General features: G+C 44.3%; 3 protein-coding genes across 13 annotated transcripts; 2 read left to right on the plus strand and 1 right to left on the minus strand.

Moving 5' to 3' along the window:
- Positions 1 to 1,208: 1,208 nt before the first annotated feature.
- Positions 1,209 to 65,901, plus strand: LOC148524074 (sterol 26-hydroxylase, mitochondrial-like). Its single transcript, XM_088472359.1, has 9 exons — positions 1,209 to 1,537; positions 13,992 to 14,182; positions 19,689 to 19,888; positions 24,623 to 24,820; positions 25,178 to 25,341; positions 26,023 to 26,189; positions 36,563 to 36,644; positions 36,827 to 37,027; positions 64,955 to 65,901. Exons 1-9 carry the CDS (start codon positions 1,328 to 1,330, stop codon positions 65,069 to 65,071), a joined length of 1,530 nt encoding a protein of 509 aa, XP_088328485.1. The 5' UTR covers positions 1,209 to 1,327; the 3' UTR covers positions 65,072 to 65,901.
- On the minus strand, positions 27,824 to 99,956 carry BCS1L (BCS1 ubiquinol-cytochrome c reductase complex chaperone). Of its 10 annotated transcripts, none has more exons than XM_088472369.1 (9): positions 99,150 to 99,272; positions 97,931 to 98,297; positions 86,137 to 86,276; positions 85,164 to 85,358; positions 80,048 to 80,111; positions 74,164 to 74,333; positions 73,351 to 73,468; positions 72,315 to 72,573; positions 27,824 to 27,862 (listed from the first exon to the last, which is right to left on the minus strand). In XM_088472369.1, the coding sequence occupies exons 2-8, from the start codon at positions 98,248 to 98,250 to the stop codon at positions 72,321 to 72,323; spliced, it is 1,260 nt and encodes a 419-aa protein (XP_088328495.1). In that variant the 5' UTR covers positions 98,251 to 98,297; positions 99,150 to 99,272; the 3' UTR covers positions 27,824 to 27,862; positions 72,315 to 72,320. The 10 variants fall into 10 exon arrangements, with proteins under 10 accessions (XP_088328495.1, XP_088328494.1, XP_088328493.1 ...); XM_088472368.1 differs by lacking the exon at positions 27,824 to 27,862 and adding an exon at positions 31,835 to 32,673; XM_088472367.1 differs by lacking the exon at positions 27,824 to 27,862 and adding an exon at positions 31,835 to 32,692.
- On the plus strand, positions 99,035 to 127,605 carry ZNF142 (zinc finger protein 142). 2 transcript variants are annotated; one of them, XM_088472356.1, is made up of 9 exons: positions 99,035 to 99,094; positions 110,389 to 110,677; positions 110,764 to 111,396; positions 111,569 to 111,754; positions 113,417 to 114,235; positions 117,154 to 117,331; positions 119,724 to 122,889; positions 125,981 to 126,086; positions 126,607 to 127,605. In XM_088472356.1, the coding sequence occupies exons 1-9, from the start codon at positions 99,086 to 99,088 to the stop codon at positions 127,077 to 127,079; spliced, it is 5,859 nt and encodes a 1,952-aa protein (XP_088328482.1). In that variant the 5' UTR covers positions 99,035 to 99,085; the 3' UTR covers positions 127,080 to 127,605. The 2 variants fall into 2 exon arrangements, with proteins under 2 accessions (XP_088328482.1, XP_088328484.1); XM_088472358.1 differs by lacking the exon at positions 99,035 to 99,094 and adding an exon at positions 99,363 to 99,564.
- Positions 127,606 to 288,358: the final 160,753 nt, after the last annotated feature.

Below are 288,358 nucleotides of genomic sequence, written 5' to 3' on the forward strand. Positions count from 1 at the left end.
CTTGCCTAGCCTCCAGTAATGGCCGGGTGGCTCATGAAAATAGGGTGGCGCTCCCGACCACCTAGAAAGGTGGACATGTCTCCTGGGTGCTGGGGCCACCCGGCCGCCTACTGCCTCAGTGAAGTGAGCAGCACAGGCAGCCAACAACACAATTCTCCACAATCTCAGCATTGCATACTGGGGGGCGGGTCTACAAAGACTCAGTCGCATCATCATGCTCCCAGACCCACCCTCCTCAGTTGAGCCCCACCTCCCTCCACCCCAGATCTGCCCACCCCTGCCCCAGCAGTGCCGACCTGGTTGCCTCTGAACACATTGCAGGGACAGGCTCCTTTCGAAGTCCTTCTCCATACCTGCATGTGCTATTTAATATATTCGGGCGGTATTATCACATACTGCAATACAATTTTAGGCGATAATATCGCACCCAGATCACATTGAGTATGTAATGAAAATATGGGCTCCTGAACATGTTACCAGGTCACTTTTTTGCTCTTCTTTGTGCTATACCTTCCTCCTGTAAGACTTAGGGCCTGATTCAGTACGGATCACAACTGCGAATGCAAAAGCGATTACGCATGCAGTCTCACTGCAAATATATGCTAATCCTCTGCGATCGCTGTGCCATCGCAGCACAACATAAGGACGCCCACCTTACCTTATCCACATCCGTAATATTTAGCGAAACTGCTAAACCATCGGTAACATCGAATACCATTGCAGCCTCACGCACACTTGCACAAGCTCTGACCTTACTTAGGGATTGCTAACCTTGTTGTTTGCAGTAAGTACACAGGCTGCGTATGGCATAGTAGTGGATAATTTATGCACGCCCCTGCAACAGCGTTCAAACGCCCTGGCACGCCTGTGTTTCGCCAACCACCCCCAAACGGTACTTCCTGTCAATCAGTTTGTGATGGGTCTGCATAGTGACTGCTATCGCAGTGTGCTGTCGCAATGTAGTGTTTGCGCAGGCGCACTGCATACGCAGAATGCAGCTAACGCCGATTGCATACGTAATCACAGTTGTGAATGGGACCCTTGCTGAATCAGGCCCTTATATAATTGCTTACTACATTGTGAAGTCCATTGATATACAGAAAGGAGGTGCTAGGACCCAGCTGCTCCTGACATGCACGCTGTAAAGTTTCTCCCTCCGGGAACCTCCCTTCTCCCTATCATAGAAATCACTCATTATGAACAATATGTTCCAGCCGAGACCCTGAGGTCTGTGCTGGCACAAAGTTACCCTCTAATGCACATACACCAGTATCCTCAGTGAGAGGGTTATCTGCTGACTGCTGGTGCTCAGTGACAGGTCTGCAGGATGATGCTGGCAAAGGTAACCCGCTCCTTGGTGCAGTCAGTAGGCAGGCTGGGTGCAGTGAGGTATAAGGCTTCTATGGGGATTGCCAGAGAAGATGTCGGTCATGAGAGCAGATTGAAGAACATTGATGACTTACCTGGTCCTAGCCCGCTGGAGTCTGTGTACTGGGTCTTCCTGAGAGGATACTTGTTTCACATAGAGCAGCTGCAGGTGAGCGTGCAATAAAGTGATTGTACATCTGTATTACTAACCAAACCTTCTACAGTGATTCTTCTGAAACCAAATTACATAAAGTAATTTGCAGTCATATAGTCAGCATCTGAGCCACCTTAGTAGTGCCAAGAACTTGCCTGGACTGTCTACTCTATTCGATTAAAGGCGCTCCATACATCAGAGATTGTTTGCAGCAATCGTGCAATTTATAATCGATTGTGTATAAAAATCTTTCCCTTTTTCAATTGATTGTGGCAATTCTGCAATTGATTGAAAAAGGGAAAGATTTTTATACACCATCGATTGCAAATTGCGCGATTGCTGCAATCAATCTCTGATGTATGGGGGCCTTCATTCAATTAGCTTCAAGTGGCAGGTAAACGTCATTCCTAATGACGGGAATGCGTTACACACTGCTATATATAGCAAATATAAAATACATATTAAATATCCTGAAAGTGGCAATTGTATTTGCAGTTTTATACAGATTTTAATATATATTATATATATATATATATATTGAACATGAAATCATGGCACTCAGGGTACTTGAAAAAGGCAAATTTAATTTGCATTAAATTTGCCTTTTTCAAGTACCCTGAGTGCCGCGATTTCATGTTCAATACCTACCTCCTCTTCGCGGGCACCGGGCCAAGTTACCTGATACCAGGGAGAGCCGGACTTATGGTGTTTATATATATATATATATATATATATATATATGTCCTCTTAGAAGCATTTACACTTTCTAAAATGTAATTTCACATTCAGAAGAATAATAACTGTTTTATATCTAAATTCCGGGTCTGACCCGGAGGTTGGAACAGGGTTCCAAACCGGATCAGACCCGGAATTTAGCCGACGCCGACCCAGGATATTCCTGAGTCTGCGCCATTCACATCACGCCGGGTCTGCAGTGATCCGGCTCTTCCGGCGTGGAAGTGGACGCTTGGGGGTGACATCATCTCCAAACGCCACTGAAGCCGGCAGGCATGCGGCGCACTCCAGGTCATCGTGACTCAGATCGCGCCGTTTACACTGCAGGGTTTCACAGGTCATTCCCGTGTTAAACCCTGCAAGTTACCTGGGTTGGATTGCCAGGTCACTCGACCGGGGCATCCAACCCTGTCCCCTTTTACACCAAGAAGCTACCTGGGTTTTAACTCTGGTGTAAAAGGGGTAAACACTGTATCCTCTATGGTTGTTGACTTGTCACACCTGTAAGCAGACATTCATCAGTGGCTTACAATGTTTATTATAGTTCGGATAGAGTGGTCTATGAATCAATCAGTGAAAAGCGTAGTGAAGTTTCCCGTAGCAACCAATCAGCTCCTATCTATTGTTTTATAACACAGGTTCAAAAAACTCGCTCCGCAGGACCCCAAACAGTGCATGTTTTCCAGGTCTCCTCACAGAAACACAAGTGAAATAATTGGCTCCACTTGTGAGTCTTTTAAAATATCAGTGAGTAAAGGCCCCCATACATCAGCAATCTAAAAACCACAATTGAACAAATTGAAGATTTGTTGCCCGATTTTAGGATTTCTCAATCTAGCAATCTGCGCCCATACATTACAGATCTTTTTCAGTGATTTGCAGATTGATTGCAGCAAACACAGGGCCTGATTAAGACCCGGTCACAAGCGCTGAGCGCTCGCAACCGGGTCAATGTTTGCCCATTGGGCATGCGCATGACGGAGCCGGCTCTGTCATGCGCATGCGCGAGACCCGGCTAGCGACGGGTGCTCCGTCGCTCCGGGTCTCGCACCAAAGGGGGCGAGCTGTCGATGGTGATTGACAGCTCGCCCCGTTTGGTAGGCGGGCCGGGGGGGGTGGCTGGCCAAACGGAGGCGTTCCCGAAGGAACGCCTGCCGTTTGGGGGCGGCCCCACTGACATCACCAGTGATGTCAGTGGGAGAACTTCCGGCTCTATTAGAGCCAGAAGCTCTCTGGGGCTTGTGGCCACGATACCCTACCACAAGGGTCTCGTCGCAAGCCCGATGGTCGCGATGGTCTTGACCATCGCGACCATCAACCTGGCCGCTCGCAATTGCTGTGGGTGGTCACCCACAGCTATGCGAGCGGCCAGGAGGCCGGACAAAAAAAAAACCGCTCTGATTCAGAGCGAGCGCTCGTTCAGAGCGTCCGTCTCTGAATCAGGCCCACAGATCTGCCAATCTTGAAAGGCCCATCATTTTACTGGTAACGGTCTGCAAATCTGCTGATCATGTCCATACACCAGCAACCTACAGCCCCAATCGATCTGTGAAATCCAACATTTTGGACAATCTGATTTAACAATTCCAATCAGTTTTTGGTTGCAATTTGCGATCTGTGAAGCCCATACATTGCAGATTATTTTATACAATCATCTTCAAATTGCAGAATTGCCACAATCGATTGCTGATGTATGGGGGCCTTCATAAGTACACCTGTGCACCTGCTGGGTAATGTGGAAAATGTGAACTGTTTGGGGTCCTGAGGACTGAGGCCCTGATTCAGAGCCGGACGCTCTGACAGAGCGCTCGCTCTGAATCAGGGCCGTCCTTCTTAATTTTTAGAGCGGCCTCCTGGCCGCTCGTATAGCTGTGGGTGACTACCCACAGCTATAGCGAGCGGCCAGGAAGATGGTCGCGATGGTCAAGACCATCGTGACCATTGGGCTTGCGATGAGACTCTTGTGGTAGGGTCTCGTTGCCGCAAGCCCTGGAGTGCTTTCGGCTCTATCAGAGCCGGAAGCACTCCCACTGACATCACTTGTGATGTCAGTGGGGCCGGCCCCAGATGGTAGGCGTTCCCATGGGAATGCCTCCGTCTGGACAGCCACGCCCCCGGCACGCCCACCAAAGGGGGCATGCTGTCACTCACCATCGACAGCACGCCCCCTTTGGTGCGAGACCCGGAGCGACGGCTTGACCATCGCTATCCGGGTCTCGCGCATGTGCACAACGGAGCCGGCTCCATCATGCGCACTGGGCCAACATCGACCCGCTTGCGAACGGGTCTGAATCAGGCCCTGAGTTTGAGAACCACTGTTTTATAGGAGATGTAGTCGGCATCACGGCGTGGTCGGGATCAGTATCCCAACCGTCGGCATCCCGAAGTTAAGTATCGGGGTGTTAGGGGGAGGTTAGCGTTGGGTAGTGGGGTTAGGGCTAGGCATTAGGGGGAGGTTTAGGGTGTGGGGAGGGTTAGGGTGGGGTAGGGAAAATACTTACCAGCCGATCTTATGGGTGTCGGGATTCTGGCTGTCGGGATGCAGCTGTTGGTATTCTGAACAGCGACATCCCGACAGCAGGGATTTCATACCCAACCCGTTTTTTAGACTGTACTTGATAAATGCTTCTTCAAAACAGATTGGTTGTTATGGGCAAATTCTCTGGTCCACTTCTCCATGCTTTTCACTACTTGATAAATAAACCTTAGAGGGTTCCTTATTGCGGTCCTCAAGGCACTCCTTCAGTCCCGGTTTTACAGATATCCATGCTTGACCACAAGGGAATTCATTTGTACATCTGTTAATTTCATTTAACCACCTGTGCTCAAACATCGCTAAAACTAAAACCTGAACTGTTGGGGTGCCATGAGGACCGCATTTGGGAACCTCTGTTATAATTAATAAGGCAACTTGGAAGCAAAGGAAAATAACTGGTCAGAGAGACAGTATCCCAGGATTGTATCCTATTATCAGCCCCTGCCACACCTAGCTGAGCCACGTTTCTACCAAGTCTACCGCAAAATTGGAGGTTTACATCCCTCTTAAAACAGAAGCTACAATATAGAGCAGAGGTTCCCAAACGTGGTCTTCACGGCACTCCAACAGTTCAGGTTTTAGAGATATCCATGGTTGAGCACAGGTGGTTAAATCAAATTGACTGAGGGCCTGATTCAGACCCGGTCGCAATAGCTGAGCGCTCGCAACTGGGTCGATGGTGGCCCAGAGATCATGCGCACGATGGAGCCAGCTCCGTCGTGCGCATGTGCGAGACCCGGATAGCGACGGGCAATCCGTCGCTCTGGGTCTAGCACCAAAGGGGGCATGCTGTTGATGTTGAGTGACAGCACGCCCCCTTTGGTGGGCGGGCCGGGGGGTGGCTGCCCAGACGGAGGCGTTCCCATGAGAACGCCTACCGTCTGGGGGCGGTCCCACTGACATCACAAGTGATGTCAGTGGGAGAGCTTCGGCTCTGTTTGAGCCGAAAGCTCTCTGGGGCTTGCGGCCACGAGACCTTACCACAAGGGTCTCGTCGCAAGCCTGATGGTCGCGATGGTCTTGACCATCGCGACCATCATTCTGGCCGCTTGCATTAGCTGTGAGTGGCAACCCACAGCAATGCGAGTGGCCAGGAGGCCGCTACAAAAAAAAAAAGAAAAGATGCCCTGATTCAGAGCGAGCGCTCTGTCACAGCGTCCGGCTCTTAATCAGGGCCTGAGACACAAATTAAGGCCCTCATTCAGAGCCACTCGCTAGCGGCAGTACGCTCGTTCCGAGCGATGTTCGCACATCTGCATGCGTACGGTTTTCAGTACGCATGCGCGAACCAGTCAGTGCGGTCGAAAAACATTTGTACGCAATATAGCGAGTGCCTGCTATTTTGAGTGACAGAATGAGGCGTATGTGGGTGGTAACAGGGGAAGGTGCTTGAAAACGGGGAGTGGAGATCCGTTCGCAGGTGTGCTTAAAGGTCAAAACGGGCGTTTTATGGGTGTGCATAATTAATATAGCAGCGTCAATGACCACGTCACTTGGTTTTTTTTAACTCAGAACTGCTCGCAAAATAGCGGTTGAAAAAACCAACCACAAGAATAGCGAGCAGTTCATATCCTGTTCGATGTACTCGATTAATCTAATAAATAGCGGACATGACGTATGGTGCGAGCGGCCAGGGGGCGTTTTTAAGAAATAAAAGAGCGTATGTTTTGCTCGCTCGTTCAGACTTAGAGGTGTGAACAGACTGCAATGTGCGAACGGATCATTTGCATAGCCACCCCTTGTTTTTGAACGAACGAACGCAAATAGCGAACGGCTCTGAATGAGGGCCTGTGGTAGAGCATGGATATCTCTAAAACCTGAACTGTTAAGGTGCGTACATACTGGGCGATTAAAATGAGCGATGGAACGATTACGACAATCGTTCATTCGCTCATTAATCGTTCAGCAATTCGCTCAGTATAATGTCGAAAATGACCAGCGATGCGCGCTCCCGCTGGTCGTTTTCAACAACAATCGTCGCCTGAACATGCAGTCCAACCTGCTGATAACGACAGATTGCCCATGTTTGGGGATGAGGGAGTGTGCCTGAACTGAACGACATATCGTTCAGTGTAGGCACCTTGGCCCTCATTCAGAGCCGCTCGTCCTGAAAATAGTGGTGGCTATTCAAATGAACCGTTCGCTGTTTGCGGTCTGTTCACGCCTCTAGGTCTGAACGAGCGAACAAAACTTGCGGTCGTTTTTTGGGAAACTACGCCCCCTGGCCGCTCGCATCCTACGTCATGTCCGCTATTTATTAGATTAATCGAGTACATCGAACAGGGTATGAACTGCTCGCTATTCTTGTGGTCGGTTTTTGCTACCACAATTTTGCGAGCAGTTCTGGCTATAAAATAACCCAGTGACGTGGTCAATGACGCTGCTGTTTTAATTATGCACACCCATAAAACGCCCGATTTGACCATTAAGCACGCCTGCGTTCTGATTTCCACTCCCCGTTTTCAAGCACCTTCCCCTGTTACCACCCACATACGCCTCATTCTGTCACTCAAATTAGCAGGCATTCGCTATTTTGCGAGCACAAGAATTTCGACCGCACTGACTGGTTCGCGCATGCGTATAACGATCCGTACGCATGCGCAGTTGGCCAAACATCGCTCGGAGCGAACGAGCTGCCGCTTACGAGTGGCTCTGAATCAGGCCCCTTATCCCACTGGACAGGAAGATGAACGATTGTACGATTGCAATGCCGTAATCGTACAGTCGTTCCTCTATCGCAGTGGTCAGGGAACAGGGGTAAATTACCCCACATGGGGTAAAAATGAAATTTCTGGGGGTAATGGACGGACAGCTGAGCATGCATATGAATCATTCTATAATATAGAATGATTCATATGCATGCCTATCTGTGCCGCAGGGAGGCTGTAAGCCGGACGCCCGCTGAGATGTTATTACCAGTGGGCACCCGGCTCCTTCCCTGCACCGCCGCGTTAGCCGGAGGCTGGAGTTCTCTTCTGAACTCCAGCTTCCGCCTCTCTCCATGTGCACTATGACGTCTCTCCCTTAGTTCCGAGGAGCAGCCGGGCGGACAGGACGGCGGCTCATGCAGGAGCGGGGATTAAGGTAAGTGGTTTTTTTTGTACTAGCGGCACTACAGGGGCCATATATGGGGGCACTACTACAGGGGCACTATATGGGGGCACTACTACAGGGGCATTATATGGGGGCACTACTACAGGGGCATAACTATGGGTGCACTACTACAGGGGCATTATATGGGGGCATTATATGGGGGCACTACTACAGGGGCATTATATGGGGGCACTACTAAAGGAGCATAACTATGGGGGCACTACTACAGAAGCATTATATGGGGCACTACTATAAGATTTCCTTCCTTTCAAATCAAGGGGGTAACGTCAGCGTATCTAAATATATTTTGGGGTAAAAGGTAAAAAAGTTCACTGATCCCTGCTCTATCGTCTAGTGTGTATGCACCTTTAGGGTGCCATGAGAACCGCGTTTGGGAACCTCTGATTTAGAGGATAATTAATTCATGCTGCTTTCCTGACATGCTGTCCAATTAAAAAGCTTGATACCGCTGGTGCCACTGCCTGTAAAAGGTGTGGTGCCAGCAATGGTCTGTACCGTGCATATTACAGCTGTGATTTCTACAGCTGGGGAAATGGGACTTTCCTCTGTATAAAGAAATAACTTTGTGGGCATCCAAGATTTGCTTGAAGCATTCGTATCAAAGTCTTGGCATGTTGTAACTGCACTTCTGTTCTAGTGCTCTCCATCAAGGAGAAAATTATAGTGATATGAAATTATTACATTTTCCTGCATTGTAACATTAAATAGTTAATATTTCTCTGCCCTACCAAAGCAATTGACTTGGCAAAGAGCCGCTTGCAACACTTGGCACGGATGTTATAATTTCGCCATGTATTGCAACATATTGTGGGAATTTACCAAAAGTCACATGCAAGAGCCTGAATAGGTTGCTAATGCGATCACTTTACTTCCTGGTTCGCACGGTGCATAGGCTACAATGGCTAAAAAACACTATGCAGATGTTTTGGGAGGGAAGGGGGGGGGTACAATTCTGTCCGGAGTCATACGGTATATGCTTTCGATGTGCATGTGTGGCTATAGACACAGTTGGTAGAATTATTCTATAGATGCTTTATTGTTTGTATGAATACTGCTGTGCACATGCTAGGGATGGCCTTTGGCCAGTGATAGTTAGGAACCATCGATGATTAACTACCGATGCCTGATGGTTTCACCCTCAGTGGCAGAGATCCAATGGTTCTCCGCCATTGATGGCAGACTGGGTACCGATGGTTTTTTTCTTTCTCTTTCCTGTTCCTGTCTGGACCACACTTAGCCCCGCTCCCTGGTGGGCCGCTAAGCTCCACCTCCGATACTGATTTGTCCGCAGTGCCCCCGAGCAGCGTTGGCCACTGAGGGGTGCAAACCATCGATGGATCACCATATATGGTTTTGTGCCATTGACGGTAACCATCGATGAACAGCCAACCTTTGTTCATCCCTAGCACATGCTAGTTCTCTGGAAGCCTACATTCTGGCCTTAAGACAGAGGTTCCCAAACATTGCCATTACAGTCCAGGTTTTAATGATATCCATGCTTGAGTCCAGATGGCTACATCAAATTGACTGAGGTACTAATTAAGTCACCTGTGCTCAAGCATGCATAGCCTTTAAAAGGTGGACTGTAATGGTGGCTTTTGGCAACCTCTGCCTTAAGGTGTAAATGTATCAAACCTTTGAGATAGGTAAAATGTAGAAGGTGCCCATAGCAACCATTCAGCTTCCATTATTTTATGTACTATACTAGGTAAATGATAGATAAAAGCTGGTTGGTATGGGCAACTCCTCCACTTTATCTCTCTCAAAAGTTTGATACCTCTTCCCTTAAATGAGAAACTGGCAATCCTGAGATTTACTGACAAAATTAAGTTTGCTGTGCAGAAAGAGGTAAAGACCTGGGAAACTAGCGTACACTTCCAGATACCACACACTACCCTAGTAAAGTGGGTGGGGGCTTGATGACGCAATTCACTGCAAAGCTGATCATCAGGAGCTAGAGATACAGGTTGAGTCTCCCATATCCAAAATGCTTTGGGCCAAGGGTATTTTGGATATCGGAATATTCCGTATTTTGGAATATTTGCATACCATATTGAAATGTCTTTGGAATAGGGTCCAAATCTAAACACAAGATGCATTGATGTATTATATACACCTTTATACACACAGCCTGAAGGTAATTTTATACAATATTTTCAATAATTTTGTGGCTCAAACAATGTTTGTGTACATACATGAAATTAATTTATGTTTCATATACACCTTATACACAGAGCCTATAGGTAATTTTATACTTTTTAATAATTTTGTGCCATAAACAATGTTTGTGTACATTCAACCATCAGAAAGTAAAGGTTTCGCTATCTCAGTCATGCTAAAAATATTCTGTATTTCGGAATATTTTGATATGTGCCAGATTACAGTCCACATGGGCCTGAAGCTGAAATTTAAGGAGGCCTATTGTGTCGTTGCAGGAGGGTGACCATAGTTGTGGGGGTGTGGCATGTACTGTGGGATGTGACTAGCACCTACCCTCAAATACATCAATCCCCACCCCCGTCTTCACTTGTATCAATTTCAACGTTTCGGTTTATGCAACTTTTGTCAGGAATCCTTACTGGTTAAATGGTAATATGATTACATACATAAACTATTGCCCGGCACTCCATACACAAAAAAATGGTGTCCCCCGCTGTCTGGAAAGTTCCATGCAATATAGTATAAGAAGGGGACAATTCTCTGGGACTTTAAGAATTAAATATATATAATTTTTTTAGAAGTTTAAATTTGGTGTACTAATACACCATCACCAGGATTTGATGAACACGGTTTCAGTTATCCATTCTTGATGATGGTGTTTCAGTACACCAAAACGTAGTGATTTTTTTTTTATATAGTGTAATTAAAAAAGAAATTGATAGATACAGTATATCTATCTATCTATCTATCTATCTATCTATCTATCTATCTATCTATCTATCACACACTATATGCAGTCTGCAGTGTAGTGTGTGTAAACTATGATACTAATACAGAACATTAATGAAAAATCTCTAAGTGGCACTCACAGTTGGAGCTGGAGCACACCTTTTCCAGAGCCACTGAGGCACAGGTTACAGGACATCGCATCCCCGCTGATCAGCTGCAGCAGCCGCCAGCAGGACACTTTATATCACCTGGCCGGGGTGCATTCACGGAGAGCAGATCCCAGTATGTTAGGTTCGGTAGTGGTTGAGGATGGCCGTGGCCGGCAGCACCTATGTGACATCACATGGTATGACTTGGACGAGGCCCCAGACACTGCGCTGTGGCTGCACAGTACACCGGGAGAACTAGTAACCCGCCATGTAGTTGAATCATGCGTGGGTAGGAAATGCAAAAAGGTGGAGGTCGGACGGGGTTTGAGTTGTCGGGGCCTTGGACAGCGCTGGCAGGCTGTGCCACTGTAATGGGAAATAAAAAATGTCCTGTCTACAGCAACACAGCGGATCCAGTGGGCCTATTTTGATGGGAAGGCCTGGAGCAGTAGCTCCACCCGCCCCATTGTTAATCTGGCCCTGATGGGAGACTTAACCTGTATATCTATATATAGATAATCTCTATCATGGGTTTTTACGAGGTGCAGGTGGGAGACATTCTTCAAAAGAAGAGAAGTACTAAAACACAAGGACATGCACTGAAACTTGAGAGAGGTAGATTCAAAGGAAATTTGAGGAAAAATTACTTCAAAGAAAGGGTAGTGGATAAGTGGAATAGCCTACCATCAGAGGGGGTAGAGGCTAAGACAGTAGAACAATTTAAACACGCTTGAGATAGGCATAAGAATATCCTTACAAAGAACTGAGGATCACATACGGTTGAGGTTACCAAAAGGTAAAAAAGGGCAAACTAGACGGGACAATTGGTTCTTATCTGCCGTCAAATTCTATATTTCTATGACCCTGCCGCATTCATGGCATTGTGCAGTATGGTCGGGGCAATGATGATACGACTCACATCACCACACACCTGGCACTTGCTTCTTGGAACTCGCCCTCATTAAGTATGGGCCTGGCGCTTCTAAGTCTCCATACATTCCATGACCCCATTGGTAAAGTGCATATGCTCCATGGCAGCACGGACAATTTCATACCCAAAAGATGAATCCTGAGAAGATGCTGTTTCCAGGCTCCATGGCCACTTGCTAGCACTATTGGTCAGACTTACTTAAAATCTAAAGGTGGGTACACACTATAGCGATATATCTGCAGATATGTCTGCAGATAATGGTTGTTCATACCTACTGTTATATCCTGATTAAACATTGGTACAATCCTGCCTATACCTTCTAAAATCCTGCCTATACCTTCTAAATCCTGCCTATACCTTCTAGAATTGTCGCAATTTAGCGTAATGAGTCACACAGTAAATAAATGCCTTCAGACTTTGAATGTGTTTCCAAAGCACAAAAAGTTATTATTCAACATAAAAACAGATGGTTACACGCTGTGATCTAAAGACAATTAGTGCAAATAAATCATACAGACCCAAGGTACAGTTGTTATACACGCACATGTGACAGGACTACTTGCAGAAAGCCACCTGAAGGATATGAGAGGAGGTGATCCGGATACTACCATTGATACTACTACAGGCCTATATATTACGGATTTCTGGTAATTCTCCATTATCTTACACTGGAAAGGAAGGGGCAACAGCCCATGTTTTTGTATTTACATCTTGTGATTGTATTCGTTTTGGGTCTCACATATGGCCTAGGATATATCTTTTGGACACACACGTTTAGTGCGTTGTGAAGAATACACCAGTTTAATTTTTTAATTTTTTAAGCATTGATGTTCAATAAATATGTTTTTACTATATCACACTATGTTTGATATTTTTATATCTTTCATGTATATGTGAATACTATCAACTGCAGATCATCGTTTACTGGATCTACATATGCAGAATTGGGAAGTATTGTAATAATTTCTATATATCCACCCACAGCACCATGCGCACTTGTGTCATCATAAATCACCAATATATATATGAAAGATCACTGACCTTTGCCATCTTCATACACAGTTGATGAGGATATAGCTTATCTATAAGTTTGTGTTCTAACTTTGACAGCTGTTTATTTTCCTTTTATTTACTGCAAGCAGTGAAAAAAGATTTTCAATACAACAATAAAAATGAATCAAGACAAGACGATTAGTAAACTGACCCCTGGAATTTGTGAAAGTTTTCCATCCCTTTTGATAGCTGAAACCAGTCAGTGAAGTGTTACATTCCAGCAGTGGTACTTGTACAATCATTTTCTTCAGTTTGCAAATTAGTCACTGCTGTTCAATGTACTATTCCTGTTTATCTGATCTAAGCTGGACCATTTGGGTTTTTATTTCTCAATTGTTATTGGCTGCAAAGCATCATTACTATATGCACGGCCCTGACTAATTTGTTCTTGGCATTTCTTTTATATCTGTAAAACATTTGTTATTACACTGCTAAGTGAGTTTGCCATTGTGAAATAATGATCTCATGCCATTTTCTTTTTTTTTTTTTTTTTTTAATAAAGGTAACCACTAAGAGGAATTGGGAAAGAAATGTAGTGCAACACTGAGCTATATGTAGACTAGATTGTGGTAATAGCAAGTTGTACATTTAATGGTATACTGACTGGGAAAACAGCTGGAGAAGGACCTACTAGTTGACAGAAAGCAGTTTTGCAGCATCCAATGTCATGTTTATGTACTATTGTACATACATGAATGTAAATATGTAATCTATTATCTTTCATCCCTGTGCCGGCTAGGTTACAGTTGCCATAGTAACGTCACCAATGGCAATTGTTTCATGTGTAAGGAAATTGGTAAATCAAGGCTCCTTTGGGACTGGCTGCACCTATTGCACTCTTTACACAGTTGAAATGGAATGATAATTGCAGCCAGTCCCTTGTGGGGATGGTGGTTACAACACAGTCACGGTGCCTAGCTGAAGTGCTCTGTGGTCTCATGTGATTAATGGAATACCTCTACCATCTGTGTGCTCTAGCTATTGTATGCCATCTGTAGGCTTGCTTTCTGCAGGTGAATGGTATAGTGCCCAGACCTGATATAAATTCCACTCCTCTTTTAGGCAAGGCAAAAAAAGAAGTATGGACCTATGTGGAAAACTACTCTTGGGCATTATCAGATGGTTAATATAACCTGCCCTGAGATCCTAGAGGCTCTACTAAAACAAGAAGGGAAATACCCAACGAGGGCTGACATGTTTCTGTGGAAGGAACACCGGCATCTCAGGGGACATTCTTATGGACTGTTGACTGAGTGAGTATCCATTCCAGAGACCGGCTGAGGGACCATCAGTGCATCATAAGAGATGCCAAATTCTTGCAATGAGTAAATAAAAATATTTATTTACTGGATCATATTATAGCACACACAACTTATTAGTTAAATTGTGGCTACTTTGGGAGTATATATGAACTAGGTTAATTTGTGAACATGATAATAATGGGCCTAATATTATTATTGTGTAACCCTGGATAGGGTTACGGAGATATATTACATATAAATATAATTCATATATACAATTGAAACAGGTATATATTTTCATTCATCTATTTACAGCAAAATGCCATTTATGAGGTAAATGTTAAATATACTGTAGGGATATATGTGATGTGATGTAAATAAGTGGAAATGTATGTACCCTGTGCATGTTAGATATCTATGATGCCAGTGGACTTTAGTGCTTCATGCTGCAAATATACATTTCACAGACATTGGTGATAGTTGCAGAAGGGGGCGGAGTAATATAGATGGGAGTGAATTGGTTCCTGTCAGGAAAAGAGGATCCGGTGAGGGGGGAGGATGTATAACAGCTGTTAGCAGCAGCTGAGAGGCAGTCTGCAGGTCCCTCCCTCCAGTGCCTGCCCTCCTGTGACCCGGGCAGCCAGTGAGCAGCGATATGCTGCCGGGCGCAGGGGGGCAGAGCCAGAGAGGGAGCCCAGCCGGAGCTGGGGAAGAAGGTGAGACAGGGGTACTCACCCTGTCTTGCAGGAGAGGCGGCATCGCGGGAGGTGGTCTCGGCGGTGGAGAGGAGCGGAGGGACCCGCGCTGATCGGAGAGTGGCCAGTGTGGGTGAGAGTGCCTGGTGAGTCCCCGCTATGCTGGGCAGCACCTCCATAGTTACAGGGAGGCTGTCGGCTACAAGCCTCCTCCTTTGGCTCATGGGAGCTCGGCCGGCAGCCAGTGGGAGAGAGAGAGACAGGAGGCGGGGCCGTGTCAGTGTAAAGGACGGCAGCAGCAGCACTGACAGGGGGATCAGTGCTGAGGTAGCAGTGGTGACAAGGAGAAAGCAGGAGCAGCGCTTATACAAGCAGCAATGTTGAGGGGACTGAGTAAATAGTACTTGGCACCTACACAGCTAATATAGCCCATATATAGAGACCACTGTTGAGGACAGAAGAGCAGTAATATCCCATATACTCTGTCCACAAGGAGTACATACTTGGTTGTGGTACTGACACTTATATGGAGAGAGAGTTTCAGCGCATGTCAGCTGTGTGGATGATGCTCCAAATAGTGGCAGTGGTAATAAGAAGTATATGCCATTCAAGGAACATTACAGTAATCTTTAGATTACATTCGGGGAAGAACAGAAAAGGAAAAAGAGAAGAATTCATAGTGTCTATATGAGACATTTCATTATATCCAAAAGAGATAGCTTTCAGTATAAGGGAAAGAAGAGAGGGAAGGATACAATTAAATACATAATACTGCAATTTAACTTATACCTGAGGATTACAGTATAGGATATAGATATTGTATATATATTCTTACTACAACTATCTGAAAACAGCATATTCTAGCTGTAAGGATGAGGCACTGGTTCCATTTTTTAAGACTCACATGTAAGTTGTTATAATACTTGTCAGTGTCAATATACAGTACTTATTCATCCCAGCATTTAGAGAATACAGCCTTGAACTGGAATAAATATATGAACTTCCTTTTACTTTGTTAAGTACAACAGTACTTATGCTCTAAGGTTCTGGACCTTTAAGCACTCAATATTCTCTACGCTAACAGACTCGTAGGCAAAGGCTAAGTGTTGGGCATATTATTCAGAGTTAAGTGATTATATTGTAATTGAATATTCCATTTGCATATGGAAACAAAGTATATTGTGTTTGTTATGCAACATGTCATGATATGAGTTATTTTGCTTCATGAATTACATAATACAAAGTGTTAACCTATTCAAGAGTGGTGCATAGTACTTACCTTTTAGGAACTGAAACAGCGTCACCAGTGGAGAATTGAGAGACCTGAAAAAAAAGAAATAACAGGTGGTCGAATATTTGTATGTACATATATATATACACACGCAGTATACATGGTAGTCAAAGAAAACTTATACTGACACTATATATTCTATCACTGGGTTTTCCCAGGTAAGCCATTTTGACATTTAAAATAATTAACCTTGGTGGAGGCACTGACAATGGGGATGTACACCGCTAGAGGAATGCTAAGGGTGGGTACATTAGGAGTAACAAAGGTGGTAGAAACCTGGTGACCCTTTAGTGATAAAAGGGGGGTTACAATTAAACTATATTTATGGGGCACCACACAAGGGCTGCAACGTCGTACAGAGGGGATACAAAAATCCATTCATACAATAAGACAGTACATGGTGAAACAATATAGTATACTACAATAAAATAAAGAACAATACAACTCTTAGCACAGAGGCAGGGGGAGTAAGGGAAATTTTGAGCACACGTTGAAACATACCCATTAGCAGCAGATAGTGGGGTGAAAACGGCAAAGGAGTGGAGTACAAGTGTATAGGAAAAGTAGTGTGCAAGAGAAGTAGGTATTGGAAACACGAGGGAGGAGGCTCCTGCTCAAAGGAGTTTACAGTCTAAAACAGGGGTGGGGGACCTTTTTTCTGCTGAGAGCCATTTTGATATATACAGCATTATTCGCGGGCTGGGAGCAGGCCACGTCCTCTCCATGTGACATCATACAGGGGTAGGGTCACAATTGCCGGTGATTACAGCAATGCCCAGAGCATCCTGAGGAGGCTCCGGGAGCTGTACGGGCAGTAGTGTGACCGTCTGAAGCGTCCCAAGGATGCTCCAGATGGCACCGCTGCATAGATTATGGCTGCAGGGTGCCATTCTAGGCATCCTGCTAGCCAGATAAGGCTAGCAGAAAAAAGCTCCAAGGGTCAGACCAAATGATTCTGCAGGTCTTATATGGCCCTCGGGCCCTCGGTTCCCCATCCCTGGTGTAAAAGGAAGGGGACACAGATGGATGACACAAGGAGTGAGTCATTGAGAGAGGATCTAAGGGCAGGAAGCTAGAGAAGTAGAGCTGGTGGAAGCACAGGACTGAGATGGGGTATGAGGTGACAAAGTTAAATGGCGGAAGGATAATTTTTCCTGAACAGGTGTGTTTTTGGTGCCCATTTGAAGCTATGCAGGCAGGGGGATAGTCTGGGAAGATGGAAATCATTACAGTGGTGATGGGCAGCACAGGAAAAATCTTGGATACGTCAGTGAGATGTGGTAACCAGCTTGGAGGAAAGATGATGGGCTTTGACTGACTGGAGAAGGTGGGAGGGAGTATGTAAGGAATGAGGTTTGTGATGTGGGGAGCAGTTGAGTTGGAGAGGGGTTTGTGGGTGAGGAGTTTGAATAGGATTCTGTAACGGAAGGGGAGCTAGTGCAAGGCTTGGCAGAGAGGGGAGGCAGATGTGGATCAGCGCGTGTAGAAGATTAGTCTAGTTGCAGCATTGAGTACAGACTGGAGAAGAGTGAGATGGGAGTGAGGGAGGCCAGTGAGGAGGTTGCAGTAATCGAGACGAGACCTTATCAGAGAGTGGATAATAGCTTTACTGGCTCCAAGAGACAGGAAGGGACTGATGCAAGTGATGTTACAGAGCTGGAAGCAACAGGATTGGGTAAGGGATTGATGTGGGGGGAGAGGGAGGAATCAAGAATGACACCCAGGCAGCGGAGTTGGGTAACAGAACAGATAGTAGTGTTGTCGACAGTAATAGAGAAGGGAGGAGACTCTAGATGGAGAAAAGACAAAATGCCTGGACATCCAGAAGGCGACGGTGGAGAGACAACTAGACACCTAAGAGAAGAGGTTGGGGGATTTCAGGAGAGGAGAGGTAGAGTTGAGTGTTGTCGACAGAACCCTGTGGGATGCTTGTTGGAAGAATGGATGTAGGGGAGGTGTTACAACTAAAGCCAGCCTTAGCTCAATGTACCGTGGTGTGATCATTTGCACCAGAGAAGGATCGCGATTTGATTTACTCCCACAAATATTGCCCAATTAGAGCTATAAGCATTACTTTGATGGAGTTTTTAATCCGTTTTGATTTTACTTGTCTCTCTTAAATGTTATGCTTGCATCTTATTTTTAGCTAGCACTCAGTTATTTGTTTTTCATACAGAAACAGAGAAGGAACGGTTGGGCATGTAGGAAGAGAACCAACAGTGGACAGTGTCAGAGACCCATGGTCTGAAGGGTGCTGAGTGGGAGATGGATATCCATGGGGTCACAAGCAACAGAGCGGTCCAACAGGATAAGCAGGGAGAAGAAGCCCCTGGATTTGGCCGAGAGAAGATCATTGGTGTCTTTGGCCAGGGCAGTTTCAGTGGAGTGGAGGGAGCAGAAGCCAGATTGTAGGGGATCAAAGATAGAGTTGTCAGAGAGATAACAGACCAGCTGCTAGTGTATTTTGGAGGCAATTGGAGCAGGCAGTGGTGGAGAGGGAACAAAGGAGGAGAGGTGGGATGGGATTGATGGGGCAGATAGGGGTTGAGGATGCAGCTTTGCAATTGCGATCCTTGATGAATCAGGCCCACAGACTGTAGTGCTGCAAGCAAATTAGACATACAGTACTTTGCTCAAAAGAAATGTGCACAAAAAAGTCTATATTTTCCCATATGCAGAGTTGTACACATTTCGAGATGCTAACAACTCTGTGGGTGTGTATAGCATATGTGCCTGCGTTACTAATACTTGTTGTTATCATTATTCACACGTGCTTACACATACTAGGTGCACAAGATAAGCTTCCATATTAGCTTGTGTCCAGGTCTGCGTAGCCCGTATGTACAGTATGTGAGCATGCCCTTACTGACCTTTGCTTAGGTGACGACACCCCGTTACACCCCAGTTCCGCTTGGCTATAAATGTTTATGCAATCTAAATGAGTAGAACTCTCTGCATAACCTACACTTGTGTGTTGTCATTTTGTGGCCACGGATAGAGCAAATTATCATGATACGCTTCATGATGGGGAGTACGTTCATCTCTTTGCATCCCCTGAGAGTGTGAGTGCAGCCTGTTTGGCAGAGTAGTGACCGTTCAGGGGTGCAATACTACTATTTAGCATATTAATGATGATGGCATGGAAGAAAGTAATATATAGAGTGCCTATATGGAGTGACCTGTATTACAAAGTCACTGTATATAGCGCCTATATGGCTGTGGTATATATAACAGCCCATATCAATAGACCTCTAGCAGATTTCTGTGCTACAAGGTAAGAATAAGTTCTAACATTGATCACCCTGCACCTATAATTCTCACAACAATTCAGAGTGTAAAACTGGGACAAATTAGGCCTTTCATCAGTCTGTACAACATGCCTATATTCCTGCCCATAATCATCTGATGTAAATCTATAGACAGGGTTGTATCATAGAGAGCTACAAGTATGTAAATGTACTCTGTCAGTTGTTCAAAACTATGTACTGTATATTTATATGAATGCTGCACCTGATGTCATTATCACTTATAGAGAGGGTGATCGTTGGCAAAAGCTGCGCTCGTTATACAACCAGAAGATGCTGAAACCCACAGATGCAGTGTGCTATACAGATTCTCTAAACGGGGTCATCCCTGATCTACTGAACAGAATCAAAGAGATGAGAGCAGAGAGTCCATCGGGTCTTGTGGTTCAAAATGTTGGCAGCATGATGCAAAAATTTGCTTTTGAAAGTAAGTTACGAGCCTTTTTATTCATACAGAGACGTTTTAGAAAACGACATTATCGGTTGTATAGGTAATTTTTGTCGGGAAAATAATATCATTGAAGATTATTACTGTCATTACATGAAATATGGTGGATGATGCGCATTCGGTATGAAAGCCCGGCTGCCGAATGGCCGGCAGTTTGATTCCCGGCAGCGTCAGCCCGACAGATGAAGAGATCCCGGCAGCGGCAGCCCGACAGCGCTGGAAATCCCGATCGTCCCTAGATAAGTACAAACTAACCTAACCCAAACCCCCTAACCCTCCTTAGGGGTGCCTAAACCTAGCCCCCCCCTTCCCCGCCGCCTAAACCTAAGTGCCCCAGGGGGTGCCTAACCCTGTCCCCCCCGGGGGTGCCTACCCTAACCCTCCCGGGGGGTTCCTAACCCTAAGTCCCCCCGGGTGCCCTAAACCTAACCCTCCCGATTGAATCCTGGATGATGCTTGTGGCTGGCATCCCCTATTCATCACGTATTTTAGGAAAGTCTACTCAGGAGAATGCAGCCTATCATTTCACTACTGGGATCACTTACATTCCTTTCAGACATAGGGGGGTAATTCAATTAGGCAGCGAAAAGTCGGTATCGGCGATAATTTATCCCCGTATTCAAAAAACGGGGGTAAAAACGGGGATAACTTTTCACCATGTTTAACATGGCGAAAAAAAGTGCAGAATTGGGGTTTAGGGGTGCAGGCTTTAAAAAAATAGCCTGCACCCTTGGGAATGACATTTAAAAATAAACTGTCAAAAAAAGTAAAAAAAAAAAAATAGGGACACCCCAAAAAAATGAATAAAAAATTTGGGATTAAGAAAAAAAAAAGGGAAAACAGTGTTTAAAAATAGCGCAATAGGTTCAGGGGTGTTCTGCAAGTATGGGGCAGGTGTTTTCTAGAATAGGCTATTAGCGGCAGGTGCATTTTTGCTGAATTTTTAAAAAATTACTTGGGACTTAAAAATATGCTAGTACCCATTTTTATGTACCCCAAATTTGATGGGACCACTTAAAAAAACGAAAAAAAAAAACTTAAGTGCTCTTCTGCATCACTTCTTCAGTGTCGGGAAAAAAACACCTGTCGCGGCTATTTAAAAATCCGACTTTCTTCAGGCAAAAACGGGGTATCCATAGTGATCCCCATGTCTGGACATCTTTAGGGGGGTCCTACAATTATTTCCTGAAAATTCCCATTTATTTTCATAGACCCCAATTCGCCAGGTCCCGTTTTCGCTCATTTTAAATTGAATACGGGGATAAAGCGGGCACGCAACCGATAGTTTATCACCAGAAAAGCTCCGATGTGGAGCGAAAAGTCCAGCATGGACTTTTCGCTCCCTAATTGAATACGGGCCATAGCCAAAAACCCGGGAATTTGCCGGAGCACGCAGTGACAACCCGTGTCCTGCTTATGTCTTAAAGCAGGGGTGGGCAATAAGCGGCACTCCAGCTGTTGAACTACAAATTCCATCATGCCTTGCAACCGTTTTAGCATGGCAAAATAGCAGGGAATGCTGGGATGTGTAGTTCTACAACGGTTGGGGAACTGCTTATTGCTCACCCCTATCTTAAAGGATCAGACTTGGGCTGACAGTTCCGGGTCTGCGACCCTGCAATTAATCACTTATGTCTGAATGGTGTGACCCAGGTTTTTAGACCCGGGTTGCGCCAAGAAGGAGCTGATTGGCTGTTCAGGGCTGCCTGGGGCTGTTACAGATGACTTGATCAGTGGCAGAGGATGTCCCGGTTAAATTACTTCACACTACATGCCAGAGCAGACACGGCTTACAGTCAGGTGCATAAATATTGGGACATTGACAGAATTTTCATATTTTGGCCTCTATTCACCACCACAATGGCATTGAAATGAAACAAACAATATGAGCTTTAACTGCAGACTTTCAGATTTAATTTGAGGGTAATTACATCCAAATCAGGTGAACGGTGTAGGAATTACAACGGTTTCTATATGTGCCTCCCACTTTTTAAGGGGCCAAAAGTAATGGGACAAACTAAACAATCCTAAATCTAAACTTTCACTTTTTAATACTTTGTTGCAAATCCTTTGCAGGCAATTACAGCCTGAAGTCTGGAATGCATAGACATCACCAGACGCTGGATTTCATCCCTGGTGATGCTCTGCCAGGCTTCTACTGCAAATGTCTTCAGTTCCTGCTTGTTCGAGCGGGTCTGAATCAGGCCCACAGTTCTTCCGATCAGAGCTCTCTGCCTGAGGAACTGATGCACATGTGCGGCAGCTTCAATCACAGCCGCGGGTGGCCCGCTAACACTGCAGAGACGGAGATCAGGTTGTCTCCGTCTTTGAAAAAAAAATTGGTTTATTTGGGAAGGGGGGGTTTCTGTGTGCTCAAAAACACCCCATTTGTGCGCTACAGGTAAGATATATAGCAAGTAACGGTGCATCTTGGTAATATCATGCTGCACTGCAGGTGGGACAGATATAAAACGTCCAAACTGAAATCTAAATTTCAGTTTAACAATAAAGCTGCCTAGCATTTGTGGGCTACCTGCAAAAAAAAGTATGTGTTTGTACCCCTTGAATTGCAATGTGGTTTGTCCAGGTATACAGAGTTACCTGCTATTTCTTAAGGTGCATACACATGGTCAGATTTAGCAGGACGATATAAACGATAACGATATCGTTTACATATTCGTCCATTTTTTTTTACCCCTTCCAACCCCCAAACGACGGACGATGCGTGGGCACGAATGATCATTAACTATAACGACCATCGCTTGTGCATGCAGTCCAACCTGGTCGATATCGACATGGTTACTATAGGGACCCGCGATTGTTGATCATGGGTCGTTTAGTCGTTTGGGGGTTGGTGCTGTGCTGGATGATCAATATCGATCATACAGGACGATCAGACAGCGATATCGTTATAGTTGTCTGATCTGATCGTGTGTATGCACCATAACTCTATTCCCAACTCTGAATCATGCCCAGAGTCTTCCATTTCAGATGTCCCCTATGTGTTTCATCTAGCATAAAAGTAGACTTCTACAGCAGATAGACCTAACCAGATTCTAAACCTTTTTTACATGGTCTGAATGTATGTGTATTTGTATATTTTGTATTAAATATTGAGATTGTGCAGTGCCCCTTTAAAGATATAGACTTAGGGCCTGATTCAGCAAGGATCGCCATTGCAAAGCTGCACACAGGCAGTTTTGCAAAGGTCGATCCTTGCAATAATGCAAATGCAGCAGGAGGTGTATGACACCCCCTACTGCATTTGCGATTCCAGCACTGCGATGGAGGTCACAGGTTGGGATCACCGTCGCGACCATCAGTGGTTGATGGTGCATGGCGCCGGTGGACAGCATACTCAGGCTGGCCGGCTTGCGAGCCCAGCTGACTGCACACGTCCACGCAGTCCCTAGGCTGGCCACTCCTGGAAAACAAGGCACCCGTCGGCCGACCCCGTCCCTGCACTGCCCCTTGAATGCCTCTGCCTGTTAATCAGGTAGAGGCATTCAAGGACTTGTGTGTGTCTTAGCAGGACCCATTCTTCACACTCGCAGAATGGGTCCTGCGCACGCTGAATCAGGCACTCAGATAAGCATACTGTATGTTTGCTGTATTTGGCCACTTGTTTGCTGTATGTGCATTATCAGAGGCTTTTGTTTTATATTACTTCATTTAGGCAAGAAACAGACTATTTTGTGAATACCATTTTAGATAGGATTATTCAATATATTTATTTATGGTGTACAGACATACTGCATACTTATTACTATGCAAGTGCACTGAATTATTTCATATACTACTTTTATTTCTTATAAATATAAAAATATACATAGAATTATTGTGATTTTAACTAGACCATTATTCCTTATTTTATAATAAGATTATTTGTTTATAAATATATTGTTAATGCTGTAGTGCTTGTATATTTCACTGCTATGCAACAGACATTCTCCATTCAGTCGTTTTGTTACTATCTAAACTTCTAAGTGATGGCCCCACACATTTACCAATGGATCGCGGGACCGGAATGCTGATCCGTGGTCAGAAATGCCGACTGGCGGCCATCGATGTTCCACCTATCCATCGGCGGATCAGTGAAATTCTCCATGTTAAATTTTACAGATGTGCCAATCACGATCATATTTTAATCGTGATCGGCAATTCAGTGAAATTCAACGTGTTGGATTTCACTGATCCTGGAATGCCAGGTTGCAGGGTGGCAACATCGCAGCGATCCATCGGTAGTGTGTGTGCAATTAATAGATTTAGTATGCTGTCCTCTTTCTCCTGATTAGCTTGCCCCAATTTACCTGACCTGTACTAAGCTAATTTCTGCTCCCTTCTTCTCTTTTCCATAAAAAAAATATAATACACACCCATCAGTAATATTCCTTCTGCAGGTTTTGCAAAACTTTTTGAAAATATTAAAATCTATATTGTCCACCTATAATATATGTGTGTCTACTTACACACATGTACATACCTGGATGAACCCACGCAAGCACTGGGAGAACATATAAATTCCATACAGTTAGGACCTTGGTGAGAATCGCACCTAAGATCTGAGTGCTTTGAGGCAGCAATGCTAACCATTACACCAACCAAGATGTCCAAAACGGGAAGCCACAGCAACCTTTAAATAGTACTAGATAAACCCCTTCCATGTCAGTCATTTCTAAATTAATATTGAATGTGGTTTATACCTGTGTTTAGGCATCGGCACTATCCTGTTTGAAACTCGACTGGGATGTCTGGACCCTCAGATTCCAGAGGACACACAGAAATTCATCAAAGCCCTCATCGTAATGATGGAGGCTGAGATTGTGATTGAAAAGCTTCCTAAGTGGTGTACCACTTGGCTGCCCTTCTGGGGACAGTTTGTAAAATCCTGGGATACAATGTTTATCTATGGTGAGTGACACCCAGACTTGTCATCATTTGGCCCCTACGGAACATCCAGACTCTATGATCGTTCTGCAAGTAATTAGAACAGATGTTTATAGGGTTATTCACCAAAGATCTCAGAAGCATTATTCTTATACAGAAGTCATTGCAAAATTATTAAGCACCGAAAATAGTCTTCTTGAAGAAATGTAGACCGCAGCAAAAATTAAATTGTCAAAGCTATATTAAAGCCATTTTAAATGTCTACTAGATAAAACTAAGGTTTATTCTGTCAGTGGTACCTTCGTACCACTAAAATGTAATTACCTTTTTAATATATAATTTCTACATTTGTGGAATAACCACAGTTTCTTGGATTTGTAGGGAAAAAGTTAATTGATCTGAAACTGGAGGACATTGAAGGACGTTTGCAGAGAGGAGATGATCAAGGTGGTGCCTATCTCACACACCTGCTCACCAGTGGGAAGCTGGACTTGAAGGATGTGTATGGGGTCATGCCGGAGCTCCTCCAAGCAGGGGTGGACACGGTATATGTTTTGCATTAATTTGTGTTCTTTACCCAGACCCTATTTAAAGGAAAACTCCACTCCTGTATCTTTTAAGGCCCCAGGTGTGCATATGGCTCCATTTGTCCCAAGCCTAAGATCACAGTTTCTATGACTCCAGATAGCACAGTAGGAGCAGTTATTTGTGACACATCCTAATCTTGATGTCTGCATAAAGTGTTTGGCTCAGAAATCAAAATCCATGCACTGAAGCAAGGCATTATGGGACAGGTAGTTTATTCATATGAATACAAAATAAAAACATCCCGAAATGATGGTAGCAAAATATTTTTATTAGGTTGTCACTCAGCTGTAACTTTCTGATGTTGACATCTTCTGTACTCGTGAAATATGACAAAAATGTCTATCTAATACATCAATTGGAAGTTTTTATGTAACATTTTTGTTAGTAATTGTTTATCAGTTTTTGGATTGTTTTATTGTTTTTGCTATTTTTAAAAAAATCTATTTAGATTTATTATTTTAAAATATAAGCGTGTCCTAGCTACATCCTAGTAAGGACATATAAAATCCAGGTAAAACACTCAGATGAATCTAGATGGACTGAGTGGGGTGAGCAGACAAACATGGTGGGTTATCTTAAATTAGAAACTATGGATCTGGGCATAATGATGGAAATGGTTTTCTTTTCATCCTTACTAGACATCGACTACATTAACATGGGCTCTATACCTGCTGGCGAAACACCCTGAGATTCAGCTCTCCCTGTACGAAGAGGTGGTGACAGTTATTCCTGGCAATAAAGTACCCACTGCTGAGGATATTTCTAAGATGCCGCTGCTTAAGGCAGTGATAAAGGAAACCATGCGGTAAACGAGTGCTTTGAACTAAAACTTATTTCACATGATGAAAATGTAGTAAAAAAAAAAAATGAAGTGATATAAACACACAGAGCTACTAGAAAGATTTGTTATGCAAATAGACTTACAATATCCGATCCAAAAAGGGTAGAAATAATATTTTAAATTACTAGTTTTGCCTTTCACATTTATTTATTTTTATTTTGAAGCAGTGGAAGATGGCTTAATAGATGTCTGTATGTAGTCTTTGGCCCAACAGACAAATAATAAAGCATAATGGGAGAGACAGTTTTTTAAGTGATTATAGCAGAGGTTCCCAAACAAGGTCCTCAAGGCACCCTAACAGTCCAGGTTTTAAGGATCTCCATGCTTGACCACAGGTGACGTAAATAGTACCTCAGTCAATTTGATTTAACCACCTGTGCTCAACCATGAATATCTCTAAAACCTGAACTGTTTGGGAATCTCTGGATTATAGTGATGAAACATGAATTTGCTTTAACTTAACTGTTTAAGAAACCATTAAATATTTTAGATGTATACATAAAACAGAATTCGCGTAAGTATACTGTTGTATAGAAAAGAGGATTTTCTTTTTACTTTCCATTAAATCAATTTCTTAGAATCAATCTGGAGGGTGCAGAAGTAAAATGTTAAACTTTTTCCTAAAGCGCTGATACTTGTCCCCTCGCCAATATCTCTTCAGATTCTAAAGCTGGGTACACACTAGGACGACTGCTGGGCCGTCCAGCCAATCTGCCGTCCTATCTGACGATCTGTAAGTGCATACATGTGCCTTCCCAGTTGTGATGTCAGCCACCTGCGGCCTCTGCAGCAATTGTATGGACGGTCGGTGACCGCCCATACACACAGCACAATAAGCCGATATATCTGCAGATATATATAAATGATATCTGCAGATATACGAGGTATGTCTATAAAATAATGAGACTGTGATTCCACCTAGTAAACAAAGTAGTCAGAACCGGTTCTAACTGCAGACGTAGTAACCTTGAACTTGTCTGAACCTGCATGACAAGCAGCAACACTCTGACGTTCAGTTGATTGTGAGCTGCCATATAATTTGGTTGTGTTTTCTGTAGAGTGCCAAAAAAATGCTACGTTTAAAAGTTGAACAACGTTTTAATTTGACATTTTTTGTAAAATTGCTCAAAACACCAACAGAATGTTTTCAAATACTTACTACGGCCTATGGGAATGACTGCCTGTCTCGTGCACGTGTTTGTGTGGCACAAAAGATTCAGCGAGGGACGTGAGAATGTCAAAGATGATGAACGCCCTGGACGACCTTGCACTTCAAAAACCGAAAAAAATGTAGAAAAAAAAAATCAGTCAGATTGTTCGAAAAGACCGTCAACTCAGTATTCGAATGATAGCTGAATCTGTGAACATTGACAGGGGCACCGCATGGAAAATTTTGCGTGAGGATCTTAACATGACGAAAGTTTGTGCAAAGATGGTCCCAAGGGTTCGCACACCAGAGCAAAAAGAACGTTGCAAGGAATTGTGTGTTGACATTCTGCAATGAAACAGTTTTTGACCGACAACACATTACTACACTTGTACATCCTCCATATTCGCCCGATTTAGCACCTTGCGACTTTTATCTTTTCCCAAAAGTTAAATCCGTGCTTAAGGGCCACATTTTGAATCCGTTGATGCTGTAAAGAAGAAAACAGCAGATATGTTGAAACAACTAACAGAAATTGATTTGCTCCATGCCTTCCACCAGTGGAAAACAAGAGTACAGCGAAGTATTAGTGCAAATGGGGAGTATATTGAAGGGGACAAACATTAAATTTGTAATACCAATAAATAAAGATGAGTTAATTAATCAGTCTCGTTATTTAATAGACATACCTCGTATATTAGCCATCGGTTGTGCTGCACAACCGACACGATATGTCTGTGAACAACGTTGTTCAGATATATCATCTGTACACACTGGCCGATGCACACATGATATATTAGCCGTTCAATTGAATGACCAATCTATCATGTGGGCATCGGCCAGATATATCTACCAGTGTTTACCCAGCATAACGGGAGATTTGTTAAAGCTTGGAGAGATGTAAAGTACTAACCAATCAGCTGCTAACTGTCATGTTACAGGCTGTGTTTGAAAAATGACAGTAGCTGTTTGGTTGGTAGTTTATCTATCTCCAAGCTTTGACAAATCTCCCCCTTAGTTGCAAATGACACCAAAGGGTAAGGGTAAGTAGAGAAAAGTATAAGTCTTATCCAAAGACAACAACTTCGACCTACTGGCATGCTTAGCATGTCAGAGTACCATGAGTATCATGTGAGGGAATATTGGAAGCTGGGTAAAGAGAGAGGCCTATCATGAATCCCATGGAACTGCCATCCCATTGACAAGGGATGCCAGTGTAGAGAAGAATTTAGACACCTTGCTGTTGTGAGAGGAGGTCATCAGATACATCTCCCGTCTGACCCCCAACATTATACGAGCAGGCTAATTTGGACGAAAAACGTCACAATGTGGTAACATTGGATCACCAGAAGACATACTAGGTGGTTGAGGTCCCAGTCTGACCTCCTGTTGCTGTACACTGGACAGTATTTGACTTGGGGAGCCTGTTCTGGGCCTACCGCTGGATGGATTTGGATAAAAACTTCAAGGGGTGGCAATTGGTCTGGGATGCCTAATAGAATGGTTTGGGACCTGGATTATCCTCACGGTGAAGTGTGCCAGGCAGAACTTTGACCCAGGGAGCCTGTTCTGTGCCTTTTACTGATTGGATTTGGATGACCTCTCATAATAAAATGTAATAACTTGAGTGTTTAGAATGACCCTGAGTTCCAGCACCTGAATGGGGAGCTATGCCTCTTCCCTGGACCAAAGGCTTTGAAGGGTCATGAACCCCTTCGCTAACTACTTGTTTATTGATTCTAAGGAGAAAACAGTGTTCCCCATTAGCCTCATGCAGAGAAGAATAGTGGAGACCCAGTACTCTGTTTTGCAACCTCTGTAGGGTTTAGTTCTTGCAGCTAGGTGTGGAAGATTAAACCCAGGAACAGCATCTGCCAACTGGAACCAGCTTAAAATTGTGACTATTAAAGCTGGGTACACACTGGAGGATATATTGTTTGTTCTATCAAACGGATGATATACCATTTGTGGATTGGCGAGTGTGTACAGACTATATGTCTGAACGACGTTGTTCAGACATATCGCATCGGCCCTGCAGCACAGCTGATGCCCAATATATCTGCAGATATATCTGTGCATCTTTCTGTGTGTATGTCAGGTTAGCCAACTATCGTACTCCCTGTCATGCTCCAGAGTTTTGATATAAAAACAGTTTTTATACATGTGTGCCTCTCCAGCCATTGACCGCCACAGCTTGTCACTGTGACCCATGAACTGCCCGTACACTTGCTGCAGAGATTGCCAGCGACTGAAATCTCAACTGGATGGACATTCAAATGCCTGCCAACTTGTGATGTCAGAGCAGACACATCGATCAGTGATAAGTGTGTATAGCTTACCTAATCGGCTGCTCTGTCGACACAACGATGGGTCGGCAGATAATCTGCCACATGTGTACTCCACATTAGTGTCCAACCTTCAAGAACCCTTGCAGTCCAGAGAAGATTCAATTGCAATATATTGCAGAACTTTTTGAGAAGACGTTTGTATAGATCAGACGTAAAGGTGATTATCCTGTGATGTGAGCTAGCCCCAAACTGTAAATCCAGGACTGCGAACCTGAGTAAGCAATGGTACCATTTCCAGATTAGAATACAGTATGTATATAAACCTGGAAATCTTTGGAAGCTAAGGGGTGTATTTACTAAAGTGCGGGTTTTTGGAAGTGGAGATGTTGGCCATAGATACCAATCACATTCTGCTTAACATTTATCTAGAATCTGATTGGTTGCTGGGCAATATCTCCACTTTTAAAAACCCACACACTACTAAATATACCCTTGTTTTTGTTTGACTCGATGCCACTGATCACCAATAACAAAGACTCCATTTTGAACCTGGCCAGAACATGGTTTTTGTTAAATGGATTCAGGTTCAAGATGAGCTGAAACATCTTGGCTGGCTTCTGGAGTAGAAACCCTAAGATATGGCAGGCCTAAATATTTTCTGTCCAACCATGTAACTAGTTGATTGGTTGGAATGAAAATCTGGTAAGGTATGAAAAGCAAATGACAATCAGCAATTTGCTCCCAAATGCCAGAAAATGGCCAAAAACTGTTGTTTGAACAAATTGTTTAGAACAAACATTTAACAAACTTGTCTGATGACCATTTTCATCTGTTTTCTGGCATTGAGGAGCAAATTGCTGATCATCAGTTACTCCCATACCTTACCAGATTTTCATTCCAATCAACTAGTTGGATAGAAAATCTTTACGTGTGTACCCAGCTTTAGAGCCAGTCACTTATCATTCCTTCCAAGGCCTTAAATCTTTTGGGTGGAGGCCCTAGGAGATTGAGATTAACCTCTTCATGACTCCTGATGATCACCGGTCTGAAGAGGAGGCTCTCTGTCTGTCCTGGAATAACAAGAGGTGGTCTCCCACCACAGTCGGGGCTGGGTCAGTGAAAAACTCTGTAAGGCACTTTGCTGTAGGTTTAGGTATCCAGGCTGGTCTGCTGCTACTTAATTCATAATGGATAGAATATAGCTAGTTGCTTGGACTCCTGTTACCCTTTCAACAAGCTCTGCTAACAAAGGAAGTGCAAAAATAATGGAACCTCGGACCTTTTAGGCAGGGTACACACCTGAACGACTTGTAATCGTACCAATTTCATATCCAATTTCCCTTGAAGGCAGAACTTCCTAAATTGAGCGTACACATTGTCCAATTTTGCATAAGAGATCTGACGATTTGTTGAATCGTCAAATCGAGTGTGATTTATCGTTCCTACCATACACACTAGAACAACCGTCCATAGGATCCCCTGGAAATTAGACTAATGGGCTGTACAGTGTACAGTGGGCTGTGCTGTAAAAAAGGAAATAGGAAAAACACCATTTTAGCTGTGCAGCATTGCTCTGTATTTCCTGAGGTTAGTTTATCCTGCTGAAAGCTCTTCATAGCTTACTGCTCTAATTTGTTCTACAAAGTGGTTATTTGGTTCAGAAAGTATGGATAGTTATCGCTATCAAGCTGTGGCTGCCTATGCTGTTATTGTGGCATCACTCCCTGATATCCAGAAGGCTCGCAAGGAGAGTGGAGATGGCCTGCTGGACCAAAGAGTGGCTGCTGCAGAGAGACTCCATGTCTCATATGCCTTTGCTCTCTGAGATTCGGGAGAACAATCCCGATGACTTCAGGAATTTTATGAGGATGGATAATGACACCTTTGACGAGCTGCTTGCTATGGTGACTCCATATATTGAGAAGCAAGACACCAAGTTCTGCAAGGAAGGCCATCACTGCTGAGGAGAGACTGGTGGTAACCCTACATTTCCTGGCTACAGGCAGGTCCCTGGCGGATCTAAAGTTTGGATCTCTAATATCTCCGCAAGCTTTAGGGATTATCATCCCAGAGACGTGTAAAGCCATCATATATGTGTTGAAACAGCAATACCTCAAGGTAAGTAAAAATAAGAACCATTTTATTTTGTTTTTCATACATTTCAAACTATGCAATCAGTGTAACAATGCAGCATATATTAACTTTTGATTTCCAGTGCTCCACATTTTGTTTTTTCGTCAAATTCAAATAAAGGACATTATGTCCCACATAGTATAAACATACATATATTTCCAAATACATGCGTTAACAATACGCAAAGTCCTTACAAATTAAAGCAATATAAATAACTTGACTGCCTCAGCACAACAATTGGGAAGGCAAAAATTAACTGAACCAGCATTTGCCCCTACATTGTATAAACAGAACAGTTTATCTGGGAAAAACAGCACGGGGCTATAAAGATGAAAAAAAATCACATATGCTGCAAATTGGACTGACCATGATTGTCATACTGTGACCCATATAGCATACCACTATAAACAGCGGAATGTAATGGAGTAGAGGCCCTATGTGTATTGCTGCTCTCTCCACCATAATTGTGGTATGGCTGGAAGATGTGTTTGGGGGGATGTGATTGTGGCTGAGGCAACAGTGGCATAAATGTATGCTCAGGCCTTGCTTGTAGGTTTGAATTTTACATTAATTGACCGGCTAACCCGATCCTAAAAACATCAAAAATAATGCGCACTGCGTGGGAACGCTGATCATCTGTCATGCGACGTATTTTAAAGGCCATTGATGTTTCAAAAGCATCCCACTCATCAGGAGGCTTTTGAAGAACATTTTGTGCTGCTGTCAGCACTTCACGTGTTAGCTGCACGTTGTCGTTTTGCTGTGAATATTCAGCCTGAGCAACCTTCTTTCGTCGCCGTGGTGGTATAGGCTGTGTCACTTTCTACTTTGACGCTTGATACCCCACTTTCTTGTGACAACTCCAAGGCATCCTCAGGTGCTGTCGACAAAGCAGATGGCTGGAAAGGTAAATAAAATAATCCATGATTATTTGTTTACATATATATGGCATGAAATTGACTTGTAATTAATAAAAAAACATTATCTATATTTTTCAATTACAGTTACCCACAACTATGGAGGAGTGGAAAGCTATTGGGGAAGAATTTGATGCACGCTGGATTTTCCCCAATTGTGGAGGAGCCATTGATGGCAAGCACATCAGAATAATACCACCTCCCAACAGCGGTTCTTAATTTTAGAACTATAAAGGCTTCTTAAGCATTGTACTGATGGCTGTTGTCAATGCTAATTATCAGTTTATTTATGTCGACATTGGATGGCCGATGTTCTGACGGTGGCTCCTTTCAGCAGACATCATTTTATGAAAAACTGATGTCAAACACTTTAAACATACCCTCGTGTGAACAAAATAAGCATGGATTACCATTTGTGTTTGTGGCTGATGAGGCATTCAGTCTTCACGAGAATGTTATGAAACCATACCCCCAAAGGACACTTTCCAGAGAGAGGCAAATTTATAATTATAGACTATCAAGAGCTCGCCGCATTGTTGAGAGTGCATTTGGAATTCTAAGCAATAAATTCCGCATTTTCCATGTCCAATTCATTTGAGGGTCAACAAGATCGACTGGGTTGTCATGGCATGCTGTGTGTTGCATAACCTACTATGCGCTAAAAGCCAACAGGAAAGGCCCAATAGAACATTTACGCCTGATCAAATGGATCAACCAGAAGTGGAGGACAGGTGGACTGGGTCTTTCAAGTCTGCAAACACTCAGTGTTCGTGCAAAGCAGACACGGGAGGACTACATGACATACTTCAATGGTGTGGGGGCTGTGCCCTGGCAAGAGGAGTTTATTAATGAAATATAAATGTACAACTTTTTTTAGCAAATAAAATTGTTATTTTCCCGTTGCACAGTTTTTTTTTTACTTACCATCTCCATGCCGCTATTTTCTAAATCCTCTTCCTCGTCCCTTTCTATCAGGTCAATTGAGTTGAGTGATGTTCTTTGTTCCCCTTGATCCAGGGTAAATTTAATCAAATTAAAGTACCATAATGTAGGTATATAGATGTCATCAGTGCCAGCCCCAGATCTTTTTGAAGATAAACTTTTGTGTTCTTTTAAGAAAACGGTTTTAAAATTTAGAATTTTCTGTTTAACCCATTTGGGATCTGCTTCACTATGGTATGGCTGAGAAATGGATATCAATCTCTGAATAGCACTGGCTCGCTTCTCTTTATTACAGTAATCTTTGGACCGTATTTTCCAAAGGCATTCATTGTCACTATACCCTTGTATAAATTCTTTAACAAAATAAGTATCTTTCTCCAAAAGGTATTTGGACCTTGAAAAAAGGGGGGGAAAAAAAAGAAAAACTACACACACCCAGGCACACACACATGCATGTATCACTCACACACACACACACACACACACACACATATGCAGGCACACACACAAGCAGGCAGATGCATGTATCACTCACACACACACACTCATGCAGACAACCACAAACATACATGCACACATACAGACCCACGCATGCACACACATACATGCATCAATCACACACACCAGTTGTATAAGCAAGAGCTGCAGCGGCTGCACAATAACTGAAATCGCGTCTTCAGGCCTCCAGGGAGCGGACACCATGCTGGGGAGGCAGAGAATTGTGGGAGGAAATGGGAGTGGCTATATGAAGACGTCAAGATTGGCCAAATTGGAAAACAAATCATATGGTCGTCCGGTTGCCCGTACACACTGTGCGATTGGCACCTTATCATATGCGTTATCTTATGATTGTCTGTGCAGCACAGACAGTCATAAGACGGACGACGCATACAACCAGCGGGACCGCGCAATTGTGCGTGCACACCATGCGATTTACATGATTCATCGTTCCAATAAGCTAAATTGTGCCAATACTTTCCTGGTGTGTATGCACCCTTAGATTTAAAACCATTACTCGGAACAAATGGACTCTCTCTGCCAATGTCTTAAGAAAATATTCAGTTATGGTTAGTCCCAAATTAGACTGTTTTGCATCAAGAAGGCAGTGTCTCAAAAAAAAACTGTCTCCACAGCAGCTGTTCCAGCTCTTCGACTGATCTTGGATTTAATTAATCCTGCATCTCCAAGGTAATTTGACCAGTTTCGCCAAGGTCAAAAGCTCAGATTCAGGGTAGTTTGATCAGAACTACTTCTGCAAGAATTATTCTCTTTTCTCATGTTTTTCAGAACCATGCTGATGCTAGGTTAGGCCTAAATGATGCCCCTACAGCTGCATTATTGGACTACAAAATGTTTTCAGTAGCTCCTAGCAAGGAAGAGTGGTAGACTGAAGCTGGCCATACACCAGACCAACTTTTCTCCAACCGTCCAACTAGTTGGTTTGTTGGAATGAAAATCTGGTAATATCTGGGAGCAAATAACAATCAGCAATTTGCTCCCAAACAGCAGAAAACACAAAAAAGGTAGGTCAGGTTGGTTAAATCTGTTTGATTTAAAAAAAACTTGTCTGAACACCAGCTTTCGTCCGTTTTTTTTGGAAGCAAATGGCTGATTGTCATTTGCTCCCATGCATTACTGGATTTTCATTCCAACCAATCAACTAGTTGGATGGTTGGAGGAAAGTTGGTCTGGTGTATGACCAGCTTTAGCGTCTCACCACTGGGATATCAACTTTTGGCAGATATTCTCCACTATCGGTAAAGGATAAACCTCAAGAAACTGACTCAGTAATACAACTTCTTATACGTTCTTGACCATTGCTCCCTATGGTTATAATAGGGCTGAGGAATGTGAGTAATCTTTCTCTATATCAAGATATTCTCAGTTGAAGTAGGAGGTTCCTCTCCTTAACCATGTTCTAAGCCGAATGAACTGTGATCACCAGCCCATCTATGCCCTGACCTCCAAAGGCTTCCCTTTCTTGAAAGAAGGTTGCATATCTCCGTCTGAGTTACCCTTAATGTTTTCCTCTTCTGTGAAGAAAACTTAGAATCCTAATTTTCCGTAAAGTTGACCTGAGCCACCTGCTGTCGCATCTGAAAATTTGAGACACCTGGCATATCAGTCTTTCCAAATGTACATCTTTCCAGTGCTTTTGGAAAGGGGTCCCATGCATTGTAGTCCCTTCTTCAGAAATTACTAATGTCACAGGAGAAAGCCGCCACAATGACCCTTCTCCCATCTACTGCAGGGGAGTCTGACAGAAGCCCAATTATGCAGGGGCAATGTTTGGCTAAATCCTAAATTAATAATATAAATAAAGGCACTAACAGAGCAGCTGAAGGTGAAGCCTCGAAGATGAAGTTTAACATTTTAAGTGCCCAGCTCTTGTACCTTCAGCTCATCCCCCTGGTAGCAGTATCCCGCCAGAAAGGATGATGGAGGAAAAATTTTTTATTAACCATTTTATAAACTGGTCCAGATCATCTGAATTTGTACTGACTCTTTATGTATGATAAAAATACAAAATAAAATGAAGCATCATAAGACTGAGGTTCTCAAGATGCCCTATTTAGACCATAATTAAGGTGCGATGCAGGTATTGGCTAGTAGTGTATAGGAAAGTGGTGGCTGCCATTTTGTGGGCTAAACCACTATGGATCTAATCAATTTGTAAGGAAACCATGATATCACTGTAGTAATGCTTGACTAATAATTGAGGTTTGTCTTATAAACATGAGGTACTGGTTCAGAGTGAATTGATAGGCTACATTCTAATGAATAGCCTCCAAAATGGGTGTGTAGATGACAAGTTCACTTCAATGCAGAACATAAAATGTAAGTATTGATTAATAGTATTCGGGCATCTGACCTAACATCACTCTATTCCTACATTTTGTTTTAATCCAGTTTGTACCCAGTGGTTCCAATAAATGGCAGAACAGTAGCGGACAGGGAAGTGGTTCTGAGGGACTATACTTTCCCCAAAAATGTAAGTCTTTATGTTTACTCTGCACACAATGTTGGGTGTGGGAAAGATGACAGTAATGTTGACCTTTTCAGAGAAATGTATGTTAGCTGGTGAGTAAATGCCCTTCATAGCTGACAAGAGGTATTGTACCATCCTTTAAAAACAAAACTAAGGCTGTTTCTAAATCTACATCTTCATTTTAGACACTATTCGTCTTATGTCACTATGTGATCTGCCGAGATGAGGCTAACTTCCCTGAGCCGGACAGGTTTATTCCCCAGAGGTGGCTACGGAGTTTGAGGATAAAACATCACCCCTTCAGCTTTATACCCTTTGGGTTTGGGGTCAGGGGATGTTTGGGGCGTCGGGTGGCTGAGCTGGAGATGCATTTATCGCTGTCACAGGTGAATTTATATTATATAATATATATTGGTAATATGCACTGCAATGTCAGAATGCAGTAAATATTGTCTTTATTTAGCAAACTGCATGGAGATATATACCCCGCCTCTAGCCATAGGACTTCAGTTTAGTTAGCAAGCCTAAATGCAGGAGTAGGAAAGAGAAGGAAGAACACTCTTACAAAAGATGAGGGAATCTGTGACCGAAAGAAAAACACCCAATGAAGCCAGGTGCGTCAGGGTGGGTGCCCTGTGGACCTCGAAGAAAAGGAGTTATCTAGGCAAGTCTATAATAACTCTACATCTCTTCTTTGCGGTCCATAGGGATCCACAGGGATACCATGTGGACGTCCTAAAGCAGTTCCCCTAGGGTGGGGGACGCTCCTGACAGAAAAGAGAACTCGTTGCCCAAAGGAAGCATCCTGAGATGCAAAAGTATCAAAGGCATAGAACCTAACAAAAGTGTAGACAATAGACCACATGGCAGCCTTGTATAGTTGTTCAGCAGAGGTACCACGACTGCATGCCCATGATGGCCCTACAGACCGAGTAAAATGCGCTGTCACCGTACTTGGGACAGGAAGATCAGCCTGTGTATACACCTGGGAGATAGTCATGCATAGCCATCTCGCTAGCTGGCCATCTTAGTTTGTGAAAACCATATGATACAAAAAGATTATCTGATATTCTAACAGAATTTGTACACTCCACATAAATATTGAGAGCGTGAACTACATACAGTGAGGGTTCACCTACAAAAAGGCCTGGAGCCTGAAAAGCTGGAACAACAATTTATTCATTCACATGAAAATGGGACACTACCTTAGGAAAGTAACCCTTCCTTGTACCAAGAACAGCTTCATCCTGGTGAAAAATCAAAAATGGGGAGTGACAAGAGAGTGCTGCCAAATCAGAGACTCTGCAAGCAAATGAGCTACAAAGAAGAAAAATTGTCTTTGCTGTCAATCACTTCAAATCTACAGAGTTGAGAAGTTCAAATGGGGGAGCTTGTAACCCTTTAAGAACCAAAGACAAATCCCATGGTGCTACCGGTGGAACAAAAGGAGGCTGAACCTACAGAACTCCTTGGAAAATTTTTTTACATCTGGTAATGAAGCAGCCTTCTTCTGGAACCAGACTGATAGTGCACTCTTAAAGTAGCCAGGCAGAGACCAATGTCTAATCATGCCTGCAGAAAAGCCAGAATCCTGGAAACTCTGAATAGCTTAGGATCATATTCCTTATGGAAACACCATGACCAACGGAATGCCAAACTCTGTAATAGATGCGGGCAGAAGCAGGCTTCCTTACCCTAAGCATTGTCTGAATAACCGTACTGGAAAATCCCTTTGTTTTTAGGATGGAAGTGTCAAGAGCCATGCCATTAAAGCTAGATGGGGCAAGTCCGGATGTCTGCAGGGACCCTGCATTAGCAGATCCTGTGACAGAGTAAGAGGATATGGACTGTCTACTGACCGATTCTGTAGTCGGTCAACGTCTGGGCCATGCTGGAGCCACCAGTATTACTGTTCCACCTTCCTGCTTGAATTCCTGAGAACTCTTGGAAGCAGGGAAATAGGAGAAAAGAGATATGCCAACCTGGCCATCTTACTGCCAGTGCATCCACGAAGGCTGCTGATGGGTTTCTGGCACAAAAACAGACAAATCTCAGGTGCACAACTCCAAATTATTAATAATATATAAATGCAATAAAATTTTGCAACCAATAGAGGTTTTTAGCATAATCTTGGCCAAGGTTATGGGCCTACCCACCATATCCAGGTAACCTCTGTAGGGTAGGTTCCTAACATACTATGATTGAAATCCAGAGAGCAGGACACCCCCAAACTAGCCCAGCTAAGCCTCCCCAGGGCAGGAAAAGTGCAGTGTGAAAGAGATAGTTAGGAGCAGCTACTGCTGCATATAAAGAATGAAAATAAAAAGTGGGTTTCTGGACCAGGACCCATACCTGGGGACTTTTTATGGTTGTGGCATGATGCCATGAGATCTCTCTCTGGTAGACCCCATTTGTATACCAGGAGCTGAAACACTCCCGGATGGAGAGACCACTCTCCGGCGTGTATGTTCTTGTTGACTTATGAAGTCTGTTTCCCAATTGAGTAATCTCGGAATTAATATTGCAGAGATGGCTGGAAGATGATGTTCTGCCCAAATTAGAACCTTTGTCACTTCTTTCATGGTCGCATGACTTCTTGTGCCTCCTTGATGATTGAGGTAACTGTTGTCGGACTGGATCTGGACATTCCTGCCCTGAAGCAGGTCCTGTGACCTGACAAGTGCTCTGTATACTGCTCACAGTTCCAGAATGTTTATTGGCAGACGACTTTCTTGATCTGTCCATCTCCCGTGAAAGGTGTGACAACCTGTCACTGCCCCCCATCCACGAAGACTGATATCCGTATTGAGGAGCACCCAATTTATAATTCAGAATGGGCGCCCTTTGTTTAGATGCTCCTTTTTTAGCCACCACAAGAGGGAGTGATGAACCTTTGAGGTGAGAAAGATCATCTGGGGCCGTATTGAATGATACTGTCCGTTCCACCTGGAGAGAATCAACCTTTGCAGAGGCCTGGAATGGAACTGAGCATAGCTTACCATGTCTTAGGTCGATACCATTGATTCCAGCATCTGCATTGCTGATGGAATAGATACTCTTTGCCTGCGTATCAGCTTTTGTATCTGCATTGATAATGCCACAATCTTGTCCTCTGGCAGAAACACCCTTTGTGCCTGAGAATTTAGCAATGCTCCCAGATGAATCATCTGTGTTGGAAAGTGATGATTTCTTCCAATTGATGATCCAGCCGTGCCTTTGTAGTCAGGCTATGGTAGGCTGAAGATGTTGTTGCAACACCCCCGGAGTCTGTGCCAATATCAGAAGGTCATCCAGATATGGCAGTATTCACACTCCTTGACACTTGAGAGAGGCCATCATGACCGCCATTATTTTGGTAAATACCCGGGAGCCGTAGAAAGGCCAAAGGGTAGAGCCTGAAATTGGAATGTTGTTGAAGGACAGCATACCTTTAAAAATTGCTGGTGGGATGGGATAATTGGAACATGCAGATATGCATCCTGAATATCCAGGGAAACCTTGTAATCTCCCGGATCCATAGCCAAAATAATTGACCAGAGAGTTTCCATGCGGAATTTGGCAACATGAATAAACCTGTTGAGGGTTTTTAGATTCAATATAGGGCGATATGCCCCATTTGGTTTCTGGACCATAAATAGATTTGAATAATAACCCCTTCCCTTTTGAGAAATAGGGACTGGCATTATCACCCCTGCCTGCAGCAGGGAGTGAATTGCTTCCTGAAAAGCCAAGGCCCTGCTCACATCTGATGGAGGCTTTGTGGCAAAAAAACATCTGGAGTGGGTGTCTCCTAAAAGTGAGGGCATACTCCTGAAAGACCACTTCTCGGACCCAGGCATTTGTAGTTGTTTGATGCCAACAATCCGCAAACTGAAGAAGTCTGACCACCACCCAGGCATTCCCCCAGAAGGAGGCCCGCTCCATCAGGCCGAGGGCTTATTGTCTGGCTAGAAGCTGAACATCTTATCTGGCCAGACCCCTTAGTTTGTCGTTTTGACTTGCAAAAACTATTAGGCTTGGAAGAAGTCTGTCTTTTGGCTTTCCACTAAGGACGAAAAGACTGAAAAGAGACTTGCTTAGTTCTACTATATGACGTAGATGGCAGACCTGCTGACTTTGACGCCGCCAGAGTAGAGATTATGCTATCCAGCTCTGCTTCAAAGAGTACCTTTCCATGAAAAGGTGAGAATTCCAGCGCCCTCTTTGATGCTGTATCAACTTTCCAAGACCTTAACCAAAGGGCTCTACGTGCCACTATGGATGCTGCTGATGCCGTAGAAGCCAAGATTCCAGCATCCACTGCAGCTCCTCCCAGATAGGAAGCTGCTTCCTGTATATGTGAGATATTCATCATCTGTTCTCTGTCTGGTAGCATTTGTAGTGAATTTTCCAATGCCCCAATCCATCCTTGAACTGCTTTAGCTACCCAGGCTCCAGTCGGACGGGTAACCGTTCCACATGAGGAAAAAAAATCGCTTTAAGACCAGATTCAATCTTTTTATCTGCAGAATCCTTCAGAAAATAAGCTGATGGAATAGGCAATGTAGCTTTTTTGATTAGATGCATTACATGAGCATCCACAGTAGAAGGTATCTCCCACTTAGTGCATACCGAAGGTGGGAAGGGGTACAAAGATTTTATTCTCTTATCAACATAAAATCGCTTATCAGGGTTTTCCTATGCCTCCTCAATAAGCTCAGTGAGCTGTTCAGACTCAGGAAATACCGTTTTGACCACTTTTCATGGTGATTAAACATAAGAGACTTCTTACTATGAGTGGGTTCATCATCCTGAATATCTAGGACTGATCTAACCGCCCTCACCAAAGAAATAACATCCACAGTAGATGGATTATCCTCTTTTCCAGAAGTAGATCCTGGAGAGGAATCCTGTGCATCATCAGACTCCTCCTCTGATGATGCATCTGAATCCATATGTTGAACAGACTGAGATAAAGACAACTTACATTTAGGTGCTTTAGTCACTACCGGTCTGTTATCAACATTAGCTGGTGCCATACTCTGACTAAAATGGCTATGAACATTCTTAATAGAGGAATGCCTATGAGGTGAAAACATATGTGGACACCCCATCGTGGAGTAGCCAAACGATCTACCACCTGCATCATAGCCTGGGACAAAGAAGAAACCCAAGATGGCTCTTGTCCAACAACAGGTAAACAGGACTGGTGAGTTGGCTCTTTTAAAACAGACGGCACACAAACCCTCCTTATGTCCTGTGCCGCACATGATTACATAAAACCAACACAGGTGGCTACCCCTCCTGCTTCCCCTTTACCTTTAGACATGTTTAAAGTAAAGGCACCAATCGCAAAGTAATGTAACAGCCTTTACAAATTCTAAATGAATGTGAATCACTCAGAAAGAAGTAATAGTGACAGTTCTAATTGTAATTGACAGAAATCATAGTCAGGCAGCAGCTAGCAAACAGTCAAATACAATGCATATGTAATATAATTACAATGGGCTCAAAATAAACTACAGCAATGGAAAGTAATAGTAGGATATAGAGCACCGTATACCTTAACCAAAGAAGAGGTATACAGGGAGACGGACCCAGACCCTCCTGAGACCAACAGCTACCAGGTGCACTCCGTGGACCGTGAACGTCTCATACACATGGAGGGTAGGCGGAGCAACCCAGACGCGCAAAACCTATTTATCAGGACTGCGTCTGGGTCGGAGCTGCCGGGAGAGCGCCTACCTCCCCTACGCTGCATTTACCAACTGGGTATGCTGGCCTCGTGGTAGTCTGCTGCGTATCCCCGGCGTCAGACGATAAGGCCCCGGCTGGTGTAGTAAGGATGCGGACAATCCCTTGTACTTACAGCAGTGGCTTCTGGTGCGTCTCTACACCAGAAGCAAGGACTGCCACGCGTGATTCCCTGCAAGTGAGGAATCTCCTTGAAATCTCTGAGCATCCGGTGCAGTCCAGATCGCAGCATTGCTGCTAGCTAAGCTCAGCCACAACCCGGCAAAATCACCAGCACAATTACCGGTGTTGCGGCCCGGCGGAGGTAGATGGAGTCGCAGACCGTGGGTCTTAAAACAAAGTAAAATAAATAGTAAAATGAAAGCTTAGGACAGCCTAAACAGTCCCCTGTACAAAAGGTGCGTCTGAATCCTGCAACACCAAACGAAGAAACTGAAGTCCTATGGCTAGGGCATATTTGGAGGAGGACCTGGGGCATTCTGGGAGACAAAGCTTTAACTGTTTGGTGCCTGGTCTTCCAGCCATAATATCCCCCATGGTATCCCTGTGGATTCCTATGGACCCCTAAGTGGAAATGTAGGAGTATATGCACCAATGACCCCAACAGCACCCAAAACTTATAGAACAAATCAATTTTGGTTGGAAATAACCAGCATAAATTAGTAGGCTCATCATACATTCCTACAAAAAAATGTTTTCAATCTTCTTTGGGTGACATTACTAACTACTAGAGCAGTGATTTTCAACCTTGTTCAACTCGCGGCACACCAAAAGAGATTTTAAAATTGCTAGGGCACACTGGAAAAAAAAACCACACACATTGGCCCCCATGTGAAAAAATACTCACAAATTATCCACGCACATTAGAAAAAACAGACATTGCCCCTCCCACAGAAAAAAATAAAGTACATTGGCCCACACAGTACAAAAACAAACACATTAGGCCCCACAGAAAGAAAACAAACACATTAGGCCCCACAGAAAGAAAACAAACACATTAGGCCCCACAGAAAGAAAACACACACATTGGCCCCCAACCACAAGAAAAAAAAATACATTGGCCCCCCACAGAAAAGAAAATATAACCAGCTGAGAAGGCTCACTGTCGTCCCTGTCCTGTCCCTCATCAGCTGGGGTTGCTCAGTCACACTCAGTGACTGAGCACACAGTGCAGAGCTGGGAGCAGTGTGCGGGCAGGCGTGCAACACGGCATGCGTGACCTATGTCACGCCGCGTCTCCATAGGTCACGGCCAGGCGCGCCTGAGCCTCCCAGAAGAGCCCAACACTGCCCGGGCCAGCAGTACAAGTAAAGTCAACTCTGACTTTGCTGACCGCGCGGCACATTTGACAGCCGCTCGCGGCACACTAGTTGAAAAACGCTGTACTAGAGGGTGCTGATGTAGGAGTATGCACTACTAAAACGTGTTTGCATCCTGTAAACTCTTCACCAATCAGTGTACAGTTTTCTAATTTGGATCCAGTCTTTAAAGTTGCTGACCACAGCAAGTACATTTTTTTTTATTTTTTTCTCCAATTTTATTTATTTGTTGCAGATTTTTATGAGAGCACCGCTGGAGGGGTGTTTGCATAAAAATGCTTATTTGCTTCTGTATGCTCCTGCCGTCAATGCTTTCAACAGAAGTCTTTGCACAGGCTATTGAAGGATATATAAAAATAGATAGAGAATATATATTAATATAATATATATTGTAGGTTCCTGTCATATGTGTTCTGAAACTCCCAGAAGTCTGTTTGGGAAAAACAGTCTAGAAATGTCGGCTTTAGAGAAAAGCCAGTTTGGGTCTTGGGGGTGTGGCAGTGAGGAGAGGGAGGGCTCCATCCACAGGCCACTCCAGGTTTTGGGCCTTTTGGCCTGGGAACAGGCCAATTAATGGTTTCACCTGGAAATGGCTCATAAGAGCTGTGTATTCTCTTGGTGCAGTGTCTCACACTTGGTAGAGCAGGCAGACTAGCCTGTTCAGAGACACTTGGTGATAATCCTTGTAAAGTACTGTGCACATGTTTTGTTGATGGTGAGGGCAATAGGCCCTACCATTATTATAGAGAGGGAATCTGCTGTGTAGCTTTTGCCCAGCCGGGCTAGGACTTATGTTTATATTTTGTTTATGTTTATATTCATTTGGCACAATAAAGACTGGCGCCGACCAGTTTGTATGAGAACCCCTGACATGTATCCTGTTTCTACGGCTGCTGTGTGTGTAAAGAGGGAGTCCATCTACCTCAGGAGAGGGACCCCTATCCCGACTGTGTCATAAATAAATATATATATATATATATATATATAACCTCTATCTCAGATATATATATATATATATATATACATACACACACACACAGTCAGGTGCATAAATATTGGGACATTGACAGAAGTTTCATATTTTGGCCTCTATTCACCACCACAATGGCTTTGAAATGAAACAAACAAGATGTGCTTTAACTGCAGACTTTCAGAATTAATTTGAGGGTAATTACATCCAAATCAGGTGAACGGTGTAGGAATTACAATGGTTTCTATATGTGCCTCACACTTTTTAAGGGGCCAAAAGTAATGGGACTATCAACTCAAAAGCTATTTAATGAACGGACGTGGGCTATTCCCTCGTTATTTCATTATCAATTAAGCAGTTAAAAGGTCTCGAGTTGATTCTAGGTGTGACATTTGCATTTGGAATCAGTTGCTGTCGACTCTCAATATGAGATCCAAAGAGCTGTCACTATCAGTGAAGCAAGCCATCATTAGGCTGAAAAATCAAAACAAACCCATCAGAGAGATAGCAAAACCATTAGGTGTGGCCAAATCAACTGTTTGGAACATTTAAAAAAAAAAAAAAAAAAAAAAGAAGAACGCTCCGGAGAGCTCAGCAACACCAAAAGACCCGGAAGTCCACAGAAAACAACTGTGGTGGATGATAGAAGAATTATTTCCCTGTTGAAGAAAAACCCCTTCACAACAGTTGGCCAAATCAAGAACACCCTCCAGGAGGTAAGTGTATATGTGTCAAAGTCAACAATCAAGAGAAGACTTCACAAGAGTGAATATAGAGGGTTCACCTCAAGATGTAAACCATTGGTGAGCCTCAAAAACAGGAAGACCAGATTAGAGTTTGCCAAACAACATCTAAAAAAGCCATTACAGTTCTGGAACAACATCCTATGGACAGATGAGACAAAGATCAACTTGTACCAGAGTGATGGGAAGAGAAGAGTATGGAGAAGGAAACGAACTGCTCATGATCCAAAACATACCATCTCATCAGTGAAGCATGGTGGTGGTAGTGTCATGGCGTGGGCATGTATGGCTGCCAATGGAACTGGTTCCCTTGTATTTATTGATGATGTGACTGCTGACAAAAGCAGCAGAATGAATTCTGAAGTGTTTCGGGCAATATTATATGCTCATAGTCAGTCAAATGCTTCAGAACTCATTGGACGGCGCTTCACAGTGCAGATGGACAATGACCCGAAGCATACTGCAAAAGCAACCAAAGAGTTTTTTAAGGCTAAAAAGTGGAATGTTAAGCAATGGCCAAGTCAATCCTCTGACCTGAATCCGATTGAGCATGCATTTCACTTGATGAAGACAAAACTGAAGGGAAAATGCCCCAAGAACAAGCAGGAACTGAAGACATTTGCAGTAGAGGCCTGGCAGAGAATCACCAGGGATGAAACCCAGTGTCTGGTGATGTCTATGCATTCCAGACTTCAGGCTGTAATTGCCTGCAAAGGATTTGCAACAAAGTATTAAAAAGTGAAAATTAGATTTACGATTGTTTAGTTTGTCCCAATACTTTTGGCCCCTTAAGTAGGAGTCACATATAGAAACCATTGTAATTCCTACACCGTTCACCTGATTTGGATGTAATTAGCCTCAAATTAAATCTGAAAGTCTGCAGTTAAAGCACATCGTGTTTGTTTCATTTCAAAGCCATTGTGGTGGTGAATAGAGGCCAAAATATGAAAATTCTGTCAATGTCCCAATATTTATGCACCTGACTGTGTATATGTATGTATGTATATATATATATATATATATATATATATATATACATATATATATATACACACACACACACATATATATACTTAATCTCTAAATATATATATATATATATATATATATCTCACACAAGTGTGTGTGTGTATATATATATATATACACACACACGCACATCTATCTCTCTCTAAGTGTGTGTATATATATATATTTATCACTAAGTGTGTGTGTATGTATGTATATATATATATATATATATATATATATATATATATAAGTAAATCTGCCCCCTTTCTTATGCAGATGTGCAAATAATTTAAGCTTCCACATACACTTCAGCTCTATTTACATTCAATTAAATTCATGCCTGGGTACAATTCTCCAAGTTCATGTTTAATTTTTCCAGATTGTACTCAAGAGTTTATTTGTATTTATTTATATGGCGCCATAAGTGTTCCTCAGTGCCTTACAAAGTACGTAAACAAATAAGTGACCAGTGACTTGCAGTACAATACAATGCAGGACAAGGACATGGCTAATATACAATGCTACATTAGCGACCATAACACCCTAATAAGCAACAGAGCACAAGCAACCAAGTGTTAGGTGCCCTAGTGGGGAGTAAGAAGTAGATGAAAGTAAAGAGAAGCAAGAGGGCCCTGCTCATAAAAGCTTATATTCTAAAGGGGAGGGGCAGACAAACAGGCATGACACAGATTAGGTAGATAGGAGCATGTAGCAGCAGGATAGGATAAGAGCTGGCAGGCTTTGATGAAGTAGTGGGTCTTGAGGGGTTGAGTATGGGATCCCAGCGGTCGGGATGCTGCTGGTCAGAACACAGACAGCAACATCTTGACAGTCAAAATCCCGACACCCTTAGGTAAGTAAAGTAACACTAACCCTCCCCGATGCCTAACCCTAACCTTCCCCTGCCCGGTGCATAAACCTAACCCTCCCCCTAACGCCCCCTATACTTGCCTTCGGGATGAGAACGATGCTGACTACACCCCGGTCTTGAGAGCCCGTTTGAAGGATTGTAGAGAGGTGGAGAGTCTGATGGGGAGAAGGAAGAGAGTTCCAAAGGTGGGGAGTAGCCCGGGCAAAATCTTGGAGATGGGAGAAAGTAATCAGTTGGCATGAGAGGCATGTTGAACCTAGAGGATGGGGATGAAGCCGGTGCTATCCCCGGCACCCCTAGGCTGTGGGTGCAGAGTTGATTATGTAAAAAATAGTTTAAATTATATTGTCTTTTACAGGAGAACTAGAAGTCCCAGCAAGCCTCCCCAGCATGCTGGTAGTTGTAGAACCACAAGTACCAGCATGCAGGGCATTAAGGGTCCGCTGGTACTTCCTAATTCACCTGCAAAAGAAATATTTTAAAAATACAACTCTCATACCGTGTTGTATATTTTTATTACAGTACCTGTAAAAAAAAATAAAAATAAAATAAAAACATACTACCCGTTGGTTCCATTCCCTGTAGGCATCCACTGTCTTAAAATAGAAAAATCGAGAAGCGCAGTCCAAACCGGACAGAGGGCCAGATTCAGCAGTGTACACAATTGCAACTACGTACGCAGATCAGCCGATTGTTCAGCACTGCAATCGCACTGCAGTTATGCACGCAGATAGGAATCCATCACAGAGTGAGTGATAGGCAGTGAGCATTTGGGGTAGTGATGTGGGAGTGGTTTGCAGAAATGCAGGCATGTCTGTCCGTTTGAATGCCGTTGTATGGACGTACATAAATTAGCCACTGCGATTGCATTACGCAGCTTGAATACTCACTGTGTACAACGAAACTTGCAATTTCTGAGACTGAAAACCACAGGAGAGAAGATAAAGAAAGGACTCTATGTGGGGGCACACAATAGGTATGGAGATATGGCTGATATTAGCAATTAAAAATTAACCATAATTCAACATAATATTAAAAAGATGAGCAACTAGGACAATTCAACAAACAACAAAACAGACAATACGTATATGAATAAATCAAGGGAGATACATTCTCCACTGAAAAAGCCAGGCAAGATAATACTGTGATGATATAAATACTAATATGTGCCTATGGCCACAATACAATATTTCACATCAGTTGATTCACAGTTAAGGCATACTTGCCTATAAAACAGATAATGCATGTATACATAAATCAAGGGAGATGCATTCTCCACAAAGAGATCACCTCTGATATTAGTATGTCTCTGTATGATATTAGAAAAAATAGACAATACATATAAAATAAATCAAGGGAGATGCATTCTGCACTAGGAGAGCCAAGCAAGATAATATTGTGATGGTATAAACATTAATATGTGCCTTTGGCCACAATACAATATTTCTTACCTATAAATTCACAGTTGAAACGTGCTTGCATATACAACAAATAATATATGTATACATAAATTAAGGGAGATATATTCTCCACAGGTGAAATCACCTATGATATCAGTGTCTCTCTTCTGGTATTTTAAGAGAGATAGGCACACAAAAAAAATTTATACAGACAGGACAACAAATGATACGTGTATACATAGATCAAGGGAGATATATTCTCCACTGTGGATTGAAAAAAAGCCGGGCGAGATAATGTTAAAATAACATAAATATTAATAAGTGCCTTTGGCCTCAATATGATATTGTTTACACAGTATGGGCATACTATATCAGGAAAAGATCCCCTAAGTATTGGTGTCTATCTCCTGATGGGATGAGTTTCCATTAATTATCATACATGCATTTGTATGTATGCCCACATGCACTGGAAATTTATGAAAAGAACATTTATTGAATAAATCTCACATAGAGAAACTGCACAGAGTGTAACAACAACACTGAGACTATCAGGATGGACCTCATTAATGTGAATTACTGGATTGATGACAGAAATTAAATGCACAGCATGAGGGTATATAGTTGATAAATAAAGTCAGAGCAGTCAATCGCTTATCCCTCTAGTTAATTAACTGTTATGCTGCAAAGAAAGAGACAGGGGTCCAGTAATGTATGTGTGATATTGAGGTAAGATAGGCTGTCAGGTTAGGTGGCCGTCTGCCCTGATGCGCTAGGCAGTGCAGGGGGTATGCGCCACTTACCTGATCAGCGTACAGTCCTCGTTTGTAGTCTATTGTGTTGTCAGCAGTGCCAGCGCATGCCGCTGTGTGTAGTTGGAAACCGGAGTCACGTGTGCGCATCACGTGACCCGGAAGTGTAGGTCTGACGCGCGCTTCGCCGCTGAGAGGCTTGCTCACAAATCCAACCCTATAGCCATCAGCAATGGGTCAGTCTTCTTGTACCCACTGCTGACCAATCACATCACCTCTATTATGAGCCATAAATCAATCGGCCTATCAGTATAGTGAATCCTATTGTCTATTGCCATTGGATCAATCATATAATAGACAGATATACTGACCAATCAAAACGCTGAAAAAACGGCAGTGTAAGATGCATGATAGACAAGTGTACTAGCCAATCAAAAGGCTAGAAAAATGGCAATATATAGTTAAGAATCGTTTGTATTATTAGCAGATTGCTATATATTCAAGATATTCATGAGAATAATAAATGGTGCCACTAACAAGGCAGGTTAATATTCATATAAATGTGTATATACATAAATATATATAAAAAGAAGCGAACTACATTAGTCTTACACAGTAATTGCCTGATATAATAAAGAGTTGTTCTAAATATATAGCAATCTGCTGATGATACAGATTATTCAGGAGGATGATGGTTGGTGCCACTAACAGGGCAGGTTAACATGCATATATATGTGCAAAAATACATATATAAAGAAGCGAGCTACGTTAGTATTACACAGTAATTGCCTGATATGACTGGTTAGAATGAGATCTATATCCAAGAAGATATGTATCATAAAGAGGGATAATTATGTAGGATACCCCGTGAATATAAACAAAGATTGTAAACAAAGAAAATAGTCTATTCCCTAGTTGGTATGCTGAGAGAGCAGCTACTGCATGTCATTATACCTCAGTAGTGAAAGACATGTGAGCGTACCCAGAAAGCACATAGGGATGAGAATGAGTAAGTAAAGCATCTACTGTCACATTGTATCAGCTGATCTCCTTTATGGTATATTATTATTAATGGGGATTGATGTCAATTTTTTCCTTCTGTTTTTTCTCTGAACTGTAGCATCAATGACCATTACTTATGAACTGCATATTTATCACTCTGCAATGCCCTATGGTAACAAAGTGGTGCGTTCGGTATAGCCAATATGTTTGCAGTACTCTTCTAATCAATACACAGGTTCTTCATTGCCTACTAATCATCAATTCCATTGGTATATGGTTATTCTAAGCATGAGTTCCTGATCACGTACTGATGCAATACTTTTCCCTTTTTCTCTTGTCTTTTTTCTCTCATTATACTACATTTCCACTTATTTTAAGGGCACTCTCATCACAGATTTTCAGGAAAGATGCCTGCAATGATTATCAGGCACCTCTCAGCTGATACAATGTGACAGTAGATGCTTTACTTACTCATTATCATCCCTATGTGCTTTCTGGGTACGCTCACATGTCTTTCACTACTGAGGTATAATGACATGCAGTAGCTGCTCTCTCAGCATACCAACTAGGGAATAGACTATTTTCTTTGTTTACAATCTCAGCCATTATGTTATATTCACGGGGTATCCTACATAATTATCCCTCTTTATGATACATATCTTCTTGGATATAGATCTCATTCTAACCAGTCATATCAGGCAATTACTGTGTAAGACTAACGTAGCTCGCTTCTTTATATATGTATTTTTGCACATATATATGCATGTTAACCTGCCCTGTTAGTGGCACCAACCATCATCCTCCAGAATAATCTGTATCATCAGCAGATTGCTATATATTTAGAACAACTCTTTATTATATCAGGCAATTACTGTGTAAGACTAATGTAGTTCGCTTCTTTTTATATATATTTTTGTATATACACATTTATATGAATATTAACCTGCCTTGTTAGTGGCACCATTTATTATTCTCATGAATATCTGTATTATTAGCAGATTGCTATATATTCAAAACGATTCTTAACTATATATTGCCATTTTTCTAGCCTTTTGATTGGCTAGTACACTTGTCTATCATGCATCTTACACTGCCGTTTTTTCAGCGTTTTGATTGGTCAGTATATCTGTCTACTATATGATTGATCCAATGGCAATAGACAATAGGATTCACTATACTGATAGGCCGATTGATTTATGGCTCATAATAGAGGTGATGTGATTGGTCAGCAGTGGGTACAAGAAGACTGACCCATTGCTGATGGCTATAGGGTTGGATTTGTGAACAAGCCTCTCAGCGGCGAAACGCACGTCAGACCTACACTTCCGGGTCACGTGATGCGCACACGTGACTCCGGTTTCCAACTACACACAGCGGCATGCGCTGGCACTGCTGACAACACAATAGACTACAAACGAGGACTGTACGCTGATCAGGTAAGCGGCGCATACCCCCTGCACCGCCTAGCGCATCAGGGCAGACGGCCACCTAACCTGACAGCCTATCTTATCTCAATTTCACACATACATTACTGGACCCCTGTCTCTTTCTTTGCAGCATAACAGTTAATTAACTAGAGGGATAAGCGATTGACTGCTCTGACTTTATTTATCAACTATATACCCTCATGCTGTGCATTTAATTTCTGTCATCAATCCAGTAATTGACATTAATGAGGTCCATCCTGATAGTCTCAGTGTTGTTGTTACACTCTGTGCAGTTTCTCTATGTGAGATTTATTCAATAAATGTTCTTTTCATAAATTTCCAGTGCATGTGGGCATACATACAAATGCATGCATGATAATTAATGGGAACTCATCCCATCAGGAGATAGACACCAATACTTAAGGGGATCTTTTCCTGATATAGTATGCCCATACTGTGTAAACAATATCATATTGAGGCCAAAGGCACTTATTAATATTTATGTTATTTTAACATTATCTCGCCCGGCTTTTTTTCAATCCACAGTGGAGAATATATCTCCCTTGATCTAGGTCTACACATATCATTTGTTATCCTGTCTGTATAAAAATTTTTTGTGTGCCTATCTCTCTTAAAATACCAGAAGAGAGACACTGAGATCATAGGTGATTTCACCTGTGGAGAATATATCTCCCTTAATTTATGTACGCATATATTATTTGTTGCATATGCAAGCACGTTTCAACTGTGAATTTATAGGTATGAAATACTGTATTGTGGCCAAAGGCACATATTAATGTTTATACCATCACAATATTATCTTGCTTGGCTCTCCTAGTGCAGAATGCATCTCCCTTGATTTATTTTATATGTATTGTCTATTTTTTCTAATATCATAAAGAGACATACTAATATCAGAGGTGATCTCTTTGTGGAGAATGCATCTCCCTTGATTTATGTATACATGCATTATCTGTTTTATAGGCAAGTATGCCTTAACTGTGAATCAACTGATGTGAAATATTGTATTGTGGCCATAGGCACATATTAGTATTTATATCATCACAGTATTATCTTGCCTGGCTTTTTCAGTGGAGAATGTATCTCCCTTGATTTATTCATATACGTGTTGTCTGTTTTGTTGTTTGTTGAATTGTCCTAGTTGCTCATCTTTTTAATATTATGTTGAATAAAGGTTCATTTTTAATTGCTGATATCAGCCATATCTCCATACCAATTGTGTGCCCCCACATAGAGTCCTTTCTTTCTCTTCTCTCCTGTGGTTTTCATGCTAACAATTGACTCTGGGGAGCACCATAGACTATCCTATAGATGGCCTATTAGACTGTGGTTTCATGATCCATGATAGGAATATCATAACACGTATATGTGTGTATATATATTAAGTCTGTTTTCGGTATATACATGAGATATATCATTCATTACACTTCAGCAGAATTTTCTCAGTGCGGTTCCAGTATACATTTTTTTGTAATTTCTGAGACTGGTCAGACCTGCTATAATTCTGTGTGACGGGCCGATGTGCTTCAATGGTACCGATGTATGCGTAGGACTGTGAGGTATTATGGATGTGAGAGAGCAGCAGTAGGCATCTCTGTGCTTGCTGAGCTGTGGCAGGCATTAGCATACTTTTGCAGCTTCATTACGTGTGATTACGCAGCTGCGATCACAATTGCGATCCATTCTGAATCAGGCCCAGAGTACCATAGAAATGCATTGGCTGAACTTTCATTGGCTGAGAGAGGCGAGCCTCTGTCTCCCAGCCAATGAGCAGTTCCTTCCATTGACTTCAATGGTAGGATGCACTTTAGTATCCTTGTTATTCCCACCATTGAAGTAAATGGGGGGTAGCGCTCACTAGGTGAAAGGCAGAGGCTTGTCTGTTTCAGCCAATGAACGTTCAGCCAATGCATTTCTATGTGAAATGCAGCGGCTGGAGCTGCATTTGGGAAGTACCGTCCTTACTGTCCTCTGGGTCCACGTTTCTCGTTATTTTTATTTTAAGAAGACTCTGCATGCCTACAGGGAATGAAGAGGACTCTTAAATTCCCTGCATGCTGGTACTTGTGCTTCTCCAAGTACCAGCACGTGGGGAGGCTTGCTGGGACCTCTAGTTCTCCTGAAAAGGACAATGTTAATACAACTATTTTTTTACACAATCAACTCTGCACCCACTACCCAGGGTGCCGGGATAGCCCCGGTCTTCAGCCCGAGACCTTGGGTGCCCTGGAGGTGGGGGAGGGGGGGGCAGTCTCTTTTATTGGGGGGGGTCCCCCACCTCCCCAGGGGTCCCCGACCTGTGTTGACCAGCATGGGGTGCTGAATGCTTTGGCCAGGGGACCCCCATGAAGCGGGTCCCATGGCTGTGGCATTACACCCCCACTAGTTAGAGCCGTTGCAGTTTGTAGATAATACAGGGGACCCCTATTCCTTTTTTCCCCCGAAATTCCACAACCAGGACCGGCTTACAGAGCTGGGTGCTTATTGTGCTTCTGGGGGGAAGCATTCACGGATCTGACTGATCTGCTCAGGCTAAACTCGCTAGCTTGAAGCAGGTCTATTATTTTTCAAGTTTTACTGTATTTAAGTAATTTTGTGCAAGCTAAACTCACACTCTATAACCGGGGTGGCCAACCCACAGCTCTCAAGCCGCATGTGGCTCTTTTGTGCTTCCTTTGTGCGCCTGATGGATCCAGTTAGATCCAGCAGGCAGCAGAAGCGGCAGCAGCAATGGCGTGGAGCGGTGCCAGCATGAAGACAGGTAAGTTTCTTCATAGGGGTGTGGGTGGGGAGGGAGAGCTAGTAATGGGGCATGACTACAGGGAGCATTTCAGAAGGGGCACAACTACTGGGGGAAAGAAAGTATAACAGCGCTACAATCTAAGCAGATAATAATAAAAGTTACAAGCAAGTAGAACAGCGGCACTGCCACAAGAGCTCTATTCAGCATCGAACCAGCCACACGGACTTTCACTTGCCGACATCCCCTCACAGTGCCAGCTCCACTTGGAGCTACTTTACCTCCTGCCTGCCTCTTACAACTGGCCCTGACTGCCAACAGCAGCTCTCATCATCACCGGACTTGGACGGGTGACAGTGCTTTTCATCTTACAGGCCACTTTCACATCATTTATTAACCAGCTCAATGGCTTAGCACCATCTATAGCCGCTGACCATTGGGACACTGCATGTGACTTTTTTATTTTTTTTTCAATACATTTTTATTGAGACAATATGTATTACAACATCCAACATAAAATCACATTGATCATTTTTTGAAGTACAACTTTCAAATTTATAAACAAGTCTTCAAGTTTATCCTTTACATTTATATTTCTATTTTGATAAACCATTACAAAATTATTGAGCCGGAGAGAGAGCAAACCAAATCTTTCTAAATTATATTAATAGGAGGATCACCTACCGCCAGTCTTGTGAGATACCATGTGGTAATCCTCAAACTGTGGTGCATTTGTTTCCTTATAGTAACTGGGAGTGTGTCTATGTATATTTCCCACAGTGAAAAGAAACGTACCACCTTTTTTTCTTTTTGTGTCAAAGTCTCTACCCAATCCATTTTAAAAATAAAATAAAATTTTGTCATGAATAGGGACCATTGGAGGGGTGAGCTATCCAACCAACCCTGTAGTATGGTTTTCCTACCTGCCGCGCTCATAATCAACAGTAATTTCTTACTATCTAAGGTCATACGCTGGTCTGGATCGAAAACCCCTAATATCGCCCACTCAGGAGTAAATGGAACATAGTTTATAAAAAAAATTTCTGTATATCTTATCTGATGCCAAAAATTTTTAACTATTGGGCACGCCCATAGACAATGAAAATTGTCCGCTTCCTCCTGTTGGCATCGTGGACATAAATGATTATTAGATGAACCCATTTTGAACCGTCTAATGGGGGAAAGATAGACATTATGATAAACATTTATAAAGAGTTCAGTATACATACTGGCTGGCAAAGTTCTTCTAGAGAACTCAAATGCCTTTTCTAGCCTTGGAATCATCAAATTTGGGAAATAAGTTAGCCATACCTCCGGAAATTGTAGCATGATCAATTATATCTCTTAAAAAATTATAATGGATTGAGATAGCTCTATGGTGTGGTAAGTGATAAGATAGAAATGTGTCCAACGTATTGTCCCAATCCTTATTGGAAAAATATTGTAGAACGTGTGTAAGATAGGAACGCACTTGCAAAAATGCCAATGGATAAGGGTTTATCATTGGGAAAATATTTGAGACTTCCGTGTACGTGAGCATGCGTTTTCCTTCAACTGAAACCAGCGATTTCAAATTGATTATACCCGCCAGACGCCATAGTGTGAAAGGGTGAGCAGCCATGCCGTCAAGGAAACTAGGATTACGAATTAGTGGAGGGTGAAGAGTGTAGTAAGCATTTAATCCAGCCTTATGTCATAAAATGTGCCACATCTTTCGAGTTGTCCATAGTAACCAATTTGATTTATATATTTCAGATATCTCTTGTTCATGTTGATGAAGAAAACTTATTAGATCACTTTCTAATAGGAAGCTTTGTTCCACTTGTACATTTGTATATATGGAGGACTGATGCAACCAATCACGTAAATGTCGCAAAAGTGCCGCCTGACTATATACAGTTATATCTGGAAAATGTATTCCCCCGTTACTTCTAGGTTGGCATAGTTTCCGTAAGGCTATTCTAGCTCTGCCACCCTTCCAAATAAATTGATGTATCAGCCTATTAATTTTAAGTGTGTCAGCTTTTGTTAAGAGAACAGGAGAGACTGCAAAGGATACATTAAAACGGGGCATAGCCACCATCTTTAATAAAGTATCTCGTCCCAAAAATTATAAAGGAAGACGTTCCCAACCCCCTAATATCCGCACTCAATCTATTTATCACTCTTGTGATATTGAGTCTATAGAGATCATAGATATTGTGTGGTAATAATATTCCTAGATATGGTATGTATTGTTTAGACCATTGTAGGGGATATTGAGAAGCCCACCTAGGAGGTCTAGCAGAATTTTTAAAAGACATAGCTATTGACTTAGTCATATTTATGTATAGACCAGATATTTGACCAAAATGTTCTAATTTATGTAATAGAAGGGGCAAAGATTGTTCAGGATTACCTATATAAAGAATATCATCCGCGAACACAGAGATTTTCAATTCTTGTCTGCCCACAGAGATAACCTTTAGTTCTCACCAAGTCTGAAGAGTTCTAAGAAGAGGATCTAATGCCAAATTAAATAACAACAGTGAAAGAGGACAACCCTGACGGGTGCCCCTTTCCAGATAAAAACGGGGACCTACTATGCCATTGACTAACAATGATGTTGACGGATTAAAATAAAAATACCGTATCAGCTTAACAAAATTTGTTCCAAAGGCTCTTCTCTCCAGCACCTCAAACAAGTATGGCCACAAGACCATATGAAAAGCTCTCTGAATACCCAAACTTAATAACATATTCTCAACTCCCGACGTTCCCCCCGACGCCACTACTGCTGCAATTGCCGTCCTTATAGCCTTTACTGCATGTCGCCCGTGCACAAACCCTGTTTGATGTTCTGTCACTATGTGAGGTAAGATTGTTTGGTGTCTTAACGCCATGATCTTAGCCAAAAGCTTAAAATCCACATTCAGGAGACTAATAGTCCTATAAGATGACATCAAATTTGGGTCTTTGTCCGGCTTTGGCAGCAGAATTGTATGCGCCTCATTAAAGGTATCATATGGTGTGTTATTATCATGTATTGTTTTGTATAATTCTAACAATGTTGGGGATATGTGTGTTTGTAATATTCGATAGTATTCGTCAGAAAAGCCATCCGGCCCAGGGGATTTGCCAGCAGGGAGCAACGTTATGGCTTTATTAATTTTTTCCATAGTTATGCTACCCGCTAACGCCTCCCTCTGCTCCACTGTTAACTTTGGTAAAACGTCATCAGTAAGCAGGGTGGACTGAAGTGCCCCATCAATAGATGCGGAACGAAACATCTCTTCAAAATAAGATTGAAATTGATTAACAATTTATTTGGAATCAGTAATTATGTCTCCTGTAGTAGGATGTGTCAGTGTAGTAATTGTATGGCGTTGTCTGTAGGGTTTAGATAAATTTGCTAACAGTTTGCCTGCCTTGTTCCCCCAACGGTAATATTTGTTTTTAGTGTATTCTATTGAATGTTTTGCCTGTGTTAGCAGATAGGTTTCTAATATCTGCCTAGCTTGTTTGTACCGATTCATTTTTTCAGGTGAAGGATCATTAGTATATTGTTGAAAGGTGTCCTTTACCACATCCCTCAAGGCCCTGTATTCCACCCTAGCCTCTCGACGCTTGCGTGCCACATAGCTTATAATATGACCCCTCATTACAGCCTTTGAGGCCCGCCAAAAAAGAATAGGGTCGTCCCAAGAGGACAAATTATCATCCACGTAGTTTGTCCAGTGGTGAATAAGGAATGTTTTAAACTCATCAGATTGAGCCAGATAATGTGGAAATCGCCAAACATAATCCACCCGTTTCATGTGCGAATGAGAAAGAGCCAGTGTAACAGGGGCATGATCTGAAACAAGTATATCATGTATATCCACTCCCTGTATCTCAGACATCAAACCATCAGAGATCAATATTTTAATCAATTCTTGACAATGATCCATGAACCATGGATAGATAAGTATGTGTTTTATCAGTGGGGTTTAATAGTCGCCACGGGTCGGACATATTAAGATTATGTCTCAACTCCTAATCTATGGGCTCTTTCAATATACGGAACGTCTATATCAGTCTAATTGCAGAGCGTTTGGGAGATCAGTTGTTAGAAAAGACATTAAATCTGCTCCAGATACTGACTCTGGGATACCTATAAAACGCAGGTTGTTGCGTCTGGAGCGGTTCTCAAGGTCATCAATTTTATCTTGCATTTGTTTAATTAATCTATCATGAGAATCTACTCCAGACTGACAGACATGCATATGGTCCTCTGCATCACTCACTCTCGTCTCCAATGCGCGATGCATGAGAGTCAATCCTAGCTAAACCAGATTCTAAGCCCTTTTGAAGATCCTCAAACCGCTTGTCCATAAGAGGCATCATAAAATCTGATATTTCCCGTGCCGTCAAAGGGGTGGTCTTATCAGGCGGGATTTCTGAGGACCCAGATTCAGAGAGAGATGGCGCCCTGATTTCTGGGAAGAGCCTTTTGCCTTACCTATCTTATTTGGTGCGTTAGGTTGTTTGGGAGGCATGATTTTATCAACAAATCTGTCCATACCCTTCAGGCTGCAAAAAATTTAACAACTGATATTGGTCCCCTAAGCGAAATAATGGTAAATGGTTACCTGGAAAGGGTTTGCATTATCATTGATTAATGTAAAATTTCAATAGCTCCGAAGAGTAGCACCCCACAATTAATACTGAAGTCTACATTTGAACAGCCAAGAAGTATCCAAATATTCTGTTATGAAATAATATAATAAATTTACAGTGATTACTACCAATATGACCACCGATCGAAAACGACCAGTAGGTGGCGAACTCAGTGGCGTGAATATATCGTGATTCAGTTATTACACGATCCTGAACAACTAATTTTCTGTATATCTACAAATGCAACAATTATAGAGAATAACCAGTAGGTGGCAATCTCAATGTGGTAGATCTGCTGTGGTTCAGTCTCCATGTGATCCCGAACAACAAATTACTGTCTGTACATTCACAAATACAACAAGCTTAGGAAGTGGCCAGTAAATGGTAATCTCAATGCAATAGAAATGCTGTGGTTCAGTCACTACGTGATCCTGAACATCAGATTGCTTACTGTATATTCACCGATATCACAAATACAGAAAATGACCAGTAAATGGCAGTCACAGTACAATAGGTATACTGCGGTTCAGTTACTACGTGATTCTGAACAACAAATTACTTTCTATACATTTGCAAATACAATAATTAAAGAAAACGGAGAGCAGGTGGAAATTTTGACATTACTAAAACATTTTGATATAATCGTGGTAAGGAGCAAAATGCACCAAAATCCAATGCATCATAAACATCCAGAAATATAACACCTGCAAAGATCACCATATCAAATTTCACAGTAATATTAGCTTGTATATGGATTGGTTAGTAAAACAGCAAGAGGGGGAAGGGGATATAGTAGATTAGGCAGGGTGGGACAAAGATTGGGGGGATCGGAAAGAACACAAGGTGTAGGCCAGGAAAATAGAAAAGTTAAACATACAGGGAGTCATTTAGCAGCAGGGAGAGATAAACCTCTCAGTCCCCCACACTTTAGCCTCAATAACTCTGTGACTGATTCTTCAGTGTGTCAGCCAGTATACAGGAGACTGTCAGATGTGAAGCAGAGCCAGACAACACCAGGGAGTTATCAGCAGCTACCACCAATTTTTGGTATAGCCGGAGCAAGCGCTCTGAAATATATGGACTTAAAGATCTCCCCACATGGACCTGTGGGACTGGAAATGCAGGCAGAAACGCTCCACAAGGGAAAACACTCCAGGCACCTCCACAGCACAGTCAGGCCCGCAGATCTCAGCGCAGAGTGCGGTGTATAGCCGTCCGGAGAAAAGGGTGACTGGATACAAGTGCGTCACGGGCACAGACGCAGAGGACCTCCACACCGCAATCAGGGATACGAAGACGTGACACCGGCCACTGAGCAGGGCAAGCTGAGAGAGGAGAAGGCTGAGCGCAGGTACCTTGCAAGGGAAAGTCCTCCCTCAGCAGCTGAAGACACAGGAACCCCGGGCGTCCGATGTGACCGCTGCACCGGGATTACAATCAGGGGGCAATCTGGATGGCAACCAGGAAGAAGCCCTCAGCTCCCACAGTCCCCCAGAAGGGAAGCAGCCGAAAGGACACCGCCAGCGAAGTTGTAGGTAAGTGAAGCAGTTATACCGGCCGGGACCCCTCAGGGCGACATCAGGCTACAGCCAGGTGACAGTGGACTGGTTCGGGGTAAAGAGAGCGTGGATGAATTAACCACGCCAGCTCCCGCGCCCAGATAGAGGCATTCAGGTATGCCACCACCATTGATGGCCGGACTCCGGTGCTATATAGGTCTCCCCCACAAAAGGAAGGCGCCAAATTGTTCCTCCACGCTTCCTCCAAGTAATGAAGTGTAGAAAAGTTAATATAGACACTTTAGGAGGTGGATGGAGGAGGATTGCAAATAACTCTGTAGGGAGACTGGTAAAAGTGCAGCCATGCTGGATGCCCCTCCCACCAGAAGTCTGCATGTGACTTTTTAAGCGTTATAGGAGACCTCCGCTTGGAGGGCACAATTCTGGACCCCAGCTTAAATAGAAATCTCCCTCTGCTGGTATTATTATCGAACTGTATGCTCTAATTATGTGCTATAATTGTTTTTGATTTGTACATAATTGTGGTGATTATAGTTGTTCCATGCTTATAGCTCATGTCCTTTTAAGTCATTAATTACTTTTTACAGTTTTTTTGCTTAATTAAAACTCTACTGATTTTTATATTTCTTGTAACTTTTATCATCATCTGCTTAGATTGCAGCGCTGTGTTATATTTTCTTTCATGATAGTCTTTCTTTATAGATTCCAATAGGAGGCTTGACACCCCCATCCTTCACAGCTGCAACAATTTATTAAGCATTATTTAAGCGCCTATTTTAGTTATTTTACTTTGCAACTACTGGAGACATTGCATAATGGGCACAGCTACAGGGGGCATTGCATAATGGGCACTGCTACAGGGGGCATTGCATAAGGGCCACAACTGCCTGAGAGCCAGTGGAGGGGGGATGATGCCTGTTTTCATGCTTATGGGGGCAGGGTGGGGCTATTGAGTTAACTCTGGGGGGGGGGGGGGGTGGCTGGAGTGGCATTGTGGGGCTGCCATGACACATGAATGTTGGCTGGAATGGCAAGGGAGGGGGCTGGAGTGACACATGGAGGAGCTGAAGTGTGTATTATGTGGATCTGGCTTTTTTTCAGTGTGTTTTATGTGGCTCTGGTTTTCAATATGTATTTTATGTGAACGTGGCTATTTCAATGTTTTCTATATTGCTCTGGTGTTTTCTTTCACTTCAACAGTGAAAAATGTATATTGGGAAGTTTATGTAAATTGTGTATATTCAATGTGCTGGGCCTGCCCCCAGTGTGACACAAGGTCATGCTCCTGCGAATGTCATATTTACCAAAGGCGTACACACGAAAATGTGGCATGGCCTTGTAACCGCTAGGCCACGCCCCATTTTTTGTACGCATGCTATCAGCTCCTTAACTTGACTACAGTTATTTTTTGGCCTCTGACTTGTTGGCAACCCCTGCTCTATAACATTGGCAGAGTTGTATGTTTTCCATTGAAAAACATCTGGATGCGACTTTGTACCATGCAAGTTGTGGAATGCAAAAAAACATGCGAGTTTGTATGTTCTTGTAGCCTATTACATGTGCGAGTTGTAAAAATATATTTGAGTTTAGTGCTAAACCTATTACATTTAGCCCAAAGTCTCAATCCTGAATTTAAAATAGTGGTGGGGGGGGGGGTTCCATGCAGACTGAGGCTGTGGCCTAATGGTTAGCCCAACCTAACAAAACCATATATATTACAGAATATAGCTCTTCATCTCCTTGCGTAAGTTGTGTGAGAAGCCAAATATAATACTAGAATCAAATCAGTATATAAATCTTACTGAAAATTACACGATTAACATGCAGATTAAACAATGGACTCAGCACAGGTACAATGTAGCAAATGTGCAAGCCATTTTACCAACAATACTTCACTCATTTGGCTTTAATGGTCTCTTGCATTTCTACAGGGTCTTTACAGGACCCAATATTCAAGTCTTTTGAATTGATTTTAACCAGGGAGAAGTTGTTGTTTTTTTGTTTTGTTTTTTAATCTGGCTGCAGCATCTTGCAGATCACAATATCTGGTCTTTCATAAAGATAGAGATGTCCAGTGCACCAAGCCTCTGTCATACTTTCATCTTAAACCAAGATCTTGTTCTTCCTGCTCTGGGATAGGATTTCCTTGGTATGTGCAGAATCTCTCTACCTCTTGTATGTAGTTAGATCCTTGACAGTCATCCTTGCGTAGGACTGTTATGCTGCCCATCCACTACACGACAGCTCGATTACGACATTGTAATCGCGCTGTTGTTTCCATGTCTGATGTGCCTACACTGAACGAGCAGTGCAGGCTCAATCAATCATCTTGCAACATGCTGCACCTGACGTTATCCAGCTTGTGTGCCCGATGATAGTTGTCCAATACGACCAGCGTGCACGCGCATCACTGGTTGTATTACATTAAACTGCACGATTTGCGGGCGATTACCAAGCGATTGAGCGATAACGACGGTCGCTATCGCTCAATCGCTAGGTTTAATCGCCTAGTGGATGGGCAGCATAACGTACCATGTTCTTTAGGACTCCAACTAAAGAAGATGGCAGCCATATGGATTACTGTATTACACGGTCAGATTTGTCAGACTTGTCAGATTTGTCAGATGAACGACTGAACGATTAAACGATTTGAACGATTTGGACGATTTGACCAAAGTTTTGAACGATTGAACGATTTTTAACTGCATTAAAATGAATGGAATCGTCCAAGTCTGACTGCAAACCCATCAGATGTCAGATATCGTTATCTGACAAACGGGAACGCGCATCGTTGATCGTCCATCGTTCAGGCATGTCAGATATGAACGATTTTTCATCAGATATGAACGACTGAACGATTTTTAAATCGTTATCGTCCATATCTGAAGAAAAAATCTGATCGTGTGTATGCACCATTAATCTGAGCGTTTTAGACCTCTGAATGAACTCTGGTTTCGGATAACATTTCAGACCACTTTACCAGACCCATCATTGTTTCCTCGTATCTAAAGATGCCATCTTTGGGTAGAAGATTAGCGCACAGTAATATCTAAGTGTAACCTCCCCTAGGGTACCTTTGGAACGTTCCCAAAGTCAAGTGTCTCTCAAAGAGGATGAATTATTAAAGATGATTTTTGGATTTACTGTTAAATCCATTTCTCTGAATCCTCTTGGAGGACACTGTGTTCCCATGCCTTTTTTTATCGTTTATGTTTGAGTGTCCTTGTTGGATTGCTTGTTCTATTCCATCCTATGTATTTTCCTAGTCTGAAAACAAAACTGATTGGTGGAGAAGACATAATGCAAACAAGATCTAGTTTTCTTTGAGTGCCTACTTCTTGGACAGTTAGAAATGGCCGGGTGCATTAGTACCATGGTTACCCAAGGCTAAGCTCCCATTCACTAGGTTAGGGAGGTGTTGTTCTAGTGTGTAGGAGTCCTCCCCATTCACAGAAAAACAAACCTTCCTTTTTAGGATCATATGCTTTTATGAGTTGAAACAGTCAGGTACATGTCTAGTAGACATTGTGCAAATGATTGAGCTAATGAGAATCTCCATTATCATGTTGAAGTGCAGAGATATAGGGTAAAGAATGTTCATTACCCTCTAAACCTGCAATGTAATTGGTGGTAGTCTATTGAGTTTCTGTTGGATAACAGGAAATTGGGGGCACACTGTACAAAGTAATATCACTACAATACATATAGAAATTACAATGTGGCATCCAGGTAAGTACTAAGAAGACATCCTACTTGCAGACAGAAATGAGCACAGCAGCTCTCATTTAGCCAGACTGCGCTTATAATCATACTTTGAGGTGTGGAACACATAAAAACTCCACACCACAGATCCCCCATCTTCCCCCCAAGGTTAGCTGTATCTTCCCAAATAGATTAGGGACAATGGTTTAAATGGTAAATCGAAGAATCAATTTTTTTATTTGTTTGGTCTCATTTTACCTCATACTTAAATCATGGACATTTTTCCCGTGCAGTTAAGTGCATATAAGAAAAAAAAGTAGATACTGTGGTATTTTAAATAATATTATACTTTTAATAATTTATAAATGGTAATTAAATGACTCATGAAAAGAAGATTTGATATATTTAGGCTACCTAGCTTTCTTAACAATGTGACTAAATTTCTATTTTTTTCTTTAAATCTACAGATGATAAAAAAATTCCAGGTGATACCTGACCCTGAGATGGGAGAAGTTGGCACAAAAAACCGTTCTCTCCTGGTTTCAAATAGATCGATAAACTTGCAGTTTATTGATCGTCAATAATGAAGAGTGTGGACAACATTTGCTGAAATATTTATGAGATTAAAATGTCAGTTACCACTAAAATTGTGAATAATAGTACAGGATACATTCAGGGAATTTCATTAACCCTAGAAAGCTAACCTTATAAAAAAATAAATTCATACCAGCTAACCTAAATGTATTGAACAGTGGTGCAATACATAGCTACTGTATGTTCTAAGCAAGAAATGACAACTGAAAAATATAGTTTCATTCAGATACAAACTAGGGGTGTGCAACGGCCACTTTTCGTGTTTTGTGTTTTGGTTTTGGATCTGGATCTTTCTTCGTGTTTTGGATCTGGATTGGTTTTGCCAAAACCACCCTTCCGTGTTTTGGGTTCTAGGTTTTGTGTTTTGGGTCTGTATTTTTTTGAAAAAAAGCATAAAAACAGCTAAAATCACAGAATTTGTGGGTTTTTCTGCTCCTATGCTATTATTAACCTCAATAACCTTAATTTCCACTCATTTCCAGTCTATTCTGAACACCTCACACCTCACAATACTGTTTTTATGTCCAAAAGGTTGCACCGAGGTAGCTGGATGACTATGCTAAGCGTCACGAGTGGGCGGCACAAACACGTGACCCATCTAGGCGTGATACTGCAGTGGCAGACAGGATGGCAGTTTGAAAATCTAGGCCCCAAACTGTACATAATGCAAAGAAAAAAAAAGAGGTGCAAGATGGAATTGTCCTTGGGCCCTCCCACCCACCCTTATGTTGTATAAACAGGACATGCACACTTTAACAAACCAATCATTTCAGCGCCAGGGTCTGCCACACAACTGTGGCTGAAATGATTGGTTCGTTTGGGCCCCCACAAAACAAGCTGGCAATTAATCTGTCCCTGCACAAACTGGCTCTACGGAGGCAAGAGGTCATCCTCATCCACCGATTCCTCACCCTCTTCAGTGTGTACATCCTCATCCTCACAAAGTATTAACTCGTCCCCACTTGATCCACCACCACAGGTCCCTCTGTACGTTCTGGAGGCTGGTCTCCCTGGAAGAGCTGATAATTCATTTTGATGAACATCATCTTCTCCACATTCTGTGGAAGCAACCTCCTACGCCTTTCGCTGACAAGGTTCCCGGCTGCAGTAAACACTCTTTCGGAGTACACACTGGAGGGGGGGCAACAGGTAAAATAGAGCCAGTTTGTACAGGGGCCTCCAAATTGCCTCTTTTTCCTGCCAGTACAGGTATGGACTGTCTGACATGCCTACTTGGATGCTGTCACCGATGTAATCCTCCACCATTCTGTCAATGGTGACAGTATCATATGCAGTGACAGTAGACATGTCAGAAATTGTTGCCAGGTCCTTCAGTCCAGACCAGATGTCCAAACTTGGTCCTGCCTGCCCTGCATCACCGCCAGCGGGTTGCTTAGGATACCTAATTTTTTTCCTGGCAGCCCCAGTTGCGGGAGAAAATGAAGAAGGAGCTGTTGACGTGTCACGTTCCGCTTCAGCTGACAGTGTATTCACCAGCAGGTCTTTGCACCTCTGCAGGCTTGTGTCGGCCGGAAAGAGAGACACCACATAGGCTTTAAACCTAGGATCGAGCACTGTGGCCAAAATGTAGTGATCTGATTTCAACAGATTGACCACCCTGGAATCCTGGCAAAGCGAATGAAGGGCGTCATCCACAAGTCCCACATGCCGAGCGGAATCGCTCCGTCTTAGCTCCTCCTTCACTTTCTCCAGCTGCTTCTGCAAAAGCCTGAAGAGGGGAATGACCTGACTCAAGCTGGCAGTGTCTGAACTGACTTCACGTGTGGCAAGTTCGAAGGGCTGGAGAACCTTGCACAACATGGAAATCATTCTCCACTGCGCTTGAGTCAGGTGCATACCCCCTCCTTTGCCTATGCCATAGGTGGATGTATAGGCTTGTATGGCCTTTTGCTGCTCCTCCATCCTCTGAAGCATATAGAGGGTTGAGTTCCACCGCGTCACAACCTCTTGCTTCAGGTGATGGCGGGGCAGGTTCAAGAGTGTTTGCTGGCGCTCCAGTCTTCGGCACGCAGTCGCTGAATGGCGAAAGTGGCCAGAAATTTTTCAGGCCACCCAAAGCGTCTCCTGCACGCCCCTGTCGCTTTTCAGAAAATTCTGCACCACCAAGTTTATTGTGTGAGCAAAACATGGGACGTGCTGGAATTTGTCCAGATGTAATGCCCGCACAATATTGGTGGCGTTGTCAGATATCACAAATCCCCAGGAGAGTCTAAGTGGGGTAAGCCACTGGGCGATGATTTCCCTCAGTTTCTCTAAGAGGTTGTCGGCGGTGTGCCTCTTACTGAAACCGGTGATACACAGCGTAGCCTGCCTTGGAACGAGCTGGCGTTTCTGAGATGCTGCTACTGGTGACGCTGCTGCTGTTGCTGCGTAAGGTGATACATCTACCCAGTGGGCTGTCACAGTCATATAGTCCTTAGTCTGCCCTGTTCCACTTGTCCACATGTCCGTGGTTAAGTGGACATTGTGTACAACGGCATTTTTCAGGACACTGAGGACACTTTTTCTGACGTTTCTGTACAGTCTCGGTATCGCCTGCCTAGAGAAGTGGAATCTAGACGGGATTTGGAACCGGGGACACACTACCCCCAGCAATTGTCTAAATCCCACTGCACTAATGGCGGATACCGGACGCACATCTAACACCAACATAGCAGTCAAGGCCTCAGTTATACGTTTTGCTTCAGGATGACTGCTGTCGTACTTCATCCTCCTCGCTAAGGACTGTTGGAGGGTCAATTTAGTAAAAGTAGTGGTGTTCCTACTTCCTCTCTGGGATGATGAACGACTCCCAGCAGCAGCAACAGCAGCAGCGGCAGCAGTAGGCGTAGCAATGCAGGATCCTCCAGAGGAATCCCGGATAGGAGAGTCAGTCATGCCAGTGACATGGCCTGCAGGACTACTTCCGATCCTGACTAAGGAGGAAATTGATGAGGAGGGAGTTGACAGTGTGGTTTGCAGGCGCTTGGATACAACAGGACAACGGGATTTAGGTGTCCCTGGACTGCTTACGGTCTTAGCCAAAGTTTCTGAACTTGACAGTAACTTTTTATGAACACGCTGCAGGTGCCGTATAAGGGAGGATGTTCCTAGGTGGTTGACGTCCCTACCCCTACTTATTTCACCTTTACATATGGTACATATGGCAAGACAGTTGTTGTCCGGATTTGGATAGAAATATTGCCAGACCAAAGAGGTGGAATGTTTGGTCTTCAGCCTAGGCATGATCGTGATGGGCTTTTTCATCCCACGGACAACAACTGTCTCCCCCGGAGCCTGATTTAAACAAACCACATCACCATCAGAATCCTCCTCGCCAACTTCCTCCTCAGCGCCAGCTACACCAGTATCCTCATCCTGTTGTACTTCAACAGTGACATCTTCAATTGGCATATCAGCAAGTGGACTGTGGGTGCTCCTTTCAGCACTTGCAGGGGGCGTGCAAATGGTGGAAAGAGCCACCTCTTCCCGTCCAGTGCTGGGAAGGTCAGGCATCGCAACCACCACCACACTTGGACTCTCCTTGGGGATTTGTGATATCTTCTTAGAACGCACAGTTCTTCGCTGTGCTTTTGCCAGCTTAACTCTTTTAATTTTTTTAGTGGGAGGAGGGCTTCCATCGTCATGTGAAGCTGAACCACTAGTCATGAACATACTAGGGATCGACCTTAGCCGTTCCTTGCCACTCCGTGTCGTAAATGGCATATTGGCAAGTTTACGTTTCTCTTCAGCTGATTTAAATGTTTTTTTCAAGGTCATTTTCCTGAACTTTGTCATTTGGGATTGTATGTGCCCTCTATTATGACATTGGGCATCGGCCTTGGCAGACGACGTTGATGGCATGTTATCGTCTATGTCATGACTAGTGGCAGCAGCTTCAGCACTAGGAGGAAGTGGTTCTTGATCTTTCTCTATTTTATTTTTATCAGAGAAAGTTTGGTCCTCCATTTATGTTATATCGATTTGATATATACGTGCGGCTAAACACAGAAAATATTTTTTTATTTTTGCTGGAGAGTAGTGCACTTTGTGGGTTACACCAGCCTTTAAGAAATGAGCCAGCCGGCTCTTTACTTATGGGACACAGGCGCACGCTTGGCGCTGCTCCTTTGTTGATGCACGTGCGGCTACTGCGCACACAATTCACAAACACAGAAAATATATAATTTTTTTAGCACTTGGGGGGAGCACCCCTGATGGACAGAGCACCCCCTGGACAACACTACAGCACCCCTTTAGGACTGGGACACTGCACAGGACTTTGGAGTGGACACAGCCCCTATGGAGAACTGACTGCACAACACAGTCCAGCCAGCCCCTATGGACTTTGAAGTAGTGGACACAGCCCCTATTAACAACAGCAGCACAGCACAACACAGCCAGCCCCTATGGACTTTGAAGTAGTGGACAACAGCAGCACTACACTACACTACACTACACTACACAGCCCTAACTCCCACCCTCCCTCTTCACTGTCCACAGCCGAGTGAGAAAATGGCGCCGACGCGGGTACCTTTATATAGGATCCAAAGCCCGCGAGACTCGGAAGGCGGGATGATGACGTTTTGCCTCGATTTCAGATCCGAGTCAGGCGGGAAAAGTCGAGCCTGACTCGAATCGGGGGGGCTCGGATTTCAGAAATCCGAACCCGCTCACCCCTAATACAAACCAGAACAAATCATTGCCCGATGTCTCATGCACATCAGCTTGTGACATGTTACATTGGTATGATCTGTTTTGGTCTTTTCTATGGACACATCCCACATCTCTTTGGATTTGGCAGACCTATATTGGTTCCACTGCTGGTGCACTTTTTTTTTTGCAGCATATCCTGTAACAACATCTTAACGGAGCAAAGTAAATTTGTCACTTGAATGTTCTTTATTTACTTTGAGTGCCTACTTCTTGGACAGTTAGAAATGGCCGGGTGCATCAGTACCATGGTTACCAAAGGCTAAGCTCCCATTCACTAGACTAGAAAGGTGGTGATCTAGTCTGTAGGAGTCCTCCCCATTCACAGATAAAAAAAACCCTTCCATTTAGGATCATATGCTTTTATGGGCTGAAACAGTCAGGCACATGTCCAGAGAGAAGAGATGAGAATACTAGTAGACATTGTGTAAATGATTGAGCTAATGAGATTCTCCATTACCATGATGAAGTGCAGATATATAGGGTAAAGAATGATCATTACCCTCTAAACCTGCAATGTAATTGGGGGTAGTATATTGAGATTCTGTTGGATAATAGGAATTTGGGGGCAAAGTAATGTCACTACGATACATACAGAAATTACAATAGACATCCTACTTGCAGACAGAAATGAGCACAGCAGCTCTCAATTAGCCAGACTGTGCTTATAATCATGCTTTCTGAGGTGTGGAACACATAAAAACTCCACACCACAGGTTATGTTGATTGTTATTAACAGTCAGGGACAAATACTGTGACAATGTATCAATATAGTGAATGTGGTATAATATGTATAATAGTGCTGCAGCAACAAAACCAAAGCATTCCATATGGGTCAAATTTTACTTTAAAGTGTACATGTATTCCTTGCATAAAAACATTTTACTTTTTAAAATGTTATGGTTTAATAAAAATAGAAGCAAGCTGCTATTATAATCCCTTTTCTGTCTTTGGTCTAACAGTGCCCATCCACTAACGGACATGAAAACGACTGCACAATTACGACATTGTAATAGTGCAGTGCAGTAGTTTGTCAGTCTGTGATGAGCCTGCACTGAACGAGCAGTCGTTCAGTGTAGGCTCATTAATCATCTGCAAACATGCTCAACCTGACGTTATTGTCAGGTTGACCAGCATGTTTGCACAATGACAGATGTCTAAATGACCAGCGGGCACGCGCATAGCTGGTCGTTTTAGACATTTCTGCAACCGATAACGTTATCGTTCAATCGCTCACATAAATAGTCTAGTGGATGGGCACCTTCAGCCTCTTGACACCACTATAATAAAGCTGAATCTTCCTCCTCATTTACATACTTGAGTCGCTGGCAGTAGTCAGAGAAAGATACAGGAGGGAATTATGACCAGAAAAATTATATAATACATAGAATATAACTTTATGTTGGCCAATTGGTGGCACAAAACAGTCAGTATTGTTAAAAATAAATGGGATGTTATTTAACAATTTTGTTTACCTTTTATAAATCAAACCTCATTATGAGGTAACAAAACTCAACGATAGACAAGTTGCATTTTTTAACAAAACAATCCTGACAGTACTGTAAATTGCTAATACCAGTCATTGATATTTTAATAAGTGCACTCTGGAGATTCTATAATTAAACATTGCAATGTATTCCAAAAAACAAAAACAAAAAAAAACAAAACAGAAATGAACAGCATTATGAACGCTAAATATCACTTATGCCAGTGTAGATGTCGGACGCAATTGGTGGATGTTTAAGTCTGCGCATGTGCCCGAGTCACACTGTGCCTCGATGGTTACCGCTGGGATGCAGAGAGGGGCAACTTCAATGTTCCTGGAGGGTAGCTGGCTAGCTAGTTGCACCAAATTTGCCAGCTATGTTCAGACAGACATTATGCGTCTCCATAGGGCTGGTGTAATGACAGATGGTGCGACGTTTTACACTCAGTGGCAGATTAGGTCTCCCATGGGCTGCAGCATTGGCATAAAGCCATAGTTGCGCCGGCATTAAGCTGGGCATCCACTATACAATTATCTGTCAGATATCTGGGTGGTTGGAATGAAAACCTGGTAATGTATGGGAGCAAATGACAGTTGACCATTTGCTCACAAATACTGGAAAATAGCCAAAAATGGTTGTTCAGACAAATTGGTTAAAACACACAAATGTAACCAATTTTTCTTGTCCTTTTTTCAGTGTTTAAAACCATATGATCGACTGTCATTTGCTCACATACATTACCAGGTTTTCATTCCAACCAGCCAGATTGGACAGATATCTGACAGAAAATTGTATAGTGGATGCCCAGCTTTGCGTCCACCTCTGAATCAGACAATAAGCTATCAGTAGTAACATTACACCAATCTATTGTAGCAAATATTTATTACTGAATGTTTTTCCTATGAGATAAATGGTAAAAAATATAAACTTTAGAGCCAGCTAAAAGTATACTTATATAAAAGTATAACTGCCTCTAAAGTGCTATTGTCAGCTCCACCCTTTTATACTCTACTGCAATCAGATCCAGTCTTACCTCCAGTTATAGAGCTAAGCAGTAAATGTTCTCTATGGCCACCCTGGGTTCATTTTTGTGCATCATAAAGTGACCCTGAACCTGGGCTGCACTAATCCTTTCAAAGGAGGTTAGAACTGAATTGGCAAATTCCTCTGCTGATGAAAGGGGCTGGTCCGGGTAGAACCGCAAAAACATCTGAGCCAGTTGCCAGTGGGTGCAGTGTCCGATATATTGCTTTACATCAACGCGACCAGGTCGGATCAATGCTGGGTCCAACCTATAATCCCACAGAGAGGATACAAATCTGTTACCAACAGTAATACAGGTTATATAGAAATTAATAGACACAATGCAAGACTCATCTACTGTCATATACAACATTGCATTAGGACACAGGATGTTGTCTTGATCTTAAGCTGGATACACAGCCAAACGATAGATCGCCCGACTAATCCAACGATTAGGTGAGTGTCATTGGCGTATCAATAATGGGTGCAGGGCCCGCACCACACACCCTGCGTCAATTGGCGATGCAGACAGAAATCACAGCAAATATGCCTCGGTGGCCTTTTTCCAAGAGATTTGCGCATGAGAAGTCACCAGGAACATATTGCGGGCGCCATGCTCTTAAATACCTGCGAATGCGCAGTAGATACTGGCACAAAGCCAGGGTCTACTGCACTGCCGGAGAGGAGGTGCCCGCATGGAGGCTGCATGCGGATCCCCTCCTCTCTGAAACAGGCCATGGTAAATGTTCTGCACAAAAAATATTGTGCATACACAATCCGCCGCCCGACATGCCTGGCCAAAGGAACCGGTCACTGTCGGAGTTTCCTGCGTCGGGCATATGAGTCAGTCTGCAGGATACATCGGCACATCACGGCATGCAGGGCCGACTCACGTCATTCATAGACTTATCGGGTGTACACATGGACAGATATATATCTAAGTACATCGTTCGTTGGCTGGACAACGATATATCGCATAGTGTGTACCCAGCTTTAGACTACGCGTTGAATAAAAACAGAACTCATCCTATTCTTTTCTCTCCTACCTGTCTATGTGATTGGTGGTCATAAAAACTATTCGAGCCTCAGTGGAAGCAACTCCGTCCAAAGCATTTAACAACCCGCTGAAAGTCAATCGCCCCATTCCCTGATATGCAGTTGAATCTGTGGAAAGGAGGAGAGAAACTTGTGCAGGAAATTCATAGCTTTGTTATAACAATTCCAGTATAGAAATAAAAGTCTACATGAGAATAAGAGCAACTCTCCAGTCTAAATCAACAATGAACTGTATGAATGAAAACAGTATCATGGAAATCACTGCAGAGTTGGTGAGGCCAGGTTGGAACAATGCTTCCTAACGGAGATGGTGACCATATTGGTCCAAGTTACTCAATCACATCCTGCATGACTGATCTCCAATAGCTGTGGTCTGCACCTTCAAATGCATTTAACACCATGTCCAATAGATTTCAAGTGAATTGTTATCTGCTATCACAATCTTTTCTCGAGCCACGGACACTGCTATTGCATTGGGTGTGGCTAGCAAAAGGAAGCTTTAAGCAGCGAACTGTGCAATGATAAATGGCAACAAATTGACTACATAAGATCCTTGAGTCATAGGGGCGGAATCAATACAGCTGGACGTGGTGCTTATCATGGTTGAGATGTTCAGCTGCGCACATACTCCTCATACATACTCCTCATATATGAGCATCACTAGTTTTCGGAACGGAACATCACAATGAAATGAAACGTTCCCATAGAGCGCAAAACAGAGGGGCCCTTAAATGCAGAATACAAAGTTTATACTGAAGAGAATTTGAACAGATGAGCCAGGCACCTTCCCTGGTGATACTTACTCTCCTTGGCCAGATCACGACTGACAAACGCAGCATCCACATCTTCCAAGAGAATGATGCTCTGCTGAGGGGCCACGCTTAGGAGATGATTGAGACGATCATCAGATAGGGTGCTGTCACTTAGGCTCATCAAGCAGATGCTGTATTCCAGCTCCCCAGCCAGGGCTGTGCTGAGAAAGCAAATAGAATGAGAGATCAGATCAGAGCAGTGTACAATGCAGGTACAATCATCCTAACGCTATAGATATTACAAGCACATTGTCAGATGCTGCATCTCTCCCCAGCGTCATGTCTGCCCCCATGGAGAGACCAGCTAAAATAAAAAACAGTTCATGTTTTCCAGGTCTCCTCACAGAATCACAAGTGAAATAATTAGTTCAACCTGTGGATCTTTTAAAATAGGTCAGTGAGTAATGAGTACATCTGTGCACCTTCTGGGTGACCTGGAAAATGTGACCTGTTTGAAGGCCGAATGTTATTTCTCCAGCAGAACTTGATTGAAGTGAAGCCCTGCACAGCAATGTGACCAGTCGAGGGGGCTGTTGCAAGTAAATTAGTTTTACTTAAAGACAATTTCTGTACAATCTCTGGTGTTTGTATTACAGAAAGTCAGAAAATAAGAGTCATGGTATAATATACCTTAGTTAACTATCTTTCTCCACGTTCCATAGGGTCCACAGGAACTACCTTGGGGTATGTAGTTGGAGTAATCAATTGCATTAAACAGCTACAGCTTTCAAGCTCCCAGCATGCATAGGGCCTCCTCCCTATATACCCCTCTCCCAGCCACAGGCATTCAGTTTGTAAACAAGCCTAACGGCAAGAGACGGAAAGTGGAGAAGGAAGTACAATGTACACAAGAAACACTCTCAAAAAATGAAGAGGGAATCAGTGACACAAAAAGAAAAGAACAGATCCCAGCTGAGGCCAGGTGTGTCAGGGTGGGTACCTATGGACCCGAAAGAAAGAGTTAATTAAGGTATGTTATACCATAACTCTTATTTTCTTCTTCAGGGTCCATAGGGTCCACAGGAATTACCTTGGGGATGTCCTTAAGCAGTTCCCTAGAGGGTGGGGACGCTCCCAAGCAGAAAGGAGAATCCACCGCCCAAAGGAAGCATCCTGGAAGGCAAAATAATCAAATTCATAGAATTTGAAGAAAGTGTGGACCGAAGACCAAGTCGTCGCCTTGCACAATTGTTCTGCAGAGGCACCATGGCAATGAAGAGAGTCATACGCAGCCACCGAGCCAGAGTCTGCTTGTTAGCTGTCCAGCCTCGTTTATGAAAGCCATATAACACAAAAAAAGGCATCTGATTTTCTGATGGAGTTGGTATGATCCACGTAGATATGAAGAGCTCGAACCACATCCAATGAAGCTGCACCTACAGAAAGGCCAGAAGACTGAAAGGCTGGGACTACAATTTCTTCATTTTTATGAAAATGGGATACCACCTTTGGAAGGTACCCTGCACTTGTACGGAGTACAACTCTATTCTGATGAAAAATCAAATATGGAGAGCAACATGAAAGTGCTGCCAAATCAGAAACTCTGCAAGCTGGAGGAGATATCGAGGAGAAAAAGCATCTTCGCTGTCAAACATTTGAGGTTCATTGTGTCTAAGGGTTCAAAGGGGGGAGCCTGCAGCGCCCTGAGAACCAAGGATAAATCCCACGGTGCCACCGGAGGGACAAACGGAGGTTGTAGACGGAGAACACCCTGAAAAAATGTTCTAACATCTGGCAGAGTGGCAAATCTGCGCTGGAACCAATTTGACAATGCAGAAACCTGAACTCTCAAGGTAGCCTACGAAGACTTAAGTCTAGTCCAGCTTGAAGAAAAGAAAGAACTCGGGAGACCCTGAAAACCTTAAGGTCATATTTTCTGTGGGAACAGCAATGAAAAAATGAATGCCAAACCTTGTGATAGAGGCAGGCGGAGGCAGGCTTCCTTGCCGTAAGCATCGTCTGGATCACAGAAGTAGAAAAACCTTTGGCCCTTAAGACGGAAGACTCAAGAGCCATGCCGTCAAAGCCAGCCGAGGTAGATCCGGATATAGGCAGGGACCCTGCACTAGCAAATCCGGCCGTAGATGAAGTGGACTGTCTATGGATCGACATGTCAGATCGATGAACCAATGTGTCCTGGGCCAGGTGGGAGCCATTAGTATTATCCTGCTGCCTTCTTGCTTTAATTTTTTGACAACCCTTGAGAGGAGGGAGATCGGAGGAAACAGGTATGCCAACCTGAAGTCCCACCTCACCGCGAGATCATCCACAAAGCGGCTGAGGGGTCCCTTGTTCTGGACCCGTATACCTGGGGACCTTGTGGTTGTGACGTGATGCCATGAGGTCTATGTCCGGTAGTCCCCAATTGACCACCAGGCTCTGAAAGACATCCGGATGAAAAGCCCATTCTCGTGTATGTCCCGATGACTTAGAAAGTCCGCTTCCCAGTTGAGGATTCCTAGGATAAATATTGCAGAGATTGCTGGAAGATGGCATTCCGCCCAAACCAGAATGTTCGCCACTTCCCTCATAGCTGCCGGACTTCGTGTGCCTCCCTGATGATTGAGGTAGGCCACTGCGATTGCGTTGTCGGACTGACACTGGACAGGCCTGCCGTGAAGGAGGTCCTGCGTCTGTCCTGCCGCCTTCTAACAAGCGCCCTGTGCACTGCACGAAGCTCCAAATTATTTATGGGCAGGTGACCTTCCTGAGCTGTCCATCTTCCCTGAAAGATGTGATGACCTGTCAGCCTCGCAGACTTCCATCTGTGGTGAGGAGCACCCAATCTGGGATCCGTAATGGGCGCCCCTTGTCTAAATGAGTCGTCTGCAGCCACCACGCCAGGGAGAGGCGAACTTCTGGTGTGATGCAGACCATTTGAGACTTTATCAGATGGTACAGACCATCCCAATGTGACAGAATCCATCGTTGCAGGGTCCTGGAATGGAACTGGGGATAAGCCATCATGTCGAAGGTGGTTATCATGGACCCCAGTACCTGCATTGCTAAGTGAACCTTCTGCTTGCGGAGCAGTTTGCGTACCCGTACTTGTAGGGCAGAAATCTTGTCTACTGGTAAAAGAATCCTTTGCCAAGAGAATCCAGCAGCGCCCCCAAATGTACCATCTGCTGAGTTGGAGAAAGAGAAGATTTTATCCAATTGATTATCCAGCCGTGCTCCTTCATACAGGCAATGGTCATTTGGAGATTGTGCCAATATCAGGTCTACCAAGTATGGTAGTATCCTGACTCCTTGTCGCCTGAGATAAGCCACCATGACTGCAATTATCTTGGTAAATACCCAAGGTGCTGTAGACAGACCGAAGGGCAGAGCCTGGAATTGGTAATGTTGCTCAGCCACCGCAAACCTCAGAAACTTTTGGTTTGATCAAGCAATGGGTACATGCAGATACGCATCCTATGTGTCTAGGGAAACCATGAAATCTCTAGGCTCCATTGCCAACATAATTGACCGTAGGGTTTCCATATGGAATTTGGGTACATGGAAGAATCTGTTGAGATATTTTAAATTCAGAATAGGGCGATGAGACTCATTTGGTTTCAAAATCAAACTTGAATAATAACCCCTTCCCTGTTGCATCACAGGAACAGGGATTATGACCTTTGATCTCAGGAGGGCACAAATAGCCTTTTGGAGGGCCAAGGCCTTGACTGGGTCTGAAGGAAAAGTTGTACAAAAAAACTTCTGAGGGGGATGCCTCAGGAACGTAAGGGCATACCCATGAGAGACCACTACTCAAACCCAAGCATCCATAGATGTCGGATGCCAGGGGTAAGAAAACTGGAGAAGTCAGCCTCCTACCCTGAGATCCCCCAGGTGGAGGCCCGCTCCATCAGGCAGCGGGCTTAATGTTCAGCTTTGAGGCTGGACATTTGATTTACCAAGATTTCCTGGATATTTCCTGGTCTGAGTCTTTCAGCGGGAAATATGCTTTCTAGAATAAGACTGTCCTTTTGCCCTTCCCTGCGGGTGAAAGGACCGAAAGATTTTAGATGCTGCCAGAGCAGTCACTATGTTATCCAATCCCGGCCAAAACAGTACTTTCCCGACAAAAGGTAAAGACTCTAGGGCTTTCTTGGACCGTGCATCCGCTTTCCAGGTCCTTAGCAATAGGGTCCTTCGAGCAGCCATCGAGGTTGCCAATACTTTAGAAGCCAAAATACCCGCATCAATAACTGCTTCCCCAACATATGCAGCTGCTTCTCATATTTGGCAGAGATAAGACAGCTGTTATCTGGTAGCATCCGGCATACTATCTCACAGAGATGTTGTCCATTCCTCCATAGCCTTAGCCACCCAGGCTACGGCCATAGCTGGCCTGGTAATAGCTCCAGATAATGAAAAAAATTATTTTAAAAAGTTTTCAGCTTTCTATCTGCAGCCGCCTTAAAAAAGGATGCGGAACCGGTGCAGGCGCCTATGAAGCTGCTGCACGGTCCACTAAATATGACAAGACCCGAGACCACGTGGCCACTCAAGGTGGTTCTTGTGCAGGTGTTGCTGTACCAGAATTGAGAAGAGGCCCTACATAAACCATCTTGCACAAAATCTTGTTCTGATAAGCCTGCCGAACTAGAACTATATGATACCAGTGTAGAAGGCTCAACCTCCTTCTTTCCTGTGCTTTTAGACATAACCGTGTATCACAAGTATAAAGTATAAATGTGACCATCTTCACAAGTAAATGTGCAAGACTATGAAAAAAAAAAAAAAAAAACCATACACCTGTACAGAGGGATGAGAAACACAGTGATAGATATATCTGACAGTTCAGAAAATAAAAATACCGTATCAATACAGCAGCTAGCGTTAAAGTCACATACAATGCAAATATAATACATATGCCTCGCAAAATGTAAATGGGCTCTGAATCAACTGACCAAACCCCTGGGGGCTTGGTAAGGATATAGTGCACTGTATACCTGACACAAGGGAGAGACATGCAAGGAGACTGACCCACAACTCTGAGAACCAACAGCATTCAGCAGTGCACACTAGGTGAACTGCGAGCAGCAACCTACACAGGAAGTTGCGTCTGGGGTGGGGGGGGAGGAGTGACCGGGGGAGCGCCTATCTCCCCTAAACTGCGATTTTGATGACCGGGTACGCTGGCCTCACAGTAGTAGGTGCTTACTAGTGCGCTGCTATTTCATCTACTACCCATCCCCGGCATCAGAGGATAAGGCCCCGGGCAGCCTTAGTGAGACACTCTAACGCGCCCTTCACCAGCAGCAGCCTCCGATGTGTCTCTCCTACACCAGAAGCGAGGACTGCAGAGTACCACTAATCACCGCACATAACAGGTTCCTGAACAGCAGGTACACCAGCGCTTCTGTAATGGGTCTCCTCAGGTGGCAGCTGCCCTCTTTACTGCAGGCTCTGGACTCCTCTCACTGCTCACAGAAAAAGCTGTGAAAACTGCATCACAATCAGTTCAGTTGTTCCGGACTTTATCGCAATCAGACAAACTTTCTTATTTATAAGATATATAGAAGTGCATTACTTTATCTGGGATCCATAGTGATACTCTACTAAACCTTTGCTCCATCAAAGGTCTGCGTCAGAAGTGACGTTTATGTGACCATAAGGACCCGGCAGCCGCTGGAGTTGTCGGGACCAGATAAGTGAACAATAGGCACCCGGGGATGTTAGGTCAACATTCTATCATTCCAACATTTTATCTGTGTTGGCATGATTAGCTACATGCCGACATTTTGATCATGTCGACCTGATGTATGTTGACACGATAACAGTCGACCTAACATACCGCACACGCTTTATCTTTCTGACATTATTTTCTATTGAACTGTTATATTGTATCTATTACTCCTTTCGCACCCAAAGTAATACTTACATAAAACTGCTCTTCCCACAGCCGGGCGGTCCATATAGAAGGTATCCTCTTCTGTATGGAATTCCTGGGTAAAAAAAATTATTCATATTATTCTTAAACCAGGAATTTTGCCGACAGTTGCAAATGGGGTCCCCGGTTTCATCGGTTCCTAGCCTTACTCCTGTAAGATCCCTATAATGGTTTAATGTTTATGAATGTACATTTGTCTGTCTGGAGATCCAGCGCTGATTGATAGGATTTAACTTATTATTATTATTATTATTGTTTATTTATATGGCGTCACAAGTTTTCCGCAGCGCCTTACAAAGTACATAAACAAACAGATTGATTTACAGTGACTTACAGTACAGTACAATACAGGACATGGATAATATACATTGTTACATTCACGACCATAACACCCAGATAAGCAACAATGCAAAGCAATCAAGTGTTAGGTGCCCTGGTAGAGAGTAAGAAGTAGATGAAGGTATAGTAAGGAGATGCACAAGAGGGTAGAGGGCCCTGCTCATAGGAGCTTACATTCTAAGGGGGAAGGACAGACAAACAGGGATGACACAGATGGGGTAGGCAAGGAGGAAGGAGTATGTAGCATCAAGTTAAGATGAGAGCTGGAAGGCTTTGATGAAATAGTGGGTCTTGAGAGCCCGTTTGAAGGATTGTAGAGAGGTGGAGAGTCTGATGGGAAGCGGGAGAGAGTTCCAAAGGTGGGGAGCAGCACGGGCAAAATCTTGGAGGCGGGAGTGGGAGGAAGTAATCAGCTGGCATGAAAGGCGGCGTGCATTTGTTGAACGAAGAGGGCGGACAGGAGAGTGAAGGGAGATGAGATCAGAGATGTAAGTGGGAGAGAAATGGCTGAGGGCTTTGTAAGTGAGCGTGAGAACCTTAAATTGGGTTCTAAAGGGGAAGAGGAGCCAGTGGAGGGCTTGTAGGAGAGGGGAGGCAGATGCAGAGCGTTTTGAGAGGAAGATGAGCCGAGCAGCAGCATTAAGGATAGACTGGAGAGGAGAGAGATGGGATTTGGGGAGGCCAGATAGGAGAAGGTTACAGTAGTCCAATCTGGAGATGACCAATGAGTGTATGAGGGTTTTAGTGGCATCCTGGGTGAGAAAGGGTCTAATCTTGGAAATATTTTTAAGATGAAAGCGACAGGACTGTGAGAGATTCTGGATATGTGGTTTGAAGGAGAGGGTTGAGTCCAGTATAACTCCAAGACAGCGCACTTTGGGGCTAGAGGAGATAGTTGTGCCATCAATTGACAAAGAAATGGTGGGAAGTGAGGTTATGTAGGGGGGAGGGAAGATGATTAGCTCAGTCTTAGATATATTAAGTTTAAGAAATCGTTGGGACATCCAGGAAGAAATGGCAGAGACACAGTTGGAGACACGAGTGAGGAGAGAGGGAGAGAGGGAGAGAGGTCAGGGGAGGAAAGGTAGATTTGAGTATCATCAGCATAGGAGACGATATTGGAGGTCAAAAGAGCTGATGAGTTCACCTAGTGAGGATGTATAGAGTGAGAAAAGGAGAGGTCCAAGAACAGAACTTTGGGGAACACCCACTGTAAGAGGCTGTGGGGGAGAAGAGGAGTCATGAGAGGAGACAGAAAAGGACCGGTCAGAGAGGTAGGAGGATAGCCAGGAGAGGGCAGTGTCACGCAGACCAAGGGAGTGAAGGATTTGCAGAAGGAAAGGGTGGTCCACAGTGTCAAAAGCAGCAGAAAGGTCAAGGAGAATGAGCAGAGAGTAGTGGCCCTCGGATTTAGCAGCAAGGAGGTCATTGCTGACTTTTGTGAGGGCAGTTTCAGTGGAGTGGAGAGAACGGAAGCCAGACTGAAAAGGGTCAAGGAGGGAATGAGAGGAAAGAAAGGTGGTAAGGCGCTTGAAAACCGCACGCTCAAGGAGCTTGGAAGCAAAAGGGAGGAGAGAGATGGGACGGTAGTTTGAGAGAGTGTTGGAATCAAGGGTTGGTTTTTTTTAGTATGGGGGAGACAAGGGCATGTTTAAATGCAGACGGGACAGTGCCTGATGATAGGGAGAGATTAAGGAGGTGGGCAAGATGGGAGCAGGCAGAAGGAGAGAGGTAGCGGAGGAGATGTGAAGGGATAGGGTCAAGGGGGGAGGTGGAAGGGGGGGGGAGGACTGGATGAGGGACATGACTTCCTCTCCAGATACAGGGGAGAAGAAAGTTAGAGTCGGAAGAAATGAAGGAGAGGGGTGATCTGGGAAGAGAGGAGGTGGATAGCATGGGGACGGTTAGGATATGATGTCCTGACGTATGGAGTCAATTTTAGATGTAAAGTAGGTAGCAAAATCAAGGGCAGAGAGCAAGGATGGGAGGCGAGGAGGGGGTGGGCGGAGGAGGGAGTTGAAGGTGGTGAAGAGACGTTGGGGATTTGAGGACTGAGAGGAGATGAGGTTCTTGAAATATGACTGTTTAGAAAGGGAAAGGGCAGCACTGTAAGATGAGAGCATAAATTTGAAATGGAGAAAATCAGCCTTAGAGCGTGATCTTCTCCACTGTCGCTCGGCAGTTCGCTAACACTTTTGCAGGTATTTGGTGCATTTGGAATGCCAGGGTTGAGGTGTAAATCTGCAGAGGTGAATAGTGATCGCTGGAGCAACAGAGTCCAGAGCAGAAGTAAGGGAGGTATTGTATAGAGAAATGGCTTGTTCAGGGCAAGAGAGAGAGAGAGGATAGGGGAGAGAAGTGAGTCAAGCTGGGAAGAAAAAGAAACGGTGTCAATAGCATCAATGTTACGCTTAGTGATAGTGGCCATAGGAGGTAGAGGAAGGGAAGGAGAGAGGGATAGGTTAAAAGAGAGAAGGTGATGGTCTGAGAGGGGGAATGGGGAATTGGAGTAATCAGAAATATCACAACGGTGAGTGAAGACCAGGTCAAGCGAATGCCCACTCACATGGGAGGGTGAGGAGGTCCATTGGGAGAGACCAAATGAAGACATGAGGGTGAGGAGTTTGGAGGCAGAGGCTTCTGTGGGGATATCAATAGGAATATTGAAGTCACCTAGGATAATAGAGGGAAGGTCAGAGGAGAGAAAGTGAGGAAGCCAGGAAACGAAGTTGTCAATGAATTTGGAAGGAGGGCAAGGGGGACGGTAAATAACAGCTACTCTAAGGTGAACTGGTTGGAAGAGGCGTATAGCATGAACCTCAAATGTAGAGAAAGTAAGAGATGGTTCAGAGGGTAGGAGTAACCGGGGGATAGAAGGACCCCTACCCCACCACCATGGCGACCCCCAGGCCGAGGGGTATGAGAGAAGATGAGGCCCCCAGAGGAGAGAGCAGCAGGGGAAGTGGTGTCAGAGGGTGAAATCCAGGTTTCAGTAATGGCTAGGAGATGCAAGTTTTTAGAGATGAAAAGGTCATGGGTGGGTACGAGTTTGTTACATACTGATCTGGCATTCCAGAGGGCACAGGATAGAGGGACAGTGTTTGTGGGAGAAATGTGAATTAGATTATTTGGGTTGCTGTAGCGAGAAGGTGAGTTTAATATGGGTGGCCGAGATGAATGTAGTGGAGAGATTATGTGGGGACCAGTGCTGGGAAGGGAACCTGTAGGTGGTTGGCAGGGAGGGAGTTTAATATGATGGGGGTGGTATGGGGTGACATGGGAGAGGAGGTTTGGAGGAAGGATTATCAGTGGGGTAGTAGGACAAAGGAGGGGTAGAAGAGAATGAAAGTGTAGTAGTGGGAGAGGAGAGGGAGGACGGCAGACAGAGGAGGGGAGATAAAGGAAGGAGGAGGTGGAGGAGACAAGGGGGAAATGATATAGGAGGAAAAAGGGGGTAGAGCAGAGTATTAGGTAGACAGTGAGTGAAGGGGGAGGTACACATGATAATGGTGTGGAAGAGTTGGGTAGGGGGAGGAAAACTAGATGCAGGAATAAAGTAGGAGTGCAGAGAAGCAAGTAATAGTACAATGGAGGAAAATGTGCCTTCAAAATTTCCAAACTATTATTGAGCAGAGGAAAAGAGGAGAAAAGGAATATTAAAGTAAACTGAATTAGAAGACAGATGACAGGCTAGGAAAAGGAGAGGTGGGAAAATATTATTTCTAATACATATACTAAAATTGGCACTGAATACAGTAAGCTATGAGTTGTTTGTGAAACGAGCGAGTCAGTACAAATAATAGCAGGTGTAAGTTCTTATGGTGAGCAAACAGAGGCCAGTGAGGATTGTCCAGGTGATGAAGACAGCAGTTGCTTGTAGTGTAGACATCGTGAACTTACATTTCTTGATTATACTTTGTCCATATGTTCGTGTTAAAGAATAGTTTAAGGTTAGAGTGGTCTCCTTCAGTTTAACTTCGGTTTAATGCCGAATTCGGTAAGAAATGCGCTTTTACAAATTATGCACTTCTAATAATTATGCCCTACTCAGCCCAGGGGCCTTCAGCCTTGCTATGAACTTAAATAATCAGTGCTTGCATTTGTATGCAATGAATCCAATCATCCCCCAATACCCTCCCACTAATATGGCTAGCAATAAATGTCCTAACATAAACAAACAGTGAATGCCACAAATCTAAGAAGAACTGGGACTAGTAATCTATTCACTTTTCAAATAATTAAAAATTATAGACGATCTGTAGCAATGAGGTTACCTAGTTTGCAGTCCACTTTTCAAATAATTAAAAATTAGACGATCTGCAGCAATGAGGTTACCTAGTTTGCAGTCCACTTTTCAAATAATTAAAAATTAGACGATCTGCAGCAATGAGGTTACCTAGTTTGCAGTCCACTTTTCAAATAATTAAAAATTATAGACGATCTGCAGCAATGAGGTTACCTGCCAATTAAGACTTATATATCACTCTGCTCCCCTGACGGGAATTATACAGGAAAGTGTGGAGAAAGAAAGATTTGGTTAAGTGTACATTTTTTCATATATGAGAGTCAGATAGTTTTGAATGCCATGGAAGCAGGTGCTAGCAGATGTAGGAAATATGCTGGGCCAATGACGTATGAGACAGGCCAATCCTATGTCACTGGCAGAGAAAAGGTTACCTAGGTAAATTGATGTGTACCTAATACTAATATATAGAGAGACATAGCACCTCTACATGACAAAAAAATATCAATAAAAATCTGTTCTTACCTCTGTCACTGTACCACTTGGGATTGTCAATGAATCCTTTCACGTCCTGAACAATCTGATCTGAAATGCCCTCTTCTAGCACCACAGAACTCAGGGGACGCCTGCGACGTGGGAAACCAAATGGCCGCCATTCTGAGCCCATGGCGCTATACATGACTGTCTTCCCCTCTTGCTGACGCAGAGCCAATTCTCTAGCTGTTCAAAAGTGAAAAAAAAAAAAAAGAATAAGACTGCCAACCAAGAAATAGGATTAACTACTGTAGGAAATATTGCATTTTTATATCTTATCTTATATATTATGATTATTACTATTTAATCCACATATACTCATATATTAGTACTATTCACATTCTATTTCAAGAATGAATAAGGATTATTTTTCTGAACAAAATACTTGTTTAATAGTCTAAAAAAGTCTGACTCCTATGTACAAAACTCAATTAGCGCAGTTGGTTTACGCCATCCTTAGATGTTGTAAACCGCTATATGCCTCTGGATGCACGCTCACAGGATAGACAGCCTCCAACCGGATCAGTTGTAAAATGATCACAGCCCTGAAGAAGTCAACAGCGACAAAACGCGTCAGATGGTTCATGTGGAATCCTTCCAGAAAGGTAATCATCTAATTCACCAGGAACTCACACCTGGCCAGATCGAGAGATACTTAAAATACTACACTATTCGCACCATTTTGGCGTTTGTATTGTATGTACTTTGTTTTAGGTCATTTACGGACACGGACCTACAAAGAGCGGCCAGCCATTTACCTAACTTAATTGACATTGTATGAATTATTCAGCCCAGGATAAGGCATAGTTGTTTAGTATATATTACATACACACACACAAATATACTTATCTTAAAATGTCAGATTATTGTATGTGTCTTGGGGTTTGTATTTAATATAACAGTGCATGGGAAACCTGTAAACAGAAGGTTATAATCAGATAAGAAGGTTGGCTCACTATCATACCTTCCTGCAGAATATTAAAGAAAATGTCACGCTTGGTCCCTATTGCAGTAAAAGTGACAGACTCCCAGGGAGTTCCAGTGTGCAAGTCGATCATCTGCTTCTCGCGGTTTCTCTCAATGCGAATCCATTTATTACGGTACCTAAAAGTGGTAAATGAAAAAATGGGAGCCCTCAGACCAGAAAAGTGGATTTTTTTTTTTTTTTTTTTAGAGACGTGTTTTACAGAATCGTTTTAAGGCACAATTGCATGTCACTGCCATTTTACTAGGTTTCCGCTAATGAACATGTACACTAACCGTAAATTTGGATAGACCTTATATAAAACTTACACAAGAGAATGTCCTACTGACAAACTCAACTCCCTCAAAATGTTTCCATTATATAAAAATTATTTAATATAAAACTTGAAAAGGAAACGCATGTAACCGAGCTGTATAAATAAACAGCAGTAAGTCAAATTGAAACTGGCATCATAAAATCAAACATTTTATAAGCATAAAAAACATGAAAACAATATTTAGAGTTATGGTAGACTTACCTAGATAACTCTTTCCACAGGGATACCATGGGGATATTATGGTTGGAAGACCATGCACCAAACAGTGAAAAACATTGGCTCCCAGAATTTGAGGATAAAACATCACCCCGTCAGATTTATACCCTTTGGGTTCAGGGGATGTTTGGGGCGTCGGGTGGCTGAGCTGGAGATGCATTTATCGCTGTCACAGGTGAATTTATATTACATAATATATATTGGTATTATGCACTGTAATGTCAGAATGCAGTAAATATTGTCTTTATTTAGCATACTGCATGGAGATATATACCTCGCCCATAGCCATAGGACTTCAGTTTAGTAAGCAAGCCTAAAGGCAGGAGAAGGAAAGAGAAGGAAGAACGTACATCAGAAACACTCTTACAAAAGATGAGGGAATCTGTGACCGAAAGAAAAACACCCAATGAAGCCACGTGCGTCAGGGTGGGCGCCCTGTGGACCCTACGGACCTCAAAGAAAAAAAAGTAATTTAGGTAAGTCTACTATAACTCTAAATTTCTTCTTCGGGTTCCATAGGGAGCCACAGGGATACCATGGGGATGTCCTAAAGCAGTACACCTAGGGTGGAGAACGCTCCTGAGCAGAAAGGAGAACTCGTCGCCCAAAGGGAGCATCCTGAGAAGCAAAAGTATCAAAGGCATAGAACCTAAGAAAATTGTGGACAGAAGACCACGTGGCTGCCTTGCATAATTGTTCAGCAGAGGAAAAACGACTCAATGCCCACGATGGCCCTACAGAGTAGAATGCGCTGTCACCGTGCTTGGGACAGGAAGACCAGCCTGTGCATACACCTGGGAGATAGTCATGCATAGCCATCTCGCCAGAGTCTGTTTACTAGCTGGCCATCCTCGTTTGTGAAAACCATATAATACAAAAAAAGAATCTGATTTTCTAACAGAATTCGTACGTTCCACATAAATATGGGGAGCACGAACTACATCCAGGGAGGCTTCACCTACAGAAAGGTCTGGAGCCTGAAAAGCTGAAACAACAGTTTCTTAATTCACATGAAAATGGGACAATACCTTAAGAAGGTAACCCTCCCTTGTAGGAAGAACAGCTTTATCCTGGTGAAAAATAAATAATGGGGAGCGACAAGAGACCGCTGCCAAATCAGAGACTCTGCGAACAGATGAGGATAGCAAGAAGAAAAAAATGTCTTTGCTGTCAACCACTTAAAATCTACAGAGTCTAAAAGTTCAAATGGGGAAGTCTGTAAACCCTTAAGAACCAAAGACAAATCCCACGGTGCTACTGGTGGAACTAAAAGGAGACTGAACCCGCAGAACTCCTTGGAAAAAAATTCTAACATCTGGTAATGAAGCAATCTTCTTCTGAAACCAGACTGATAGAGCAGAAACCTGCACCCTTAAAGTAGCCAGGTGGAGAACTGCAGAAAAGCCAGGATCCTGAAAATTATGAATACCTTAGGATCATATTCCTTATCGGAACACCAATGACCAAAGGAATGCCAAACTCTGTAATAGATGCGTGCAGAAGCGGGCTTCCTTGTCCTAAGCATCATCTGAATAACCGAACTGGAAAATCCCTTTGTTTTTAGGATGGACATTTCAAGAGCCACTTTGTCAAAGCTAGATGGGACATGTCCGAATGTCAGCAGGGACCCTGCGATAGCAGATATTGCCACAGAGGAAGAGGATACGGACTGTCTACTGACTGATTTTGTATATCGGTGAACCAATGACGTCTGGACCAAGCTGGAGCCACCAGTATTACTATTCCACTTTCATGCTGATTTTCCTGAGAACTCTTGGAAGCAGAGAAACTGGAAAAAAGAGATAAGCCAACCTGAAGTCACATCTTACTGCCAGTGTGTCCACGAAGGCTACCGATGGGTCTCTGGACCTGTACCTGGGGACAATGTAGTTGTGACGTAATGCCATTTGTTTACCAGGAGCTGGAATACCCCCAGATGGAGAGACTACTCTCCGGCGTGTATGTCCTGGCAACTTAGGAAGTCTGCTTCCCAATTGAGTATTCCTGGAATGAATACTGCCGAGATGGCCGGAAGATGACATTCTGCCCAAATGAGAACCCTTGTCACTTCTTTCATGGCCACATAACTTCTTGTGCCTCCCTTATGATTAAGGTAGGCTACTGTCATCGCATTGTTGGACTGGAAAGGCCTGCCCTGAAGCTGGTCCTGTACCTTGACAAGTGCTTTGTATACGGCTCGCAGTTCCACAATGTTTATTGGTGGATGACTTTCTTGATCTGTCCATCTCCCTTGAAAGGTGTGATGACCTGTCACTGCACCCCATCTGCGAAGACTGGTGTCCGTGGTGAGGAGCACCCAATAAGGAATCCAGAACGGGTGACCTTTGCTTAGATTCTCCTTTTTTAACCACTACAAGAGGGAGTGATGAACCTTTCAGGTGAGAAAGATCATCTGGGACTGTATTGAATGATACTGTCCATTCCACCTGGAGAGAATCAACCTTGGCAGAGGCCTGGAATGTAACTGAGCATAGCCCACCATGTCGAAGGTGGATACCATTGATCCCAGTATCTGCATTGCTGACAGAATGGATACTCTTTTCCTGCATATCAGCTTGTGAATCCGCACTGATAATGCCACAATCTTGTCCTCTGGCAGAAACACCCTTTATGCCTGAGAATCTAGCAATGCTCCCAGATGAATCATCTGCTGGGTTGGAGAAAGTGATGATCCAGCCATGCCTTTGTAGACAGACTATGGTCAGCTGAAGAGTCTGTGCCAATATCAGAAGGCCATCCAGATATGGTAGTATTCTGACTGCCTGACGGAGTGCCATAATTTTGGTAAATACCTGGGGAGCCGTAGAAAGGCCAAAGGGTAGAGCCTGAAATTGGTAATGTTGTTGAAGGACAGCAGACCTTAAAAATTGCTGGTGGGATGGGATAATGCAGATATGCATTATGAAAATCCAGGGAAACCATGTAATCTCCCGGCTCCATAGCCAAAATAATTGACTGGAGAGTTTCAATGCGGAATTTGGGAACATGGATAAAACTGTTGAGGGTTTTTAAATTCAATATAGGACGATATGCCCCATTTGGTTTCTGGACCAGAAATAGATTTGAATAATAACTCCAGTCCCTATTTTTCAACAGGGAAGAGGTTATCACCCCTGCCTGTAGCAGGGAGTAAATTACTTCCTAAAAACCAAGGCCTGCCCACATCCGATGGAGGCTCTCTGGCAAAAAACTTTTGTTGGGGGTGTCTCCTGAAAGTAATGGCATATCCCCCTAAGAGACCACTTCTCGGACCCAGGCATCTGTAGTTGTTTGATGCCAACATTCTGTAAACTGAAGTCGGCCCCCCACCCCAGGATCCCCCAGGGGAAGGTCCACTTCATCAGGCCAAGGGCTTATTGTCTGGCCTAGAAGCTGAACGTCTTGTCTGTCCATAACCCTTAGTTTGTCGCTTTGACCTGCGAAAGCTATTCGGCTTGGAAGAAGTCTGTCTTTTGGTTTTCCACTAAGGACGAAAAGACTGAAAAGAAACATGCTTAGTTCTACTATATAACGTAGATGGCAGACCTGCTGACTTTGACGCCACCAGAGTAGAGATTATGCTATCCAACTCTGCTCCAAAGAGTACCTTTCCATGAAAAGGTAAGAATTCCAGCGCCCTCTCTGATGCGCTATTAGCTTTCCAAGACCTTAACCACAGGGCTCTACGTGCCACTATGGATGCTGCTGAGGCCTTAGAAGCTAAAATTCCAGCATCCACTGCAGCTCCTCCCAGATAGGAAGCTGCTTCCTGTATATGCGAGATATTCATCACCTGTCCTCTGGTAGCATTTGAATAGGAAGCTGCTTCCTGTATATGTGAGATATTCATTATCTGTTCTCTGGTAGCATTTGGTAGGGAAATTTCCAATGCCCCAACCCATTCTTCAACTGCTTTAGCTACCCAGGCTCCATCTATAGCCGGACGGGCAACCGCACCAGATGAAGAAAAAAATCACCTTAAAACAAGATTCAATCTTTTTGTCTGTGGAATCTTTCAGAGAAGAAGCTGATGGAATAGGCAATGTAGTCTTCGTCATTAGATGCGTTACATGAGCATCCAGAGTTTTAGGATCTCCCACTTAGAGCACACAGAAGGTGGGAATGGGTACAAGGATTTTATTCTCTTATCAACAAAAAATAGCTTATTAGGGTTTCCCCAGGCCTCCTCAATAAGCTCAGTGAGCTGTTCAGACTCAGGAAACACCGTTTTGACCACCTTTCGGTTGTCCAACAACAGGTAAACTGGACTGGTGAGGTGGCTCTTTAAAACAGACAGCACACAAACCCTCCTTTACGTCCTGTGAGTACACATATGCCGCACATGATTTACATGAAACTAACATGGGTGGCTCCCCCTCTTGTTTCCCTTTATCTTTACACATGTTTAAAGTAAAGTCACCAATCGCAAAGTAATGTGACCGCCTTCACAAACTCTAAATGATTGTAAAGCACTCAGAAAGAAAAAACAGTGACAGTTGACAGATAGAAAATCGTAGTCAGTCAGCAGCTAGCAAACAGTCACACACAATGTATATGTAATATAATTACAATTGGCTCAAAAATCAGCTACAGCAACGCAAAGTATTAGTAGGATATAGAGCACCGTATACCTTAACGAAGGGAAAGGTATACAAGGAGACTGACCCAGACCCTCCTGAGGCCAACAGCCACCAGGTGCACTCCATGGACCGTGAGGGTCTCATACACATGGAGAGCAGGCGGAATAACCCAGACGGCGAAACCTATTATCAGGACTGCATCTGGAGAGGAGCTGCCGGGGGAGCGCCTACCTCTTCTACGCTGCATTAACCAACCAGGTACGCTGGCCTTGTGGCAGCAGATATGCGTCTGCTGACGATCCCCGGCATCAGACGATAAGGCCCCGGCTGGTGTAGTAATGACGCGGACAATCCCTGGTACTTACAGCAGTGGCTTCTGGGCCGTCTCTACACCAGAAGCAAGGACTGCCGCACGCGACTCCCGGCAAGCGAGGAATCACCTTACCAGACATCTCCGAGCATCTGGTGCAGTCCAGGTCGCAGCGTTGCTGCTAGCTAAGCTCAGCCACGACCCGCCGAAATCATCAGCACAATTACTGATGTTGTGGCCCAGCGGAGGTAGATGGAGTTGCAGCCCTGTCTTAATACCAGGGTTCGCAAAATACGCGCTATAGCGCGTTTTTACGCGCTACAGCAACCTGGGGACCCAGTTTTAAAAACTGATCGGGTGGCGCAGGACGCGCTGGCGCTGTGTGCGCTGCAGCCATCTCACCTGCCAATCCCTGCATGTCTGGCATCTCCCCGGCCAATCCCTGCATGGCGGCGTCCCCTCCGGCCAATCCCTGCATGGCGGCACCCAGCCAGACATTGTGGATAAGAAGATACTGCCCAAGAGCCGCTACTTAAGGTACCATTCCTCCGTAGGGGCAGTAGGAGGGTGCATTCGGAGAACTGATAACTGCATCAATTGTACCCCATGTGCTGTCTATCCTTACCCCCTCCCTACCCTCAGTTCTGCCCCAGCTGCAATGCTAACCCCTCCCTAATCCAAGTAATGCCCCAGTATTACCTTCCCCTAACCCCTCCATGCCCCCTAGTACTGCCCTAGTTATCTACCCTTATCCCACCCTAACCCCAGTATTGCCTGCCCCTGCCTCTTCCTTGTCCCCAGTACTGCCCTAGCTGTTAACAACTCTTTCCCCCCTCTACCTCCCATACTGCCCAAGCTGCTATCTACACTTGCCCCCTCTTTAGCCCCAGTGCTGTCCCAGCTGCTATCCTGACCCGACACTTCCCCTAACCCCCTTTGCCCCCCCAGGTACTGTCCCTGCTGCCATCTACCCTTGCCCCCCCCCCTACACCCAGCACTGCCTGTCCCTAACCTTCTCCTTGTCCCCCAGCACTGTCTCAACAACTGTGTGCATTTACCCCTCCCGGGCCCCAGCCCTGCCTGCCCTTACTCCCTTCTAGCTGTAGCTCTACCCCAACTTCTCCCTGACTTTACCCCAACTGCTACATACCCCCCAGCACTGTTCCAACTCCTGCCTGTTCTCAACCCCAATAATATGTGACGGGACCCAGAAAAAGTGGTGTACGACCCCAATTTTTTTAAGTGAGGGGTCCCAGGGAACAACAATTTTTTTCGCTCAGCGCGAACATTGAATACAGACGCTTAGTACTGCCCATTCAAGAGAACATAAAGTAAAATAAATCATAAAATGAAAACTTAGGACTGCCTAAGCAGTCCCCTGTACAGAAGGTGCGTCTGAATCCTGCCACACCAAAGGAACAAGCTGAAGTCCTATGGCTAGGGGCGGGGTATATATGGAGGAGGACTCTGGGAATTCTGGGAGAAAAGTAACTGTTTGGTGCCTGGTCTTCCAACCATAATATCCCCATGGTATCCCTTTGGGTACCCCGAAGAATATAGCTATTTTATATATAAATAAAAAGTTAAACACTGTAAAATTAACAAAATTCTCCAGAACATGAATAGTTTAAAGCAACCTAATTTGGAAAAGCAGTATAGCTCATAAGGTATAACATGAATACCTTAACTGAATCATAAAGAGGTCTAACTGTATTTCTAACAGGAGAACAAGATCCCTAAATACAGGCGATAAAAAGGTATACGAAGCCAAACATACTGATGTAAACAATGTCCCAAATAGGCATGAAATCCAAAGGATGTGAGAAGCATCCAAAACAGAAAATGGCTATTCCAGACAGTGATATTCACATTCAGGAAATCTAAACCAGCAGGTCATCCACAGTGTTGGTAATTAGTGGTCAGCAGATCCTAAATATACGGTTCAGTTTGCATGCAACTCTTGTCTCGTTCACAGGCAGTGTAACCTCTGATTACTGGTGTAACATAGATAGACGCCTATCTTAATCCTGACGCCGGAATGCCAGCCCGAGCGAGGCAAGTGCTGGGCGTCCTTAGTGTTAGCTGCGGGGAGGTAGGGTTAGGTTTATGGAGTGTAGCGGGGTTAGGGTTAGATTTTGAGGGAGATTAGAGTTAGGCACCCCTAAGTGGGAGGGTTAGGCACCCCGGAGGTAGGTTAGGGCTGCACCCCCCCAGAGGGTTAGGTTTATTGTACAGGAAGGTGGGTTAGGTTTAGGTACCCCCGATGGAGATTTAGGGTTAGGCATCACCCCGGGAGTTTTAGGGTTAGACACCCCTAAAGGAGGGGGAGGGTTAGGGTACTTACCAGCCGGCGTCGGGATCTCCTCTTGTCGATATTCCAACAGGCGGCTTAAACAGCTGCCGGTATTTCATACCGACATTTCTTTGTGAGGTTAAGCAAGATCTTTTCAATATTTACTGATGCATTCACAACCAGAGTCTCTCTTAGTTAAGTGCCTCGCAGTCAGTAGGTGCGCAATTTGCTAACAGCATTTAAAATTTTCAGGGATGTAATGCACCATGTTCCTTGGTTGCATGCACACTGGACGTTTTTTTTTTTTATGATCTGTTAACTAATTACCAATACATGGGAAACCCACTGATTTCCCATATGTCAATATTACTGTCAGGAATTGAAATTTTCTGTTTGGATGCTCAAATCATTTGGATTTCATGCCTATTTGGAATTCTGATTACATCAGTAAATTGGATTTATGTAACTTTAATCACCTGCATTTGTCGTATTTTGTTTGCCTAATAGATATAGGGTTAGTTTTTAATTTACTGTATTTGTATTAAGATATTCCTGTTATAAGCAATGCTGCTTTCCAGATTAAGATGCTATTTTAAACTAGGGAAGGAAATCCTATCCCATTTTTGTAAACCCGGAATTCAGGATTAAAATAAATCTCAATTCCGGGATTGAATTGCACAAGGAAATATTATTCTGTTCGTTTTCTAAGGTCATCTTCAAGATGTGAGCGTACTTTGGTGCAGATAATGATCTCCCACCCTGGTGTCTTTTCTGCCGTCCATCTTCTGACCACCGCTGTGGAGAAGGAAGGTGCTTCTCTTTTCAGCAGGTGCGTTGTCTGGTCCTCTCCCAAGCTGAGCTACAGAAGAAGAGCTGGAGTTCTGTGATGCGGCTGCTCTCAGTCACTGATTGGATGGGAGCGCACCGCATAATGATGATGTCACAGCGCTCCCAGCTGATCAGTGACTGAGACCAACTGCATCATGAGACTCCATATATTCTCAGGGATTACTTTATGTGCTAGTGCTATAGCCAGAAAGGGACTCAGTTTTGAAAAATAAGCGGGTCCCACATTCTACAGGCAGCTGGGAGAGCCTGATACCCTACTGCCCCCGCCCCATTCCACAGGGTGTTTTGGATCCCGAAATAAATAAATTCTATATAATATATATATTATTTAAATGTTTTGTTTATTTTATGATGACAGTTTAATTTCAATTTACCGTATATACTCGGGTATAAGTCGACCCGAATATAAGCCGAGGTACCTACTTTTACCCCAAAAAACTGGGAAAACTTACTGACTCGAGTATAAGCCTAGTGTGGGAAATGGCAGCAGCTGGTAGTGCCCCCAGTAGTAATTCCCCCTCTTTGTGCCCCCAGTAGTAATCCCTCCTGGTAGTGCCCCCAGTGGTAATCCCCCCTTTCAGTGCCTCCAGTAGTAATCCCCCCCTGGTAGTACCCCCAGTAGTAATCCCCCCTTTTAGTGCCCCCTGTAGTAATCCTCCCCTGGTAGTTCCCCCAGTGGTAATCACCCCTTTTAGTGCGCCCTGTAGTAATCCTCCCCTGGTAGTGCCCCCTGTAGTAATCCCCCCCTTGTAGTTCCCCCAGTGGTAATCCCCCCTTTTAGTGCCCCCAGTGGTAATCGCCCCCTGATAATGCCCCTTGGTAGTGCCCCCTGTAGTAATCGCCCCCTGTAGTCCCCGCCCCCCCCCAGTAGAGAGAGACGTGAAAAGAATTTTAAAAAAATAATCACTTACCTTAAACTCCCGCTCCTGGTCCCGCCGCTGTCCGCTCCTCCGGCCGCTTTGCATGGGAGAGACGTCCTCATGACGACGTGTCTCCCATCACCCACTGCGGGAACCGGAAGATGGCTCCCGCAGTGGGAGCAGCAGCAGCCGCCGAGAGTCTGACAGACTCTCAGCAGCTGCTGATTACACCAAACACGCAGCTGCCGGCTCCGGCGGCTGTGTGTTTGGCAGTGTGTAGCGCTGACCGAACTACGTCCGGTCAGTGCTACACTTGACTCGAGTATAAGCCGAGGGGGTACTTTTTCAGCACATTTTTTGTGCTGAAAACTCGGCTTATACTCGAGTATATACGGTACTTCTGTTATATATGTCATATCAGACAGTGTAGTTACATTTGCTTCCTGTTTGCTTAATCACTTTTGGTGGGAGTAATACTTGACCCTTTAAACGCTACAGTATTTATAAGAAATTATATATATATATATATTCCAGATTTATAGGGGACTCATTACTCAGCACCTTGTTATTTGGTTTTGTTATGAATGAAATGCTTCAAGTATTACAGTCCATGCTTCCCCTTATGCTGGACATACACTATACAATTATCTGTCAGATATCTGTCCAGTCTGGCTGGTTGGAATGAAAACCTGGTAATGTATGTGAGCAAATGATAGTCACTCATATGGTTTTAAACATTGAATATCGGACAAAAAACATTTGTTCAGTTTGGTTAAATTCGTATGTTTTAATCAATTTGTCTGAACGACCATTTTTGTCTGTTTTCCAGTGTTTGTGAGCAAATGGTGATTGTCATTTGCTCCCATATAGTACCAGATTTTCATTTTAACCAGCTTGATTGGACAGATATCTGACAAATAACACTGCACAACAATGAAAATGTTTCCGATGTGAAAATAGTTACTTCTAATTGATTTCAGCATGCAAAGAATGAATATGACATTTAAAACTCTCAGTTATCTCCGAGTTCCGAGATATAGCCCATTATGACGATGTAGGGGTATTTCTAGTGAAGTGGGTAGAATGGAGAGAATCTTCCCAGCAATCTGTGATCCGCGCAGAGGGGGCGGGGCCTAATGACCCAATTAAATGAATCAGTTATTTGTCCCCTCCCCTATTCAAATATATGCGATTCACGGGATTACCCACATAAGATAACTGTGGTGCACTGAGTGACAAGCATAGTGAGCGATTCCACCAAGACATTTCAGCAATGGAACAAAGATATCAGGGTAAGTGAATCACTACTGTTGGTCAGTGACAAGAGATGCCCCAGAAGAGGAGTACAAGCGACAAGCAAAGAGAAAGCACCCCCATGAATAGGCCACTATATTAGATAGTACTTTCATATGCTGTATGTTTGTTTCGTATGCTGTATGTTTGTTTCGTTTTGTGTTCTTATTTGTGATTGATTGAATTAAAACAACTTATTTATTTTTTATCTTTAAAATATCAGATTTTAAAATAGCTTGTCACTATGACTATATTACTAATGTACATACAGTATAGTGCAAGTAGTGTAGCTCAAAAATAGAGCTAGTAAAAACATTCTGAAATCATTTTAGTTTTTACTGACCTCAAATTAGTAATGTATGACTATTGTTAGAAAGGAAACAAATTAAAAGTATTAATTTGTTGTACAGTGTAATTGTAGTGTATGCCCAGCATTTGGAATAATATTCCCATGTTTGTTTCACCTAACCTAGTAGTTCCCAACCACTTTGTGAGTTTTGTGCAATAATGTGATTTTGTTTGTTTAATTGAGTTTACCTTTAAAAATACATTTGTCATGTGTTCAAAAAGCTTAGGAATCACTGATCAAGCTAGAATATATAGTAATAAAGGAAAAAATATATAATAATACACTCGGAGTTTGCACTGAAAATCAATTGAAAGTGCCCTTACAATATGCTCAGTAGAGATTCAGTCTGTGCAAAGAAAAAAAAAGTAGGAAGAATCACACATTTTGCCACATGATAAGTATAGATAGATAGTCCCCTTCAGATGTCTTCCATATATTGGAGGGTACATGACCTCTAGACATTTTTCTACATTACGTTATCTATATGGCTTACTCCTGTGCTTTCTAGCCACATACATACATCTTCAGGAAGAATTGTTTTCATTGTTCTGGAATAGATCTCAGATTTGTACATTGAAACAATTGTATCACAGGATAGGTTTGTGATATTGGAAAATAAATGCATTTAATAGATCTCCTTACACTCCTGGGATACATTTTTTTGTAAGTGTGCTAGAATATAATTGGCATTGGATGGAGACACTTACCAAATAAAATGATTTCCAGGGCTGGGGACAAAGTCAAATTTGGTGCTGATCCGACCACTCTCGTGCTGAAGATATGAGGTCTCCACACTCAGATGCTGTGTGTGCTTGGCATGGTGAGAGATCCAGCTCAGCAGCCATTGATAACTCTTGTCTTTACTAGGCACCTCAAGCGTTATCATATAGTGTCTCCTGAAGACTACCGCACCTATCTGAGCACCTTTGCGGGCCAATGCCAATGCTGTCCCAATACCAACCAGACCAAATCCTGCCCCGAAGTAAGGGTTGTCTTTAAGGGCAGATAGAAAATCAGAAAATGGCATTTCCGGAAATGATGGGAGTCGTTCTTATTGCCCTTGATGCATTCTGTCTGAAAAATTAGAACATTATCTCACCAGTGAGAAGAAAGCTGTAATGGTGTATACATGTAATTGGGCAATTCAATTCAGAGCGATGTGCCACCAGATAGGCTGAGGGTAGGCAGTCTGCAACAAATATCTTCTCACCTCATAGAGGTGTGCACGAAAATGAGGGAAGTCTGTCTACCATCATAAGCGGTAAGGTAATGTACACAGCTGGACATCACACCGAGAGTAGAATTGCCCTTAATTAACGCAGAGATTTTATGGAGTGAACCAAAGATCAAGAGAATAGAGTAATTCACTTCCCTAAGAACTAATGACCTCTCCAAGGCACAAAATTACTGTATATGCTGTACAAAAGGAATTTAACTGAAGCACTCACAATGATGTGAAGAGAATAATGAATAACAACACAGCAAAACTCAAGTTATATGTGTCAGACTATTTACAAATTGATATGCTACAATTTTGAGAGCAAAGCATAATGGGACCAGTTGGGTACAAATTAAGCTGGAAAACGGCTTAAAACATTAATTTGGAGATATTAATAATTAGTGTTAAAATACCTGCAAGGATGTAAACTATAATTGACATAACCTGATTTAGTTTATATATTTGGACAATACAATTCAGATCTACGGTTTCCACGTCTCATATTGCATCTTTAAAGGGAAAACCCCCATAAAATATAAATTATTACTACTAAAGGAACAAATTATGGAGCATTAGGACGTGACATTCCTAGGACACGTGTCTGCCATATCACACTATTGGATCAGCAAGTACAGACATACTGATGGAACAGGTAAGAGGGTTACACACAGTATGCTGAATAGATAATGTGGTGAGGTGTGCCCGACCTTCTCCGCCCGCCGAAGTCACCGCTCGCCCCCTACTCAGGTCACTCTCACTGTTGCTGAGACAGACAGACTTGTGGTTGCTGCTATTTCCTAGTTGGAGAAAGGACCTCGACACTTCCTATAGCGTGCGTTCCACACCTCGCTTGCGGGAACGGACGCTTCAACAGTACTTACGAATGCGTTCCACGCCTCACCTCCAGGAAGAAACACTCGGCAAGCACTTCCGGTTGCGTTCCAAGCCTTGTTTCCGGTTGCGTTCCAATCCCTGGGTCTCTCTCAGTAGTATCGTTTGCCGTTAGATCAGGCAGGCTCCCCAGTTTGGACAAGTAACCCCAGAGAACCTGTGTCCTGAAGCGGTAGCCGTCATCGTCACCCAACGAGCCCAAGGACGTTACGCTGACATGTCCTGCGGCCTGTAGGTATCAGATGTCCTGGTTACCCGGGTAACAGTCTGCAGAACTGGAGTTGAGTCTATGGGATAAGTGGTAGTCTGTGCCTGAGTCAGACCGAAGTTCCTGCTTGGTGTTCTCCTTGTGGTTTGTTCAGCTTTCCCCTTTGGGGTCGTCTGGTGTTGCCCTAGGGAGTTGCCTGGGTTTCCCCTTTGAGATGGTCTGACGTTCCCATTTGGGGTTGTCTGGCGCTCCCCTTAGGTGTTTGTCTGGTGTTCTCCTAGTGGGTCATCTGGCTTTGTTCTAGTGGGTCATCTTGCTTTACCCTTGTGGGTCATCTGGCATGTAGCGTTTCCCTTTGGGGTTGTCTGGCGTTGCCCTAGTGGGTCGTCTGGCATGTGGTGTTCCCTAGTGGAGATTGTGGCTTCGCCTTAAGCTGGGTACACACGTAAAGAATTTCTGTCCAATCATCAAACTAGTTGATTGGTTGGAATGAAAATCTGGTAAGGTATGAAAGCAAATGACAATCAGCAATTTGCTCCCAAACGCCGGAAAATGGACAAAAACTGTTGTTTGAGCAAATTGTTTAGATCAAACATTTAACAAACTTGTCTGACGACCATTTTCATCTGTTTTCTGGCATTTAGGAGCAAATTGCTGATCAGTTACTCCCATACGTTACCAGATTTTCATTCCAACCAATCAACTAATTGGATGGTTGGACAGAAAATCTTTACGTGTGTATGCAGCTTTAAGGTTCCTGCACACTCGGCGATGTGCTCACGATGCAATATCGTGAGCAATTTCCCTTGAACTCTCCCTGGCAGCTACCAGGCTTTCCAGGACATGATATGGTGCTAAAAAGTGTCCAATCTGACTTAAGATCTATCATGCACAAAATCTATCTGTTGCACCACATCGTGTCCGAGATTGTCAGATCTTACCTGCAGCACCAAGATCTGAAGATGTCCTGTACGACCAGCGGGTACGCGCACCGTAGCGTTCCCGCTAGGTTGTTTTAGTGGGGCTTGGCGCCCTGCCCTCCTTCTGGAGGGTAAAAAGCATCCTGCCTTCCAGAAGGAATGCAAAAAGTGCCCTGCCCTCACAGCCTGCGGGTGCCATCTTCACCCACGGGTCGCAGTGTCCCGCGGGTGGGGAAATGTGCGGTGACCCGGTCACCGTCGGAGAATAGACGCTGGGGTGCATGCGCCCGGCATCTATTCTCCCTGTTGGCAGCGCATAGGGGCTGCACGGCGTGTCCGTAAGTGCCAGGCACGCCCTCAGTAGTGACGAAAAGGGGACGCTTCTTATAGACACGCCCCCTTTTCAATGGCCATGCCCCCTTTTTGGGCGCGCGCACAGAAGTGCCCTTTCTAGGTTCGGCGCCCTGCCTGCCGCCGGAGCTAGAGTGACCACTACATCGGCATCATGATCGTGAGTGGACACTCACGATTTGGACATATTTTACACGATTTGTCGTTCCGATGCGTCGAAATCGGGCGAATCGTGTAAAATATCGCCTAGTGTGTACGCACCTGCTGTTAGGGAAGTAGTAGAGACAATAGTGCTTACTGCATTGTATTTTTTTTGTAGTATTTTTTTTGTATAAAATTATATTACACAGTGCTGTACAGCGAGTGGATCATAACATAAACAAATTACATGGAATTACATTAAATTACATGATTATGTTATTTCTGATCATACAGCTGATTAGAATAGTAATATTTGTGCAGGGATTTTGACAAATTGAGTGTCTGGTTGTCAGACAGAGCTTATGTTAATGCACATACATATTCTGCATTGCTATATTGCAGCTTGTTAAACATATGCATGCTGCATTTTGTAAAGTAAAAGTTCCAGGAAATTGCTATGGGACCATTTGGTATGTGTATCTAATGTTTTTCAAGGGTCAAGTGAACTCACTTATCAATTTTAAAGCTAAGTTTATAGTGGGAAAGTGCTGCCATAATTTGCTGTTTCCTGTCCTGGTTAAACTATTAATATACAGTCAGGTGCATAAATATTGCGACATTGACAGAATTTTCATATTTTGGCCTCTATTCACCACCACAATGGCTTTGAAATGAAATAAACAAGATGTGATTTAACTGCAGACTTTCAGATTTAATTTGAGGGTAATTACAACCAAATCAGGTGAACGGTGTAGGAATTACAGCGGTTTCTATATGTGCCTCCCACTTTTTAAGGGGCCAAAAGTAATGGGACAAACTAAACAATCCTAAATCTAACTTTTACTTTTTAATACTTTGTTTCAAATCCTTTGCAGGCAATTACAGCCTGAAGTCTGGAACACATAGACATCACCAGACGCTGGGTTTCATCCCCTGTGATGCTCTGCCAGGCCTCTACTGCAATTTGGGGCATTTTCCCTTCAGTTTTGTCTTCATCAAGTGAAATGAATGCTCAATCAGATTCAGGTCAGGGGATTGACTTGGCCATTGCATAACATTCCACTTTTTAGCCTTAAAAAACTCTTTGGTTGCTTTTGCAGTATGCTTTGGGTCATTGTCCATCTGCACTGTGAAGCGCCGTCCAATGAGTTCTGAAGCATTTGACTGAATATGAGCATTTAATATTGCCCGAAACACTTCAGAATTAATTCTGCTGCTTTTGTCAGCAGTCACATCATCAATAAATACAATGGAACCAGTTCCATTGGCAGCCATACATTCCCACGCCATGACACTACCACCACCATGCTTCACTGATGAGGTGGTATGTTTTGGATCATGAGCAGTTCCTTTCCTTCTCCATACTCTTCTCTTCCCATCATTCTGGTACAAGTTGATCTTTGTCTCATCTGTCCATAGGATGTTGTTCCAGAACTGTAATGGCTTTTTTAGATGTTGTTTGGCAAACTCTAATCTGGTCTTCCTGTTTTTGTGGCTCACCAATGGTTTACATCTTGTTGTGAACCCTCTATATTCACTCTTGTGAAGTCTTCTCTTGATTGTTGACTTTGACACATATACACCTACCTCCTGGACAGTGTTCTTGATTTGGCCAACTGTTGTGAAGGGGTTTTTCTTCACCAGGGAAATAATTCTTCTGTCATCCACCACAGTTGTTTTCCGTGGTCTTCCGGGTCTTTTGGTGTTGCTGAGCTCTTCGGTTCATTCTTTCTTTTTAAGAATGTTCCAAACAGTTGATTTGGCCACACCTAATGTTTTTGCTATCTCTCTGATGGGTTTGTTTTGATTTTTCAGCCTAATGATGGCTTGCTTCACTGATAGTGACAGTTCTTTTGATCTCATATTGAGAGTCGACAGCAACTGATTCCAAATGCAAATGTCACACCTAGACTCAACTCCAGACCTTTTACCTGCTTAATTGATAATGAAATAACGAGGGAATAGCCCACACCTGTCCATGAAATAGCTTTTGAGTTGATAGTCCCATTACTTTTGGCCCCTTAAAAAGTGGGAGGCACATATAGAAACTGTTGTAATTCCTACACCGTTCACCTGATTTGGATGTAATTACCCTCAAATTAAATCTGAAAGTCTGCAGTTAAAGCACATCTTGTTTGTTTCATTTCAAGCCATTGTGGTGGTGAACAGAGGCCAAAATATGAAAATTCTGTCAATGTCCCAATATTTATGCACCTGACTGTATTATATTTCTACATCAGGGTCCATAGGGTATCCACAGGATACCTTGGGGTATAGGTGATCACTTCAGACATCGGGCACCATAGAGTTAAGTTTTCAGCTTCCCAGGATGCACTAGGGTCCCCCTCCTATACCCTGCCCCCGAGCCAAGGCATCTCAGTTTCGTTGGTGCCTGGCTCGGAGTCGGAGCACATGTTTAGAGGGGGCTACGAATAGCCCCTGAAGTTTTTTCAAGGCAGCTGTGGCTGTACATCTGGGAGTACAGCATGGACAGTCACTGCTGACGTCCATGCTGTCTTCCCTACACCCCGCCAGTACCAGAACGCCGGTACTGATCCGGGGATGCTGGTAAGCATCTGGGGTCACGGCTAGCAGTGACCCCAGATGTTTCGGACCATGGCCGGATTCAAGGGGAGCAGGTAAGCAGCGGGGGTCCCGCGATGGGTCCCTGCTAAGAACATGGTCCTCAGTCCCCAGGCAGGGGGCTCCCTGGGGACTGGCTGCAGCGTGGAGCCAGGTACTAACCTGCGCTTCCACTATGCCCCTGGGACAGCGGGCCACAGCTGAGCGGCAAGCGCTGCGGCGTCCCAGGGGTTAATTGCATGCCAGGGGAGCGCGCCTTCCCTGTATACAGCTGGCGCCTCCCCCGCTGCACACAGCCCTCTGTGCGCTGCCGATTGGTCCTGTGGCAGCGCTCCTCCCCCAGGCCGGCCTCCTTTCTGCTCCTCGGTGGCCATCTTTGCATGGTGAACGCTGCTGGAGCTGCTGATCGGTGGCATCGCGGTCTGGGTCCCCCAGCATACCTCTCCTCCATGGTTTAAGGTCAGTGTATGCAGCGCTGTGTCCTACCAGACTCTGTGTCTGTGTAGTTGAGAAACAGCGTTGATAGTGCAGGGATTGATTTCTTCTGCATTGTATGTGACTTCTGCTAGCGACTGCTGCCTGTACTTTCACTTTCTACTGTCAGCCATTTTACTGTCCCTGCTCTTACTCTGCTAAAGCCCTTGCAGTGCGGTTATTGCAGGGTGGTTCTCCCACTATACTAACGAGTATCAGTGAGAGGGGTCACATACTTACCATCATGTCTGAGAGTGAATTTCCTCTCCAGCTTATGTGTACTAAGTGCAATGTACCAATAGCGGAGGGGGAGGGTAACGCGGAGGGGCTATGTCGGCAGTGTTATTTATTGGCGCGGCCAATTACTGTCACGGCTCCGGTACAGGAACCTTCCTGGGCTTGTGTCGCTAAGGCGCTTACAACCTTAGTGGGCCAGTTAGCTCCGCCACCTGCTTTTTCCCAGATGGGATTGTCCCAGCAGTCAGTGGTGTCGTCAGCCATGCAGGGTTTCCCGAGACAACTGATGGTACCCCACAGTCTCCCTATTTCCCCTCCCCAGGTTTCACAGGAGCTTGCTTGGGTTAATTCGCTGACAAATTCAGTACAGCATTTGTCGGAAGTGTTACAAAGGGAGTCTGTGTTGCGGCCTGTGGCGTCTCTGTCTGCTCCTTATGAGGATGACGGCGTGACGTCCGATGATGGGGAAATTCTGGCTCTATCTGACCAAGAACCTCTCCGTACTAAAGAGTCGGACGCTAAGTCCAAGGTTTATATTCCTGGCCTTATTCGGGCAGTCCGCACGGCTTTAGTTATTGAGGATGATGAATCTCCAGTGTCCAAGTCCAAATATGCCTTTTTTAAGGATATTAAGGGTGACGCCACAGTGTTTCCTCTTTCGGGTCAGTTAGTAGACCATTTAGAGGAGGCGTGGAAACACCCCGTAAAACGGTATCGGCCTCAGAGGCGCTTAGCCGTGGCTTATCCGTTCGCTGACAGTTATTCTTCTAAGTGGGAATCCCCTCCACAGGTGGATTCTCATGTGACACGCCTAGTCCGAAGTGCTACTTTGCCCATGCCTTCCATGTCCTCCTTGAAGGATGCTACGGACCGCAAGGTGGAAATCTGCCTAAAGTCCATTTATTCCCTTGCGGGGGGGGGGGGGGGGGGGCATCCAGACCGGCTATGGCCGTGTGTTGGGTAGCCAGAGCTATGGAGCGCTGGGCTGATAGTTTGGAAGCGTCTTTGGATTCAGACTGTTCGGCTGAACAGGCCTAGTTGGTGGGAAATGACCGGGATTCGGCCACTTACATCAATGAAGCGGCCTTGGATATCAGTATCCTCACCTCTAGGATTTTATCTGCAGCTGTTGCTGCTCGTCGCACCTTATGGTTGTGATCTTGGAAAGCGGACGCTGATTCCAAAAAGGGCTTAGAAGCTTTGCCTTTTAATGGAGAAGTCCTATTTGGTCCGGATCTGGACAAAATTGTGGCCACGCTGGCAGCAGCCAAATCTGCATGTCTCCTGTCTGCTGCGGTCCCTTCAAGTTCTGGTACGCCGGCCTTACAGGGCCCAGGGTAGGACTCAAGCACAGTCTTTTCCCAGTCAGGCTGGGCCCAAGAAATCGGCCAAGCCCAGGAAACAGGCCTGGAGTACCAGACGTCCGGCCCCTAAGTCAGATGACAAATCTGCGGCCTGACGGTCCGGGCCTCCCTTTGGGGGATCCCAAAGTGGGAGGCCACCTGCTTCAGTTCGCCCAGTGTTGGTCGATAACCACGACAGACAATTGGGTTCACGAGGTGGTTTCTCACGGGTATGCCCTCTCCTTTCGGCACAGGCCCCCATCCCGGATCTTCACCACAGGCCTTCCATTAGACCAAAACAAAGCCTTGGAACTGCGGAAGGTTTTGCACACTATGCTCCAGGCTGGAGTTATAGTGCCTGTTCCATTCTCCCAGAGGGGCCAGGGTTTCTATTCCAATCTATTTTTGGTGCATAAACCCAATGGGTCGTACCGTACAATACTCAACCTCATGGCCCTCAACAAGTCCTTGTGGGTGCTTTGGTTTCGGATGGAGACCCTACGGTCCATAATTCTGGTGCTGGAACCTGGGGATTACATGGTGTCATTGGACATACAGGACGCTTATCTGCATGTCCCTATTCTTTTGCGCCATCAGCAGTTCCTCAGGTTTGCAATCCGCAATGATCACTTCCAGTTCCGGGCGCTATCTTTTGGCCTGGCGACAGCACCACGAGTGTTCACCAAGGTCATGGCGGCTCACCTGCGGATGCAGGGAGTCCGCATGTTACCGTATCTGGACGACCTTCTGTTGGTGGCGGGATCTCCAGAGCTTCTTCTACGCCATTTGGACCTGACGATTGTAGTACTGCAACGTCACGGCTGGTTGATAAACTGGCAAAAGTCCACCCTGATCCCGTCTCATTCTGCACCTCGGGGTCTTGTTGGACTCCAGGCAGCAGCGGTTCTTTGTGACGGTGGTAAAGATCTCTGCTTTGCAGTTGAGGGTGCGCAGTTGTCAGTGTTGCCGAGTGTCTCTGCACTCGGCGATGATGTTGCTGGGCTCCATGGTGTCAGTATTCGACATGGTGGAATATGCCCAGTTTCACTCCAGACCTCTTCAGCAATTGATCCTGTCCAAATGGAATGGACTGCCTCAGAGTCTAAAGTCCCAGACGATGGTGCTGACTCCGAAGGTTCGCCTGTCTCTAGCCTGGTGGTTGCAGACGACACACCTCAACAAGGGTCGCCCATTTTGGATGGCGAACTGGGTCCTGTTAACAACGGACGCCAGTCTTCGGGGCTGGGGAGCTGTCACGGGTCCACACTTGTCCCAGGGCAGGTGGACTCAGGCCGAAAAGGAGCTTCCAATAAACATCTTGGCACTCTGCGCGGTTTTCAATGCTCTCCAGCAGGCACATCGGGTTCTCCAAGGTCACCCCATGCAGGTCCAGTCGGACAACTCTACCACCGTGGCCTACATAAATCGACAAGGAGGAACCCGAAGTCGGGCGGCACTCGCAGAGGTGTCCCGCATCCTGGTCTGGGCGGAGCGCAATCTCCAGGCTGTATCAGCAGTATTCATCCCGGGAGTCCTCAACTGGGAAGCGGATTTTCTCAGTCGGCAGGACGTACATCCGGGAGAATGGTCTTTGCACCAGGACGACTTTCAACTTCTGGTGGACAGGTGGGGTCTTCCAGAGATAGACCTCATGGCGTCACGGCACAACAACAAGTTGTCGGTGTAAGGGTCTCGAACAAGAGACGAAAAGGCATCTCTGGTGGATGCTCTGTCCGTCCAGTGGACGTTCCAGTTCGCCTATCTCTTTCCTCCGTTTTCCCTTCTTCCGCGGGTAATCCGGAAATTCAAACAGGAAGGGGGTACACTCCTGTTGATAGCTCCCGAGTGGCCCAGGCGGCATTGGTTCTCGGACCTCCAGAGTCTGTCCGTGGACATTCCTCTGCGGTTGCCGCTGCGACCGGACCTGCTATCACAGGGTCCTTGTCTTCACCTGGACCTGGCTCGGACGTCTTTGACGGCGTGGCTGTTGAGACGGCCATGTTAAAGTCCAGGGGGTTTTCCAGCTCTGTGGTGGAAACCATGCTAAGAGCTCGGCAGCCATCCTCTGCAAGGATACACCATCGTGTGTGGCATACGTTCTTCCAGTGGTTTCGACCGAGAGGTTATGCCCCTCGGGAGTTCTGTCTGTCTAGAGTGTTCGCTTTCCTACAGGCGGGGATAGACCATGGGCTTCGCCTTGCTTCCCTGAAAGTTCAGGTGTCTGCCCTGTCAGTCTGGTTCCATCGTAGGATTGCTGCGCTCCCTGATGTGCGCACCGTTATGCAAGGTGTTCTTCGCATTCAGCCACCTTTTGTTCCACCGGTGGCTCCTTTGTATTTGGCTGTGGTCCTGAGAGCTCTCCAGGGACCTCCGTTTGAACTGGGCTCAGTGAACCTTAAATGGCTTACAGCAAAAAACAATATTCCTTCTGGCCATTGCTTCGGCCTGACGTGTTTCTGACTTAGGGGCTCTCTCCTGTAGACCCCCTTTTCTGATTTTTCGTAGGAACAAGGCGGTGCTGCGTATTCCGAAAGTTGTTTCAAGTTTCCACATCAACGAGGAAATCGTTGTGCCAGCTTTTAACTCACCTGATCTTTCAGTGGATGAGGCCACTTTGGAAGTTGTGCAGGCCTTAAGGATTTATGTTGACCGCACTTCTTCTTTTAGGAAGTCGGACGCTTTGTTTGTCCTCTATGGCTTCCGTAAAAAGGGTTGGCCTGCTTCAAAGCAAACTTTGGCAGGTTGGATTCGTATGGCTATTTCAGAAGCTTATCTTTATGAAGGCCTTCCGGTTCCTACCTCTGTGAGGGCACATTCCACTAGGTCTGTGGGTCCTTCGTGGGCAGCTCGACGTGGTGCATCTGCAGTCCAGATCTGCAAGGCTGCCACGTGGTCCTCTGTCCATACCTTTGTGAGGTATTACGCTTTTGACACCTTTGCCTCTCAGGATGCTTCCTTCGGGCGGCAGATTCTCCTTTCAGCACATGAGCAATCCCCACCCTTAAAGGATACTGCTTTGGGACATCCCCAAGGTATCCTGTGGATACCCTATGGACCCTGATGTTGAAAATATGAGATATGGTAAGAACTTACCTTAGTTATCTCTATTGCTACGAAGTCCATAGGGTTCCACAGGACTCCAGCCCTGTCGCACCTGTGCTGCAGATGGGCTTTACTCTGGTCACCGTTTTTTTTCCGTCTCCCTCTGGAGAGAATGTGATTCTTGTGTGTGTCCAGATCTTTCTTCTTTCTCTTCCTTCTCCTCCGGCTTATGGCTTGGTACGTAACTGAGATGCCTTGGCTCGGGGGCGGGGTATAGGAGGGGGACCCTAATGCATCCTGGGAGGCTGAAAACTTAACTGTATGGTGCCCGATGCCTGACGTCATCACCTATACCCCAAGGTATCCTGTGGAACCCTATGGACTTCGTAGAAATAGAGATAACAAAAGTAAGTTCTTACCATATCTCATATTATAGCATGTGTGGATACAGAAGACGAAATATGCCATCTATAAATAGTATAATTATCCCTTTGCTTGTTTGCAGCATTGTTAATGATTTTATTGTGTTTTCTATTTTTCCGAGGGGTGTTCTGGTTATTGCAACATGTTGCTTAGATCACACAACTAATGCTACATTAACACGGGACGATTTTCCTGAACGACATTAACGATATCGTTCAACGATAAATCGTTCATAGAAGTTTTTTTTATGCAGTTATCTATATCTATGGTCGACCGTACATGCAGGCCAACTTGGACTATTTTGTCAAGATTTACCTGTAAAGACATGACTTCACTGAAATATCTATCATAGATCTCTATCAGTGTGTACACCCAAAATCGTTTGCCCTGCACTACAGAAAGTTGGAGGGAAATCTATCGGCGATATCTTTGGTTGTGCAGGTTGTACAGTGTGTATGCAGCATTAGGGCCTGGTTCAGAGATTGAAGCAATGGCAATATTTACGCAGTTGAGCAATTATTGGTGATCTGCGCATATATATACGTAAAGTTCCATTACCATCGGTGGTCGCAATGAGGATTTGTCCACAGAGTGATCGAAAGTCAGGGAGCATTTGGGGAAGATAACGGGTGAGTGGCGCTCAAAATACCGTTGTGTTGCAACCATTTTGGGGGCGTGTCGTAGAATGCGATTGTGATCTTGTATGCAGAAAAAACGGCTCCGGTGTCTGAGTTTCGGTGGTCATTCTGGGTAACGATAGGCTTACACAGAATTCTGATAATTGACTGATCTGTGAACTATGCTGCGTCTTTGTACTTAGTCGTTTGGATTAGCAAAGCCACTGGTGGGCGTCTCAATTCATATCCCGGTGGCCACGACATTTGCATAGTTTGGCACAGTCGCTGCATACAAATTCACAGCATCATTGGCGTGCAGCTCTGAATCAGGCCCTAAGACTCCATATGCACATTGATTGCAGAAATAGTGAATTGGCATGTATTAACTGTTACACTATATTTGCTAAAATAAAGGACAGAGGAGTAGATTTACTAACCCTTGGAGAGAGATAAAGTACCAACGTATCAGCTCCTAACTTTCGTTTTTCAAACACAACCTGTAAAGTGACAGGAGCTGATTGGTTGATACTTTAACTCTTTCCAAGGCTTAGTCCATCTCCCCCAGAGTTTATTTTATCAACCAAGCTATTGGAGTATTAAATCAGATTGAAGATGTTGTTTTTTTTTTTTTTTTCCCAGAAAAATGTCTGTATATTAATGCTCACAATTGATGTAAAAATCATTAAATGGTTTAATTTTTTTCTTTTTATTTGCAGATTTTAAACATCAGACTGTGGAAGGGTCATAGCGGAGCATGGCACACTATGGAAAATGTCAGTGGTTGGGCAGGAAAGTCATTTGAACAGTTGGTGCTACAAATCGTAGCTGGTGCAGAGAACCAAATGGAGGATACAGTTAAGGAAACTGCTTCCAATGAGAACAAAGCTGTATGTGATTCTAGCTGCGTCCAAGTTGAGGTGACCAACCCGATGAATGCTAGGTCTCTGAATACAGCTGAACAGCCAGAGTCCAGGTCTTCTGAAATGGAATGTACCGATAATACTGGCAAGTCATTCATACTCTTTTGTATTCACGTTTTTTTTTCACTTTATCAGTCACTCCTTTATTAACTCTTTTATCTGTCTATCCAGGTAAGTCGGACATAGTTTCAGCTTCCCCCGATGCCTGCCTATTATATAAGGACACTTACTATCAATTTGCAGACTGCGAGACACCAGAATGTCCCAGTAATTCCTGTAGTGACTCCGTCATCACCACGAAGGACCAAGTTACTATCAGGCATGAGGAAAACTCTTCTGAAGTGGAAAAGGTTGCCTTCTTCTGTCCAATTTGTTATAAAGAATTCAGGACACCCACTGAACTAAAGGAACATTTCAAAAGCCACCCTTCCCCACCTCAAGACTTCAAGTGCTGGCAGGGTGGCTGCATATTCACCGCACAAGACTTTAAGAAATTTCAGTCTCATCTGAGGCGGGAGCATAAATTGTCACCTGTGACTTGTTCTCACCGTACCTGCCGCCTTCTGTTCCCAAGCCGCGAGGAGATGTCCCAACACTTTCGCAACCATTTTCCATTTCACTGTAACCATTGTGACTTTGTCGGCTCCAACACAAAAGTGTTCTGTCAGCATATGAAGTCTCATTCTAGACCAGAACAAACACATTTAGCTCTAGAAAAATCTCAATTCAAAAAGCTATCTCCACTGATATCTCTTACAGCTGATCCAACAACGGAGAGCCCAGATCAGATCATATCCCAGTATAGTAAGTACACATACGACTGTTTATTACTTCTAAACCCATATTGCCATTCTCCGGATCAAAACAAATACTATTTAAGAAAAGTTAACCTTGTCAGACTTTGTGTTTTTTTGCCCTTTTTTTTTTTTTAATATTAAAAAATTATATGTGTATAATATGGCAAAATATTTTTTAGATGAAGTCGATTCCATATCCATCCTCGCACGCAGAAAACGCAGGAAAACATTGACTCGGAAAAAAGAAACGGAAAATCCTGAACAGAGCAGTGAGGATGAAAATGAAAGTGATCATGTTGTAAAGAAAAGTGCAAAGAGACAACAGGTCATTCGTACTGTCAAAAATATGGATTCTTCTTTTAAAGGTACCATTGGCGATGCCCCTTGTTTTTCCAAGACTGTAGAAAAGTCCCAGCATGTAAGATGGATTTCATTCTAGCCATTCTGATTTTTCTTTCTGGCTCAGTTATTTTCTTATTTCAAAAATATAAAAAGTTGACTAACAAAATGATTCAACCACAACTGTTTAAATGTAGATATTGGTTCATATGGCAAAAGTGCTAATGCATAGTGCTAAATTGTATTTATCTTTAAATGTAATTGTAATTAATGTTTTATCTAGCCAATAATTTATATATTTCTTTATTTTTACTTTTCTAACTTATTTTTATGTGGGGAAGGGGAGGTATTCAAGCACAGAACTTTACACATATTAAGCATTCTTTAGAAGCAACATGAAAATTGCCTTTTGAGGATAGTTATTCCTTATGCATGGTTAGAGGGCAGGTATAGGGTACAGTTAAAGTTGTGACTCCACAAAGGAATATTTTTGAGAAACACCTAATTGTTTAATGGGGTGATTTTCTGTGTGACGCACGGGACATTTACATGCACTCAAGTATGTGAACTGTTTCTAAACCACAACTTTTTTTATTCTGGTGTCCAAGTCAGAGCTGCTGTGTATAACAGAGTTTTTAAAAATTCCAGAAGGAACTGTTTACTGTAGTGACATATTTCTGGTGTATATTTTCTACCAACAAAGTTTTTAAGACTTGGACACCAAACAAATAATAATTGTGGTATAGAAACCGTTCACATAATTGAATGCATGTAAATGTAGCGTGCTCCACACTGATAATCGCCTAATGGAGTACAGTAGAGAGTATCCTTCTGACTTAGAGGGTATATTTACTAAAGTGATAGTTTTTAGAAGTGGAGATGTAACTCGTGGCAACCTATCAGATTCTAGCTATTATTTCTAGAACAGTGGTCCTCAGGACCCCACACAGTTCATGTTTTCCAGGTCACCTAGCAGGTGCACAGGTGTAGTCATTACTCACTGACACATTTTAAAAGATCCACAGGTGGAGCTAATTATTTCACATGTGATTCTGTGAGGAGACCTGGAAAACATGACCTGTTTGGGGTACTGAGGACCGAGTTTGAGAACCTGTGTTCTAGAATGTGCTAGACAATGTTAAGTAGAATGTGATTTGTTGCTATGGGCAACATCTCTACTTCCATAAACCCACTCTTTAGTATACCCCTTAGTGTCAGGAGAAAATGAATCCAAAGTAGTATGAATGCTGTTTAGTATTTTTATACACATCTAAGTATGGCAGATTAGAGTATGCAGACAAGAGTCAAATATGCATAGTTTATTACTATATCCTGTTGCTATTGTATATTATTGCTCTAAACTGAGGTGCACAATAGAGGGTAGTGAAAAAAACTGAATGTAGAACACAATTAATTGAAAGTATGAATTGTATTGACTTTTTATTGACCCTGTATGTAAATCGCAAATGTACAAAAGGCTTTAAATGCAATAATAGTAAATTTAGGTTGCACTACAAAACAAAGTTTTGTTGCTTTGAGTAACAGCCTTTTCCTGTGATTGTTCCCGGATTGTGGAACATTATTTAATTCTGATAATTCAGTGTGATTTGCAAACTGTTGTTGTAAATTCCAGTGTGATGTCCTTGGGAGAGATATATTCTCTAATTTTTCTCTGGCTCTTCCTTTAGGTGTAGGGACTGTTGACAATGGCAAGGAGCATCTGTTTAAGACCCACATGTGTCCAGAGTGTAAGCGCTGCTTCAAGAAAAGGACCCACTTGGCCGACCACCTCCACCTGCACTTTCCTGACCCAAACCTCCAGTGCCCAAACTGTTGCAAGTTTTTCACCAGCCGTAATAAGTTGAAGATCCATATGATGAGGGAGGCTGGCGAGAAGGTCCATCGCTGCTCACTATGTGACTACAGTTCTGTAGAGAGAAATTCCCTGAATCGTCACATGGCGAGCATCCATGAGGGGGTGTCTAATTTCTATTCTGACACATACGCCTGTCCGGTATGCCAGGAGGTCTTTAAACTTAGCCAAGCTCTGAAGGATCACATGAAAGGACACAAAACTGAACAGAAGATGCTGTTGTGTTTTGAGCAGGGCTGTGACCAAGCTGTGTCTGATCGTAAAGAGTTCCTCCGACACCTGAAGGAATTGCATGCAATCCAGGCAGTGGAGTGCAGGTACCATGCCTGCTCACTGCTCTTCAGGAGCCGCGAGGAGATGGAACAGCACCGCAAGAACCACTATGCCTTCCACTGCCAGGAATGTGACTTTGTTTGCTCCAATAAACACGTTTTCCGCAAGCACAAGAAGCGTGGGCATCCGGGTACAGAAGAGCTGGCGTGCCGCTTCTGTCCTTATAAGAGCTTTAATCCAGTGGAATATGCTGACCATGTGGGCAAAATGCATGCTAATGAGAAGATTCACCGATGCGAGGACTGTGACTTTGCCACTGCACACAAGAGGGTCCTGATACGGCACATATTATTACACACCGGTAACGTGATAACATTTTCTAGTTTTTTTCTTTTTTCTAATGCTCATATTTGCACAATCTCTTTACAGCCAACGACGCTAAATAACAGATTCTGAATCCTACAGACCTCTTTACATTGAGAAATATTAATAGCAGCACTTAACTTTCCTGTCTCTTAAAGGGATGCTGTGGGATGGTTAATAAGGAGCTGCAAGTACTTCCGTCCTATTGAGGAAAATAGTCTACTATAAGCTTGGAAGATACAGTAGTTGGCTTTTGTGATAAGAATGAGTGTTCAGGTGTACTGATGGAAAAACTCACTGACCTGACTAAATTTGTCGGCACTTAGTTCATATAAATCCCAGCACAAGTGCAGCATAGTCACAGTTGAGAATCCGTTTTATGTAGAAGTGTTACTGTACAATGTGCAATATACATCGTCTTCTCCACTATGTATTTCATTTAGTACAGTTTGTGCTCCATTTCTGATTTCTTCTATATTTGCGTATTTGTCACACTTAATTGTTTCAGATCTTCAAACAAAACTGAAATGATCATTTTATTTATTGAAGGATAAAAAATGATTCAACATTTATATTACCCATGTGAAAAATGTACTGCGCCCCTCCTCCCCCCTGCAACCAAACGCTTCTGATATCTGGAGATCAGTCTTTCACATCCCTGTGAGGAATTTTGTCCCACTCTTCCTTACAGAATTGCTTTTATTCAGCCACATTGGACGGTTTTCGATCATGAACTGCCTGTTTAAGGTCCTTCTGCCACAGTATCTCAATTGGATTCAAGCCAGGACATTGACTAGGCCACTCCAAAACCTTCATTTTATTTTGCCATTCAGAGGGTGACTTAATCTTGTGCTTTAAACCATTGTCTTGCTGCATAACCCAGTTGCTGATGACCAGACATTCTCTCTTTATCACTCTCCAAAGCTTAGTATATCAGCCCATATGTGTGATGTTTTCTATAAATAAATAGCTATTTGTTAATACATCCATTTTATCTATTTATGAGTCCGTGTAACCAGTGCAGTTTCTCGCTCTGTGTGATGGTGTCTATGTATTGCATGTGGGCACACTGTATACATTCACACACCCGTACACATATTTTGATGATTATTGTGTGGGGTTGCAAATTTTCCCTTCTTTTTTTGAGCCTATTGTTGCCAAGCGCAGAGTTTCATTTAACTGGCTGTTGTTGGATAATCATTTTCCTTCAATAAATGAAATGATCATTTAAAAACCGTATTTTGTATTTACTTAGGTTGTCTTTATCTTATATACAAATATGCTTGACGATCTGAAACAAGTGTGACATATATGCAAAAATAGAAGAAATCAGGAAAGGAGGAAAAACTTTTTCACGCCACTGTATATCATTACATCTATATATTTAATACCGTGTTTCAGTGGTTCTCAAACTCTGTCCCCAGGACCCCAAACAGTTCATGTTTTCCAGGTCTCCTGTGAATCTTTACATTGTGACAGTTGGTCATACATCTGTAGTTTAATACAGTATGTAGCTGCGCACTGATATACAGTATTAACAACTGTCACGATTTAAAGATCTACAGGTGACCTGGAAAACATGAACTCTTTGGGGTCTTGAGGACCGAGTTTGAGAACCACCGCCTTACTTTATCTAATACATATAATTTGCTTCGTCCTTTTGTCCGGAACGCTCTTTGAATTTGAATACCTCAAAGACTAATTAAGATATTCATTTGATTCTTTGGCGACGGCTTTCAATCAGCAATAAATTACAGAATTTGGAATAAAATCGATTAAAAACAAAAAATCACCAAATGCCAAAAATGGGCGTGGCTACGTGGATGGCTCAGAATCCGTTTCTGAGCTATCTAACAAAATTATTCTGACTGCCAATAACAAAGATATGCACTCTTGGTTCATGAAGAGTCTGAGCAATATTGTAGTGTGGATACTATGGTAACGGATGACAAGGAAACCATATTCAATTTTCCAACTGAGTTCTTGAACGAGCAAACACCTTCAGGCATGCCCCCACATAAGCTATACCTACAAGTCGGTAATGCTATTGTAATGCTTATTAGAAAGGCTGTCACATCGCTGACCTCATCGGATGACGTCTTATCAGCCTTCACTATCCCAGACCCCACTGTGACCCATAATCTTCCCACACTGGGCTGTCCACCCGGACTGTCACAGCGCTGACGTCTGCTGTGAAACAAGCGCAGGCGCCCTTTCCCGGCAGCTTTCCTCCCCACTTCCCTTGGGGAATACATGGCTGAAAACGAGGAGGCAGAGCCAGCTGCAGGGCTGAGACTGAGAATGAAGTTTGCAGCCATAGTGCAGCTGGCATTGTAGGTACTTCTGGAAATGTTTCTGTATATAAGTGTATGTGTGTGTATTTCTATGTTTCAGTGTATGTACCTATATTTCTGCTTATATGTATATATGTGTAAATATGTACATGAGGGTCTTTATGTGGGTGTTTTTATATGTATATTAGTGTATGTATATGAGTATATGTGTACCTATGTAATAAAGCATGTAAAGTATAGTCCTGGGTACAACTTGGCGAAATGTTTGCCACGGGCATACTAGTCAGTATAAGGATAATTCCGCCACACAGTTGCTTTCTCCAGTGCCCTGGAATTGCAATCTTCAGTTACATGTTAACTTACCCTATCCAGACAACAGGGATTATTTCATAATAACCTGATGCAATGGGCAGAAATGTTCTGTGACACATTACAAAGCATCACATTCTAAATGCCACCTTTAGTGCAGTTTAAAAATTAGCACAATAAACAGACTTCTGCCATCGAATCAGTTTTTTGGAAAGTAATGGATGCATTGAACTTTCTGTAACTTATATCATAATGGTGGAAACATGTTACTGAATACAATGGTCTGAATGAAATTCGCTCTTTTTTTTGTCAGGTGAGAAACCACATAAATGCAGCCAGTGTGACTTCATGTGCCGAGACATCAGTTACCTTTCTAAACACATGCTAACTCACTCCACGGACAAGAACTATATGTGCACAGAATGCGGATACATCACTAAATGGAAACACTATCTGAATGTGCACATGCGCAAACACAGCGGAGACCTCAGGTCAGTGTTTTACAACAGACACTGTCTTCTCCACACTGTATATCATCTTGTACGTCATTACATCTATATATTTATTACCGTATTTTATCAGCTTGAGAATAATGGCGATGCATAGGGGGCGATTCCATTTTTTTTAGAAGCCCCCCGCTGGGCATCTATACGAATAGGCGCCCAGCGGAGCAATTCAATTGTTGCTCGGTTCAGGTGCCTATCGCTGCTGTGGGAATAAACTTTTTCTTGCATGTTCCTGAGGTGCGAGAAAAAAATGTGTCCAAAGTCCATTTTTTTGGAGACCCTAATAGTGGTTTCAGCACCCAAAACCACTTCTTTAGATAAATACTAATGGGCGCCCAAACTGAGAAAAAATGTAATTGCTTTGTATAGACGCCCAGCAGGAGGCAGCTACAACAGTTTAATTGCAGCTATAGTGTCCCAGAATTCCATGCTTCAGCACAGGATGTGTGTAACAGGAAGGCTTGTTGGGGGGGACACTGGAGTTACACTGGGGTATATATGGTGGTGTGTGGAGCCTGGCACTTTAAATCTTGAGATCGAAGATTAAACAGATGTGTATACTATGAATGCACAAAAAGCTGAGAACAAGAACAAACCACAAACAATATACTATACATTGAGAACAACAATATATTAGCAGCACTAATTGTGTCTATCAGATATACAATAAAACAACATACACCTTACAAACCCCATTGTTATGAGGATTCAATATGGGCTTGTATGCTATCATAACCTGTTTGAAAATCCACACTGTGACATTTAAGAACAGTAAGCACTTCAAGTGTAAAGGGAACTGGGAAAATATTGAATATAACACATTGTGGATAGGGGATGCTGTATATGGAGTACTATAATTAAAACTACTGAATTTAGCATGTGTAAATCCTCACAATGGGTTATATTTACTAAAGTGAGCATTTTTAGAAGTGTAGATGTTGCCCATAGCAACCAATCAGATTCTAAGTAACAATTAACTTGCACCTTCTAGAAGATAATAGCTAGAATCTGATTGGTTGCTATGGGCAACATCTCCATTTCTAATAACTCATTTTAGTAAATTTACTCCAATGTGTGGTATATTTATATATGGAGGAAATGAGACCCATGTATTATGAATAAGGATCTTTTTATTGAGACATATGAATAGCCCTAATAAGGGTAATTAAACTGTCTTTCTATACATAGCAATGGTGATAAGTAACAGTTTATATGGGGATACATAAAATGGAGTATGATATTTAGGACACCTAAATTAAACCCCTGATTGAATATAGGGCCTGATTCAGAGCTGGACACTCTGACCAGAGCGCTCGCTCTAAATCAGGGCCCTCCTACCTAAAAATGGAGCGGCCTCCCTTATGCGAGCGGCCATAAAGATGGTCGCGATGGTCAAGACTATCGCGACCATCGGGCTTGCGACGAGACCTTGCGGTAGGGTCTCGCTGCCGCAAGCCCAGGAGTGCTTTTGGCTCTATCAGAGCCAGAAGCACTCCCACTGACATCACTAGAGATGTCAGTGGGGCCGGCCCCAGACGGTAGGCGTTCCCATGGGAACGCCTCCGTCTGGGCAGCAACGCCCCCAGAACGCCCACCAAAGGGGGCGTGCTGTCAGTCACCATCGACAGCACGCCCCCTTTGGTGCGAGACCCATAGCGACAGCCAAATGCGGGTCTCACGCATGCGCACGACGGAGCTCCCTCCGTCGTGTGCATGCGCATTAGGGCACCATCGACCCGCTTGCGAGCGCTCAGCGCTCGCGAGCAGGTCTGAATTAGGCCCATAGAGCATAAGTTGACTGTAAGACCTCGTTGAATTCATAGCTACAACAATATATCCCATTATCTGGGTAATGTAGTAAGAATTTAATTGAACTCACAATCTACAATGGGGAGTCGGTGATCCTCAGGGCATTATGCTTGAACCGTTATAAGTCCAATTCATATGTGGCTCATTTTTTATTTGACTACGTAGTAATTATATTGATAAATTATACTGCTAATAACACTGCATATAGATGGTCTACATTGCACAGCCTTATTTTAATGTTTTCCTTCTGAATATTTTATTTTATTTAGCTGTTTTTAAAGAAATAGCCACTTAGTGGAAATATTAATATGTTCTATTTTATATGATATTCAAAATTAGAAACATGATTTTGTGCACCCCTTAGACTACTTCTGTAATGTCTTATGCATTTTTTTACTGTTGATACATTTACGGAAGTTGGTAGAATTATATTGTTATAAAATAAAAACAATTATTTGTCATACTTTCAGAAGGGAAAACAAAATGAATTGTAATATTTTTCACAATATTTATATTTTTTCTCTCCTTGCACACATGCTTTATATATCCTCTGTCTCATATTCGCCAGATACCACTGCAATCAGTGTTCGTACCGCTGTCACCGCGCAGACCAGCTGAGCAGCCACAAGCTCCGGCACCAGGGAAAGACTCTCATCTGTGAAATATGTGGATTTGGTTGTAAGCGCAAGAGCGAGCTCCAGAAACACATGCAAGCCAAGCATTTACAGTCCTCCCAGATACCAATGTACCAGTGTCAGCACTGCAGCTATCAGACAAAGTACAAACAAACTTTGCGCAACCACGAGAATGGCAAACACACCAAGCATAGAGAGTTTCGCTGTGCACTATGCTCCTTCCGCACTTTCAGCAACACCAGTCTCTTCTTCCACAAACGCAAGTCACATGGGTACGTTCCAGGGGATCAGGAGTGGCTGGAGAAGTATGCCACCAAGCAGCAGGAGATTAACCAGGCAGACCTGCTGTTTCCTTACAAAGTGGAAGTGGCTGCCCCTAGAAAACAGTCTTCCTCTGTTGAAAAACAGGCACAGAAAGGTAATCCTGGGGAGTTAGATAGTCAGGCGCAGGAAAACGTAAATGAACAGACCTCTGAATGTTTGCAGGTTAAAGGTCTTACTGAAACAGCTGGACATGCCAACATTTCAGTGACAGAGGAATCTTTATTGGCTGCTATTACGCTGGAACCAGTTGAAACGTGCAGCATAGAAATGGAAGACTTTCCAGTACAACTTGAGCTGTCTGCAGCATCCAATGACCTTTTGGTCAAAGAGACCGCTGTAGAGACTTTAGTTCATTGTGAAGCTGCTCTTCCTACAAGGGGCGAGATTCTGTGCTTTTCTGAGACTTTGACAGTCGAGGACCATGTGAACTGTGGACAGGACTATGAGGAGGAGGCCGACTCTCAAGCAGATGATCAAGAGAAGATTGAGAATTGTATAACAGTCCAGTACAACCAAGAGCCAATTTTATGCGAACTTAATGACAAATGTGAGGAGTTACCCATCCACATGAATGGTAATCTAGAACTCCAGCCTGTAGACATCCCAGTTGAAGTACAGGAGTCCTGGGCAGATGTTGTGAAGGATGGAGTACAGTTGACCATAGTATGTGAATCCAATGGTCTTAATGAAAGCAACATTCAGGAAATAGAAACCTCTACTGTCTCTTTAGACCAACCAGATGAAAGCAGCAGACCGGAGTCCATTCTGAAAGCTTTGAGAAAGCAGGACAAGGAACAAGCAGAGACTCTTGTTCTTGAAGGCAGAGTCCAGATGTTGGTAGTCCAGTCAAGCAGTCAAGTTTACAGATGTGAGAAGTGCTCTTACATTACCAAGAAAAAAAGATGTATTGACCAACACGCCAAATCTGGCTGCCACATGCAAAAATCTTCTTTAGTGTGTGACAAATGTGGAGCCAGTTTTAAACAACAGAGAGGACTCAATACCCACATACTTAAGAAATGTCCAGTAATACTTAAAAATAAAAGGGCTTGCCTTAAGGCAAAAATGTCAGCGGAGATGATGGGTCAAGATAGCGAGCGTCACTTAAGAGACAATCGTGTTAACACCAGATCTGCTGAGGAAGTCCTTCCTGCTCTTCAAGAATCCAACATTCCCACAAACTGTCTAGAATCTGCTGTACAATTATCCCCATGTCAGGACTTTGTTCAGGAACAAGTTAAGGAAAGCATCCCTGACCGAATACTAGATAATGAAGAAATGGACACAGTGTTATCTTCAGCACCATCAGAAGACCATAGGAATACTGACTTGGGACATGTGGAAAGTCAGAAGTACAGATTTGAGGAAGGAAAGTTCCGCTGTATGTTTTGCTCGTACTCATGCACTAGAGAATGTACTATAAGCTGTCATGTGAACGAGAACTGCCGGGAGTTGAGGATGGTTACATGTACTCTTTGTCCTTTAGTCTTACGCTCAGAGGCAGCCATGAGAAAACATCAGCAGGAGAAGCACAAAGGACTGGAGAGCAGTCAGGAAAATGAACATCTATCAGAGAGCTCTGCAGATGAGGAGAGCCAATATACAGATGACGAATTTCAAGGAAACAATGGAGAGATTAGCAAAGCAGTGAATGACTCGCATAGCACCTGTAGACTTTCTTGTTTCACTTGTCCTTTTACATGTACTCAAGAACGGGCCATGAGAACACACAAGAAAAAGGGATGTTTAAAGGAAGGAGAGCTCCAGTGCTCCTTGTGCTCCTTTAGATGTATGTCTAAAGCAGCTCTAGAACGTCACAGAGAACTTCACAAGAAATATTCTAGGAATAGAAAGCAGCTCCAGTGCAAACACTGCAATTTCATCTGCAAGCAGCCACGCTGTATGAAGCAGCATGAGCGGATCCGCCATGAAGGAGTAAAACCTCACTGCTGTCGATACTGTGATTTCAGCACAACACGGCGTTACCGCCTGGAAGCTCATGAATCTCTGCACACTGGAGTTGGGCGAATATCCTGCAATTCCTGTAGTCGGACTTTCGGCACAAACTCTAAGCTCAGGCTGCACCAAAGGAGAGTTCACGAGAAACAGCCTACTCATTTCTGCAAACTTTGTGACTATAGTGGTTACAGTCAGAATGATGTTGCTCGGCACATGGGCAGTTGCCATACTGGTGAACCTGCCTTTCCCTGCACTGTTTGCCAGTCCACTTTCAGTTCTGAGGCTGCACTCAAGCAGCACATACTGCGGAAACACCAGGAGAAAGCGACTCATGAATGTTCACAGTGCCCGTTTTCCTGCCACAGTCAGGCCACGCTTCGATGCCATGTTCAGAAACTGCATCTACAGTTAGTATGCAGTATCTGCAAGGAGACTTTCTCGCGCAGGCAGGACATGGAGGAGCACCGCAAATCTCACTTTTCTCACCATTGTCAGCAATGCCAATTTGCAGCTAAAGACCGACAGCAGCTTGTGCATCACTATGCGGAAGCACATGAAACATCAGCACTGCCTGGTGCAGAGGGAGAAGAGGGACCTCTGCGTTGTCCTTTCTGCTCATTCTCCTGTCGTCATCAACTAGTGTATGACCATCACGTCAAAGGCCATGGAGCAACCCGTGTCTATAAGTGCTCAGACTGCGAGTATAGCACAAGGAACAAGCAGAAGATCACTTGGCATAGCCGAATCCACACGGGTGAGAAGCCATATAAGTGTCACCTCTGCACTTATGCCTGCGCAGATCCTTCACGTCTTAAAGTAAGAATATTTTATTTTATTACTAAAAAAAGCGTATAGAGAGCATTTTTAATAAATTGTGACAACTGAAAAAAATATGTATGGTTTACGTGTACCTTGCTGCTGCTCTGAAGTTACTGATGTAGGTCAAGAAATTCACATATTAACACCTACAGTACTGTAGTATATTTCTGTGACATCACTGCCTATATTTCTTTATGTAAAATCGCCAGTTCTTGCAGGGCAATTCTCATTAGCAAAGAGATGTCAAGTCTTCACTGGTTCATCTCTACCTCTCTATTGCAAAGTGATGCAGGTTCTGCACTATTAAAAAGTTTTGTTTTGGTATTTTAAATCCAAAAGCAAATTGTAGAGTGAACAGTATACAGATGCCAGTATGTATTTAAAATGAATAATTATAAAATAATATGCTATTTTATCTTACTGTGACATTGTACTGCAGTGTATATTATAAGAAAAACACAATTATATCTTTGTTTGTGGTAATAGGTTGCCGATACAAAATTAGGAGGGTTCAACGGATAAGCCCACACCCCCCATCCTTGTAAGAATCCTCAAATTTCAAGGATATTTATTACCAAAGAGACTCCACGTCTGTCACTCAGGGGGCGATTCAATTGTTTTCACCAGCGGATGGTAGTGCCTGGCACCCAACGAAGCAATTTTGTTGCTGGTGCCGGCATTTCTGCTCGCGCCCCCCTGAGGAGGCGAGCAGAATTGTGCGATAATACCTGGTTTTGGGCGCTCAAACAGGAGTTTGGGTGTCCTAATCCAGACTTTAGATGAGTTTAGCCGTTTACATTGAACTTGGTCTATTTACCCGCAAAGAGCGCGAAAATTAATGGGCGCCCAAAGCAATTTAATTGCAACATTAGGCTCCCATTAATTATAGCCACTTACAAAACAATTGCCCGTAAAAAAATGTGCAGACGCACTTTGCTTTTACTTTTCTGTAAATGCTCCTGTAGAAATGCTTAGGGCATTTATAGATGTATGCCCACATACCGGTATTGGCACCTGCTCCCAAAGATGGGTCTGCACCCAGATTTGTGAGATTGCGGTCTGACTGGAAATGTGAGCAGTGAAAGGAGTGAAAATGGCATTTTAAAGACCCTTCTACTTGCACTTTAAAGGTGCCCAAACACATACCGATATACTTACGATCCGACGATGTGTCCGATTTCCATGGAAATTCTCCCCGGCAGCTCAGCACACGATCAGCATACGATATGCTGTCTAATCTTCATCCGATCTCCTGCCTGCAGACTTTTTTATAGTGCATTGTGTCCTAGATTGTCAGATCTGCAGTACAGCACTGCAGATCTGACGATGCGATGTGCGTCCTGCAGGGGCGCGCATCGTGATCGTGAGTGGGGACTCACGATTTTTACGCATTTTTTACCCGATCTGTCGTTCCAATGTGTCGAAATCAGCCAGATCGGGAAAAAAATCGATGTGTGTGGGCACCTTAAGAGACACTTTTTACTCTTCCATCACTGATGGGCTCATTTACGTCTTACAGATGTGTCTTCCTATACATATCCATTTTGCATCATGTGGCACGAGGCGCCTGGTGCCACCCACTTGCAGTGATTCCCATGCTGCATACTTTTTTTTCTAAATTTTGCTACTCTTTCCTCAAGTTTGCGTCTCTGCCTCCTATAAGTGTACTAGGTATTTAGGTTTGTTAATTGGTATAAAGTCACAGATAAAGCACAATTATGCATTGTGCAGGGCATTCATATTAGACCTTTTGCTTCTTAGTTTGCTTAGAGACATTGGGCCTGATTCAGAGCCGGACGCGATTTGCGCTCGCTCGTTCAGAAAAAGGGGCCGGCTATTTAAATTGAGCGCTCGCTCTTTGTGGTCTGTTGACGCCTCTATGTCTGAGCGAGCGAACAAAACATGCGCTCGCTATTTTGTAAAGACGCCCCCTGGCCGCTCGCATCCTACGTCATCTCCGCTTTTCCGTCAATTTTTCTATTGTTTTCTTCAATTTTGCATATTCGCTTGCTTATAGTGTACTATGTACGTAGGGTTAGTGTTTCTGGGCGCCTAGGTCACAAAGTCTATGGTGCACTAAACGGGGCTGCTTGGTGTGATTTGAGGATAGGTGTATGTGGACACATCTGTATGGAGAGTTTATCGGGGCTGTCTCTATTTCATATGACACTTGTGTGTCTGGATGTTTTTATTGCATCAGTTGGAATGTGCTCTACCATGTAAAATGTGTATAGTAGGTGCAAAAGGTGCCACATTAAAAATTACTCCCGGTTGCTGGTACCCACAAAATTAAAGTCCATTTATACATCACCTAAATGTGACTTCTACACATCCCTCATACAAATAATCTTTTATATTCTGACTGCATATTGCCTACACTCAGAACAGCACAGCCTCGTCCAGTCCCTTCCATTACATAATGTAAGCTCTTACGAGCAGGGTCCTCTACTCTCTTGTGCTTCTCCTTACTTTACTTTCATCTACTTCTTACTCCCCACTAGGGCACCTAACACTTGGTTGCTTATGCTCTGCTGCTTATCTGGGTGTTATGATCACTAATGTAGCAATATATATTATCCATGTCCTGGTCCTGCATTCTATTGTACTGTACTGCAAGTCACTGGCCACCTAATTGTTCATGTACTTTGTAAGGCACTGAGGAACACTTATGGCGCCATATAAATAAATGATGATAATAATAATGTAGGTGAACATAATGCACTTTTTCATTGTGGTGCAAGATAGAGAAGCTTAGAGGTCTTTTGTCATCTCCCTCTCCACCCATTTACAATCCTATTGTCTCTATACATTTTAACTGCTGTTCCTACTTCTCGTTTATGTATGCTTGTAAATCTCTACAATGTCAGCTTCTGTATGGTACATCTATTCTAGTTGTACCTGCTTCTGTGTGCTTTCCATCTTATGTTAAATTAAATTATAAGAAGGTCTCCTTTCACTAAAGCTTCATGAGTATAGTAAAACTTAAGTTACTTGAGATATATTATTTTACTTTGATACATAATAATATCCAACAGCAGCATTATTTACATGCCGTATTATACCATAACATTGTACCTTTCTTTCTTAGTATCATATGCGAATCCACAAGGATGAGAAGAACTACCTGTGCCCAGAATGTGGATACAAATGCAAATGGATGAACCAGCTGAAATATCACATGACCAAACACACAGGTAAAGGGAAAAGCATTGTGCTTGTAAGGACTAGGGTTCCTCTTCATCTTACGTTTAGGAAGAGGTAAATAACCTGATAATCCAGAGTAGAGTTAAGTCCCAGAAAGACTGACAGGATATACTGTCACTTGTAGCTCTACAACCGCTTTTGGGGACAAGGATATATAACCAAGGTTCTCAAATGTGGTCCTAAACAGGTCATGTTCAAGGTTACCTTAATAATGGACAAGTAAATGTATTTCCTCCGTCAGATTGAAATTCTGAAACTGACCTGTTGGGGGTACTCTAAGCCTGCAGCTGAGAAACACTAGTGTAAGCCTCAGGACATTATATTGCAGCTAATCCAGGCAATTACTTGCTCTATAAATTGCAACAGTAATGACTGGTTTGTTCACTCTTCTTTGTAAGTTAGGACATGGATTTGGTTAGGATAAGATCAGAAGGATCTGGTGCTGATGCCATCGCTGTCACCAAATACATGCCTGTTACTTTTCTTTCTCACATCATTCTCCATTTTCAGGTCTGAAGCCATACCAATGCGAGGAATGTGATTACTGCACAAACCGAGCCGATGCTCTCCGTGTACACCGGGAGACTCGTCACCGAGATGTCCGCTCCTTTATCTGTGAGCAGTGCGGCAAGGCATTTAAGACTCGCTTTCTGCTGAAAACACACTTGAAGAAGCACAGCGAGGAAAAGCCATATGTCTGCAACATGTGCCAGCGTGGCTTCCGCTGGCCTGCTGGTTTACGCCATCACTACCTCACCCACACAAACCAGCATCCTTTCTTCTGCCAGTACTGCTCGTACAGGGCCAAGCAGAAGTTCCAAGTGGTTAAGCATATACAGCGGCATCACCCCAATCATCAAGACCTTGCAAAAGGTGTAGGGAAGGAGCCATATTTACTCTCTGTCCTGGGCCGTGACACAGGGTTTCAGCAGACTCCAGAGTGTGACAGGGAAACTCTATCTGCAAAAACATCCTTAGCTTAAAAGAAGATTTAACTATTTTAAGTGAATTACGATTTATAACAATTTGCTTTTAATGTAAGGTACTGTCATAAAAATAAGGTACTGTCATTACAAAAGGTCCCAATGTTTGGGGCAGGTGATGCTGCCCTTGGAATCGTAACCTTTGACAACTGGCTCATAACTGCCACTGGTATTTCTGGATGAATTCTCAATTCTCTGTTTTACAGAACATCGGCTGGAAAGCTGCTGATGTTGTGCTATCTTAAATGTATTGTGTGTATTTAAGTTATTTAGTTTAACTTCTAGCATGTTTGCAGATATACTTTAATTTAAACAATTGCCCTGTGTAAGTACGTTCTGTCAGCTGAATACTTGCTAGAGCACAGGATGTGACTGCCTTGTTCTCTGCTCCTCCGCAAGTTTCATAATAAAGGAGCAGACATAATTCTTCTCCCAATCTCACTGTTTATTTACCATTTGACAGAAAAACTAGGCCAGCAACTGATATCAGCGATAAATAATAAAGTTCTGTTTTGGAAATGTTTTATTTCCAGTGTTTATTTGCATTTATTTATTATGTGACATTTAATTTTATCATAATCAACTTTTTTGCACATTGCCCAATATAGGACTTTCTTATAAAAGTTTGCTGCTGTCATTACATTGGTACCAGCATCTTAATGTACAATTGAATGTATTTGATTTTCATAGGAATATAATTAATTAAACCAGTTAATATTTCCTGCAAGCATTGATTATCAGTCACACTAAGTACATGATGACGAGTTGATGTAAGTAGATTTGCTGAGCATATGTTGTGTATTTTCGCACTGCGAATGATCCGGAGCCAAACGTATGTAAGTGGTGGCTGTGCACAGTTCTGAGTTTGTGTGAATACACCTGTTTCAGATGCATCTTATGCACCTTCTATAGAGCTGGTGACAATGCACACTAACTATTATTGTACAACTCAGCATATGAACAATTATACGCCTTTAGTTCTGTACATGTAATGTAAGAGCAAATACCCCTGACTTGTATTCAACTCTGAATCAGCTCCTAGGTTCACTTATTTATTTTTTGGGGTTCCTGAGTACAAAAAGGTTTATTTAGTGCTATTGTGCATAGTGATGTGCGGTTCGGATTTCCTGCAATACGAAATCACCCAAAATCAGGGGTTCCGAGATGAATCGAGTCCCAGTTCGGAATCACTTTGAGTGGAACAGAGTCCCAGCTTGCACAGGTCTGCTGTCAGTTCAAACTCTGATTTAAAAACCGAACTCGCATTTTGGATTGCATGTAAACAGGTCCAAATTACATGATTTTAATTGTGTTTATCGATTTGTGAGTTTTTTTTATATTGATTTTTATTTATTTTTAAGGGATATAAAGCCGAATCCGAACCAAAGCAATAGAGGGTGGTTTCACCAAAACCAAAATATGATGACGACGTAGAGCCAAAAACCAAACAAGGGTCTCTGCGAACATCTCTAATTGTGCATGTAGGGTACAAATGCTGCAATACCTAACAGACCAGGCCATTTGCTCTTTATTATACTACTGCACAGCCTGCTGATTGATAACATCTGATTGGTTGCTATGATCAGAGCTCGTGTATGCTATTAGCAAGTTTAGTAATCTGCCTAAAAACAACTTTATTAGAGAATTCTTGGCATTTGCTCTATTTTGAAAATTGATTTCTGTCAATTGTTTTGTATTTTCTACATCAGGGTCCATAGGATATCCACAGGATACCTTGGGGTATAGGTGATGACGTCAGGCATCGGGCACCATAGAGTTAAGTTTTCAGCCTCCCAGGATGCACCAGGGTCCCCCTCCTATACCCTGCCCCCGAGCCAAGGCATCTCAGTTTCGTTGGTGCCCGGCTCGGAGTCGGAGCACATGTTTAGAGGGGGTGAAGTTTCTTCAAGGCAGCTGTGGCTGCACATCTGGAAGTACAGCATGGACAGTCACTGCTGACGTCCATGCTGTCTCCCCTACACCCCGCAGGTACCAGAACGCCGGTACTGATCCGATGGATGCTGGTAAGCATCTGGGGTCACGGCTAGCGGTGACCCCAGATGTTTCGCACCATGGCCGGATTCAAGGGGAGCAGGTAAGCAGCGGGGGTCCCGCGGTGGGTCCCTGCTGAGCACATGGTCCATAGTCCCCAGGCAGGGGGCTCCCTGGGGACTGGCTGCAGCGTGTAGCCAGGTAACCTGCGCTTCCACTACCCCCCTGGGACAGCGGGCCACAGCTGAGCGGCAAGCGCTGCGGCATCTCAGGGGTTAATTGCATGCCAGGGGAGCGCGCCTTCCCTGTACACAGCCGGCGCCTCCCCCGCTGCACACAGCCCTCTCTGCGCTGCCGATTGGTCCTGTGGCAGCGCTCCTCCCCCAGGCCGGCCTCCTCTCCGCTCCTCGGTGGCCATCTTTGCAAAGCATGATGGAAGCTGCTGATCGGTGGCATCGCAGTCTGGGTCCCCCGGCATACCTCTCCTCCGTTGACTGCAGGTCTGTGTATGCAGCACTGTGTCCTACCAGACTCTGTGTAGTTGAAGAACACCGCTAATAGTGCAGGGATTGATTTCTTCTGCATTGTATGTGACTTCTGCTAGCGCTGCTGCCTGTACTTTCACTTTCTACTGTCAGCCATTTTACTGTCCCTGCTCTTCCTCTGCTAAAGCCCTTGCGGTGCGGTGATTGCAGAGTGGTTCTCCCACTATACTAACGAGTATCAGTGAGAGGGGTCACATACTTACCATCATGTCTGAGAGTGAATTTCCTCTCCAGCTTATGTGTACTAAGTGCAATGTACCAATAGCGGAGGGGGAGGGTAACGCGGAGGGGCTATGTCGGCAGTGTTATTTATTGGCGCGGCCAATTACTGTCACGGCTCCGGTTACAGGAACCTCCCTGGGCTTGTGTCGCTAAGGCGCTTACAACCTTAGTGGGCCAGTTAGCTCCGCCACCTGCGTTTTCCCAGATGGAATTGTCCCAGCAGTCAGTGGTGTCGTCACCCATGCAGGGGTTCCCGAGACAGCTGATGGTACCCCACAGTCTCCCTATTTCCCCTCCCCAGGTTTCACAGGAGCCTGCGTGGGTTAATTCACTGACATTCGGTACAGCATTTGTCGGAAGTGTTACAAGTGTTGCGGCCACATAAGCGGCCTGTGGTGTCTCTGCTCCGTATGAGGATGACGATGTGACGTCCGATGATGGGGAGATTCTGGATCTATCTGACCAAGAACCTCTCCGTACTAAAGAGTCGGATGCTAAGTCCAAGGTTTATATTCCTGGCCTTATTCGGGCAGTCCGCACAGCTTTAGTTATTGAGGATGACGATCCTCCGGTGTCCAAGTCCAAATATGCCTTTTTTAAGGATATTAAGGGTGACGCCACAGTGTTTCCTCTTTCGGGTCAGTTGGTAGACCATTTAGAGGAGGCGTGGAAACACCCTGTTAAACGGTATCAGCCTCAGAGGCGCTTAGCCGTGGCTTTTTCGTTTGCGGACAATTATTTTTGTAAGTGGGAATCCCCTCCACAAGTGGATTCCCATGTGACACGCCTAGTCCGAAGTGCCACTTTGCCCATGCCTTCCATGTCCTCCTTGAAGGATGCTACGGACCGCAAGGTGGAGATCTGCCTAAAGTCCATTTATTCCCTTGCGGGGGGGGACATCCAGACCGGCTATGGCCGTATGTTGGGTAGCCAGAACTATGGAGCGCTGGGCTGATTCCGACTATTCGGCTGAACAGGCCGAGTTGGTAGGCAATCTCCGGGATTCGGCCACTTACATCAATGAAGCGGCCTTGGATATCAGTATCCTCACATCTAGGATTTCTTCGGCAGCTGTTGCTGCTCGTCGCACCTTATGGTTGCGATCTTGGAAGGCGGACGCTGATTCCAAAAAGGGCTTAGAAGCTTTGCCTTTTAATGGAGAAGTCCTATTTGGTCCGGATCTGGACAAAATTGTGGCCACGCTCGCGGCAGCCAAATCTGCATGTCTCCCGTCTGCTGCGGTCCCTTCAAGTTCGGGTACGTCGTCCTTTCGGCCTTACAGGGCCCAGGGTAGGCCTAAAGCACAGTCTTTTCCCCGACAGACTGGGCCCAAGAAATCGGCCAAGCCCAGGAAACAGGCCTGGAGTACCAGACGTCCGGCCCCTAAGTCAGATGACAAACCTGCGGCCTGACGGTCCGGGCCTCCCTTTGGGCGATCCCAAAGTGGGAGGCCGCCTGCTGCAGTTTGCCCAGTGTTGGTCGATGACCACGACAGACAATTGGGTTCTCGAGGTGGTTTCTCACGGGTATGCCCTCTCCTTTCGGCACAGGCCCCCATCCCGGTTCTTCACCACAGGCCTTCCATTAGACCGGAACAAAGCCTTGGAACTGCGGAAGGTTTTGCACACTATGCTCCAGGCTGGAGTTATAGTGCCTGTTCCATTCTCCCAGAGAGGCCAGGGTTTCTATTCCAATCTATTTTTGGTGCAGAAACCCAATGGGTCGTACCTTCCGATACTCAACCTCAAGGCCCTCAACAAGCCCTTGCGGCTGCCGCTTTTTTGGATGGAGACCCTACGGTCCATCATTCTGGCGCTGGAACCTGGGGATTACATGGTGTCATTGGACATACAGGACGCTTACCTGTATGTCCCTATTCTTTTGCGCCATCAGCAGTTCCTCAGGTTTGCAATGCGCAACGATCACTTCAAGTTCCGGGTGCTACCTTTTGGCCTGGCAACAGCCCCACGAGTGTTCACCAAGGTCATGGCGGCTTACCTGCGGCTGCAGGGTGTCCGCATGTTGCCGTATCTGGACAACCTTCTGTTGGTGGCGGGATCTCCAGAGCTCCTTCTACGCTATTTGGACCTGACGATTGCAGTACTGCAACATCACGGCTGGTTGATAAACTGGCAAAAGTCCACCCTGATCCCGTCTCAGAGGATTCTGCACGTCCGAGCCTTGTTGGATTCCAGACAGCAGCGGATCTTTGTGACGGGGGAAAAGATCTCTGCCTTGCAGTTGAGGGTGCGCAGTTGTCTGCAGAGTTGCCGAGTGTCTCTACACTCGGCGATGAGGTTGCTGGGCTCCAAGGTGTCAATTTTCGACATGGTAGAATATGCCCAGTTTCACTCCAGACCTCTGCAGCAATTGATCCTGTCCAAATGGAATGGACTGCCTCAGGGTCTAAAGTCCCAGACGATGGTGCTCACTCAGAAGGTTCGCCTGTCTTTAGCCTGGTGGTTGCAGACGACCCACCTCAACCAGGGTCGCCCATTTTGGGTGGCGAACTGGGTCCTGTTAACAACGGACACCAGTCTTCAGGGCTGGGGAGCTGTCACGGGTCCACACTTGTTCCAGGGCAGGTGGACTCAGGCCGAAAAGGAGCTTCCAATAAACATCTTGGAACTCCGCGTGGTTTTCAATGCTCTCCAGCAGGCACATCGGGTTCTCCAAGGTCACCCCGTGCAGGTCCAGTCATACAACGCCACCACCGTGGCCTACATAAATCGACAAGGAGGAACCCAAAGTTGGGCGGCACTCATAGAGGTGTCCCGCATCCTGGTCTGGGCGGAGCGCAATCTCCAGGCTGTATCAGCAGTATTCATCCCGGGAGTCCTCAACTGGGAAGCAGATTTTCTCAGTCGGCAGGACGTACATCCGGGAGAATGGTCTTTGCACCAGGACAACTTTCAACTTCTGGTGGACAGGTGGGGTCTTCCAGAGATAGACCTCATGGCGTCATGGTACAACAAGTTGCCGGTGTACGGGTCTCGAACAAGAGACGAAAAGGCGTCTCTGGTGGATGCTCTGTCTGTCCAGTGGATGTTCCAGTTTGCCTATCTCTTTACTCCGTTTTCCCTTCTTCCGCGGGTAATCCGAAAATTCAAACAGGAAGGGGATACACTCCTGTTGATAGCTCCCGAGTGGCCCAGGCGGCACTGGTTCTCGGTCTTCCAGAGTCTGTCCGTGGACATTCCTCTGCGGTTGCCGCTGCGACCGGACCTGCTATCACAGGGTCCTTGTCTTCACCTGGACCTGGCTCGGCTGTCTTTGACGGTGTGGCTGTTGAGACGGCCATGTTAAGGTCCAGGGGGTTTTCCAGCTCTGTGGTGCAGACCATGCTAAGAGCTAGGAAACCATCCTCTGCAAGGATATACCATCGTGTGTGGCATACGTTCTTCCAGTGGTGTCGACCGAGAGGTTATGCCCCTCGGGAGTTCCGTCTGTCTAGAGTGTTAGCTTTCCTACAGGCGGGGCTAGACCATGGGCTTCGCCTTGCTTTTCTGAAGGTGCAGATGTCTGCCCTGTCAGTCTGGTTCCATCGTAGGATTGCTGCACTCCCTGATGTGCGCACCTTTATGCAAGGTGTTCTTCGCATTCAGCCACCTTTTGTTCCACCGGTGGCGCCTTGGGATTTAGCTGTAGTCCTAAGAGCTCTCCAGGGACCGCTGTTTGAACCACTGGGCTCAGTGGACCCTAAATGGCTGACAGCTAAAACAATATTCCTTCTGGCCATTGCTTCGGCCAGACGTGTTTCTAGCTTAGGGGCTCTCTCCTGTAGACCCCCTTTTCTGATTTTTCATAGGAACAGGGCGGTGCTGCGCTCTCGTCCTGGATTCCTTCCCAAAGTTGTTTCAAGTTTCCACATCAACGAGGAAATCGTTGTGCCGGCTTTTAACTCACCTGATGTTTTAGTGGGTGAGGCCACTTTGGACATTGTGCGGGTCTTAAGGATTTACGTTGACCGCACTTCATCGTTTAGGAAGTCGGACGCCTTGTTTGTCCTCTATGGCTTCCGTAAAAAGGGTTGGCCTGCTTCAAAGCAAACTTTGGCAGGTTGGATTCGTATGGCAATTTCAGAAGCTTATCTTCATGAAGGCCTTCCGGTTCCATCCTCTGTGAGGGCTCATTCCACTAGGTCTATGGGTCGTTCGTGGACAGCTCGACGTGGTGCCTCTGCAGTCCAGATCTGCAAGGCTGCCACGTGATCCTCTGTCCATACCTTTGTGAGATATTATGCTTTTGACACCTTTGCCTCTCAGGATGCTTCCTTCGGGGGGCGGATTCTCATTTCAGCACAGGAGCGTCCCCACCCTTAAAGGATACTGCTTTGGGACATCCGCAAGGTATCCTGTGGATACCCTATGGAGCCTGATGTAGAAAATATGAGATATGGTAAGAACTTACCTTTGTTATCTCTATTTCTACGAAGTCCATAGGGTTCCACAGGACTCCCGCCCTGTCGCACCTGTGCTGCAGATTGGCTTTACTCTGGTCACCGTTTTTTTTCCGTCTCCCTCTGGTGAGAATGTGATTCTTGTGTGTGTCCAGATCTTTTTTCTCTCTCTTCCTTCTCCTCCTCCGGCCTATGGCTTGGTACGTAACTGAGATGCCACGGCTCGGGGGTATAGGAGGGGGACCCTAGCGCAGCCTGGGAGGCTGAAAACTTAACTTTATGGTGCCCGATGCCTGACGTCATCACCTATACCCCATGGTATCCTGTGGAACCCTATGGACTTCGTAGAAATAGAGGTAACAAAGGGAAGTTCTTACCATATCTCATATTATTTAGCAATATGATTTAATTGTCCTGCAGTAGATAATGTTTTTTTCCCTACAATTCAGTTTATATGAAAATCAACCATTAAAAGACTGCGTGTGGGTGTGAAAGCTTTTTGACGTATAAATCATTCATTCAGCATTAAAAAAAGGGGATTGCATGGCAAGGTCTGGGGAACATGTTTCTTTTTGTAAGATTATTATCAACATTTACTTATATATAGACAGCATATTCTGTTGTGCTTTACAATTGGGAACAAAACTGTAATAAAACAAGACTGGATAATAACAGATAGATAGGACCTGATGCAGACGCGGAAGCGTTGTTCGTCGGTCGCCCGTGTGCGACTTTATGACTTTAGTCCAATGCCCTTACAGAGCCTTTACCGGGTGTACAGCTGTGCGTATGAATGTGCAAGGACTTAGATGGCCAATTTCCACATTTGTAGACATTGTAATACAGAATGGTGCATTTTTAGATGCCACTATTGGTCGTACCACTGATACTTGCAACAGCCCTATGGCAGGTGCAGATTTACCATATGAGTATGGGCTCCAAACTGAATGAGTATGCAAACACTTACGTGACATACCCACGACACTTCCATAACACGCCCATAACAGACCATCTCTGTGCATCTGTCTAACCTCCCAGTTACCGCCCAGGCAATTTTCCAAGACAACTCTGATAACGTGTGTCTCAATCACACCAGCGCCTTTCTGCATACACTCTGTAACACATAACACGTACAAATGTAACATGTACAATCTTTTAGGGATTTCATGCACGAGCAGTAACAACCAATCGCTTGGGCCCTGCTCGCAAGATTACTATCTACTTCCCTGTTTTATGCCTCAGGTGTTCATTATCAGTATGCTGGGATCAGTGTGCCGCAATGGCAGATCTTACATCTGTAAATAGACTACTTCACACACTAGAGCTGAACTAAGCTTTTGGGGGTCATGGTCTAAATCTTGATCTATATAATAATTTCAAAAGATCTGTCCTGTCTCCACAATGTGCACATAATGAAAGCCTGGGCCTGTGCCCCAATGGCTCTCTCTGTGAGGGAGAAAGGACAGACCTAGAGAGGAGCACCATCCGCCAAGGTAAATATGGAAGCAGGGGGAGGGGTGGGACGAAGCGACTGGGGGAAGGGAGAATCATAACCGAGCCATAAAGGAGCGGGAGGGGGCGCGGGGAATGGCAGAAGGTGCTGGCCAGGTAGAGAGGAGGGTAGGATGGGGCTGGGGGCAGAGACTAAGGTGGTATGACATATGCCTAGTCCAATAAACTACTATTTATGTATAGATGTGCAAAAGTTGTATAGAGGTAAAACAGCGCTGACTGGAGGTGTGACTTAAACTTAAAGAATTTTGGCACTAAAGAAAAGTGCATAATGATTGATTCAAATTATATTTTTATTAAACAAATATATTAATGCAAGGTGTCAGCATGAAACACCTTATGGTAGGGCTGTTATCTAATCATTGATAGATCAGAAGACCTATGTAGCGTTTCCCTCAATAGTATTTGGAAACTGTTGCAAATTACTTAGTAATAAAAGACCATATGATACAGATGATACAATGTATTTGCCAGCAAAATAACTTATGCGGTGCTACCATTAGGGAATTGTACTTCCAGTTGTTGCTGAAATATTAATGGTTGTACGGTTCCTAATATTGACAGCATCTAAAATATAGTAATATGCAGAAAAAAATCCTAGTAGAGAAGAGGACACATTGGGACATATGAGTTAGACGAGTGTCCAATAGCAGAGCTTGTTTGTCTATTTAGGCTCCGTAGGATATATACAACATGGAATAATGAGCTAAGCAGCATTCCGCTAAAACAACCTTACCAAGGAATTGGAAGTTGTATCACGTTCTCCATTATTGGTATGTATTCATCCAATTCCCAAAAGGCTCAATACCAATTTTATGTAATTCTAACCATTCTTTTATCAATATCTCCACTATAATATATATGTTATAGCAATTTACCATATTTTAAGACAGGGGTTCCCAACCACGGTCCTCAAGGCACACTAACAGTCCAGGTTTTAGGGATAGCCATACTAGAGCACAAGTGACTTAATTAGTACCTTAGTTATTTTGATTTAACCATCTGTGCACAATCATGGACATCACTAAAACCAGGACTGTTAGTGTTCCTTCAGGACCGAGGTTGGGAATCAGTGTTCTAAGATATACCCACTTTTGTTTTAATTAAGCACTACCCCTGATGAAGTCAATAAAGACTGTGGGCCTGATTCAGAGCCGCTCGTAAGCGGCCGCTCGTTCGTTCCGAGTGATGTTCGCACATCTGCGCATGCGTATGGGATTTAGTACGCATGCGCGAACCAGTGAGTGCGGTCAGAAATCGTGTGCTCGCAATATAGCGAATGCCTGCTAATTTGAGTGACAGGGTGAGGCGTTTGTGGGTGGTAACAGGGGAAGGTGCTTGAAAACGGGGAGTGGAGATCCGAACGCAGGCGTGCCAAAAGGTCAAAACGGACGTTTAATGGGTGTGCATAATTAACAAAGCAGCGTCATCGACCACGTCAGTTGGGTGTCTTTTAGCCAGAACTGCTCCCATGATTGCGGTAGGAAAATGCAACCACAAGAATAGCGAGCAGTTCATTCGCCTTTCGATGTACTCGATTAATCTAATAAATAGCGGAGATGACGTATGATGCGAGCGGCCAGGGGGCGTGTTTTACAAAAAAACGTCCGCATGTTTTGTTTGCTCGTTCAGACCTAGAGGCATCAACAGACCGCAAAGAGCGAACGGTCAATTTAAATAGCCAGCCCCTTTTTCTGGACGAGCGAGCGCAAATAGCGTCCGGCTCTGAATCAGACCCAGTGTACGTTGGGTGTATGACATCTGTGTCCACAATACTGAAATGCAGTCCCAAACTTGCAAGGAACCTCCACCATGCTTCACTGTTGCCTGCAGACTCTCATTATTGTACCGCTCTCCAGCCGTTCGGTAACACTTCTATTTTTGAAAACATTCTTACTATGCAGCATTTTTTTCCACACCTGCCTAAAACAGTACTGTATGTATGTATATATATATATATATATATATATATATATATATATTTCCAAATGAAGTGCCACAAAGTGCAAACCACATCACGGCACTTCAGGAACTTATAAATAAGCCCCACAGTACAATAAGAGAGGCTTACCCTATATCCCCCACCAAAGATAGAAGTGTGCGAGTAGCATTGGAGCTGGGTGCATGTGACCGGGGTGTGCAGTGCCAGATTAAGGCCCACATGGGCCTGGAGCTGAAATCTAGGCCTATTTTGTGCTGCCACAGGAGATGGGGCCAGCACAGCAGGGGGGTGACTGCTGATAAGTGGGTGTGACCAGTGATGTGGGGGTGTTGTCTGCACAGAGGGTGTGGTCTGTGCCATTGGGTGTGGCTAACAACATGGAGGCAAAGTTAACAGTCTACCTTCGACCGCAGGTGAGGGAAGTGTCCCGTACTTGTTACTCTGGGGGCGTTTTCAGTACTCCCCGAGTGGCTGGGCTGCCTCGAGGCTTTTCTCCCCGCACTGCTTAGTCTGTGCTACTCCAACCTTTCCCTCTGTGATCATATGCTTCCCCTGCCCATGGAACAATGCAGCCTTCCGGTGGGACAGTGGGCCTGATTCAGAGCCGGACGCTATTTGCGCTTGCTCGTTCAGAAAAAAGGGGTGGCTATTCAAATGAACCGTTCGCTCTTTGCAGTCTGTTCACGCCTCTAGGTCTGAACGAGCGTACAAAACATGCGGTCGTTTTTTGGAAAACTACGCCCCCTGGCCGCTCGCATCCTACGTCATGTCCGCTATTTATTAGATTAATCGAGTACATCGACCAGCGTATGAACTGCTCGCTATTCTTGTGGTTGGTTTTTCCTAACGCAAACTTGCGAGCAGTTCTGACTATAAAATAACCCAGTGACGTGGTCAATGACGCTGCTGTATTAATTATGCACACCCATAAAACGCCCGTTTTGACCTTTAAGCATGCCTGCGTTCTGATCTCCACTCCCCATTTTCAAGCACCTTCCCCTGTTACCACCCACATACGCCTCCTCCTGTCACTCAAAATAGCAGGCATTCGCTATTTAGCGAACAAACGATATTCGGCCGCACAGACTGGTTCGCGCATGCGTATTACGATCCGTACACATGCGCAGTTGGGCAAACATCGCTCGGAACGTACGAGCGGCTCTGAATCAGGCCCAGTGTCTGAAAAGCTGAAATTAGGATGGTTGTTGGTAATTATGCAGCAAAAACTCACCTTGTCCTTATGTCCACAATTGCAGTCACATTATACTTTAAACCTTATTCCTTCCGTGCTGCTTCCCTCTTTATGTGGCTTCACCAGGCCACATAAGAATTTTATATTCTAGGAAAAACAGGTGCGCACAGTTGTAGAATGGAAAACATTTTATAAACACATTGCAATAAACATCAGCAAGGACTCCTGAATGCCACTGACTTCTGTGAGGCTAGGAACGCACGTGGCAGTCAGCGGTGTTTAGGAGTCCTTGCCGGTATCCGACACTGAAAGTTGCCGGAGAGCGGTCTGTGACATACCGACTCATCAGAGCATTACAAGTGGGAGTAGGCGGGTTTAGTGCTGATTAATGTTTATTGCAACGTGCATGACAGATTATGTGCTCACAAAATCCTTCAAATTCCTGTTTTTCAATATTTTATACATATTTACATTTATATATATAAATAGTCCTGGAAATGGGCACTCCAAAGCAATAATTACAATTTAGGGTGCCTGAATAAAAGTAGTATATAGGGTTGAAGAGAGATGGCACCTTCCAGATGATTATGCAAAACATCTCAGCCGGTTGCCTGAAACGTTGCTGTAATTTTGGATTTATGTCTTAATAAACACTGAGGGTTTTTTTGCATTGTCATCTGGAGTGCCTTCTCTCTTCAACCCTATATATATATATATATATATATATATATAATGTCAAAGATGGAAAACCGCACACACACCAAATATAAACTGTCTATTTGGGTGCTGAAATCCCATATGGTATAAAATAAACAAAATGTATCATACAGGAAAGATTTGTAAGATAGAGACAAGCACACCACTTATAGTTGCAAAAAAATTACTGTATTAAACATCTATAATAAAGTGCATCAATTTAGAAACAGATGGAAAAACAATACTTAATAATGGATAGGCATGTTACTTATCACTTGTCTCAATAGCAGCCATGTCAATCACAAAAAGTAGATGCCCCAACGGCCGTTTCGGTGGATATTACCACCTTTTTCAAGGACCCATATCACAAATAAACAAGTGCCCCTAAATAGTGGAAAATCAGCATCGGTGCCCTCATGCCCTTACAGATGTAAACACATAGGTATAGATAAAGGTGCGCCACTCGGCATATAAATAATGTATTATACGTCGAGTGCCGCACATTTATCTATACACATTATATATATATATATATATATATATATATGGCACTCCCAGCACTACACACCAAAAAAAGCCCTGGTGCCCTCCGTCAGAGACCAACTCGAGAAGGTCCCAATATATCATCCACACCGGCGGCACTCAGGTACATAAAGGCGTCTCAACACAGGGGTATATACCGACGTTTCGGAGCCATTTATTGATCCATCATCAAGGACCTTGATGATGGAGCAATAAATGGCTCCGAAACGTCGGTATATACCCCTGTGTTGAGACGCCTTTATGTACCTGAGTGCCGCCGGTGTGGACGATATATATATATATATATTATATATATATATATACACATACACATACAGTGCATCCGGAAAGTATTCACAGTGCTTCACTTTTTCCACATTTTGTTATGTTACAGCCTTATTCCAAAATGGAATAAATTCATTTTTTTCCTCAAAATTCTACACACAATACCCCATAATGACAATGTGTAAATATTTTTTTTGCGATTTTTGCAAATTTAATTAAAAAAACAAAAAAGAAGAAATTACATGTACATAAGAATTCACAACCTTTGCACAATACTTTGTTGATGCACCTTTGGCAGCAATTACAGCCTCAAGTCTTTTTGAATATGATGCCACAAGCTTGGCACATCTATCTTTGCGCTGATTCACCCATTCCTCTTTGCAGCACCTCTCAAGCTCCATCAGGTTGGATGGGAAGCGTCGGTGCACAGCCATTTTCAGACCTCTCCAGAGATGTTCAATTGAATTCAAGTCTGGGCTCTGGGCCACTCAAGGACATTCATAGAGAAGGAAAAAGCTTTGCGTTATGACCTCACTCAGCATGGAGGAGATGGCAAGACACACAGTGCGTAAGTGGCGCAGGGAGAAGCCTTCCATAGCGGTTATGTCTACACTTGGGTGCTGCAAGGGACCACTGACGTCACACCCACACCCACGTGACCCGTGACCAAAGGGAGAGGGACATTGATCAGAACAGGGGGCCAAAAGTGGCCGCTCGCCACGCTTCGGGCACGGTGACTCGCTACACTCGCCACAAAAATATATTACCCCTCTATGCCCACGTGGATGGTAACACTGGAGCATTCCGGCCCTTCTGCAACGGTCACATCAATGCGACGTCAGAGAGGTCCCTTCTCCAACTAGGATCTAGCAGCAACCCTTCCACTGCGCATGTCAAACTGTGTATTAGAAGCAGATGCCTGTGTTTGATCCCCGCGGCCATGGGTTGGGGGTCCTCGGGAAGCCACTATCAGGCTGCTGTAACACGAAAAAAAATTCCTGTCTACAGCAGTATAGCTGCAAGCACATGCTGTGAGCTTATTTGGATTGGCAGCCTGGAGCTGAAACTCCACCTGCCCCATTGCTAATCCGGCCATGGGGGTGTGGCCATCGCTATGACCTCTTTCTCCGGCTGTTGCTGGGGTGCCTGAGACACTTATTTAGCTCCTGACAGCTGTGAAGACTAAAGTGCAAAAAGGGAAATTAAAAGACCATAAGAAAAGTTAAAATAAAAATATATAGTATATTAAAGATAGAAGGGGTGTACTAAATGTCCGAGTACATAATAATTAAAGAACCACAAAAACAAAGTTATTCAGCAATGTTCCGCAACACAGTAAGAAAATGTAAGAAATGTCATATTAGGCAGTGATATGCGCTCATTTAAACCAGGCAGTGCTACAGTATTTAGCTTGAAGATCCAAGATGCTTCCAATTTATCCAGAGCCTTCATACGGTTACCTCCTCTTATATGAGCTGGAACATGATCAATAATTTTATACCTGAGGGATGATAATTGGTTTTCTTTTTCTTTAGCCAACTGCCAAAGGTTGATCCATAGATTTACCTCTAAATACTGCTTTAATGGCTGACCGATGTAAGGCCATGCGTTCTTTACATTTTTGTGATGTCATACCAACGTAGTATAATCCGCAAGGACTTACTATAATATATATCACAAATCTAGCATTGCATGAGAGAACATGTTTGATGTCAAAGATATTCCCGGGGGATTTTGAAACGTAGATCACGTCGGTAGATAGCTACAGGTGACACAGGATGGACACCTATAGCACCCTGGTATCTTAACGGCAAGATATATGATATAATTAAGTCCATCATCCCCGTTTATAGCACGTCATTGGTCTAGATTTGTGAAAAGTAGAAAGTTCTTTATCGCTCGCTATGATTGGCCATAAAGCCCTGCTAGCTTTTGGAATGACAGGACTAGATGTATTAAAAGTGGTGATCCATAGAAAAATGTTAGGGTGTTTTTCTTTTTCTTGACCTTTAGGTTGCAGGAATTGTTCTCTATTCATAAATAGGACTTTGTTTTTTGTGGCAATCAGATACTTTTGTCTCTATCCCCTCTCTTCGAATTTTAAAATCACCTTGTCCAGCTTACTTGGTAGCATCAGTTTATTACTTGTAATGCAGCAATGTGGAGCATCTGAGAGTACGGTAAACACTGTTTTAAGGGGGGAGGGTAATGACTACTATATTTCAATAGTGTATTTCTATCTGTAGATTTACAAAAAACAGATGTAGATAACTGTCCCTCAGAAAGATGAACAGAGACATCCAGAAAGTACACCATGGTTTTACCCCACCGATATGTAAAATTTATGGGTGAATTGATTAATATATTGCATGATCTCTACAAACGGTGTTGCACCTCCATTCCATAATAGTAGCAAGTCGTCTATATACCTAGCATATAGTACTGTGTGTTGACATACATTTTCTGGATAACAAAATAAACGCTTCTCTTGTTGAAACATGAATATGTTTGCAGAGGAAGGAGAAACAACCAGATATTTTAGTGTAATATTCATCATCAAACAAAAAGTAATTACGGGTTTAATTCTAACAGTTGTACAAACAAATGATGATCAAATGCCAAGCTATCCTCCAAGTTAGAAAGAAATTCTTGTACTGCTGCTAGACCAAGATTGTGCGGTATGCACGTGTATAAATCTTTGTCATCCAAAACATTCATTATAGTGTGTTCTGTAATAACCTTGACATATTTTAACAATTTTCAAAAAGAGGTGGTGTCAAATAACTGTGACACCAGCTGATATAAAGACCCCCGGTCGGATATGATCGGCCGACCTAGAGGATTAACTGCATCCTTGTGAACTTTTGGTACCGTATTATAAGATAGTTGTAATTGGCAAGGGTTAGTGTAAGGCATCAAAATTTTGCACTCGCAAGCTTCTTGTAGTAGTTTTGTTAATTCAAGCTGGAACTGTTATTTTGGATGAATTAGATTGAAGTTCGGAGTATACATACATGATCATTAAGTTGTTTCGTGATTTAATTCCTATAAAGTTGAATATCCTGAAGGTCTATGGCCCCTCACTTGTCAGCAGGATATGTTATGTTACTTGTATCCTTGCTTAAATGATTCAATGCTTGTTGTTTTGCAAGTGAAAGATTGTAGCGAATATTTGATGAAGCTTGAGTGAATTAGGTTACCAAATCGTCCAACAATCTAATATAAGTTTTAATAGACGCATTCTAAGAAGGTGGATCAGACCCCGATAGTGATTTATAAAAACAATCAAGCGGATCTTGATTGGTATTTGGTGGAAAATGTTGGAAATGTTCCCTTAATCATCATTTTTGATATGCCACTGGAATTCATTGTGATTGGTTGTAGGTATAAGTGACAATCCCTTATTGAATATCTTCTCTTCCATCTTAGTAAGGGGTCTTGAGGATAAATTGAAAATTAATTTTTCTTTCTGCCAGTTGCTCTTGAATTGACTTTCGGTTTGGCCCCTGCATCTTGTTTTTTGTTTCTAAATCGCCTCCACGTCGTGTAGTTGCCACTAAAGGGGGTCACTGTGTATTAGTGTTGTCGTTTGACTCAATTATCGAAAAATCACTATCACTCTGTAAAGGTTGATATTGCTGGTCTGAACAATGTTTCCTAAATGTCCAATTGGGTTTTAACTTGGAAACTTCTTGGTTGTCTGGGTGGTTCTGAGGAATACAAAAAAGAGGAGAAAAGCGCTCCGTGGTAAATGGGTATATAAATGTCAAATTATGTGTGAGGATTTAAGGTCTAAATATTCTGATCTTTTTAACTATGGTGTTTTGAATATATGACATCAGGTGGGCATCAGGTGGGCAATAACTTGAGGCTGGAGGTTGATCTTAAAATAAATGAGGAATTCGTCTAATGATGTATATCAGTAATTTCTTTCACATTGAAATAGTCAGTCTCTCTGATTCTGACAGGTGGGCAACAACTGTAGGCTGGGTGTTGTGAATCAAATATGATGTACTCAGGGCTTTATATGGTGCCAAAAATTGGGACAATCCCTCCTTATGCAATTGATGTATAGTGCTATCAGTCTATCTGGCTGAACAGGTAGACAAAAACTGTAGGCTGGATGTTGCAGTGAAACACTTTTGTTATGACGAAAGCTGTATGCTTTGGGTGCCACCTCCTCTGTAATCAACGCCACCTCGGAAATAGGAAACGCAGTATCAGGATGCCTTATGACACTATAATGCAGTATAAGGTAAGTGGGATCTACTTACCCAGGATGAATATCTGCTGGTCTGACTCCTCCTTGCGTCCAGGTGGGCTAGGTGCATGCAACTGAGGGACCCATAATTATGCAGCATGGAGATAAGCCAGTATTGAATAAAAATAACTATTCTATTGGCAAATAAAATGACCATACAGTGTAGGTAGTATAGTCATATACAGTAACTATATATATATAATGTGCCAACGCGTTGGCACATTATATATATATAGTTACTGTATATGACTATACTACCTACACTGTATGGTCATTTTATTTGCCAATAAAATAGTTATTTTTAACTAAAACGCGTTGGCACATTATATATATATAGTTACTGTATATGACTATACTACCTACACTGTATGGTCATTTTATTTGCCAATAAAATAGTTATTTTTATTCAATACTGGCTTATCTCCATGCTGCATAATTATGGGTCCCTCAATTGCATGCACCTAGCCCACCTGGACGCAAGGAGGAGTCAGACCAGCAGATATTCCTCCTGGGTAAGTAGATCCCACTTACCTTATACTGCATTATAGTGTCATAAGGCATCCTGATACTGCGTTTCCTATTTCCTAGGTGGCGTTGATTACAGAGGAGGTGGCACCCAAAGCATACAGCTTTCGTCATAACAAAAGTGTTTCACTGCAACATCCAGCCTACAGTTTTTGTCTACCTGTTCAGCCAGATAGACTGATAGCACTATACATCAATTGCATAAGGAGGGATTGTCCCAATTTTTGGCACCATATAAAGCCCTGAGTACATCATATTTGATTCACAACACCCAGCCTACAGTTGTTGCCCACCTGTCAGAATCAGAGAGACTGACTATTTCAATGTGAAAGAAATTACTGATATACATCATTGGACGAATTCCTCATTTATTTTAAGTTCAACCTCCAGCCTCAAGTTATTGCCCACCTGATGCTCACCTGATGTCATATATTCAAAACACCATAGTTAAAAAGATCAGAATATTTAGACCTTAAATCCTCACACATAATTTGACATTTATATACCCATTTACCACGGAGCGCTTTTCTCCTCTTTTTTGTATTCCTTGGTATTGGGAGAGTTTAGGACATCTCAGAGAAAGCAGCTAGTGGTAACATCTATCCTTCTTCTGTGAGCGCTAACTGCCTTTTCTTTGTACTTTATTGGGTGGTTCTGAACCTGAGAGCAATCTGTAAACTCTGTTATCTTCATAGTCCTGTTGGAACGGTCTAAGTTTGGACTTCTTAAAAAATTTAAGCTTTTTCTTATGAATATCACATTGCGTTTTGAGTTTAGTCCACATTTGTCATAATTCGGGTCCATTAGAGTCAAGAAATATGAGGTTTTAGTTGTTTCAAGTTTGGATCTCACCAGGTTTAATTCTCTAATAGCATTCTCAAATACAAGTAGCATGAGGTCCAGGCTGCTCTTATTGAGGATCGCCACCCACCATCGACAAAATTCAGGGTTCATTCTTCCTATAGTGGGAGTATTCCTCACTCTAAAGGTGCCCACACACATACCGATGTCCTCACGATGCGATTTTATGGCCAATTTCCTCATGAACTTTCACGGGAGCTCCCTTGCCGTCGTGATCACGATTTGGAGTTAAAAATGTCCAATCTGACTAAAGATCTATCTTGCAGCCAATGCATTGTATCCCAGATTGGCTAATCTGCCCTACAGCACGGCAGATCAGAAGATGTGATGTACGACGAGCGGGGACGCGCATCGGCATCATGCTCGTGAGTATAAACTCACGATTTGTACTTTTTTTTACCCGATTCGTCGTCACGATTCGTCAAAATCGGCCAAATCGTTTAAAATGTCGCTATGTGTGTGGGCACCTTTAAACCTCTTGGAATTAGTTTCTATCTAAAATAGTCAGAGAGTGATGTTCCATGTAGCAAATAGTAAATTTCAGTAGCAAATGATACAAATCTTCATTGTTCATTTCATTCTTTTCCTGTGCAGATTCCTCTGTAAACAATGTTATTGGCTTGTGTCTTGTTAAAGCTAAGGGTTTCCCAATTAGGCAGATTCAAGCCTGCAAAAATATATGCTGATATTAGAAGAGGTGCCTTGTGTTGCTAGATCCATGCTGGATATGATGACAGGGCGAGTAAGCCCAGAAACTTCTAACTAAAGTCTGCTTATTTAAAAAATTTAATTCTCCATATAGAATTCCGGATGGGTGGGCATGGTGTTTAAGGGGCTACACCTCAAAAGCTATAGGAGGTACAGAGCTGAAATTTGACATGGACAGGTAAAACTCTCAGTTTTTTCTAACACACTCAGTTAGGACCACGTTTCTACTGTTCTCTATGGGGGAGTTTTGGGAAGGCATGTCTGCCCCATCCACATCGCTCTGTCTCCTCTCCCCATCCACTCCACTCTTATCCCATCTGCGCAGCTCTGTGTTCTGCTCAGACCTCAGTTGCATAGACTGCATGTGTGTATTCCAATGAACACACAATTCTGTGAGTTAGCAGCTCCACCATTTTGTGAGTGACAGCAATCTCAATCTGTGAGAGTGCTGAATCTGCAGCTAATCACAGGGTGTGATGGCGTACCATATATGTATTGCTCAAGAAACACGTGCTTTAAGGCATTAGCCTTAATGATCGGAATTTCATTACTTTTTCAAGTTTGAGTGTCAGAAATTCAATATATTTAGTGAAATTTCAGATCATGTCTAAGAAGCCTTAATGGGATATGTGAAACCGTAAGGGTTTTTGTCTATGGAATATATACTGTATATATATATATATATATACATATATATATATATTATATGTATATGTGTATATATATGTTTGTGTACATGTGATGTATGATCTGTATATGTGTCACAGAGATAACAGTAAGTAATATACATGTGAAGTGTGATCTGTATAAATTACAGAGATAACGGTAATTTAATATTCATGAGACGTGTGATATGTACAGTATATGTGTTACAGAAATAATGCTAATTAATATTTGATACATGTGATCTGTATTTGCAGCATGTGCTATGGGAAACAAAGGCTATTGTGACATAAGCTCTGTGACATTCTATTTCCATGGCAACTGCTGGTATACAAATCACAGCTGCCCCTGGATTAGATGACACTCAGCGAGGATCAGCAGACAGGTAACATCTAATTTCACTATGGGAGGGCGGCGTCAGTAACTTTGAGTTAGCTCAGCCCCATTGACTCACACTATCCCCTGGTCCAATCCAAATGACATGTGTCCGCCCTCTCTCTTTATCCCCACCTGTTGTTGCTACCTATGCCATCCTCCTACCCTGTCTGATTGCTGGCTCTGGCTGTGCCTTGTCATGAAACAGATCCAGCTTTGGTGGGACTACAATAGCTAGAATTCTCCAAAACTAGAGACTTGTGGAGGCAGGCTGAGACTTTTAGTTCCACAACTGCTGGAGATTATCTGGTTGTGTAAATTTTATATCAGCCACAGTACTGTATATTACCATTGCAATAATATATACCCTATAGTACTGATCTATAGCTAGCTACAGTCTAACCATTTTTCAATTAATATTGTATTAATATATAGCATATTGTATAGGGTAATTATATTTCATGTATTACCAGTATATTATATTAATTTATTGATTATATTATTTCTAAATATATACAGTATACTGTTAAAATGGAAATAATAACACAGATACTGGCTATAGCCACTGGCTGTCAGAGGGAATGTATAACCACAGACTCTTTACTACTCAGTGTATATGCTGGAACAGAAATGTTCCCAAAGGCTGTTTCCTCCTGAAAACCCTCCCACTCAGCGCTAGTATATACATAACATACATCATAATTAGGCTATTGACATACATAAGTTGTTATATATAAGAGCCGTGTCAGTGCTTAATGAACAAATGGATAATAATAATAAAGTTATAATAATCATGTGACTTTGATTAAGGGGTAAAATGTACCAATCACAGTCGGTAAACCTTAGATCATGTTTGAAAAAATATTTGACAATAAATGTAGTACCAACATTTTACTAATATGTCTATTTTATCCTCAGCCTCTCTGCCTACGGCTCTTGCTGTCTCACTCAGTCTGCCCATCCCCAAGGGCCGTACCTAGCAGTGTGAGAGCTGTGCCATTGTACAGGGCCCTGGGGGTGGCACCGTCACTGCCCCATGACACCTGCTTGTGGCTTGCAGGGTGCCTGTAACGACACCATACAGCCTGTGGAGCTGTCCAGATTATCCATAGGATGTTCTGGGCAGTGCTGTACTTCCCAGAGCTGGCATCATGACATCATAGGTTTAGGGTAGTGGGGCTGGCAAGGGCGCACTGCCGCCCTGTTACTGCGCTGTCATCACCCTTACCTGTATCATTTTTCATCGATGCTGTCTTTGGTAATAGCCACTGTCCTGGCCTCAGTGCAGGGAATCCAGCCCACTCACATCCTGGCCGGTCACATGGCCATCTCACCTGTTACACAAAATCCTTTGATTTTCCAGGAACATAGATGCTACTTTCCCAGCAGAGAAGGGAACATCAGAGCATTACACTGTATTTCTGGGTGCAGAGGCCACGGTGTCGGTGTGTGGGATGGATAGAACTAATCAGTCTGTGTTTCTATATCTTGCAGTTATCTGTTGGTGCGATTAGTGTCTATCAGTCCTGAAAAGTACTGAGCTATGAAGTAGCCGTCTCATACGTTGTGATGTCCAGACGGAGAGACGACTGTTATTTCTATTTGTATTCAACCTGCACTAAGGTAATGAGCACAATGTTTGACATGCACAATACTGACAATAACTAGTAGGGTTGTTACAGATATCAGGAGGATATGTACATGCCGTGCTTGGTGTGTGACTGAGCACTATATTATTCATAGAAATAGTGGTTACTGGGACAGTGTCGGGATCCCGGCACCAGTATCCCAACCAGCGGCATCCCGAAGGTAAGTATCAGGGGTTAGGGAGGTTATGGGTTAGGCACTAACGGGGGAGGGTTAGGTTTAGGTTGTGGGAAGGGGGAGGTTAGGTTTAGGGACTAGGGGGAAAGGTTAGGTTTAGGCACCGGGAAGGTAGAGTTAGGGATAGGGTCCAGGGAGGGAGAGTTTAGGTTTAGGCATTGGGAAGGGAGAGGTTAGGTTTAGGCACCGGGAAGGTAGAGTTAGGGATAGGGTGCAGGGAGGGAGAGTTTAGGTTTAGGCATCGGGAAGGGAGAGGTTAGGTTTAGGCACCGGGAAGGTAGAGTTAGGGATAGGGTGCTGGGAGGGAGAGTTTAGGTTTAGGCATCGGGAAGGGAGAGTTAGGGATAGGGTGCAGGGAGGGAGAGGTTAGGTTTAGGCACTGGGAAGGTAGAGTTAGGGATAGGGTGCGGGGAGGGAGAGTTTAGGTTTAGGCATCGGGAAGGGAGAGTTAGGGATAGGGTGCGGGGAGAAAGAGGTTAGGTTTAGGCACTAAGGGGGGAGGTTAGGTTTAGGCATTGGGGGGGAGGGTTAGGTAGGTGTTAGGGTTAGCTGTACTATACTTACCTACCACTGTCGGGATCTTCACTATCGGATGCCGCTGTCTGTATTCTGACCAGTAGTATCCTGACCGCAGGCATCTCATACCCAACCCTTCTGATCACTAACCGGAAGACATGTGAAATCAGTTTGTAATATATCTGTATTATATTTCTACAGGGAGATCAATGTGCATTCCGGCACTCTGAGGCCGCATTACACAATAAGACGGTATGCCCTTTCTGGTTGGAGGGACACTGTCCTCGACCAGCCTGCCATTTTCGCCACATAAGGATTAATGTAAGTCTTTTCTATATACATATTATGTAAGTACATTGTGTACCACTGCTGTCTGTAGAACACCCACTCATCTGGCACAGAACACAGCTCACTAGTCGGAGTTAGGGCCACATGTGACTAGGACTCCGCATGATCTCATGCTGCCACCACTGCACTAACCCCTGAGCTTGTGTGGCAGTTTACTAGCTACCACCTCCTTCCACACACACTCTGCAAACCTGCCTGATATTAGGTCACAGGGGTGGAGAGTGGGAGCATGGAAGCATAGTAACCCCTCAGTACACCAGCATGTAACACCTCAGCACTACCATCGCCCCCAGGGATGACACTTACTCCCCTGACTGTTACAGCTTCTATGCACTCCAAGGTGAGGTCAACAACTGTCCATACTTGTGGTTACTGCTTATTAACAGCTGGTCGGATGTCCCACCCAGCCAATCACCCAGCACAATCAGTAGCCGTCTATAGGAGCCCATGTTGGTGTAAATATGGGACAGTGATCATATTGTAGACTATGGTACCAGCTGCTCTATAATGCCGCAGACACAATTATGTCCTAATGCTGCTGACAATACTTTCCTACTTTTGAAAAAGCATTTCAGGAAGATTGTGAAAGCAGCACCTATGAGCACACGGTAAAGTGGGCGTGTACTGCTACATCTGAGGGGCGTGTCATAAAATTGCAAATGTAAACGAGTCCCAAAGCAGTTAGTAAGATCTACTTGTTGATGATAACACACTGATACTTATCAGAAAATGCATGTAGCCATAGGGATCATTGTGCCTTATAACCAATGCAGGCAAATTATACTAATCATCCCATTTCAATGTATAGATCTCAGTTTTTTATTAATATAACCGCTACATAATTGGGGTAAGGTGCAATCAAGGAGATTTCTAGACTCTTCAGGGAGACAGGAAAATTGCTGCTATGTCAGGGAGTCTCCCTGACAATGAGGGAGAGTTGGTAAGTTTGCAATATGATCAGTATAAATGCTGCTTTCTCCTATGAGGCAGAATAATAATAATACATTGATTTGTGTATCATCGTATGTGAGAGATACTAATAGGAAATAAATGGAATGGACATTAGGCCATTAAGGGAAAATAATTCCCTAATCACAGTGACAGCCAGAGCATTGGTGATGGCACTAATAGGAAACTGGATGTATCGTGTGGTATTAGTCCTGGAGGAAATTCTGCCAACCATATGACTGGTATTTCTGTCTGCAGGATGACTACAATGATGACCATAAGTCTAAGCATGACCTGTCCACCCAGGACAGCTACAGGACAAAATATCATAAAAGGGTAAATGGAGGCAGCAGAAAATATAAGATAATAAACAACCGTAAGTATCCCTCATATTTGTTTATATATATTTCTGTCCACATTATGATTCAGCTTCATCATACATTTTATAATTCTATCTAGTCACAGTCTCACTCTGGAATATAGAAAAATAAAAGTTTTTGCTGCGCTTAAGGGCTACCCAATTCCAATGATAATCAACTGAATATCAAAAATTAGTACCAAAATAATAAATAATAATAGGTAAAAAACAAAAATATTAAAACAAAAATATTTTAATAAAAAATATATATGTATCACTTTTAATAATAGAGACATTTCTCATTCAAAGTACATGTTGACTCATAAACAATTAAAAAATAACAAAAAAACACTTTTCTTCCATTAGGATTTCTTCAGAGGAGACCACACCCCTCTGAAGAAATCCTAATGGAAGAAACGCGTTAGCGATTGCTAATTTACTCACCTCTACCTTTGCTCATTGCTCCGATGAACCACTAGCAGCTCTGCTTACCTTTGCATTGATCGTGACCGCCGCAGTATACACCTGTGTGGCTGCTCAGCCTACTAGCATACAGCTCAGCCGCTGACTTTGGATACCTAGTTGGGAGACACGTCAGCTCCCGTATCTTTGTTAGACGGGACGTCCAGGTGTATCAGCCGCTACAACCATAATTGGAGACTATACCCTCAAGCAGGAAATCGTGATCGCCACAGTGTATACCTGTGTGGCTGATCAGCGTACCAGCACATAGCGTAGCTGCTGACTTGGGAGGCTTGGCTGAGAGGGACTCCAGCTCCCGCACCTCAGGTGGACGGGACGTACGGGTGCAGTGGCCGCTGCGGTCCCCAGTGGAGATCGCGCCTTAGGTGGGAGATCGCCTTGATAAGAGACTGTACACAGCTATATTTTGCTGAGTCCCTCATTACTATATTGTCTCCTATATTTGCAAGACTACGTCTATGGATAAAAGTACCAACAACTAAAAAGTGAGTTGTATGGACGGCTTTATTTTATGCTGAGTGGGAAATAGTTACTGTTTATTATCACACAGTGCTAGATACACTAAAATGTATCTTCCTTGATGCACATTATTGCTACAAAAGACTGTGGATTACTTATAAACACAGAGACATATATATATGTGGTGGACTTTGTGATAGGAGCTGCTAGAAAAATATAGGATAACCAAAAGTGATATCACCGTGTAAGGAAATTTGCTACATGTTTTAAATTCTACCTCAATTATTTGTGTTTTTTACTAGCCGGACGCGGCTGCACTATATTAAACCGATTTTTTTGTTATTTTTTAATTGTTTATGAGTCAACATGTGCTTTGAATGAGAAATTTCTCTATTATTAAAAGTGATACATATACTTTTTATTAAAATATTTTTGTTTTAATATTTTTGTTTTTTACCTATTATTATTATTCATTATTTTGGTACTAATTTTTGATATTCAGTTGATTATCATTGGAATTGGGTAGCCCTTAAGCGCAGTAAAAACTTTTATTTTTCTGTTTGAAATTGGGTGTCGTCCATTAATTACTGCAGCTAAAGGGTAATACTACAAATTTGAATTGGTAGCATTCTTATTATCGTTTAAAAAAAATAAATAAATAAATAAATTTTACCTATTAATTTATATATATTTATTTTTCCATTATTTAGTATTCTTTAATATTTGTATCTTATTTTTAAGCACCAAGGCTACATATTCTTTATTTGTGTTATCACTCTGGAATAATTAGTAATCTAAAAGTAATCTAATAACAGCTGTTACTCTTAAGGTACGTACACACTAGACGATGTGCTCACGATGCTATATCGTGAGCAATTTCTCTTGAACTCTCCCCGGCTGGTCCCCGGCACTCCAAGACACGATATGCAGCAAAAACTGCGCAATGTGACACAAGATTTATCGTGCACGATCTAACGATTTGCCGATCTTTAGATCCTGTGTGATAGCAGAGACACAGATGCTTGCACGGATCAGGGACATCCAGGACCGGATTAAAGGGGGGGGGGGCGACAGGGGCAATCGTCCCTGGGCCCCCACACCTGAAGGGCCCCCACACCCAGCCATCGAGGTTAAAGTGAACCGGAGGAGACGGAACCAGTTCCGCCTCCTCCGGACACCTAACTCCGGTGCCGCACTGAGACACCAGGCACCCACTGAGATTGTAACCAGCAGGCACCCGGCTCCCTCCCCAAACTCGTGAGCTCCGGCTTCTGGCTCAGGCAGTGAACTATTGGAAAAACGTCATGCGTCTCTCTCATAGTGCAGAGGAGCAGCGCCAGCCGAGCGGATCAGAAGGCAGCGGGAGCGGGGCTTAAGGTAAGTATGATTTTTTTCTCTTTAGCGCAAGCGGCTTTTCCACTGCTGGGGGAGACATTACTCGGGGGGGACACATTACTACAGGGGGCATTACTCGGGGGGGACATTACTACTGGGGGCATTACTCGGGGGGGCATTACTACTGGGGGCATTACTTGAGGGGGACATTACTTGGGGGGGACATTACTACAGGGGACATTACTCGTGGGGGGGCATTACTACTGGTGCCACTACCACAGGGGGCACAACTACAGTGGGCACACATAGGGGGCATGACTACTGGATGCACAACTACAGGGGTATTACTACTGGAGGTATTTATACAGGGGGCATTACTATTGGGAACAGTACTACTGGGGGTATAACTACAGGGGGCATTGCATAGGGGGCACTGCATAAGGGGCAACACTCCTGCGGGCACTGCTACTGGGTGCACTGCATAAAGGGCACGTAATAGGGGCCCCCACATGTTTGTTGCCCATAGGCCCCCACTGACCTTAATCCGGCCCTGGGGAGATCCTTGCTGTAAGCATCTGTGTTAAAAAAAATCAAGTTAGACACAGATGAATGGACGGATAAGTGAGATCCATCTATGCATCTGTGTTAAAAAAAAAATTAATACAAAGTTAAGTTTTTTTTTCTTAACGGCGTCGCCCCCCCCTTCCTCCCAAAGAATAACCAGCCCCAGGCTTTTGAGATCCAGTACAGGGGACAAATGACGTAGGAGTCCCCTGTATTTAGCACAACCAGCACCGAGCTATTCAGAACCAGTCCTGGTTGTTAAAATACCATGGACAAAAACTGTAGGGGTCCACTGTATTTAGCACAACCAGCACTGGTCTCAGCTGAGCCAGTGCTGGTTATGGAAATACAGGGAACAAAAAGAATAGGGGTCCCCTGTATTATCCATAACCAGCACCGAGCTCTTCTAGCAGGGGGTAATGCCACGGCCAGGGGAAACCTTTTACCGGGTCCTCCAGCCGAAGCATTACCCCTGACCATTAAAAAACAAATTGCTAATCTGCGCATAATATAAGATGCTCAAATCAAAAAATTAGAAACATACATTGGTAAAAAATATATAGATGAGCGCTGTGGTGTACATCATATGTATATGTAAGCCAAGTGACATACACAATACATAAAACAATAATAAACAAAAACTTGAAAATAATTTAAAAAATATTTTTTCTTAGATATCTTTAAAGCTCTTTTTGTGAACAACTGATGTGGAGCACAAATAGGCTGACAGCTCCCAGTATTGTGGGATAGTGAGTGAGTGTAATTTCCCTATGCTTACCCTGACTCTCCCTCTCCCTCCAGTATTCAGCTGTTTGACGTCAGGCGATTTCCAGTGCAGTGTTTAACTGCTGCCTGTCAGTAGTCCTAGTGATGCTCGCCATTTATTTTTTTTTACTATGTATTAATTTTTTTTAACTTGTTCCTATTGATGAGAATTATTGACACCCGCTGAGAGCTATGGATGAAGTTGGCTGCTCAGTAAAACTACTCTTCTCCATCAGTGTGGGACTTCCTATGAGATTACAGTTATACAGGGTGAGGCACATGGAGACATGCTAGTGATGTGTAATAGCTGAGAGTTACTAAAATACCTTTGCTTACAGGTCCTGATGCTGAGAGGCCAAAGCCAAAACTACAACCAGCAGAACCTCCTGTGACACCCCATGCAAAGAGGCGATTGGCTGCCCTGGTAAGGAGACTGTCACAGCTTACATAGCATGGTACGACCCTATAATGCCGGGCACAGTAATAGCCTGAAGTAACAGGGCTCCTCCTTCCCAAGGGCAGGGGTGGACATGAGACTATTCCCACATGTATAATGTAAGTTGTGCAGTGTTCTCACTCCTAGTGATCTCACAACCAGGACCAGCAATGACAATGGCTGAGGCGCTGACATGTAACAGGGGGGTCTCAGCTATGGGGGGGATCCTCAGTATGACAGGAGAAGATGCACAGATCATGCACTTTTCTTGTTACAGGTACCGCCTGTGGGAGAACGGCTGCAGCAGCCATGTTTGGGGGCAGTTATACGCAGTGTCCTGTGTGACTGTAATATCTTTGCATGATTGGTGTCACAAGTCTGTATGACTGTTTTCCTAATTGATATCTAGGGCCCGGTTCAGAGTTAAAAATGAACAAAACTGAAGCAATTTGCACTTGGAACAAACAATGTTACAATGTAAGGGGTGCTAATGAATTTAGGATAAATAAAAGATGCCTTAGCATGTCCCCCTTTCCCAACCCTAAATATCTCTGCACATGTTACATCTGCCCAGCACGGTTTTACCAAGGTGCACATTGTTCCTTCTTCTTGCTCTTATTTTTTATTTGCTCCTAATTCTGAATCAGGCCCCTAATGTGTAGCTGCCATTGTTATAGCTCCGCCCATAAAGGTTTCCCAGCCGTGTGATTGGTCTTTGTCATTGCCTCTCCCCACAGCCCCCTGACTATACATCACCCGTCAGTGAAGACAAGTTACCTACTGAGCCACCGATGAAGCGCCAGAGAGACAGGTAGGACAGAGCTATACTATACTAAGTGCAAGTCTATGTGGCACATTCATACGTACCACTAGATAGATAAATCTATCTATCCTCCCACATGGAGAGGACACTTATACATCCAGCTTCATCCCTATGCAGATATGATAAAACTCAGGGGTCTATTTGGTAAACTAAAAAACGGATTTTTTTCCAGCGTTTTAGCTGGAGAAGCCTAAAATATTATTTCTCTTTATTTAGTATTGAAGTGAAAGATTCTGAGATTTCTCAGCCTTTTCGTTTCTCTATTCTGTTCCTGCAGCCCCTATTTTGTAATGGGGTCTGTGCAGTAACAGTATTTATATAGATGAGAGATGCAAAGCTTCTTTCGTCATATTAGAGAAATATAACACCATCTCTGGATGGTGTTGTGTCTTTTTGTCCCTTCCGAGGTGTAGGAAAGCTGGGAAGAGCTTTTCCTGCAGTATCTTGCCATTCTCCCTGGTTTCCTGCACAGCCCACAGCAGCCCAATAAGCAGTCGGCAGAAGCTCCCATATGCAGCCCTCCGTACGCTATAAAAAGTGTCGGCTGCTTCCCTAATATCACAGCCAACTAATCTGCCCCTTAATAATCTCAGCCAGCTTCCAGGTGCTACCCGTAACCCACAAAGATGCATGAGAAGAAAGGGAGCGTGGAGGTCATCTGGGACTCAGGGGGGCCACTCTGCAGCAGCCTTCCAGCCAGTGGCGTAACTAGGGCAGGGCGGGCGGGGTTCGTGCCCTGGGCGCCGTTGGACCAACGGCGCGGGGGGGGGCGCCGCTGGCCACGGTACCGGCCCGCCCGCCCTAGTTAGCCGGTGTAGCGCCGACTGCAATGAGTGCGGTCAGCGCTACACATTTACACAGGACCGGCGCTAGGCTTCCAGCGCCAGTCCTGTGCTGCACGCCTGAGCCCGTTCCCTCCCCCAGGAGGCGGGCTCAGGCTGTGCATAACACGCATCGCCGCCAGCGCTGGCGGACGAAGCGTGTGTTAAACAGCAGCCAATGAGAGTCAGATAGACTCTCATTGACTGCTGCAGCACCCACCGCAAGAGCCGGACTTCCGTCCGGCTCCTGCAGTGGGTAATGGGACTGACGTCATGACGTCTGTCCCATAATGCTGAGCGCGCCCGCCCGGGCGGGAGCGGCGTCGCGAACAGGACCAGGAGCAGAGATTCAGGTAAGTATATTTTTATAGATATATATATATATATATATTTTTGTAACCTATCTGCACAACGGGGGAGGGGGGTGGCTACTACCGGGGGGACCTCTACTGGGGGAGATGTGACTACAACTGGGGGGACCTCTACTGGGGGAGGGGTGGCTACTACTGGGGGGACCTCTACTGGGGGAGGGGTGGCTCCTACTGGGGGGACCTCTACTGGGGGAGGGGTGGCTACTACTGGGGGCACCATTGGGAGCACCTACTCTATTGGGGACTACTACTTGGGGGGGAACTACCACTGGGGGCATTATGAAAGGGACCTACTAGAGGCACTGCATTTGGGGGACCACTACTGGGGGCAATAATAGGAAGGGCCACTACAAGGGGCACTGGATAGGGGGGATCACTACAGGGTGCCTGCATAAGGGGACCACTACTGGAAAAACTGCATGGGGGGGACTACTGCTGGGGGCACTATATAAAGGGCACTGCATAGGGGGGGGACTACTACTGGGGGCACCATATAAAGGGCACTTCATAAGGGGATACTGCTACTGGGCGCACTGCATTGTGGGGACTGCTACTGGGGGCACTGCATAAGGGGAACACTACGTGGGGCACTGCATTTGGGGGGGCCACTACTGGGGGTACTGTATAAGGGGCACTACTATGGGCCTGCATAAGAGGGACCACAACTGCATACTGGGGGTACTGTATAAGGGGTACTACTGGGGTTAAGGTACATATGGATTGGAATGTTCAGCGTGAAAATAAAGGGGTGTGTCATGTTGACACACCCCATTTTTAAGTGACCACGCCCATTTTTTCCCGCGCGCGCATATCGGTGTTAGGGTGGGGGGGGGGGCTCCGTTTTCAAATTTGCCCTGGGCTCCAAATACCCTAGTTACGCCACTGCTTCCAGCACCTCCCCAGGCTGTTTGATAACAATATAGGCATTTACATGTCAGTGTATTGGAGAAGCTGCTGTAGTGCGGGTGCTAGGACAGGGGTAGGTGATGCTCAGATGTGGCTGTACACAGAGGGGCTGATGCAAAGTTGGGAAAAATGGGCATAATTTACTAAATAAGTAGTGCACGGAGACATTGTGCCTTTCCGCACATACACAGAGATGTCTCAGGATGCGCACGCCTCCGCACCGGTAGCATGAGCACCTAGTGTACGCCATGGCATAATCACCAATGTGTACTTTTACCTGCCCTGTATGTACACATAATGGCATTAGGAGGAACGCGTCTTTACACTTTGCCTATGTAAGTACGCCCCATCACGCCGCCGCGCCACCTCTCACTTAAGGATGTTGCGTCTATAATGCATCCCACTAACTATCTCACATTCGCCAGCAATCACTTTCTGCACATGCCCAGTGTAATACCACTGGCAAAGTGCTGACTTTGCATCATGCCCACAGAGTACATGAGATGAGACGTGTAAATGGTCATACTCCATCTCAGCATACATTACATTTATCTTATCTGCTTTAGTCCCCAGGTTGCAGCACAAGTAATTTCCAGCGAGGACGCATATGCTCCAAGTGCAGCAGCAGGAGGTCACAGGCCAACACTGCCCCTAGAGGGGACATTTGACAACTTACCTGGACACCTGGAAGACATCGTTTATTTGTGTCTCATAAGAGATGACGATGAGCTATTCACCAAATAGGAATGACACCTGAGGCTATGATTGGAACCAATTACAACTTCCAGGAGCCTCTAGATTGTATACATGTATATATAAATATATATACTGTTAATTTATTAAAAACATTTATACTTATCATATAGAACCTGCGTCTTATGGTCTCTGTGCAGCCAGACCTATATGCATACTTACATTTCTGCAACTGGACTAATCTCCTAACCTGTTATCACATTTTTAAAGCCATTTATTGAAAAAGTTCAACGTGCAAAAATGTAAAGTATGAACGTCATTAAACAGAAAATAAATGGGGTTACAATAATACGTGTAAAAACATGTAAAAGTAAAGGGGATGCAATCGGGAAACCGGCTGACGTGATCCCAACAGCCGGCTTCCCGACTGCTTTATCCCGGCGTGTGTTAAATGACAGGTGGGAGGGTTAGGGTTAGGCATCCCCGGGGGGACTTAGGGTTAGGCACCCCCCCGGGGGACTTAGGTTTTGGCAGCGGGGAAGGGGGGGTTAGGGTTAGGCACTTACAGTGGGGATTAGGGTTAGGCACAGGGGGGAGGTTAGGGTTAGGCACCCCTAAGGAGGGTTAGGGTTAAGTGGATTAGGTAAGGTTAGTTATTACTTACCTGAGGACGATCGGGATTTCCAGTGCTGTCGGGCTGCCGCTGCCGGGATCTGTTCATCTGTCTGCCGGCGGTATTTCATACCGATTCCAAAGTAAAGATACAAGTGAGCAGGACTTGCACACCAGTTACATTCATATACAGTAACTTAGGGAAGACCATGGATAAATCCCTTTCTGTAGATGAGAAGGAGGACTGAAGAGGTGGGCAGATAAAGGTAGGGTGGAATCAGAGGGAAGGAAATTTGGGGCCCAATTATCAATAATTGTATTTACAATGTGATCTGGGTGTGATATTAGCGCCTATGATCACATTGCAGGATGCGATGATGAATTTGCACATGCCGGGACAGGGGCTCCGAAAGCTGTGGGGAGTTTGGTAATCTGACAACATCGCATCCCCCATAGAAAACCATGGGGATTGTGGCTGCTGTCAGAGATGGAGGGACCGCAGCAGATATTGGAGATATCTACTGTGATCCCTACATAGTACATCTGGGGAATACTAAATATTTGTGGATTTCCACTGTAAACGGGTGTTTTTGGGGAATATGGGCCTGATTCAGACCCACTCGCGAGCGGCTGTCCGCTCGCAAGTGGGTCGATGTTATGCACTGAGCATGCGCACGACGGAGGGAGCTCCGTCGTGCGCATGCGCCAGATGCGACGAGCGAAGGAAAGTCCTTCGCTCGTTGTGTCCGATCAAAGGGGGCGTGCTGTCAATGTTGATTGACAGCACGCCCCCTTTGGTGGGCGTGCCTCCCTGACGGGGGCGTTCCCACGGGAACGCCTCCCGTCAGAAGCCGGCCCACTGACATCACTAGTGAAAACCTCAACCGCAGGCTCCGGCTCGCAATTTCGATGGTCGCGATGGTCTCGACCATCGCGGCCATCAAAAAGCACGCTCGTATAGCCTGTGGGTGGTGACCCACAGCTATACGAGCGTCCAGGAGGACGCTCCATGAAAATGGAGCCCGGCCCTCATTCAGAGCGTGCGCTCTGCTCAGAGCGTACGGCTCTGAATGAGGGCCTATGTCACATATATTTAATTATAAATAGGCCCCTAAAGGAGAAAGGGTAAAGAGAGTAAGGTGGGGACAGGTGTTGGGAAATGAGAATTTGGGCTGATGGTGATTATACAGGAGATCAGGCCTGTACATGATGGCGGCTTTGGAGAGCAGTTAGGTGTTAGTACATGTATTTATCATTTATTTATTGACCCAACCAGAGACTGGCCTGATGAGCCTGGCTCTTCTCATGGTGTCATTGTGCTGTAATAAATAGAGACTATGGTGTAATAATGACCAGTTCTTCCTCCATGCCCTGATAATATTCTTGCCAATGTAATGGATCATCTGCATCATTGATGAGTGCTCAGGGGATTATTAACAGATCTAACAGCAGACTAACGAATCTAAAATTACGTTACTGAAGAGAGAGAGGGATTGGTTGTCTTAGAGGAACACATATATCGCTAGTTTACTAACATAAATAACGTAGTCACACTCAAGAGTTTGTGTTTCCAACGCACAAAAAATATTATATTGTAAACAGGGGATAAATGCCTTAATCTAAACAATGAGCGCCAAAGTACAGTAAATAACAATAAATTATACAATTACCACACGATTTGCAAGCGCACTGGTCCAGGAATTACAGTCGTCTCCAAGATGCTGCCACTCATTCAATGGGAATGTATGAGTAAGCAACTCAACCAGGGCTCGGTATTTATTCACTTTAGATTCAATTGTATAACAAACAAGCGGGCTCATTGGCCTTTATTATGAGTCACAGTAAATGCAGCACTTCAATGGTTAGTATACATTTGGTGTCACTAGGGGCTGAACTATGTTAGAGGATCCCATTGCTTCTAATCTCCCGCCCTAGGTATGTTAATTCAAAGGGCCAATGCATACAAAGTTGTACAGTAAATAATATGAATCCTCCAGATCTTCATAACTTGTCGGTGTTTCCTCTGATATTCATGCTGTCTGATCCATAATCCTGTGGAGACATAAGGAAATCGGTAGGTACCATACACGACCAGTTTATCTCATTCCTGGGGTCAGATATCATATATCTAGTGTTCAACATATATCATTCAGTCGACATCCTATTATAATATAATATTCTTTATATGGAACATTTGCTGTGTCAGGTTGTATGTTATTGAAGTTTGTCTATGCACTGTTTAGCACTATGCGCATTGGTAAATGTAAGTTATGTTTTGGTGTACTCAGCATTGGATTATTGTTAGAATGGGACACAGTTCATTGTGGTGAGGTTTCCAAAAGGATTATTAAAAAGCTTGCTGTGCGATTGATGTACAATACATTATTTAGATATTGCCATATTAACTTATTTCATCTAAAATGGCGCCGAGCGCCCAGTCGCAGAGTAGCGTGTTGTGCCATTCACAATATGGCATGGGGCAGCTGTATGGGGATGCGTGCACAATTGGATGATTGCATGCGCATTGGGATCGCGATCGCGCATGGGTGCATGCGCAAATGTGCGTCGGGAGCATGAATGATTTTAAGAAGTGACTGCGGATGATCAAATCGTCCGATGAACATCGTGAAGCAGTTTATGCGCAATTATGCGATTGCTTACAATCTATTTGGCTTTGACAGTCCACCCTTTGATAGCAACTATACGCTATCACCATACGCAAGCAATTATCTATAATTTTAATCTGTCAAGTCATACACTATATTTTTATGAGATGGCTTAAGTTGGTAATTGTTAACCATCAATGAAGCACTTCAGGGGGAAGGACATAAAACTAACTTTATGCGCACACCACGGACCAGATCATTGGATAGATGTGGGGATGCACCTAACCCATAAAGATAGCCTTGAATTATGTAGAGACTTCATTTTAAGATGTTTTGAAATAGCATTAATAACATTTTTATGCACTGCTAAACAAATCCAAATCACATCATTACAAAGTACGCGTCCTTATGGGGCTTCTACTACCATTCGGATCTTATTTCAGGCAGACACTGTACTATAAAGTATTGTTCAATGTTCTTAACGATATGACTCTGTGTGGTCATTTAAACCATTAGTAGTACGTCTCCAGGTGAGGTAAAACAGCCCTCATACGCACTCAGCGGATCATATACGAGACCTTTGTCAGGATGTGGGAACTCATCAAGCCTATGAAGGTCGAGTTGAGGAAAAATGGAGACTACATGTGAACTAGGGTGTGCTAAAGAAACATTGACAATACTTTATCATACATGGCAACATGCAAGTAATCATTAGATCGTACTCTCTAATTCAGGGTTATAATGTAGGGAATTAGGGTATTAGTTACATTAGTATTCACAGCATCATGGGTAACTACCATCATTATTTCAGTTTCCCTGTTACCTTTATCAGTAAACAAAAAAACACCTATTGAACTGCGCAGTTTGCCAAAGTATATATATGAAATTCTGTAGTGTACTGATATTATGTTGGATAGATAAAGAAAGGCTTCCTTTATAAAAATAAACACATTTAATCACAATGTTGTAATGAACACATATACCAATTAAAATGTTTTACAATTTAAATATATTATCCACAATTTATGGTTGAGCATATCATCACTGTATTAGATGTAATAAAACAATATTGATACTATATTGCTCACCGGCCGGTTGTAGCGATATAAATATAAAAGTCTCGTTTCCTAATAGTCATCCAGTGGTGCTTACGTGAATTTATCTATGAACTCCCTGGCTGGATAGATCCAATTAGCCCAAGGTCTATCGGAGACACTCTCAGTATGAGCGCACTGGATGTTTAAAAATGTATTAGAGTTCTTTATATGCCGCTCGGTGAGAGACCTGCAGTATCCCTCACCTGCCTGGATGTAATCAGCAATGCGGGAGGTAACACCTTTAACGATACTGCCTTTGAACCTTATGAATACCCCTGCCTATACCTTCTAATATCCTTCCTATAAACCTCTAAGGATGACGCTATTTTGTGTACGCAGTCATACAGTAAATAAAGACTCCAGACCTAGAACCTGTGGTTCCAAAGCACAAAGTATTATTCAAGTAAAAAGTACAGCAGTTACACGCTATGATCCTCATATAATCTTAGCGCAAAGAAATTATACAAACCCAAGTACAGTTATACATACGCAGCGCTCTCTGGTCCAGATGTAGGCATCAGCAAGAAACCCCTCGTCAATCAGCATTAAGCATGAAGACTAGGAACCCAGGGTCACAGCACACAAATTTATACCCCCCAGAAATAAACAACACAATAGAGAAGTTTGTTGCTAATACCATTGGTCCTAAAGGAGAGGGCATATGTTACAAGGCATTTAACAGGTTGGTTCAAATAGACACAGTCCAGCCTCTAACAACTGGTGGTCTCTGGTTTCCCGCCTCATGCAAATCCTAACAGTTGTTCATATAATGTACATTTTAATGCTTGAAGTCTCTGCGGTCCATAAGTTGAGAATGCATGTTGCGATCTATCCATCGATATTACCGGAATACTGTGAGAGAGTACGCATCAGTACAATACCAAACATGGCTTACTTATCACGTATAAAACCTTAGTTACGAAATAATCTTTATTTCCCAACAATTATAATAAATGTGCATACTTGAATCTTATACCTTAAAGATTATTGAACCTTGTATGTGAATATGTAATGTGTGAGTATATGGGGTTTGATGTAAAGACGCTAGTTAACTTGGGGCAGATGCGTGTGCATGAAGCTAATATTTGGAATCTTATGCATTCGCTAATATGCGACTAGTTAATAGCGCTATTGTGCATATTAATGTGTGTATGAGAAATGGTGTAAGATGCAATCGCATGCTGCTAATAGTAATATCACCACATGTACTAAAGTGTGAGTTTATCTAAAATGGCGTTTAGGCGGCCATTCGCAAAATGGCGTCTTGCGATCTCATTTCCAAGATTGCGTCTTGCGGCCAGTCGCAAGATGGCATCGCTGCGATCCAATTTTAAACTGATCTTGTCTCAGCCAATTATCCAGCTTCGACAGTCCACCCTTTGATAGCGAACAACATGCTATCACAATCTGATTTTTAAAATATAATTTAGGCTTACATTTATATACTATTTAGTGTTATCATGGGATGACACAACGTGATTCTTAATCCATCAATAATGTGTCTCTGAGTGGGGACATAAAACTACTATTATACGCACACCACGGATCTTGGAAGATCATGTGAAAGGTGTGGGGATACACCAGTCCTATAAAGGCAGTCTTGAAGGGGAAATTTGAGACTTTACATTTTCTGAGGTGTTTTAAAATAATATTTCAATAATACATTCTATGCAGGTCTAAATATAATACATTAAATGATGGTATTTCCTAGTTCAGAGTTGTAATGCAGTTCTGTATTTACTTCGGTATTCATAATGACCACCATCATAATTTTGTTCTTTTGTTTTACTCTATTTTTACATTTTCCACACTTCAACACAATAGGAACACACCGGACACATATACCAATTATTATGATGACCATCAGAATAAGGATTAAGAATTTGCCTATGCTGGTGATCACTTCCTGGACCCACTCCCCTAGACCTGAGAACCATTTCACTGGGTTCAGCCATGAAACCCATCCTTCTATCTTCTCCCCTACTTCAGCCACTGAAGCATTATGGTTCTTACGAAATTCCCATTTTAGCTGCAGAATTTCATCCATCATTCGTTCTATCACCTCCTTGGGGTCACTGGTATCATTAGTGACATAGGTGCAACATTTTACTCCAAATTGGGTGGCCAATGTTACGCAATACCCTCCAGTAACAGCAGTTAAATAATTCAACACTAGCCTGTGTTGCACCAGTTCTTTCTTGTACGTTTGCAATTCTCTCCCTGTATACCTGAATGTGTCATCATACATCTCGGTGATATTATCTATCAATTTAGCAAGTTCCTGAATATATCTAAAGTTTAATGTACCCCGAGCGATACTGGTGGGATCCAATGCGACTAAAACTTGAAAGCCAGTAGTCTCACAAATTAACTGAGTGGCTTTGTGCACGTCACCAGGTATCATATTTAGTTTGCCTCTGTGTTCATATTGTGTGTGAAGATATGGTGACGGTGTGTTTTTATGTATACCCAGCATTTCAACATGTGTGAGGGTCATAACTTCTGGGACTACTCTTCCCAGGTAACACAAACCTTCGGAACTCGGGGAGAGCCATTTATACGCTTTCCTTCCACATATAAAATATACATTATCAGGGAGAACATAAGGAATGGTATGCATCATTATCATTAAGCACATTTCCCTTGCAAACAATCCTATTTCTGGGTCTTCCATATGGTACATGCAAGTTTCTAGCTGTATTATTTTAGAACAATAATCATCTGGCACCTTACCAATAATTTCTTTGGTGGAACTCAATGCATACCAGTACCTAAAATGTCTCCCACTAGATTTAATTGAGCGTAACAGATCATGGTTTATGGACTCATTATCAGCTCTTTGTGAGGTCATCATCTGATTATTCCCTGTCACTTCCCAACTCCCGGGTTTATTGGGGTTGGTTATGTTTAAACACAAGAGTGATCTATCTACTTGGAATTGATAGAGTTTGAAAGAGGTGGTTTGGATGAGAGTAACTTTCCATCCAATGTTTTCCCTTTCTGTAATGCTAAAATTTCCGTGATATTCAGCGGAAATGGCACCAACCCTACATTATGCTGTCCCTGTGGCACATGTGAACACACCCAGCAATCAGTTTGATTTAACACTTTGCCTACCATGCTATGATAATCCTCTAAAGGATACCCACCCCAGTACGGGTTATATTTAGGTTGGCACCGTTGGATACAGTTCTCATCAACTAGGGACGCACATAGCTCACAAATACAGGAATCTTCAGACGATAAACCTCCACACCGTCCCCGAGTATCCGGAATGACAGCTCTCTTAACAATAACAGTACTAAGATTGGTCAGACACTGCCCTGATTGGCATTGCACTCCTCCTGACTCCACTCCATCAGCACTGCCATCAGCTGCCATTTCCTCGATTGGTCTCCCATCACAGAAACTGGATATTCCCGAACCGACCAAGATGGTGAACACTCTAAAAGAGAATATGAAAATGAACAAAGAAGGCCCATCCATTGTCACAACAAAACCTGCAAGTTTCTTTTAGGTCAGGTATCTCACTACAACCTTTTCAATCCTCCTGGAACAAGACGAGAGGACCACACTATCAGCCTTGTCTCCGACTTGTTTCTCCACCGGTTGATTGACCTTTTTGCAGTGAGTGGAATGGACCCAGGTATCTCTCTCGGCCACCTTCAAAGATGTAGTACTTGTCAGCAGCACCTGGTACGGACCTTCCCACCGATCAGTCAAACAACCTGAACGCAAGAAATTTCTGATCATAACATATTCTCCTGGTTCAACATCATGACAGTTAGTATCAGGCATATCATTAGACAACAATTTCAGTTTCTGCTGCTGTTGCTTTACTCATTGATATAAGATACTTAACAGTTACCTCGTTGTTACCCTTCAGGTCTTCCTGCCACCGCTTTGGGCAGTTGGATTGCTTCTAAAAGATGTTTTATGTGTCGGGAATGTGCAACTGGTGTGCCTGCTGCTGTCATAAAATTTCTCAGACGCCATAGAGCCCCAAAATCATGCACCACCCCGAACGCATACCTCGAGTCAGTGTAAATGTTAGCAGATTTGCCTGTTGCCAGCTCACATGCTCTAGTTAGTGCTACTAACTCTGCCACCTGGGCTGAGTGAGGAGGACCAAGAGGCTTAGCTTCTATGATGTCTCTGTCATCTACAACAGCATAACCTGTACATAATTCACCTGTGTCTGTTTGTCTATGACAACTCCCATCCATATAAAAAGTCACATCCACATTCTCTAAAGGTGTGTCATGTATGTCAGGTCAAGCAGTAAAGGTCTGATTCAGATATGTCATACAATCATGCGTATCATTATGTCTGCTGAACTCACCTCCCACCAGCAACTCCTCTCCTTCCACCCTTTGTACATCATGTTGCACATATGGTAAATACGTTGCTGGATTCAGCGTACTGCAACTTTTAACAGTAATGTTTGCGGGTGCAATTAGTGCTAGTTCCCATTTGGTAAACCTAGCCAAAGAGACTTGTCTGGTTTGAGCTGAGTTCAACAGAGCAGATACAGCATGGGGAGTGTAGACAATCATATCATGACCCAATACTACGTCCTCACTTTTACTCACCAATAGAGCGGTAGCTGCTATACTTCTCAAACAGGTGGGGAGTGATCTTGCCACAGTGTCCAATTGGGCACTGTAGTATGCTATGGGCCTACTGGCATCACCATGTTTTAGTGTAAGGACACCTGCGGCACAACCATCGGCTTCCGTACAAAACAAATCAAAAGGTTTTTCATAATCAGGTATTCCCAATGCAGGAGCTTTTGTCAGACTATCCTTAAGATTAAGGAAAGCCTGCTCTGATTCCTCTGTGTGTATGACATGATCGGGCTTTGAGGAAGAGACTAAGGGGGTCATTCAGACCCGGTCATTAGCGCCGATGTGCTCGGACCGTGTCGATGGCCCCCCACAGAGCATGCGCACAATGGCGATGGTGCCGTCGTGCGCATGCATGAGACCCGCTACGACCGACGGCGCCGGTCATAGCGAGTCTCGATCCAAAGGGGGTGAGCTGTCGATGTTGATTGAAAGCTCGCCCCATTTGGAAGGCGGGCCGGGGGGGTGGCAGCCCAAACGGAGGCATTCCCATGGGAACACCTACCGTTTGGGGGTAGCCCTACTGACATCACTAGTGATTTCAGAGAAGAGCTTCCGGCTCTGACAGAGCCAGAAGCTCTCCGGGGCTTATGACAAGGGAGACCCTACCCTAGGGTCTCGTCGTAAGCCTCGATGGTCGCGATGGTCAGAGACCATCGCGACCATCACCGGAGCGGTTGTTAGAGCTGTGGGTGTTAACCCACAGCCTAATGACCGCAACAGAGGCGGGCGGTCAGGATGCAAGTGGCCGCCCAGTTTCTGAGCGACCGCTTGCATCCTCCGACCTCCTCTGAATGAGGCCCTAATTCCTGTAAAGGTAAGGCCAAAATAGAAAAACCTGGGATCCACATTCTACAGTATCCACACATTCCCAAGAAGGTACGAATTTGCTGTTGATTCTGCGGCAGTGTCATGTTTTGTATGGCCTGGATTCTATCCGTTGTAAGATGTCGTAAACCCTGGGTTAGGCAGTGTCCCAAATATATTACTCTGGATTGGGATGGCTGTAGTTTGACCTTAGCCACTTTGTGTCCTGTATGCGAGAGATGAAGTAACAAAAGTTTAGTATAATTTAAACATGACATAAACGAGTCAGAACACTGTAATAAATCGTCCACATATTGAATTAGAACAGATTCATTGGCAGGTTGAAAAGATTGTAAACAGTTGTGCAATGCCTGGGAGAAGATACTGGGGCTGTCTATGAAACCTTGGGGTAACCGTGTCCATGTGTATTGTAAACCTCTGTATGTAAATGTGAATAGATACTGACAGGGTGGAGAGGCACAGAGAAGAAAGCAGAACAGAGGTCAATGACAGTGAAATGGGTTGCATTTGGTGGGATTTGCATCAGAATGACAGCTGGATTTGGCACTACAGGGAAATGGCTCTCTGCCACCTTATTAACACCTCTAAGGTCTTGTACCAGCCTATAACCCCTCCCACCACTCTTTTTCCCTGGAAAAATTGGACTGTTGGCTATACTAGCTGAACGAACTAAAATTCCCTGTTGCAATAGTCGCTCAATTATTGGAAAAACCCCTAATTCTACCTCCTGTTTTAGTGGGTACTAGGGAATTTTTGAAGCTTGCCTACCGCCTTTTAAATTTACCATTACAGGGCTTACGTTTGCCATTAATCCAGTGTCCTGTCCATCCTTAGTCCAAAGGGAATCTGGAATTTGGGACAACATTTCATCTACCTGGGATGGATTTTCATTTAAACTTGTAGAGTGATACATTATCCTTTGGGGAGTGTTCAATATATCCCGCACCTCGTGTGCAACTCTCTCTGGGATGTCTAAAAATACACCATCAGGGGTGCAGTATATAACACATCCCATCTTACATAACAAGTCTCTACCCAGCGAGCCGCAGCAGCCAGAAGGAAAGAATGTCTGGTATGCAACGGCCCAATAGTAACCTCTGTGGACTTTGTTAAAGGATAATGTTCCACTTTACCTGTTACACCTATTGTTGGTACTGTCTCATTGGTCACCTGTAAATTAACGGGAGATTTTATCACTGACCTGGTCGCCCCTGTGTCTACAAGAAAAGGATATTCAGTACCAGCTACATCAACCATCATGACCGGTTCTTCCCTAGTACTTCCCGTTAACCTGACTATCTGTAGACTACAGGTATGACCTGACCCCTAGCGTTGGCTACCATTCTCCAATAAAGCATTAACGGCCACAATTGGAGCTGGTGCTTGCTGGATATTTGCTGGTCTCTGTGCATATCCCTTATGGGGATATCCAGGTACTCTCTGGTTTGGGGGTCCTACCCTTTTTACTCTGCAGGTTCTATTTAAATGACCTGGCTGGTTACAATTAAAACATGTTCGTGGATTGGATGAAGACACGGGTTGTTGTGAGGTTTTAGCAGGGGGAAAAGGAGGTGGATATGGGTAGGGATATGGAGGATAAGGGTATTGTGGGGGATATGAAGTTTGTGAGTAGTGTGGGACCTGTGGTTGTGTAGGGTTAGTAGAATAGAGCTGTGTTTGCTGTTGCGTGGGATTAGTGAGGGTATATAACTGTTCAGGTGTAGGTGTGTGAGTAGATGCAAGTGTGTCTGTTGGCTGTGATGTTACCGTCATTCCTTCCAGAGCTTGAATACTGACAGCCATTAGTTTTTTGCTCTGGGTCTCTCTCTTCTTTGAGATGTTCTTATCATGTTCTATGGCAGATTTTATGAGTGTATCTATTGTGACTCCCCTCCAACCAGGTTGTGAGGTCTGAACCCGAGTCTTTAAGTTTTCCTTAAGACCGTCCATGAGTACCGTGACTATCATTCCCCTGTGGTGAGTGCTATCTTTAATATCTTCTATCCCAGTGTACTGGGTGATAGCCTGCAGAGCCCGGTCGCAATACTCTTCTGCAGATTCACTCTCCTTTTGCTTTATGGTGAAAATTTTGTTCCAATTTACTACTACCGGAAAATATATACCCAATTGAGTTACAATGCGGGAAATGTTACCTTGGTTTACTTGGTCCGTTAAGGGAACGTCACCATCCAATACACAATCCATGTTAATTTTTGTCACGTCGGTATTGCGTGGTAGACAGGCCCTTAACACCACACGCCAATCTTTATTAGTTGGCTCATGAGAACTACCCAAATTCCTCAAAAATCTCTGACATTTGGCTAGTTCCTTTTTGGGATCGGGGAAATCATTTATGATGGAATTTAGTTCTGCTCTTGTCCAAGGACAATGCATTACCACTTCCCTCGTGGGCACTACACCGTTCGCAACTGCATTTCCATTCGGAACAGTTATTGTCCGAATGGGATGCAGACCGGTAGCGCTGCTACCTTTGACCTTGTTACCTGGCTGGGGGTTTAATCTGTTGCTGCTATGTATGGTATTAACAGCTTCCTCTAGGGGTGCAGAGGGTGTTAGCACTTTCCTTGCTGTTACCGATGGAGATGGCGGCACCACTCGTGATTGTCATGGCGTAGCATCTACCATTTGTACAGCATGGGAAATGGCAGACATTACAATAGGCTCATCATCCATATCATGAACATTTTCTTTATAGTTGCTTAAGAGAGGGTACAAATTGCTTGTTACATTTTTATGGGTATTTTTGATAACTGTACTTGCACCTCCATCAACATAAGGTGGGGGTGGTGCACGTGAACTGCTGGCAATACCTTCCGCAACGCTACCTTGCTGCACGTGCACGCCATTTTGCGGCTCGCCCGCATTGCAATTCAGCGTCGCAGATGTATTCTCTGGCAATGCGCTCGCAACGCTAGTTTGCGTCTCTTGCGCATTTTTAAGCCACGCATCCCCTTCATGCTGCCACAACTTTAAACATTCATAACATTTGACCTTTTTCTCTCGGGAGCGCATCAAACTGATGTGATCCCAGACATTATCTAATACATCTTTATCAAAACTACCAATTCTGGGAAACGGTCTAACACTCTTCATCGTCATTTTAAACCATACATCACAATACCTTATTGCATAAGTACCGTACTTAGTATGCATAATACGACGGGCCGATCCAAACGGCGCTTCCATTAGCAGCACATCATTGTCTAACATCTCTATTGTTTGCATGGCTCCCATTCTGAGACAACTCCTAAATTTTTCAATAAAGATTTAAACTGGTGAAAGACAGTCAAGATACTTTCACTTACCTGTGGACGATTTAAACGGCAGCACCCACACACCTGTGAAGATTTGAAGAAGGCAACTCCACACACCCGGATAAGATTTAAGAAGGCAACTTCCACACCTATGGAAGTTTAAGTTGGCTACTTCCACGCACCTCTCTACAACAAAGACAACATGTACACCTGCTACTGTGTATAGACCAGTAAGATGCTTACCGAGCGGCTAGCACTTAGCCCTTAAAGATCATACGGTACCTCAAACTTTAGGGAACAAGTTACCCCTACCAACAAATACTCACTGTTACACAAGTTAACCCAGATATTGACAACAATTGAAAAGAATGTAAACCTCAACAGCTTTGTTTAAACATGTGGCAGCACAACCGGAAGTACGTATACGCTATTGTGCGACCAGTCGCATACACAATAATGTGACTACCACACAACCGTATGACAACCTTTAGCTGCGTACACAAAAGTGCATCTTTACTGTGCGCAAAACTGCGACTCAGCCACGTGTTCAATACTGCGGCACCCCTTTAAATGTTAGGTTCTATCAACAAAGGGAAACAAACTTTTTCCTCTCTTGTCCCTGGATTCTAGTCAGCATCCCTGGCTCACACGAAAACGGGTAGCGATCTCTCAGCAGTTGCAGGTAAACACTGCATGTGGCCACTCCACCCTTTGGTGAGAAATCGATAACCGTAAGTGCCGTGTGAGTGGGTAAGTGACTTCACTACGAGCCCCCAACTAACGATGCTGCCTTTGAACCTTATGAATACCCCTGCCTATACCTTCTAATATCCTTCCTATAAACCTCTAAGGATGACGCTATTTTGCGTATGCAGTCATACAGTAAATAAAGACTCCAGACCTAGAACATGTGGTTCCAAAGCACAAAGTATTAGTCAAGTAAAAAGTACAGCAGTTACACGCTATGATCCTCATATAATCTTAGCGCAAAGAAATTATACAGACCCAAGTACAGTTATACATACGCAGCACTCTCTGGTCCAGATGTAGGCATCAGCAAGAAACCCCTCATCAATCAGCATTCAGCACGAAGACTAGGAACCCAGGGTCAGAGCACACATATTTATACCCCCCAGAAATAAACAACACAATATAGAAGTTTGTTGCTAATACTATTGGTCCTAAAGGAGAGGGCATATGTTACAAGACATTTAACAGGTTGGTTCAAATAGACACAGTCCAGCCTCTAACAACTGGTGGTCTCTGGTTTCCCGCCTCATGCAAATCCTAACAGTTGTTCATATAATGTACATTTTGTTGCTTGAAGTCTCTGCGGTCCATAAGTTGAGAATGCATGTTCCGATCTCTCCATCGATATTACCAGAATACTGTTGAGAGAATATGCATCAGTACAATACCAAACATGGCTTACTTATCACGTATAAAACCTTAGTTACGAAATAATCTTTATTTCCTAACAATTATAATAAATGTGCATACTTGAATCTTATACCTTAAAGCTTATGGAACCTTGTATGTGAATATGTAATGTGTGAGTATGTGGGGTTTGATGTAAAGACGCTAGTTAACTTGGGGCAGATGCGTGTGCATGAAGCTAATATTTGGAATCTTATGCATTCACTAATATGCGACTAGTTAACAGCGCTATTGTGCATATTAATGTGTATGAGAAATGGTGTAAGATGCAAACGCATGTTGCTAATAGTAATATCGCCACATGTACTAAAGTGTGAGTTTATCTAAAATGGCGCTTAGGCGGCCATTCGCAAAATGGCGTCTTGCGATCTCATTTCCAAGATGGCGTCTTGTGGCCAGTCTGCGATCCAATTTTAAACTAATCTTGTCTCAGCCAATTATCCAGCTTCGACACCTTCAATTGGCAAACAGTGTTCAGTGTTATATCTTCTCCGTCTGCTCACCGCGACTGTGTGGCTGCAACACGTGTGTGTCAGCTTGCTCACCGATCCTGAGTCCTGCTGCTGTGCATCTGGCTTCCATCCTCACCTCTGAGAACTGAGGGCGGGAGGGGGTTGTCTGCTCAGCACGCTGTGCCTGCTTGATTGACGGAGACCGGTCTGATGTGAGCCTCGCACTGTGAGCCGTGCCCTGTAAGCAACTCCCGGTTTCAATGGAGTGTAGATTAAAGGTCCATGATGAATATGCAAAAAATAGTTGTAGAATGGTATCCTTGATCGACTCGTTTCGCTCTTAACCAAGAACTTCAGTGGCTACTAGCGAACTGATTTTCTTTTTTCTTTGGTTTACACTCCCTGTTACCTTTAGAAATACCTTTCCCACATTTCATAACTGCAGGAACACATCTAACACACATGCAAATGAATAAGATGACTACTAATACTAGGATCAGGAATTTTCCTACGTTTGCAATTAGTCCTTGAACCCATTCTCCTAGACCCGAGAACCATTTAACAGGGTTCAACCAAGAGGACCACTCTTCTACCTGTTCCTCTACTTCAGCCACTGAAGCATTATGGTTCTTATGAAATTCCCATTCAGCTGCAGAATTTCGTCCATCTTCCAGTCTATCACCTCCTTGGGGTCACTAGTGCTATTAGTGATGTAGGTGCAACACTTAACACCAAACTGGGTGGCCAGGGTTACGCAATACCCTCCAGTGACAGCTGTTAAATAATTTAGCACTAGTCTATGTTAGACCAGTTCTTTCTTGTACGCTTGTAACTCCTTTCCAGTATATCTAAATGAATCATCGTATAGCTCGGTGATATTATCTATCAATTTGGCAAGGTCTTGTATGTATTTAAAACTTAATGACCCCCGAGCAATCCTGGTGGGATCAAGTGCAATTAGGAATTGAAAGCCAGTCGTTTCACTAATCATCTGAGTGGCTCTATGCACTTCACCAGGAACCATATTCCTTTTGTTCCTGTGTTCATACTGTGTATGAAGATATGGGGAAGGTACGTTCTTGTGAATACCGATCATTTCACAATGTGCAACTGTCATGATCTCAGGAAGTACTTTTCCTAGATAACACAAACCATTGGAACTCGGAGAGAGCCACTTGTACGCTTTTCTACCACATATAAAATACACATAGTCAGGGAGGACGTATGGGATAGAATGTATCATTATCATGGAACACATTTCCCTAGCAAATGTTCCTATCCCAGGTTCTCCCATCTGGTTAAAACAAGATTCTGGCTGTATAACTTGAGCGCAATACCCTTCTGGTACACTACCAATTATATCCTTGGTGTCACCACGTGTGTATCTATACCGGAAGTGTCTCCCACTTGATCTAATTGAGCGTAACAATTCAAAATTTAATGGCTCATTATCTTCTCTTAAGGAGAAAGTCATCGTCTGATTATTCCATTACTTCCCAACTTCCTGGTCTCTTGAAGTTAGTGATGTTAAAACATAACAGGGATCTATCCACTTGGTATTGATGAAGTCTTAAGTGTGGTGGTTTGGACATCAAGAATTTCCCATCCAGTGTTTTTCCTTTTTGTAACCCCAAGATCTCTGTGACATTTAGGGGGAATGGCACTAACCCTACATTGTGCTGTCCCTGGGGAACATGAGAGCATACCCAACAGTCGGTCTGGTTAAGGACACGGCCCACCATGGTATGATAATCCTCTAAAGGATGTCCACCCCAATACTGCTTATACCCAGGTTGGCAACGTTGGATACATCTCTCATCAACTAGGGACCCACACATCCTACAAATACACAAGTCCTCAGATAATAAACATTCACATTGTCTCCGAGTTTCCAAGCTATCAGGGTTATCAGCAATAACAGTATCAGGATTGGTCAGGTACCGCCCTTGTGTTAGTAGATCTCCATTTCCCAACTCCATTCCACTGATGTCATTATCAACCTCTCTCTCCATTCTTTGACCACCAGCACAGAACCAGGACACCTCGAAGCAAAAGAGCATGAGATGAACTTTGGAAGGATAAACAACAGCAGTCACAATTTGAAACTCCATTACCAGACCCAGGGTCTTACCAGCCTCGTTCAGGTGCTACTGATAGAGTTAATAGCTTTCACGGAACAGGCTTTCAATAGACAGGTCCACGTTTTCTGTCTCTCCTCCGCCCTTGATCTCCTTTGGATCGTTGACTTTCTTACAGTGGCTGGAATGGACCCAGGTGTCTCTCTCGGCTACTTTCACAAATGTTGTACTTGTCAGTAGCACTTGGTACGGTCCTTCCCAGTGATCAGTCAAGCAACCTGAACGTAAAAAGTTTTGAATCACAACATACTCTCCAGGTTCAACATCATGACAGTTCATTTCAGGCATATCTGGTGATAGCAATTTCAGTTTCTGTTGCTGTTGTTTGAGCTGCTTGCTCATTTTTATAAGGTACCTCACTGTAACCTCATTGTTACATTTTAAATATTCCTGAGGGCTTACAATTACATGAGGTTGCTTCCCAAACAATATTTCAAATGGGGATAAATTAAGAGGGGATCTAGGAGTGGTCCTGATACTATGGAGTACAAGAGGCAAGGCTTCTGGCCATCCCAATCCAGTCTTAGCCATGACTTTACTTAATTTATTCTTAATAGTACCATTCACTCTCTGCACCTTGGCACTGGCCTGTGGTCGATATGGGGTGTGAAGCTTACTATTAATACCCATTAACTTGCACATACTTTGAAAGACATCTCTGGTGAAATGGGTACCCCTATCGCTTTCAATTACTCTAGGGATACCATACCTACACACAAATTCCTGAACTATCTTCTTAGCAGTAAATGCAGCAGTATTAGTTGCAGCTGGATATGCTTCAACCCAATTAGAGAACACATCTGTACAAACCAATACATACTTCAAATTCCTGCAAGGTGGTAACTGGATGAAATCAATCTGTATAACTTGGAAAGGTCCGTCTGCTGGAGGAATGTGAGATGGTTCGGTAGGTATTGTTTTTCCTACATTCTTCCTTAAGCAGGTCAAACAGGACATTGCTCTTTTCTCTGCTTGGGAAGAGAAGCCAGGTGCATACCAGTATGTTTTCACTAATTTGCACATACCCTGTTTGCCCAGGTGAGTCAGACCATGTGCTGCTTCAGCCAAGCTAGGATAGTATGCCTTAGGGGCTTCTGGCTTCCCTTGTCCACTTCTCCACAGCCCAGAGGACTCCTGCTCACATCCCTTGGATCTCCAGCTCGCCTTTTCCTGTAAGGTACATACTTCCTGCATTTCAACCAGCTTCTGTGCATCAACAGTTTCAAATAACATCACACTATTCATTTGATTATACTTTAACCCTGCTGCCCATTTGGCAGCTTCGTCAGCCCTATTGTTACCCAATGATACTGGATCATCCTCACAGGTGTGAGCCTTACATTTAATCACAGCTACAGTCTTGGGTAGCTGGATTGCAATCAATAGTCATTTAATGTGATGTGCGTGTGCGATTGGTGTGCCTGCTGCTGTCATAAAATTTCTCAAACGCCATAGGGCACCGAAATCATGCACCACCCCAAACGCATATCTGGAGTCAGTGTAGATATTGGCAGATTTTCCTTCCGCCAACTCACACGCTCTCCTTAGTGCTACAAGCTCCGCTACCTGAGCTGAATGTGGTGGTCCCAGTGGTTCCGCCTCTGTGACATCTTTGTCATCTACAACAGCATAACCTGTACATAACTCACCTGTGTCAGACTATCTATGACAACTCCCATCCGCGTATAACGTTAAGTCTACATTCTCTAGTGGTATGTCACGTATGTCAGGCCTAGCTGTAAATTTGATTTAGATACTCCATACAATCATGCACATAAATACCTATACCAAACTCACCTTCTACCATTGGCAATGATTCATTTTTACCTTCCACCCTTTGTGCATCATGAGGCACACATGGTAAATATGTAGCAGGATTTAGAGTATTACACCTTTTTATAGTTATGTTGGTGGGAGCAATCAGTGCTAGTTCCCATTTCGTGAATCTAGTGGAAGAAACGTGTCTAGTCTGGGCTGAGTTTAGTAATGCAGAGACTGCATGTTGTGTATGAACTGTCAAGTCGTGGCCTAACACTACGTCCTCACTCTTATTTACTAAAAGAGCGGTTGCAGCTACGCTTCTTAAACACATTGGGAGTGATCTCGCCACAGTCTCCAACTGGGCACTGTAGTATGCTACTGGTCTATTGGCATCACCATGTTTTTGTGTAAGGACACCTGCAGCACAACCAGCGGCTTCCATACAGAACAGGTCAAAAGGTTTTTTGTAATCTGGAATCCCCAATGCAGGTGCTCTTGTTAGACTATCCTTAAGATTAAGGAAAGCCTGCTTTGACTCTTCAGTATGCAAGACAATGTCTGGTTTGGTGGAAGAGACTAACTCCTGCAATGGTAAAGCCAGAATAGAGAAACCTGGTATCCATGTTATACAATATCCACACATGCCCAGGAAGGTACGAATCTGGTGCTGGTTTTGCGGCAGTGCCATGGTCTGTATGGCGTGGATTCGGTCAGTAGTCAGATGTCGTAGGCCCTGGGTGAGACAGTGTCCCAAGTATTTGACCCTGGTCTGGCACGGCTGTAACTAGTCCTTAGCAACCTTATGCCCTGTGTGCGAGAGGTGAAGCAGCACAAGTTTAGTATCATTTAAACATGACGTAAACGAATCAGAGCATAACAATAAATCGGCCACATATTGTATTAGAACAGATTCATTGGCAGGTTGGAAAGACTGTAAACAGTCAAGTAAGGCCTGTGAGAAAATACTGGGGCTCTCTATGAAGCCCTTGGGTAGTCGTGTCCATGTATATTGTACCCCCCTATATGTAAATGCAAATAAATATTGACAGTCGGGATGTAGCGGAACCGAGAAAAATGAGGAACAGAGATCAATGACAGTGAAATGGGTTGCATGTGGTGGAATTTGCATCAGGATGACAGCTGGGTTTGGCACTATGGGGAATTGGCTTTCTACCACTTTATTAACCCCTCTAAGGTCCTGTACCAGCCTATACCCCCTCCCACCACTCTTCTTCACAGGGAAGATGGGACTATTGGCTACACTAGCTGTACTGACTAAAATTTCCTGCTGTAATAATCGTTCAATTATGGGATAAACCCCTAATTCTACCTCCTGTTTTAACGGGTATTGAGGAATTTTTGGAGCTTGCCTACTGCTTTTTAAGTTTGCTATTACGAGAGCTACATTTGCCATTAACCCAGTGTCCTGTCCATCCTTGGTCCAAAGGGAATCAGGTATTTGTGCTAACATATCATTTACCTGTGCTGGACATTGTTCCAATATGGTAGTGTGCAACATTAACCTTTGGGGAGTGTCTAGCACATCCCTTACATCATGTGCGAACCTTTCTGGGACATCCATAAATATACCGTCAGGGGTACAATAGATGACACATCCCATCTTGCACAATAAATCCCTTCCTAGGAGATTAGTAGGGGCCGTTGCTGCCAGAAGGAAAGAGTGCCTGGCATGCAATGGATCAATAGTAATTTCAGTAATTCAGTTAAAGGATAATGCTGTACATCACCTGTTACACCCATTGCTGACACTGTCTTGTTAGTAATTCGCAAATTAGAAGGGGATTTTAATACTGACCTGGTCGCCCCTGTATCTACAAGAAAGGAATGTTCAGTACCAGCTACATTAACCCTTATTACTGGTTCTTCTCTAGTACTTCCAGTTATCCTGACTGCCTGCAGATTACAGGTATGACCTGATCCCTATAGTTGACTATCTTGACCCACCAGAGCATTTACTGCAATTATGTGGGCAGGGTTTAACTGATCATTTTTGATGTTATGGGATGGGTTTACATTTTCCTGGTTAGGTGGTCCCTGTAGTATGACTCTACAGTCTTTTCTAAAATGTCCTGGTTGGTTACAGTTAAAGCACATTTTTTGTGTACGGATTTGACTAATTTTGGGAAATTGTTGTTTTTTGTGTTGAGGGTTATAGGCAGGGAATGGCTGTGGGGATGGATATGGGAGCTTAGGTTTAGGATGAAAATTGTTTTGTGGCCGAGTGTGGTAAGTATAATATGGTTGTGGTATGTGTGACTGCGCAAAGGGGTGATTTGTGTTAAATACTTGTAACAGCGCAGGTGGATAAGTGTCTTGTGGCTGTAAATGCATATCTTCCAGAGCTTGTATACTGACAGCCATTAGTTTTTCGCTCTGTTATTCGCGCTTTCTGAGTATGTTCTTGGCATGCTCAATAGCAGTTTCCTTAAGTACGTCAACCGTTATTCCTCTCCATCCGGGGTGTGAGGTCTGAACTCTGGTCTTTAGACTATCCTTAAGACCATCTATCAGAACAGTGATGACCATCTCCCGGTAGTGAGTGCTATCCTTAATGTTTTCTATCCCAGTGTAGTGAATGATAATGTGCAGCCCTCGATTAAAATAATCTTCTGCAGGTTCACTTTCTTTTTGCTTAATGGTAAAGATTTTACTCCAGTTAACCACTAAGGGGAAAAATATAGCTAACTGGGTGACTATGCGGGCAATGCAATCCTGATTACCTTGATCAGTCAAGGGGACATCTACATCCAGAGTACATGCTGTGATAAACTTTTTCACATCTGTACCTTCTGGGAGACATGCCCTTAACACCACACGCCAGTCCTTATTGGTTGGCTCATGGGCACTGCCTAAGTCCTTGATGAAACACTGACACTTTGCCAGTTGTTTCCTAGGGTCAGGGAAATCAGACATAATGGAATGTAGTTCCGCCTGTGTCCATGGACAGTGCATCGCTACTTCCCTTGTGGGGATTACACCATTTGCATCTGCAACTCCATTGGGAACAATTATTGTCCGTACTGGATGGATGCTTTCCACTTCTATACTGCAGTGAACAGCATTAGCAACCTCCGTTACTGAAGCGGTAGGTGTCCTGCGCCCTTATTACAGGAACCTCCCACCACCATGGGTTCTACTAAGGCCTCCCCCCTTTGGGCTAAGGATCCCTCCCCCACTCCTGATGCTAATGGGTAATCTGCCTGTACTTGCTGGGAAGGTACATTCAACAATTGCACAGCACGGGACACGGCTGACATTTCTAAAGGTTAATTTTCTGCATCGTAAACATTTTCAGTGTACAAACTCAGATGCGGGTACGGCTTACTTGGTTCAGTTAAATTTTTATCATTTTTGGTGGATAATGTATCTTCACCGCCCATCACATAAGGTGGTGGTGGTGCGCAAGCGCGAATTGCAATATCTTTGGCAATGCTACTGTGCCGCACGTTTGTGTTTTCCTGTGGTGCGCATGCAGCCCTGTTCAGCATCACCCCTTGACGTGCACGTTACGCAACTCTGCGTCTCGTTCGCACCATTAACCCACGTTTTACTGTCATGCTGCCAGAGTTTCAAACAATCATTATACTCCACTCTTTTCTTCAAGGATTTCACTCTACATATGTGATCCTTGAGGTTATTTAAGATCTCCACATTAAAGCTACCAATCTTTGGGAAAGGCCTCACACTCTTACTCATCATCTTAACCCACACGGCACAGTGCATTGTTGCGTATGCACCGTACTTGGTGTGCATTATATGAAGAGCCGACCCAGTCGGACCTTGCAGAGGCAGCTCATCGTCTGCCTTCTTTGTTGACTGTTTAGCGCCCATTTTGACTTATTCTAAACCTTCCAACAAAGAAGAGACCGGTGAAAGAGTTAACTTTTAGGCTGCTTTCACGCACCTATACTACGGTTAAGCAATACTAAAATAGGGAACACAGTAATACCTACTAAGGCAAACACAGTTAACAACCTATTAATAAGGAACACAGGAATTATCTAACTATAGATAAACCACAGTTAACAACCTATTTACCCTTCTTTTCCCCACACCCAGATCTCAATCACAGGATGCCACACCTATGCGGTAAAGTCGCAAAACTCAAAAGCCCTAAATGACCAATGAATTTTACGACCACACTGGAAGCTATTCTTTACCGTTAATGTAACCCCCCTTTTATCACTAAAGTGTCACCAGGTTACTAACTCCTTTGTTACTCCTAATGTACCCACCCTTACCCTCTATTGGTGGTGTACGTCCCCATTGTCAGTGCCTCCACCCAGGTTAATTATTTTGAATGTCAAAAGGGCTCACCTGGGAAAACCCAGTGATAGAATATATAGTGTGGTATATAGATAATGTGTAATCACATACAATACTGTATCATTTCACTTCACATTTACCACCAATGTCTTCTCCTTCCACAGATTCCGCAGTAATGGATCTCCCACCGTAATCACTCCAGGTAAGTAAACAAACAGTAGTTAAAAAACATTAAAGTTACTTTTATAAGGAATATAAGTAAAGGATCTTCACTTGTACTTTGCATATAAACTGCTGTTAATATACAGAGAATAAACACAACTCCATGTATTACATCAATACATTGCTTAATATACAAAACCCTTAAACTTAAACAATGTTGTAACATTAGTTAGGAGACTATATTTATAAATAGTTTCAATCCAGAGTTTATAGTCCCAGTTCAGTTTCTGAAATGTAGATATTGTCTTTGTTAATTATCCTTATGGGGCTTTTCCTCTAGCAAGCCTTCACTTTTCCTTGGTCGTATTATAGACTTCGTCATGCCATAGATTACTATAACTGGACTCCCCTCCACAATATATCTAAGTCCATATAATGTGCTTATGCTGATACCTTGGTAAGTATATAAGCCTTGCAATATCAACAAATATAGTCCTGTGGGGTTATTTCATCACAGTCACAATGAACATAACTATTCATACTCCAAAATAATTATATTTATACCGCAGTCCTGCCAATGCAAATAACCCGAATTTGGTGCTGTGTGCTGTGGATTATAAGTTTAACTGGCACTATTTTAGATAGTAGATGCATACACCAACTCCCCCTGACTTATATCTGCCTCAGGCTGCAAATTGTTCCTGTATTCCCTGAGGGAATAGCTTTTTTTTTCTAAGTCCCAGTCTGCTATAGATATTGAGTTATCTATCCCTTTTGGTCCCTCCTCTTTGCTGCCACAGTCGGTTATATGATTAGGCAGAAATTAAGCCTTTGAGTAATGTTTGAAGGGCAGCTGGTGATTATTGTGAGTGTGGTGCTTGTATTTGTACTCACACCCCTGCGGTATAAAGATACAGCCTCCGGGCTGTCCTTTGTAGTGGGAGCTGCTGCTTGCTTCAACCTCTGCAGTCAGCCTGAATTCAGGCTGATTTGCTTGCCCAGGACCCGCCTCTCAGACCTCCATCACAGGGGGACTCCAGACAGCCACCTCCTGGCCAACTGTAGCCGGCACCTGCTCCATGACGCCGGCAGTCCCACTACGACCATTGGCCTGCTGTCTGAGCCAGCCGCCTCCTCTCACCAGGGATCACCGAGATCAATGCGGGTCCACCTCCCGCGACGCCACCTCTCTGGCATCATCGGCAAGACAGGGTGGGTGCCACTGTCCCACCTTCTTCCCCAGCTCCGGCTGGGCTCCCTCTCCGGCTCTGCCCCCCTGCGCCTGGCAGCTCATAGCTGCTCACTGGCTGCCCGGGTCACAGGAGGGCAGGCACTGGAGGGAGGGATCAGGAGACTGCCTCTCAACTGCTGCTAACAGCTGTTATATGTCCTCCCTCTCACCGGATCCTATTTTCCTGACAGGAACCAATTCACTCCCATCTATATTACTCTGCCCCCTTCTGCAACTATCACCAATGTCTGTGAAATGTATATCTGCAGCATGAAGCACCAAAGTCCACTGACATCATAGATATCTAACATGCACAGGGTACATACATTTCCACATATTTACTTATATTTACTTATATTTACATCACATCACATCTATCCCTACAGTATATTTAACATTTACCTCATAAATGGCATTTTGCTGTAGATAGATGAATGAAAATATATACCTGTTATATATTATGTTATACCTATGAATTATCTCCGTAACCCTAACCAGGTTTACAGTTAATCTTTAATGAAAGGACATCAAAAAGATCCCCTCTGCCAGTATACCTGCTATGTATACCCTAGGGATCACGTATACACCCTACACAGTACTTCTATTTCTCCAATCGCTAACATGCGCCTTTCACACTTTTCTTTTTTTCTTTCCAGAAAACTTAAATGCCTTTCTTTGGATTTAGCAGTCTTTTAGGAGATCACACCCTTCCACTATGACGTCTTGCAGTCTTAAACAATTGCTTGAAACAATACAGAAATGTAAGAAACACGTGTATACGCCACTGTGTGCCCGGTCGCATTCGCTCTTATGCGACCGCTTACACGTGGCATATAGTACTCCTACTTCCGGTTGCAAACGCTAGGATGCGACCGCTGTACGTGGTGTGGTGACTTTTACAGCGCTATTGTGCGACCGGTCGTGTGCGCTACAGAGCGGCCGCTTACACAATAGCGTGGGCAAATGAAAAGACACAAATTTCTCTCTTTTATCCCCAGGTCCCAATCAGCCCTTCCCGTAGTCGCTAAACTGTGATCCTCCGTCTCCCAACAAACAGCAGAGCAGGAAAAAGGTCTGCTGGTGTGCCAAAAAATCCACTCTTTGTTGCGAGACGATGGCAGCAGAGCAGCGAATAGAAGGATGGGTGAATACCAACACACGAGCCCCCAAACTAACGAATCTAAAATTACGTTACTGAAGAGAGAGAGAGAGATTGGTTGTCTTAGAGGAACACATATATCGCTAGTTTACTAACATAAATAACGCAGTCACACTCAAGAGTTTGTTTCCAACGCACAAAAAATATTATATTGTAAACAGGGGATAAATGCCTTAATCTAAACAATGAGCGCCAAAGTACAGTAAATAACAATAAATGATACAATTACCACACGATTCGCAAGCGCACTGGTCCAGGAATTACAGTCATCTCCAAGATGCTGCCACTCATTCAATGGGAATGTATGAGTAAGCAACTCAACCAGGGCTCTGTATTTATTCACTTTAGATTCAATTGTATAACAAACAAGCGGGCTCAGTAGCGTGATGTGCCATTCACAATATGGCGTGGGGCAGCTGTATGGGGATGCGTGCACTACTGGATGATTGCATGCGCATTGGGATCGCGATCGCGCACGGGTGCGTGCGCAAATGTGCTTCGGGAGCGTGAATGATTTTAAGAAGTGACTATGGATGATCAAATCGTCCGATGAATATCGTGAAGCGGGTTATGCGCAATTATGCGATTGCTTACAATCTATTTGGCTTCGACAACACTTATGCGATAAGTATAAAAAATTGTGAAAAACACAAGTGCTAGGTGCTGTCTAGGGCCAGCCCCTGTGTGTTGTGTACACAATACTCAAAAATGTAAATAATAATTTAGTAATGAACCAACATAATAAAATATACACGCATATAGTGAAAATGCTGCCGCAAACCCTGGGTAGTCTCCCAGGAAGATATCAAAAGAAGCAAACCTAAATACAATTTTTAGAAAATACGGTGCCTCAATGCAGAGTAAATTAACTAGAAAAGTAAAACCAACATATCTAAATAAATAAAAGAATGAATAAATACTGTGTGGGCGACCAATGTCAATGTAGAAAAAGCAAGTTTAATAAACATAATACAAATGTTATAACAAGCAGAAATATATGGTTATAAGAAGAAGTATTGTAAAATGGGTATTTTAAAACACCAGAGATATGGACCAATCCATCTTTTGCAAAGGTATTGTAAATAGTCAATGGAGGCTCCAAATATAATTACCGGGTGTCTGCTCAGTCCTATAGGGTGCAGTTGTAAAAATCCAGCAGGGTTGGAATAGCCTGCAGCTTGTGCAGTCCCTTGGCTGTAAGATGCTCCCAGATGATAAGGTTCCAGCAAGGCTTGGCTCGTAATCCTCCGGTTTTAAGTGAAACAACGTCTCAGTCCCAAGATGGTAAATAAATGTGGGGTCCAATAAAAGGCAAATTTCTGGTTATTAGCCTAACGCGTTTCCCTGTCACAGACAGCTTTTTCAAAGGCAGTATGTGTTTTGCTCCAATGTGGCATATATAAATACCCCTTCTCATTAGAGAACAAGTATATGCACCTGTGTTTTTCATTAATTAGGATGGACCCTAGTGCATAGTATAACCATAGAGTCACATTGAAATAATAAAGGAAGCTCGCACAGTTTAAAATATACAATGTAAATGAAAATTATAATCAAATTAAATAAAATAATAAAAATACTATTGAAAATAATAATAAAAATATAATTAATTATAAAAAATATATAATTAATAATAAAAAGGAGATAGATTTAGTTTACTAATTATCTCCTTAAATACATCTGTCTCCTTTGTATTATTAAATATATTTTTATTATTCAAATGACCATTAAAAGCTGATTGGTTGCTACTGGACAAGTACTCCACTACAGGGGAGATGTATTAAGCGGCCGCCTCCGGGTGGTATTTGTCATGTACTGCTTGACCGCCTTTTCACGGTGAAACGGGTCCAGCTATCGCCCAGATGTATCTTGTTGTACTTCAATGAGAGCCCTTTGTTCCTCCTTGGTTAGATTCTGTCATTTGTTACTTTCTTCCAACTCTAATTTTTTGATGTTTTTGAGAACTGCCTTCTCAAAGGTTTGTACAAAGCATCCCTTCATGTGGCTGAGATTAAAGGTGAATTTGGCTTTCAGACCTGTGTATTTATGTGTGTCTGGGTTATAATTCTTCTGTATGCTGAAATTTTTGTCTAGAAAATATTTCTTCAGGTTCAATTTCCTAGTGAAATCCTTAAGATCTAGGTACATTTGGTATTTGTCTATTTTGTTTGCAGGAGCAAATTTTAAACCTTTGTTGAGTAATTGTAATTGGGGTCCACTGAGTGTTTTGTCACTGAGATTAAATATTCCTTGTTGTTCTTCTATGGCAGTATTGTGGTTCCTTCTACTCTGCTCTTTTTTCCCTCCCCTTCAGCCTCGTCTGGTTCGTCTAACTTTCTCTTTTGAGGTGTATGCGTTTTGAGTGATTTGATGTCGATCCCCAACTCTAAAAAAATTCTCCCCCCATGTTTTGTTGGTGATTGGTAGATTAGGTATGCTTTCACTTTGGGCAAGTTCGCTACCTGTGGTGTGTGGTTTACTGTGTACTCCTTCAGCTCCACTTGCGGTGATTATTACACTTGTGGTCAAATCTTTCCAGCCTTGCTCGAATGACTGTCGTGCTGCCTTTATGCAATCCTCTGGGTTGCTGTCCACATCCTCAATTGAATATACGAAGAAACTATCCTCCGAGTATTGACTGTAATCTTGTGTCTCTGTACTGTATATTGAAAGGTCTAGGAGGTTAATGCTATATCCTTGTCTTGTTGTTCTGTATGTAATCTTTTCATATGCTGCTGGTAAGATTTAATTTTTTGTATATCGGAGTATTGTATGTTACTTGTTTATCTATTTGTTGATTCTTAGGGCGGAATTTAATTGTTTTTGCAGCCCGCATCTCCCATCTAAAGTGACAGGAGATCGCGGGCCGCTATGCAATTGTTCCAGATTTTCGTGCTGATTGCGCCCAAAGTGGTCGGGTTTAGCCGCTAAACCCGACCAAAGTGCTGGTCGCAATCGCGGAAAGTGATGTTTGGGCGCCCAAACATGTCACTTTTCGCACATTTCAGCTCTCATCCCCCAGGGGCTGCGAGCTGAAATGTAGCGCTGGCAGCTGATCGTGCCCGACAGGAGCAAGAATTGAGTAGCTCCATCGGGCGCGATGGGGGCAGGAATCAATTGAATTCCGCCTTTAATGTTATTATTATTATTCTTGTTGGTTGTGGGCCTTCTTTGTTTGCCCCTTCCCTTTCTGGTATTTATGTGTTGTGTTGTAGATTTTACTGTGTTGATTTTTCTGTCTTTCTTAATACCAAATTTGTCCCTAAGGATTTTGGATTTTTTTATTTCAATTATATCACTTTCTGTTCTAACTAATCTCTTTTTGATCAAGTCTTCTTTGTATGGTTCTTAGGGGGCTATTTACTAAGCAGTGTTAGGAGACAGAGTGAAAAGTGATAAGAAGGTGATAAGGTGCCAGCCAATCAGCTCCCAACTGTCATCTCAGAGGATGTGTTTAAAAAATTCACTAAATAAGCTCACACTTCCAAAGAGCTCTCTGTGGATCTAGTAGGTACCATAGCAGGGCAGCAGCTGCTGTCGCCACTGTCAGGTGGACCTCCTCAGAGCCTCAGCCCCCCACAGGACATCCCCCCTCAGCACAGCTCTTCACAGCCAGAGCCGGATTAAGGCCTGTGGGGGCCCTAGGGCAACTAAGTTGTGGGGAGCCACTCCAATAAATTTGACACCCCACAGTGGCCCCGTTTGCTAAACAGAAATACCACCCTGCTATATACATTAACACCCATTTCCAGCACCCTCACCCTATCCAAAACTCCCATCAGTCATCAACACATTCCCAAGTATCCAGTAATGAATTTACCCCTCACAACCCTGTCGAAGCTGGATAATTGGACAAGATCAGTTTAAAATTGAATTGTGGCGACGCCATCTTGCGACTGGCCGCAAGACACCATCTTGGAAATGTAATCGCAAGACGCCATTTTGCGAATGGCCGCCCCAGCGCCATTTTAGATAAACTCAAAATTAAGTACATATGGCGATATTACTAATAGCATCATGTGATTGCATCTTTCACCGTTTCTCATATAGACATTAATACGCACAATTGCGCTGTTAACTAGTCGCATAATAGCGAATGCACAAGATCCTATATGAAAACGCTGTTTAGTAGCTAAATGCGCACGCATCTGTCCCCAGTTAACTAGCGTCTTTATATCAAACCCCGTATACTCACACATTACATATTCACATACAAGGTTCCATAACCTTTAAGGTATAAGATTTAAGTTTGTTCATTAAGTATAAATGCTATGAAATAAAGATTGTTTGGTAACTAAGGTTTTATACATGATAAGTAAGCCGTATTTGGTTTTGTACTGATGCGTACTCTTTCCACAGTATTCCGGTTTTATCGGTGGGGAGATTGCATCATGCATTCTCGACTTATGGACCGCAGAGACTTCAAGCAACAAAATGTATATAATATGAACAACTGTTAGGATGTTGCATGTGGCGGGAATCTAGGGACCCTCAGTTGTTGGAGGCTGGGTTGTGTCTATTTGAATCAGCCTGTTAAATGCTCTGTAACAGATGTATCCCCCTTGGGAACCAATGACATCAGCAACAAACGTCTCTATTGTTTTGTCTATTCCTGGGGGGTATAAATATGTGTGCTCAAACGCTGGGTTGCTAGTCTTCGTGCTGAATGCTGATAGACAAGGAGTTTCTTGCTGATGCCTAACATCTGGTCTGGAAGCACTGCGTATGTATACTGTACTTGGGTCTGTATAATTCCTTTGCGCCGAATTGTGTCTGGATCAATAGTGTGTAACTGACTGTACTTTTACCTGAATAATACTTGTGCTTTGGAACCACAGATTCCAGGTCTTAAGTCTTTATTTACTGTATGACTGTGTACGCAAATTAGCGTCATCCTTAGAGGTTTATAGGTAGGATATTAGGAGGTATAGGCAGGGGTATATAGAGGTTCTGATCCAGTATCGTTAGTTGGGGGCTCGTAGTGAAGTCACTTACCTACTCACACGGTACATATGGCTATCGATATCTCAGCAAAGGGTGGAGTGTCCACATGCAGGGTTTACCTGCAACCGCTTTGTGCTGAAAGATCGCTATCCATTTCCGTGTGAGCCAAGGAAGCTGACTAGAATCCAGGAACAAGAGAGGAAAAAGTTTGTTTTCCTCTGTTGATAGAACCTAACGTTTAAAGGGGTGCCGCAGTATCGAGTACGCGGCTGAGTCGCAGGTTTGCGCACAGCAAAGACGCACTTTTGTGTACGCAGCTAAAGGTTGTCTTATGGTTGTGTGGTAGTGGCATTATTGTGTATGCGACTGGTTGCACAATAGCGTATACGTACTTCCGGTTGTGCTGCCACATGTTTAAATAAAGCCGTTGAGGTTTACATTTTTCAATTGTTATCAATATCTGGGTTAACGTGTATTTTTCTGTGCAGGAAAAAAAGTGTGTAACAGTGAGTATTTGTTGAACAAAGTTAAGGGTATCGTATGATCCTTAAGGGCTAGGTGCAAGAGTTAGTCTAGCCGCTCGGTAAGTAGCTTTACCGTTCTATACACAGTAGCAGGTGTACATGTTGTCTTTGTTGTAGAGAGGTATGTGGAAGTAGCCGACATACAAACATCCATAGGTGTGGAAGTTGCCTTACTAAATCTTATCCGGGTGTGGAAGTTGCCTTTTTCAAATCTTATCCAGGTGTGTGGGCACCACCGACTTAAATCGTCCACAGGTAAGTGAAAGTATCTTGATTGTCTTTCACCAGTTTAAATCTTTATTGAAAATCGTAGGATTTTTGTCTCAGAATGGGAGCCGCGCAAACAGTAGAGATGATGTGCTGCTAATGGAGGCGCTGATCGGATCGGCTCGTCGTATTATGCATACTAAGTACGGTACTTATGCGATAAGGTATTGTGATGTATGGTTTAAAATGACGATGAAGAGTGTTAGACCGTTTCCCAGAATTGGTAGTTTTGATAAAAATGTATTAGATAATGTCCGGGATCACTTCAGTCTGATGCGCTCCCGGGAGAAAAAGGTTGCATATTATGAATGTTTAAAATTGTGGCAGCATGAAGGGGATGCGTGGCTTAAAAATGTGCAAGCGACGCAAACTAGCGTCGTGAGCAAATTGCCAGAGAATACATCCGCGACGCTAAATTGCAATACGGGCGAGCCGCAAAATGGTGTGCACGTGCAGCAAGGTAGCATTGTGAAGAGTATTGCCAGCAGTTCACGCTCACCTCCCCCACCTTATGTGGATGGAGGTGCAAGTACAGTTACCAAAAATAATCATAAAAATGTAACAAGCAATTTGTACCCTCTCTTAAGCAACCATAAAGACAATGTTTATGATGTGGATGATGAGCCTATTGTAATGTTTGCCATTTCCCATGCTGTGCAAATGATAGATGCTGCATCACCACAATCACGAGTGGTACCGCCATCTCCATCGGTAACAGCAAGGGAAGTGTTAACACCCTCTGCACCCGTAGAGGAAGTTGTTCATACCATACGTAGCACCAGCAGATTAAACCCCCAGCCAGGTAACCAGGTCAAAGGTAGCAGTGCTACCGTCTGCATCCCATTCGGACAATAACCGTTCCAAATGGAAATGCAGATGCGAACGGTGTAGTGCCCACGAGGGAAGTAGTAATGCATTGTCCTTGGACAAGAGCAGAACTAAATTCCATCATAAATGATTTCCCCGATCCCAAAAAGGAACTAGCCAAATGTCAAAGATTTTTGAGAAATTTGGGTAGTTCCCATGAGCCCACTAATAAAGATTGGCGTGTGGTGTTAAGGACCTGTCTACCACGCAATACCGACGTGACAAAATTTATCACGGATTGTGTATTGGATGGTGACGTTCCCTTAACAGACCAAGTAAACCAAGGTAACATTTCCCGCATTGTAACTCAATTGGGTATATATTTTCCAGTAGTAGTTAACTGGAACAAAATTTTCACCATTAAGCAAAAGGAGAGTGAATCTGCAGAAGATTATTGCAACCGGGCACTGCAGGCTATCACCCAGTACACTGGGATAGAAGATATTAAAGATAGCACTCACCACAGGGGAATGATAGTCACGGTACTCGTGGACGGTCTGAAAGAGAGTTTAACAACCCAGGTTCAGACCTCACAGCCTGGCTGGCAGGGACTCACAATAGATACCCTCATATAAACCGCCATCAAACATGATAAAAACATCTCAAAGAAGAGAGAAGCCCAGAGCGAAAAACTAATGGCTGTCAGTATCCAAGCTCTGGAGGGAATGACGGTAACATCACAGCCAACAGACACACTTGCACCTGCACACACACTTACATCTGAACAAGTATATGCCCTCACTAACCCTACGCAACAACAATCACAGCTCTATCCCACTAACCCGATACAACCACAGGTCCCATACTACTCACAAACTTCATATCCCCCACAATACCCTTACTCTCACTATCCTTACCCATATCCACCACCTTTACCCTCTGCTCAAACCTCACAACAACACATGTCTTCACCCGATCCACGAACATGTTTTAACTGTAAACAACCTGGACACTTAAGTAGAAACTGTACAGTAAAAAGAGTAGGAACCCCAAGTCAGGGAAGACCTGGATATCCCCATAAGGGATATGCACAGAGACCAGCAAATGTCCAGCAGGCACCAGCTCCAATTGTGGCCGTTAATGCTTTATTGGAGAATGGTAGCCAACGCTAGGGGTCAGGTCATACCTGTAGTCTACAGAGAGTCAGGTTAACGGGAAGTACTAGGGAAGAACCGGTCATGATGGTTGATGTAGCTGGTACTGAATATCCTTTTCTTGTAGACACTGGGGCAACCAGGTCAGTGATAAAATCTCCCATTAATTTACAGGTGACCAACAAGACAGTACCAACAATGGGTGTAACAGGTAAAGTGGAACATTATCCTTTAACAAAGTCCACAGAGGTTACTATTGGGCCGTTGCATACCAGACATTCTTTCCTTCTGGCTGCTGCGGCTCCTACTAACCTGCTGGGTAGAGACTTGTTATGTAAGATGGGATGTGTTATATACTGCACCCCTGATGGTGTATTTTTAGACATCCCAGAGAGAGTTGCACACGAGGTGCGGGATATATTGAACACTCCCCAAAGGATAATGTATCACTCTACAAGTTTAAATGAAAATCCATCCCAGGTAGATGAAATGTTGTCCCAAATTCCAGATTCCCTTTGGACTAAGGATGGACAGGACACTGGATTAATGGCAAACGTAAGCCCTGTAATGGTAAATTTAAAAGGCGGTAGGCAAGCTTCAAAAATTCCCTAGTACCCACTAAAACAGGAGGTAGAATTAGGGGTTTTTCCAATAATTGAGCGACTATTGCAACAGGGAATTTTAGTTCGTTCAGCTAGTATAGCCAACAGTCCAATTTTTCCAGGGAAAAAGAGTGGTGGGAGGGGTTATAGGCTGGTACAAGACCTTAGAGGTGTTAATAAGGTGGCAGAGAGCCATTTCCCTGTAGTGCCAAATCCAGCTGTCATTCTGATGCAAATCCCACCAAATGCAACCCATTTCACTGTCATTGACCTCTGTTCTGCTTTCTTCTCTGTGCCTCTCCACCCTGTCAGTATCTATTCACATTTACATACAGAGGTTTACAATACACATGGACACGGTTACCCCAAGGTTTCATAGACAGCCCCAGTATCTTCTCCCAGGCATTGCACAACTGTTTACAATCTTTTCAACCTGCCAATGAATCTGTTCTAATTCAATATGTGGACGATTTATTGCAGTGTTCTGACTCGTTTATGTCATGTTTAAATTATACTAAACTTTTGTTACTTCATCTCTCGCATACAGGACACAAAGTGGCTAAGGTCAAACTACAGCCATCCCAATCCAGAGTAATATATTTGGGACACTGCCTAACCCAGGGTTTACGACATCTTACAACGGATAGAATCCAGGCCATACAAAACATGACACTGCCGCAGAATCAACAGCAAATTCGTACCTTCTTGGGAATGTGTGGATACTGTAGAATGTGGATCCCAGGTTTTTCTATTTTGGCCTTACCTTTACAGGAATTAGGGCCTCATTCAGAGGAGGTCGGAGGATGCAAGCGGTCGCTCAGAAACTGGGCGGCCACTTGCATCCTGACCGCCCGCCTCTGTTGCGGTCATTAGGCTGTGGGTTAACACCCACAGCTCTAACAACCGCTCCGGTGATGGTCGCGATGGTCAGAGACCATCGCGACCATCGAGGCTTACGACGAGACCCTAGGGTAGGGTCTCCCTTGTCATAAGCCCCGGAGAGCTTCTGGCTCTGTCAGAGCCGGAAGCTCTTCTCTGAAATCACTAGTGATGTCAGTAGGGCCACCCCCAAACGGTAGGTGTTCCCATGGGAATGCCTCCGTTTGGGCTGCCACCCCCCCGGCCCGCCTTCCAAATGGGGCGAGCTTTCAATCAACATCGACAGCTCACCCCCTTTGGATCGAGACTCGCTATGACCGGCGCCGTCGGTCGTAGCGGGTCTCATGCATGCGCACGACGGCACCATCGCCATTGTGCGCATGCTCTGTGGGGGGCCATCGACACGGTCCGAGCACATCGGCGCTAATGACCGGGTCTGAATGACCCCCTTAGTCTCTTTCTCAAAGCCCGATCATGTCATACACACAGAGGAATCAGAGCAGGCTTTCCTTAATCTTAAGGATAGTCTGACAAAAGCTCCTGCATTGGGAATACCTGATTATGAAAAACCTTTTGATTTGTTTTGTACGGAAGCCGATGGTTGTGCCGCAGGTGTCCTTACACTAAAACATGGTGATGCCAGTAGGCCCATAGCATACTACAGTGCCCAATTGGACACTGTGGCAAGATCACTCCCCACCTGTTTGAGAAGTATAGCAGCTACCGCTCTATTGGTGAGTAAAAGTGAGGACGTAGTATTGGGTCATGATATGATTGTCTACACTCCCCATGCTGTATCTGCTCTGTTGAACTCAGCTCAAACCAGACAAGTCTCTTTGGCTAGGTTTACCAAATGGGAACTAGCACTAATTGCACCCGCAAACATTACTGTTAAAAGTTGCAGTACGCTGAATCCAGCAACGTATTTACCATATGTGCAACATGATGTACAAAGGGTGGAAGGAGAGGAGTTGCTGGTGGGAGGTGAGTTCAGCAGACATAATGATACGCATGATTGTATGACATATCTGAATCAGACCTTTACTGCTTGACCTGACATACATGACACACCTTTAGAGAATGTGGATGTGACTTTTTATATGGATGGGAGTTGTCATAGACAAACAGACACAGGTGAATTATGTACAGGTTATGCTGTTGTAGATGACAGAGACATCATAGAAGCTAAGCCTCTTGGTCCTCCTCACTCAGCCCAGGTGGCAGAGTTAGTAGCACTAACTAGAGCGTGTGAGCTGGCAACAGGCAAATCTGCTAACATTTACACTGACTCGAGGTATGCGTTCTGGGTGTTGCATGATTTTGGGGCTCTATGGCGTCTGAGAAATTTTATGACAGCAGCAGGCACACCAGTTGCACATTCCCGACACATAAAACATCTTTTAGAAGCAATCCAACTGCCCAAAGCGGTGGCAGGAAGACCTGAAGGGTAACAACGAGGTAACTGTTAAGTATCTTATATCAATGAGTAAAGCAACAGCAGCAGAAACTGAAATTGTTGTCTAATGATATGCCTGATACTAACTGTCATGATGTTGAACCAGGAGAATATGTTATGATCAGAAATTTCTTGCGTTCAGGTTGTTTGACTGATCGGTGGGAAGGTCCGTACCAGGTGCTGCTGACAAGTACTACATCTTTGAAGGTGGCCGAGAGAGATACCTGGGTCCATTCCACTCACTGCAAAAAGGTCAATCAACCGGTGGAGAAACAAGTCGGAGACAAGGCTGATAGTGTGGTCCTCTCGTCTTGTTCCAGGAGGATTGAAAAGGTTGTAGTGAGATACCTGACCTAAAAGAAACTTGCAGGTTTTGTTGTGACAATGGATGGGCCTTCTTTGTTCATTTTCATATTCTCTTTTAGAGTGTTCACCATCTTGGTCGGTTCGGGAATATCCAGTTTCTGTGATGGGAGACCAATCGAGGAAATGGCAGCTGATGGCAGTGCTGATGGAGTGGAGTCAGGAGGAGTGCAATGCCAATCAGGGCAGTGTCTGACCAATCTTAGTACTGTTATTGTTAAGAGAGCTGTCATTCCGGATACTCGGGGATGGTGTGGAGGTTTATCGTCTGAAGATTCCTGTATTTGTGAGCTATGTGCGTCCCTAGTTGATGAGAACTGTATCCAACGGTGCCAACCTAAATATAACCCGTACTGGGGTGGGTATCCTTTAGAGGATTATCATAGCATGGTAGGCAAAGTGTTAAATCAAACTGATTGCTGGGTGTGTTCACATGTGCCACAGGGACAGCATAATGTAGGGTTGGTGCCATTTCCGCTGAATATCACGGAAATTTTAGCATTACAGAAAGGGAAAACATTGGATGGAAAGTTACTCTCATCCAAACCACCTCTTTCAAACTCTATCAATTCCAAGTAGATAGATCACTTTTGTGTTTAAACATAACCAACCCCAATAAACCCGGGAGTTGGGAAGTGACAGGGAATAATCAGACGATGACATTCTCACAGAGAGCTGATAATGAGTCCATAAACCATGAACTGTTACGCTCAATTAAATCTGGTGGGAAACATTCCACCAAATAAATTATTGGTAAGGTGCCAGATGGTTATTGTGCTAAAATAATACAGCCAGAGACTTGCATGAACCAGATGGAAGACCCAGAAATTGGATTGTTTGCAAGGGAAATGTGCTTAGTGATAATGATGCATACCATTCCTTATGTTCTCCCTGATAATGTATATTTCAAATGTGGAAGAAAAGCATATAAATGGCTCTCCCCCAGTTCCGAAGGTTTGTGTTACCTGGGAAGAGTAGTCCCAGAAGTTATGACCCTCACACATGTTGAAATGCTTGGTATACATAAGAACACACCATCACCATATTTTCACACGCAATATGAACACAGAGGCAAAAGAAATATGATACCTGGTGATGTGCATAAAGCCACTCAGTTAATCAGTGAGACAACTGGCTTTCAAGTTTTAGTCGCATTGGATCCCACCAGGACTGCTCGGGGTACATTAAATTTTAGATATATTCAGGAACTTGCTAAATTGATAGATAATATCACCGAGATGTACGATGACACATTCAGGTATACAGGAAGAGAATTGCAAGCGTACAAGAAAGAACTGGTGCAACACAGGCTAGTGTTGAATTATTTAACTGCTGTTACTGGAGGGTATTGCGTAACATTAGCCACCCAGTTTGGAGTAAAATGTTGAACCTATGTCACCAATGATACCAGCGACCCTAAGGAAGTGATAGACCTGAAGATGGATGAAATTCTGCAGCTAAAATGGGAGTTTCGTAAGAACCATAACGCTTCAGTGGCTGAAGTAGGGGAAAAGATAGAAGGATGGGTTTCATGGCTGAACTCAGTAAAATGGTTCTCAGGTCTAGGGGAATGGGTCCAGGAAGTGATCGCTAGCATAGGCAAATTCTTGATCCTTATACTAATTGTCATCATAATAATTGGCATATGCGTCCGGTGTGTTCCTATTGTGTTGAAGTGTGGAAAATTTAAAAATAGAGTAAAACGCAAGAATGAAACTATGATGGTGGTCAGAAATGACAATATGAATACCGAGGTAAATATAGAACTGCATTACAACCCTGAACTAGGAAATACCATCATTTGATGTATTATATTTAGAAGGGCATAGAATGTATTATTGAAATGTTATTTTTAGAACAACTCAGATAATGTAAAGTCTCAATTCCCCTTCAAGACTGCTGTTATAAGACTGGTCCATTCCCACACTTTTCACATGATCTTTCAAGATCCGCGGTGTGCGTATAATAGTAGTTTTATGTCCCCATCCAGAGACACATTATTGATGGATTAAGAACCACCTTGTGCCATCCCACAATAACACTAAATAATATGTAAATGTAAGCCTAAATTAAATTCAAAGAGTAGATTGTGATAGCATGTTGTTTGCTATCAAAGGGTGGACTGTCAAAGCTGGATAATTGGCAAGATCAGTTTAAAATTGAATCGCGGCGACGCCATCTTGGAAATGAAATCGCAAGATGCCATTTTGCAAATGGCCGCCCCAGTGCCATTTTAGATAAACTCAAAATTAAGTACATATGGCGATATTACTAATAGTATCATGTGATTGCATCTTTCACCGTTTCTCATATACACATTAATACGCACAATTGCGCTGTTAACTAGTCGCATAATAGCGAATGCATAAGATCCTATATGAAAACGCTGTTTAGTAGCTAAATGCGCACGCATCTGTCCCCAGTTAACTAGCATCTTTATATATCAAACCCCGTATACTCACACATTACATATTCACATACAAGGTTCCATAACCTTTAAGGTATAAGATTTAAGTTTGTTCATTAAGTATAAATGCTATGAAATAAAGATTGTTTGGTAACTAAGGTTTTATACATGATAAGTAAGCCGTGTTTGGTTTTGTACTGATGCATACTCTTTCCACAGTATTCCGGTATTATCGGTGGGGAGATCGCATCATGCATTCTCGACTTATGGACCGCAGAGACTTCAAGCAACAAAATGTATATAATATGAACAACTGTTAGGATGTTGCATGTGGTGGGAATCTAGGGACCCTCAGTTGTTGGAGGCTGGGTTGTGTCTATTTGAATCAGCCTGTTAAATGCTCTGTAACAGATGTATCCCCCTTGGGAACCAATGACATCAGCAACAAATGTCTCTATTGTTTTGTCTATTCCTGGGGGGTATAAATATGTGTGCTCAAACGCTGGGTTGCTAGTCTTTGTGCTGAATGCTGACAGACGAGGGGTTTCTTGCTGATGCCTAACATCTGGTCCGGAAGCGCTGCGTATGTATACTGTACTTGGGTCTGTATAATTCCTTTGCGCCGAATTGTGTCTGGATCAGTAGCGTGTAACTGACTGTACTTTTAGCTGAATAATACTTGTGCTTTGGAACCACAGATTCCAGGTCTTAAGTCTTTATTTACTGTATGACTGCGTACGCAAATTAGCGTCATCCATAGAGGTTTATAGGTAGGATATTAGAAGGTATAGGCAGGGGTATATAGAGATTCTGATCCAGTATCATTAACCCATTAGCCCAATCACTCATACTAGGATGCCATTAGACAATTCACTTGCTTGACAAACCACTGCTTCTCAACCTCAAATGCCGTTTTAGAGCTACTATATTCAGGATCTGGATTGTCACCTACCTTACATCTTCACCAGGTGTGACTAGACACTAGGGGACCCATTTATCAATTAGTTTTATCATTAACAACAAGTGATAAAACAAGATTCATAAGATAAATGGTGCTCCAGCCAATCAGCTCCCAACTATCATTTTTCAAACAGATGACAGCTCTGAGCTGATTGGCTGGAGCACCATTATTATTATGCTATTTTCTGGGCCCGTGGCCTGAGCAGACATCCGCTTCTGATGTCCAGTGGTCTTCTGAGTATACCATGATGAATGCTGGCAGTTTGGCACTAGCCACTATCACTCAAAAGAGAACTAGGCAGCCATGGAGGGATGGGGAGAAGGGCCTCAGAGGATCATGTTGCAGTCAAAGAGGAGTGTTCAGGGCTCTCCTAAAATAAATCCACATGAAGTATATATTGTATATATGGGCAGCAGCTGTGTGCAGCTCCACAGAAGCACTAACAGGCACATAGGTTGTGGATATCTCACGGGACACAATATCACATTGTCCCCAACCAAAGCAGGGTAGTGGAGAGATCCCCTTCCACATATGTACCCTGATGTCATCAGTTACTTTACTGTCCAACGTCATTCCCTACTATCCACGTAGGTATTGAGGGGGAATGTAATGTATAATGTATAACCGTGCCCAAAGCGTGGCGAGCAAAATGAGCCCACGAGGGGATAAGTTTCTTCTTTTGGTGGCTTTAGTGGGCATAGAACCGCATTTACGGCCCCACTCCACATCACTTCCAGGTACATCTACTGAAGGGCATCTATACACTACCACCAAAGCAGGGGCCAGACAGAGAGAATCTTCTTGCTCTATGAAGGTAGTGAGGAGTTTAAAATCAGTGCTGTCTAGTGGTTTGGGACAGTACTTACTGTATGGCCAAGAGAGGAGGGAGGCAGAAAGCTAGGAGAGGAGGTAGGATGAGAGGGAGGAAGGATGCCGAGCATGAGAATCCGCAGTCAAGATGTGCAACTTATTTGGGCACCTGCTAAGGAAGAGCAGAGCCCAGAGAGGTTGGAACTTATGGTGCGTGCACGCGGTACGATAAAAATGCACAATATGAACGATAATGATATCGTCCATCGCCTGTGCTTGCAGGCCAACCTTGTCGATATCGACCAGGTTACATAGGGACCCGCGAGCGTTGATCGCAGGTCACTGGCCCATCGGTGGGTTGGTGGTGTGCTGGATGATCGATATCGATCATCCAGCACACCGGGAAGGTGCAGGGAGATCAGTCAGTGATATTATTATCGCTGACTTATCATACCTTGTGTACACACCTTTATACTGCGTAAGTTTTAAGAACTAATGAAAGAATCGGCCCTGAGCAGGGGGCGGAGCCAGCAAGGCTGTCAATAGTAGTGTCAGCACTCTGACACCGCGGTTGAGCTGTAATGAATTGCATGCTATCTGCTTAGCAATGCTCCTGATTGGCCCCATTGTCTGCTCCCCTCTCATGACAGCCAAGGCTTAACTGCATCAAACGCTATTGGGCTGATTTAATTAGGCTGGTTTAATACCGGCCAAACAACTTCAAAGAGCACATAGTGCCCTGCCCCCCCCAGCCAAGCCCACCGCGCCCCTGCATGGCAGTCCCCATCCTGGCTATTACAGGTTCAGACATAGGCCCTCATTCAGAGCCGGACGCAATTAGCGCTCGCTCGTCCTGAAAATAGGGGTGGCTATTCAAATGAACCTTTCGCTGTTTGCGGTCTGTTCACGCCTCTAGGTCTGAACGAGCGAACAAAACATGCGGTCGTTTTTTGGGAAACAACGCCCCTTGGCCGCTCGCATCCTACGTCATGTCCGCTATTTATTAGATTAATTGAGTACATCGACAAGGGTATGAACTGCTCGCTATTCTTGTGGTCGGTTTTTGCTACCACAATTTTGCGAGCAGTTCTGGCTATAAAATAACCCAGTGACGTGGTCAATGACGCTGCTGTTTTAATTATGCACACCCATAAAACGCCCATTTTGACCTTTAAGCACGCCTGCGTTCTGATTTCCACTCCCCGTTTTCAAGCACCTTCCCCTGTTACCACCCACATACGCCTCATTCTGTCACTCAAATTAGCAGGCATTCGCTATTTTGCGAGCACATGAATTTCGACCGCACTGACTGGTTCGCGCATGCGTATAATGATCCGTACGCATGCTCAGTTGGCCAAACATCGCTCGGAGCGAACGAGTGGCTCTGAATCAGGCCCATAGATCACAGCACAGCCCCCTTCTCTCCCCGTCAGTAGAAAACTTACCTGCCAGGCAATGGCATCCATACACACATGGTGCAGGGAGTAGTGATGGCTGGGCTTGTAGTTCTTGCGTTGAAAAGGGGGAGTGGCCTCACGGGAGGGGGCGTGGCCTCGCTGCCCGAATTTGTGCTGTCTGTCTCTGTTGGGAGGGGAGGAGAATGGAGAGACCCGGCCAGGGGGCTCAGAGGCAGGCAGCGATGCCGGTGATTGTAAGTGACAGCAACACTAAACTCAACTGCAGCAGTCAGGGAGAGCACCTCTTTAGCTTGGCACCTCCCTGCAATGCAGGCTTTGCTGAGTGTGTTGCGCCGGCCCTGCCTCCACCCCAATGCTCCAAGAGAAACACCTCATTCCACATCAGTTGTTCATTTTATGCCCCATAGTAATGCCCAAATTTATTTTATGTCCCATAGCAGGGCTGTAACTAGGGTAGTGCGATCAGTGTCATGGCACAGGGCACCGCAGGGCAGGGGGCACTGTTTGGGCCTGTCAATTTTGGATCTGGATCTTTCTTCGTGTTTTGGATCTGGATTGGTTTTGCCAAAACCACCCTCCCGTGTTTTGGGTTCTGGGTTTTGTGTTTTGGATCTGTATTTTTTTTTTTTTAAAAAGCATAAAAACAGCTAAAATCACAGAATTTGTGGGTTTTTCTGCTCCTATGCTATTATTAACCTCAATAACCTTAATTTCCACTCATTTCCAGTCTATTCTGAACACCTCACAATAGTGTTTTTATGTCCAAAAGGTTGCACCGAGGTAGCTGGATGACTATGCTAAGCGATACGAGTGGGCGGCACAAACACATGGCCCATCTAGGAGTGGCACTGCAGTGGCAGACAGGATGGCAGTTTGAAAAACTAGGCCCCAAACAGTACATAATGCAAATGCAAAGAAAAAAAAGAGGTGCAAGATGGAATTGTCCTTGGGCCCTCCCACCCACCCTTATGTTGTATAAACAGGACATGCACACTTTAACAAACCAATCATTTCAGCGCCAGGGTCTGCCACACGACTGTGGCTGAAATGATTGGTTCATTTGGGCCCCCACAAAACAAGCTGGCAATTAATCTGTCCCTGCACAAACTGGCTCTACGGAGGCAAGATGTCGTCCTCATCCTCCTTATCCACCGATTCCTCACCCTCTTCAGTGTTGTGTACATCCTCATCCTCACAGAGTATTAACTCGTCCCCGCTGGAATCCACCACCACAGGTCTCTCTGTACGTTCTGGAGGCTGGTCTCCCTGGAAGAGTTGATAATTCATTTTTAAGAACATCATCTTCTCCACATTTTTTGGAAGCAACCTCCTACGCCTTTCGCTGACAAGGTTCCCGGCTGCACTAAACACTCTTTCGGAGTACACACTGGAGGGGGGGCAACTCTGGTAAAATATAGCCAGTTTGTACAGGGGCCTTCAAATTGCCTCTTTTTCCTGCCAGTACAGGTACGGACTGTCTGACATGCCTACTTGGATGCTGTCACCGATGTAATCCTCCACCATTCTGTCAATGGTGACAGTATCATATGCAGTGACAGTAGACATGTCAGAAATTGTTGCCAGGTCCTTCAGTCCAGACCAGATGTCCAAACTTGGTCCTGCCTGCCCTGCATCACCGCCAGCGGGTTGCTTAGGATACCTAAGTTTTTTCCTGGCAGCCCCATTTGCGGGAGAAAATGAAGGAGCTGTTGACGTGTCATGTTCCGCTTCAGCTGACAGTGTTTTCACCAGCAGGTCTTTGCACCTCTGCAGGCTTGTGTCAGCCGGAAAGAGAGACACCACATAGGCTTTAAACCTAGGATCGAGCACGGTGGCCAAAATTTAGTGGTCTGATTTCAGCAGATTGACCACCCTGGAATCCTGGCAAAGCGAATGAAGGGCTTCATCCACAAGTCCCACATGCTGAGCGGAATCGCTCCATCTTAGCTCCTCCTTCACTTTCTCCAGCTGCTTCTGCAAAAGCCTGATGAGGGGAATGACCTGACTCAAGCTGGCAGTGTCTGAACTGACTTCACGTGTGGCAAGTTCGAAGGGCTGGACAACCTTGCACAACACGGAAATCATTCTCCACTGCGCTTGAGTCAGGTGCATACCCCCTCCTTTGCCTATGTCATAGGTGGATGTATAGGCTTGAATGGCCTTTTGCTGCTCCTCCATCCTCTGAAGCATATAGAGGGTTGAGTTCCACCGCGTCACAACCTCTTGCTTCAGGTGATGGCGGGGCAGAACAAGAGTGTTTGCTGGCACTCCAGTCTTCGGCACGCAGTCGCTGAATGGCGAAAGTGGCCAGAAATTCTTCGGGCCACCCAAAGCGTCTCCTGCATGCCCCTGTCGCTTTTCAGAAAATTCTGCACCACCAAGTTTATTGTGTGAGCAAAACATGGGACGTTCTGGAATTTGCCCAGATGTAATGCCCGCACAATATTGGTGGCATTGTCAGATATCACAAATCCCCAGGAGAGTCTAAGTGGGGTAAGCCACTGGGTGATTCTCTAAGAGGTTGTCGGCGGTGTGCCTCTTACTGAAACTGGTGATACACAGCGTAGCCTGCCTTGGAACGAGCTGGCGTTTCTGAGATGCTGCTACTGGTGACGCTGCTGTTGTTGCTGGGTAAGGTGATACATCTACCCAGTGGGCTGTCACAGTCATATAGTCCTTAGTCTGCCCTGTTCCACTTGTCCGTGGTTAAGTGGACATTGGGTACAACGGCATTTTTCAGGACACTTTTTCTGACGTTTCTGTACAGTCTCGGTATCGCCTGCCTAGTGAAGTGGAATCTAGACGGGATTTGGAACCGGGGACACACTACCTCCATCAATTGTCTAAATCCCACTGCACTAATGGCGGATTCCAGGACGCACGTCTAACACCAACATAGCAGTCAAGGCCTCAGTTATACGTTTTGCTTCAGGATGACTGCTGTTGTACTTCATCCTCTTCGCTAAGGACTGTTGGAGGGTCAATTGTTTAGTAAAAGTAGTGGTGTTCCTACTTCCTCTCTGGGATGATGAATGACTCCCAGCAGCAGCAACAGAAGCAGCGGCAGCAGGAGGCGTAGCAATGCAGGATCCTCCGGAGGAATCCCGGATAGGAGAGTCAGTCATGCTAGTGACATGGCCTGCAGGACTACTTCCGATCCTGACTAAGGAGGAAATTGACGAGGAGGGAGTTGACGGTGTGGTTTGCAGGCACTTGTATACAACTGGACAACGGGATTTAGGTGTCCCTGGACTACTTACGGTCTTAGCCAAAGTTTCTGAACTTGACAGTAACTTTTTATGAATGCGCTGCAGGTGCCGTATAAGGGAGGATGTTCCTAGGTGGTTAACGTCCCTACCCCTACTTATTTCACCTTTACATATGGTACATATGGCAAGACAGTTGTTGTCCGGATTTGGATAGAAATATTGCCAGACCAAAGAGGTGGAATGTTTGGTCTACTACCCAGGCATGACCGTGATGGGCTTTTTCATCCCACGGACAACAACTGTCTCCCCCGGAGCCTGATTTAAACAAACCACATCACCATCAGAATCCTCCTTGCCAACTTCCTCCTCAGCGCCAGCTACACCAGTATCCTCATCCTGTTGTACTTCAACAGTGACATCTTCAATTTGCATATCAGCAAGTGGACTGTGGGTGCTCCTTTCAGCACTTGCAAGGGGCGTGCAAATGGTGGAAAGAGCCACCTCTTCCTGTCCAGTGCTGGGAAGGTCAGGCATCGCAACCACCACCACACTTGGACTCTCCTTGGGGATTTGTGATAACTTCTTAGAACGCACAGTTCTTCGCTGTGCTTTTGCCAGCTTAACTCGTTTGATTTTTTTAGTGGGAGGAGGGCTTCCATCGTCATGTGAAGCTGAACCACTAGTCATGAACATAGGGAAAGACCTTAGCCATTCCTTGCCACTCCGTGTCGTAAATGGCATATTGGCAAGTTTACGTTATGATTTAAATGTTTTTTTCAAGGTCATTTTCCTGAACTTTGTCATTTGGGATTGTATGTGCCCTCTACTATGACATTGGGCATCGGCCTTGGCAGACGACGTTGATGGCATGTTATCGTCTATGTCATGACTTGTGGCAGCAGCTTCAGCACTAGGAGGAAGTGGTTCTTGATCTTTCCCTATTTTATTTTTATCGGAGAAAGTTTGGTCCTCCATTTATGTTATATTGATATATACGTGCGGCTAAGGCGCACACAAACACAGAAAATAATTTTTTATTTTTGTTGGAGACTAGTGCACTTTGTGGGTTACACCACCGTTTAAGAAATTAGCCAGCCGGCCCTTTACTTATGGGACACAGGCGCACGCTTGGCGCTGCTCCTTTGTTGATGCACGTGCAGCCACAGTGCACACAATTCACAAACACAGAAAAAATTTTTTTATTTTGTTTGGAGTGCCCTTTGGGGCTTACAGCACCTTTTAGCGGTCAATCCAGCCGGCCCTTTATTTATGGGACACAGGCACACGCTTGGCACTACTTTGTTGATGCACGTGTGGCTACTGCGCACACAATTCACAAACACAAAAAAATATATATTTTTATTTTGTTTGGGGTGCCCTTTGGGGGTTACAGCACCCTTTAACGGACAAGCCAGCCGGCCTTTTACTTATGGGACACAGGCGCACGCTTGGCGCTGCTCCTTTGTTGATGCACGTGCAGCCACAGTGCACACAATTCACAAACACAGAAAAAAAATTTTTATTTTGTTTGGAGTGCCCTTTGGGGGTTACGGCACCCTTTAACGGACAAGCCAGCCTGCCTTTTACTTATTGGACACAGGCGCACGCTTGGCGCTGCTTTGTTGATGCACGTGCAGCCACAGTGCACACAATTCACAAACATAGAAATTTTTTTTTATTTTGTCTGGAGTGCCCTTTGGGGGTTACAGCACCCTTTAGTGGTCAATCCAGCTGGCCCTTTATTTATGGGACACAGGCACACACTTGGCACTACTTTGTTGATGCACGTGCGGCTACTGCGCACACAATTCACAAACACAAAAAAATATTTTTTTTTATTTTGGTTGAAGTGCCCTTTGGTGGTTACAGCACCCTTTAACGGACAAGCCAGCCGGCCTTTTACTTATGGGACACAGGCGCACGCTTGGCACTGCTCCTTTGTTGATGCACGTGCAGCCACAGTGCACACAATTCACAAACACAGAAAAACATTTTTTATTTTATTTGGAGTGCCCTTTGGGGGTTACAGCACCCTTTAGCGGTCAATCCAGCTGGCCCTTTATTTATGGGACACAGGCGCACGCTTGGCACTACTTTATTGATGCACGTGCGGCTACTGCGCACACAATTCACAAACACAAAAAAATATATTTTCATTTTGTTTGGAGTGCCCTTTGGGGGTTACAGCACCCTTTAACGGACAAGCCAGCTGGCCTTTTACTTATGGGACACAGGCGCACGCTTGGCGCTGCTCCTTTGTTGATGCACGTGCAGCCACAGTGCACACAATTCACAAACACAGAAAAACATTTTTTATTTTGTTTGGAGTGCCCTTTGGGGGTTACAGCACCCTTTAGCGGTCAATCCAGCCGGCCTTTTATTTATGGGACACAGGCTCATGCTTGGCACTACTTTGTTGATGCACGTGCGGCTACTGCGCACACAATTCACAAACACAAAAAAATATATATTTTTATTTTGTTTGGAGTGCCCTTTGGGGGTTACAGCACCCTTTAACGGACAAGCCAGCTGGCCTTTTACTTATGGGACACAGTCGCACGCTTGGCGCTGCTCCTTTGTTGATGCACGTGCAGCCACAGTGCACACAATTCACAAACAGAGAAAAAATTTTTTATTTTGTTTGGAGTACCCTTTGAGGGATACAGCTCCCTTTAGCGGTCAATCCAGCCAGCCCTTTATTTATGGGACACAGGCGCACGCTTGGCACTACTTTGTTGATGCACGTGCGGCTACTGCGCACACAATTCACAAACACAAAAAAATATATATTTTTATTTTGTTTGGAGTGCCCTTTGGGGGTTACAGCACCCTTTAACGGACAAGCCAGCCGGCCTTTTACTTATGGGACACAGGCGCATGCTTGGCGCTGCTCCTTTGTTGATGCACGTGCAGCCACAGTGCACACAATTCACAAACACAGAAAAACATTTTTTATTTTGTTTGGAGTGCCCTTTGGGGGTTACAGCACCCTTTAGCGGTCAATCCAGCCGGCCCTTTATTTATGGGACACAGGCGCACGCTTGGCACCACTTTGTTGATGCACGTGCGGCTACTGCGCACACAATTCACAAACACAAAAAAATATATTTTTTTATTTTGTTTGGAGTGCCCTCTGGGGGTTACAGCTCCCTTTAACGGACAAGCCAGCCGGCCTTTTACTTATGGGACACAGTCGCACGCTTGGCGCTGCTCCTTTGTTGATGCACGTGCAGCCACAGTGCACACAATTCACAAACAGAGAAAATTTTTTTTATTTTGTTTGGAGTACCCTTTGAGGGTTACAGCACCCTTTAGCGGTCAATCCAGCCAGCCCTTTATTTATGGGACACAGGCGCACGCTTGGCACTACTTTGTTGATGCACGTGCGGCTACTGCGCACACAATTCCCAAACACAAAAAAATATATATTTTTATTTTGTTTGGAGTGCCCTTTGGGGGTTACAGCACCCTTTAACGGACAAGCCAGCCGGCCTTTTACTTATGGGACACAGGCGCACGCTTGGCGCTGCTCCTTTGTTGATGCACGTGCAGCCACAGTGCACACAATTCACAAACACAGAAAAACATTTTTTATTTTGTTTGGAGTGCCCTTTGGGGGTTACAGCACCCTTTAGCGGTCAATCCAGCCGGCCCTTTATTTATGGGAGACAGGCGCACACTTGGCACTACTTTGTTGATGCACGTGCGGCTACTGCGCACACAATTCACAAACACAAAAAAATATATTTTTTTATTTTGTTTGGAGTGCCCTCTGGGGGTTACAGCTCCCTTTAATGGACAAGCCAGCCGGCCTTTTACTTATGGGACACAGTCGCACGCTTGGCGCTGCTCCTTTGTTGATGCACGTGCAGCCACAGTGCACACAATTCACAAACAGAGAAAATTTTTTTTATTTTGTTTGGAGTACCCTTTGAGGGTTACAGCACCCTTTAGCGGTCAATCCAGCCAGCCCTTTATTTATGGGACACAGGCGCACGCTTGGCACTACTTTGTTGATGCACGTGTGGCTACTGCGCACACAATTCACAAACACAAAATAATATATATTTTTATTTTGTTTGGAGTGCCCTTTGGGGGTTACAGCATCCTTTAACGGACAAGCCAGCCGGCCTTTTACTTATGGGACACAGGCGCACGCTTGGCGCTGCTCCTTTGTTGATGCACGTGCAGCCACAGTGCACACAATTCACAAACACAGAAAAAATGTTTGTTTTTTTGCACTTGGGGGGAGCACCTCTGATGGACAGAGCACCCCCTGGACAACTCTACAGCACCCCATTATGACTGGGACACTGCACAGGACTTTGGAGTGGACACAGCCCCTATGGACAACTGACTGCACAACACAGTCCAACCAGCCCCTATGGACTTTGAAGGGCAACAGCAGCACAGCGCAGCACAGCACAGCACAACACTGCTCTACACTACACAGCCTAGCCAGCCCTAACTCCCACCCTCCCTCTTCACTGTCCACAGCCGAGTGAGAAAATGGCGCCGACGTGGGTACCTTATATATGATCCAAAACCCGCGAGACCCGGAAGGCGGGATGATGACGTTTTGCCTCGATTTCAGATCCGAGTCAGGCAGGAAAAGTCGAGCCTGACTCGGATCGGCCTCAGAAATCCGAACCCGCTCACCCCTAGCATGGACGGAGTGGTCAACAGCCAGCCAGCCCCTGTGACAAGTGACAGCAGCCAGCCAGCCCCTATGCAGTATGGATGGACATTAAGCAGCCAGCCCCTGACAAGTGACAACAGTAGCCAGCCCCTTAAACACACAGCACAGCACATGTGTTTGTGTGTGCTTGATGACAATCACAACTGTGACTCTGAACGGGCACAAACATGATGCATGCACATTGCAACTTAAGGTGCGTATACACGGACAGATATATCGTTACGATATGAACGATAACGATATCGTTTAATGATATATCATTCATATCATTCATTTTTATGCAGTGAAGACCAACGATGCGCATTCCCGCATGAACGATAATGATATCTTTGATCGTCCGTGCATGCAGGCCAATCTGGACGATATCGTCAACTTTGCATGTTCAGAGATGTTACAGGATGACTCACTGAAAGATATCTTTGAAAGATATCTTTGAAAGATCTCTTTCAAAGATCTTTGAAAGATATCTTTCAAAGATATCTTTCATGTCATTGGTGGTACAGATCGTCCCGTGTGAATTCACCTTTAAGGTGCATACACACTAGACGATATGCTCCCTGAGCGATATCGTCTAGTGTGTCCCCGGCAGGCTGTGCTCAATGTCATTTATGACATTGAGCACAGCCGCTGAACGATATCATTAACGATATCGTTCAGCGCCGGGCTCTCTCCCCCATTCCCTGACATGCAGCAACCTGACGAGATCGTCAGGTTGGCCTGCATGTCAGCCCGATGAACGATGATGACGAACGACCCGCGGGAACACGCGTCGTCGTCATCGTTCATCTTTTTGGGCTTAAAAATGGATGATAAAGTGGACGACTGAACGATAACGATATCGTTATCGTTCAGTCGTCCACTTTAATCGCCCAATGTGTACGCACCATTAGACTGTAACAAAAATCTTCCCACTATGTTTGAGTCAGGCACCATGTCTGCTATATTCATATTGATGATTGCCACAGATACTGTAATTAATTCATTAACATGCTTTTACACTTACATGAGAAGATATTACATTTTCAAGCTACATTAACAAACATAACAAAGAGAAAAAGAAGAACAAAGATATAGAATAATAAGAGAATTAGAAAAGTAAGGACGAGCAGGGAGTAAAGGAAGGGGGGGGGGGGTGTGCAATTGCCACCGTATTTACTGAGTTATATTAGGGGAAGGAGATGTAAGGTGAGTAGCATAATCTGGAGATTCCTTGAATTCTAACAACGTGAACCAATTTGTGGTAAAGACAGAAGATGCCAGATTTGTAGAGGTAGTAAGGTCTTCCACACTGAGAAAGGGGAGGTTGAACACCTCCAAAAGCAGGGGATGACTGCTCTTGCCATATTTATGAGGTGGCGGAGCAAGGATTTTTAAATTGAGAGATTGGCATGTCCATTACATTGAGAAGCCAGAACTCAGGTGTGTTCGGGAGTGAGAGACCAGTGATCTATTCTGAGTTCTCATGGACCGACCACCAGAAGCCAGCCAACACCGGAGACACAGCCACCAAACATGGAGTGGAGTGCCCGGCGCTTGACCACAAATCCAGCAGAGACCAGAGAGACCCGGGAACATTTTGTGGAGATATGCAGGGCATCTATACCAGCGAGACAGGATCTTATACTGAGTCTCGAGAACCTGTATCGTGGAAGCACTAGCAAATGTGTAGTTAAACACCCGAGACCATTGGGCCTCAGTCAATTCCCTGGACAACTCTTTATTCCACGCTGAGACATAACTCGGCATAGGATCTGTGAGGCTAGCCAGACAAATTTGATATAAGGTAGATATCAAATGTCTTGGCGGAGTTTGCAAGAGACGCAATGAGACAAATGGCGTCGGATCCCATTTTACTGTATGGATAGGCAACAAGACAAAATAATGTCTAACCTGGAGATTGAATGAAAATGAATTAGATGGAAGGCCCAAGGCCATGACCTGCATTTATTATGGTACCCTGAAGCTCGCCAGCGGCATTAATTCTTTAATTAAGTGGTTAAATCACTGTCATCACTTTGGTTATACTAAATATTGAAAGCTTATAACTATTTTTTTGAACATAATTATAGTGGGGCTTTCAATATGCAGCATAAGCACAAAAATGCTGGTGTAGAACGCAATTTACTCTAAAACCTTAGTCATAAATTGTATACATTAAAAATACCCTATTTGCAATGTGCAGAGGCGCAGATATCTTAAGATGACTGCAATTGTGCATATTACATAAAATTAATACTCTTTGTAAGTGACATTATAACCACATGATATGCTATAAACGTTAAATAAGTTTTATCAAAAGCTAGCGGGATATCACTTCTATCTTACAGTAGCGATTTTGTGTGTGTGTGTCTACTCTATATACAGGGTCCATTCTAGTAACCTCTTTGCAATACAGTGAGAATTCTTGTGGCCTCTTTAAGCTACATAAAGCATTTTAGTGACCTCTAGGCCACAGGTTCTCAAACTCAGTCCTCAGGACCCCAAACAGTGCATGTTTTCCATGTCTCCACACTGAATCAAGTGAAATAATTAGCTCCACCTGTGGACCTTTAAAAATGTGTCTTTGAGTAATGATTACACCTGTGCACCTGCTGGGTGACCTGCAAAACGAGAACTGTGTGGGGGTCCTGAGGACCGAGTTTGAGATCCATTGCTCTAGACAATACAGAGAACTTTCTAGCACCAGCTATACGAAACAGTCAGCATTCTATTGATCGCTTTACAATATGTAGATATAAATAATACATTATATAAATAATAAACAAATAAAGGTTTGGCTGCTGGAGAAGTGGCCGCTGAGCCACAACAAATAACCACACAGAAAGGACAGCTCTCAAACCATCATTATGCTTGTCATTAAAAAAAAGTATCCATACATGTAAAGTACCAAATCGTTGATATACATCAGAAAAAAACCCATAAAATATACAATACATACATAATACTAAAATCGTAGAAATTGATTATGACGGAAGTACAGTAAGTGTTGGTGCCAACACTACTGTATTATAAATCTAGATAGTAACTAAATAGATGTTAAATCCAGTGGCGGAACTAGAGAGTGGTGGGCCCAGGTGCAAAAATATGCTTTGTGCCCCCCTATGCAGTGCCCCCAGTAGTTGTCCCCCTATGCAGTGCACTCAGTAGTGCCCCTTATACAGTGCACCCAGTAGTTCCCCTTATACAGTGCCTTCAGAAGTGGACACCCCTATGCAGTGTTCCCAGTAGTAGTCCCCCCTATGCACTGACCCAGTAGTAGTCCCCCCTTTGCAGTGCCCCCAGTAGTAGTACCCCCTATGCAGTGCCCCTTATACAGTGACCCCAGTAGTGGTCCTCCTATGCAGTGCCCCTTATACAGTGCCCCCAGTAGTGCCCCATATACAGTGACCCCAGTAGTGGTCCCCCTATGCAATGCCCCCAGTACTGGTCCCCCCTATGCAGTGCTCCCAGTAGTTCCCCTTATACAGTGCCTTTAGAAGTGGTCCCCCCTATGCACTGACCCAGTAGTAGTCCCCCCTTTACAGTGCCCCCAGTAGTGGTACCCCCTATGCAGTGCCCCCAGGAGTGGTCCTTCTATGCAGTGCCCCCAGTAGTGCCCCTTATACAGTGCCCCCAGTAGTAGTCCCACCTATGAAAGGGCGCCCAGTAGTGCCCCTTATACAGTGCCCCCAGTAGTGCCCCATATACAGTGACCCAAGTAGTAGTCCCCCTATGCAGTGCCCCCAGTAGTGGTCCCCCCTATGCATTGACCCAGTAGTAGTCCCCCCTTTCCAGTGTCCCAGTAGTGGTACCCCCTATGCAGTGCCCCTTATACAGTGCCCCCAGTAGTGGTCCTTCTATGCAGTGCCCCCAGTAGTGCCTCTTATACAGTGCCCCCAGTAGTAGTCCCCCCATGCAGTGCCCCCCAGCAGTGCTCCTTTTACAGTGACCTCAGCAGTGCCCCTTCAACAGTGCCCCCAGTAGTGCCCCATATACAGTGCCTTTAGAAGTGCCCCCCTATGCAGTTCCCCCAGTAGTAGTCCCCCTTATGCATTGACCCAGTAGTAGTTCCCCCTTTCCAGTGCCCCCAGCAGTGCTCCTTATACAGTGACAACAGTAGTGCCCCTTCAAGAGTGCCCCCAGTAGTGCCCCATATACAGTGACCCCAGTAGTAGTCCCCCTATGCAGTGCCCCCAGTAGTGCAGCCCCCTATGCAGTGCTCTCAGAAGTTCCCCTTATACAGTGCCACCAGAAGTGGTCCCCCTATGCAGTGCCCCCAGTAGTGCCCCTTATACAGTGCTCCCAGCAGTAGTCCTCCATGCAATGCCCCAAGTAGTGGTCGCCCCTATGCAGTGCATCCAGTAGTGCCCCTTGTACAGTGCCCCCAATAGAGCCCCTTATTTAGTGACCCCAGTAGTGGTCCCCCTATGCAGTGCACCTTATTCAGTGCCCCCAGCAGTGCCCCCCCCTACATATATAAGACAAACACACACAAAAAAAACAAAAAACACACTTACCTGAATAGTATTATGGGGTTAGGCGTGCTTTTATGTGGGAAATAGGAGTGTGTGCTGCGTGTGGGTGTGTACGAGTTGTCTAAAAGAGAGACTGAGGCGGTACTGTTGGGTCAAAGGCTTTATTAAAGTAGATGCAACTGCTGCTTGAAAATCAAATGACCCTGGGGTGTAAGGGGGTGTAGATGGATGCGTGCACGGGGGGAAGGTGGGTGGACCCTTTTAGGGGGCTCCTTGCCGTGCAGTTCTTGACCAGCACGTAATCCCTGCTGGACCTTTGGTCAACAGTCTTAACGCCCGGCAATGTGGTGGTAGAGGGTGTAGTGGCGGCGTCCCGCAGTGTTGTGGCTGCAGGCTGTTCTTCTTGTACTGTGACTCCTGGAGCGGCTGTGCCACGTGCTGGTGGTGATGGTGGTGGCGTTCTTGACGGCAGACTGGAGGTGTCTGCGTCAGCTCGGTGTCTGTACCCGGGTTGGGTAGACAGAATGTGACGGGTTGGCGGCACCTGGGAATGGTTGCACGCTTCTGCCAAAGTATACGTGCCGCGTGTGCTGGCGGGGTAGTGGCTCCGGGGTGCGGGAGTGCGCCGCTACCCCGCCGCTACCCGCCCACCTACCCGGGCACAGCCTCACCCAGCTTCCAGCAACAACCACACCAGACCCCCACCCCCGGTCGTCCCGCCGGCACACGCGGCACGTATACTTTGGCAGAAGCGTGCAACCATTCCCAGGTGCCGCCAACCCATCACATTCCGCCTACCCAACCCGGGTACAGACACCGAGCTGACGCAGACACCTCCAGTCTGCCGTCAAGAACGCCACCACCATCACCACCAGCACGTGGCACAGCCGCTCCAGGAGTCACAGTACAAGAAGAACAGCCTGCAGCCACAACACTGCACAACAACCAGAGACTGCCAATTACCATCTCCTTATCGCAACGCCTACCCAGGCACCTACCGGTAGGTAAGTTGCACACCGTGCGGGACGCCGCCACTACACCCTCTACCACCACATTGCCAGGCGTTAAGACTGTTGACCAAAGGTCCAGCAGGGATTACATGCTGGTCAAGAACTGCACGGCAAGGAGCCCCCTAAAAGGGTCCACCCACCTTCCCCCCCGTGCACGCATCCATCTACACCCCCTTACACCCCAGGGTCATTTGATTTTCAAGCAGCAGTTGCATCTACTTTAATAAAGCCTTTGACCCAACAGTACCGCCTCAGTCTCTCTTTTAGACAACTCGTACACACCCACACGCAGCACACACTCCTATTTCCCACATAAGAGCGCGCCTAACCCCATAATACTAGTCCACAATCCAGGTAGGAACAGGTACTCCTACCATAGGCGCAGCACTTAATCCAGACACACGCACATCTCCTTCCTTACTCCTCTCTTTTCCATACACTTCCCCTTCCCACATCCTCGCCCCCTCTTTCCCAACCCTACTACCCATACAGTGAGCGCGGTTCACCTCCTTCATCTACACTTACCTGAATCCCCGCACCTACGCCCGCCGCCATCACTCCTCTGTCCTACCGCTCTGCACGAAAGGGAGAGACGTCATGATGACCCACTGCGGGAGCCGGTGCTCATGAGTGAGCTCCAGCCCAGCTCCCTCCGTGGATGCGGCAGCCAATGAGAGTCTATCTGACTCTCATTGGCTGCTATAACAAACACACAGCCGCCCTGGCGGTGGTGAGTTTGTTACTGTGTAGTGCGGACTGCTCTCACTGCAGTCCGCACTACACTTAAATACTGTGGGGCCTGGGGAAAACTAGCAGCGGGTGCAGCAGCGCTGTTGAATGCAGACGGCTATGGGCCCCTGCACCACAGCGGGCCCCGATGCAAGGCACCGGCTGCACCGCCGCTAGTTCCGCCACTGGTTAAATCACATACTACTAAACAGTGCTGAAATGATGATAGTTGGAGATCAAAGCTTAATTTGAGTGATATGACTCTCTTTTCATGGATGCAAATGTTTTTGCATACAGTACATGCAGCTTTTCGAAGCAGCTGTCCCCATACTGGAGCATTGATGAATTGCTCTGGTGTCAAGTTTCCTCCGCTGTGAGTTGGATACTTGAGTATCCCTCACAGCGAGATGATAACATAATCATCAGGGGTCATATGGCCTCCGATGATGAATAGGCCCTACAGTATTAAAAATTGAAACTAACAATTACAGAAGGTAAGAAACTATTCCGCAACCTGCTGGTACGGCATCCAAGACACCTGTAACATTTCTTGGAGGGCAACAAAGAGAAAAGAGAGTAACATGGATGACTAGGATCAGAGATGAGCTTATTAGCCTTTGCTATACTTCTCCTAGAAAAGATTTCATCCAGCTTAGGCAGAGATTGGCCAATGACTCTCTCAGCAGCTTCAACTACTCTATCTAGAGAGCTGCAATCAGAACACTTAGAATTCCCATACCACACCGTAATAGCATAAGTCATCAATCGCGCAGTGGTAGAAATTCACAAGTGTGGGCTTCGATAAACCCGCTACCCGAAATCTTCGCATGAAGAAAAGGCATTGCTGAGCCTTACCAACCACAGCTGAGATATGAGAAGACCACGATAAATCCTCAGTAAAATAAATTCCTAAAACTTAATCCCACTAACTATCTCTACCTCCTCGCAATTCAAAAGCAATGGCTGTGGGGTGGTTTCCTAGATCTTCTAAAATCTATCACCACTTCCTTAGTTTTCTTATTATTTAACAACAAATTATTACTCTCACCCCATTAACAAGCTGCTTCACCTCCTCCCTATATCTGTCCTCCTCTCCCTTATGCTATGCAATTATTGGGGCGATCCGCCTGATATCCGCAGATTGCCCCAATAATTGTAGTGTGTGTGCAGGTGACCGAGGGTTAAGTCCAGCATGCCCGTCCAATGCGATATTTTGTAAATTAAATGTTGGATGCATCAGGCAGTGTATGCCCAGCCGCGGCTAACAGACATTTCCCCCTGTTCCTTCCGAGGGAAAGAACAGGAAAATGTCTGCTCCCTGGGGGTGGAGCGCAGATATTGGGGCCAATACACTGTGAGACATCTCACCATGTATGCCTGTGATATCTGCAGGGTGACAGGCTGCCAGATAAAAAGTCTGTTGGTCTGATAGGCATTTTATATGGCAGTGTATGCCCAGCATAACTAATCAAACCCACAAGCGTAGTGTTGTCACAACACTAGCAAATACTCACATTGTCAGTGCGTGCCAGGACTGTGAGGGGCACAGTTATTGATGTGCCCAGCTATAACGTGGAATCACAGCGTTATCTCTCACGCCACGCATGGCGCGCCACACACCACGCCATGAGTCGTGCCACAAAGAAAGTTTAGTAATGAAAAAAGTCATTACGTGTAATACAACATTTTGCCCACCAGATGTCACTTTTCCTAAACTACATAGCGCATGCGTCTAATTTCATTACGTGTAATACAACATTTTGCCCACCAGGTGTCACTTTTCCTAAACTACATAGCGCATGCGTGTGATTTCATTACGTGTAATACAACATTTTGCCCAGCAGGTGTCACTTTTCCTAAACTACATAGCGCATGCGTGTGATTTCCAATGTACCGTACGGTATGTTCTGTATCACCGCCCGATGATTGTTTGACAGAAGCGGTGATTCGGTACACTATACAGTATTACAGCGTTTTCTACATGGAATCAGGAATGTACGGTATAATAAAGCGGTAGAAGAATGTCTAATCCAGTTTGAAATCATTAAGCTCTGTATTACCCACTGACTGTGCGGTTGAAATCATACTGTGTTTGCGCAAATGTAAATACTGTCGGCACTATCCCAGACTTAGACATTAGACTTTACAAACTACAGAACTCTAGTAAGGGGTGAAGCGTGTGGCCTAGCGGTCTAATGCCTAGTCTCACTGCTTCTCCCCTCTTCTTGTTCCGTGGGTTCGAGACCTTGAAAATACAGTATGTTTTTTTTATTTATTTTTAAAATCTTCACTTAAAATATTCAGTATTCAATACAGTACATGTGGAGCACATGCCTGCCCAGTGCTTTGGGAGTCAAACAGCGAAGATAGGATTTTTATTATTGTGCATACAGTACTGTACCTTAGAACGCAAACTTGCGTCAATGCCGGCGCTGACATAAACGTGGACATTATAGTGATATATTATGACCATCAAGTGGCAATGGGCCCTGTTAAAAAGACTGGTTTCTGTATAACAAACTGACTGTGCGTTTAAACCGCAAAATTGTGTCAATGTCTGCGCATGCCCAGTGGTCGGGTTTCCATCACAATGGAATGTGTGCCGCATGTCCAGTGGAGCCAAGCCATACATTAAGTAGCGCTATGCCATGGCGCATGCCCAGTTGTCTGTATTGCTACAGTACTGTTGAATTTTCACACTTGTGCCATTCTGCACTGTCCGAGACTTACCGCACAGTATACACAATAGTAAAATCATGACTTCATAAAGTGCTACAGTAGTGGACTAACAGTAGTTTGTAGGGAAGGCTGTTTATTACATACTGACTGTGATGCAGAGCGCAAACTTGCGTCAATGACAATGCTGTCCTAGACTTGGAAACTTTAGTAATTTAATATGTTCAGTTACTGAGAGTTGACTGTATAAGAGAGAGGTCCCTGTAGTACAAACTGACTCCGCGTTTAAACCGCAAAATTGCGTCAAAGTCAGCACAGTTTGCGTTGTGGTGACTTACTGTATAGCCAGTTCTGATGGGTTACGGTACAAATAGGATCTCTGGCGCGTGCCCAGTGGCGGGGTTGCAATGCATTGCTAGTGGTGCTGCGCCATAGCCATACCCTTGTAGCGCAATGGCTATGTACGCCATGGCGTACAGTATGGAAGATCATACTGTACAGTAGCGGGTCATGATTCACACACAGTGAAAGTGTGTTAATATTATTATTACACTGACTGTGTAATAATAATATTAAAAATAAAAAGTGTAACCTTGACTGTCTAATAATAATGAAAAAAAAGTTTACGCTTCCAGGTTTCGAACCCGGAACCAGGTTGTACAGACGTCTGCAATGTAGAAGTTCGATTTCTTACCTCTACGCTACAGACGCCTGTGTACTTCATCGTATGGTACTGTAGATGTCACATAAAGTACTGTAGAGGACTAGGAGAGACTTGTGAGCAAGGGCTTAGGTGATCCGTCTTGCTTACACTTCTCTCCTTATGTTCGAGACCTTGATAATTTAATTTATTTTTTTAATGTTCACTATAGTACTGTAGTTCAGTCTTGTTATCCAACCCTTACAAAAATCAATATATTGTACTGTAGATGTGCCCAGCTACAGTACTGTAGTTTGTTGCTCCATACGGTACGCCATACAGTATACCGCATTGCTAGTTGCGCGCTACACTGTGGCGTATTGAGTCTCATAGCACTGCGCAAGCCCAGTTGTCTGTATTATACGGTACTTACAACTGCAGTTGTACAATACGGTAGACATTGTAGTGATTCCCTGACTCTAGGAACTACAGTACAGTAGATGCATCTAGCATTTTCTTGTCCTGCTGGTTCGAGACCTTTAAAATACATACTGTATACGGTAATTTTATTTTGTTTTAAATCTTCACTAATACATTATCCAGAAATTCTGGTATTTCTATGCCAAGGTACTTTATGACAATAAAGTGTAACCTTGACTGTGTAATAATAATAAAAAATAAAAAGTGTAACCTTTCAAGTTTCGGACCCGCAAAAGGGTTGTACAGGCAGCGTAATGTATTGGTTTGATTATTTACCATTACACTACAGCTGCCTGCAATACCAAGGTTGCACCTGGCTTGAGTGTTTCCTACAATACTGTACGTCATCGTATCTCAGGCGCATGCCCAGATCTACGGTATACCCATGTAGCACTTTTTTTTTTTTTTTTAAAGTCTTCGCTACTTTTGTTCAGTATTGTTATCCAACCCTTACTAAACTCAGTACATTTTATATATTAGGGGGTAAATGTACTAAGATGGGAGTGCTATTAAGAAGTATTACTGTATCTTCTAGAAGGTGCTACTGTAGATAAATGAGAAGTAGAATCTGATTGGTTGCTATGGGCAACATACAGTACAGTAACTTCTTAAATAGAACTCCCATCTTAGTAAATTTACCCCTACAAGTTTCACTTTTTTCCCCAATTTTTGTTCTTCTGCCCCAAAATGAAAGTGAATTTTTAGTGTTCTGACTTTTTTTTTTTTTTAAAGTTACGCAGTTTACAGTACCTTTAGGGGACTGTCTTAAGGCTGCACGTTGAAGGCTTCCCGCAACATTGCACCCCAATTCACCAATTTTTTCCGCCTGCTATTCATACAGTAGGTGAAACTTTTTCACATACTGTCTTACTGTACATTGCATTGACTTCCCGCCTACGGTAGGCGGAAAAGCTTTCAAATTGAATACAGCGATAATTTTACGCCTGGCGAAATGACGTAATCTGCGAAACTTTTTTTAGCCAATCACGTGTTTTTGCTCCAATGGGTGAAAAAGTGCCAACCAATGTTCTCCCAACTGTCATCCCACAGGCTGTGTTTGAAAAATGACAGTTGGGAGCTGATTGACTGACACCTTATCACTTTTTTATCACTTCTCACTCTGTCTCCTAACACTGCTTAGTACAGTAAATACACCCCTTGGAGTGAAAAGACGAGACCGGCTAAAAAAAGTAAATAGACCACCCCTAAATTGAAAATGTCCCTCAGTGTATACAGTACTGTATGTCTACTGTACTGTAGTCTACTGTAAGTGCCGGGCAGCTATGAAATCACTGTGATGGGCAACAGGGATACTGTACAGTATATGACTGTGGGCGGCAACCCCCTTTGACCGGCGCGCCCCTGGTGAGTGAAATCCTGTCCAATAGTACGATACACCCCTGCATCTGTGTGTTATTGACTTTTTGTACCTTTTTAATGACAGATGCACATGTTGGGTCTCAGGTGCACTTAAAGACTGAATTACATACAGTACAAACACCAATTGTATAAATTAATGAAAATTTTTATTTAACCTACAGTAACATGCTGTACAGAGGGGGGGAACTTCTTTAGCTTTCCACCCTCGTAGTCCTCTACTGTCCCCCGCTTCTTTCTTCTACCGCTGGCATGTCCTGGAATTCCAAGCTGGACACGGACATGACTACTGTACAGTACCTACAGTAGGAGGAAGGAGATGACGTGAGAACAGTCCTTCCTCAATGCCGACCGATACGCCCTACTGGACCGAGGACTACAGTACACAAAAAGATTAGTCTTTTAAGTTAAAATCATCACTGGCACTTTTGGCCTCAGATCCAGAGTTTCACCTATACCAGGTACAGACTCTACCTTGCATCGGAGTGCAAGGTCCACTGTACGCCCTGAAGAAAGGAGGATAGGCAGAGACAAACAGATAGTAAGAGACAGACACACAGGTTCTCACCGGAGATGCTCTTGTTCTTCATCCTGCTTGATCCCACACACCCTGTACTGTAGGAGAGAGAATCCGCTGTGCAGGGCCCTTCCCTGCTCTAACAGTGTCACACTAATCCACTTCTCCACATTAATATATGCCCTAACTAACCAGACTAACAAATTTATTAATAACTAATTTGTATTATAATTAAGCCTGGTGGTGAAATACTGTAAGCAGTGCCCCTAGGCCCACAGCCCATAATATAACGATAAAAAAAATAAATACATGAAACAAGACAGTATTTGGGTGCCCCAGATGGAGGTGAACACCAGCTGTCATTTTGAGGTCGAAAGTGAAAATAACTCCAAACCCCCCCTACTGTAGCAGCAGGTGGCAATGGGTTTCCCAAAGAACAAACTGGCAGGGAGCTAGAAGTATCAGAAGATTCGTCTGAATGCGATAACAGAGCACTAACATTATCAAAAATGCTTTTCTCACCTTATCCTGATGTCGAATGGACCGCCGCTCCAACCATACAGTAGATGTACAGTAGAAACCTGTCTCTCAATGCACGGTGCACCCACTACTGTACAGTACTGTATGTCTGCAACTATGGATGTGGATGTTGAAGCAGCCACTACTACTGTACTGTATACTGTATGAACCAAAGGAACCTGAAAACTTGAAACATCTGCATTACAAACGGCAACATCAAGCGCAGTAGCAGAAACTGGCAGCTGCAGCACAATCTGTGACGATGCCAATGTGTGCCTTGAAACAGGGGGCAATGTACAGTAAAAGTAGGTGTAAGGAAAAGTATGAAGTACAGTACATAAGGTACAGTAAGGGAAAGTTATTGTAGATAATAAAATAAATTAGGAGAATACTGTATACTGTATAATGTAGGGACAGAAAGCACAACCACAATACTGTACATACAGTATGGACACAGTGTACAGTACTTAGCAGTCCGGATCACAAACTGAAAAGAGGAAGTTAAACCCCTCCTCCACATTACTAATTATATACAGTACAGTATAAGCTACATAGCAGTTGCTTGACCGTTTCTTTCGATGACAACTGGTAAGACTCTATGGACATGATCAATATAATTGTTACACTGGGCACGTGTCAATACTGTTCTCCAAAACTTCATTATCCCATCCAAAAGTTCCTGTTTAGTTGTTGGTTTCACATCAGACCTGATGAACCTCTTCAACTGGGCCCAGACCATTTCAATGGGATTCATGTCCGGTGACCTACAGGAAAGTAAAAAAACAAAAACAAATATTCAGTCACAGTACTGTACTTTAGTAAAAAGTGTACTAGAATAATTACTGCTCGGTACTGTACATACTTTTTGGTACAATAAACAGTTAATACAGTACTATAGGACAATACTCACTCTGGTGGTGTGCGTTCCAAATTTATCCCTCTCTCTTCCATGAATTTTGCTGAAGCCGAATGTTTGGGATCATTATCCTGGAATAATCAATGTCCTGACGGAAAGCATTTTCTCATAAATGGCACCATACAGCAATCTACTATTTTTTCTTGGAAGAAGGTCTTATCCATGATGCCTAAAGAGATGAGAAATTGTCAGTAACAAGCATACACTGTACAGGACTGTAAATAAGTTTTACAACAAACATTACTGTACTGCACCTTCAAAAATATAGATCGGTCCTGCACCCCAACGAGATATACCTCCCCATACATGGACCTTTAACAGATGCTTCGGACGTGGTTTAAGTGAGAGATGTGCACGGTGTCGGAAGGACCGTCTTGAGAACCTCTCGAGAGAAACTGAAGTTTCATCTGTGAAAATTACGTCATTAAAATTCTCTCCACTCTCTATCCACCGTCGTGCTTGTTCAACTCTCTTTACTTTATTAACATCCCTTATCATGGGATTTATCCTGTGGAATAAAAACAAGTTTTAGTTTACTGTCATGTAAAATCAGTGCATTATTAATATACAGTATATATATATTTTATGTACAGTACCTTGTAGGGCCAAAAGTCCATCCCAGTTCCTTACGCATCCGTTTGATGCTGGAACAGGAGATGTCCAGGTAACATTCTGCTTTTAGAATACGTTGGATTTGTAAAGCTGTACGCTCATCATCCTCACAAGTCAATTTGTGCACAATCTTTTTGACGCTCCTACGGTAGAACACATACAGAGCATATAGCAATTATTGGACAGTTAGTGTTGAAATTGGAACACAATACAGTAGCAATCTAGCAACATACAGTATACTGTAATAAAAAAAAGTTGATGTAAAGTACCTACCATGTGCATTTAGAAGGAAATCTATATCTGGTCCGCTTTCTCTCAAATGCATGATAGCGCACAGTCTGTAAACTAACAAGAACACTACACTCTTTCAGCCAGGCCTGGATCTGTCGTGTTGTTTTGTGTTCTTTTTTCATGCTTGCAATTATCTTGCTGATGGCTTTGCTGATTTTTGCCATGTTTGACGACAAAATCTGTGTAAAGAACAAGAGAAATACGTTACAGTACTGTTGCTGAGTATACAGACTGAGTACAGTATACAGTACATAATTTAATGTTCAGTATCTTAAACACAGGGGGGTATTACATTCTTACTGTACATCAGCCGTAACATGTGTACACCGGTATATACTGTACTGTACAGTATAGCCAGCTAGTAAATTTCATTTTGCAGGCTGTGTTTAATAAATAATAGTTTTGAGATAATTAGTGATATATATTTCCCAATTTAATCTCACATCAAGCTTTCATACAGTATGCCCCTTAATATGCATCTACCGTATGAAGGAGACAAACAGGACAATAAACACAGCAATATTGCGACTGAAACTAAGATGGCCGCCGAGCAAAACAAGATGGCGGCGGGCACAGGACGGTCACTCACGGGAGACTATGAGGGGCAATGGGAGGCTAGGAACGATTGCTGTGTGTGTGATAGTTACTCGATTCACAAATAAGCCTCTACGGGGATGGGTGAAGGACGGGCATACCGAGGCACCGGGACGATAAAGAGCAATATTGCGACTGAAACTAAAATGGCCGCTGAGCAAAACAAGAAGGCGGCGGGGACAGGACGGTCACTCACGGGAGACTGTAAGGGGCAACGGGAGGCTAGGAACAATCGGTGTGTGTGTGTGATAGTTACTCGATTCACAAATAAGCCTCTACGGGGATGGGTGAAGGACGGGGCATACCGAGGTAGCGGGACGATAAACACAGCAATATTGCGACTGACACTAAAATGGCAGCCGAGCAAAACAAGATGGCGGCGGGCACAGGATGGTCACTCACGGGAGACTATGAGGGGCAATGGGAGGCTAGGAACGATTGGTGTGTGAACACTACACTGTTTCAGCCAGGCCTGGATCTGTCGTGTTGTTTTGTGTTCTTTTTTCATGCTTGCAATTATCTTGCTGATGGCTTTGCTGATTTTTGCCATGTTTGACGACAAAATCTGTGTAAAGAACAAGAGAAATACGTTACAGTACTGTTGCTGAGTATACAGACTGAGTACAGTATATAGTACATAATTTAATGTTCAGTATCTTAAACACAGGGGGGTATTACATTCTTACTGTACATCAGCCGTAACATATGTACACCGGTATATACTGTACTGTACAGTATAACCAGCTAGTAAATTTCATTTTGCAGGTTGTGTTTAATAAATGATAGTTTTGAGCTAATTAGTGATATATATTTCCCAATTTAATCTCACATGAAGCTTTCATACAGTATGCCCCTTAATACGCAAATATGCATCTACCGTATGAAGGAGACAAACAGGACAATAAACACAGCAATATTGCGACTGAAACTAAGATGGCCGCCGAGCAAAACAAGATGGCGGCGGGCACAGGACGGTCACTCACGGGAGACTATGAGGGGCAACGGGAGGCTAGGAATGATCGGTGTGTGTGTGATAGTTACTCGATTCACAAATAAGCCTCTACAGGGATGGGTGAAGGACGGGGCATACCGAGGCAGCGGGATGATAAACAGCAATATTGCGACTGAAACTAAAATGGCCGCCGAGCAAAACAAGATGGCGGCGGGGACAGGACAGTCACTCACGGGAGACTATAAGGGACAACGGGAGGCTGGGAACGATCGGTGTGTGTGTGATAGTTACTCGATTCACAAATAAGCCTCTACGGGGATGGGTGAAGGACGGGGCATACCGAGGCAGCGGGACGATAAACACAGCAATATTGCGACTGAAACTAAAATGGCCGCCGAGCAAAACAAGATAGCGGCGGGGACAGGACGGTCACTCACGGGAGACTAAGGGGCAACGGGAGGCTAGGAACGATCGGTGTGTGTGTGTGATAGTTACTCGATTCACAAATAAGCCTCTATGGGGATGGGTGAAGGACGGGGCATACCGAGGCACCGGGACGATAAACACAGCAATATTGCGACTGAAACTAAAATGGCCGCCGAGCAAAACAAGATGGCGGCGGGGACAGGACGGTCACTCATGGGAGACTATAAGGGGCAACGGGAGGCTAGGAACGATCGGTGTGTGTGTGTGATAGTTACTCGATTCACAAATAAGCCTCTACGGGGATGGGTAAAGGACGGGGCATACCGAAGCAGCGGGACGGTAAAGAGCAATATTGCAACTGAAACTAAAATGGCTGCCGAGCAAAACAAGATGGCGGCGGGGACAGGGCAGTCACTCACGGGAGACTATAAGGGGCAACGGGAGGCTAGGAACGATCGGTGTGTGTGATAGTTACTCGATTCACAAATAAGCCTCTACGGGGATGGGTGAAGGACGGGGCATACCGAGGCAGCGGGACGATAAACACAGCAATATTGCGACTGAAACTAAAAAGGCAGCCGAGCAAAACAAGATGGCGGCGGGCACAGGACGGTCACTCACGGGAGACTATGAGGGGCAATGGGAGGCTAGGAACGATCGGTGTGTGTGTGTGATAGTTACTCGATTCACAAATAAGCCTCTACGGGGATGGGTGAAGGACGGGGCATACCGAGGCAGCGGGACGATAAACACAGCAATATTGCGACTGAAACTAAAATGGCCGCCGAGCAAAACAAAACGGTACCGTATATGCATTGAAACCTCGGTACGCAAATCAGCGTCTAACGCAGAAAACTGCAAAATGACCGTGAACCTTAACATAGCAAGCTACCGTACTTACAGTACCAGCGAGTTGATACTGTAGGAAACAGCTGTAGAAGCTCAGGGTACAGCAACAAAGGTGACTCGGAAGTCAGGCAGAGTTGCAGAGGTAGATCACGGTAATGAGCAGCAACAACAGGGACTTAGAAGTCAGGCAGCGTTGCAGGTAGTAGTAGTATATCAAGGGTTCGTACTGTTGATACGTGCCGATGAGACAATCCGAGCAGCAAAAACCCAAATTTGGGTCAGTGGGGGAAAGCCGGCGCTTTCCTTGTTGCAGAACTGTGGGGGGAAAAAAACAGAATGTTCCTGTTATACAAGTACAGTAGAGAAAGAATTACAGTAGGGCCTGATTCAGATCCGCGCGCAACCGGGTCGATTGTCCGACAGTGCGCACCAAGCCCCGGAGCAAGTGACATGGGTCTTTGTAGTACGGGAGGGAGAGAGAGACACTGTGAAAGTAAAAAAAAGGAGTGCGATACAGTAGAAGACAATGTAATGTAGTGTACGGTACAGTACTTACACAAAATGGACTGTTTCCGCTTCCACGGATCTTCTATGGGAGGCTGGTGCCCTTCTGTGCCTTGCACTGTGGGTAAAAAATTTTTTCATTTTGCATGAAAACAATATGGAAAAATTTCAATAATTCAGCCTGACAGTACAATTACTACTGTATTATTACACTTTAATGACAGTATCCACTTACTGTACAGTGTGGGACATGGGTATTAGACCAGGTACTGTATACAGTATATGAGGCAATCTGGTTCGTCACAGTGCCGGCGTTGTCAAGTGTACCCTATGCATACTTGCTGATGCCGGCAGCAAAGAAAGACAAGGGGGTGGGAGGGTTAACAATATCCATAGATTGACCTGCATGTACAGCCCACTGTGGATATCGTTGATGCCTTGGGGGAGCGCGCACACGCATCCTTGGTGATTTACTGCATACAGTACACACTAGATGATATGAACAACACTGTATAATGAACAATATTGTTAGCGTTCATCCAAATCGTCTAGCGTGTATGCACCTAAAGACAGGTCACCGAAACATACTGTACAGTACTGGAAAATTAGAAGAACACAAGGAGAGAAAGAATTAGCGTGTATTGAGAAGAGGTTGGAGATGCATGGAGAGAGAGAGAGACAGTAAGTATACAGTGGTAGAACAATGTAATGTACAGTACACTACCTGCCTGCCTCCACGATAAAGCAGTCATCTGTGTGTCAAAGAAAAACAAATGTTGACAAGTCAAAAAATTAATGAAAACACACAACAGAGAGAAAAAAAGAGAGAAAGAGACAGAGAATGAAAAAGAGAGAGAGAGAACAATGTACTGTACTTACACAGACTCTCGCTGGGGCTGGCTGGGGGTACGGTCTCTGGAACTGTGGCAAAAAAAACATGTAACATGAGAAAGGGAAAAACATGAGAGTGAGAGAAAGAGAGGGAGAAAGGGAGGGAGAGAGAGAGGGAGAGGGAGAAAGGGAGGGAGAGAGAGGGAGAGGGAGGGAGAGAAAGAAAGAGAGGGAGGGAGAGAAAGAAAGAGAGGGAGAAAGAGAGAGAGAAAGAGAGAAAAAAAGAGAGAAAAAGAGAGAGAGAGAGAAACAAAGGAGAGGGAGAGAAAGAGAGAAAGAGAAAGATAGAGGGGGAGAGAGGGATAGAGAAAGAGAGAAAGGGAGAGAGAGAGAGAGAGAGAAAGAGAGGGAGGGAGAGAAAGATAGAGAAAAAGAGAGAGAGAGGGGGGGAGGGAGGGAGAGAAAGAAAGAAACAAAGGAGAGGGAGAGAGAGAGAAAGAGAAAGATAGAGGGGGAGAGAGGGAGAGAGAAAGAGAAAGAAAGGGAGAGAGAAACAGAGAGAGAAAAAAAAGAGAGAAAGAGACAGAGAAAGAAAAAGAGAGAGAGAAAAAGAGAAAGAAAGACAGAGATAAAGAGAGAGAGAGAGAGGGGGAGAGGGAAGGAGAGAAAGAAAGAGGGAGAGAGAAAAAAAGAGAGAGGGGGAGAGGGCGAGAGAGAAAGACAGAGGGAGAGAGAAAGAGAAAGAGAGAGAGAGAGGGTGGAGAGGGAAGGAGAGAGAGAAAGAAAGAGGAGAGAGAAAGAGAGAGAGAGAGAAAGAGAGAGAGAGAGAGAGAGAGAAAGAGACAGGGAAAGAAAAAGCGAGAGAGAGCGAGAAAAAGAGAGAGAGAGAACAATGTACTATAGTGTACAGTACTGTACTTACGCAGACTCTCGCTGGGGCCGGCTGGGGGTACGGTCTCTGGAACTGTGGGAAAAAAACATGTAAAGAGAGAAAGAGAGAGAGAGAGAAAAAAAGAGAGAGAGAAAGAGGGAGGGAGAGAGAGAGAGATAGAGGGGGAGAGAGAAAGAAATAGCGAGAGAGAGGGAGAGAGAAAGAGAGAGAGACTAGGGAAATAAAGCAGAGAGATACAGTACTGTACTTACATGGCATTGGGAGGCCACTGGTTGGTGATGCTGTTGAAAAAAATGACAGTATGTTACAGAAAAGAGAGAAGACGTTGGAGATGTTTTAAGAGAGAGAGAGAGAAATAGAGGGAGACAGGAAGAGAGAGAAAGAGAGAGAGATAGGGGGAGAGGGCGAGAGAGAAAGACAGAGGGAGGGAGAAAGAGAGATAGAAAGAGAGAGAGAGAGAGCGAAAAAGAAAGAAAGGTTTACTGGATTCACTGCTGTCCAGCTCCACTATCACTATATGGAGGTGTTCTGTATAAAGAAAATAATAATACACTATTGTACAGTACTCAGTGGGAAAGTAGAGGGTAAACATACTCAACTGTAACATTACTACAGTATATACTGTACTGTATTACAGTATTAATACAAAATGTCCTACAGTATAAAACTGTATACAGTACTTACTTGGCTGGGGAGGGGAGTCTGGGGCCTCCTCTTGCTCTGGGGAGGGCTGAGGCACTTCAATGTCTTCAACTAAAATACACAAGGACAGAAACAATTATTGTGTAAGGAGAAGACGTTGGAGATGTTTTAAGAGAGAGAGAGAGAAACAGAGGGAGACAGGGAGAGAGAGAAAGAGAGAGAAAAAGAAAGAGAGAAAAACAGGGAAAGAGAGCGAAAAAGAGAGAGAGAGAGAGGAAAATTAAAGAGAGAGAAAGATAAAGAGAAAGAGGGAGAGAGAGAGAAAGAGAGAGAGAGAAAGAGAGAAAAACAGAGAGAGAGATAAAGAGAGAGAGAGAAAGAGAGAGAGAGATAGAGAAAGAAAAAAGAGAGAGAGAAAGAGAGAGAGAAAAACAGAGGGAGGGAGGGAGAGAGAGAGAGAGATACAGTACTGTAGAAAAAAATGTGGTGTAGTGTACTTACGCGGCCAGATGAGGCCACTGGGACCGGGAATGTACCCTTCACTTGGTGATACTGTTGAAAAAAAATAATGTTACTATTACACTAGTACAGAAAAGAGAGACACTGAGAAAGAGAGAGAGGGATAAAGAGAGAGAGAGAAAGAGATATCGTAGGTAGAGAGAGACTGACAAGGGAAGAAAAGGAGAGATATACAGTGCTGTATAAAACAATGTGGTGTACTGTACTTACAGGGCATGGGGTTTCCTGCAGCCTCCTCATCAATGACGAGTCTGTCTGTGTGTACAGTATAAGAAAAAAAATATACAAAAAATCAAAAAGGCAGTAGCATGACACTATTGTGTCCATACTGTAACTGTTGTAATCATTACCACTGTCATTTGAGGAGGCTAGAGAAGGTGGTGGTGGTCGTGGAGGTAGGACTGTGGAAAAAGAACACTGTACTGTCAGTTTCCCTCAAAACCATTTTTAAACAAATAAACTGTACAAATTTTGACCAGAGTCTCCATAACACCAAAAACAAACACACAAATGAGAGAGAGAGAGAACAGTGTACTGTACTTACTCCGAAAATTCAGCCCACTGGGCCCGGCTGCTGCCGGTGGTAGTGGTGGTGGCGCTGCCGGGGCAGGGGGGGCTTCTCGCCCTGTGGGGAAAAATACATGTCATCATTAAGGAACATTTGAAAACAAGAGTTCAGACCTCTATTCCAAATTGGAGAGGGATTACGGTACAGTACTGTAGATGGCCTTAGGGAATTAGCTATTGATTAAAATACAAACCAATACAGTATACTGTAGTACAAAAACTACTGTAGTCTGTGAAGCTGGCATTGGGCCCAAAATAAAACAGTATGGTACTGTACTGTCCTGTATATAAAAAAATATACAGTCCAGTAAAGTACTGTATGACCAAGTGGTGCAACGTCACACATAGGCTATGTGGGTGGCACTGTCGCCACCCCACGAGCTGTACAAGATGGCACATGCGCATGACACTGGAGCCCAAACCCAGCGGAGGACCCTGCTGAGGACTTTGCAAGACCTCGCCGGAGGGGTAAGTACGGTATTAATAAATACAGTACCAGTGGAATTTTCGTTTGTATCACAGTGATACCAAACAAAAATTCCCCCTGGTATTTCCCTTCGTTTGTAAATGGGGCACAGAGTGAGAAGTGATAAGATACCAGCCAATCAGCTCCCAAATTTCATTTTCAAACACAGCCTGTGAGATGACAGTTGGGAGCTGATTGGAGACCCCTGAGTCTGTCCATGACGTACAGTAATAATGTCAGACTTAAAGGGGGCAGGCCCAGCACAGAAAAATAGTGTGTACAGTACTGTAGGTTAACATAGATTTGGTCGACAGACATTAGAATGGTGGATCAATCAACTTGCCTTTTGTTACTGTAGGTTTATTAATCAAACAAGCCATGTCGACCAATAGTGTGTAACCCTTTAGTCAATGTACAGTACTGTAGATTTAATCAGCCTGTCAATGAAATGTCTGCCAGTCATGTCAGTATGTGGTAACAACTGTCAGTCATCATCAGATACTGTAGTATCCAACACCCTACAGTGCAGTGTACAGTAATGTAGAGTATGTCAGAGTCGTGCATTGTACTGTATTCGTTATTGTACAGTATACTGTAATTCAGGTGATTATACAGCAATGCTGTACTTACTTCAAATTATTCGCCTCCGAATTCGCTCTAGACTTGGCCTGTCCCTCCTAAGCAAATCCGACCACCTGCGCTGCAGTGAGCTAACTCTGCGCCGAACGTCATATAGGAGATATATTTCGGTGCTCGCGCTTCTGTAGGCGAGCTCTTTGTCTTGGTTAGTGGCGAATGCTTGGTCCCGCCACTTCACCAAGACAAAGAGTTCGCCGGACGAGTAGCGTCTTGCCCTCATAGAAGCCATTTTCACTAGCCAGTGACGCACGTCGTACATCGCATGACGCACAATGCACGACGACACTAATTCACTCGTTACGGCAGGCGTCTGTGGTGCACTGTAATGTAGTCATAACCGTAGTGGCAAAGTAGTGTGGGCATCACGGGATTGAAAAGTTTCTAAAGTCATAAAATCACTATCACTACATTGTCACAAGTTTGTGTTGTAATGCTATACACAGCACCGTCAGCCCTGTCTCTCATTCTAGACAGTAGATTCACTAGCAGTTTCTGCAGTTATGAAATCACTATTCTGTGGTGCTAAATTCAACGGCACCGTCAGTTTTTAATATTCAGTACAGGCACATTCATAGCGGCACACTAGTTGTCCTAGCAGACGGGGGATGGTGTCCTTGGCAATGGTCACAATTCGTAGCATTTTTCAGGACACTAGGGCAGAGCTGACTGCTTACAGTAAATGGATTAACAAAGCTTCCTTTATTATGGTAAGGTGAGGCTCTTGCTTGCTTTGGGGGAAGGGACCTGATGCGCACTGTATATGACTCTCGGCCCCACTGGGCATGCACCAGAAATCCCATCGCAACCCTCCTACTGGGCATGCGCGCGCCAGAGATGGAAATTCAGCAGCATACAGTACTGTACCGACTGCAGTAATACAGCCAACTGCGCATGCTCAGTGATGGCATAGCGCTACATGGTGTATGGCTTGGCACCACAGATCCCATTGTACCCCCCTCCATTTCTAATCCATCGCAGATGGCTGACAGCCACCATAGCGCCAACCGTGTAATACAGAGAGCTCTCTCTCATACAGATCCCACTACTACTGTACTTAGTGTGCAAGGTTGGAGCAGCATCACCAATGTCATAAGTTTGCGATGCAACGCTATTTTGCGCTTCAAACGCACAGTCAGCTATGAACACAGAGCGCTTTCTCACAGTCGGAAACCACTCTCAAACACAGTCCAAGGGACGTAGCCATAGTGCGTAAGGCTGAGACCGCATCTACATTGTCGCATGTTTGCGTTTTGGGTGCACAGTTTGTGATACAGAGCCCTGTCTCTCATTCTAGACAGTAGATTCACTAGCAGTTTCTGCAGTTATGAAATCACTATTCTATGGTGCTAAATTCAACAGCACCGTCAGTTTTTAATATTCAGTACAGGCAAATTCATAGCGGCTCCCTAGTTGTCCTAGCAGACGGGGGATGGTGTCCTTGGCAATGGTCACAATTCGTAGCATTTTTCAGGACACTAGGGCAGAGCTGACTGCTTACAGTAAATGGATTAACAAAGCTTCCTTTATTATGGTAAGGTGAGGCTCTTGCTTGCTTTGGGGGAAGGGACCTGATGCACACTGTGTATGACTCTCGGCCCCACTGGGCATGCGCCAGAAATCCCATCGCAACCCTCCAACTGGGCATGCTCCCGCCAGAGATGAAAATTCAACAGCATACAGTACTGTACCGACTGCAGTAATACAGCCAACTGCGCATGCTCAGTGATGGCATAGCGCTACATGGCGTATGGCTTGGCACCACAAATCCCATTGTACCCCCCTCCATTTCTAATCCATCGCAGATGGCTGACAGCCACCATAGCGCCAACCATGTAATACAGAGAGCTCTCTCTCATACAGATCCCACTACTACCGTACTTAGTGTGCAAGGTTGGAGCAGCATCACCAATGTCATAAGTTCGCAATGCAACGCTATTTTGCACTTCAAATGCACAGTCAGCTTTGAACAGAGTGCTCTCTCACAGTCAGAAACCACTCTCAGACACAGTCCAAGGGACGTAGCCATAGTGCGTAAGGCTGAGACCGCATCTACGTTGTCGCATGTTTGCGTTTTGCATTTTGGGCGCACAGTTTGTGATACAGAGCCCTCTCTTGGCACTACAGATCCCATTGTAAACCCTCCACTGGGCATGCGCATGAAATCCCATTGCAACCCCTCGAAGCAGACAGCCACCACAGCGCAGACATTGACGAAAGTTTTGCACTATTTAAACACACAATCAGTTTGTAATGTCTTACTTTTAAGCAGCCTTTTAAACAACAACACTACAGTATTAAAGTACAGTACAACACTACTAAAGTAGTTTCACTATAGTGTCCAGAGCAGACAGTGACAATAAAAAAAAATATACGGTACGGTATATTCTTTTCCAGGGATCGAACCTGGGACCATAATTCTACCAAAGTGATCACCTAACCACTAGCCCACACGACAGCTACAGTGAACTGCACAGAGCGGCCTCATCCTTGTGCACTCCTCCCGCTGCTGTTTTTAATTAAAAAAAAAAAAATTGTCATACTGTAATTCATCCCATCTCAGTGAAAGCTGTGCGTGCATCTCATTAATCTACAGTATCGGTTATACTGTGACAACAACTAGGGCAACTTCTCTACTATTCAGTTACTGCACCGTATGTGCAGTGATTTGCATCCTGTTATAAGATCTCACTGTACGGTACAGTACTATATATATGTATATTATGTGACATTAAAAATACAGTATGAGTTGTGCGTACATGCCAATGCTGTGAATGTGATATCCATCCAATTTACTGTAAGTTTAACAGTATGGCATTCAGTACAAGGCATTCAGTACAAATTACAACAGTGGAGCACTCGCCACCCAGCGGTTAAGCACTGTATTACATGCAATTACAAAAGTGGAGCACTCGCCACCCAGCGGTTAAGCACTGAATTACATGCCGTAGCATATCCTTCGTTGAAGAATACCACGGTATTCCACAAGTCCATGGCGCGACTCAGAGCCTGCACACCACGCCACAAGTCCATGGCGCAACTCACGCCACGCCATGAGCAACAAAATAGCTGGGCAGATCTGTACATGCCCGCCAATGGAGAGGAAGCCAGTCACAGCAGGGGAGAATGAGAGCTGGGGGAGGGACACACAAGCTGCATGCTGTCTTCTCTAAAAGGCACACATCCACTTAGTGATAATACTGAGTGATTGCACGATTACGACATCGTAATCGTGCAATCATTCAGTAATCGTGCACAAATCATGCACTTTTATGTTGGAAACGACCAGCGATGCGTGTTCCCACTGGTCGTTTCCGTCAACAATCATCGCACGAAAATACTGTATAACCTGTGTCTACACTGAACGACTGAACGTTCAGTGTAGGCACAGCACAGACTGACAAACGACTGCATGATTACAATGTCATAATCGTGCAGTCGTCTTCATGTCTGCAAGTGGATGTGTGCTTTAAGGCAAATACACAGCAACGCACAATAGTCACTGCTGGCAGAGAACTACTCCCACCCATTCCAGACTGACAGTACTCTCCAGGGGCGGATTGGGATGGAAAACCAGCCTGGGAAATTTCGGGAAGCAGCCCTAATGGGGATGGGGTCAGTGGAGTGGGCGGGATACTCCCTTTCCATATGGCCTGATTCTGAGTTGGATGCAGTTGCAGTCACTACAAACCCCTTGCATTGTGTACAGCCGTATGTCTGAATGTGTAAGGACTGTGACGCCCATCTACAGCATCTTCACACGCTGCAATCATGCTTTGTGCTGCATCTTTAGATCCCACCATTGGTGACACCATCAAAACTTGCACCAGCCCGGGCGTAGTTTGGGAGGCCATTGGAGTGGTCATGTTCTCCAAGAGCTCCTGAAAAGTACCGGGTTCCAGCGCCAATTATACTCCCTTTGATCTCCGGAAAGTACCCCCGGAGGGGATAATCACCCACGGATACATTGGGCGGTGTCTCCGGATTCTAATTGGGTGAGCTGTGGCCTATTTGGATCCAAGGCCTACCCACAGCACCCGATCCCCGGACTCGAGTAGCAGCTCAGCCCCAAGGCCCACTCCCCGCTCGGCCCGACTACCGCGGACGCCGCGCTTTACCGCTGGGGACACTGAGGCTGTCTTCCCTCTAGAACTCACCTTCTGTGGTGCTGACCCTCCCAGCAGGATCTCCCTCAAGGCCTCTCCAGATCACCGGCGGTGCGCTCCGGCTCCTGCGGAGGTCGTGCGGTGCTGCTAAATCAACGGAGATGGGAGTCCCTCGACACTTACCTCCTGGGAAGCTCTTTGGGTCCTGTGGGCAGTTCCCAACCGCCGATCACCAGCTGTGCACTCCAGCTCCTGCAGATACCTTGGGAGCAAGGACATGATACTCCCCCTGACACTTGCCTCCTGGGATGTTGCAGCTCCAGGCTGGGCTCTCCTCTTGCCCTTCTGCTTTAGGGTAGGGAATCCACGTGGGTACTGGACCTCCTGGTGATTTCCCTATAGGTACCACCATCAGCCACACTACTACACCACTAGCACTGAATTGTGCCCCCTCCTGGGATCAGTCTCCTGTGGACATCAGATATTAATAATCCACTCAAGCTTGGGGCACCCTGCATAATCTGATATCCAGCTTGCTGCAATAACCTAATCCTGCAGTCAGCTGTATAACTTTACAATTTTATGGGCAGCTACTGAATTCCCAATCTATTTCCTTGAAGTGGAAACGGGATTGCCGTCTGGAGTGTATGCACTCACCTCTACTGGGGTTATTATTTCTCACTACAGAGACGTTATTCTCATTCTGGACAAGTGTCTATCTCCTGGCCCTTATACACATAATGTAAAGTGACCTACCTCCTGCCTTCTCACCTGGAGCTTGTTGCATGACTAACTGGAACCTCCTTATCTTCTTATCTCCTTATCATCTTATTAATTAAAATATTATGAGAAGATCGAGCACCAGAGCCAATAAAGGGGGTTCACAGGATATTGCACATCATTTTTCTCGATGCGACAAGCAACCCTCTGCCTCCTCGCCTGTTTTGGGTACTCCGTCTATAACGATGGAATCTGGATCAGCTCCTTTCACCAAGGAAGATATTCAATCTCTACAGCCAATGATTTTAGACCTAAAATCTACCTTCACATCGGCCCTCCAATCAGCTATTGGTGAACTCAAATCTGATTTAGCAGCCATAGACACATGTACCTCCACCTTAGAATCTCGTATGGATAAACATCAGAAATTCCAAGAAATGGTTGGACATGATATGGACTATCTGCATAGGGAATTGAATTTCCTTAGAGATAAAGCAGAAGACCTTGAGAATCGGGAAAGGAGGAACAACCTGCGCATTCGCAATATACCCGAATCTGTTAATGCTCGTGACTTGGACTCCTATCTCAAGAGACTATTTATAGTATTGGTACTGTCCCTTACAATGGACTCCATTCTTATTGAAAGAGCCCATAGGGCATTGCGACCTAAGCCCAAAGAGTCCGCCTCCCCTCATGATGTGAATCTTAAGATCCTGTCTTTTAAGACTAAAAATCAAATTACAATGGCTACAAGAATGGCTACATCGACTCTATTCGAAGGCTCCCAGTTACAAATATTCCAGGATCTGGCACCCTCAACTATTGCGAAAAGGCGAGACCTTCGTAAGGTCACTACTGTTCTACGAGAAAATGGTTATCAATACCGTTGGGGATTCCCCTTTCGCCTCTCAGTGGACAATGATGGACGCTTTCATACTATACGATCACTAGAAGAAGGGATGCAGATGCTGCGCATGCTTCGCCTTACATCGAATTCGAGTTCTTCCACTGACAGACCTTACATCGCTCCTCCTACCTGATTCGTTATCGGCTCTGGTTTGATATATATATTTATATATATTTTTTGTTTTGTGTGATTTTATATCATCAGTTGTTTCAACAAAAATTATTTAACTAATGTTGATATTGTTTACATAATGTGCCTATATTCTCTGTTAGCTTGTAGGTATTTCCTTTTCCTTTAGTCTCAATATTTCGAGTTTCCAGTAACATTTTGTTATGATGGGATATGCTCTAGGTGGGAACCGGCAGGTTCTCCACCGACCACTCCACCCCCCCAATTTTAGGGATTATTGTGATTTAAACTTTTAAGGAAATTCAATTTGAGTTCATAGTTGGTCTATTTTGAATCCCACAAGTGAGCTCTTATTGCCGTAGAGCTCAATATTAGTGACAGTCCATCTGGTATATCAGGAGTTTCTTGTCACTTATTACTCTCACCTATATTTTTCCCCTCTATCTTTTTTTTTTTATATATAGGAAGCAATTTGTATTGATTGTTTTTGGTAGATATTGTTTGTGTTATTTACTATTATGCCTCTCACATGTTTACCATTAATACTAAGGGTTTGAACACCTCCCAGAAACAGTCACACCTTCATAGGACCCTTAGGAATGCATGGAGATGTGGTTTTTCTACAAGAAACACATTTAAAAAAAGACTCACATCCATCATTGTCATCCAGGGCTTTCCCTACTGTGTATTATTCTAATCACATATCTAAACGCAATGGGGTAGCAATTCTTCTTTGTGGCACCCTCCCTTTCCAATTGTTAGATGTAAAATACGACAGTGATGGTAGATATATTATGATCCGGGGCAGGTTGGGACACGAGGAGGTTACGTTGGCCAACTTATATGCTCCTAATACTGGTCAGGCCAAATTTTTTTGAAATTTTTTTCAGGAACTATTTTTATATAGAAGAGGTAAAACTCTAGTTGGCAGTGATTTCAATTTGGTTCTCTACCCAATTTTAGATAAATCAGGTCTCCCATCGAGTGGAAATTACGGCTCAAAACTCTTCTGCTTTACACAGGTGTATGAACGAGGCTGGTTTGTTTGGTGATCCCTTAACCCCACCACCCGAGACTACACTTTTTACTCCAATCCTCATGATGCTTACTCTCATATAGACTTGTTTTTGTGTTGTGCATCTTTATCACAGACTGCTTATCGCTCCTCTATTGTTCCAAATTCATGGTCTGATCATTCTATTTTAGTGGCAGTTTTTGATCTCTTGGAATTCACGGGGGGTCGACCTTCCTGGAGACTAAATGAAACTTTGTTGAAAATCCCTCAGTTTCAGGAAATGGTTAAGACCAAACTCTTGGATTATTTCACTTTAAATGTCCCTGGGGAATGTAATATGTCTACCATTTGGGAGGCTCATAAAGCAGTAATTTGAGGAGATATAATTCAGTTTGCCTCTCGTAGGAAAAAAGAACAAGACCAACTTCTTAACTCTCTCACCGATACTGTAGCAAATCTGGATAGGACTCACGAACGCACCCTTTCTAAGAGAGTTCTGTCTCAACTTTCTAAGACCGGGCTGAATTGCAATCTATACAGGCCGAGAAGGTTGAAAATTCTCTGAGATGGGTTAATCAGAAGCTCTTTGACAAGGGTAATAAAGCTCACACTTTACGAGCTAAAAAATTTCGGGCCAAAAGGGCCTCCCAAGCTATCTCTTTTATTAGAGATTCCTTTGATAAAATAACCTACGACCCCAAGGAAATCAATAATATTTTTTCAAATATTATGAAGCTTTGTATAATTTACCTCCCCCGTCTGATCCTCTTATACACATGGAGAAATGTCAAGAGTATTTAGATTCTTGTGTTCTGCCTAAAATTGACTCATCCTCTCGCGACATGTTAAACAATGATATTTCTCTAGAGGAAATAGAAGCTGCTGTTAGATCCCAAAAACCATCTAAAGCACCGGGTCCAGATGGATTTCCAATGGGATACTATAAAACATTCGCCCCCCAACTTTTGCCTCATATGACTCATCTGTTTAATAAAATTGTACGTGGCGAGCCCTTTCATACTGACTCAACTACTTCCCGGATAGTGGTCATTCCGAAACCGGGTAAAGATCCCTCCCTATGTGCTAATTATAGACCCATCTCCCTATTGAATAACGATATTAAGCTATTTGCCAAAATCTTGGCCAATAGATTAAATACCATTTTAGCATCTCTGATTGACCCTGACCAGGTGGGCTTTGTACCGTGTCGACAGGCCTTGGACAACACGAGACAAACTATTAAGGTGCCCACACATATACCGATGTGCTCACGATACGATATTATGGCCATGTTCCTCATGAACTTTCACGGGAGCTCCCTTGCCGTCATGATCACGATTTGGGAAAAAAGACACCCAATCTGTCTTACGATCTCACGATCTATCGGATCGTACGCATCGTGAGATTGGACATAACAAATCGTGAGTTTAAAAAAAAATAAAACAGGCTCTTGACTATTGGTGGGAAATTTAAATAGCCATAACAATGGGAGGGGCTATCTAGGGAGTATAAACAGCAGGAACCCTTTAAACTCTGTGTACATTCTGCTCTGCTACTAGATGAGGCTAGGTGTATTCCTGCTGAATCCTGTACATTGCTACTGTGCTCTTTGTATTTGGCTTGCCTTATACAAAGTTTATTCTACCTGCAAGTGTGTGCTACCTACCTGCATTCTATCCTGTTCCTGAATTCTGTACTGATGCGTCCCTATCAGTATAAAGTGTTGGTCGCTGAAGCCGGGGTCCGGGAGATTAGGAAGAGGGCCCAGCGAAGAAGGACGAGAGCAAGCTGGACCAAGGAGTGGCTGCTACAAAGGGATACCCGCTCTCACATGTCCCTGCTGATAGAGATCAAGGAGAACAACCCGGAGGACTATCGGAACTACCTGCGCATGGATGACGCCAGCTTCCAAGAATTGCTGCATCTGGTGACCCCCCACATCAAGAGACAGGACACAAGGTGGCGGAGGGCAATCCCTGCTGAAGACATACTGGTGGCTACCCTGAGATACCTGGCTACAGGAAGGTCACTGGAAGACCTAAAGTTTGGGACACTCATCTCACCTCAGTCTTTGGGTGTCATCATTCCGGAGACCTGCAAAGCCATCGTAAAAGTGCTAAAGTACCAGTATTGCAAGGTAAATTAAAAAAAAACACCACACATTGGTTTCTTGTGCAAAGAAAAATTTTTATATTTATTTTTTACTCAACATATAAAGCAAGAAATTGCCTTCTTTTAATACAATGTGCACTGACCTACAGGCAACTGAAAGTGTGCACTAAACTGTGTGCAAAATACTTTTTTATTACAACTTTACAAAAGAACATTATCACCAAATTTTATGAATCTCAATAGGTAGCCGGCTGTATGTGATAGGGTGGGTCAGACGCCAGTTTGAACAGGCCAATACACACATGGCACAAGTACACATTGTGGCCCCGGCTTCCAGCTATGTGTACTTGTGCCATGTGCGTAGTGACCTTGTTCAAATGGCGTCATCACCACCCTATCCCATGCAGCAAGCACCGATTGGAATTCATAAAATTTGGTGACATTAAAATCAAGACAAGAAAACAACCAAATTAAATATCACCAAATTTAATGAATCCCAATAGGTAGCCGGCTGTATGTGATAGGGTGGGTCAGACGCCAGTTTGAACAGGCCAATACACACATGGCACAAGTACACATTGTGGCCCCGGCTTCCAGCTATGTGTACTTGTGCCATGTGCGTAGTGACCTTGTTCAAATGGCGTCATCACCACCCTATCCCATGCAGCAGCACCGATTGGAATTCATAAAATTTGGTGATATTACAATATAGAACAAATTTACATCTCTGTATATTGGGGCGACTCATCTGCTGCATCCAGCAGAGCATTATACAAGGTGGTGCTGGTGCTTGGGGTGCTTGGTGGGGGAGTAATATCTAACTGGGCAGGGGGGGGCGGACATACCTATTTGGGGCAGGGGAAAATAGCATTGGATCTGCAATGTATGTCGAATTTGAGATATTTTTGCTCATACAGCGACTCAAGAGGTCGTCGTTTAACCGTAACATTTTTTTTGGGATATCTGCATCCAGATTTCTCAATGTGCTGTTCACATGAGCTGTGAAATCATCAATTGCATCTGGGGGTTTCTGCAGCAGCCGTTCTGCGTTTTGTAAAAAATGGTCCTCTCGTTCTGTAAAATTCTCCTTTCTGCCTTTTTTTTCTTTTTTTTGTGGTTGTTGCGAAGATGAGGGTCCAGATGGAAGTGGAGTTTCCACTTGTGTGCTATTCTCTGGATCACTGTCGCCACCGAGCAGACTGAGGTCCGGTGTGGATGTTAAATCAGGGTCTTGGGTGGGAGTCTATATAGGGAAAAAAGATATAAAAAATATTATAGTCATGTTTTAACATCTTTTTTCCTATTTTTACAGTTTCCTAACACCGTGGAGGAGTGGACTAGCATCGCGGAAGATTTTGAACAACGTTGGAATTTCCCTAACTGCGGAGGAGCCATCGATGGGAAACACATCCGCATCAACCCACCTGCCAACACCGGATCATATTACTACAACTACAAAGGATTCTTCAGCATCGTTCTCATGGCAGTGTTGAATGCCAACTACGAATTCTGTTTGTGGATGTCGGCAAGAATGGGCGTGCTTCAGATGGTGGATCCTTCAAAAAGACGGCTTTCTACCAGAGACTCGCCAACAGAACCCTCAACCTGCCCTCACTGGACCAGACAAAGCACGGCCTAAATTACGTTTTCGTTGCAGACGAGGCTTTTGCATTACATGAACATGTGATTAAGCCATTTGCACACAGGGGCCTGACCAGAGAGAAAAGGATATACAACTACCGTCTATCCCGGGCATGGTGCATTGTGGAAAATGCGTTTGGAATAATGAGCAACCGCTTCCGCATTTTCCACTCCACCATCAATCTACATGTGGAGAAGATAGACTGGGTCGTGATGGCGTGCTGTGTGCTGCACAACTTTCTGCGAAGAAAATCTACTCAATGAGGACCAGTCCCAGCTAGACCAGAAGATGTAGGACCCCTGGAGGACATTGAACATTTGACATCTGTGTCTGCACCAACAACTACAACAACATCCACCGCACGTGCCAAAGAAGTGAGGGAGGAGTACATGACCTATTTCAATGGACCAGGTGCTGTACCATGGCAGGAGGACTATCTGTGAACTACTGACTAAATTGGACATTTGGGATTTAACAACAAAAACATTAAGGATTTTGGTTTAAACTGTGTCACTACTTACCAAGACTTCTGCAACCTCCTCATCTCCCTCACGCTCAGACATCAAGATGATTGATTCCCTTTGAGGCTCTTGTTCACTGATGAATGACATCATTTGGTAGTACCGCAGCGCAGGAGTATATATTTCATCTGTAGCCGCTCCTGATTTTTTGGAGTCATCCACCTTCTTTTTTTCTTTGATGTATACTGTCCTGAGATTTTGTATCTTTTGCCGTACAGTTTTCAGGTCTGCATCAGATATGTATTTTTTTGTATACACCAACAGTTCCTCGAGTGCGGCCAACTTCTGCGACTTATTGTGGTACTTCCGAGAACTGATCTTCCACAGACAGTCTTTCGAGTGCAGGATTTCAATGAATCCTGTAACGAATTCACGTTCTGAATCCATGGACATTATCTATGAATAAGAAAAAAAAGGACATTTAAATATTTGTGTATATAGTTTTGTAAAATGTAATGTTGTTATAGTTCACATTTTTAATGTTTTAATATTTTCTTTTTTACAGGTTTTTAAAGGTTTGTTATGGTATTCTAATCATGTTTTCTTTTACAGGAATGTTATGTGTTTATTGCTTGGTAATATAATGTTTTTCTTTGACAGTATGGGTTTTCCACCTTTGGGCCTGTCGTTGTGGTAGAACTACAGATCCCAGGATGCCCTAAAAATAGTTTCAAAGGTGGGTGGCAGGTCATCCTGGGATCTGTAGTTCCACAACAGCTGGAGACCGAAAGGTAGAAGACCCCCAGCTTGAAATAATGTGTGTTTTTAAATGTAATGTATGGTGTTTTTTTGGAAAAAAAGTGTTTATTTATTTGAGGTATTACACACATTGGTGGGCAGTGGGGGAGCTTAATGCATGGCCCAGCCACCGCCCGCCTCAATACGGCGGGCGGTGGCTGGGTCATGCATTTATTGCCTGTGGGCACACATTGGTGGGCAGTGGGGGAGCTTAATGCATGACCCAGCCACCGCCCACCTCAATACGGCGGGTGGTGGCTGGGTCATGCATTTATTGCCTGGGGGCATACATTGGTGGGCAGTGGGGAGCACATATTGGTGGTCAGTGTGGTTGCAAACTGTACAAATACTCACCAAATATCCAACAAAACAAAAATCCAGTGTGCAGGCTCCCAAAGTGCGACTGACTTGCTCCATACACGATGCTGCACAAGATGGCGATGGGGCGTGTCCAGGCTGATGTCAGTCAAATTCTGCATTGTGTGATGAATCGTACGATTCATCGTGAGGAAAAAAACACTCACGATCGGCGTCCATCGGGTTCATGGTTGGCTAATCTGCCCTACAGCACGGCAGATCAGAAGATGCGATATACGACGAGCGGGGCTGCGCATCGGCATCGTGCTCGTGAGTATAAACTCACGATTTGTACTTTTTTTATCCGATTTGTCGTCACGATTCGTCGAAATCGGCCAAATCGTGTAAAATGTCGCTATGTGTGTGGGCACCTTGAATATAATTCATCATATCAACTCTACCAAACTTGCCTTGCTTGTCCTGGCCCTCGACACGGAAAAAGCTTTTGACCGCATATCCTGGCCTTTTTTATTTTCAAGGATGTCTTCCTTTGGTTTTCAGGGTCCTTTTATGTCCGCAGTCAAAGCATTATATTCTCACCCCTCTTCTTCTTCAGTTCTGGCCAACGGTCTTTGCTCCCCTCAATTTACTTTGTCTAATGGTAGCCGCCAGGGCTGTCCACTTTCACCATTAATCTTTGTCCTCTGTATTGAACCACTGGCGCCGTGTATCAGGGCTAACGTGAATATCGGGGGGATTAAAATGGGGCAAAACCAGTATAAAATATCTTTGTTTTGCAAATGACGTCTTATTGAATTTATCCAGCCCATTTATTTTTCTTCCCAACCTACAATCTGAATTATCACTATATGGGTCTCTTTCGGGTTACAAAATAAATCATTCCAAATCGGAAGCTCTGGCTTTAAATACCTCTTTTCAAATTCAAACAATACTGACTTCTACATTTGAATTTCTCTGGAGACCTTTAGCTATTAAATATTTAGGAATATATATCACTAAAACCTACTCATCCCTCTATAAAACCAATTATGTTGCCTTGATTAAGAAACTCACACAAGATTTGGACAGATGGCACAGTTTGTTTATCTCATGGATAGGTAGGATAAACACAATTAAAATGAATTTCCTCCCTCGTCTATTGTATTTGTTTCAGACTCTCCCAGTGGCAGTTCCCAACTCAGCACTCATCCTCCTACAGAAACTCTGCAACAGGTTTATATGGGCTGGACACAAACCCTGCCTTTGTAGATCAATACTAGCTAAAAGTGTAATCTCGGGTGGGCTTGGCCTTCCTGTGTTTCAAGATTACTACATATTGTTTCATGGCATTCTGCACCAGGACTCAAAAAATGGGTGGACATAGAAAATTCTTTTCTCACAGGAAGAAATCTTGGCTCCATAATATGGTTTCCCAAGCAATGCAGACCAGTCTCGGCGCTTTTGGTTCCAACCATTAACTTTACTCTTCGGCTATGGGATAGGCTTTGTATTACCCGGTATTTAGCCTCTTACCCTTCCCCTCTAACCCCGATTTGGAACCATCCTCTATTTACGGGTTGTGATGTCTCAATTGCGGCTGCATGGCGTAATCGTGGTATTGAACGTTTCACACATATTAAAGGTCCGCTTGCCGCTTCCTCATTTTCAGATTTTCAGGATCAGTATGACCTACCCTCCTTGTGTCATTTCCAGTACCTCCAAGTCCTTAGTTTTATCCAATCTCAAATTAAATCTTCTTCACTTTGTGACCTTACCCTGTTTGAAAGGTTATGTCTTCATTCGGTTAACCGGAAGGGTAACATCTCCTTAATTTATCACTCAGTTTTACTTCCCGACCCCCCTCCTCGCGAACCCCACGAATTAGCTTGGGAAAATGATTTATCTTTATCTATGGAAGATGAGAAGTGGGAAGAGGTTAGAATGCGTACTGCCAAAGCCTCTATTAATGTATCGGTTAGAGAGACTTGTTACAAAGTTTACTCCCGTTGGTACTTGGTTCCAACTAAGCTCCGCGCTATTTTCCCGGCCACATCAAATTTGTGCTGGAGGTCATGTGGGAGCGAGGGTACTTGTTTCCACACATGGTGGACTTGTCCTGTGATCACCTCTTTTTAGGACCAGGTTCATTCATTGATTTGTTATGTTTTTGGTTTTGATGTCCCATTGGAGCCTGTAGTAGCTCTGTTAAATGTACGTACACCTGGGATCTCCAGATCTCAAGATAAATTAATCAAGCACATTTGTAACACAGCAAAGTCTTTAACAGCCAAATTTTGGAAAAATCATAGACCTCCGCCATTATCTGCCTTAGAGTCAAAGATTAATTATATAGCTTCCATGGAGTACATCACAAGTCTGCAAAATAATGAAGTTGTTAAGTTTCAGAAGATATGGTCTCCATGGTTCCAATATCAATCTTTACCTACCCCCGGTCTTCACTGACTCTTCAATTTCCCCCAGTAATTTTTTTTCCTTTTCCTCTCTCTTTCTATTCTTTCATTTCTATAGTATCAATGGAAATATGAGGCATTTAGATTATTTTTATATTTGATATTTTGTCAATGCAATATGATATTTAAGATTGTTTTATCTATCTGTATTGCAAAAATTTTTGTTGCACTTTTGGGCTGACTCCCAATGTTTTTGTCATTAAAAATGTTTGTATATTTTATCATTCAATAAAAATGTAAAGATTTAAAAAAAAAAACTTGCACCAGCCCTATGCTAGGTGCACATCCGTCTGAGTATGGTCTCGAATGTGAGTGATTCAGCTTCTCTGTATGCATTCAATAATAAAATTAGCAGGAAAGGCTGAGATGCCACATTCATATTGGAAACTATCAGCATCAGCAGCTGGGGGAGTGTAGGTGCATACTGGGAGGGAATATGTGGGGCAGAATTTTCATGCAATGCTTTTCTTATTCGGCGCCCTTGTAGCTGGCTATATTACGATAGATGTGCAGTGATATCCCTCATTGTTCTGTCGTAAACCATTGATGTTCCTGTGTTATCATCCTATTGATCATATATTGCCTGTAATAGGACATATGCAGCCAATGCTCCTTTATACAAAAATAGATCACATTTGTTCCCTTTGGCACTCCAGTATAGCTGCACCAAAGAAATCTAGCAAACTTAGCTGAATTTAGAATGTACTGTCCATCAATTTTTTTCAGTACACCTACAGTATCTTAAGGGAATAAACAAACACTCTCCTCTTTTTAACAGTGCTCTGGTGGTGTCTGTGCAATGCAACCAATTCCCTAAAACACTGAAATACTCATTATTAAAGCCATTATTAATTCTCTGAAACAGTCAGAGCAGTGTAGCAGAGATGTCGCCACTTAACTCCTTGCTGGAGGCATCTTGCAAGGAGTGACTCATAGAGCTCTGCAAAGGTCCATGGCAGGAGCTGCTGCGGCAGAGCACGCGCAGCAGCTCCCCCTCAACCACTTAACACCATACAAGGATCCTCTGAGCATGTGAAGAAGCTCTAAACACTGGCCAATTGGAGCTAAGCTCCGATCGCGACAGGCGTCATAAGCCACTGAGGGGAGCACAGGATATTGCCCCTGGAGATATCTAACAATCCATAACTCAAGACACAGCAGAAAGTTACCACACGCAACATAAGCACATAATGAAGGGAATTTAATTATTTTCGCCCACAGCTGATAGCGCCAGGTGCTCAACAGAGCAATTCAATTGTTGCTTTGGTTGTGGCGCATACAGCCACGGGAGCACACATTTCTGCGCACAGTCCCCTGGGCAGGTGAGCAGAAATGTGTGATAAGTCAGCAGTTTGGCCGCCCAAAGCTGATCTATAGATGGGTTTAGCCAGTTTATGTGGCTAAACCCTGTCTATTTGGGCACGACATGTGCAATAAGCATCTAAAAACAATTGAATATAGCACCCCGATCTCCCGTCACTTTAGACGGGAGTTAGGATGCAAAAAACAATAACATTTCCTTGAAAGGAAACTATAGGAGAAGCACAAACATGCAGCATGGGGGTCCCCTTAGTGATATACACTTACTTCAGCCTGTATACACCAACACACAGCTCTATATAATACCGCAGCCCCCTATATACCGTCACATAGCTCTATATACCGCAGTCATTATATAATGACACACAGATCTATATACCACAACACGTATATACTGACACAGCTCTATATAACACCAAAGCCCCTATATACAGACACAACCCCATATACACTGAAATACAGTTAGAATATATATATATATATACACCACAGCCCCCTATATAAAACCACAGACCCCTATATAACACCAGTCCCCTATAACACCACATCTACATATAAAACAGTGCCCCCCATATAACAACAAAGCCTCACATATAACATAGCCTCAATATAACACTACATCCCCCAAAGTAACACCACAGCCCCCATATGACAACATAGCCCCGTATATAACACTGCATCCTCTATACAACACAGCCTCTTTATAACAGCAGTGACAGTCACCTGCTGGACTCACTCACCAGCCACAGTCATGATGCTGCCAGCAACGAAGATGAGAAGATCCATTCGCTCTCTATTACTTGCAGATGCACCTGGCTCAGTCTGATAGACTAGACCCCGGACTCCTGCCTGGCTCCTCCCCTTCCTATCACACGATTCCTGCACAGTGCACATATCCTGTGCTCATGCCTGCTCTTATTGCACAGTGCCTAGTCAGGGGACGGGGCTGTGTGTCTTCTTCCTTCCTGCTCACTCAGCAGACAGGGCAGGGCCAGTTACTCGGCAGTCAGCAGCAGCCCTCTAAAGCTCTGCAGATATGCAGCCTGCCATAGCGCTGCCAGTATTAGACACTTACATGGAGCCCAGCCACGGGACACCAGTACTAGCGGCCGGCCCTGGGTGTGGGGTGGAGGGGCACATTTGAGCCGGTCCAGCGGGCGCTGTTCCGATCTCCCGGCAGCCCAATCTGCCCCTGGTACTCTCTGATTGGTCCATGCAGTACAGTGAAGCCTGGCTCTGATTGGCCAGGCCTCCAAGCAGGCAGCTGGAGTGAAATGAAAAGGGCTTGGGGGCCGGCAAGGTTACAAAGGGGTCTAGTTACTAAGGGGAGAAAAGGGGGAAAAATGCTAAAGACAGAGAAAATCCCTGTACATACCGCTTCTCAGTATGTACTAAAGGGATTTTCTCTGTCTGCAGCCTGCCAGCGCTAAGTGTAGACTACAATATCACACTGCACCTGGGGCACTTAGCGCTGCCATAGGTGTTTATGGCACCGCTAAGTGTCCCAGGTATTACTAAGAGGAGATGTCACTTACCGTTTGCTGACTTCTCCAGCGCTGATATCGCCTCCTGTAGCTGCCGGTATCTGCTTCTCCTCACTGGAGAAGCAGGACTTGAGTAACACAGGGCTGTAGGGGAAGGGAGTCTCAGCTGTTACCGCCGAGGGGGTGACTTAACGTTCACCCTCCTTAGCTGGTCTATTTTTTCGTGTGCTGCGTTATCCAGCTCCTGCTTTGCAGAGGTAGCAGGTGAAGCAGAAGTGGCATTAACGCAGAGTCTTAGTAAATATACCCCTGAGTGTGCTATTTCCTGCAGGGTCCAGTCCGCTCAGCAATTGTCCTGTCATAAAGCAGACAGGTGGGCAGCGGATGCACAAATCTCTAACAGGTCGGCCAGATGCTGGCCCAAACCATTCAATAGAGGTCCGGCCCGGGGGACATATTTCACCCTGCCACCTGGGCTAGTTTGCCCCTGTTCTAATTAAACATTTTCATGTTAGTACATGGTGGCACTTGTAGTTCTCCAAGTGGTAACATGCCTTGGCAGCAATGGGTATGCTAGTATTCTGGTGCTCGGTATACATTTAAATTGCCAGTGGATGGGATTCCAGATGTCGATATAAAGACGCCGGAATCCCGCCGCCCGTCAGAATGCAGATGCCGCTATCCCAAATGAGATCAGGATACCGGCGTCGGCACCCCGAACGCTGGAATCCCGTAAGTAAGGATCCGGGTAAGTATTAGAATTTCTCTGGGATGGGGGGGTTACGTTTAGGGACCCCCGGAGGCAGATTAGGGTTAGGCACCCCGCGGGGAGGATTAGGGTTAGGCTATGGGGAGAAGAGGTTACGGTTAGGCACAACTGGGGGGAGGTATGGGTCAGACACCCTCATGGGGAGGGTTAGGGTGTGGGAAGGGGGGTTTAAGGTTAGGCACCACCGGGGGGAGGTTAGGGTTAGGTACCACCAGGGGAGGGTTAGTTGGGGGGGAGAGGGGGAGGGTTAGGGTACTTACCACACCTGTCGGGATCCTGGACGACCGGGCTTCCAGCGCCAGGATTTGAACCAGCGGCTGAATCATACTGGTTCCTGGTGCTCATAGTACTAAATGTGCCAGCATATACATACACTGTAAGGTGGCCATATTAGCATCAGTAGTGCATCATGGGAAAACATCATAATCACTACAATTTGTACAATTAATCTACACCTACTGCACCAATAATGTAGGAATACCCTAGTGCAGGGTTCTCAACCTCTTGAGTGTGCCAAACAATTCATGTATTGAAGCTTTCTGTCTGTGGAAGCAGTTGGGAAAATTATTGACCCAGCAAAATAGATTAATGCACATGTTTTGTGGATTAAATCCACAAAATGGGGTGTGGCTTGGCAGCCATTTGGAGGAGACGTGCATTTCTGCTGCTCCTGATCTAGTGGCTTTATCTGGCACCTTTACCAACCACCATCCAGCCTAAATTCCCCTGGCGGGCTCCCCTATTGTGCCCAGCACCGGTGGGCACCCCTGAGGTAGGACTGTGGAGTCGGGGAGGGTCTCCTACCCTCCTGCAGGCTGTGACCTACTCTCCATCACTGAAGCCGGGACCTAAATTTGCTGCACCTACCCGTGGGCCTGATGGATCGCGGACCCGCTTCAGACGCCGTTGACTCCTTTCAGCCCCCGCTGGAGTCTCCCCCGCTGACACTGCCGCAATCACACATCATCTAGGGGCCTTACCTGGTTCCTGCATACCCACTGGCTGGCTCTCGGTGGGCCACTGGCATGGACCTGCGGGAGCGCCCGCCATCTTGGAAGCCCTGGAGGTGAGAGGATCAGAGCGTGGGCCCTCTGCAGTGCTTCTTTGGACCTTGCCAGCTGTGGAGTGCTGCTGCCTGGAGTCTGTGGGCTCCCTCTGATTGATGCGACACGGTAACTCAGGCCTGCTGACCTCCTGAGGTGCGGTGAGTGTGCCGGGCTTGTTGTGGAGGGTGACCAATGCCATTTGTTGCTATCTTGCTGCCACCTACACTCTCAGTGATCCCTGTACTATTTCCCTCTACCTGCAGAGTGCTGAGTTTGGGCCGCACTGGTGGACTAATGATTTCATTATAGTGACCCTACTCTCTCCATATAGAGCTCTCAAATCCTCTATGCCTCACCGTATGAATATTAAGAGGTTGTGACAATTATAACATATACGTTCTCCAAAGAGATCTACCTGGGTTTAATACCTATATCTATCTATATTACTTAACAAAAGTCTCCCTTAAGTATCCTACACGGATTTAATCCTCATCAACAATACCAGCTCTTTTGGCTCCCTCTTGTGGTTGAATTTTGGAAACTCACTACAAAGAGTTCTCATCATCCTCTAGAGACTGTCATATTTTACTCTAAGTACTTTCCTTATCTATCGAACCCAACACGAGTTTCATACTTCTCCGATGACATGAGACCACGTATGGTTCTCTCTCTGCCATGATGTGACGGTAATCCTGATGGCTGCCTAGGTCTTTAGGAGGGGCGGTACCTGGCGATGACCCAATCCTTTTTTTTTCACTAGTCACTTTCACATATGGGAATTGTGTGCAGATTATATTCCATGTCACAAATTTACAATTTTTTAACTCAGAATGGGGAAGGACAAGAAACATAGGTCCAGGTCGGAAGTTGGTGGTAGGTCAGATAGCAGATCCCATCAAGATATGTGTCAGCATCTAAAGCCTGCTGGTACCACTGCAGCGGATGAGGCCTCTGCACCAGCCTCGCCTGCTGCCTCTTCTTCTTCAGACAGAATGTCTCCAGGAGCTAATCATAGTTCCAGCCCTTCAGCACCTTCCTCCCGGGACGAGAATAGTGAAATTCTCTCTCACGTCAGATCATTACCTACGAAACAGGACTTTCAGTCTCTGGAGGCCAGACTTCAGTCTACTATTCGTCAGGAAGTAGCCACTATTCAATCGGATATGGCTGAGTTGGCGACCAGGATTGACGGCCTGGAAGATTACAAAGAGGTATCCACGGGCGCTTTCCACCAATTCACAGAAGTACTCTCTCACCAACAATCTGAGATCCGCTCTCTTAAATCACGTATGGACGACCTGGATAATCGCGTTAGATGCAATAACATCAGGATACGTGGTCTACCTGAAGATGTAATGCAACCTAACCTCACAGATGGTCTACCCACTGACAAACCCCGAGATGTAATATGTCACCTTCATTACCATACCCAAAAAGAAGCTATCTTACAGAAGGTCCGACAACTTGAAGAGGTTGATTTTAACGGGGACAAAATCCAACTCTTTCCCGACCTATCATGGTATACCTTGCAACAAAGGAAGGCTCTGAGACCACTCACAGAACAACTTTGCAAACATTCCCTGAGATACCGTTGGGGTTTTCCATTTAATTTACAAGTAACTCATAATTGGAAAAATTAAGTTCTCCATTCTTCCGACGATCTCCCTTCCTTCTTCTCGGCTTTGGGTATAAGTCCAGTGGCACTTCCAGATTGGGAGAACCTTCACAGCCCTCTAGCGATTCCTTCCCTTCCTTCTGATGGAGAAAATTGGCATCGTATTTCAAGCTCCAAACGGAGGACAAGATGTTTGTCTCTCCAAACACCCGTAGAAGAGACTTGACCACTTCACCTTATATATATAATTGGTGAGACCGTTTCAGTTTCTTCCTATCTACAAAAGACTTCGGTCTTAATCATATATTTAAATGTTATGATGCCAACGTTCATTTTGTTGCATTTTTAGTATATCTTAACTAATTATTGCAGTAATATTTGTGACGTTACTCTTCATTATGTCTATAAGTTTCATAATGCAAAGTTAACTGTGGGATTTGCCTAGTTGAAGTTGATTTAATTTTATAATCGTATGTTTGGGTGATTGTTATTACCGTCCCTCCGAACCCCCTCAATGCTGCATTTTTTTTTTTACAACCTGGACGTGGAGCTGTTTTTTGTCTCCTGGTTGTCCAGATGCAGCATTTCAAGGTTTCAATCCTTATCTATACTCAATGTTTCATATGTATGTTTATTATATGCGATTATGTTTTTTCTTTTCTTTTTTATTTTTCCCTCCCTCTTTTTCCATCCCTCTTCCCTTTCCACTACCCTCCCATTTTTCAAGGGTGACATATATGGTTGGGTAACTAACATTATATCAAGAGGTGCAGATTGTTACGCTATCTTTACATTATTAATTTATGTCCAGTCGTAAACCTGTGTTGCGGATTGTCCCCATTAATGCCAAAGGATTGAATGTTCCTGAAAAGAGATCCCAAATGCTGAGGTCCTTTCGTGCTGATAAAGTAGATATAGCACTTATACAAGAAAAGCATTTCAAGAAAGGGCATGCCCCCCCTTTAAAAAATTTCTATTACCCTCAAATATTTTCTAGTGATAATTCAGTCAGTAAGACTTTAGGTGTTGCCGTTTTGTTTGCTCGTCACTTACCGATATCTGAAGTTTCCATACATAACCTTGTCGAAGGAAGAGGTATTTTGGTTAAACGTACTCTATACCATCAGCGCTTCTCCTTTTTGAATGTTTATACACCTAATTCTGGTCAACCCTCTTTTATTGCTGCTGTTTTAGATAAAGCTGAGACTTTAATGGAAGGAATTACAATAAAACAACTCATAGGCCAGGGAAGGAGTTTAGGCGGATGAGAAGCACACTTCACGACCATGAGCTAGCTGATTCCTGGTGGATCGCTCATCCAACTGTATCTGACTTTACCTTCTTCTCTTGCCCCCACCACACCTACTCGAGAATCGATTATCTTTTCTTAAGTCACCGACACCTACATCTCATATCAAACACTTCAATAGGATCTATCACGTGGTCTGACCATGCTCCAGTTTTTCTTACCCTTTCCCTTCCACAACACTCGCTCAATCCTTGATCATGGCGTTTTAACGATCTCCTTCTACAAGATGCCTACTGGAAATCCCAAATTGAGTCTTCCATAGACTCTTATATTGAACAAAATGACCAAGATGAAATTTCCAAGGTCACGGTGTGGGAGGCACATAAATGTGTACTCCGGGGCACTTGCATTCAATTAGGCTCCTATTTAAAAAAAACAGAAAACGAAGCAAAGGGATGCCCTTTTGGCTGAGATCAAATCCTTGGAAACTACCCACAAAGCTTCCTTATCCCCACACTACTATTCTAAATTGGAAGAAGCTAGAGCTGCCCTCCATAAACTCTCCATGGATAATATTAAACTGTCCTACCGTAAATGCCGTAGTCGCTTCTACCAATGGGGAAATAGACCAGGTAAGATGTTGGCTAGGGCGCTGCACGAACAGCGTGCTATTACGTTTATTCAAGCTATAAAAGACCCATAATTAAACTAAACGAATTGCTGAATCCTTCCGGTCTTACTATGCTAAACTCTATAACCTTAAGAACCTGGGTCAAGACTCGGACATTATTACCCATCGAGAGCCAATTTCATCTTATTTAAGATCGCTTAACTATCCTCAGCTCTCTCCAGAAGAGGTTGATTCTCTTGAAACACCTTTCTCCGTTGAAGAGGTGGATCGGGCTTTCTCCTCCTCTCCAGCTGGTAAGAGCCCTGGACCAGATGGATTTACTACAGCCTACTATAAGGCTTTCAAAGATAGATTGGAACCCCATATGACTCTGGTTTCTCCAAACAATCACTGGAGGCACACATTACTGTCTTACCTAAGGAGGGTAAAGACCCTACCTTATGCCCTAGTTATAGGCCTATTTCACTCCTAAACATTGACATGAAGATTTTTGCTAAGCTCCTAGCCAACTGGTTGAAGACATTCCTACCTAAATTGATCCATGATGAGCAGGTTGGTTTTGTCTTAGGTCGCGAGGCCAGAGACAATACAACAAAAGTTATCAATTTAATACACCAAGCCTCTCTCTCATCTACCCAGACTATTATTTTATCAACTGACGCAGAGAAGGCTTTCGACAGGGTCGACTGGGAGTTTATTTCAGGTCTTTTACGTCATTTGGGATTAGTCCCTACATGTCTGCAGAGAATTTTGGCATTATATGATGTTCCCACAGCAAGAATTAGGATAAATGGATCCCTCTCTGACTCATTTTCTATTTCAAATGGTACGAGGCAGGGGTGCCCTCTCATCTTTGATTTGTCCTATGTATGGATGCTCTAGCTATTGCGATACGTAGTAATGTGAACATTTCTAGTATCAATATAGGCAGTAAGGAATATAAGCTAGCACTCTTTGCAGATGACCTTCTTGCAGTGCTCTCTAACCCAGCTCCCTCTCTTCCGAACCTTGTTTCAGAATTCCAAAAATTTGGCATGTTTTAAAATTTTAAAATTAACTATTCTAAATCTGTGGCTATGAGTCTGACTGCCCCTCCTTCCTTGGTAAATTCTTTGTAACAATCCTTCTCATTTATTTGGCATCCCACTAGACTTAAATATCTCTGAGTCTTCCTGACTAAAGACCTATCCCAACTGTTCTTGAATAATTTTTTACCATTATTACAAACTATCCGCACTGATTTGGCCAAATGGCGTACCACTCGCTTATCCTGGATCAGCAGGATTAACGTGATCAAAATGAATTCCTTGCCCAAAATTTTATATTTAATGCAAACCCTTCCAATCCATATACCTCCAGCATGGTTTGCGGAGATGGAACGCCTTATTTGTAGATTTGTCTGGAACACCTCTCCACCATGCTTTAAACATGCTATCCTTTACCGCCGTAAACAAGATGGAGATCTACAGCTTCCCCACATCACTAGCTATTATCATGCCATAATGCTTAACCGTGTTCTTGAATGGACTCGAGCGAAGGGTTTCAAACAGTGGATCATGTTGGAGGAAAGCAGTCTAGCTCAGCCCATAGAAATTGCTCCATGGCTTCCCAAACTACCAACTGTTAGACATCCCACTATAACACCAACACTACGCGCTTGGCAGAAATTGCGACGTCTATCCCGTATTTCATCTAATGTTTCCCCTCTCACTTCCTTTCTTGGGAGTTTGGACTTTCTTCCTGGACTCTCCACACTTTAAAAACTGGATGAACGATGGTCACTTTCGACTGGGTCAGATGGTTTGTTCGTCGGGGGTGCGTCCATTTACAGAACTCCAGGAATCATGGCATCTCCCCCATTCCGAATTCTGGAAATACCTCCAAATACTGCATTTTAGCACCACTTCTTGCAAGCTTCCTGATCTCACCAGGACATTTACCTTATTTTAATCCTTATGTTCTTCCTCTCAAACTCCATCCCATACTATATCCAAATTGTACTCACTAATTATTGGAAATTTGTATAAACTACCTCCTCAGTTTACTGTAGTGTGGGAAAAAGAACTCTAAGATACAGTTCAGGATATTGATTGGGAGATTTTTTTAATAACACCTTTGCCAGTTCTTCTTGTATAGCTACTCTTGAAACTCTCTACAAAGTCTTAACACATTGGTATAGATATCCAGTACTTTTAAATAAAATGTATCCGCAGGTCCCAAAAGTCTGCTGGAGATGTAACTCTGCACCAGGTAGCCTTCTCCACATATGGTGGGACTGTCCCTCCCTGGCTACTTTGTGGTTGAACGTATTTGAATGTTCCAAGATAATTATTGGGGGAGAGGTCCCTAGAGATCCTGGCTTTGGCTTTTAAAAAATGACCTCTTCTCATACGGCTTCATACAACAATTCCTTACTGAGGCACTTAAACAATGCAGCTAAAGCAGTAATCCCTGTTTTATGGAAGTCCGCCTCCCCTCCCTCCATTAAAGATTGGTTCAAGAGGATCGATTATTACATGGATATGGAGGACATCATTACTTTTCTAAAGGTAGTCCCATCGACTTTACTGTTTTATGGTCCCCTTGGCTGCTGTTCAAGGGCTCTACACAATATTCCATGTTTAATGGCTCCAACTCTGTACCCGTATCTGTCTCTTCTTGATTCTGATATAATCTATTTGAGATTATGAAATCTGCCCCCATAGATCACACCCTAATCCCCCGCTTAGTTTCCTCCTTCCCCTCTGACCTCCCTTCCCCTGAACTTCCCTTATATTGTTTATTTATTACCTATTTTTTTTTTATTGTCTACTGTTTATTTTATTGCATAATGTATTATGTGATTTATTTACATTATATTAGAATTTTGATTGTATTATTCGAAATGGATTCTCCAATTGTCAACTGTTTGAATCTATATGCTTATTCCATTTTGCTCTATCTAAAATGTCTGATTTTCTTTTCAATAAAAACAGTTTGTGTAAATCCACAAAACATGACCTGCTGGAGATATCTTAAACAGCTCGTAAAGTTTTTGCTGTCCCATCCACTAAAGATTAAAGCCCACACTGCAGGTTTCCCAAATATATTAGTAACAGACCTGGCAGCCTAATAATGGTACTGAGATTTTCAGGGAGAGAGTGATCACCTTGCTTAGAGAGACACAATGGAAAAAGGCACAGAGGCTTAAGCTCCCCATCCACTAGCCCACATGAAAACGACTGCACGAATACGACATTGTAATCGTGCAGTCGTTTGTCAGTCTGTGATGAGCCTGCACTGAACGAGCAGTCGTTCAGTGCAGGCTCATCATTCATCTGCAAACATGCTGAACCTGACGTTATCGTCAGGTGATCCAGCATGTTTGTATGATGATAGATGTCTAAACGACCAGCGGGCATGCGCATCGCTGGTCGTTTTAGACATTTTGCAAACGATCTATGAACGATCGTTATCGTTTAATCGCTTAACTTATTCGTCTAGTGAATGGGCACCTTTAGGCCTACACACTTTGCTGTGTACAGTACATGCATGCAGTAAGGGGTCTATTTACATACAGTGTTAGGAGACAGAGTGAAAAGTAATAAGGTTCCAGCCAATCAGCTCCCGACTGTCATTTTTCAAACACAGCCTGTGAGATGGCAGTTGGGAGTGGATTGGCTGGCACCTTATCACTTTTTCACTCTTTCTCCTAACACAGCTTAGTAAATAGACCCCTTAGTATAAATCCATCTGTACATAAGCCCCACACAGCATTAATAAATCAACTCAATAATTAATGTCTAAATCACTATTAATGTTATAAAATAAATCTAATTATTGCTGCTGGGGAGCATTGGGGTCATGGAAACTTGGAGAAAATGCATGATCACTTGGTATATAACTTGGAATAGACCTGACACCTGCAGCATCAAATATCTGACTACAGTATGTGTCGCTTATGTGCCGTCCCTTCAGTGGCCTATTATGGGCTAACATACTCCTCCTTGTGCTCCTTATGCATTTTCAGACCCCCCCACATACTCCATCAGACGTCTCCACATGTCCCTTATATGCCCCATATATACCATCAGATCCCTTCCTCCAATATCAGGATGTATATCCTTTAAATGGAACTACATCTAATATACATGTCACTCCATATAAACATGCACTTGTAAGATTCACAATGTGATATTTGAGACAAAGCAGTAGAGGTGAAAGAAGAGTCACTGAGTATGTACACATAACTAATCACAGAATATCAGTGGCGTAACTAGGGCAGGGCGAGCAGGGTGCGTGCCCTGGGCGCCGTGGGACCGGTGGCGCGGGGGGCGCCACCGGCCACGGTCCGGCCCGCCCTAGTTAGCCACCAGTGTAGCGCCGACCACGGTCAGCGCTACACATTTACACAGGACCGGCGCTAGGCTTCCAGCGCCAGTCCTGTGCTGCACACCTGAGCCCGTTCCCTCCCCCTGAGCGCTTGCCCAATAGCGCCAGGAGGCGGGCTCAGGCTGTGCATAACACACGCATCGCCGCCAGCGCTGGTGGCGATGTGTATGTTAAACAGCAGCCAATGAGAGTCAGATAGACTCTCATTGACTGCTGCAGCACCCACTGCAAGAGCCGGACTTCCGTCCGGCTCCTGCAGTGGGTAATGGGACAGACGTCATGACATCTCTCCCATTATGCTGAGCGCGCCAGCCCGGGAGGACTGGCGGGCGGCGGGAGAGTGTCGCGGTCTGGAGCAGCAGCGTGGATTCAGGTAAGTATGTTTTTATATATATTTTTTTAAAAACCTGTCAGCACTACTGGGGGCACAATGGGGGGGTGGCTACTACTGGGGGCACCATTATTGGGAGGACCTCTACTGGGGGGGCTATTACTGGGGGCACCATTATTGGGAGGACCTCTACTTGGTGGGGCTATTACAGGGGGCACTTAATCGGGAGGGGGAACCTCAACTGGGGACCACTACTTGGGGGGGTAACTACTACTGGGGGCATTATAAAAGGGGCCTACTACTAGGGGCACTGCACTGGGGGGACCACAACTGGGGGCAATAACAGGAAGGACCACTACAAGGACCACTGGATAGGGGGGGTCACTACTGGGGGCCTGCATCAGGGGGACCACTACTGGGGGCACTGCATGGGAGGGGGGGGCCTACTGCTGGGGGCACTATATAAGGGGCTTACTGCTGGGGGCACTGCGGGGACCACTACAGGGGGCACTAGATAGGGGGGGATCACTACTGGGTGCCTGCATAAGGGGAACCACTACTGGGAAAACTGCATGGGGGGAGACTACTGCTGGGGGCACTATATAAAGGGCACTGCATAAGGGGATTCCACTACTGGGTGCACTGCATTGTGGGGACTGCTACTGGGGGCACTGCATAAGGGGGAACACTACATAGGGCACTGCATTTGGGGGGACCACTACTGAGGGCACTGAGTAAGCAGAACTAATTGGGGGCTGTATAAGGGGGACCACTACTGGGGATACTGAATAAGGGGCAGTACTATGGGCCTGCATAAGAGGGACCACAACTGCATACTGGGGGTACTGTATAAGGGGTACTATTGGGGTTAAGGTGCATATGGATAGGAATGTTCAGCGTGAAAATAAAGGGGTGTGTCATGTTGAAACCTTATAATAATATACAAAGATATTAGTAACCTGCATAAATGCTATATATAATATCTCAGTATTTGCTGCCATACTAAATTTCATACTTAAATCTGTTACAATGTGTTCTTTATACAAGAAATGTATATATTTTTTTAACATTTTATTAATAAGTTCATTAAAATACAGTACAATTCGGTGACATGATATCAATAATATAATAACATTAATAAATTATTAGATTATCTCCCCACAAAAAAAAACATTAAGAAATGACAATGTCTACAAACATTATCCATATTTAACCATTGAATATCCAACCTATAATGATAGTCAATTGCATAAGAGTACAATATGAAAAATGTACCAGCATTAGAAATTCAAAATGGAATACCCCTCTCACGAATCTCCAGTTTATACCATAAAGTAGAATGAAAACACCTTCTAAGGGTATCTTAGAAGTTCCCCTACGTGGGTTCCCGCTGATTGGCTAAAGCGGTCTGACTCTTGGCTAATTATGGCTATAGTGCAGGAAACCTTGTGGGTCTGTCATTCTCAGGGAGAAGCACTATAAAGTACACTATGTATTTACAGCGCTTCTTGACCGTGGGATCGCAAATTCATTTTTAAGAAGATCTTGGACTTCTACCTGGAGAAGAGGACCAACCACCTCCAGGGAGAAGGTAAGTGTGTAGTGGGAGTGTCAGTGCACGTGAATGTATATTGAATGAATTAAGGGATAGTCAGGTAACAGGCCAAAAGCCAGATTAAATGTGCAAAAATGCAGATTGTGCACAGATGCAAGTGCTTAGAGCAATCAGCTATCACTGACTGCTAGGTGAGATCCCATTTTAGGGGCCGAGACTGAGCTGAGAAAGACTGCTGGCTGCACATGTGCATTTGGACTCTGGCAATGGTGGGAAATAGAAACCGCTTTCATCTTATGGCCAATGTCCCTCAACCCCTCGGAGAAGCATCACCAGGCCACTCTACCAAAGTAATTTGCTCAGTTCTTAAAAGTGCGCTGGGGCAATTGTTTCCATCAATTTATATTATATAATATATGCACCAAGCTACAGTATGTGACTGTTATGGGGCTCATTTCCAGTTGGCTGAAGGTCAGTAAAATGAGATGGCTCTCAGACAGAGCAGTACACATCCTTTTCAGCGCTGCATACACAGGTGTTGCTTTCAAAATCTCCCGAAACTGTTTTTTTTTTAAAGTAGGCAAGGATGTAATTGATCAAATATGATATGTTAAACAAAATGACACAGAGGAATGGAAGAGTTGACTTTCTTATAAGAACAACAGATAGATTTGAGCTTTAATTTCACTTTATTTTTCTGTAATTGTACATAAATGAGTTAAGCAGTCATATAATATTTTAGATACATATATATCTCAGAATATATGACTGTGAGCTCCCATATTACAGGAGACATCCACCTGTACACAACTGGTTGTTTGGAACTGTCCTATACCTCACTGGGTGTTAGGTAGGTGCAGCCTTACTGACTCCTCTATATCCACACTTGAGCCCCCAAAACAGTACAGTTCTCAGGTATCTGGAGAAACAGAACGTGAAGCTGCTTCCTTTAATTAACAGATTCATTATAAAATATAAATGCAAAATAATTAAAGCATATTAAAACCTAAGTAACACATTGACAATGGGTTCCAGTCAGTCTGATATTCAGATGCCTATTTATCAATATCTTGTTTTATTTTTTTTACGAAAACTAATCGAAAACTTGTAGTATTGACCGCATTTAGCAAAAGCCATACCATAGATATCACCAATGTTTCCTGGTTTACTGAAGAATTGTCAAAATGCCACTGCAAAGCTTTCACATTTATGAAGCTATAGATGATGGTAGCAGCTACTTTTGCAGTGACTGTCAGCTAGAGGGCTTTTGCAGAACCCACCTCTGCTGTCTGCAGCTCCTCCTCTCTTTCCTCCACAGCCTAGGGATGGCCATCAGTGGGGTAACCATCGTTGGTATCATTGGTGGTTAACTTCGATGGTATGAAACTATCAACAAGGTAACCATTGAGGGTTAACCGACCGTTGGTCTTACCTGCTTTATTACTCACCGGGCAGCAGGCCAAGCAAAGGTGGTGGTGCTTTGCGGATTCAGTCGGGGGCAGAGCTAGTGCCAAGTACAAAGCAAAAAAGAAAACATCGGGGAGCTCTGTACAATCGATGGCAGAGAACTATTAGATCAGGAAGTTTATACAACTTGCACAGTCACTGCGCTTACTGCCCATGCCCAAACATTGATTAGCGCGTACGCAGTGGATATCTTTTTCAGCTGTGCTGGAGATATCCCATTTCCTCCATACAAGTAAAGAGCTCTTTTTGGAAGCTCTTATTCTCGTTCACAGCTGCAATCCCTACCAGGCAACTATCAAATACCCCTTTTGTATTTCTATAAAATGTAGACTGTGACTTATAACGTAACTGTTGGATGAGCTGCCTCCACCCATATAGGTAGAGCCGCCGATCTCTAGGACCTCTAGGTTCTGTCAGGAGGTCTGACCTCTGACATGCGCTACTGCACACGTGCAGCTTCTCCAGGCGTTTTTTAACCTTTGGTGTCTATGCCCCATGGACGTGCCCCTTAGACTCGGTCCAGTTATAGAGCCACACAAGGTCCCACAGGTCTCCCTATTACCATATACCACCACCGCTTGTATCAAAGAGTGCACCACTACACACCACCAGGGTGTATGCTCCATTGTCATCTGGCACACTATAACGCCCAGCATGCTCAATCGCTCCAGGCTGCATCTAACATACAAATCACCTGTGTAACCCTGTGTCTAAAGCCAGCTGTATTCTACCTGGTTAATAAACCTGAAACAAGGTTAAGTTACTTACTGTGTGGACTAACCTCCACTTACACACCCACTGCACAACCCAGCACTCCAGTACTCCTAGGGCTCAGAGTACTGCTGGGACAATTCTGCTAACTCGTAGAATTTGGGTAAGGCGCGCTCTCTATTAGGTGGGGTGGTGTATAGTGTGCGTAGGTAAGCGTAAACTGTATGACAGAGAGACGTAGACTGTAGTGTTGGGTCAAAGGTTTTATTAGGTACAATGCTGCTTGAGGACAAATGACCCAGGGGCAGTGGGGAGTAGAGCAGGAGGGTGCACGGGGGGGAAGGTGGGAGGACCCTTTTAGGGGGCTCCTTACCGTGCGGTTCTGGACCAGCACGTTGTCCCTGCTGGACCTTTGGTCGACAGTCTTATCGCCCGGCAAAGTGATGGTGGAAGATTCCGGCAGTCGGGATGAAAGTGCTGGGATTCTGACAGGTGTCAGGTTTCCAGCGCCAGCATTCTGACCGCCAGAATCCCAGCAGTCGGAATACTGACCGCATCCCGACATGATAATGCCCTGATAATCAACTTACCTGGCTCATGGTTCTAGTTCTTGTTTGGATGATATAGCCCACGGGTGGAAGATGATTGGACAGTTAGTAGTCTTGCAGATGTTTAGTCCGAGATCCGTTCTCACTGAAGCGCGTAGCAGAGATCACAGGTTGTCCAGATTGTGGCCTGAAAATGGTTTTATATACAATTTAATATGTTAGCAAACATAGTACAAAACATGTGAGTCAAATACAGGAATACAAATAGTTTAATAATTCAGTAAAACTTTCAAACTAGCTAAAGTTATGTTTCGCACGTTATTTTGCAAAAAAAACCCCAAAACTGGTTAAAACTGTGCCCAAATAAAGATACAGTAGCGGCTTCTAAAATGTGCTGCAGAACAGAAAGCCCAACATAATAACTGACAATACCATAAGGCAGTGTGGAAGAAGTGGAAGATGCTTTGGACCAATGCGAGCATGCCATTTGTTTGACAATCATAGAAAAGACATACATGGTGGGGCTGATTCTGGGCAGGATGCCTTGCAGCTGTCCTTGTGTCTTTTGCCAAAGACGCGCTGCATCTTTATGCAAATGCCACTACAAGGCCCTCCCTGGTATACAGCCGTGTGTCCGAATGTTCAAGGACTGAGACACCTGATGTCAGCGTTTGTAGTGCTGAAATACCGCTTGGTGCTTTTTTAGACGCCACCACTGGTCACAGCATCCACACTTGTACCAGCGTATGGCAGTTTCTCCGCCTGACCATGGCCCATACTTGCCTACTCTCCCAGAATGGCCGGGAGGCTCCCGAAAATCGGGTGGTGCTCACGGCCGCCCGTAAGAGAGGGCAAGTCTCCCAGTTTCCACCCGCTGAAGATCCCACCTTCCCTACATCCACCCACCCTCCCCAAGAGCTGCTCACTTACAGAGTGAAAGAGGGCAGTCCGGGGGAGTCAATGCTGCAATTCACCTTATCGCAGCCCCGCCCCCTGCTTTAAAGTGCTGTTAATGTTGGCATTGTGTAGTGAGGGGCGGGGCCTCGATGATGCGAACGCACCACCACGCCCCCACATCACCCACCATTGCCGCTGCCATACCCCATGCAGCGCTGCCCCATCCCGGAGGGAGCAACCAGAAAGTCGGTTAGTATGGTATGGCCTCTTATGTATGCAACCGCTTTCAGCAACTCGCCTGTGACACTCTTATGTATGCAACCGCTTTCAGCAACTCGCCTGTGACACTCCCATAGGACACAACATATCTGTACGTCTGTTTAGCCCCTCCCCCGCCCCATTACCTCCCAGTAGCTGCCCAGGACAGCCCAATATATTTCAGAGATTGTGCATCCACATCTATTAGAAGGAGAGAACACAAGAAAGTACTTTCTGGTGTCCTCTCTTTCTAATAAAGTTTTGCTTCTGAGAGCAGCTTTTTGTTTTGTGTACAATCTACACTATTCTGTTTATTGGGGTTACGAACCCGACTGTTATCAATAAGTAAATCTAGTCCTGGGACCACCTTTTCTCCTTTTTAAATCCAAATCTATACTGTGTCTTTATATGAACACCATCAGACGCATGTGTAGTGCAACTTAGACACATGCGCATATGAAAAACATTGCTCCGCTGCGTCAAAAGTTTCCGATGCGTCCGACTGAGAATCAGGCCCGCTAATTGTTGCTGGTACATTACTGCAGCCTGACTAAGGCCCTGATTCAGAGCCGGACGCTCTTTGTGAGCGCTCGCTCTGAAACAGGGCGGCCTGGTTTTTTTTTTTGGCCGCTCGCTAAGCTGTGGCTGACCATTGGGCTTGTGACGAGACTCTTGTGGTCAGGGGTGGATTGGGAATATAAAGTGGCCCTGGAAAAAAATGTCAAAGTGGCCCTATGTGCACGGAAGGCGCGCGCTCCAAAAACTGGGTGTGGCCTTGTGGCATGGGGGTGTGGCCTAATGTGAAATGCCATGCCTGCAAGCCACTCCCCGCATTTTCGTCATGCAGCTCCAGGAGCTGATTGCCATCCAAACAGTCCCTCTCTAGTGACTAAGCACAGCAAGCATGTGAATGAGTGTTTTCTTACATGTATGATTTCTCCGCAACGAGGGAACCTCTGAAGATATCGATCCTCCCTGGACAGGCAGGGTCTTGAGTCGGTATTCACTAATCATGCAGGAGATCACATGGTCTGAAAGCCGCCTGTTTGAGTTATAATAAAACCAATGTCAACAACATGCAACAGAGGGGTTCAAGCAGATAGTAACAGAAGTTTTGGGGCAGGACAAATGTGTCTACTATAGAGGTGACGGTGACAGGGACATTATAGTGGGGATAGGACAGCGGTGACATGGCCAAGACAGCATTGACAGGACCAGGACAGAAGTGACAGGGCCAGGAAAGAGGGGACACAAGTGACAGGGCCAAGACAGAACAGAGGGGACAGAAGAGAGGGGTGACAGAGACAGTGCAGAAGTGACAGGGCAGGACATAGGGCAGTGTAGGACAGAGGAGACAAAACCGGGACAGAGGTGACTGGGACAGGACAGAACTACCCCCTTCTTGGGATCACTTGGAATCCTCTCCCTCGGCACCACCTTAACTTCTCTTACTGGGCACTTAAAAACACCCTCCCCCTTTACAGGGCACACATGGCAACCCCTCCTTTAGTGGCCACAGTTACCAACCCCCCACCCTTTCCTGGACACACTATGCACCCAGGGCCCCCTCCTCCCTCCCCGGTGGCTGGCAGCCGACTGACGCGGCTGGCCAGCCACTGGCCAGCCACTGGAGCATTAGTCAACTCCAGGCATTAGAGTGTGCCCGGAGTATACTGCGCATGCGCAGAGCACCGGAAAATGGCCTCGACGGCAGCAGTGACAGACGTCGGACAGGTAAGTTTAAAAAAAATATGGGTGGAGTGTGTGCAGTGCGGGGGCCCCGCACACACTGTACCCATTATAGATACGCCACTGTTGGCATCCCTTACCCATGCTATACATAGTGTCCCCTTTCACCACTTCTACTGGGTGCACTACCAGGTGCTGGCCGTATCTCTTCTGGGGTCCCGCACTCACCACCACCGACGACACCCGAGTCCCGCCGATGTCTGTGGCCCCTGGCTTGGCCCAGTGCCTAATGCCAAGGCTCAAAGCCCATTCCGTTGCTTCCAGGAGTGCTCAGGTGGAGTGCAGCGTAGCAGCAGGAAGGAGAGTAGAGAGGAGGAGACCCAGCCAGGAGGGGGAACAGCAAGGGGTGAGACTATGAAGAGCCACTTCTTCTTCTCTGCTGCAGGCTGCCATTCATACAGTGTGACAGGCGGCAGCCGGCAGCAGCAACAACTGACACTCAGCAGCAGCTGCAAGGAGAGCGCCTTTCCAGCCTGGCGCCTCCCTGCAGTGCTGACTAAAAGAGTTGCACAGGCCCTTGCTGGCTGCTTGGCCGGCAAGTAACTTACCTCACCTGCCCCTGCCGTCGGCTGCGGACCTCACCACTCTTCCCCCAAGGTCACGTGCTGGCATGCGGCGCCGCATCTGACGTAGATCTCTATTGCAACGCCTCTTCTCGCGATAGAGGTGGGCTGCAGGGAGCTGACAAGCGGGCTGGCATGCTGAAATAAAAAAAACAGCCAGGTGACGCGTTTCGGGGGACGGGGCCACAGTTGACAAGCGGCCCCAAGGACCAATCGGCCCACCGGGATTTTCCCCGCTGAAGCTAAGGGCCAATCCGCCCCTGCTTGTGGTAGGGTCTGGTCCATCACAAGCCCCAGAGAGCTTCCTGCTCTAATAGAGCAGGAAGCTCACTACTGACATCACTGGTGATGTCAGTAGGGCCGCCCAGAAACGGCAGGCGTTCCTTTAGGAACGTCTCCATTTGTCCAGCCACCCCCCCTGCACGCCTACAAAACGGGGCGAGCTGTCAATCACAATCGACAGCCGCCCCGTCTTGTAGTGAGTCCAGCAGCGAGTGAAAATTCACTCGCTACGGGGCTCGCACATGCGCAGTGTGCACACCATGCGTGAGCACTGCCCGGCTATCGACCCAGTTGCGAGCGCTATGCGCTACCTGCTTGCGAGCGCTATGAGCTCGCTCGCGAGTTTGAATCAGGCCCTAAGTTCTATCTACATTTGGCATTTGTCGGTTTACTTTGACAGATCCCCTGAGACTGAGAAAGAAGTCTTGTCTCACATATTAGTTTTGCCTTTTAAATTATTGCAGCTTTAAAACTACAGGCTAAATTGCCGCAACAATATGATTCTTTCTAATAAAGTAGGGAAGGGGCGGTTAGGGTTAGGCACTTAGAGGGGGGAGGTTAGGGTTAGACACTTGGGGGGGGAGGTTAGGGTTAGGCACCCCTAAGGAGGGTTAGGGTGGTTGGTTAGGTTAGTTTTTACTTACCTTAGGGACGATCGGGATTTCCAGCACTGTTGGGCTTCCGCTGCCGAACCCTGCTCTTTTGTCGGGCTGCCGCTGCCGGGAACCGAACTGCCGGCCATGCGGCAGCCGGGATTTCATACCGAATGCGCATGCAGCACCTGATGTGACTTTTGTGGACTGAACAAATAGACTATATTTACCTCTCTAACAACACTGCAGAAATCACCAAGAAAATGCCAAAAGGTGCCATCTTCCCGGAGACAAACGCATGCACAGTAGACTCTGACAGGAAAGGGGGGATGCAGGGAAACTACTATCGGGCCCCATTCGCTCTAGGAAAATGCCCCTAGTTGCATTTATATTTGGAATTCAAGTAAAGCATTGCACATACGCCTATTGAGTGAGGAAAATATAATGATTTGTGTGAGAAACTTTCAATATTCAGCCAATTACCTGGATTCTTGCCTGGTAGCAGATGGTACACTGACCAGGTAATTATTTGCCAGATTTTTCTTCAGTAATGACTACATCATTCTTATGGAGAACAATGGGGCCTTCATTGAAGACAAAAGCTAAATTTATATTTGTTTTCAATATACATTAATAATTAATAACCAAAGGATACTATAAACAAATATAATCATTCACAAACAGCAACTATATGTTTTTTCATTGTGCCATATGTAATAAAAGGTTTAATAGAAGTTACATTCTCTAGGAACTCATTACTACATATTGGGCAGACCAAGTATTATCTTCATTTTATTCATCACTTGGTCAGTGCTTGAATTAATAAGCGTTAACAGAGGGGATGCAGAGGTTACTGATCGTTATGCCATGTGCTGAACATGTGCGTGGTCTGTTCCCATGGGTGGTAGAGAACCAGAGAATTTACGTCACCCCACTAACCCCTGATTATGCAAGTAAGATGGCAAACTAAGTTACCCCAACATGGCTTCATATATAGAGCTAAGATGATCTATTTAATCTGTTTGGTCCTGATTCCTTATGACCATTGGCTACATTGGCGTGTGTGTGCGTGGTCATCAGCCAGATGCACGGCATGGGGTCCATCATCGTCCAGTGTCACTTGGCAATCACGCTACATAACTGATGCTCGATCTGTAATGTTAATTACAATTCAGAGACTGTCAATATTGTGAAATTCTTAAGCAGAACATTTGGGAATCAAATATTACCGTTTGGGAAACACAGTAAGCTTTTATGTTTGTAGTTCTTAAAGTGCAAATATCTCCTTCTACAGTAAGTGAAGAAGAGCCTTCATGTGAAGCAGAGTACTGGCACCAGGTAAGTGACAGTCACCGATCACACAGGTATAAACTAGGGGTGAGCGGGTTCGGATTTCTGAAATCCGAACCCCCCCGAGCCCCCCCGATCCGAGTCCGATCCGAGTCAGGCTCGACTTTTCCCGCCTGACTCGGATCTGACATCGAGGCAAAACGTCATCATCCCGCCTTCCGAGTCTCGCGGGTTTTGGATCCTATATAAGGTACCCGCGTCGGCGCCATTTTCTCACTCGGCTGTGGACAGTGAAGAGGGAGGGTGGGAGTTAGTGCTGTGTAGTGTAGTGTAGTGTAGTGCTGCTGTTGTCCACTACTTCAAAGTCCATAGGGGCTGGCTGTGTTGTGCTGTGCTGCTGTTGTTAATAGGGGCTGTGTCCACTACTTCAAAGTCCATAGGGGCTGGCTGGACTGTGTTGTGCAGTCAGTTCCAAAGTCCTGTGCAGTGTCCCAGTCCTAAAGGGGTGCTGTAGTGTTGTCCAGGGGGTGCTCTGTCCATCAGGGGTGCTCCCCCCAAGTGCTAAAAAAATAATATATTTTCTGTGTTTGTGAATTGTGTGCGCAGTAGCCGCACGTGCATCAACAAAGTAGTGCCAAGCGTGCACCTGTGTCATAAGTAAAGGGCCGGCTGGCTTGACCGTTAAGGGTGCTGTAACCCCCGAAAGTACACTCCAGTCCAAACCAAAAAAAAAATTATTTTCTGTGTTTGTGAATTGTGTGCGCAGTAGCCGCACATGCATCAACAAAGTAGTGCCAAGCGTGCGCCTGTGTCATAAGTAAAGGGCCGGCTGGCTTGACCGTTAAGGGTGCTGTAACCCCCGAAAGTACACTCCAGTCCAAACCTAAAAAAAAATTATTTTCTGTGTTTGTGAATTGTGTGCGCAGTAGCCGCACGTGCATCAACAAAGTAGTGCCAAGCGTGCGCCTGTGTCATAAGTAAAGGGCCGGCTGGCTTGACCGTTAAAGGGTGCTGTAACCCCCGAAAGTACACTCCAGTCCAAACCAAAAAAAAATTATTTTCTGTGTTTGTTAATTGTGTGCGCAGTAGCCGCACGTGCATCAACAAAGTAGTGCCAAGCGTGCGCCTGTGTCATAAGTAAAGGGCCGGCTGGCTTGACCGTTAAGGGTGCTGTAACCCCCGAAAGTACACTCCAGTCCAAACCTAAAAAAAAATTATTTTCTGTGTTTGTGAATTGTGTGCGCAGTAGCCGCACGTGCATCAACAAAGTAGTGCCAAGAGTGCCCCTGTGTCATAAGTAAAGGGCCGGCTGGCTTGACCGTTAAAGGGTGCTGTAACCCCCAAAAGTACACTCCAGTCCAAACCAAAAAAAAATTATTTTCTGTGTTTGTGAATTGTGTGCGCAGTAGCCGCACGTGCATCAACAAAGTAGTGCCAAGCGTGCGCCTGTGTCATAAGTAAAGGGCCGGCTGGCTTGACCGTTAAAGGGTGCTGTAACCCCTGAAAGTACACTCCAGTCCAAACCCAAAAAAAATTATTTTCTGTGTTTGTGAATTGTGTGCGCAGTAGCCGCACGTGCATCAACAAAGTAGTGTCAAGCGTTCGCCTGTGTCATAAGTAAAGGGCCGGCTGGCTTGACCGTTAAGGGTGCTGTAACCCCCGAAAGTACACTCCAGTCCAAACCAAAAAAAAAATTATTTTCTGTGTTTGTGAATTGTGTGCGCAGTAGCCGCACGTGCATCAACAAAGTAGTGCCAAGCGTGCGCCTGTGTCATAAGTAAAGGGCCGGCTGGCTTGACCGTTAAGGGTGCTGTAACCCCCGAAAGTACACTCCAGTCCAAACCAAAAAAAAAATTATTTTCTGTGTTTGTGAATTGTGTGCGCAGTAGCCGCACGTGCATCAACAAAGTAGTGCCAAGCGTGCGCCTGTGTCATAAGTAAAGGGCCGGCTGGCTTGACCGTTAAGGGTGCTGTAACCCCCGAAAGTACACTCCAGTCCAAACCTAAAAAAAAATTATTTTCTGTGTTTGTGAATTGTGTGCGCAGTAGCCGCACGTGCATTAACAAAGTAGTGCCAAGCGTGCGCCTGTGTCATAAGTAAAGGGCCGGCTGGCTTGACCGTTAAAGGGTGCTGTAACCCCCGAAAGTACACTCCAGTCCAAACCAAAAAAAAATTATTTTCTGTGTTTGTGAATTGTGTGCGCAGTAGCCGCACGTGCATCAACAAAGTAGTGCCAAGCGTGCGCCTGTGTCATAAGTAAAGGGCCGGCTGGCTTGACCGTTAAGGGTGCTGTAACCCCCGAAAGTACACTCCAGTCCAAACCTAAAAAAAAATTATTTTCTGTGTTTGTGAATTGTGTGCGCAGTAGCCGCACGTGCATCAACAAAGTAGTGCCAAGAGTGCGCCTGTGTCATAAGTAAAGGGCCGGCTGGCTTGACCGTTAAAGGGTGCTGTAACCCCCGAAAGTACACTCCAGTCCAAACCAAAAAAAAATTATTTTCTGTGTTTGTGAATTGTGTGCGCAGTAGCCGCACGTGCATCAACAAAGTAGTGCCAAGCGTGCGCCTGTGTCATAAGTAAAGGGCCGGCTGGCTTGACCGTTAAAGGGTGCTGTAACCCCTGAAAGTACACTCCAGTCCAAACCAAAAAAAAATTATTTTCTGTGTTTGTGAATTGTGTGCGCAGTAGCCGCACGTGCATCAACAAAGTAGTGCCAAGCGTGCGCCTGTGTCATAAGTAAAGGGCCGGCTGGCTTGACCGTTAAGGGTGCTGTAACTCCCGAAAGTACACTCCAGTCCAAACCAAAAAAAAAATTATTTTCTGTGTTTGTGAATTGTGTGCGCAGTAGCCGCACGTGCATCAACAAAGTAGTGCCAAGCGTGCGCCTGTGTCATAAGTAAAGGGCCGGCTGGCTTGACCGTTAAGGGTGCTGTAACCCCCGAAAGTACACTCCAGTCCAAACCAAAAAAAAAATTATTTTCTGTGTTTGTGAATTGTGTGCGCAGTAGCCGCACGTGCATCAACAAAGTAGTGCCAAGCGTGCGCCTGTGTCATAAGTAAAGGGCCGGCTGGCTTGACCGTTAAGGGTGCTGTAACCCCCGAAAGTACACTCCAGTCCAAACCTAAAAAAAAATTATTTTCTGTGTTTGTGAATTGTGTGCGCAGTAGCCGCACGTGCATCAACAAAGTAGTGCCAAGCGTGCGCCTGTGTCATAAGTAAAGGGCCGGCTGGCTTGACCGTTAAAGGGTGCTGTAACCCCCGAAAGTACACTCCAGTCCAAACCAAAAAAAAATTATTTTCTGTGTTTGTGAATTGTGTGCGCAGTAGCCGCACGTGCATCAACAAAGTAGTGCCAAGCGTGCGCCTGTGTCATAAGTAAAGGGCCGGCTGGCTTGACCGTTAAAGGGTGCTGTAACCCCCAAAGTACACTCCAGTCCAAACCAAAAAAAAATTATTTTCTGTGTTTGTGAATTGTGTGCGCAGTAGCCGCACGTGCATCAACAAAGTAGTGCCAAGAGTGCGCCTGTGTCATAAGTAAAGGGCCGGCTGGCTTGACCGTTAAAGGGTGGTGTAACCCACAAAGTACACTCCAGTCCGAACCAAAAAAAAATTTATTTTCTGTGTTTAGCCGCACGTATATATCAAATCGATATAACATAAATGGAGGACCAAACTTTCTCCGATAAAAATAAAATAGAGAAAGATCAAGAACCACTTCCTCCTAGTGCTGAAGCTGCTGCCACTAGTCATGACATAGACAATAACATGCCATCAACGTCGTCTGCCAAGGCCGATGCCCAATGTCATAGTAGAGGGCACATACAATCCCAAATGGCAAAGTTCAGGAAAATGACCTTGAAAAAGACATTTAAATCAGCTGAAGAGAAACGTAAACTTGCCAATATGCCATTTACGACACGGAGTGGCAAGGAACGGCTAAGGTCGATCCCTAGTATGTTCATGACTAGTGGTTCAGCTTCACATGACGATGGAAGCACTCCTCCCACTAAAAAAATCAAAAGAGTTAAGCTGGCAAAAGCACAGCGAAGAACTGTGCTTTCTAAGAAGATATCACAAATCCCCAAAGAGAGTCCAAGTGTGGTGGTGGTTGCGATGCCTGACCTTCCCAGCACTGGACGGGAAGAGGTGGCTCTTTCCACCATTTGCACGCCCCCTGCAAGTGCTGAAAGGAGCACCCACAGTCCACTTGCTGATATGCAAATTGAAGATGTCACTGTTGAAGTACAACAGGATGAGGATACTGGTGTAGCTGGCGCTGAGGAGGAAGTTGGCGAGGAGGATTCTGATGGTGATGTGGTTTGTTTAAATCAGGCTCCGGGGGAGACAGTTGTTGTCCGTGGGATGAAAAAGCCCATCACGGTCATGCCTGGGCAGAAGACCAAACATTCCACCTCTTTGGTCTGGCAATATTTCTATCCAAATCCGGACAACAACTGTCTTGCCATATGTACCATATGTAAAGGTGAAATAAGTAGGGGTAGGGACGTCAACCACCTAGGAACATCCTCCCTTATACGGCACCTGCAGCGCGTTCATAAAAAGTTACTGTCAAGTTCAGAAACTTTGGCTCAGACCGTAAGCAGTCCAGGGACACCTAAATCCCGTTGTCCTGTTGTATCCAAGCGCCTGCAAACCACACCGTCAACTCCCTCCTCGTCAATTTCCTCCTTAGTCAGGATCGGAAGTAGTCCTGCAGGCCATATCACTGGCATGACTGACTCTCCTATCCGGGATTCCTCCGGAGGATCCTGCATTGCTACGCCTACTGCTGCCGCTGCTGCTGTTGCTGCTGCTGCTGGGAGTCGTTCATCATCCCAGAGAGGAAGTAGGAACACCACTACTTTTACTAAACAATTGACCCTCCAACAGTCCTTAGCGAGGAGGATGAAGTACGACAGCAGTCATCCTGAAGCAAAACGTATAACTGAGGCCTTGACTGCTATGTTGGTGTTAGACGTGCGTCCGGTATCCGCCATTAGTGCAGTGGGATTTAGACAATTGATGGAGGTAGTGTGTCCCCGGTTCCAAATCCCGTCTAGATTCCACTTCACTAGGCAGGCGATACCGAGACTGTACAGAAACGTCAGAAAAAGTGTCCTCAGTGTCCTGAAAAATGACGTTGTACACAATGTCCACTTAACCACGTGGAAGGACAAGTGGAACAGGGCAGACTAAGGACTATATGACTGTGACAGCCCACTGGGTAGATGTATCACCTTACGCAGCAACAGCAGCAGCGTCACCAGTAGCAGCATCTCAGAAACGCCAGCTCGTTACAAGGCAGGCTACGCTGTGTATCACCGGTTTCAGTAAGAGGCACACCGCCGACAACCTCTTAGAGAAACTGAGGGAAATCATCGCCCAGTGGCTTACCCCACTTAGACTCTCCTGGGGATTTGTGATATCTGACAACGCCACCAATATTGTGCGGGCATTACATCTGGGCAAATTCCAGCACGTCCCATGTTTTGCTCACACAATAAACTTGGTGGTGCAGAATTTTCTGAAAAGCGACAGGGGCGTGCAGGAGACGCTTTGGGTGGCCCGAAAAATTTCTGGCCACTTTCGCCATTCAGCGACTGCGTGCCGAAGACTGGAGTGCCAGCAAACACTCTTGAACCTGCCCCGCCATCACCTGAAGCAAGAGGTTGTGACGCGGTGGAACTCAACCCTCTATATGCTTCAGAGGATGGAGGAGCAGCAAAAGGCCATACAAGCCTATACATCCACCTATGACATAGGCAAAGGAGGGGGTATGCACCTGACTCAAGCGCAGTGGAGAATGATTTCCGTGTTGTGCAAGGTTCTTCAGCCCTTCGAACTTGCCACACGTGAAGTCAGTTCAGACACTGCCAGCTTGAGTCAGGTCATTCCCCTCATCAGGCTTTTGCAGAAGCAGCTGGAGAAAGTGAAGGAGGAGCTAAGACGGAGCGATTCCGCTCGGCATGTGGGACTTGTGGATGAAGCCCTTCATTCGCTTTGCCAGGATTCCAGGGTGGTCAATCTGTTGAAATCAGACCACTACATTTTGGCCACCGTGCTCGATCCTAGGTTTAAAGCCTATGTGGTGTCTCTCTTTCCGGCCGACACAAGCCTGCAGAGGTGCAAAGACCTGCTGGTGAACACACTGTCAGCTGAAGCGGAACGTGACACGTCAACGGCTCCTTCTTCATTTTCTCCCGCAACTGGGGCTGCCAGGAAAAAACTTAGGTATCCTAAGCAACCCGCTGGCGGTGATGCAGGGCAGGCAGGACCAAGTTTGGACATCTGGTCCGGACTGAAGGACCTGGCAACAATTTCTGACATGTCTACTGTCACTGCATATGATACTGTCACCATTGACAGAATGGTGGAGGATTACATCGGTGACAGCATCCAAGTAGGCATGTCAGACAGTCCATACCTGTACTGGCAGGAAAAAGAGGCAATTTGGAGGCCCCTGTACAAACTGGCTCTATTTTACCTGAGTTGCCCCCCCTCCAGTGTGTACTCCGAAAGAGTGTTTAGTGCAGCCGGGAACCTTGTCAGCGAAAGGCGTAGGAGGTTGCTTCCACAGAATGTGGAGAAGATGATGTTCATCAAAATGAATTATCAGCTCTTCCAGGGAGACCAGCCTCCAGAAGGTACAGAGGGACCTGTGGTGGTGGATTCAAGTGGGGACGAGTTAATACTTTGTGAGGATGAGGATGTACACACTGAAGAGGGTGAGGAATCGGTGGATGAGGAGGATGAGGATGACATCTTGCCTCCGTAGAGCCAGTTTGTGCAGGGACACATTAATTGCCAGCTTGTTTTGTGGGGGCCCAAACGAACCAATCATTTCAGCCACAGTTGTGTGGCAGACCCTGGCGCTGAAATGATTGATTTGTTAAAGTGTGCATGTCCTGTTTATACAACATAAGGGTGGGTGGGAGGGCCCAAGGACAATTCCATCTTGCACCTCTTTTTTTCTTTGCATTATGTACAGTTTGGGGCCTAGTTTTTCTAACTGCCATCCTGCCTGCCACTGCAGTGTCACTCCTAGATGGGTCACGTGTTTGTGCCGCCCACTCGTGTCGCTTAGCATAGTCATCCAGCTACCTCGGTGCAACCTTTTGGACATAAAAACACTATTGTGAGGTGTGAGGTGTTCAGAATAGACTGGAAATGAGTGGAAATTAAGGTTATTGAGGTTAATAATAGCATAGGAGCAGAAAAACCTACAAATTCTGTGATTTTAGCTGTTTTTATGCTTTTTTTCAAAAAAATACAGATCCAAAACACAAAACCCAGAACCCAAAACACGGAAGGGTGGTTTTGGCAAAACCAATCCAGATCCAAAACACGAAGAAAGATCCAGATCCAAAACCAAAACACAAAACACGAAAAGTGGCCGGTGCACACCCCTAGTATAAACTAGTTTTAATCCCCCCATCAAGGATCTAGATGCAGAACAGAGCTTCTATTCAGAAATATTAAAGATGTGCCATTCGGTTTTCCTGAAACATGAACACACCCGAACTTAGGGGTTACAAGTCGAATTGAGTCCCAGTTCAGAATCACTTTGGGGTTCCGAGTCACAGAGTCCCGATTCGGTACTGTAGTCAGTTCAGAACTCTGATTTAAAAATTGAACTCGGTTTTGGATTGCATGTAAACATGATTTTAGCTCTTTTTTATCAATTTATTTATTTTTTTGCGATTTTCTATTAGTGTTTAAGGAATCCAAAATTGAAAACGAACCAAATACTTTAGGGTGGTTTTCCCAAAACCAAAACACGAGGGTGAATTAGAACCAAAGTATGGGAGCCTGCACATATCTCTATTAAATATAGCTTAATGGGTAGTGTCAGAGCATTAATAGTAGGGATGTGCAGGCTCGGTTCTACTCTGTTCCGTTCTGTTTTTTTTACCGAATCTTATTGGCTATCCAAAACTCGTGACAGCTGAAACCCAATAAGATTCGGGAAAAAAATCCGAACGGAACCGAGTAGAACCGAGCCTGCAAATCCCTAATTAATAGGTCCCATAATACCCAGTACAAACAGTGTTTTTCCTTCCCATTACTTCCTGAAGGGACACATTGGGCCTGGAATTAAATCAGATGCAATAGTGTCCGTGTCTGCGACTTTTGCCTGTTGCATATCTGAGACTTTATGCTAATACCGCTACAAGCCCTTCCCTTGTGTACATCGGTGCATATGAATGTGCAAGTACTGAAATACTAGAGTTACTCACGTGCGCAGCCGGCTAAAGAGGAGGACGATCTGTGGATGCTTCAGACGGGCACACTGCAGTCTGTGCAGCCGACAAGGTGTCCTCAGGACGCCCAATTTGCTCAGAACTGGCCCAGGGCACATTTCTGCCCTGTTCTGGTCCTAACTGGTTGCTATGGGCAACACCACTGCTAGTCTGTTTTAGAAGCTTTAGTAAATCTACGCCGAGGGGTAGGAGATAGTAGACCTCCTACTTTCCCCATACCTCACCTCTCTCTTATTCTCTTTCTTGAACTAATGAAGTGTTAGATGTTTTTAAAAAAAACAAACAAAAAAAGACGCAATTCTGCGTGGATTCTGACATTGAAATTAGTGATCGATCTCCAGTAATAAAGCATATCTCCAAGTTATCTTTTAAAGAGAAAGGTAACTGACATATGTAATAATCTGTACTTAAACAAAAGGAGTAACGTTTGTATTTGTGTCTTTTTAGAATTTAATTTAAAATCCTTCCTGCTGTTTTCTTGGATTTATTACTTATTAATTACACTCTCTGGGCTCTATTTATTAACATTATTTTTACTAAAATAAAGTGAAAAAGGGTGTTTTCACACCCTTTTCACATTATTTTAGTTTCACCTGTAGTTATTACAGGGCAATTGGAGTAGAATTAGTAAAATTCTACTCCAACCCCCAGTATCACTTATTTTTAGTAAAGCAGATCGCATTTCCCATAATTGTAATGGGAAATGTGATCTGTGTGCAAGTTACTAAAAATAAATTGTAAAAAAATACCGGGGGAAGCCCTGTGATAATAACGCCACCTGGAGGTGGCGTTATCCAGGGTCTCCCCCGGTTACCGGGCTCCCACTCTGCTCTAACGGAGAGAGCAGAGGCGGGAGCTGGTACCAGTAATCAGCTATGTGGTCTAAGTAGACCGCAAGCTGATTACTGTAAAAAAAAGAAAAAAAAATTAAACATTTTTTTTTTTCCTTACCTGAATCCAGGGACCGGTGATCGGGCCTCCGGTGATGGCTCCTCTCCGGTCAGCTGGTCTCCCACAGTGCACTGGGGCCCGGTCATCAGGTGATCGGGTCCCAGTGCAGTATGGGAGATCACCTGATCGGGAAGCCCGGAGAAGATCACCGGAGGCCAGGAGGATGCAGGTAAGTGTAATGAAGGAAGGGGGGGGAGGGGGGGTCGCGGGGGTCCGCGATCGCGGGGGCGGGGCTTAGCGCCGGGGGCGGGGCTTAGCGTCGGTGGGGGTAGTAGCGGTGGTCGGTCGGCGCATGCGCAGGCTCTTAGTCGCGGTATTTTTTCCGAAAATACCGCGACTAGAGTGCGGATGGGATCCGCAGGGACAGAGCTTTATCGCAAGCTCTGTCCCTGCAAGGGATTTATAGTAAATCCCTGTGATATTGCCTGAATTCGCAATGCGAATTCACTCTGTAATATCACACTACAATCCGCATTCAATATGCGGATTGTAGTAAATAGAGCCCTCTGTGTTGTAAGTGTGTGAATTGTGTATTGAGCATTGTTTTACAATGGACTGAAGCCACAGCTCCTCTTACCCTGGCACACTGTCTGCCATGGAATACGTATATACCCATAATATGATTCACGGAGAGATTTGGCTGATCCACGTTCGGTTTCCACACATAAATCCAGCACTGGAGATTCGGATTCCCTGTCATGTTTCTTTTTCAGCTAACAGAAAGCTGCAGCTCATGGAAATTCTAAGACATGTGGTACTACTAGTCCCAGCCCATCCAGCCATACTATAAAAAATGAAAGTGTACCCTGTGATATCAGCAAGAATAGGGTGAAGATGGATGTAGCTCCAGGTGTTGAGGCTCACAACATAGACAGAAGCATCCCAGTAAAGGTGACATTGCATAACCTAACCATGGGGAATGGGCAGTTCATACTGGGCCTGACTAAGGCTGCGACTTTTTGTGCAGCGCGGCTGCGTCTTTATGCTAATGACGCAGCCGATGGGATTCTTACAGAGATGCTCACCTGCTGCAAAGCTAATCTGACACTTTGTTTATTAAGACGCACTGTCGGTCCCACCACTGAATATTACACCAGCTCCTTCCTCTCTTAATTCACCCCATATAATTGTACAACCTTCACAAACATTACTTGTGTGTGGCCAGGGGTGGATTAAGAGAGAGAGGAGTACCCTCCATGCAGACCCCCATCACTTGACAGCACATGTGCAGAGTAGACTGAGGGACCTTGGAGTCCCTCTGGGCATGTGCAGCCGTCTGCCAGCGTGAGTTGCGAGGGATCCTATTGGATCCTTCTCAGGGAAAGCTATAGGTAGCATTGCCTATCTGGTCAAAGCTCCGGAGCTTGGTGCATATGGAAAATGCAGTCAAACCTCAAAAATGCATTTTCTGAGGTTTGACCACATTTTTAGTATTGATCATCCTGCCCATTATCTGTTAGTGTAGATCTCTGCATTTCAAACTTAGGGCCTGATTCAGACCCGGTCGCAAGTGCTGAGCGCTCACAACCTTGTCGATGGTGGCCCACAGCGCTTGCACACAACGGATCCGGCTCCGTCATGCGCATGCGCGAGACTCGGCTAGCGACGGGCAATCCGTTGCTCCAGGTCTCGCACCAAAGGGGGCGAGCTGTCGATGTTGAGTGACAGCTCGCCCTCTTTGGTGTGCGGGCTGGGGGGGGTGGCTGCCCAAACGGAGGCGTTCCCGAGGGAACGCTTGCTGTTTGGGGGCGGCCCCACTGACATCACGAGAGCTTCCGGCTCTGTTAGAGCCGAAAGTTCTCTGGGGCTTGCGATGAGCAAGACCGTACCACAAGGGTCTCGTCACAAGCCCGATGGTCGCGATGGTCTTCATGGCTGCTCGCTATAGCTGTGGGTGTCACCCACAGCTACGCGAGCGTCCAAGAGGCCTCTCAAAAAAAAAAAAAAAACGGCCCTGATTCAGAGTGAGCGCTCTGTCAGAGCGAGCGGCTCTGAATCCGGCCCTCAGATCATATACAGTATACAATAATGCTGGGTACACACTGGCGTATATATTGGCCGGTGAATTGATCGGCCAATATATCTGGTGCCTGTCGGCCAGTGTGTACCCGCGATATGTCTGTGAATTACGTTGTTCACAGATATATCGCATCGGTCGGCTCTGCTGCACAGCCGATTCCCAATATTTCTACATATATATATCCTATCAACATGCTGCAGTGGCCACATGGAGGGGGGGCGCAAGAAGCCCCTCGGCCAGTGGGACCCGCGGCCAGAAGACAGATGATTGTTCAGTGTGTATGAACAACCATCATCTCCAGATATATCTGCATATTACTCGATCTACAGATATTCAGTATCTGTTAAGTGTGTACCCAGCTTAAGACACTAGGCAGGTCATTGGGAAGTGAGCCACAGAAGATGACGTATTGGGATGATATGGAATATTTTAACATTCCCAAATACATATGGAAAAGTCCCCTATACCATTACAGAACTTGAGAAGTTTAACATCATATTCGCACTTTCTGTGCAGCTGAGAAAAAGCTATTATTCTCTGTTACCAGTCACCAGACTTAAGTGACTTTCCCTGCAGTCTCAACCAATGAAAGTAAAAACAGGAAACATAGTAGACATGAAGACATTTTTCCCACTTTAAATAATCATGTGATCTTTGTTAGAATATCTGTGGTGCTAGCTTGCTATTTTATACATTCAATACAGTAGAATCCTTAAACATCAGGAATGGACTCCAGAACATAGAAGGAATATTGCAGTGAACAAATTTAGTGGGTCTAGGTCAGCTTCACAAAATCCCTTTAATCTTCCTCGTCAAGTCATCATCCAAATGTTGCAGGTTCCCTACCAATGTGTTTTGATCTCCGAGGAGATCTTTTTCAAGGTATGGGGGAACTCTGCCAAACTAAGTTTATATACCCTCCATTCTTATCTAATTAAGTAAATCAGATGGAATCAATAAAACACCCCAATCTCAGCATAATACCTCCCCTTGTAGAAAAATTAAAGTTTCATAAAATAAACATATTACTCCTGTTTCGATCGCCATGTGTCACACTGACTGGCCAAAACTTCCAGTGAAAAGACCGTAAGTGACATAGTTTCCATAAGTTCTTGCGTAATACTGGAAGGGGTGTAAACAGCAAGTCGGTTTCCTTTGCGATGTCTTAAGGTCCATAAGTTTCCTGGCTGTGTCACTGGAAAAGATGCAACATCCCCTGATGTTCTGGGGCTGTTTCTATTCAACCTTCCCATAGCAGCACAGTCATTCATATTTAAAACTGGAAATCATATTGCTGTGGACCGGAAGTCCCCATACACATAGTATCCATAATATATATGGTTTCCATGGACATCCCTGAGCCCTGCATCAATACACTGAGAATATATATAATAAAAAATAAACTCATAAAAAAAATAAAAATGTAATTTGAAATTGAGGTTGAGGCTTGCAGGCACTAAAGTTTTTATATATATATATATGCATACATATTGGGACATTGACAGAATTTTCATATTTTGGCCTCTATTCACCACCACAATGGCTTTGAAATGAAACAAACAAGATGTGCTTTAACTGCAGACTTTCAGATTTAATTTGAGGGTAATTACATCCAAATCAGGTGAACGGTGCAGGAATTACAACGGTTTCTATATGTGCCTCCCACTTTTTAAGGGGCCAAAAGTAATGGGACTATCAACTCAAAAGCTATTTCATGGACAGGTGTGGGCTATTCCCTCGTTATTTCATTATCAATTAAGCAGGTAAAAGGTCTGGAGTTGATTCTAGGTGTGACATTTGCATTTGGAATCAGTTGCTGTCGACTCTCAATATGAGATCCAAAGAGCTGTCGCCATCAGTGAAGCAAGCCATCATTAGGCTGAAAAATCAAAACAAACCCATCAGAGAGATAGCAAAAAACATTAGGTGTGGCCAAATCAACTGTTTGGAACATTCTTAAAAAGAAAGAACGCACCGGAGAGCTCAGCAACACCAATAGACTCGGAAGACCATGGAAAACAACTGTGGTGGATGACAGAAGAATTATTTCCCTGGTGAAGAAAAACCCCTTCACAACAGTTGGCCAAATCAAGAACACTCTCCAGGAGGTAGGTGTATATGTGTCAAAGTCAACAATCAAGAGAAGACTTCACAAGAGTGAATATAGAGGGTTTACCACAAGATGTAAACCATTGGTGAGCCTCAAAAACAGGAAGACCAGATTAGAGTTTGCCAAACAACATCTAAAAAAGCCATTACAGTTTTGGAACAACATCCTATGGACAGATGAGACAAAGATCAACTTGTACCAGAGTGATGGGAAGAGAAGAGTATGGAGAAGGAAAGGAACTGCTCATGATCCAAAACATACCACCTCATCAGTGACGCATGGTGGTGGTAGTGTCATGGTGTGGGCATGTATGGCTGCCAATGGAACTGGTTCCCTTGTATTTATTGATGATGTGACTGTTGACAAAAGCAGCAGAATGAATTTTGAAGTGTTTTGGGCAATATTATATGCTCATATTCAGTCAAATGCTTCAGAACTCATTGGACGGCGCTTCACAGTGCAGATGGCCAATGACCCGAAGCATACTGCAAAAGCAACCAAAGAGTTTTTTAAGGCTAAAAAGTGGAATGTTATGCAATGGCCAAGTCAATCCCCTGACCTGAATCCGATTGAGCATGCATTTCACTTGATGAAGACAAAACTGAAGGGAAAATGCCCCAAGAACAAGCAGGAACTGAAGACATAAAACTGAAGGGAAAATGCCCCAAGAACAAGCAGGAACTGAAGACATTTGCAGTAGAGGCCTGGCAGAGCATCACCAGGGATGAAACCCAGCGTCTGGTGATGTCTATGCATTCCAGACTTCAGGCTGTAATTGCCTGCAAAGGATTTGCAACAAAGTATTAAAAAGTGAAAGTTAGATTTAGGATTGTTTAGTTTGTCCCATTACTTTTGGCCCCTTAAAAAGTGGGAGGCACATATAGAAACCGTTGTAATTCCTACACCGTTCACCTGATTTGGATGTAATTACCCTCAAATTAAAACTGAAAGTCTGCAGTTAAAGCACATCTTGTTTGCTTCATTTCAAAGCCATTGTGGTGGTGAATAGAGGCCAAAATATGAAAATTCTGTCAATGTCCCAATATTTATGCACCTGACTGTATATATGTTTCATTTCCTTTTTTATGGTGTTAAATTAGGTAATGGTTCTGATTGGTGCAAGGATATTAACAGTTTATTAGCAATACTTTATTATACTTCCAACTGAGGGGTACTGACATTTGTGCATTTATACTATATTCAGGGGTGTATTTATAATGGGGGAAGGGTGTGCAGTGCACACGGGCCCCTGCACCCATACTTTTTTGTCATACTTACCTCTCTGATGTACCACAGAGTAGCGCTACAGAAAACACCTAGAAAATGTTTTTTGCGTGTTTTGCGCGTACACCACGCCAATTTCTCAGAGGACTGCACATGCAAAGTAGACTCCGGGCACACTCTAGTGCCCAGAGTCTGCTGCTTCTGTCAGTTCGCTGACGGCAGCCGGGGAGAGAGGAGGGGGCCCTGGGTGGGGAGTGAACACGGGCCCTTCCTCTCTTAATACGCCCCTGACTATACTTGAAGTATCACTTGGTTGCAGCAATATGTTTCAATTTAGAGACAATAGGAGAAATAGGTTCGAATTTGATTCTACCACTGGAGACAGTGATCTCCTAGATGAAGATTTGGATAACATAAGGAATACATTTGGAAAAGATCTCTTCAAGGAGAAATACATCACCCATCAAATAATCTTGAAAGCATTGAGAATAGATAAGAGAGCTTCATTCTTCACAGCTACGGAGTAATTCAGAAAAGAATGAAATTGTTCATTTATATTAATCTTATTATTGAAGATAGGAAGAAGGAACAATAAATGAATCATTAATTTTCCGAACTCACTGAATGTAGAGAAATAGAGGCAAAAATAGAAACTACACTTATGAAGTTGGAAAAAACATTAAGGTAAAGGAAATTGAAAAAATTCCATAGGAACAAAAATAAGATGACTTCACAACAATGGGGATAAACAGGTTGGAGGGGTTTAAATCCACTCAAGAAAAATACCCTATAAGGGGAGGGTTAGGAAAAATTCTTCACTGTATACTTCTAGAACAGAGGTAGGATGACTTAGAGATCGTACAACACTGGAACTAAGATACCCATAGCCTCGCCAGAATGAAGGAGAAAAAAGTACTATTCTCCCTATATTACCATATTACACAATAGGTATGACCCCCTGAAAAGTGCTCTCCATACACCACCCTCAAAAGTTTTTTTAGGGGAGAGGAGAGATACCAGGTACTAAAGGTGAATTATAACACTAAAAGGGTGGTGTAAAGAAGCCTGTTAGGAAAGGAGAGAGGAAGCCAAGAGATTGGCTTTAGACCCAAAGATACTGTGGACAGGAACAATTACATGATCCAGTCATTGATGATAAAGTGAAAGTCTTTCATTTAAGTTCACATGTCCTGAAACACCATGAGGAGTCTTTACATTAAAAAGGACTAAAATAGTCTCCTTCCGCTAAACCTGGTGATTTTGATATATAGATATGCAGAAATTCATTAGAAAATTGATTATATATATATTTTTTTTAATCAAAAGAGGGGAATGAGGTAGATGGCGAGACGGAAGAAATGTCCACATCCACATTCAAGCCTAAATACCTCTATTTTCCCTTCCCATATGAAAGGAAGCTTTTTTGAAGCTTTTTAGGCACAAGTTGTTAGAATACCTTAATGACAATGGGGCAGATGTATGAAGCTCTGGAAAGTGATAAAGTGCAGAGTGATAAATGACCAGCCACTCAGCTCCTAACTGACATGTTAGAGCAACGTTTTTCAACCACTGTGCCACGGCCCACTAGTGTGCTGCCAGCGGTTGTCAAGTGTGCCATGGCAGTCAGCTCAGCGCACTTGTACTGTAGTGTGTTTTATTCCTGTGGAGGCCAATGTAGTGTGTTTTATTCATGTGGAGGCCAATGTGTGTGTTTTATTTTTATGTAGGATCCAATGTTACTGTTTTTTCATTGGTCATGCACACCGCATCGCTGGATGGTGTGTCTTGGCAATTTTATAATCTTGTGTAGTGTGCCTCAAGTTGAAAATCACTGTGTTATGGTGGGTACACACTACACGATATGCTCCCTGAGCGATATTGTGTAGTGTTGTCCCCGGCAGACTGTGCTCAATGTCGTTCATGACATTGAGCACAGTCGCTGAACGATATCATTAACGATATCGTTCAGCGCCGGGCTCTCTCCCCCATTCCCTGACATGCAGCAACCTGACGAGATCGTCAGGTTGGCCTGCATGTCAGCCCAATGAACGATGACGAACGACCCGCGGGAACGCGCGTCGTCGTCAGCGTTCATCTTTTTGGGGTTAAAAATGGACGATAAAGTGGACGACTGAACGATAACGATATCGTTCAGTCGTCCACTTTATCGCCCAGTGTGTACGCACCATTAGAGGCTGTTTGAAAAATGACAGTTGGGAGCTGAGTAGGTGCTTGTTTATCTCTCTCCACTTTATCACTTCCCAGAGCTTCATACATCTGCCTAGAAAGATCAAATTCAATCTCAGTTAAAAGGAAAGGCTGGCATTGAAAAAACTAAGAAGAATGATCATAAACAAGCCAGTGGATATGAGTGGAGGTTTGATCCTTATGAACGTGGCCGATTATAAGAGATAGGTGATGAGGCAATCTAACAAGGCTACATACAAAAGGTTAAAGAAGGATCCGACTACAGATTTTTTAAAGAAATTAACAGCATTGGTTGATATGTATGTCAGCAATTGTACCTTGAATATAAATTTTTGGTGAATGATAAACCAAGACCATGATTCGGGGACTATAGTTTCAGGGGTAAATCCGTGACAGCCAAACTTTTGGAATTCATAGATTTCTACCTCCAACCTTTACTATTAAAAAATAGTACCCATTTGAAGGATACCCATTATATTTTAAACAAGTTTTTGGATGACTTCCGGTGGGCGGGTGCATCCAGCATGGCCGCTTTTTAGTCAGCTCCTTACAACAGGCTTTGAATCCTGAACCTTCCTGCAAAACTTTTTGACCTAAGGGCTTGTTTGGGTCTTCCTAGTATTCCCCATTACTTGGGGGATCTGGGGATACCTGTGTAGCCCAGGAGCACCATTTATTTCCCCGGAGTTTGGCCATCAAACTCGATGGCCTGAATGACCGCCGACAATCATGTTTGGCGCAAAATTACCCCATTAGCTGTCAGCTTTCCCTGTGAGGTTCTCTGCACCTGACTCGCAACCTTGCAACGAAGAGATCACCTACCTCTTATCTGCCAGTGGACCCAGACGTTTTGCCTCCAATCTGCATGGATGTGCTGTGTGAGCTCAATGCTGGCGAGACCTCATGGTTCGGGCTGTTTCTGACTGATGTGCGGCTCTGACCGTGTGCTTCTCACTGACTCACCTGCTTTAGCCATCCTGACTCTGGCTTGCGCGGCTCCTGTGGTTTTGATGGGAACTCGTGGTGCGGCTGTGCACGGAAGATCTCTGCAGTAGCCTGGCACCCGAATGCGGATCCCAACTGCTTTTGATTACGTGGTGGGGCTGGCTGAGAAGACCCTGCTCTGTCGGGACCTCGTGGTGCGGCTGAGCACTGAAGACCTCCGCTGTAGCCCGTCACACGAGTGCGGATCCTGGCTGCTGCTGGCTGCATGGTGGGTCCGGCTGTGAAGACAATGCTACCTGCACTTCTCCCTATCCTGTTTGCTCAAGCACTCCTGTATCTGACCTGCGTGACTCTTGTGGCATTGGCAGGACCCAGTGAAGCGGCTGTGCACCGACGACATCGGATGGTGGCCTACACACCCTGATAGCCTGCTGTTGACTCTGGTTAGTGAGCCCTGCTGGTGCTTACCCCTTCGGGACATACTTGAAGGAGACTCTTGCCGCTGCCCGTGCTCCTAACGCTCATTACAAGCTCACCTCAGGATACATCCATTACTTACCAGCGTTTCCATTGCCATGGAGATCCTGGGACGGCTGGCGGTTATCCTCTTCCTCTGAGGGATCAGCGACACAGCTGCCCTGGGCTGCGGCTGCTGGTGATGCCCTTTCCTGGCTTCCCCTACTAGAGTCCTGGTCGGTGAGTCAAAAGGTGTCCCTGGCTGACTTGGTCTTGTGGATATCTGAGTTGGGGGAGAGGGACTAGAGGATTATATAGCTACTGAATCCGTGTTGCCCTGCTGGTCCACATTGCATTACATTCGGGACTACTGCTGTCGTGGATTAGACTCTGCGATTAATAAAATACACTCAGGCTGGTGTCCTGGAATACTCGTGGGGCTGATTGAGATAGACTGAGAAGACGGCTGCTGATCATCTATGCTTTGGTCCTAATCCAGTGTGTTATGCCCGTCCCTTGCTAAAAATACTGCTTCAACTAATTCATTTCTATCACTTTATCCTCCTACCTCCCTGTGTGCTCTCCTTGCTCCCCAAACCCTCTTTTCTGTCCCTGTTCTTAAACACCTTTCTTTTGTCTGTCTTCTTATTTAATTTGATCTATTGCATATTGTGAAGATTTAGAGGTTAAGCCAAACTAGTTTTATTGGAGAAACTATATTATTGTCGGCTGACACAGGGTTAATATTCATTTTCCTCAAATTGCATTGTGCCTAGTTAATGTAGTGCTGTACTGTTTCAGGTGATACTGCATTCATGTTTTGTTGTCCTTAGCTAGAGGGTAAAGCGATTATACTAAGTGGTTCAATAATTAATACACATTTAAAGTATAGTGTAAAATTTATCACACTGAGATGAGATAGATCAGAACGTCACATATTTTTCGAGTGGTATCTATTTTTGACTGCAGCTCACTGCCGCCATCTTGAGGACGGAGTGACAAATAGCAGTCTCCGGACATTTTGACCTGTGTATTGGTGGATTTCTGACATCATATATAGCCCATTTGAATAGTATTGCTGCCACCTAGAGGCTGA

Source organism: Taudactylus pleione, unplaced genomic scaffold (assembly GCF_031769625.1).
Source record: "Taudactylus pleione unplaced genomic scaffold, aTauple2 ptg000122l, whole genome shotgun sequence".
In the NCBI taxonomy this organism is placed as follows: Eukaryota; Metazoa; Chordata; class Amphibia; order Anura; family Myobatrachidae; genus Taudactylus; species Taudactylus pleione.

Bases quoted from the DNA above. Each gene is read 5' to 3' on its own strand.
- LOC148524074 (XM_088472359.1), top strand. From the start codon at position 1,328: ATGATGCTGGCAAAGGTAACCCGCTCCTTGGTGCAGTCAGTAGGCAGG. The intron at 14,183-19,688 runs GTGAGTATCCAT...TATCACTTATAG, and splicing joins TCTTATGGACTGTTGACTGA to AGAGGGTGATCGTTGGCAAA. The intron at 26,190-36,562 runs GTAAACGAGTGC...GTTTTAATCCAG, and splicing joins GTGATAAAGGAAACCATGCG to TTTGTACCCAGTGGTTCCAA.
- BCS1L (XM_088472369.1), bottom strand. From the start codon at position 98,250: ATGCCATTTTCTGATTTTCTATCTGCCCTTAAAGACAACCCTTACTTC. The intron at 80,112-85,163 runs GTAAGAACAGAT...TTTTTTACCCAG, and splicing joins CAAGTGGTACAGTGACAGAG to GAATTCCATACAGAAGAGGA. The intron at 74,334-80,047 runs GTAAGTATTACT...TTGCTTTCTCAG, and splicing joins TGTGGGAAGAGCAGTTTTAT to CACAGCCCTGGCTGGGGAGC.
- ZNF142 (XM_088472356.1), top strand. The intron at 117,332-119,723 runs GTCAGTGTTTTA...CATATTCGCCAG, and splicing joins AAACACAGCGGAGACCTCAG to ATACCACTGCAATCAGTGTT. The intron at 122,890-125,980 runs GTAAGAATATTT...TTTCTTTCTTAG, and splicing joins CAGATCCTTCACGTCTTAAA to TATCATATGCGAATCCACAA.